The sequence below is a fragment of the Acomys minous genome (genome assembly GCF_964271855.1).
Source record: "Acomys minous genome assembly, chromosome: 6".
NCBI classification, from domain to species: domain Eukaryota; kingdom Metazoa; phylum Chordata; class Mammalia; order Rodentia; family Muridae; genus Acomys; species Acomys minous.
Window position 1 is genome coordinate 127,614,178 of NC_140487.1, and position 279,716 is coordinate 127,893,893.

The 279,716-nt window shown below is 55.9% G+C and overlaps 6 protein-coding genes and 1 long non-coding RNA gene across 26 annotated transcripts in view; 3 read left to right on the forward strand and 4 right to left on the reverse strand.

Moving 5' to 3' along the window:
* Positions 1 to 3,397: 3,397 nt before the first annotated feature.
* TP73 (tumor protein p73) lies at positions 3,398 to 62,968 on the reverse strand. 4 transcript variants are annotated; one of them, XM_084787233.1, is made up of 14 exons: positions 62,930 to 62,968; positions 51,698 to 51,781; positions 51,147 to 51,267; positions 27,804 to 28,046; positions 14,293 to 14,479; positions 13,683 to 13,798; positions 10,958 to 11,067; positions 10,604 to 10,746; positions 10,228 to 10,316; positions 9,334 to 9,461; positions 8,783 to 8,931; positions 7,732 to 7,876; positions 7,267 to 7,360; positions 3,398 to 6,285 (listed from the first exon to the last, which is right to left on the reverse strand). In XM_084787233.1, the coding sequence occupies exons 2-14, from the start codon at positions 51,757 to 51,759 to the stop codon at positions 5,950 to 5,952; spliced, it is 1,923 nt and encodes a 640-aa protein (XP_084643359.1). In that variant the 5' UTR covers positions 51,760 to 51,781; positions 62,930 to 62,968; the 3' UTR covers positions 3,398 to 5,949. The 4 variants fall into 4 exon arrangements, with proteins under 4 accessions (XP_084643359.1, XP_084643362.1, XP_084643361.1 ...); XM_084787236.1 differs by lacking the exons at positions 51,147 to 51,267; positions 51,698 to 51,781; positions 62,930 to 62,968 and adding an exon at positions 48,349 to 48,367 and having other exon boundaries at positions 14,293 to 14,500; XM_084787235.1 differs by lacking the exons at positions 51,147 to 51,267; positions 51,698 to 51,781; positions 62,930 to 62,968 and adding an exon at positions 28,353 to 28,876 and having other exon boundaries at positions 14,293 to 14,500.
* Positions 62,969 to 90,355: 27,387 nt separating this feature from the next.
* Positions 90,356 to 105,488, forward strand: WRAP73 (WD repeat containing, antisense to TP73). The gene is given in 13 exon segments (XM_084784681.1): positions 90,356 to 90,543; positions 94,274 to 94,426; positions 95,315 to 95,431; positions 98,406 to 98,478; positions 100,826 to 100,929; positions 101,494 to 101,580; positions 101,719 to 101,853; positions 101,949 to 102,026; positions 103,347 to 103,452; positions 104,276 to 104,401; positions 104,706 to 104,897; positions 105,203 to 105,336; positions 105,338 to 105,488. Coding segments are annotated over 13 exon segments (1,389 nt in total). The 5' UTR covers positions 90,356 to 90,474; the 3' UTR covers positions 105,353 to 105,488.
* A 459-nt stretch (positions 105,489 to 105,947) lies between these two features.
* Positions 105,948 to 109,228, reverse strand: TPRG1L (tumor protein p63 regulated 1 like). Its single transcript, XM_084784682.1, has 4 exons — positions 108,878 to 109,228; positions 108,613 to 108,789; positions 107,877 to 108,030; positions 105,948 to 107,027 (listed from the first exon to the last, which is right to left on the reverse strand). The coding sequence occupies exons 1-4, from the start codon at positions 109,150 to 109,152 to the stop codon at positions 106,833 to 106,835; spliced, it is 801 nt and encodes a 266-aa protein (XP_084640808.1). The 5' UTR covers positions 109,153 to 109,228; the 3' UTR covers positions 105,948 to 106,832.
* Positions 109,229 to 109,241: 13 nt separating this feature from the next.
* On the forward strand, positions 109,242 to 116,458 carry LOC311598997. 2 transcript variants are annotated; one of them, XR_014779748.1, is made up of 4 exons: positions 109,242 to 109,553; positions 110,222 to 110,449; positions 112,759 to 113,232; positions 113,333 to 116,458. It is a non-coding gene; the product is annotated as an uncharacterized lncRNA (long non-coding RNA). The 2 variants fall into 2 exon arrangements; XR_014779749.1 differs by lacking the exon at positions 113,333 to 116,458 and having other exon boundaries at positions 112,759 to 113,324.
* Positions 116,459 to 118,599: 2,141 nt separating this feature from the next.
* On the forward strand, positions 118,600 to 213,860 carry MEGF6 (multiple EGF like domains 6). Of its 4 annotated transcripts, none has more exons than XM_084787237.1 (37): positions 118,600 to 118,978; positions 124,154 to 124,288; positions 129,283 to 129,392; positions 163,141 to 163,263; positions 182,627 to 182,749; positions 191,187 to 191,312; positions 192,421 to 192,543; positions 193,497 to 193,619; positions 193,774 to 193,911; positions 194,752 to 194,871; positions 195,473 to 195,595; positions 195,900 to 196,073; positions 196,342 to 196,473; positions 197,266 to 197,394; positions 198,990 to 199,118; positions 199,868 to 200,002; positions 200,089 to 200,223; positions 202,792 to 202,917; positions 203,485 to 203,616; positions 203,700 to 203,831; positions 203,931 to 204,062; positions 204,548 to 204,676; positions 204,766 to 204,894; positions 205,144 to 205,272; positions 205,548 to 205,676; positions 205,856 to 205,984; positions 206,587 to 206,715; positions 206,834 to 206,962; positions 207,058 to 207,189; positions 207,365 to 207,493; positions 208,134 to 208,262; positions 209,375 to 209,503; positions 209,675 to 209,803; positions 210,195 to 210,323; positions 210,418 to 210,546; positions 211,230 to 211,358; positions 213,219 to 213,860. In XM_084787237.1, the coding sequence occupies exons 1-37, from the start codon at positions 118,860 to 118,862 to the stop codon at positions 213,278 to 213,280; spliced, it is 4,719 nt and encodes a 1,572-aa protein (XP_084643363.1). In that variant the 5' UTR covers positions 118,600 to 118,859; the 3' UTR covers positions 213,281 to 213,860. The 4 variants fall into 4 exon arrangements, with proteins under 4 accessions (XP_084643363.1, XP_084643364.1, XP_084643365.1 ...); XM_084787238.1 differs by having other exon boundaries at positions 118,601 to 118,978; positions 203,703 to 203,831; XM_084787239.1 differs by lacking the exons at positions 118,600 to 118,978; positions 124,154 to 124,288; positions 129,283 to 129,392; positions 163,141 to 163,263 and adding an exon at positions 177,749 to 178,121.
* Positions 213,861 to 216,894: 3,034 nt separating this feature from the next.
* Positions 216,895 to 236,803, reverse strand: ARHGEF16 (Rho guanine nucleotide exchange factor 16). 4 transcript variants are annotated; one of them, XM_084785304.1, is made up of 16 exons: positions 236,437 to 236,803; positions 230,087 to 230,195; positions 228,178 to 228,794; positions 226,340 to 226,385; positions 225,297 to 225,466; positions 223,757 to 223,813; positions 223,222 to 223,382; positions 221,218 to 221,370; positions 220,974 to 221,103; positions 220,378 to 220,452; positions 220,108 to 220,200; positions 219,542 to 219,693; positions 219,080 to 219,268; positions 218,554 to 218,627; positions 218,126 to 218,227; positions 216,895 to 217,476 (listed from the first exon to the last, which is right to left on the reverse strand). In XM_084785304.1, the coding sequence occupies exons 3-16, from the start codon at positions 228,772 to 228,774 to the stop codon at positions 217,337 to 217,339; spliced, it is 2,139 nt and encodes a 712-aa protein (XP_084641430.1). In that variant the 5' UTR covers positions 228,775 to 228,794; positions 230,087 to 230,195; positions 236,437 to 236,803; the 3' UTR covers positions 216,895 to 217,336. The 4 variants fall into 4 exon arrangements, with proteins under 4 accessions (XP_084641430.1, XP_084641431.1, XP_084641432.1 ...); XM_084785305.1 differs by lacking the exon at positions 236,437 to 236,803 and adding an exon at positions 234,911 to 235,074; XM_084785306.1 differs by lacking the exon at positions 236,437 to 236,803 and adding an exon at positions 231,631 to 231,753.
* Positions 236,804 to 250,209: 13,406 nt separating this feature from the next.
* PRDM16 (PR/SET domain 16) overlaps positions 250,210 to 279,716 on the reverse strand; it is a 327,469-nt gene continuing 297,962 nt past the window's right edge. For 5 of the 10 annotated variants that reach the window (XM_084784692.1, XM_084784688.1, XM_084784686.1 and 2 more), the window contains 11 exons: positions 279,591 to 279,716; positions 278,866 to 279,019; positions 274,957 to 276,379; positions 272,436 to 272,523; positions 269,472 to 269,641; positions 268,857 to 268,934; positions 263,004 to 263,173; positions 262,069 to 262,243; positions 257,304 to 257,540; positions 256,350 to 256,539; positions 250,210 to 255,005 (listed from right to left, as the gene is read on the reverse strand). The exon at positions 279,591 to 279,716 is cut by the window's right edge and continues 22 nt beyond it. In XM_084784692.1, coding sequence (XP_084640818.1) covers positions 254,871 to 255,005; positions 256,350 to 256,539; positions 257,304 to 257,540; positions 262,069 to 262,243; positions 263,004 to 263,173; positions 268,857 to 268,934; positions 269,472 to 269,641; positions 272,436 to 272,523; positions 274,957 to 276,379; positions 278,866 to 279,019; positions 279,591 to 279,716 — 2,946 coding nt within the window. In that variant the 3' untranslated portion in view covers positions 250,210 to 254,870. The remainder of the gene's footprint in view (positions 255,006 to 256,349; positions 256,540 to 257,303; positions 257,541 to 262,068; positions 262,244 to 263,003; positions 263,174 to 268,856; positions 268,935 to 269,471; positions 269,642 to 272,435; positions 272,524 to 274,956; positions 276,380 to 278,865; positions 279,020 to 279,590) is intronic. The other 5 variants (XM_084784691.1, XM_084784690.1, XM_084784689.1 and 2 more) reach the window with 2 other exon arrangements.

Genomic DNA, 279,716 nt, shown 5'->3' on the forward strand with positions numbered 1-279,716 from the left:
GTCGCCGGATTTGAGCCTTGTGAGCTGGGGTAAGGAGGGGACGGCTGGGGGGCCACACAGACCTAACCATGCTTCATACCACTGCCTGACCAGGAGGCCACTTGATACCAGGACCCTTGGTGACCAAGTGAAGTTTTGCCAGCACCTAGGCTGGGACCCCCCCCCATCCCCCACCCCCACCCACCGATGCCCCAAGGGCCCCATCATGATCTCAGTGGAAGAAAAGCTTTGCAACTAGCCCAGAGCTCCAGATTTCTTCCCTCATTATTAGGCACAGCTTTCAAAGTCTTTAATGATTGGGGAAGAGATCTGGAGAGTCAGGCCAAACTAGGGAAGAAAAGAGACACGTTGCACGCTCAGCCCGCAGCTGCGGCTAGGGCCTCATCCCCGCCCATCTCAGGAAATCCTACTGCCCCATCTAGTGGCCACCTGCTCCAGCCTCAAAGAACGGACGCAGCTCTGGATGAATCTTCTTCAGCCACCACTGCCATTGCTTGATCCACACCTAGTAGGGACAAACTGGAAGCAGAAAAAGCCCCTCCTCTCTCCTGAGGGACAGCCAGTGTGGCTAAAAGTTCTTCCCAGGGGGGAACAGACAATATCTACCGACCACCACCACCAAGGTCCCAACCACAAATTGAGGTATGCGTCCAGCAAAGCTCGATGGGGGAACCAGAAAGTTCACTGTGCTTGCTTTCAGGGAGGGCAATGGATGAAGGGCTGTGGGCCCGGGCAAGGTGACCTTAAAGCAACCTCACCGGAACATCCGCACCCAGAGGGGACGATGGCTTCCCCGTGGCTATGCAGACGGAGGCCCACTGTGTGCTGCAGTCCTTCTCAGAGACCCCAAGGCCACATGCCGTTTTGGTTAGAATTGCAAACAACTGATTGAGAGGCGTGGTCCCATACTGAGGTAAGGGCTTCACAATTCTCCCCACTGGCTCCTTCCAAGGAGCATGGCCAACAGTCAGTCAGCAAACCCCAGCTGTGGTGATCTTTGGTAAGCCAACTCAGCTGGGCTCATGAAGATGGTGGCAGTTTGCCTCAGAGGATAGTGCTGTGCAACAGCCAGCTTCAGCCATGGTCACCAGGCTCAAGCCAACACTGAAAATGCAGACAACCTTGATTTTGTTCCCAGAATGTGAGCATCACAGTGAGGAAGGAGGCCTCCCCTTCTTTGTGAGGACGGAGGGAACCTCAAAGCTGCACACACCCCAGTATCTATTATCTCTGTTTATGAACCTCGATTAACCCTAGCTGTGGTGGAGACTGAAATTACAATTCTTATTGACATGGAGTGACTTTTCTACCCTGACCATCTCTGGCTTGATCTTTCTGCCCCCAGCCCTCCTCACTGATAACTGCCGCCAAGCCCGACTTACACCTTCTTAACCGGTAGGGCAGATCAACATCTTTTCACTCATTCCTTTCTGGTCCAACCTAACTTCCCCAATCTCCTCCTATGGGTGGTGGGGTGGGGGGAGGGGGGAGTGCCATATCTAAAATGTCAAATCCAGTTAAGGCTTTTTGGGAGTCTGAGGCTATCATGACATGCCTGAGTCCCCTGTTCTGTAATGGCCCGGGGCCATCTAGCACTCAAGGACTCTCCCTGCTGACCTCTCCTTCTCCAGACAAGTTCCCTCGGACATCTGGGATGCCGCCTGGATTCCTGGATGCTCACCAAGAGCTGCGGCTGCTCTTAATGACAAATTCCCTGGAAGTCCCCAATACCCTTTAAACTGGAAGTGCAGAAAGGCTGGTAGCCTCTCTCATTGGATTCCTGGTTGGTGGGCTCCTGTGCCCTTGTAACGCTCCAGGAAATACCCCTGCCTTAGCAGAAAGGAAGCCACTTGGACTCTACAGGAAGGTCCAGGACCTGAGGACCATATGTGACGCTTAGCTTCCCGTTTGCCCTGTGTGTCCCAATCCTTAGACCCTCCTGGGACAGACGCCTGTCAGCATCTCCTGGGCAACGCGTTAGATCTAAAGAGAAGCTTCCTTTCATGTTCCTATCAGCTCGGACTCACACCCTCAATTTCACCTTAGGAGGAGTCTCAATTCCATATACACATAAATTTGACACCAGCCTCACTCTTCAGAAACAGGCCCTGTATAAAATGGAAGGCTTCTTCTTCTCTTTTTTTTTTTTAAGATTTTTATTTATTTATTATATATACAGTGTTCTGTCTGCATGTACCAGATCTCATTAGAGATGGTTATGAGCCACCATGTGGTTGCTGGGAATTGAACACAGGACCTTTGGATGAGTAGTCAGTGCTCTCAACCTCTGAGCCGTCTCTCCAGCCCAGGCTTCTTCTTCTCAAAGGTTTAGGTCTTGGGTCAACTTTGGCTGTGTAAACGAGTCACACGGTCAGGGCCTCATTTTAACTGTGGGAACCCCAGCCAGAAGACGCTAAGGGTAGATAGACCCTTGTGGGTACAGCAGGACTTTGTTGAATTTATATCCTCCATCCCGGGGTCCCAAAGGCTTTAGATGACAGCTTCACACTCACCCAGAGTGGGTTGGGGCTGCCACAGTGCATCTACTTCCACCCTCCACAGGGGACCCTGGGGACTGGAAGAGGCGCCTGAGGTGGGAAAAAGCTGGTCACTGTATAAAGAGCGTGAGTAAACAAGTGTCAACACATGGTGGTGTAGCCGGGCGGTGGTGGCACACGCCTTTAATCCCAGCACTCGGGAGGCAGAGGCAGGCAGATCGCTGTGAGTTCAAGGCCAGCCTGGTCTACAAAGAGAGTCCAGGACAGCCAAGGCTACACAGAGAAACCCTGTCTCAGAAAACAAAAACAAAATCACACAGTGGTGTTTGGGCACAGCCAGAGCATTGCACCTCGCCTGGCCTCATGTTGCCTCCCCTGTGCCACCATTGCAGCCAGCATGGAGACTCCAGAACAGCAATGTTCCTGCAGGTGGGGGTGGGGGTGGGGGCGGGGCGAGAGGGAACGTGGGGGGCCCCTCTCCATCTTACCTCAGCCCCTCTTACCCGATTCTAAACTTCATCAAACTCTTAGACGGCTAGGGCCTCCCTCAAAGCTGAATAGATTTTTTTTTAGAGCCTTCTCTTTGCTAAGACACGTCCACAGGCTGAAAAACAAGACCATCTGAGAGCCATGAGGAGGCCTGGCTGGCAGCAGAGCATGAGTGGGGCCAACAGGAGACTGTGGGGTCCTCCCTGTGCGTCCTGCTGAGAAGGTAGGTGTGCCAGGTGTCCCGCCCACAGGACACATGCAGGACTGCAGCGGTGATGCAGATGTTTTAGGGGCTGCCGCTGGGCCAGTGGCTGCACATTTCCTGCCCGGCTGTGCTTTGTTTTGAGAATTCCCGTGATGCTCCTCTTGAGCCCGGGGAACAGGTTAGTTACAAGAGCCAGTCATGAGAACATGTGATTTTTATTAAATTACAAAAAAACAAGAATTCCCACCAAAACACAGCTAAAAAAATAACACATTTTTCTAAGATGACATTACCCAAAACAGCGAATAGTGTCATTGGCCCACATCCATCAATACTGCCTGGAGAAGCACTTCAACACATTGAAACACGGACAGTTTGGTTTGGGTTTTCTGTCTCCCGTCTGAAATGCTGTTTGGAGTAGCAACCTTTGACCCTTGCAGGGTTCTTGCAGAGAGATAGGGTGCTGGCGCTGCAAACCCAGTGTGACCACAAAGCGGCCCACGGCAGTCGTGAGAGCCGCTGTTAGTCGGATGCCCGAAGCGTCCTGGGAGTGTGGGGCGGAGGCTGTAGTGGTGTGTTTGTCCAACCTGAGGTACCTGATCCTGCTCAACGGAGGGCTTCCAGGGCACCCCCAAACTCACTTTCAGACCACCACCTCAGTGCTCCTGGAAAACCTGGTGACTGAGAGATCTGCTCCCTCTGGCTTTCTGTGTTTTGCAGAACAAAGTTTGGTTCAGACCCAAAGGCTGGTTCCCGGAGAACTACACGTGCTTTCAGCCACGGCAAGGCTTGATTCTGTGGCATTTATTTTCTGGCAGATTTTCCTTCGCAGTTGCCGTGGGGCATATCAGGATCCCAGAGGTTCATGAGACAGCGTTGGCACTCGAGGCAGGGTCTGGGGAGACACACAGCTCTGGGTCCTCACCAGAGATGGGCTCTTCCTTCTCAGGTGTCTGGTGACAGCCACCTTTAGACCACTCCTCCTAACCCTTCCCGGGAGCGTGCAGTGGGTGCTTAGGGTGGCCCCTCCTGGACAATGCCTGGGGCATCCTCTTGTGAGATCCTAAAACTCAGGCGCATCTCAGTGGGGCTCACAGACCTCGAAGCGACAACGTCCTGCATAGTTCCTGAGGTAGCATGTGCCTTAGGAGTGAGCGCCCACCTCTGCCATGAGCCGATGCCTGAGGAGGGGGGGGGGGGACCCAGTCTGTGTAGTCTCAAGTTTCCTCATCTGTGCGGCAGCAAGAAGTGTGCGGCTCGGCCTCAGGTTTCTCGAGGTGTGTTAACACCTGCCAGGAGGAGATGGTCACACCCTGCATGCAGGAAGCTCTAAGCTGCAAGGATGGCCCATCTGGGTGCAAGCCTGGGACCCGGAAAGGCTAAGCTGCTAACACCTGTCCTGTTGGAAGGCCCTCACGGCCATCCCTGGCCTCTGGTAGGGATGCCTGCACCAAAGTGCACCCAAACCCTGTCCCCTTGGAGTCTCCTCATGAAGTGTGGCGCGGGTGGAAGCCGCCGAGGTTTGCAGAGCCCACAACTATAGGCAGCGTCTATAGAAGCCTTCGTGCTTTTAGGAGGCAGCCCTGACGCCAAGCCAGTCCGGCTAGTGCCTACTATTTTGTCATTTCATGGGCGTCACTGCCTCTGTTGAGCTATGCTAATGAAAGCCAGGCCTCCTCAGAGCCTTGGCAGCAGTACCGGGCTTGGGCTTCATTGCAGCAGGGGTCCCTTTGTGGTCCTCCACTCCTGGCAGGGACTGCAGGAGTTCACAAAGTTTCTGGCAGGCAGAGAGGGCCCTCTCTCAAGCCCACTCACCCCTTGGGGTGCCCCCCTATTCCACCCCATGAGAACAAGAACAGGCTCTGAGCGCCCAGCACCTTCCCTCCCGCGCTGTGCTTTGTCTGAGTATCTTTCCCGTCCAGCCATCCTGGCAGCAAGTGAAGACCCTTCTTGGCTTGGCATTCGCTTTTCCTAGACTTGCTGACAAGTACGTGCGGGAAAAGCCGGCAATGCGCGAGGCTGCTCTTGGGAACGGTGGGAAAATTAGAGGGGGAAAAAAGCAAGCTGACCCACCAAGTAGAAAGAGTAACATTTTATCAAATATTGACAATTCAATTTTCAGCAGTCTTGGCCTCATGCTGCCCCTCTGTCTGCCCACAGGAGTCCCTTAGAGGCAGCTGTGCCCAGCATTGTTTGGGGTGCTGGTTGGAGGCTGAGGCCAGAGGCTTCCTCTGCTCTGCTAGAGTCTCCCCCTAACCCCAGCAAACAAGCGTCTGACGTGTTCTCATCAGGAGACACGGGGAACCACAGAATGGCATACGGGAGGGACAGATCTGTCCCCACATCCTACAGAGGATGTCTTTGGCCCTGACTTCTCCTTCAGGACCCAGCTGCTCCGCTGCTTGCAGGAACCAGAAGACGGTGGAATACTTCACGGCAGAGGGTGAACGAGAGAAAGGTCTTGCTCTGTCCTAGAGGCAGCAGAGTCCTTAAGATAGAAGGGGCGTGGAGAATGCGTGCTGGCACCCCCCCCCCCTCAGCATTTGGCCTATAACCTGCCCATGTGTAAATGTAAGCAGGGCAGTTCCAGAAATTTCTTGGGGTTGGGGGCAGTTAGTCCATGAGCCACATTCCTTCAGAAATCGGCGACAGGCAGAAAGCCCTTGCTGCTTCCTGTGGGCACAGCCGAGGGGGTCCCGCCTTTGAGGGTGGCTTCTCACAGAGGATCAAGGGGGGCGGGAGGAGAAGGCACGCTCCTCAGTGGCTCTCCGTCTCCGTGAACTCCTCTTTGATGGACTGCTTACGAGACTTGCAGTCAGGCAGGTCAAAGCCAAAGTCCGCCCACTCGTCTGGGCCGGTCACGCCGCTGGGGCCTCCGCGGTTGGGGATCGTGATGGTGTGGCGCACTCGGAAATGCACGGCTTCCATGACCCTCTGCCGCTGCAGCTCGCCGGAGCCACCGATGGAGATGGTGGCTGCGTTGCTGCTGGCGCGCAGCAGTGGCTGACCGCAGTCGTGGCTCTGCTTCAGGTCCTGCAGGCCCCTCCAGATGGTCATACGGTACTGGTCAGGGATCTTCAGGGCCCCAAGGTCCTGCAAGAGCCATGGCCACCTCGGGGTTACAAAAGGGAAGCTACTGACTTATTAGAACAAGACATTATGTGTGGCAGCATCAGAGTCACCTGCGCAGCACATAGTGTCTAGCTACATATTTTTGTAGGGCCGCTGAATATGTGTGTGGGTGCTGGAGGAAACGGGGAGGAGGGCCCTCTGTGAGGCCGCACGCAGCCTGGGACCTGGTCACAGTGAGGACAGACGGAGGCCTGGGAGCGCACCCATCTCCCGGCCTCGGGCTGCCCCTTGACACCTGTTAGTTGACGTCTGCTCCACCTCACCCTTTTGGTTCAAGAACTAGTGAAACAAGGGTCGCTGTGTGACTCGAGGTAAGGAGGAGCCAGGCAGTGCTCACCCAGATGCAGGGTGTTGGGCACTGGCCCCACTGCCTCTGACGCACGTCTTTGTGCCTGTCCTGTGTCCCTGGGCAGGGGATAGATATGGACTGGCCTCTCACTCTAACTGGCCTGGGTGAGAGTCTAGGAAATAGTTATAGGAGAGGAAGGGAGGTACTGAGCTGACGCACCCTGGGCCCCCGAGGCTGTGTCTCACGGACCAGCCAAGGCTGACCGTGTTGCTAGGCCGTCGTGGGATCTCAGGGCTTCGGCCTTGGTGTCTGGAAGCTTTCTGTCCCACATTCAACCCAGAATGCTCTGCGCCTTATATGCCTTATGTTCTCTTTAGGCCTGTTCCCCCCTGGCCCCTGCACATATTAACATATTAACAATGGAGTCCTAAAAACAGCCTGGCCTAAGAAACCAAAGGAAGAGGGCTGGGGCACCAGGAGGCTCCAGGTCACCCACGGACACCGGCACATGTGTCCACCCAGCCTCCTTCATGTCACCTGAGCCTGCTGACTTCAGAGCAGAGCTTGTGGGAAAGGCACTGGAATTGCCCCCAGCCACCCGCCCTCTGCCTCGGTCCAGGCTCCACCCCTTTGGGGAAGACCCGCCCATTTACCTCTATGGTGAGGTTCTGCAGGTGGTAGATGCTCTGCAAACCTTGGGAGGTGAAACATTCGATGCAGTTTGGACATCCCAATCCTGTTAAGAAACTGCAGAGAGAATGTGAGAAGGTAAGTATTAACTTACGACGCTGGGCTGCGTGTTCAGGCTGCACAGGGATCGCCTGTTATGGTGAGCAAAGCCTCTGGTTCCTCAGGCAGGTGTGGCCAGGCAACAGTGTCTCAGCCCAGGAGTCCTGGCTCAAACACCCTTCTCTCTGAGGTCTTTTCCCATCACCTGCTGACGGAGCAGGGCTCATCCTATGACACAACCATCTTAGTCTGTCCTCCCACAGGCCAGCCACGCAGTTAAAACACAGAGTAAATTAGAGTGCAAGGCAGCTCCCTTCAGAAGGAACTACACAGTGTGTGTGTGGGGGGGGTGTGCAACCCAAATCCATGTCCCGCCGCAGCCCACGCACCTGACGAGGCTGGGGTCCGCATGGTAGGGGGGTGGCGGGGTGCAATGGGATCCCGAAACCATGGTCTGGGAGCTGTGGCCGCCATTCATTTCGCCGTTGGCCGGCATGCTGTGGCTGTGGCTGTGGCTGTTGAGCATCCCGGAACCTGGGCAAAAGAATTGGTCAAGGAATCTGAGTGCAAGCCCCACACCCAGTGGGAGGTGTCCCAGGCTGTGGTCCAGCCTGGCAGTGAGACATCATCACACTGTAAGAAAGAGGCTGAGCAAGGGCTGAGCCCTTGGGCACAACTCTTTCCCCCAAGACGTAGCGGTGGAAAGTGGCTGTGTGCAGGGCACACAGTTTGAGTGAGCCAGGGATCTGTACATGGCACTTGAGGGCCACCAGGTTCCGGGCCCATATTCGGGACACACCTGGGGGTGTCGCTCAGTGTCACAAGTATCTCCATCAGTGCCCACACAGAGACCTTTCAGAGGAGACCAATCATCCACTCTGCCCAGCTGCCTCCCCTTCCCCCCAATGAGGTCTCTCGTCCTATAATCCTTGAACTGAGGGGACCCTGCTGTTGCCATTTTGCTGATGGGGAAACTGAGGCTGAGTGATGTTAGGGATCTTCTTCAAGGTCCGGTGGCTATCAGGAGAGTGGACATGCATGTGTTCTTTTTTTTTCTTCTTTTTTTTCCAAGACAGGGTTTCTCTGTGTAGCCCTGTCTGTCCTGGACTCACTTTATAGACCAGGCTGGCCTCGAACTCACAGCAATCTGCCTGCCTCTGCCTAACGAGAGCTGGGATTAAAGTCGTGCGCCACCACGCCCGGCTCAGGCATGTGTTCTTAAGCACCTCTGCCATCCCTCAGACACAGAACTCCTGGGATTGGGGTAAACACAGCCATCATCCCCATAGCCATTGCCTTCTTCCAGCCTGGAGCTGCAGGGAAAGGCAGCCATCAAGAGTCGTCCCCCAACAGTCTTGTTCGCCATCTTGGTAAACCCAACCAGGCCCTCGCTTGGGTCTCTGCAGCCCACACGAAGCCTCTACTACTTCAGGGACTTACCCATGGGACCCAGGTTGGGCCCAGCGGCTGAGCTGTGCGGGGGAGGCTGGCCCACCAGCTGGTTGACGGAGGGCAGTTTGTTGACGCCACCGTGTACCTTGTTCATTGGAGAGAGGACAGGCCCGTAGGATGGAGGCTGCAGGTGACTCCTGCATGGAAAGCAACAGTGCGCACTCACAGGAGGCAAAAGCAACTCCCCTCTTCACCTGGAACCTCCATGGACTCCCCGAGAATCAGGCAGATGAAGACCCTGCCTCTCAGAGATCTACCAGGAAGGCTGACACCCACCAGCCTCGGCAACTCCAGCCCTCTCCCCTGCCCCTTCCCCATGCAGATTTCCAATGCCTGTGGGAGGCAGAGGTGGGGACCCCGGATGCTAGGGCAGGCTAAGTCCCAGAAGGCTTCCTGGAAGAGACGGTGCCTGATGAACACCGAGCTGCTGTGGTCCTACTGCCCGGCCCAGTGCGCCACACCTCCTGTGCTCCTGGCCTTCTCCCCGCTGGGTCAGAGTATCCCCAGTTTCTTCCCCCAGTCGGTGGGGGTTCACTCACGGCCTCTGTAGAAGCTGCTGCTGCTGCTGCTGTCTGTAGGAGTCCACCAGAGGCTGTGGCACGAGTTCCATCAGTTCGAGGCTCTCCTTGACCTTCATCAAGATCTCGAAGTTCTCCCGGCCTCGCACCTGAGCACAGAGAGGCGGACCCTCTGTCCAGGTGCCCGGGAGACCCCACTGGCCCCAAACCCCTGGTGGTAGGGGGCCACAGCCAAAGCCTTAGGCAAAGTGTTGCTCTTCTCTGAGCTCCCTAGTACCCCTATGCTCAGGATACCCTGACTTTCCTCTTCCCAGGAGCAGGTCTAGGAAGTGGGTCCCTGGAAGTTCAGAAAGCATGACTAGCCTTCCTGCTAAGAGGCTCACCCTCCCACTCAGCACACATAAGACTTAAAAGCAGGATGCACTCTCAAGGAAACAGGAAACATTCTTTCAGAGCACAGCCATGACCTCCCCACCATCCAGTGTTCGTCAAACCATGTAAACACAGGCTATACCCTATAGGCTCACGGATTCCTACTGAATCTCCACAGTAGGGGAGGGGGCGTCCCCATTATAAAGACCACCCTTGGGTCTCCTTGCTGCAAAGCTAACCTGGGCAGCATGTTCACACTCGCTGAGTTCAGGCCCTGCAAGGTCTGACTCCAAACAGAGCCTCCTTCACCCCAACTTTCCTCAGACCCACAGTCTCGATCCTCGGGTGCCAGGATGCCACCCTTGCCCGTCTCTTGTGGCATCGGGAACGCCCCAGTCTGGGCTCTCAGGTGATGGCAGCCAACAGGCCTTGTCCCCTCAGCCCACTCACATGCATGTAGAACATGTCCTTGCCCACTCACATGCATGTAGAACATGTCCTCGCCCACTCACATGCATGTAGAACATGTCCTCGCCCACTCACATGCATGTAGAACATGTCTTCATCCCCGTGTCGCCTCTTTTTCACATTGGTACCCAGGGCCGGGATGGCGGGGGGGCTCTGCTTGAATACTGGAGGGCAGGTGAGGGAAGACACATGAGCCGGTGGCGGTGGGCAAGGGCTGAGGTGCCCAGGGTTCCCGCATGGCTGTAGCCTCAGAGCACAGAGACAAGTGAGATATCTTGGGTTGCACTCGCCCAGTTCAGCCAGAGAAGCTTCCAGGCCTAGGCCGTTCAGACCCGGATCCATCTCCTGGATGTGGGGGTATACTTGGTGCCCTTCTGGGGTGGCACTCCTGCTCACACTCAGTGTGTCCAATTCCATCCCGAGGGATGCCCTGGCCCAGAGCCCCACTCACCACGCTTACTGGCAGCCCCATTCTTTGTGGCACTCTCACTCAGGGCCTGCTGCTCTCGGTAGTGGTCCTCATCGGCTTTGCGGTCACGGCCAGGACAGGCACAGATGCGGCCCTCGAAAGACCGGCGGCCCAGTACCTGTCCACTGTTGGGTGGGCACAGCAGGACTGTGAGCTCGAGGGACCATTCCTCACCCTGTCTACCTCCTGCAGACCCCGCAGGATTGGCCTCGAAGCCGAATGCCCTCTGAGGGGAGCAAGCCCTCCCTGTATCCATGCCCTACCCCTCCCCCCAACTCCACAGCGCTGGTCCCAAGCCCCTGCCCCACCTCTACCATCCTGTCACCGCAGACTCACTCCCGGGTCTCCAGGGTGATGATGACGAGGATGGGCCTCCGGTTCATGCCCCCCACGCAGCTGCTGTTGCACATGAAGTTGTACAGGATGGTGGTGAATTCTGTCCCCACCTGTCCACAGGGGAGGCAGGGGGAGGGCTCAGCATCAGTACGCGGGGCCCAACTCCTAGATGAAGGACTTCCAGTGGCCACATCTGGCCCTGGTTCTGGGTGGGAATAGGGATGTCGTTCTTTTTCGTCTACCCATCTATCCACCCAACCACCCACCTCTGTTACTCCTGTCTATGCACTCATCCATCCATGTTGCCGCTTACCCACCTGCCATTCATCAAGCCATTTATCCATCCATCCATCCTCCCATCCATCCTCCCATCCATCCATCCATCCTCCCATCCATCCATCCATCCTCCCATCCATCCATCCATCCTCCCATCCATCATCCCATCCATTCATCCATCCTCCCATCCATCCATCCTCCCATCTATCCACCCATCCATCCTGCCTCCTATCTATCCATCCATCCATCCATCACCCCATCCATCTATCCATCCTCCCATCCATCCATCATCCCATCCATCTATCCATCCTCCCATCCATCCATCATCCCATCCATCTATCCATCCTCCCACCCATCCATCCATCCTCCCATCCACCCATCATCTATTTACATGCCTACCCACTCACCCACCTATCCACACACTCACTCACCCATCCATGCATCTATCTACCCGTTCATCTACCCCATTCACTTGCCTGCCAACCTCTCACCCATTTTTCCACTCACCTACCTAGTCACTCATCCACACACGTATTCGCTTGCTACCTATGTGTCCACGTGAACACCCACTTACATTCCTGCCCATCCCACCCCTCCTGCCCACCACCTGCTCACTTGCCGGACCACCCACCCATCTATACATGGCTTGAGATTGCCTACCCACCCACAGATCCATCTGTGCCCTCACAGCGCTCTGCTGGCTCAGGGTTCAGAGACGTCAGTCTTGGTTTCTGCTCTTAGGGGAAACACAGAGTCTATGGTGTGACTGCCTCAAGTCGTCGCCCACAGCAGAGGTCAGACCTCAAGGCTGTGCGTGGGTGGTAGTGTGCAAGTGCCTGTGTGGCACCTGTGTAGCGCACACTGTGGGCTCAACTGAGCAGGATGAAAGGGACCCCACGCCCAGGACTGAGTTTCAAAGGTCTTGCTAGAACTTGCACTGGGCAGCCACTAGAGGGCAAAAGAATCCCTCTGCAAGCCTGTGAGGGAGAGGCCTCCTCTGATGCTGGTATGTGTCTGTCCACCCCTGGGACATAAGGAGCAGCCTCACAGGACCACAGCACTTGTAGAGGATGGGGTGAGACCTGACTGTCTGCGATCCTCCTCAGAGTCTCCGACCTGATACCACCTGCCATCATGTCATCCCTGTGGGGCGAGTCCTCTCCACCTTAGCTCCAACTGGGCCTCATTTCAGATCTAGAATGGTGACCACACACCCTTCTCTTGTCTAGGGTGGACACCTGCGTCTTCCAGCCTCTCTTCACTTGACTACTTTTTGTTTGTTGTTTTGTTTGAGACAGGGTTTCTCTGTATGTAGTCTTGGCTGTCCTGGACTCACTTTGTAGACCAGGCTGGTCTTGAACTCACAGACATCTGCCTTCCTCTGCCTCCCGAGTGCTGGGATTAAAGGTGTTCACCACCACTTTTGGCTCACTTGACTGCTTTTTGCAACCCCCACCTCCTTCCGGTCTGTGCCCTTTGCCTCCAGCCTGAGCCTCCATATCCGCCCTGCGCCTCGTATCTACCCTGTGATGCTCACCTCCGGCTTGCAGCCCACAGGGCCCTCGGAAGACTCGCCCCTCACTGCAGTCTTCCCTACTCTCCCGAGCCTGCGTCCTACGGCTCCAGGGCCCGGCGGTCATCTCTCACGCTCCCCCAGCCTGGTCTAGGAGCTCTTTCATGGTCCCTAGCTCCGAGCACGGGGTTCCATATGCTCTGCCCACCACCCCATGCTTGCTGGCTTGGTTTGGTCCCTGCTGGTGGAGTCTGAGATGCCCGGGAGCTCTTTCTCACTCCCATGTCTAGGAGGTTGTACTGACATCGTGAGAAACAGGCAAGAATATCAGACTTTCCTGGGAGGGTAGGGCTGAAAGCTTGGAGGTCATGTAACCATACCTCGATGTATAGCTGAGAGGACACGGGGACACACACACACACACACACACACACACACACACACACACACAGATACATACACAGATACACACAAACACACACACAGACACATACATACACACACACACACACAGATACATACACAGATACACACAAACACACACACAGACACAGATACATACACACACACACACAGATACATACACAGATACATACACAGATACACACACACACACACAGATACATACACAGATACACACGAACACACACACAGACACACATACAGACAGACACACACACACAAACACACACATACAGAGACACACACAGACACACACAAACACACACATACACACACAAACACACACACACACAAACGCACACACACACACACAGAAGCTGGACGGAGCCCAGGCCTGAGGGTCAGCGCACGTATGCGATCACACATGGACTGCCAGGGAAAGGCCCTGAGAGGCATACTGGGTTCAGAGCAATGTCCCAGGGACCCCCCACCCTGTAAGATTGGCTTTGTACCCCAGTCTGGCCCCCGGCCTACCTGTGGGGGTTCGTAGGGCACAACCACACTCTGCCTGCCGGTGACAGGGTCATCCACATACTGGGAGAGGTTGTTGCCTTCCACACGGATGAGATGGCTAGCCGGGGCAGACTGTCCTGCCAGGAGGGGACACAGCTTTAGAGAGAGGCCCATCCTCCCTCCTGTCACCCCTGTACCAGGTGCATAGCACCTGAGACCACAGGACTTGTCCCTGTGAGAGTCCCAGGCAAGGCTCGGAGCTTCGCAACCCTCATTCAGGTGGCCTTGAGCCTGACACATGCTGTCCCCAGATCTTCTTCTGACCCTGGGGGTGTCACAGCCTTCACCAGGAACACTGCAGAAGCACACTACAAGGCTCCCCATGGTCAGCTGGCCCCTCTGACTTCTCCAGGGCTACATCCCTGTTGGAGCATCAGCCTCTTGGGTGAGGGTTCCTGCTCAGAGTTCCTGGTGAGTGGAGTGCTGAGAGCACCAGCAGCCCACACAGGCCTGCATCGGTGCTCCTGGCTGTGCTGCAGAGGTTGGGGCCCCCAGTGGGGGAAGGGCACTCACTCTATTAAGCTGCAGAGGTTGGGGGGTCCCCCCTCAATGGGGGTGGGAGGGCGCTCACCTTCATTGAAGTCCCTCCCAAGCTCGTGGTTGGGGCAGCGCTTGACAATGTCAGTCACGTGCTCAGCCTTCTTGTAGACAGGCATGGCCCGGATGGCCGTGCCTGGGGGCGGTGGTGTGGACACCTTGATCTGGATGGGGCACGTCTTGGCAATCTGACAATACAACTTCTTCAGGAGTGGGGAGTACTGGAGAGAGAGAGGGAAGTCCTGGGTTGGGGTCACAGCTCAGTTCTGTTCCATTCCGTACGCTTGCCTGGGCTGGGCCCCTTCCACAAGACCCCTTTCCCAAGCATTCTGGTGGGGCCTGCTCCTGGATGCTTCTGGCATCCTTTTTTCAGGATGTAAAAATGGGCAGTTGCCTGCTGCCCTCTCAGCAACTGCCTGGTGATTTACACCTGTGTCTCAAAGGCTGCAAGTGGTGGGCCGCTGGCTAAGGACGGCAAAGGGTGAGAGTGTCGTGGGGAGGGAAGTGGGACCCACTCAATCCTAGTCTCGTCCTCCCAGCCTGGCAGATTTGCAGTCTGGACCTGGACTGACAAGCTCATTACTGCATTCCTCTGCCTTGCACAGAGAAGCGCTCGGCAGATGGACCGTTTGCCCTTCCACTATTACCCTCCCTGGTGGAGAACTCTCTGGACCAGCAAGGGCTTACACGTTGACCAGTCACCAGCACTGTTCTACCACCGGAAGCCGCTGGGTCCAGGCAGCCAAGCTCTGCAGCTGTGCGAGGCCCAGGCTCCCCATCCTGGAACCTGATTGCACCCGAGGTCACGCCAGGGCAGCCCCGGGGACAAGGGGATGCTACCATTCCTCCAACATCCATGCTCCGTGGCCCGGGTCACCCATCGAAGGATTGTACTGACCCTGCTGAAGCCACTGCAGTCACATCCATTTATTTACAGGCTAGCCGACCCTCCACTCTGGCTCCTGAAACCCATAGAGACTCCTCACCCCATCAGAATCATGAGTCAGACCACCCTGTAAAATGTTCACCACGCTCCACTGTGACACTTGAGGAAACTGAAGCCAAAGATGGTGAGCTGTTTAGCAAAGCTGGAAAGGTTGGGCGGTGCTCACACATCAAGTCTTTCCTTCACAGGGGACCATGGAGGATCCCGACCCCCCCAACCCTGTAGGCTTAAGGTTTCCCACAAGGGGCTTTGCAGGAATAGCATGTACCATAGGCAAAAGCCGAGACGCGAAGGCAGGGGAGGCACCGTGAAGCAGCTTCCTTCCATCCTGTTTAGACAGAGTCTGCCTACAGGGACCCCAGAGAAGGTATGAGGGGCTGTTTTGAAAAGCTGGGCGAGCCCTAACAGCATGAGCGGCTGAAGGAGCTAGCCTGTATCCTCACAGGACTGCTCAGGGCCACACCAGGGAGGCCAGTCTGACTCTCTGGGGGATAACCACTGGTGTGTGGGGGTCCCCATCCTTACATTCTGGAGGAGGAGCCACAGCCTGTTCCCAGGATACATGGGACTGTGTGACTTGGGCAGGGTGCACCTGCCCACCCATACCCATCCCCTACCCCCCACTCCCGCCCCACCCCCACCCTCGTCAAGCTGGCACGCTGCAGCCCCGCCTCCATCTGTGCAGGATGTACAGGCCTAGAGTAGCAGAGGTGTCTGTGCTAGCAGCCTGGGCAGATAGAGGATGCAGGATCGGCGGGCAGAAGGCAAGTTACTAAGTTTCTCTGAGCCTTGGGTGTGCCTTAGAGGCCTCCCCCTGGAAGGCAGGCAGATGGGCAACTTCACCTCCCCCACCCCCATCCCCCTCTTCTTCATCAGCAACCAGCAGCTGCTGGGGTTGTACAGCTGGTAATTGGCAGAGGCGTACCAAGTCTATGCTTACTGTGGCCTCCCTAGGAAAGTCACTGGGGTGACATGAAGTTCACAGCTGAGGATCCCCAAGAATTAAGTAAATTCCTACACAGTGCCAGACAAACACTTGGTACTGGTGGGGTGCCCAGGCTTCTTGCCTGTTCACATAGGAAGGCTTCCCAACAGGTCCCAGGCTCAGACAGTTGCATGTGGCCTCCTGTGAGGGAGAGGCAACCTAGCCAGCCCTGAGCTCTGAAGGACTCAACCAAGGCAGCTTCCTGGTGAAACCGAGAGGTGCAAACACCATCAGGCGTCTGCTGAGTGTCCACTGTTTGTGGGGCCTAGCTGCTTAAAGAAAACTGGCTGGGGAGGGGGTGAGAGGTGGACACTCCATGAAACAGGCCTCGCCTTCCACGGGGGTGGGGAGTTTGACACTAGGCTCAAAGTCACCAGGGGCAGCAAAAGATTAGCCTCTGAAGTCTGACCACTAGGCGCCCTTGCTCTGGCTCAGGGATGTAGGATGGATTGTCCCAAACACTGGACCACCTGCCAGGTTTGTCTGCCAGTGACTTATCACCAGACCCTCAGATGCCAGCTGTGTGGCAGAGTGCCAGCAAGGTCAGATGCCTCTTACTCTAGCATGGTTGCTCATTACCAGGTAAGGTAATTTGTGGGTTGGCACAGCTGACGGGGCTCATTGGCCTGGAGTCTCCTACGGTAGCCTTCCGAGAACTGACTACCCAGAGGTTCCTCCCTTCCTCTCCAATGCTTTTAGCCCACGACCCGAGAAGAGGTCACAGACCCACCAGGACCGTGAGCCAATATGGGCTGAGAGCAGGCGGGTGTGATGGTGCCCCAGGCCACATTCCTGGGAAGCCCAAACATGTCTGGAGGGAAGGAGGGTGCGTCAGGCTCACCTCTGTGTTCCTCCATCCAGGATGGAGCCAGGCTCAGGGCACAGAGGCATCAGAGCTCCCCTCACCCACCCATTCCTGAGCAGCAGTGAGGCTGTGCCAGACCCGCAGGTTACCGGCTCCCCATCACTGCCCTCTGAGGGCCTAGGATAACTGGCTACACCCTAAGTCAAGCACTGTCACTGCCAAGGTGTGGCCTGAGGCAGCTGAGGCCTGACCCTCCTCCTCAGAAGGTGGCTTTTGTGACTGCAGATGTCCTAGGACGAGGATGAGGTGGTACTGCCGCCCCACGGCCTGGAGTGGGACCCTAGGTGATCTGGAGAAAGCTAGAGTAGCAGGGCTGGTGAGAGATGAGCCAGGGATGCGCCACCCTAGGGAGGTGAGCAAGTGCCGGGAGCTGTCCCTGGTACCAATGCAGCAACCGCAGCACGTCCACCTCCACTCAGAGAGAAAAGCGTGGGGCGGCGTGAAGTCAAGTCGTCTCTGACAGGGCAAGTCTCCCATGCAGTCAGTGTGGAGGGACAGCCCACGCCCAGGAAGATACAGGAGGCCCCTCACCCTAGGGCAAGGTGAAGGCTTTGCCTTACTTGTGCAGCCAATGATCATGGGGCTTTGGGGCACCCAGGTTAAATCTGTGGTAGTCCGCTTTAGCCAGGGGAAGTGGGGTGTTTCAGGGAGAGATGCCCACAACTCCCTCAGAGGATCAGGTGGTAAAAACAGCAGCCTCGGGGGGCGGGAGGGGAAGGGGGAGGAGACGCCAGGATACCCAGGTTCTGAGACCAGGAGGGTGCCCGAGCTTGCTTCCTGAGTTTGCGGGGTCAATCCTCAGGGTCAGGCTCTGAAGAAAGGGCAGGAGGGCGGCTATCTCCGGAAAGTCACTCGGGGTGCTTCCTCCCTGCTGCCCTGCTCCTGCCTCTCCTTCCCTAGAACCGCTAGATGGATGTGTTTCAACAGATTCCGAGCTGATAAAATCTTATTTATCTTCGGCTGTTGACACAGCCCAGTCCAGACTTGCCTGCGCGGATGCGCGTGTTCCGCGGGGCTTGCAGGAAATACTTTGCCCAAGCAGACGTCCCTCCTGCAGCGGCTCCTCTCCCGACCCCTCCTCCTGCCATCCCTCCCTCCTCCCCTCCCTCCTCCACCCCAGTCCAAAATGGGCCCGGCCTGGCTGGAAGCCCCTAGCCTTGGCAGGGCTTGTGCAGGGTGGTGGGTGAGAGGGCGGGCAGGGGCGGGTGCCGCACAGGGCTGTTAATTTCCTCGCACCCGCTCCCGGCAGCTGGGTGCCCAGCGCAGGCAGGTTTGGGCAGGAGGACAGTGGGAAGGTGATAATAACTTGTCTGTCATTTTCCCCGGGACATGCAGCATCTTGCAAACCGCAAATACCGTTAACCAGTTTGGGTGAATCTGTTAGGACAGATTCTGAGCGAAAGGCTGTGGTGGGGGCTTTTTAAAAATACTTTTTCATAGCCCACTTTTATTGTGTGTGTGTGTGTGTGTGTGTGTGTGTGTGTGTGTGTGTGTGTGTGTGTTTTCTGGGGCTGTAGATCTCTCTGAGATTCAGCCCCAGGGTCTCAGGCTTTTAAACTTCCTAGGACAGATCCCCAGAGCACGGCATGGGTTCTGGTAGGCTGAGACTCATCTCTCATGTCTGCAGGAACCCAGGTCCACGGCCCCCGAGCTGTGGCTCCCCTCACTGCTCCCCTTTCTCCTCAAGAAAGGGCCAGTGCAAAAGATGACCCAGGAGTCCCATCAGCCGGCAACAGGTTCTGGGGCGGCTGCTTTGAGGGCACATCTTAGCCTTGGCTGGCACAGTTTACTACCACTACTGCTCGTTTGGGGAACATCTGAGGGGGCCTCTTACACAGTTAGGGATCCCCTATAGAAGAACAGCCCTAGGGAAGGCAGTCGCTCAGCCTGGCACCTCATGCCAGGATGTAGCTGAGGGCAGGGAGAGTCTGTGCTCTATGAAGCCATCATTGGAGGCCCGGGCTGCGGTGCCTGGCCCTGCCAAGTGTGCGTTATTCCTAAAGAGCTGTGGTCTGAGGGAGAGGAAAGGACGCCCAGGAGGCAGACGTGAAGCCTCACCACTGTCCTGTGAGTGGTGTGCTGTAGTCCCCTGAGGAGAAGCAGGCTGGAAGCCAGCTGAGGCATCCCCCACCCCCAGAGCTGGGCAGCCTGCCCCCATTATACCCTCGAGCAAGATCTCAACAGGCAAGCAAGAACCACATGGGCACCAAGATGGGAAAGTCAGGGGGCCCAGGTCATGGGGTTTGGGCGTGTTTAGTCTCCGATGGGCAGAGAACCTTGTAGCTGTTCCTGCCCCTAGGCTGAGGAGCTGAGCGGCAGATGGAGACCTGTGTCTGAGGGGCTCATAGAGTCATCTGGGAGGAGGAGAGGTCAGTGGCCAGGGGTCTGGAAGGAACACACAGCCGAGGAGTCTACACAGAAACCCGAGGAAGAAACAGGCCCTGCCCATGTCGTTTTCTCTGTAAGGTTCCTACTGTGACCGTCACCCTGACTTCTGAGGAACCAGAACTTTGCTTCCAAGAGCTGCCGGCTGAGGTGGGGTGGAGCAGTAACCACACATTACATAGTATTTTCTGTACATCTCTGGTCCCTAATGAGTAGCTCTTGAGAATTTTCTCTTTCTTTCTTTCTTTTTTTTTTTTCTTTTTCGAGACAGTGTTTCTCTGTGTAACCTTGGCTGTCCTGGACTCACTTTGTAGACCAGGCTGGCCTCGAACACACAATCTGTCTGCCTCTGCCCCCTTCCCCCCCCCCCAAAGTGCTGGGATTAAAGGCGTGCGCCACCACCACACCCGGCTAAATCCAGAGAAATTTCAAAGCAGCATTGCCTTTTCCTCCTAATGACTGGCTGAGGGCAGCTTCCCTGAGAGGTACCTGGAAGGAGCCAGACAGATGTGCAGCACCTCAGGGGAGCCTTTGGGAAGGAGCAGAGAGGATGAAGGAAGGTAGACTCGGTCTCCAACGTCAGGTGATTAATGATAGCCACATAATGAAACCTCTGCACGAATCCCACAGGGCAGGGCTTGGTCAGTCTCTGGACAGCTGGATGTGTGGAGGTGCCTGAGACGGTGCCTGAACCAGCAGAGCCAGAGAGGACCAGGAAGCTCACATCCCTCCTCCACCGTGCCCCACACTCCCCTTCCCTACCCCACCTACCCCACGCACCTTGTTCTTTCTCTACCTGGGCAACTAGACAAGTGGTTTGCAGAGTCCTGTGAGCTGCTGGAGCAAACTGACAGCCACCAAGGAACAGTGGCCAGAGCACTGAGTAAGGCAGTGGTACCTACAGGGCACAGCCTTGAGGGTAGAACCCTTCCCCTGGGGAAGGTATCAGACCAGACCTCCGGGCATCCCAGCATCAGAACTGTCTGGAGCAGTGGTTCTCAACCTGTGGGGCATGACCCCTTTGGGAGGGATCAAACGACCCTTTTACGGGGGTCGCATATCAGATGCCCTGCACATCAGATATTTGCATTATGATTCATAACAATCAAAATTACAGTTATGAAGAAGTAGCAACAAAAATAATGTCATGGTTTGGGGTCACCACAACTTGAGGAGCTGTGTTAAAGGGCCGCAGCGTTAGGAAGGCCGAGAAGCACTGGGCTAGGGTTAGATGCTGCTGCCTTGTGCCTGCAGCTGTGGCGTTGCTGGCTTGCAGTAGGGAGGGGTCCCCACACCTTTGGGGGGAGGCCACAGAAGTCTTAGAAGTGAGTTTGAGTTTGGTTCTGTCCTCTCAAGACCCGGAACCTCCATCTTTGGCTCTTGGTCCTCCATCGGACTTGGCAGGTCAGGGACCTGAGTCAGGGTCCAGAAAGACTGGGTTAGTATAAGAGGACGGTCAAGCGTCCAAGTAGAACACCAAAGCCAGGAAGGGCTGGGGTTGTGTCTCTGAGGGGAGAGGAGGCTGCTAGGTGGTGGTGGGGGCCTTCCCTGCCCTGTCTCCCCTGACATCAAGTCATGGGGTGGATGGAGGCTCCAGGCAGCTAGTTGGATGGGTGCAATTGACCCCCTTTGCATAATGCCATATGGTGCCCCAGCTCCAGAGGGCCACCGTGAGGATTTTCTGAGACTTCCCTAAGAGTTATTGTCACCACCCTCACTCTACCTTAGCTTGGACATCTAATCCTTTTCCAGGACCCATCTGGGGACTTCAGGAACAGAGTGTATTCTGAGAACGTTCTGTGATGGGGTCCAAAGAACCATAGCCTCATCCTCCCCGTGAGCGCAAACAGACCCCCCACCCCCGCCCCCCATCATCCTTCTTCCTGATCCGGCCAGCAGGAGAGCTGTGTCCTGTGTCCTGCCCACTCGTGAGGGCAGCCTGCTACTGCCAGCCCTGTTTAGGCGTCTCTTCTGGCCTCCAGCCACCAGCCCCCAGGGAAAATGGTCTCACAAGGGGCCAGTGATAAGGGCCAGGACACAGGTTACAGGACTGTCCAGGACAGGATCCTACATGGGGGCTGGTGGCAGCCACACCCAGCTGTAGCATCCATAGGCAGCACTGACCTTGTCAGCATGAGGACCGCATGAGTATCATGGGACATTCTGGCACATTCCACTCCACCCTTCTAAACACTGATGTTGGCCAGGTCCTTTTCTTGGGACCTGTGACTTTCCATACAGTCTCAGGGGCCAGTGACTACCAGGAGCCAGAGAGGCGAGGGGATATGTGTGTGTGTGTGTGTGTGTGTGTGTGTGTGTGTGTGTGTGTGTGTGTGTGTGTTTATGCACGTGCAAATGTGCATGTGTGAGGGAGTCACTCTTCAGTGCTGTAGGCAATAGCTCATTAGAATATAAGTTTTCACTGACTGCCGGGCACCTTCATTTATAGGTTTAGGGCCAGAACATTCTGGGGTCCAAATCTCTGATCACTGAGGAGAGCACGGCTCTGCCTCTTTTCACCTTCTCAAGGCTCAGCGGGCCTCCCTAGGATGTCTGGTACATGGGGACACCAGCTGAGCTAGGGTTAGGAGAAGCAGGTCACAGGCCTGGGATTCCCGTCGCTGGGTGGTTTCTGCGTTATCTGTCACACCAGCAACTTTTCCGAAGAGTTTCTGCGCCCTCAAGTGTACCTCACAGCCCGGCTTTGAAGCCTGCCGCCCAGTCCTGGAGCAGCAGGCTTGGTCCACCATGCCTTCTTGCACTGGTCAGTGGTGGTGGCAGAGGCTCCCCCCATTACAGCTTTCAAAGCCTAGAATGCTCCAACCTTACATAAAAGCAACGGTGTCCTGGAAGTGGCTGTGGGATTTTTTTCCCAGGAGGTGGTGGCAGGGTCTGGACCCCTGGAACACAGATAACTTTTCTTTTTTCTTTCCTTCTTTTCTTTCTTTCTTTCTTTCTCTCTCTCTTTCTTTCTCTCTCTCTTTCTTTCTTTCTTTCTTTTTCTTCTTGTTTTTTCGAGACAGGGTTTCTCTGTGTAGCCCTGGCTGCCCTGGACTCACTTTGTAGACCAGGCTGTCCTTGAACTCACAGCGATCCAACAGCCTCTGCCTCCCAAGTGCTGGGATTAAAGGCGTGCGCCACTACCACCCAGCCCCTCCCCTCCCTCCCAGCTGTAGGGTGTTAGTGGAACTGGGGTGCTCCGGGTGCCGGGGATCAATGATGGGAAAAGGAAGGAGGGGTGCAGGGCCTGGCTGGCCTCCTCACCATGGAGGTTGGTCAGAAAGCATTTACAGATCTATCCAGGGTAGATGACGTGTCCGGCCACCAGCAGGAGCAGCGACAGGACCCTCCAGGTACTGAGGAACAAGCCAAGCTCCCCTTCTTTGAGGCAAGCAGCTGGGCCCCTGGGTGTCAGAGCCTTTTTACTGTTGCGTACAGAGCTCCTAAGATCCCAGAACCACCTCTGGGAACGGGAAGCAGAAGGTAGGGCATAAGGAGAGTTCCACAGATTCCCAGGGTACTCTGCGGCAGCCTCGGCCACTGTCCTGTCCTGCCCTTCATTGGCAGATGGGTGACCTGCCCTTGACCTGCACTCTGAGTTCCTGATCTGCAAAGTGGGAAGGGACCCAAACGCAGGTACTGCAGGCTGAGGGATGGCATCTGGGGTCCTGAGAGGCCATGACTGCAGCAGCTGCACGGAGCACAGGAAATGGGGGAGTCTCCCACAACCCCACTCAGGTCAAGTCTCTACTTATTGTCCTGTGAAGTTCCCCTCAGTGTGGCACGAGCCAATGTGAGGCAGCCTGTGGACGTGTCAGCCCTAGGCCCTCCAGGCTCCCTTCAGCTCTCCGGAATGGAGAGAACAGGGCAGCGGACCAGGATCCACACTCCCAGTCCACAGAGCCCACTCTGAACAACAGGTGCTTCTCCACAGCACGCGAATCAGAACTCAATCCTCCACTGGCACAGACCACGGGACAGAGTGCTAGCCCCCAAGCCTGCCCTGCCTCCTGTGCCCTACTAGAGCCCCGGAGGTATGTGGTGTGACCACTCAGCCGGGGAGCCCCCTTAGACGCAGGGACGGGCCTCCAAGTGTCTAGCTGCAGTCGGAGGCAGGGGTTCAGAGTCTCCAGGCTAGATTCTGTGCCTACTGAGGACCAAGTCCTTCAGCCCATCAGTGATGGAGAGAGCAAGGACTCATCCTTGCTGTGGGTACCCAGCACAGACTGGAGCCAGGGCCAGCCTACTGGGGGCCCCACCGTCTCCTGCAGAGCTACACACAATATGAGCAATTGCGGCAATCCCACTGTAAGTGCCCTCGTTTCCCCTAATAATTCGCATTTCATCTCCACAATAAACATTGTTAGAACTCTTCTCTAGGCTGTAAGTATACATAATTGCTCCTGGTGCCAGTAAAAGGTATTAATTCCATTTATGCATTCCATAAACTTTCAGGATAACGCAATTGATACCACAGTCATGTCGGGACAGACACCTCCTCTATTCTTCTGCTCTGCAAACCTCCGAGGGGCTGGAAAGTTTGCTCCGAACCCATTAGTGTTGACTCAGCCCCCGTCCTCCCCAGGAATCCCTCACAGAGGCTTTGTGCTTCCCGCCAGGGAATGCTGGGTGGGTAGGTGGGTGGGTGGGTAGGGGCTCTCTTTCAGGACAGGCAGGCAGACAGTCAGACAGACAAACACAACAGACAGACAGACAGACAGACAGACAGACAGACAGACACAACAGACAGACAGACAGACAGACAGACAGACAGACACACGTGTGCGTGCACACTTATACATGCACACACGCACGCGCATACATCGAGGGCAGCTGAAGGTTACTTGGCGACATGTCCAGGCCATCTATCTGTTCATTCACGATGCTCCAAGGCAGCCGAGCCATCCACAAACACCCTCATTACTGGCTTCCACTGTAGCTGCCTCTGTAGGAGCCTGGCTGTATCATAGCCTGCCCCTCGGTTCCACAGACACCATACAAGGCCAGGGCTACCATCCACACCAACCCTCCTGCCTAATCACACAGCCCTGTTTCTAAATGTCTCCACTTAGAAATCAGCCACCTCTGGCTGGGTGTGGTGGTGCACACCTTTAATCTCAGCACTCAGGAGGGAGAGGCAGGCGGATCGCTGTGAGTTCGAGGCCAGCCTGGTCTACAAAGTGAGTCTAGGACAGCCAAGGCTACACAGAGAGCCCTTGTTTTGAAAAACCAAAAGAAAAAGAAAGAAAGAAAGAAAGAAAAACCAGCCGCCTCTCTCAGGAAGGCAAAGCCAGCATGAAGAAGCTGAGCTGGTGCTGGACAGCAGCTGGACACCCATCTCGTGCTGCAGTCTCGGTATGCAAAGGAACTTGTCCCAGTCCCTCCTCTGCTGAAGGAGTCAAGAGACCATCTGTTCCCAATCTCACACCCAAACACGAAGCCCTCCTCTGGCCAATCCACCTGCCTCTCAGCCTTTTCTGAGGAAAGGGGCTGTCACCAGGCCGCAACCAGGGAGACTAACATGTGTACTCATAAGCTCAGCCACATTTGTTGGCATGTGTATGTGTGTGCATATGTACACACATGCCCGTGTGTTTACCAGTATATGTGGGTGCATCTGTGTATCCATGTACGTAGGTCCCTAAGCCCATTTATGTGTGCTCATAGGCTTATATGTGCAAGCACCACACACACCTGTATGGCGAGGTGTCCAGGCGCATGAGACCTTCTGCATGAGTATATGTGTGTGGACATTCATGCAGGGCCATGGATTAAGAGCCCAGACTCCTTATTGCACAAGCAGATTTTCAGGGTAAGGGAAGCAGGTCAGGCCAAGTGCATCTTCTGGGGCTAGAGAGTCTCAAAGTGGCTTCAGCGATGCTGAGGCCAAAGACCCCATTAACAGCTGTGGTCACTTGGAGGCCAGTGAGGGTGTTGGTTTTTTGCCAATCTGAGAGGAAGGAAGGCAGCAGTCAATATGGAATTGTACTTGAGAAAAATATGAATTATCTATCAGTTACCAGCCAGTGGCGTGGCAGGAGCCTAGGTGTAGAAGCCTAGGTGGCAAGTCTGGGCAGCACCCACACAGTTGGACCCCCAGAGCTGAGAGCAGCCGCTGCCAGCCCCTTCCCTAGGCAGCGAGAAAAGCCCTTGGGTGTCTGCTCTCAGATCTCGGAGGTGCCAAAAATCTCATTATCAATGTTGGTCCCACCTCAACCCCCAGTGTGACAGGGCTGGGAGGGGGCAGGCAACAGCATTCTCTTGCTCGACAGCTCAGCAGCTCGGCTCTGCTGCCCTGGGCACTGGGTGAAGGTTGGGTTGGGAGGCCAAGCCTTCCTCGCTCCCCTAGTATGTCTGACCAGCCAGGACTGTCTGTAGCTGAGCAGACTACCCCACGCGGACAGTCAGAGCATGGCAGCAGGACACAAACCATTATGAGTTTCTTGATACCAAACACCGCAGAGGAGATTGCAGAGCCCCACATGGGAGAAGGAAGCCAGTAAGGTGGGCGGTACCTACTCCTTTTAAAGAACAACCCTGACCATCGGAGGCACCTGAGCCCTCAGACATGGCAAAGACCGACCCCATCAGCCTCCTCAGGCAAAGAGCAAGAATGAAGGATCCCACATGGAGACACTCCCACACGGAGGCACTCCCATGCACTGCACCATCCTCGGGATGCTGGAGACTTCCTCCAGACACCACCAGACCTTTACGATGGACAGGACCCTGCCTCATCCTAAGATGCACTTGAAAGTGTAAGAGCAGGGTAGAGAACCTTTTGTGACTGGGGGTACCCATGTGTCTCTCCTAAGCTTCCTGGCCTGACCCCAGGTCAGTCAGCTTGGGTAAAGGGAGAGTCTACGTCATCCCTCCCCAACACACACACACACACACACACACACACACACACACACACCAGACAGTACAGAAGAAGAGACCTTCTGCAAGGGTAGTTCTACAGAAAGGCTAGCTTCAGGAGGTCATATTGGATGGCTCCATCTGCTGCCCCAGGACAGGAGTAAGAGCTATGTACTATGCCAGTCCCATCTCAACCAGACCCTCACACCCACCCTTTGGTCAGCAATAATTAGTGGTTTGGGAGAACGGAGCACACGGGGTGGGGGTGGGGGGCGAGATGAAGCACCACAGGTGCCTGGCCCCTCTTGGCCCACTGCAGCTCACCAGAGCCCCAGCGGTTGGCCTGAGCCTTCACCTGATGACAGGCCAGCAGCTGTGGGGCCTGCCTCGAACACTAGCCGAAAGAAACTATAGGAGACTAGACCAACGCTGGCTAGACTGATCATCTGTGGCTGCCTCCATGGGCTGGCTCTGTCCAGCTCCTCAGACTCCAGAGGGAACGTGAAAGCCACACTGCGGGGACTTGGCTTTTAAAGAAGAGCCTTGGGAGGAGGGGTACCCTGTTCAGGAGAGGAGTGAGACAGAACTTGCGCTTTCAGCTGTTTCCTGGAAAGGATGGATGACTCAGTATCCCTCGGTGCCCCCTTATTGTCGCAGGTCCCCTGTCGCCAGCCTCAGCTGGGTGCCGAGACCTGGAAGGCCCTGAGACCACCTTCCTACCCAATACCCTGCAAGCACTGTGTCCCTGAAGTCCCCAAAGGCTGCTTGTCCTGTGGCCTTTTCTCCCACAGAGAGCCTGGGTGCTCATGGCCACTGTGTCCCAAGCCCAGCATCTCTGGCCACCTGCAAAATTGAGCAAGCTGCTCTCCTTCTCCCAGCCCTCAGCTTCCCTCGCTGTGCCACAGGGACAGACTCCACCAGTGCTCAGCTGGCTGCCCAACTCTCAGCAAGTGCACAGGTTGAATTTTGTCGGCATCAGCTAATTCCCAGCCGCAGCTAGACTGGAAGCACTAGGGGAAAGGAATGGAACGCTCAGCACCGTGCTTACAGCCCCGGAGATCTGGTCCCAAGCCAAAGCACAGAGGTGTGAGGGCAAAGCTGAAACCCACAACCAGCAAGTGGCCACACTGTCTGGAGGAGGCAGCCTCCGAGGGCCCCTGTGGGCACCTAACACTCCGGCAGATAGATTTCAAGGTACTGAGCACAGGAAAACCCGGCCACTCTCCCTGCCTCACCGACCTCATTGGTTGCAACACTCCCCCGGACCTTTTGGGACCCTGAGGGAGGTTGGCTGACTCTGGCCACAAGTCCGAGGGGTGGGCACACCCACACTGCCCAGCCCCAGGGCCCGCCTCCTGCTTGATGCTCCTCCTGGCTCTGGCCAGGTGGGAACCCCATGTGGACAGTGTGTGTGTGCTCAGACAGACCTCCGTGCCAGGAGGACCGTGGCATCCTACCCTGCCGCCCTCCCTTCCGACGTCCACTGGCAACACGGCTACTCACCGTCCAGGTGGCCGACTTGGCTGTGCTGGACTGCTGGAAGGTGACCTCGAAGTGGTGGGGGCCGGGGTAGTCAGTGTTGGAAGGGATGACGGGCGCTGGAGACATGGTGTCGAAGGTGGAGCTGGGCTGCGCGTAGGGCGAGTGGGTGGGCGCACTGGCAGCGTGCTCTGGGGTGTAGGGGCTGGCTGGGGCCGCGCGGCTGCCCATCTGGTCCATGGCGCTGCTGAGCAAATTGAACTGGGCCTGGCAAGGAAGGGGAGGAGGGAGGGGAGAAATAGGGCTAAGGTAGAAGCCCCAACTCCAGGCTCTTGTCCCGTTGGGGAGGTGTCTTGTTACAGGAGCCTTAAAGGGCCAGCCGGCTCCAAGTCATCCCAAATATTTCCTGGGGCCCCCACCCCACCCCAACAGGCCACTACTTGTGTTGGGATAAACGCATATTCACCTCTCCTGCCTGCCCCTCTCCGTCTGTCCGCCTGCCTCCTGGGTTGCCAGGGCTTCTGGGGATCCACCCAGCTGCCAGCTAGGTAGATTGGGGCTTTGCACACCTACCTGGAGGGGAGCTGTTTGGTTGGGAAGGCTCTCAGCCCAAGACCCCTGTGGCCTCCACTGTTGCCAGGGCAGCACAGGGCAGGAGTGCTCACTCAGTCAAAGTCCTGAGAGCCTGCAGGCTGCCTTCAAGGGTGGGGTGGGTGCACGCCAGGTGTTTGGAGCGCTGGTGCCCTGGAGCCCTGGAAGGCCAGCATGACCTCTAGTTCCAGCCCTCTAAGTGATGAGCCCAGAAGAGGAGGCTGCTATCAATCCCATAGGTCCCAAGGACGACTTCCAAAAGAATTTGTTTAAGCTGTTGGCTTTATCTCCATTACAACGGCTTCCCCATGCCTCGAGCCAAGGATGATCCCTGATGGTTTTCAGGCCAGCCCAGGTAGCCCAGGCCTCCCCTGCCCCAAAACCATGCATTCAATGAGCATCCTTCACCATGCTGGGTATCCCAGGATAGGTCAGCCTGACGCCATGAGTTTTAGGGGGGCTGCATCTCCCTGCCTTGGGTGTCTCAACACATATCAACTGGAGGAGTGCCCAGGCCACGTCCAGAGACATCAAGCAGGGAGGATTTGGGAGGATGGTACCCAATGGCTGACGCTGCCCAGGGAGGATCCCTAACCGCAGCAGATGCTCAGTCGGTCCTCTCCGTGCCCCATTAACGTTCCTGCAAACTCAGCTGGACCTCCTCAGGTCCAGACGAGGACCGGGGAGTGACTTGACCCAGCTGGCCAGCGATCCAGCAGAGACTAGACAGTGAAGAGATGACAGCACAGGTGGCCCCTTTACCCTTCGCCCTTTTCACGGGGGTGCTCTGAACCCGGAAGCTCATCACACATACCTCCTCCCTCCAGCCTGCTCCTCTAAGTCCCAGAACAAGAAGATCTCCCAGACAGCAAGAGTGCTCTGGACCATAGGTCTCCCTTCTCATGGGGACCTTGTGCTTGACGTGCCCCCCCCTCGTCCCCATGCCTCAGTCCTCGGATGGAGGATGGCTGTACATAGCAACCAGTGACGACAAGGCCAGGTGGTCCACTGTGAGTCCTTGGCAGGAGTTTTGGGTCAGAGGCCAGGACAACACTGAATGGAAGCTAATACAGAAGAGGACAGGTCCTACTGAGGACAGCCCAGCAGGAGGAAGGCCAGCTCAGGAGACAGTAGAGGGGACAGAACACATGAGGATTAAGTGATGGTAGTCTGGTCTGGTAGTTTAAGGTTGTTTTTTTGTTTTTTGTTTTATTTTATACGTATGAGCGTTTTCCTGGGTGCGTGTATGTACCACCACAGTGTGCCCTGTACAGACGCAGGCCAGAAAGATGTAAGAAGGCTGACAGAAAGGAGGATACTCTGAAGGGAAGTATGTGACTTGTCAGGGTTTAAAACAATGGACTCCAAAGGAGTGGGAATTCTCCCCCAAAAGAAGCTCCTGCTGGGAGAGGGAAAAGGCCCCAAGAGGGAAGCCTGTTTCTCGGAAAGAGACTTGACACAGTTTCGCCATCTTGTCCCCACTGAGGCTGAGGCTCAGCGAGAGGTCATCACTGACGTGCGGTTTCTTGGCCCTCTGAGTTTTACTCTCACTCTGGACCCGGAAGCCAAATTTAAGTGATTCTCTTTGTCCCACTTCCCAATGTGACCACGCTGAATGGAACTGCCACTCTTCATCTGGCTTACTGAGCGGGGGTGGTCAAACCTGGCTCTGGACACAGGGCGTGACCCTCAAGATCAATAACAGACAGGGCATCAAATCCCCTGGAACTGGGGTTACAGGTGTCGGGAGCTGCCGCGTGGGTGCTGGGGACCGCAACTGTGTCCCTCTGCAAGGACAGTGAGTGCTCGTAGCCACTGAGCCATCTCGCCAGCCTAACGTTCTGGCTTTTGCCACTACTGTGACCTCTGCACCATAAGCCTCTGAGGCCCGGGCAAAGATTCCCTCCGAGGCTCTAGCCTGGGTACGCCGGGGCGGCCGCTGCTGCCCGAGCTGAGCTGGTGTCTAAGATCTGCCTTTTCCCTCGTGCAAAGCCCTACTGGACTTGGGTGGATAGGCCTTGGCAAGGGGACAGGCGTTTCCATGGTGTAAAACTATCCACCCACAGAGAGGCTGGGTCTGCGGGACAGACGCTGACCACTGAGCCCTCCCCACAGTCCTGGGCAGGCACCCACACCTTCCCAACTTCCTGTGCCACAGGACGCCAGCCCCACTTCCTACCCGTCTACACGAGGCAGCGGACAAGCGAGTTAGAAGACCACCGGCTGACGAGCTGTGACAACAGCACAGCAACCATGCGGATAAGACTCAGCACTTTGCTCTTGTCAGACACACAGGGTGACTTCACGTAGGTAAACACTCAGAACAGGCCAAGGTAGAGAGGCGGAAGCCAGAGGGGGGAGGCAAAGGCTGTTGGGCTACATGGCAAGAAACAGACGGTCTCAGGCAGGATTTCCCTCTGGCGGGGTGGAAATGTTCTAGGAAGCAATGGCTGCATACATCTGTTCGGACTAAACACTGCTGGGCAGTACACTTTATTATTTACCTGTTTGTTTTATGCTGTTCAGTTTTTGAGACATGCTCTCATATAGCCCAGGCTATCCCAGAGCTCATTATATTGGAAGCTGGCCTTGAACCCCTGATGCTCCTGGCACGTCTCTTGAGTGCTGGGATTACAGGCAGGCACCAGGGTGGCCACTTTGTACAGTGCTTGGAATTGAACTCATGGCCTCTTGCACTCGAGTCAAGAATTACTCTACCATCCGCCATTTCAAGGGAGCACCAGGTGTGACAGCTAGGCCCCCACCAGAGAGAGGCAAGCCATGAGCCTCCCACTCTGTGGGGCACTGAGGCTGGGGACACCCCACCCCATCTCAGGATCTGCCGACAGACTCCTGGTAGGAAGGTCATGGTCTCATTCCTGCTGGCATAGGCATTTGAGAGGTATAAAGGCAGAACTCTTTTGGCCCAGCACAGCGCCCCCAACTCAAGCACCTCCGCTTTCAGAATCCTTTGACAGACTTCTGGCCTCCGCCCTACCTCCCAGGGGAAGCCTCCACCTTGGTCTTATCACAGCCTCTGCTGAGCTCAGAGGGGCTATCCCAGATGACAGCAGCTGGAGCACCTGCGTGCCCTGACCTTTGCCCTGCTCCAGTGCTTCCCTGGAAGGCGGCACTCCTATGTCCCTACTGAAACGCGAGCCTGTGAGGGCCCACACAGTCCTGCGAGCTGGACCACAAAGGGTTTGAGCGTGTGTTGAAGAGTCTCCCAACTACAAGGACTCTACACACACTGAGATGACCCTAGGTTGGCAGGAATAGATTATTGATTGCACTCGCCAATTTCTTTCATCTGTTTTGTTTTGCAGTACTGGGGGTTGGACCCAGAATTCTCTCTCTCACACACACACACACACACACACACACACACACACACACACACACACACACACACACCACGCAAACATTCCTCTACTGAGGCCACAGCTCTTTTCACTGACGTTCAGAATTCTGTAAATGGCTCACACTCTACACTTGTCCCTCAGTGTTCATGAGAGATCAGGCCCAGGAACCCTCCGAAAAAGCCTTTCTAGACAATGGCGTAGTATTTACACGAGCCTACACACATCCCCTGGCTGGCTCACAAACCCTAACACTGCATATGCTGTGCAGCCATTAGAACACACTGCTTAAGGGGAGAAGGGAGGTCATGTCTCTGCATGCTCAGCATAAATGCAATTTTTTCCAAATATTTTTGGATTCCTGCTCATTAGAATCTGAAGATACAGAACCTACAGACACGGGTCCCCCACAGACACAGAAGCGCACGCAGACAGATGGCTCTGCAGACAGGATCCCACGGACACAGGGTCCCACCTACTGGATTCCCTGAGTGGTGGCGACCTGGACCGCCAGGTTTCAGAGTGGTCGCTTAAAGCATTTTTCTTTCTGAACAAAGGAGCAGAGGGATAGAGTGTGAGGGAATGGATGGAGGGATGAGGGAATGGATGGACGGATGAGCGAATGGACAGATGGGACGCCAACGTCTGGTGGTGGCTCTCTGGTGTGACTGTCTAGGAATGAGGGCAGGTGAGAGCCATGTTCCCACATCCTGTTTCTTCTTTTCCAGGGGACCCCTGAATCTCAGGGGAGACATCTCCCCTGCTGTGTTTCAGACCCAGGATGGAACTGCAGGACGACTGCCTTTCTGCCGCCTTGGGTCCAGTGTCTTCCCAGCAAAGGGCTTTGGGAAGGGAGGTCATGAGGTGGCAGCAGCCCCGCTCTGTCCCTGATGGGCAGGGAGCCCTGCCCCTCTCGCTCAGAAGCAGGGTACAGGCCCATGGCAGTGAGGTTCATATTTTAACTTGTCTGCATTCTTCAATGATTGGAGGTGGGTGCCAAGGACTTAGTCATTGAACCAAGAGGAATATAGTGATAGCATCTGTGGGGCATCTGCAGGAGGGACCGGGCGCCTCCGGAAGGCAGGCCCTCAGCGCTGGGGTGCAGGCGCCGGCTGGCACGGTGAACCTGAGGCCCTCACACAAGCAAACCTCCCTCTGAGGACCTACCTGGGGGCACTGGCCAGGAGATCAACCTGCCCCTTTGTCTAGCAAACGCTGGCCCTCCCCTTGCCTCCTCCTTTTCCTAGGGACGCCTCCCACCCACTCACAGCCTGGTCTGGGTGTCTATCATGCCTCCAGAAGACAGCAGGGAACAGGCAGGAGACCTTCCTCACAGGGCTCCCTCTTTCTGAGACTCAGGGGAAGGAGACCCTTGCTTCCTCATCACCAGCCTGTGGGGGCTCAGTCTGGACCCCACTTCCGCCTCCAGTCAGGCTGCTGAAGTGAGGAGCCTCTCTACACAGAAGCCCAGGGGTCCCCCAGACCCGGAGGCACCCGGAAGAACCTGGACAAATCCGAACGGTTTTCGGTTTGTTTTGGTTTCAGTGAGAACTCCAAGATAGTGGGCTGATTAGGGCACGCCCAGCCTGCGGCGGCACACATGTGCTTACATGTGCATGTGGGGTGCCTGGGCGTGACCTGGAGAGGCCCCGAGGAATGAGGGAGCCATGGAGCCAGCGGGTGGCCTTTCCTCCAGTGTCCAGGCCGTGGTGGACCAGCCTTCTTGGGAACCCCCAGCGTCAGGGTGGGGGACAGTAGCTCTGACGGGGATGGGGGTTTGAGGAGAACCCAGCCCCACCACCAGGCCTCTGTGTCACACACTAGACTTTGTCCAAAGGGGCTGGGATCATCCAGCAAAACCCAGGGCAATTGCGGGTAAGGCCTGTTCTGGGCTCAGGCATTTGGGGGTTCCTGTGAGCCCACACTCTGCAGAGAAGGCCAGGCTTTCTCCAAGAGTCTCCTGTTCCTTCAGTCTCAGGGGCCCCCTCTTGGTCTCTGCATATAGCTCTGCTGGGGGCCTACTGGGCCCCTGCTGGGAGCAGAGCCCTCAGTGCCTGCACCCTCTTTCCTTTGGCTTGGACTTCAGTTCTCACACCTGTTTCCCTTGGTCTCCACATGCCCTGGGGTGGCAGCAGGCAGAGGATCACAGAACACCCCAACTGAGACTCTAGCTCCCCAAGCTCCTGCTGGAAGGCAGCTGAGGTCCTTGTCTGCCCTAAGCAGAGAGAGAGAAGCATCCTCTCTGGGCTAAGCTACGTTGACAGTACGAGTCCAGGGTGAGCACCGTGCCCCGGGGCAGAGGGGGCAGCAGGATCTGGAGACGGATAGGATATGGCTCCACAGGCCTGCGCCTCCATTTTTTCTCTTCTGCTTTGTGGGAATGAAGTCCACCTGAATCTAGGAGCAGACCACCACCAGCCCGCTACCACGAGACCCCATGGGGGAAGGGACAGAGGCTGTCTGCCCTCAAGGAACAAGGCTGGCACCACAGCTGAGCAGGACCACGAGAGTCTGTGGCGGGCAGCGGCTGGCGTCTCGCTCTCAGATGTCTACCGATTGTCCTAACACCCGGCATGGAAACAGATGCTCAGGAACCGTTGGCCGAGTGAAACAGACTCTGAAATAATGCACGCAGATGTAGACACTCAGATAGGCTCTTCTGTGCTGGAGCAAGGACAGGGCCTCCCACTTCCATCTCCGTCTCTCCCCACCATGTCCTGTCCTGACCAGACAAGGAAGCTCTCTCCCGCTGGCCTGCTCTCGGGCTCCTGCCCTCACAAGTAGACATTGGATGCTATGATTTTACCTTGAAGATTGCCATCTCACATCTTTTTTTTTTTTTTTTTTTTTTTTTTTGCCATCTCACATCTTAACTGTTTCAAACCCATAAACAATCTCAGTCTATCTGTTCTTCTATGTAGATGGGACATAAACGTCGAAGGCTGGGAGCAGCTACCTTCCTCACCTACTCCCTTCGGACTTCGTCATCCATGACAACCTTTGTCATAGCCCAGATGGACCACAGAGGGCGACTGGCTGCACCCAGCGCTTAGCAACAAAGGGCATATACTTCCACATTACATCCGATTCCCCAGAACGGTGGTTGTTTTTCTAATAAAAATAGTAACAGAAAACGCTGCCTGTCAAATGTTTTAGCTGTCAAGCTTAAATGCAAAGGCCCAGGCGCAGGCTGACCACACCGTCCACCTCCTCACCCAGGGTGTAGGCTGATCACACAGTCCACCGCCTCATCACAAGGCCCCTCCCTCCTGAAGCCCAGATGCACTCTCTAGCTGCCCCGCTGCTCTTGCCCTCTCCTTCCACCTGGCTGTGTTGTCTTCTGTCTCCCTCGTCTGCTTCACACAGAACTCTAGAACTTCCTGTGGCCTCTCTGCCTCAGTTTACATTGATGGATATGAGGGATGCTATTGAGAGACTCAGAAGTCAATCCACACAGAGAACTGAGAACAGGTCATGATGGCACAAGAGTGCGGTCTCAGAGAGGCACAGGCCCTTGGCTCGGCCGCTGGTGTGCTTCTGAGGACCCCACACTGCACCCTGCATACCTCCTCAGATGAAAAGAACTAAAGTCCAGTCACCAAACTGACCACCAGCCCAGGGCTCATCTGCCTAGCAGGGGCACCCAGCAACCCCATGCCTCTCAGCATGCCCTTTCGGGAAGGAGAACTTTCTGGGGGCCAGCCTCATGCTGAGCCCACCGCTGCTCTGACAGCCCACCTGGTCGGGCCAATTCCTCCCTTCAGCCAGGGACCCACGTGTACCGCAGGGGGCCGCACCAGCAGCAGCCTTGAGGTCAGAGTTCCCACCCTGCCCCCTGAGGTTCTGATGTGCACAGAGCGGAACGTGGCTTCATAGACCACACAGAATGAGTGGCGAGTCTGGAGCACAGCCCAACCCCGTGACTCTGTCTCCCCTCCCCTCCCTACACTCTTCCTCACCCTCTTCCTCCCTTCTTCCATCACCTCCACCCTCCCTCCCTTCTGACAGTCACCCTGGCCTCTGTGTGTCCCCTTCCTGAGGATGGCAGAGCAATGTGGCCCAGCCCCGGCCTTCTCACAGAAGCACCTGGATTAGGGTCTGGAGAAAGGAGCTAGCTGCCAGGGCTCCGCACGCTGTGGCCTCTCGGCCCCACTGGGCAGCCTCCATTACCTCATATTTCAGTGCCAGCCCCTGGGCACTTGCTCTGCTGCCCTGCGGCCTTTTCTGCTCCCTGGGTGGAGCAGTGACTCTGGGCAGGGGCCGAGAGGCATTTGCCCATCTAGCACAGATATAGGCAGCACATGGCCTTGTGACCGCAGCTGTTTCCGTGGGGGTCCCAGTGTTCTGCAGGACCTTGTTCACCCCTACGGCTTCCTCTACCCTGAGGCGAGTGTCACACACATTCTGCTCTGAGTCCAGTGCTGAGACTTCGCCTGCTTCTAGAACACCAGCCAAAGCTGTGTGGATTCCTCTAAGGGGAAGAAAGCCTCTGGAACCCTTTTCTCCTGTAGGCATGTCTGAGCCTGGGCTCAGCTTGCCCTGGGTTAGTGACTGACAGCGGCCTGGCCCTGTATAGACAGCCATCCCTGCCACCCGTGTGCTCGCTGGAGACCTCCGTCCTGATGGTGTTTCCCACAGTCTCCTCGAGCCTGTGATTAAACGGATGGAAATGTCAACAAGACACGACTTGTGCATGGGGGGATGGCTGTCTCCTTGGAGGTATGTGCACAGCACCCTCCTTTTGCCCGCCGAGGCAAGGCCTTGCCCGGTCCCATGCCAGGGCCATGTGGAACTTTCCACGCCTCACACTGGGGAAGCGCGCCCCCAGCAGCTCCGCTAGGCTGCCAGGCACGTGTTTGCGAGACCCACTGTGAAGCCCAGGCCACCCCCTCCACCCAGCGTAGCCTGAACCCAGGGTGTCACAGAGCAGAACCTTCCTGAGGGTCTCTAGGCAGCTCCCCCACTTCTTCGGCACCATCTAAGAGCAACAGCGATTCCCAGAAAACTCTAAATCACCTGAGCGTACCCTAACGATGTAGGTAAGGTGCCTCTCTGAGATGATTGAGGGAGGGGGTGTGCTTCTGCCAGCTCCTCTCTCTGGGCACATGCTTGTACTATGGAACTCAGCATCTGTGCCATGCACCCCTTCAGTCCTTCTGTCTGTCTATCCCAACCAGGGAGCCAGTCAGTGAGGATCTCCCAGGTGAGGATCTCCCAGGTGAGGATCTCCCAGGTGAGGATCTCCCAGGTGAGGATCTCCCAGGTGAGGATCTCCCAGGTGAGGATCTCCCAGGTGAGGATCTCCCAGGCTCTTCCTGGATCTTAGGTCCATGAAGAACAAAGAACGAGCAGCTAAACTCAGACATTAGATCGCGACAAATGTGGCTGCTGTGTGCCCAAGTGTGGCCCCCTCAGCAGCCCAGAGAGATTATGGCATTGCCTTGGGATCCGATAGCGAAGGCAACCCAGTACAAGCTGGAGGGTGGGCCGTGAAAGCTGAGGACAGAAGCTGTCCACGTACTCAAGGTCAACTGGCTCCATTTTGCTCATGTCATCTCTTGACAAAGGCTTCTGAGCGCTCTCCCCCCAAGCCCCCCCCCCCCCGTGTAAGTACAGCAACAAGACGTCCAGTTAATCAGTGTAGGAACTCAGGGGATGCAGACGTAAGGGAGAACACTGCCCATCAAAGAGGCAGAAATGGGTGTCCAGGTAGGGTGGGGCTCTGGGAAAGGCAATGGCTTCTGTGGCAAGTCCGTGTGCCTTGTAGGACCTGGAGTGGCTCTAGGCAGGGCAGCCGGGAAAGGATCCTGGCCAGAGGAGGGGACACGAGCAAGTGCTTGGGTGGCAGAAGCAGCAGAAAAAGGTGGTGGCACATAGCCGCTGTGTTCAGCAGATAGGGTTGTAGACTAGGTCTCCAAGGACCCCTTGCCTGGTAGTGGAGGACAGCGGACAGGAGGAAGGCTTGTCCAAGCACTGGGCAGGCAGCAACAAGGACGCAGGTGGCGGCAGCGTAGATGAAGTCTAGGGTTTGGGTTTGGGTCAGCGGAGGAGAGGACTTCCCGCTGGCTGAGATAACATTGCCCAGGGGAACTGGAGGGAGCACTACGGGGAGCACGGAAACCAGATGCGCCCCAAGACAGCGAGGGGATTGAGATGACCTTCCTGGTGGCTGTGCACGCTCCAGTGGGTGTGCCTCTCCCTCAGGTCTAATCCTACCTGAGTTTTACCCCCCATGGGGTCACCAGCCCCCTCCCTGAGGCTGACTCAGGCCCCTTTCCTAACCTCATAGTGCCCCCCCCCCTTATCCCAGGCCACCACGATGCTCACCTATCTCCCACACGCTGAACCCTCAGCCTTTCTGACCATCACTGCAGGGCTCCTAAGGCAACCGTGGCCTTGCCGGCTAGCCACGCCATGATCCTTTGAAGGCCCCTCCAAATCCTATCTCACACATGGCCATCTCCACAGATGCTCTGTCCCAGCTTCCGGAGCCCCACACACTGTCTCCAGCTCCTATCTGCCAGCCACTGGGCTCCATCTGTGCAGCTGCTGGAGGACCCCGTACACTCCCCCACTCCCACTCCCGAGACCCTATGGTAATTCCCCATCACAGCCGGCAGCCCCTGAGCTCACTCTCACACACCCCAGTCCGTCCTGTCCCGTGCAGAATGTCCAGCTCTCGGTTCTCCACCCCACCTTCCCTAGGACCTGGACCACAGCCCTTCTCCCAGTCTCGGCCCTGCCCCCCTGTGGTCAGTCCCCAGCACTGCACCAGGCCTGAGCTCCACGCCTGTGCTCCAGGGCTCTTTCTGGCTGCACTAGCTGTCTTTTTCCACCTGGGGCCATCCCTTGGGCTCCTCTGGTCCAGATACCATGCTTTCTGCAGGAGCTCAGAGAAGCCTGCCCCAGGTACAGTGGACTCCAGACCCGGGCTGCACATGTATTGCTATCCCGCCTCTCACAAGAGTCTGCAGCATCTGCGCACCACCGTGTGCTGTGCCAGGAGGGAAGACACCAGTCTTCACCAGTTATGCAACCATGATGCTGGTTCTGCAGAGACGGCTGAGCCCCACTCCGCAAGAAGGCATTCTCCCTCCCTCTCTCCCTCTCTCTCTCTCTCTCCCCACCCCCCCCCTCTCTCAGAGCTCACTCTTACACACCTCTGGGGGGGGGGGAGAGAAAAAGTCAGGACACAGAGCCAGCTACCACATGTCCCCGTTCCTTTCATCCCATGTAGCAGCCCCAGGGGTCCTCAACTCCTTCCTGCCCTGTAAATGGGCTTCACTGTGTGCAGGAGGGCCGAGCCCAGGCGCTGCACTCATGGCTGGACTCAAGCTACGGGGCATCACTTGGCCACAGAGTGTTTAGCCCTCAGACAGACAGAGAGGAAGGTGGGCAGACAGAGTCAAGAGCATACAAAGCCATAGGAGGAAGCCTCGTCTGACATGTTAAAGGGCTGGCCCAGTCATGGCCAGAGGCTCCATTGTGGCCTCGCAGCTCTTCTCTGTGGAGACCTCTGAGTGCTGCTGCCCCACTTAGGAGCAGGAACTGTCTCAGCATGTGGCCTCACCCCCTAAGAGCCATAGCTGGTGGGCATCAGAGAGAAAACCTGAACCTACACACTGAACCCCAAACCAGCACCACATATACAACACACACAGCACTCACACACATACACCACACACATACACACACACACACATACACACAGCACTCACACACACACACCACACACACACACAGCACATACACACACAGCACATACACACACAGCACACACACACACAGCACTCACACATACACACACACACAGCACATACACACACAGCACTCACACACACACACCACACACACAGCACTCACACACACACACACACACCACACACACACACAGCACTCACACACACACACACACACCACACACACACACAGCACTCACACATACACACACACACAGCACATACACACACAGCACTCACACATACACACACACACAGCACATACACACACAGCACTCACACACACACACCACACACACAGCACTCACACACACACACACACACCACACACACACACACAGCACTCACACACACAGCACTCACACACACACACACCACACACACACACACACCACACACACCACACACACACACACACAGCACTCACACACACACACACACACAGCACATACACACACAGCACTCACACACACACACCACACACACAGCACTCACACACACACACACACCACACACACACACACACCACACACACACACAGCACTCACACATACACACACACACAGCACATACACACACAGCACTCACACATACACACACACAGCACATACACACACAGCACTCACACACACACACCACACACACAGCACTCACACACACACACACACACAGCACTCACACACACACACCACACACACACACAGCACATACACACACAGCACATACACACACAGCACACACACACACACAGCACTCACACATACACACACACACAGCACATACACACACAGCACTCACACACACACACCACACACACAGCACTCACACACACACACACACACCACACACACACACACACACCACACACACACACACCACACACACCACACACACACACACAGCACTCACACACACACACACACAGCACATACACACACAGCACTCACACACACACCACACACACACACACAGCACTCACACACACACACACACACAGCACTCACACACACACACACACAGCACTCACACACACACACAGCACTCACACACACACACACACACACACACCACACACCACTACACTATGCTTATCAGAAAACCCATCCAGGGATAAAATGGCATCCTAAAAATTAGTCACTTCTCCAAGAACAGCTCTTGCCTGTGGGTTCCCAAGTGGCTGCTACAACCAGCAGCCACAGCAAAGGCAGATGGGTGGAGAAGACACACCAGTGGGTTCTTGGCTCACACTGAATTTACTACACTCTGAGCTAAAGGCTCCTCTCTCCCACAAGATCCTCTCAGAGAGATGAGAAAACCAAGTCACCTCAGCCCAAACCTGGAGGAAGAAGCTTACTGCTACGTTGGAAGCATATGTAGCTGTGCTGATGGGCTGAACGTAAGAAAGTCACAGCGTCCTTGGTCTAAAAAGAAGCAACATGGAGCCGGGGAGAGGGCCCAGTCAGTATGTGCATGCCACAAGAGAACCAGAGCCTGAGATTGGTCCCCAGCGCCCACATAAAGGGCCAGATGTGGCATCTGCTTGTAATTCAGACGGACAGCCAATCTCGCCTGCACAGCTCACCCAGGTGCAAGCGAGAGAGTTTCAAAATACAAGGATGGCTCCTGCGGAGTGATACCCAAGGTGCTCCTCTAGTCTATACTTACACACACATATAAACACACACACTACCACCACCTGCACACCACACACACACACACACACACACACATGCATGGCACTCACACACACCACACACACACACATCACTGCCACCGCCAAACACACCACACACACACATACACAGTGCTCACACACCACACACACACACACACACACACACACATACACAGTGCTCACACACACCACACACACACATACACAGCGCTCACACACACCACACACACACCAGATACACGGCACTCACATACACCACACACATACACAGTGCTCACACACACCACACACACACATACACAGTGCTCACACACACCACACACACACATACACAGTGCTCACACACACCACACACACATATACACAGTGCTCACACACACCACACACACACCAGATCCACGGCACTCACATACACCACACACATGGCACTCACACACACACACAGCACTCACACATGCCGCCAAATGTAACACAGACACACACAGCACTCACACACGCCGCCAAACATACCACACACACAGCACTCACACACACACACGCGTATCCCACCACCACATACACCACACACACCATACACAAACACACCACCAGCACCACATACACAACACACACAGCACTCACACATACACACACCCACACCACTCCACACCCCACACACACACCACCACCGCCACCACAATAACAACAACAACAACACACAGAGAGACATAAATCATGACACGGTGCCACTGCTGGTTCTGGGATCCAGGACAGGACCAGCACGGTGGGAGTCAGTGGCCGTCTTGGGGCCCCTGTGCAGCCCTGGACAATGAATTTCTGCCTCCTACTGGCCTTGAGAACGGCACCCATGCAGAACCATGACGCAACGTGCACTCGGTGTCTCCCATGGGTGCTGCCTGCTCCTTCAGAGGAACAGGGTACTGGAGTCCTTCTGCCTACAGGCTTCCAGACTAACCAGTTAGGAGTTCCCTTAGACTCCAGACATGGCAGCCAGAGGCCCCCGAGGTCAGTAAACTGTACAGCCCAGAGCCAGGAACGTGAGTTGAAGGCTCCCGCCCAGGGGAGCCCAGGCCGATGGCCAATAATGACATGTCGGTAGACAGGTGAATCAATGAGTACCTGGGTAGAGAGAGACAGGGGAGGGAAGGACACCCCTGCCTTGGATTTCAGGGGTGAGGGTTGGGGTAGAGGTGAAATTGCTGGCCCTGCCATGTGCATGCATGGACACACACACACACACACACACACACACACACACACACACACACACACACCTTCCATTGCAGGGCCCCTGTACAGTACATGTGCCAATGGCCCCTACCCGCCCTGCTGCCCTAAAAGAAAAATAGGCTTGTGTGTGGCAGCTGCGTCCAGGCCTCGGTTAGCAGCAAAGCGTCTGCCTGACCCCAGGGACCTGGCAAGGCTGGAAATGATCCCAAGTCCCTTGGGCTCAGGAGAAGCACAGACAGGCTGTGGCCCCTTCTGTCCTTCCACCCTCTGCCAGGCTAGCTGTACCTGCGTGAGAGGAGCGACAGGACGCCCCCCCCCACCCCCCACCCCGGGTCCAGCCCGCCACCTGCCTGTGCCTTGGAGTTCACACCCATATGGAGGAGAGCTCGTGGCTGGGAGAAACAGTCCATCCGCGCTGTCAAGTGAACAAGTCCCCAGGTGAGGATGCTCGAGGCAGGGTGGGGCAGCTTCACGACAAAGCCCAAAGCAAAGATGACCTCTGTGCAGAGCTCCTCAGTAGTTGGGTAGTCAGAACAGGGTAGATCAGGGACCCTGAGCACAGCCAAAGGCGCCGGCCTCAACACTTGTTTCAGGAGTGCCCCAACCCACAGGCAGGGGCAGCAGCTCACCTGCCCTGGTCAGATGCCAGCCAAGCCTCCCCACCTGGCTTCCCACTCCCCGCCCGGCCAGTAGCTTCTGGTCCTTAAGAGATACCCCAAGATGAACAGAACCAGACCTGCCCACCCTGCAGGCTTCCCAATGCCTCTGGTCCACCAGAAGGCACCTGGCCAGGGACACAGGCGAGAGAACGTCTCTCTGAACCCTCACCGTGGCAGACACTGCCAAGCCCAACATGAATGGCACAAGGCCTCTAAGCAGACCCTATAATAGCAGGCACAGCACACCTACCGTGGCAAGGTGTCTCATGGGGTCACCGACGTAAAGCATGGTAGGCTGGTGGGGGTCTGCACACACTGAGGAGCTGGTGTGCCGCGGGACGAGGCATGGGTCTGGGTGGTTATGTGGGGTAGGGGCAGACTGGTGGCTTCCGGGTGGGATGGACTTAAGGGTTGAGGCTCCGTGGCCAGAAAGGCAGGAGCCGAGGATGCTGAGGAGCGCGTGAGCCGAGGGTTGGCATCATCGCCCTGCCTACCTCCCTTATTTCTGTCAACTGGCTGCATCCAACAACAAACCCGGGCCCACCCCTTTATTCCTCATGACTATTCATCAACACAGGGCAGGCCTCAGCTTGCCCGGAGATGTGTTGGACCGCACCAAGGAGCCTACACAGGGGGAGCCTATGGGGAGGCAGGGTCAGCGGCTGGCGTAGAGATCATACACTCCCACCCTGCTCCTTCTAAGCTGCCACCCAGCGAAGGCTCTGGGGACTGCGGACTTCACCTACAAACAACCTCCGCTGTAAAGCTTGAGCCGTCAGCCCTGGTCCTGGAGACCTTTGTGGCCAGGGCTGGGCCACCCTGAGGGAAGAGATGGTGCTGCCAGCCTTGGTGACCCAGGTGAGAGAACCTGCCTCCTCCCAGGGAATTGTGGACCCATAGGGGCCAACCCAAGGTGTAAGTAGAGGAAAGACCCAGCATGCTTTGCCAGGGGATGTGTGGAGCATCAAGAACAGGGTCAAGTACCATCAACGGGCCCAGAGTGGTGGGTCATGCCAAAGAGCCCACATTGTCGTCTTATAGATAGCATTTTGTCCTGGCTCTGGCTAAGCCCAGGAAGCAGGGACACGGCCACTCCACCATATAGAACTCCTGAGGGACCCCTTGAGAACGCGTCCCTGCTACAGTGGGTCTCACGCAGCCAGGGCTCTATGTCAGCACCTGCCTGGTGGGGACCATATGGTAGTCACCACGGCACCTCGTCTCGGGGGCTTGGTCATGGCTGGGGCTGCGCGAGGTCTGCGCTGCTCATTAGTCCAGCTATGAGCAACAAGGCCAGCTTGTTAGTCAAATTGGGGCAGGGGGATGGGGAAGGCAACCTTTGGGGAGATGCCACTCAGGGGTTTGCAGTAAGAAGTCCTGTGGCAGGGACAGCTGCAGCCTCCATGTGGGCTAAGGGACAGGCTTACACACTCCCACGCTGGTAGGTGTAGCCAGGCTGCTCCAGAGAGTCCTGAGGCTTCAGCTTCCAGAACGGGGGTTTGGGGAAGTGTGCTCTTCAGCAGTTCCGTCATGTTGGGTTTTTGTGTTTTTTGTTTTGTCAAGACATGGTTTCTCTGTGTAGCCTTGGCTGTCCTGTTCTCGCTTTGTAGACCAGGCTGGCCTCGAACTCACACCGATCCGCCTGCCTCTGCCTCCCAAGTGCTGGGATTAAAGGCGTGCGCCACCACCGCCCGGTTTAATGTTGGTTTTTACAAATACTCAAAGGAGAAAATGAAGGGGGGAGGATTGGGGCTGGAGGAGGACAGGACTGACTTCAACAAGAACTCATGCCTACCACCAGAGGAGGCACCTGGCCGGAGCCTGTCAGCCCCATGAGGGAAGGTCTGGCCAGGGAAGGTCCCGCACTGAGCTGTCCTCTGCCACCTCTGCCCCAGCCTGGCTCCTGCTTCCTCCTAGATGGTCTGTCTGTCTGCCTGCCTGCCTGTCTGCTTCAGGTCCTCCCGGGTAGGGGTTCTCTGTGTGTGCCTCACTGGAGGCCCCGCCTTGCTGGCTGCTCCTGTATAACCCTCACAGGCGAGGCAGAGGTGAGGTCCTGCAGCCCCTGTTGCTCTCTCTACACTGCGTGCTCTGCAGAGACTGCCTGACAGGAAAGACAGATGTCCGAGCATGGTGTATTGATTCAGGAGCCGACACACCATGTACTACTGTCCCTGAGGGTGGCTTTGTCCCTCTTCCCCTGGACTTTGGAGTGAGGGAAAAGAGTAGGGACTCAGGGGGGCTCTGGAGCTGGGGGTCGGCTGCGTTCCGTAGGTACTGTGCGCCTAAGACCCTCTTGTCACCAAAGGTAAGGATGGCCAGAAACCAGTAGGAGTGATGGGCAGACTGGGTTTTCCCAAGAGGACCACACCGCACCCAGCCCTGTGCCCACTCGCCCCACCCTTGTCCTACTGTGAATTCTCCCCGTGAAGCTACGTCCTCCCTGACCTAGCTGCCCCAAGGACACATACCCAAGGCCCAAACGTGCCCTTAGGTTGTGCCCTTCTCAAAGTCAGGAAGGCTTCCCTGGGCACCCCTTGGGGTCTCAAAGTATTTACTGCCCTGGCTCAGCCCCCTGCAGGCCACAGGGAGATCGGCACAGTGCCTTCTGCCTTAGCCAGTTGCAGCACCACCCCAGCCCTCTGCGGGCCATCTGCTCATAACAGCTGTTGCCAGAGAAAGGCGGCAGAAATAGCGGGAAAAGGCACCTAGAAAGGAGATGCAGGCCTGGAGGAGGGGATGGAGAGAGAAGAGAGGGCAGTGAGCCTGCAGCCGCGCCGGGAGCCCTGCCTCTCTCCCCTTTCCTCTGCTGGGCCACGGCATTCTCTGTCCCGTTTCTGCATTCTACGCGCTGGAGGGGCCTCTGGCTCTCAGTGTCCACGGAGAAGCTGGGAATCAGAGGGAAGGGACTGATCCAATGCCGGGTACAGGGGTGAAAGGTAGCATTTCCATCTCCAAGGTCAAGCCCCTACTGCCCCTTGGCACACAGCTGGTGCTTATGATGGGGAGTTTGCCATCCCCTCGATCTTCAAGGACTGATGTGGGACCCTCCACACGCACGCACGCGCGTGCGCACACACACACACACACACACACACACACACACACACACACTTACACGTGACAGCTTCCAGAGCCTCTCAACTTTGTTGGGCCTCTGTTGTAGGCTGGAGCTGTCACTCCTGTCCGCAGCCTTTGGCATGGCGCGGCCTCAGCTCACCCTAAGCAGCACCTGGGAGAGGTGTCTCTGAGTTCTTTTCTTACTGGTCAGGGGAGGAGGAGGGGAGATTTCATTTTTGAGAGGGTGTTTCCCTGTGTAGATCAGGCTGGCTTCAAACTTTGGATCCCCCTCCATCCGCCGCCAGGGGCTGGGAGTTTAGGCATGTGCCACCACACCTTAGTACCAGGCTGTGGTTTAAAGAAGGGTCTGTAAGCCACTTGGAATCAAGGGCTGTCAGAACCGGAAGGCCACTGCCAGGGCCAAGGAGCTCAATACACAGAAGCCGAAGTGGACAAGGAGCGAGATCAGCTCTGGGACCCAGTGCCCTGTGTGGCAAACCGTCCGGGGCCGCCAACAGCGTGGGAAACATAGAGCCTCATCTCGCCCTCGCCGTCACCCCCTGTGGGAGAAGCAGCACCCGTTGTCCTCAAACCCGAGAGACATTTAACCTGTCCATCTCCCCCATCTTACAGACGGGGACACTCAGATCCAGAAGACCAAAGGGTCCTGGGGGTTTTCCAGCTTAGAAGGCCACAGTGGGCTATGAACCCAGGACATCTAGGCCCAGGGACCCCCAGTCTCCCTCTTCACAGCCTTCTAGACTCTGATGCATCATCTATATGGCCACAGGATATAAGGCCACAAGGGCCCACGGCTTCCCTCACCAAGCCTGGGGCTTTCCCAGAGCCACTAGGGGCCCAGCTGCTCCTGCCCCCTCTTTTTTTTTTTTTTTTTTTGGCTGTCCTAGACTTACTCTGTAGACCAGGCTGGCCTTGAATTCAGAGATCTGCCTGCTTGAGATTAAAGTCATGCACCATCACCGCCTGGCTCACCCAGCTTGCTTTAACCTGACTATGTACTCTCCTCAAATGAGACATGGATGCGGTCAGATGTCAAGGCCTGGCCGGCCCCTCCACACAAGGCCAGGCAGGCGAGCAGGTACTCAGCAGAAGCCGGTACTCTGGAAGCTGCACATGTCCCAGTGTCCTCTCCGTGCTAGCCTCTTCCGTCTCCTCAACTCCACAAGCAAGGGCACGGAGACGCAGAGACATGTGGGAACTTGAACTCACTGGCTGCACAGTTTCTGCCAGCCATTGAGGTGGGGGGTGAAGGGCGCCATGGAGTTCTGAGGGTCCACTACAGCTGGTGGGCCTGCTCAAGGCCTCCAACGTGACAGGAAGCAATCTCCCATTTGAGGTCCCTAAGACACAGAAGAGACCATGCAAGAAAAGAGATGTCCCACCTGTTCAAGGACTGTGCTAAGCCATGGACCCTTGCTGGGCTATCCTGGTATTTGGTTGGGGCTGTCCAGCACAAGAGGACAGTTGAGTACCAGTCAGCACTGGGTGAGCTTCTGTGGGGTTCCTGAGAACACACTAGGTGGGGTTACTGGGAGCCCTGGGCACTTCAGATGCCAGAACTGCCCGTTGACCTGAGGATAAACCTGGGTAGTGTTCCTTGTCCTGGGCCCAGCCACGTACTGGGCTAGAGTTCTCAGGGGAAAGGGTGGTGCTGGAAGCTTCCATGCACTCATGGGCTGAGTGGGCCAGGGACCCAGTCCTCTTAGCACTGTTTCCTCTCCGGACCTCCCAAGCCCCTGGACTCTAAAACGATACACATTCCGTCTCTCTCTCTCTCTCTCTCTCTCTCTCTCTCTCTCTCTCTCTCTCTCTCTCTCTCTCTCCCCCCTCCCTCTCCCCCCCTCTCTCTCCCTCCCTCTCCCCCCCTCTCTCCCTCCCTCTCCCCCTCTCTCCCTCCCTCTCTCTCTCTCTCCCTCCCTCTCCCCCTCTCTCTCTCTCCCCCTCCCTCCCTCCCCCTCTCTCCCTCCCTCTCCCCCCCTCTCTCTCTCCCGCCCTCTCCCCCCTCTCTCTCTCTCCCTCTCCCCCTCCCCCTTCTCTCTTTTAGTTTTTCGAGACAGGGTTTCTCTGCGTAGCCTTGGCTGTCCTGGACTCACTCTGTAGACCAGGCTGGCCTTGAACTCACAGTGATCCGCCTGCCTCTGCCTCCAGAGTGCTGGGATTAAAGGCGTGTGCGCCCACGCCTGGCTTCAGTCCTTCTCTTAAAGCCAAGCCACACTTCAGAAGCTGCTGCAGACCGACCTCTGGGCGTGAGGCTGGGGGCTCCACTTTCTGCTGGCATTCCACTCCACAGTAACAACACAGGCGAATCCACGGTGTGCACACCCGCCTCCCTGTGTGAGCGCAGGCCAACTCCTCCCTCTGATGTCCGTCAGACTTCCGGGCCCCTGAGTGTGAGTCACTGGCCTCAGCTCCTGGCCTCAGGCACTGGACGTATCAGAGCAGCCGCTGAGCAGACACTTGAGACCGTGGACCTATGCAGGCTACGCACTGCCTGCACCTTTCCCCGACTAGCATGTACTCGGCAGTCTGTGCCTGGACCATTGCTTCCTCAGAGCCCCACCCTGCAGCAACAAGGGACCCTATGGGTCCCCAGGCTACTCCCACACATTTGCACCCCAAACTGTCATTTCCATAGCCGCCTCTATGCCACGGGCTCAGAGATCACTAGGAGCCCCATCACCCCAGTCACCTTGCCTTGCTCTGGAGCATGCTCCCTGCAGTGCCTGGGTGCCTCTCTCCACCCTAAGCATTGTGACCCGGATAAGCCGTACTCAACCACGTAACTTATGGGATCAAGCTTCAACTACCTCATTTCACTGTATGCAACGTGTAGTGCCTCCTGCGCCAGCCCCCACCCCCGCGCAGCCCTCTGCAGCCCGCTGTAGCCCTCTGCCAGCGATGGCTCGCATCCTCCTGCCAAAGAGCTCTGGAGCATTGCAGCCAGATGGCCCAAGTCATCGCTTGATCTTTGCTATCAGGACCACTGTGAGTTCTGAGCATACAGGAAGCTGCTGGGCCAGTTGCTGCCTCTGGGGAGGACTGGGTATAAGGGTCAAACGAGGCCTGCAGAAGGGAGACCAGGGAGCCCTGGTTCCAGGGAATTCCCACTTGAGGAGCTGAGCTGTGCACCCAGGAATTTTATCCATGGCTTTACTGCAAGGCATGTTGCTACCTGATGAAGCGGGCCCCTTGTTTGCGGAGGCGTCACGCCCCACCCGTGTTACCCCCGCTGGGAGCAGCATGCCCCAACAGGTGAGGGCTCATGAGCACCCCGCCAACATGTGTACATTGGGCATCTTTGGGGCCAGGGGTGGGTACCACATCCCTAGCCTCGGGGTTCTGGGACTGATCCCTGCTTCTTCCGTCAGTCCAATTCCCCCACAAAAACAGGTCGGTGGGGGTCTTTGAACACTCTGCCCTCTCAGGTGCATGCTGGGCACCTTAGTCTGGGGCAAGCTTCCAGAACCCCCGAGGCAGGAGGCAACTTTAGAGTCTTTGTGTAAGGCCCTCCCCACGGGAACCTGGGAGCCGCCATCTCTGTTCCTCTGCACTGGAAGACACAGATATGCCAGATGACGGTCAGAATCTTGTCTCCGAGGAGGAGCAGCAGGCAGGACGGGGGACTATCTTCTCACCATGTTACAGGGCCATTCTCTTCCTCACTCCCCACCCCCGGGCTATTCTTCCCACAGCATCTGCCTCAGTTTCCCTGCCTGTAAAGTGGACACTCACTGGTGCAGGATGAAGGTGAGCCGCTACTTTGAGGCAGGCTCCTGAGGAGGCAGAGAGCAGGCATGGACAGGCAGAGCTCAGAGAGGTGGACAGCACCGAGATGACCTCTGTGCCCTAGGGCTGCCACTATAGGAGCCTTCTCCACAGTGATCACGGGGCCCTGTACAGCCTTTCCACCCTCTACAGAGGGAGGGGACCAAGGATGAAGTGCCTTCCGCACCCTCAGCCTTGCTGCCCACTCATCGCTGTAGTTGGAGCCCCACTGATGCGCAAGGTGACCGACCAGGCCTCCCCCTCCGAGTAGGGGCTATTGTCACAGTTTCCTACCCTCCAGCACGTGAGCCCCTCAGGTGCTACTGGGAGAAAAGGCTGTGCTGGGGCCACGCTCGGCTCTCTGGTGCCTCCGCAGCTGACGTGTGCCAACCTGGTCTGAGCTTTGCTCTTTCTTCATGTGCTTGCAGGGTTCCTCCAACAAGTCCCCGCCTGACACTTCCTGGCCCTCTTGTCTTCAGGGATCCCACCCAGCACCCTGGTGGTCCAGTGGGGGAGGATGCTGAGGACAGAAGGCCTCACGGGGCTTCCTCGGGACTAGAGGTCCCCACATGTCCCTTCATGCCAGCGGTAGCCAGAGAGTGAGCGGGGACAGAGCCCCTCCAGCTACTGTGGCTGGCTTGCCTTCTTGCCAAGGGGAGCTCCCAATAGGAGCCCACATTCCAGAGGCTGGCTGCTGCATGGCACCCCTCTTCGCCCCAGGAAAGGGAGCCCAAAAGACGGGGGAATGGAGGCACCGCCCCCACCGGCCACATAAGGAGCTCTCGTCACCACCCTCCATGCTGATCCGGTCCAGAGGTAGACAGAGGGACACGAGCCAATCAGAGAGCTAGGGAGAGCTCACAGGCAGACAGCAGCAAGCATGCTAAGACCAACGCGAAGCAGGGTTTTTCTGGGCAAAGGAAAAAGAGGGGTGCCCTCTCCACAGTGCCTCAAGATGTTGGAGAATCCCAGCTCCCTTCTCTCTTCGGGGCAAGGCTGCCTAAGAACGAAGGCGCCCCAGGAAAAACTAAAGAAGAAGCAGGTGAAAGAGGAGGCTGGGAAACACCTGGGTCCTGTGGCGCCTGGACCCATTCACACGCCAATCCACTCTTACAGAGGAGTTGGCAGTCACGTGACCTGGTTATCTATCTCCTTCCTTACAATTTGAAGTGTCCCGACTTACCCAGAGTGGCTACCCAAAGTCCCGCTAAGAAAAGCCAACCCACACTTATTACAATGTCCGGTCTTCAGCAAGGGCTGCCCCCACTCACCATCTCTGAGGAGGTCATGCCCGGCAGGTGGAAGACATCCATGCTGGTCTCCTGGCTGCCCACTGCCTCGCTGCTCCCTCGGCTGGCCTGGGGAAGGTCAAAGTAGGTGCTGTCTGGCTCCCTGTGTTGTGGGAGAAGGAGGCTGGCTGTTACATCTGCTCTGGCATCCCCTGAGATCCCCCTGGCTCAGGATGCCAGGCTACCTACCCCATGGCTCCGGGCAGCATCTGTGTGTCCCAAGAGATCGATCACATGCCCTTGGCCTTCTGGGCCTTTCCCACCCCAACCCCCAACCCCCCACCCCCGCAATCCCCACCAGCCTGTGGCTTGCCCCTCAGGACTGGTAGCACTGGGAAGAAAATGCTTCAGCTACATGGCCTCTGTGCCCACGGCCCTCTAGAGAACTGGCCAGAAGACAGATAGTGGCTGGGGTCACATGCACCCAGGCCACGGCTCAAGGCAGCTGCTACCCTGGCAGACCCCCTCTCTCAACTTGTTCCAAGCCAGCCAAAGCCAACCAAGGCCAGTGAGGCTGAGTTCTCTATACTTACAGAGAACTCCACAGGTGCTCGAAGGTGGTTCCTTCGCCAGCGGAGGACGGGGACTGGGCCATCTCCCCCACGCCACTGCTCACTCTGGAAGAAGGAGAAGGACAGGAGGTCAACATGAGCATCCGGGGAGTCCCGTCCTCAGGGGAGTCAAGTGGACAGGGCTGGCTATGGTGTGCAAGGAGACCCCAGAACAGCTGCCGAGCCCTCCCACCCATGCTGGGCCCCTCCCCCTGCCCCCGATGTGGCACCCTCCCTGCCTACCACCCCCTCCTCAGGCAGCCCATCCTCTGGACCAAGAAATGAGGCTGACAAGTTTGGCTTTAGATATCTCATTCCTGGATCCTGCTGGAAATAGCTCCCAGAAAAGCAGCAATGAGGGCAACTGTGTAGTGGATGCTGTGGAGTAAGTGAATTTAGCGTACACAGTCTTGAGCCAGTTTGTGCAGGAATGAGCCGGGGCTGCCACGCTCTGAGCCTACAGATACTGCCAGGGTTAGGACAAGCCAGGTCTTGATATGTCCCTTGTCCCCAAAATTTGGAGACAGCTCATCAGGTCCTTAGTAAGAGCATGTGTAGGGCGCCCCCTGCTGGAGACAAGCTGGGAGGCATAGCAGTGCAGGCTGCTGTGGGACTCAAGAGGTTTCTCATCCTGCAGGGTTTAAGGCCAAGGTCCTGAGACTGCACTGGAGTTGTCACCTCTGCAGGGTCTCCTCAGATAAAGGGGAGTGGGGGGCACCCTGACCCCACCGGCTCTTTCCCAACTCTTTCCTCAGCACAGCCTCCCACACCGAGGTCCCACCCACTCACAGCCACCCAGGAGAAGGGAGCACACGGTAAATAGAGTCACTGTGGGAAGGCGGGGCAGGGAAACCCCAGCCCACCTGCCCGCTGCCCATATCCCAGCTGAGGAGCAGCTCGCTGTGGCAGCCTTCTGAGCTCAGCGAACCAGCTTGGCCCAGCCCTACTCTGCCAAGCTGACAGGTCCAGACTTGCCCAGAGCTGGCAGGGCAGATAGATCTGTGGCTTTTGTCTGACCCCAAGCAGGCGACTGCTTATAGAGGTTTGTGGCACAGAACTAGAGATGGCACGCGCCAGGCCATCGGGTCTCCCCAGAAGTGGCAAAGGTGTGAGGGCCAGTCCAGAATCCCAGCCGACACAGGCAAAGAGAAACCTTAGGGTGGGGGATCAGTCAGCAGGGGAGGATGGCCCAGGGCGAGGATCCGGTACATGTCACAGCCCCGCCCCATTCAGAAGACAGGTGCACACATACACAATTCCAGGCACCAAGAGGCCGAAGCAAGAGCAACAGTTCAAGGTCAGCCTCAACTATATGAGGCCTTATCTCCAAAAGCAACAATGATAACACTTTTGTTTGTTTGTTTTGTTTTTAGAGGCAGGGTTTCTCTGTGTAACAGCCCTGGCTGTCCTGGACTCACTTTGTAGACCAGGCTGGCCTTGAACTCAGAGATCTGCCTACCTCTGCCTCCCGAGTGCTGGGATTAAAGGCATGAGCCATCACGCCAGGCAATAACACTTTTACAATAAAATGCTGGATTATATGTTAGGAGAATTTCAGGACAGTCCTTAAATTTTTATTTAATGACTTGACTTATATAGGTGTGGTGTGGTGCATGTGTATACATGTGTGCCACGGTGTGAGTATAGAGGTCAGAGGACAAGTTTCAGGAGCGGCTTCTCTACTTTCACCACATGGGGTTCAGGGATTGAACTCAGGTCGTCGGGCTTGGCAGCAATCGCCCTTACCCACTGAGCCATTTCACTGGCCTGCCTCTGGAATGGATGTGGGCCATGCTGTGGTCACACTGCCCTAGATGGTCTCTCAAGATAGGAGGGAGCACTCTGAGACTCCCTGTCAGGCTGAGGGCCCCAAACACATGCTCCTCCAGGGTCCCATCATGGATGTAGCCTGGGAAGACGGCAGCAAGATCCCAGGAGTGCCCTGCTGGTACCTCCACCTGCCACACCTCACCCCACCTGTTGCCACTCATGATGGCTGGCCTCCACAATTGCAGAAAGGGCACAGCTGAAGACCGCCAGCCTTCTGAGAAAGCAAGGGGGAATACGGGTCCCCCGTCACCTCTAGTTGTGTCCATGTGGCCAGGATAATCAGAGGGAGATGTCGGGGGGGGGGGGCGGGGGGCACACTGAGTATTGGCAGGTGCACAGTGTCTGGAAACAAAGCAAGGGTGGGGGAGGGGCTATCTACTGGCACAAGACTCCCCACAGTTCTGCAGACTTTGCAGCCCTGCCCCCCCAGTACAGACCCAAGACTCCTTGCTGAGTCCCACACTTCCTGCCTTTCAAGTCCTCCTGCACCCACAGGGGGAGGAGCGGCCACCCAGAGCCCTCTGTCAGCGGCCTCTCCTGACCTGCTTGCCATGGACACAGGCCCCTGCCCACCCTCCTCTGCTGCCCTTCACTGGTTCCTCCAGTCCTCATGGGACCCACACACATGGGGCATCTGCTAGTGTTTGGCTCTGCACTTCTGCCCCTTTGGCCTGGGCATGCCTTCTTACCTCGAAGGTTCCTTCCCAGCATCAGCTCTGAACTCAGAGAACACCCCAGCCTCAGGGAGGCCACCTACATCGTCCAGCCTTGTCGCCCGTCCCTTACTGCCTGCAAAATCCCCGCAGCTGGCAACCAAACCTTACTTCATCATTATCATCTCTTTAGAGAGACACAGAGAGCCAGGCATGGTGGCGCACGCCTTTAATCCCAGCACGTGGGAGGCAGAGGCAGGTGGATCCCTGTGAGTTTGAGACCAGCATGGTCTACAAAGTGAGTTCAGGACAGCCACGGCTACACAGAGAGGCCCTGACTCAAAAAACAAAAACAAAAAACCTTTATACAGAGAGACACAGAGGGAGAGAGATGGAGGGAGAGACAAAGATGGGGGTGGGGTGCGGGGTGGGGGGTGGGGAGGGGCAGGGAGGGAGGGAGAGAGAGGTGAAGAGTCAGAGCCAGAATCAAGGGCAGGAAAGATAGAGAGTGAGGGAGGAGAGAGAGAGAGAGAGAGAGAGAGAGAGAGAGAGAGAGAGAGAGAGAGAGAGAGAGAGAGAGAGAGCGCACTCTGGGATGTGTGCACCTTCAGGGCCAGGGTTTGGTGAGGACATCAAGGGCTCCTGCACTGAGCTCTCTGGAGCTGGTCAGGACACCCCGTTGCTGACTGCCTGGTGGAGGGCACCAGCTGCAGCTAACACCAATTTAGCTCCCGTTAGCACTTCCTCCCCACTGAACCTCAAATCCTGCAAAGCCCCCTTCCTGCACTGGCTAGCTCCCATGCTCCCACCTGCTCAGGTGGAGCTCCCTGCTCAGCGAGGATGCCAAGTTTGCTTTCCTTTCTCCTCATCCCAGCCCAGACTGCCTCACCAGGAGTGTGTGGTGGTGCAAAGGGGCCTGCTGGGGCTCTGGCTTCAGGTACTTGTGACCTCAGGGTGAGAGGGCAGGTCACTCCGGTAGATCAACCCTAAAACTCCCAATTAATCTACACCACCCCCCCCCAGTAACCTGTCTTTCTTGTGTGCACACATGCATGGGAAGACCAGCAGTCAGCACTGGGTGGGAGGTGGTCTCCCTCTGTCTTCCCACACTACTTTTTCCTTCGGTTTATTTTGTGTGTGTGTAGGGGGGTGGTATTCTGCCTGTATGTATGTCTGTGTACCACATGTGTGCTCTGTGGCCTCCTGCAGAGGCCAGGATAGGGCAGATCTCCTAAGACTAGAGTTACAGATGGTTATGAGCCACCATGTGGGTGCTGGGAATCGAGCCTCCTACCTTGCATTTTGAGGCAGGGTTGCTCTCTGAAGCTGGAGCTCACAGATTCAACTACACTGGATGGCCAGCAAGCTCTTGTCTCTGCCTCAGCAGGACTGGGATCGCAGATGACTTCTGCCATGCCTGGGGTTTCACACTCGTGCTGGAGAGCTGAGCTCCAGTCTTCACGTTTGCACGGCAAGAACTTTACCCAGCGAGCCATCGCCACAGGGCACATGTTCCTTTAACTCAGAGATGTGCTCACCAGAGGAACAGATTATGTAAGTGTGGAAAGCTATTAAAATATCAGGTGTCATGCTGGAAAACAGGCCTGCTCTGAGAAACTGTCAGACTTTATAACAAGGCTGGAAAGTGCAGAACCACAGTTGGAAGTATAGATGTAAAAAAAAAAAATTATACTGTGTGCATGTGCATGTGTGCGCATGCAGATATATGCCTCAGAGGTCAGAGGACAGCTTTCAGGAGTCAGTTTTCTCTCTCCCCCAGGGCCCCCCACTCTGTAGGTCCCAGGGAGAGAACTCGAGTTGTCAGAAATGGCGGCACACACCTTTACCCACTGAGCCATCTTACTGGCCCTAAGATTGTAGAATTTTGACAAAGACTTGAGTTTTTCTAGAGGGAGAGACCATGTATCCTGTGATGTGACGTCTAGAGGCACAGAAGGTCCCGGATCAGCAGAGAGAGACTTTTAGGCTGAATAACGCATGACCACAGTATCTGCTGATGGCAGAAGCACCAACAGTCCCCAGAGGAACCCCAGCCCTGCCTGGCCGTCATCTCAGAGGCTCCGGCAGCAGCCAGGCCACAGGCTGTGGGCATGGCTGAGATATGGGGTGTCTCTGGCCCTGCCCTAGCCCTGGCTCCACCTCCACCAAAATCTCAGATGAGCTCCTTTCTTTGCTGAGCTGAACTGCAGCACCTGTTGTACCCCAAGGAGCCAACAAGCCTGTGAATCAGGGGTACGTCTGCTAGGCCTGTAGTCCCAGGATACTGTGAAAGGAAAGCAATGCACCCAGACAGCAAACCCTCCCTGAACCAAGGACATCACAGCTTCTCACAGAGGTTTGGCAATTCTGAGATGGAGTCATGCCCCATGGGGTGTTTGCATCTGCTGGGAATAATTCCACTGTCACAACTGGGTGGCAGAGGGTCCCCCCAACCTCCATGAGCCATTCCGTTAAAGAAGCTCATTATGCATGTGGGCTTTCTAGGAAGTGATCTGGTATATTTTAAGGTCTATACCGTGATGCACCCCCAGAATTGCTTCCAGCTTCTGACACGATGTCAAGAGCCATTGATTTGGGGAAGATCAGGAGGCATGTGAACTCTCTGGAAGGGACCTGGTGTTTTGCAAGGTCTGTGCCATGATGCACCCCAGAATTGTTTCCAACCTCTGACAACCCCTGTCAATTCCGCACAGCTGCATCTCTCTAAAACCTGGCATTGATGTGGACAGTCACTTTCCGGGTATTGACCAGCTCTGATTGAACAAACTTCCTATGGGATCTTACTGAAGATGCACTGCTGTTCGGATGAACTAATTCCTGATTATGGAATTCCTGATTTGATTCAAACTATTTTAAAAGTTAAATCGTCTTAGGCCTTCTAAAAACAATTTTAGAAAGTTTGTGGCTGCCATAAAATACCTTTGTGGGCCTCCACATGCCTCATTAGGGCACAGCCTTGAGGCAGGTTTCTTGCCTCAGATGATCCTTCACCCCTGCTGGCACCACAAATCCTGGTATGCACCATAAATATAGGCAAGTTGGTTTAAACTTCCCATGAACCCAAGATATAATGGTGCTACCTAAAAATGTCTAAATTAAGCACAAACATTAAGTCTACATTTACAAACTGTTCTGTTCTAATTACTTATACCTTGTCACTTTATGGCACCATATGCTATCGTTTTAACTTCACTTTGTTTCTTAGAATGAAAGACGCATAAAACTATTGCCCTGGACTCACTATAAACTAAGAGATAGCTGGAAAGCGCGTAGCCAGGCCAGTCCTAACTGAACAGACAACAGTGTAAGTTTCCCTCCTCACCTGCCACCTGCCGCACAACCAGTCACTAGAGAAGGAAGCCTGGGCTTCCTCCCCTCTTTCGTTTTCTTTTTCTTTTTTAAATATTTATTTATTATGTATACATTGTTTTGCCTGCATGTACCCCTGCCTGCCAGAAGAGGGCACCAGATCTCATTATAGATGGTTGTGAGCCATCATGTGGTTGCTGGGTATTGAACTCAGGACCTCGGGAAGAGCAGGTGGCGCCCTTAACCTCTGAGCCATGTCTCCAGCCCCCTCCCCTCTTTCTTCCTTCAGTTGATTATCAGCTTCCTGAGCCGTCAGCTCTGTGACCAAAGAGATCCCGCATCCAGTTCCCGATCCTACCCTGGACCTTGCCAGAGCAAAGAGAGACCCTGGCACAAGGCGAGAGCCTAGGGATGCTGACTGAACACTCTTGGAAGAGCCGCGAGGCCCGCGCAGTGGCCCAGCCAGGCTCCCCGACGCAGTCCAGAGATGAATAAACCAATGTCCCAAGCCAACAATGTTTGAGAGCCACGGGACTTACCCAAGTAACTAAACATCCTGGCTTTGTCTGAGCTGAGGCAGGTTTGCCAGTGACTTCCTCTATCCTCTGGCCCCCAAGAAAGTCTCTGACTATTCCATTTCCTCACCCTGCCCATTATACCTGGTCTCAACTTCCCAGCAAAAGCTACCACCCTTTGAACCTTCTGTCTGGTCCCCATATGTTCCCTTATCGCCCCCCTCGTCCTTCTCCCAAGCACCTCCTCATGCCCCCCCCCCATCACCATGGCCCGAAATACATGCTACGCCTATGTTTGGCTTTCCTAGGCCTCCTTTCCCATCACTGTCTTTAGCTAGCTCCTCAGGAAAGCTTTTGTCGGGCTGGAGAGATGGCTCAGAGGTTAAGAGCACTGGCCGTTCTTCCAGGGGTCCTGAGTTCAATTCCCAGCAACCACATGGTGGCTCACAACCATCTATAATATGATCCGGTGCCCTCTTCTGGCCTACATACAGGTACACATGCAGGTAGAATATTGCATAAATAATAATTAATTTTTTAAAAAGGAAATAAAGCTTTTGTCTTGGTCAACTCTGAGTATCAGCCTTCCTCCCCCACCCCAATCCCTAGCCCCTGACTAGAGGTGGGAACACAGATGCCACTTGGTCACACAAAACACCTCAATCAAACGGGATGGGGGCACCCTTCCTTTGCTACCTCCACTTTTCCATCCCCCATAGCCCTGCTCAGCCCCAGATTCATAACCACCAGATGGCCATAATGATCCTGAGTCTGCTCTGGAAGGGATGCCCCATCCTCAGGGATGCACTGCCCCCCCCCACTTCCTGCCTTCTAGGACCCTGACACCCAACCTCCACTACGGAAATCGTCTACTTGTCCAGACACAGGAGGGGTGGGGCTTTCAGCAACATGACACTTTGCCTCCTGGGTAAAGCAGGGGTCTTCTCTGTTCAGGTCAGCGGGGAAATCCCCAGAGAAATCCATCCTGCCTGGGACACTCCCATCAAGCTATCTCTACATGATGTCATCGTTAATGTGGCTTGTCAGCCACTCCCTCCCCATCTAGTGGTTTGTTCCAGCAAGCAAAAGAAGAACGAAAGAACGGGCAGCGGAATTGAAATCCGAAATGCCTAGTACACTGGTGGCGACCACAGGAGCGGCCCATTTCAGTCACTGTGTGGCCTTTTCTCCAGGGGACATGAAAGTTTCGAGCACCCATGAGATCCTCGTGTGGGCACAGGGCAGGTGTTCAGCTCAGGGACACGACCAGGGACTGTCTCTCCTTAAATGGCACTGTTTCTGGGCAGTGGCACAGCCAAAAGACTCAGGAAGTCAAGAACCTGGCCACATCGTGGCCTCGGTGCCAGGAGCCTGTTCCCCTCATGCCGGCTCTAGAAGGGAAGGCAGCTCAGAGGCTGGGGTCCCACCTGATACAGGCGGACGTACTTCCCTCCCCAGGGCCAAGGGGGCAACCATCTTGGTGCTGCCCCAGCTGGAAGCTGGCTGAAGGCCTGCCCTTGCTCACCTCTCAATGGGAATTCTCCTGACCTTCAGCTCTGCTCCCTATCCAGGTGAGGCCCTTGCCGTCCAGGGGGCAGCTGCTGCCCTCTCCTCAGGCTGGGGGGAGGCAAGCAGTGGTGGTGGAAGACAAATTTAGCTGCTCCATGCGGGGTGGGGTGTGCTATGTGAAATATGAAGCAGCTGCCCTCTCTTGCCTGGGCTGAGGCCGTCAGCCAAGGGGATGGGAACGGGGCTGGTGACGCCTAGTCCTTAGCCCTCAGGCCACCCAAGGCTCCCTGCACCTTCTTGAAGGAGCCAATGGTCCGCCAAACTCCCCATCTATGCTACGTCACCTGGCACCATATGGGAACTCGGACAAGACCAAATGAAATGAACATTGCTGAATGCTGGCCCCACCCCCACCCCCCACCCCCACGCAAGACAGCATAGACTCCTCAATGTGCAGAGAATAAACACATCCCGCATCTTATTTGACTACCCAGCAAACAGCCACAAAGGTGCTAGGTCACTCACTCAGGGCACACAGTTAGCGAGCACCTAGCTCTTGGCCCCTGAACTCTACTGTCACCTCCCTGAAGGTGACAATATTTCTGGTGCTCACTCCCACCTTCCCAGGGGAAGCCCCCCCCCACCCCCATCCTGTTTTCAAGGCCCTGCCCACATGCAGGCATCCAAGGAGTCCCTTATCCTCTGCTGACCTGCTCAGCCCCTATCTCCCCACCCGCATGTTGGGGTCATGTGGGACATATGGCATCCAGCCCCATCACTTCCTACAACGACATCCAACCTTGCTAGGCACATAAGCAGGGGCCCTTCCCGCTCTATCCACTTAGCCTACTTCTGCCACTCTCCAGCTGTGTGAACCTGAGCAGGTGACACGCCCACCCCAGGCCTCTGCGCCCTCACCTGGGAAGGGATAGCTGTGGATTGCCATGCCCACCCCCACGGAAGGAAGGAAGGAAGAGGATGACCACGTGGCCGCAGCATCGGGCAGGGTGAGGATCCTGCTGCGAGCAGAGTCCCAGCTCCTGCAGTGTTCGGGTCCTATCATCAGGGAAAGGCAGGGTGGGAAACGACACCCATGGACAGAGGCCGTCGGGATGCTGCCCTGCTCTCTGCCTCATCACAGCAACGGAGGGCGGCCTCACCCCTAAAGTGGTCTCAAGCCTGCCCTGCGGGACACTGCCTCACTTGTGGGACATCTCAAAAAGCAAGTTGGCTTCTACTATATGGAAGAGGTGAGGTGAGTCGGGAAATAACCCGATCGCCTGGAGGCAGAATGGGTGACGCCTGTGATGTCAATGTCAAACATGAGGTGCTAGGGAAAAGGACCAGGAAGACCGTGGAGTCTCCCAAGCCTGTGCCTCCAAGTCATTGCGGCAGGGGATAAAGGGGACAGATGAACGTGGAGGCTGGGGGCCGGCGGTATGACAGGCCTGACGAGTTCCTTAAGGAGCTGAGGGGATAAGTGAGGCAGTTTGAGGGAGCTTGCTGGTGTAACCCACAATGCACCAGCAGTGCAGCCAAGCAGACCTCTCCTGTCAGTGTGCAGCAGCAATGGAGCTTCCAAGGGACAGGGAGGGGCGGGGAGAAGTCAGTGGCAAGACTGCTTCAGGCCAACAAGGATGGAGTGGACAGAGGACTCGTGGGGCTTGTGCTGAGGGTTAGGGGAGCCGAGAGCCTGTGGTCAGGGCAGGTGTCTGCCTAGCGCCGAGTATACGGGTGGCCAGAGCAGGCCTCAGCAGGGTGGGTGCCCTCCTCATGGGACTTGCCACAGCTTTTCCCTATTTGCCTCAGCTGTTCCACATACAACCCTATTCCAGGCCAGAACGGCTGAATGCAGAGGCCTGAGGTCACAGAGAGAGGCCTGGGCTGGGGGCAGGTAGGACAGTGAGGACAGAGATGGGACACAGCAGAAAGGGAGCCTAAAGTGTGCGTCCTGACCCTCAGACCATGGACTGACCACCACCGAGACCTTCAACAAGCCACCAGGTCAGGGGCCCCCATCTCTTCCTGTGTGTGGAGCTTAGATCCTCTACTAACCCAAGTAGGCTGTCACACTCTCCTTGCATGGATGGTCTGTGCAAAGCTTTAGGAAGATTCCTGGGGGAGGTTGTTAGCAAGGGCCCAGGGTGAATGACAGTCCTATGTCTGCAATTCAACCACCTGTTCAACCACCTGTGGGTCCTCAGGGCCTGGCTGCCACTTGGTTTTGGATTTGGAAAGTGGCTGCTTGAAGACACCCTCTGTCCCACTCACCTCTCCAAGGGTGTAGATAGATAGATAGGTAGATAGATAGATAGATAGATAGATGATAGATAAATAGATAATAGATAGATGATAGATAGGTTGCTCTTTCAGGCAATATTCCAGACATCTGGGCTCCAGGGCCAACGGTGGGTCCTGCTGGGAGGATGCTGATAAAAGATGAAGGGCGTGGCCCCCACACCCACAGATACTGCCCACTCTCTCTCTCACACATGTGCACACTGGCTCACACTGCACCCCACAACTGAGGTGTTCACATGTATGCACGTGCGCACGCACGCACACACACACACACACACACACACACACACACACACACATACACACACGCCCTCTGGCCTCATTGCAACAATTTCTACACAGGATTTTCTCCATCTCATCCCGGTAGGACCCTGTATAATTTGCCTTGGACATCAAGCCCTATTCACAGGGCAGCAGCCCAAGTGGAGACAACAGCAGGAACAAGGCCTGCTGAGGCCCCGTCACCACACTTAGGCCAGCACGTACATCGCCCTGTGTGGATCAGGAAGCCCAAGACTGGCTCAGGCTGAAGGGGGCCTGGAGGCTAGGGAGTGCTGAGAGGGGGCTAGGGAGAGCCAGTCAGTTCTGGGCAGGGACAGCATCCTGTAGGGACTAACCATGGCCCCAGAGGGTCCAAGTAGCTGTTTGGTGTCTCTTGGTCAGGGAATAAACAGGAAATTCAGGTGGAGCTAAGGAATGAAGGCTGCGGAGATGCCAGAACCAACCACTTCTAGAAGACCTCAGACTCCCTTCTATCTCCACTGTGGCCTGCCGTAGAACAGAGCCACAGGGAGACCATGCAGACCACTCAGGACAGATGGCTTTCCAAAGTGCCATCCTGGGTTGCCTTGTCCCATCAGAACCACAGACAGTGAGTGCCTCTTCAGACTGGCTTGGCCACCAGCTTGACCGTGAGGTGCACCCACTCACTTAGCGCCTTACTTCTGGGCTACCAGGTTAGGGGGGAGGGGCTTTCGTATCCTGTTGGCACCTTGAGGCAGTTGCCCTGTTGGGGGAGGGGGACAGCAAGGGAGCCCTGGTTTTGGAGCTGAGAGTCAAGCAGAGACCCTGCCTACCTTGGCTGAGTCTGGGCCCAGGATGGGTCCTTAGATTTGGGTTGAGGTGCTGGAGGCCCCGTGGTTTGCAGGCGGGCTGTGGCAGCAGCGTCCCAGTTGCCTAGGTGATGACATTGGAGTTAAGGAAGCTGGGAGGCCTGTGTGGCCAGCTCCAGGCCAGGGGGTGGAGCCTGGCTGGGAGCCCTGGGTCTGGGGACCAGCTACTAGGCTTACAGGCACTGTGCTGGCTTGTGTTCTTGACCCCTACTCCTGGTGACTAAGCTGGGGACAGGCACCCGGGGACACAGACTGAACTGGAAGGTAGAATGAACCCCTTTACACCTTGGGCTTTTTCACCTACTCGCTGTCCTCCCCTGAACAATCCGAAGTCCTGTGTACCCTGTCGTCTCAACAACATAGACCTTAATATGTTGGCCGCAGCTAACAACCCATATTGCAAGTGTTAGGAACCGTGCCTTTGTCCTGTCTGCACCCACAGGATGATGAGCGGGCCAGCAGGCCAAACTCAGAATTTCTATGCCATGTTCTTAACTGCTAGTGAGGGGCCTTTGAGGGCACTCCTGCTACACTCCTTATATGAAATATGATACACATTTTACTGGGAAATCATCGTGCGCCATCTAGGCTTCGCAGAAGTAGGCTCTGGGAGTGAGGACGCCTCCTTGTCTCCCCAAAACCTTGGTGCAGGTTGAGCTCCTAACTCTGTAACAAGAAAGCAGGACACAGCATAAACTGCATAAAGCACAGAGTGAGTCCCAAGCTATTCAGGGTTGCATAGTGAGACCCTGTCTCTAGAAGGCAAACCATTTCCAACAAACATTGCTGTTGGTCATCTTATGGGGTGAAAGTGAGACACCATCAAATCAGAAGTTCTCAGAATCCAGTAGAGCCATCTGGAACAGCCTGACAGAGCAAGGGCAACAGCATCAAATCTGGGGCTTACAAACATCCGGCAGAAATTGGCTGTGGAAGCTGAGGCAGCTGGGGCAGCTAGGGCAGCTGGAGGAGCTGGGGGAGCTGGGGCAGCTGGGGCAGCTGGAGGAGCTGGGGGAGCTGGGGCAGCTGGGGCAGCTGGGGCAGCTGAGGCAGCTGGGGGAGCTGGAGCAGCTGGGGCAGCTGGGGGAGCTGGGGCAGCTGGGGGAGCTGGGGCAGCTGAGGCAGCTGGGGGAGCTGCGGCAGCTGGGGCAGCTGAGGCAGCTGGTCCCAGTTCCCGAGACTTTTTGTGTGTGTGTGAACGTCTCCAGGCCTGAGCTTCCCAGGTTCCCATCCCATTGTAAGCATTTTTAACATTAAAAGAAGAAAACCAGCCGGGCAGTAGTGGCACACTCCTTTTATCCTAGCACTCGGGAGACAGAGGCAGGCGGATCTCTGTAAATTCGAGGCCAGCCTGGTCTACAAAGTGAGTCCAGGACAGCCAAGGCTACACAAAGAAACCTTGTCTCAAAAAAAAAAAAAACAAAATAATAATAATAATAATAATAATAATAATAATAAGAAGAAGAAGAAGAAGAAGAAGAAGAAGAAGAAGAAGAAGAAGAAGAAGAAGAAGAAGAAGAAGAAGTAGTAGCAGTAGCAGCAGCAGTAGTGGCATTTGTGCATCAGTATGTGCTTGTGGGTATAGGTCCCCTTGGCGGCCTCAGCAGTGTCAGGTCCTCTGGAACTGCAGTTTCAAGTGGTTTTGAGTTGCTCAATGTGGGAATAGGAAACAAATTCAGGTCTCTTTAAAGACCAGCATGCGATCTTACAGGCTCAGCCATCTCTCCCGTGCCCACTGCAGGGATTTACCCTTGATTCTCAGGAGGGAACCTGCCCTGGTCACACCCAGACATCTCAGGGAGAGTGACCTCACACATTGACCTTTAGAGTCAGGGAGACGGTAGAGTCTAGGTATAAAGACAGTAAGTAAAGAGGGGGGACAGTGTGGGTGGAAAGGTTCAGGTAAAGAGGGGGGAAGGGGATGGGGAAATGAGACTGCAGGATGGGGAGGGGGATTAGCTGGATAAAGGGAACATTAAAAAAATATTTAGGAAGTAAGATATGCCCAACTGTGCAGTAGTGGCTTGACTAGTGAGGGTGATAACGAACTTCACTCTGAACTGATTCAAGACCCAGTCCACAGGGGCTCGTTAACAAGCCGGGTCTGAGGAGGTGGTATACCTATGTGAGGTCTTCCTTTCTTCCTTCCTTCCTTCCCCCTCTCTCTTTCTCTCTTTCTTCTTTCTTCTTTTTTTTTTTTTTAGACACGATCTAACTATATATCCCTGGGTGTCCTAGAACTTGGTATCCAGACCAGGCTGGCCTCAGACTCAGAGATTCACCTGCTCCTTCCTCCTGCGTGCTGGGATTAAAGGTCTCTGCAACTGCTGGGCGCAGTGGTACAGGTCTTTCTTTAATCCCAGCACTCGGGAGGCGGAGGCAGGCAGATTGCTGTGAGTTCGAGGCCAGCCTGGTCTACAAAGTGAGTACAGGACAGCCAAGGCTCCACAGAGGTCTCGAAACCCTCTCTCCCCCGCAAAAAAAAAAAAAGATATGTGCAACTATACCTGGAGACAGCAACTTTTCTCTCTCCCTCCCTCCTCTCTCTCTCTCCCCCCATCTCTCTCTCTCTCTCTCTCTCTATTCTTTGTTTCACACCATGCACCTCAATCTCACTTATCTCCCTATTCCTTTGTATCCTCCCCTCTGTCCTTACAACCTCATCTCCCCCCAAAAATAAAAATAAAAATAAAAACTTAAACAAAACATAAACAGATCTCGTTGTAGAAGCTGTAGTGTGCCACAGTGTGTCCCAATGTATACCCTTTTGTCCACACATTTTTACTTGCAAATGTTCATTGCAATGAGTCATTGGTCCGGTTTGAGGCCTCTGGCTTCTGCCACACGATCAGTACCGGATCCTCTCGGATATCCTATCCTGTTGTTGCCCTGTGTCGTGGAGATCCCACAGCTCTGCATCTGCAGGACCTGCCCTTTCGTACACTGGAACAGTTCATAGATGGGGTAGATGTTGGTGCGGGCTAACTCAAAGCCCTGGATCTGGGCCTCAGTGGTAGCTGAGTTGGTCAGCCCTCCAGCTCTCCTGCACCCACGCCACCAGGGCCAGCTCTCTAGGATTGCCCCTACCAGCTCACCCAGTACCGCAGCTGGCAAGGAGCAGGGCCAGGTCTCCCACTCTCACACCCTCTGGCCTTACTCACCCACTCACACCCACGCTACCAGAGCCAGCTCTACTGTGCTGTACAGTGGAGGCTTGGCGCCCACTCTCCTGAGTGTTGCTGCCAGTGAGGGACGGGGCCAGCTCTCCTGATTTCACAACCTGGGGACCAGCTCTCCTGACTGTTGCAGGTGGCGAGGGGCAAGGTGAGGAAGGTATCGCTCCTACGCCCATGCCTCCTCACAGGAGGCAAGTGGTGGGGCCAGCTCCTCTGCACTCACAACCCTTGGGGCTGACTCACCTGCGCCCCTGACACCAGGGCCAACTCTACTGTGCTGCCCAGGCGAGGCGCATGGTCCACTGTCCTGAATGCTGCAGCTGGCTCTCCTGCTGTCACGACCCAGGGGCCAGCTCTCCTGGCTGCCACAGGTGGCAAAGGGGGAGGGGGAGAGGGCATCTTCCTGTGCCAACACCACATCAGAGCAAAGCAAGAACATAATTCTTATAGCTAACTGAACTGACACAGCAGACCGCCTCCTAAATTTCTATGCTTATCCCCGCAGACAAAAGTACCTCCCAGCCGCCTCCAGTAGAGATGCTTCTCCTTACAATGAGCAGTTATGAGTGCACAGACTCACCTGGCCAAGGCTCAGAATAACTAAGGCTGTGGACCCAACCCTAAACAAGTTACCTACATCATCCCGTCTGAGGGGCAGGGAACAGTGTTTAAGGGAGAGGGAAGGATGTGAGAGCCGAATGGACTCAGTCAGAAACTACAATCATTAACTTTGCTGCACAGGTCCACACAAGACTCTTCAGTCAGCCAAGGAAGGCAGAGGGCCTCAAACGGCTCTGCCCTTTACCTCTGAGCTACTGCCTACCCGCGGGTTCTGGAAGATGGAACCACTGTGCTGTGCGCCCTGCGCTGCGCCCAGCGACCTCCAACAAACAGCTCTAGACTCACGGCCAAACAGTCAGCTCTGGGTTTTTTGTTTGTTTTTCAAGACAAGGTTTCTCGGTGTAGCCTTGGCTGTCCTGGACTCACTTTGTAGACCAGGGTGGCCTCGAACTCGCAGCGAGCCGCCCGCCTCTGCAGGCGCTGGGCAGGGAATCCAACAAACGGGCCGGGCCGCGGTTAAAGGCCTCTTCTCACCATACTTCAGGCCCAAGGAAGGCGTCCAAGTGTGGACTTCAAGGACGCCCTCTGTTTATTTCCACGGGAGGTGGAGAGAGCTTATGAGCAAACGCACACGGAAAGTGCTGGTGAACACAACACTGCGGTGAGCCTAGTGGCGTCAAGCCACCCTTGTGTGTCTTCTCACATGGGGGGACAGAGCCAAGTTAGCTAAAACCAGGGTGCGACAGACAGCACAAGTCCCCTCCATCCCACAGGAGGCTGCTGTGGAGATGGGCTTCTGTACCTCTCAACTACTCCGGGCACCCAGCTCTTCCATCTCTGAAATATCTGTCTAATGGCTGCTTGTGGTGGCGCAGGGTTGGCTGGCTAATCACCCGGGATGGATGGCCATGGTCTTCACCATCCTGAAGCAGGTGAGAGAGCTCATGGAGATTAGAAAGTGGATGCCTTGGGGAACTGCTTCCCCAGTTAGCCCAGAGGCATTCTTTAAGGCCAGTGCTCAGTCACCCTGCCTGTCCCTGGGCCTCTCAGAGCTTCCAATAGAGATGCCTGCATCACGCTCAAGTGGCAGCGGCCAGGGCCCCCAAAGCCCTAGTGTCAATATTTACTCATCTCTGAGACTGAAGGGCCTTGTCCTGCTCACTAAGACAGAGGACACACCTTTCAGAAGTCAGAGGCTGCCCTAGGTGACAGCCAGGGCCAGGGAGGGTGGCAGGTGGAGGAGGACCAGTTATGACAACATGCTGTCCTAGCCTGTTTGATAGTGTCAGAGCATGATTCCCTGGTCTCATCTGACTCTTCAGTCCTGGCTGTCAGCTCTCTCAACTCAGTGAGTCCTGAGAGTCCTGAGAGTCCTGAGAGCAAAGGGCGTGATGGGCGCCTGGTGCCCTTGCTCATGCTGCTCATGTGGCATGAACTTCGGCATTTACACATATTAATAACGTACCTGTGACACCCATGCCAAGACAAGAGTTACCGCCTCTGCTCCCTGATGAGGAAACCAAGGGATTGATTGATGTGACGTGTTGTTCATTACTGGACCAACATCCACCTCACCTGCCTGACAGAACATCCACTCCACCTCCCTGCAGCACCTATTTCCGCTCCTGGCGGCAAGCCAATCCACAGAACAGCTAGCTGGCCAGGCTCTCCCTAAGCTCAGCCTTGGCACAAGCCCCGTGCCTTTGGTTGTGTCCCCTCCTGTGTCTTCAAGGAGTTAAAGAGGGCGGTGGCCTGAGAGAACAAGTGCCCAGGGCATCTCTAGAAGTTCCCCCTGCCTGCTTGCTGAAGCTCCTGATGGTCCCTCGAAGGGCAGGGCACATCCAAGACTGTCTCTCTCGTCCCACTACAAGACCTGTTCCTGCCGACAGCTGAGCTGTGCTCTGAGTGGACTGTCTTAGGCTGTGGTAGGCCCTGGTGAGGCCCAAGAGACCTGCACTCTGCAGGACTAAAACCTCAGCTTCAAACGGGTATCTACTATCTATGGAATGGTGAAGGCGGAGCTTATAAAGTCTGGGCTTTCTAGCCCCAGAGCAGGGTCTCGTATACAGCAGGTACTCAGTAGTAGTTTTGTGGGTAGGTGGTGGATAGATGGGTAGACAGATGAACAGATGGATGGGTGGGTGGGTGGATGGACAAACAAATGGATGGACAGGCGGGGTGAGATGGACCGAATGAACCGATGGTGGATGGATAGGTAAGTGACTAGACAGAGGATAGACTGATGGGAGGATGTGATGGGTCGGTAGATGGGTGGGACAGATAAACAGGCAGGATGGGTGGGCAGATACATCCTAAGTGAAATACATTTTCTCTCTTTTTTAAGATTTATTATTTATACAGTATTCTGCCCACACGTGTGCCTGCCCACCACACGAAGGCACCAGATCTCATTACAGATGGTTGTGAGCCACCATGTGGTTGCTGGGAATTGAACTCAGGACCTTCAGAAGAGCAGCCGATGCTCTTAACCTCTGAGCCATCTCTCTAACCCAAGTGAAATGTTTTTTTCTAACCCTAACCAGGCTCCCAGAGTCCCTTTTCTGAATTTAGAAATTCAGGAAGCTCCTAGACCGAAGGCTTTGTCCCCACGCTGCAAAGCGGGCTGGGGTATGTTCGCCAGCCCCTTGGTGGCATTATAATACGCGTCTCGAGCCTCACCAGTGTTAGGTTGAGCTGGACTTGAACAGGCAGAGCCAGAACTTACTGTTCAGTGTGAGTTTTGATCCGTGTAAGGACCGTGATAAGCAAGACGGTGCAAAGAGATGACTGTGTGATAAGGTTCATGCCAAGAATAAATACTTAACTTTTAAAACATACATGGCTTGAGGGGAGGACATCCTATTGGGACTCTAGATGAGAGAAGCATGGGAGAATAGCAAAGTAGAAGGATCCAGAGGGTCCTAGAAACCTACAAGAAGAACATTATGATAGGCAGATTTGGGCCCAGGGGTCCCGCTCAAACTAAGGCACCAGCCAAGGACAATACAGGCGGTAAACTTTAAACCCCTACCCAGATCTAGCCAATGGACAGAACACTCTCCACAGAAGAGTGGAGAGTGAGGTATGACTTTCACACGTACTCTGGTACCTCATATTTGACCATGTCCCCTGGAGGGGGAGACCTGGTGGCACTCATAGGAAGGATAGGAGGTTACCAAGAAGAGACTTGATACCCTATGAGCATATACAGGTGGAGGAAGTTCCCCTCAGGAACAGTCATAGGGGAGGGGAATAAGGGGAAAATGGGAGGGAGGGAAGAATGGGAGGATACAAGGGATGGGATAACTATTTAGATGTAACAAGAATAAATTAATAAAAAATTTTTTAAAAAAGAAAAAAGAATAAAAAACATACATGGCTCAACTACTATGCCACTCGTCTTAGTGAGTATTTTACGGAACCGGTTAACTCTTGCACAGCCTAGGTGCCAGCCAGGGTTTAGAAGCCACGCCAGGAGCCCAGAGTCAGTCCGGACCATAAAGCATCACTGTGGCCAGGGGAAGAGGACAGGACACATCTGGTCAGCGCAGCCATGCAGACGCCCTACAAGCCCTACAGAAACCTGACATCACTGAGACACCAGACGAGGAAGCCATGGATAGCACGCACCTGGTACCTTGTCCCCGTGGTGAGAGCTTTGGTGAGATTTCACTACTAGCTTGGAGCACTCAGCCCACCCCTGTTCATAACATTTATCACCTTCTGACATAATGGGATTTTAAAAATGAAATTACAGCAGGGCTGTGGTGGTGCACACCTTTAATCCCAGCACTTGGGAGGCAGAAGCAAGTGGATACCAGTAAGTTCAAGGCCAGCCTGGTCTACAATGTGAGTTCAGGAAAGCCAAGGCTACACAGAGAGACCTTGTCTCAGGGGAAAAAATGCAATTACAGTAGGTGGACCACATACAAGTTTGGCTCAAGATTCAAATAATATGAAAGCACTGGATAGGGCCAAGAGGAAACAGAATGAGAGGCTGCAGAGATGGCTCAGAGGCCAAGAGCAGGTTTTGCACTTGGGAGGTTGGTTTCCAGCACCCATACTCAGGCAGCTCACAACTGCCTGTGAGTGCAGCTCCAGGAAGACCCAAGGCTTCTGGCCTTCCAGGCACCTACATCCGCACACACATACCCATACAGACACGCATACACAGTAAAAAAAAAAAAAAGAGAGAGAGAGAGAGAGGAGCCAGGTGGTGGTGGCGCACGCCTTTAGTCCCAGCATTTGGGAGGCAGAGGCAGGAGGACCTCTGTGAGTTCAAGGCCAGCCTGGTCTACAGAGTGAGTTCAAGGACACCTGGAGCTGTTACACAGAGAAACCCTGCCTCGGAAAAACAGAAAGAAAAAGAAAAAAGAAACAGAGGAAAGAAAGGCAGTTGGCACAGGAAAGTTCTAGGAAGTCCAGAAATGACTTAGGGTCAGATAGCTACAAAACCCCCAGAAACAGCCACGCGTCCCCGGTGGTTTGCATGCATGAACGTCTCGGATGTGTTTTGCATACACGGTGGCACGTTTTTACCATCAAGAGCCAATCTTGCCCGTAGTCTTCCTCGCACTCCGAAACTCACGTCTACCACACAAAGCCTGGGCAGCACTCTTGGAATTACTCTGACCTCAATCTTCCTGTCGTCTACGTGACTATTTTCATCCCAGTCCATCGTTTTCACATTAATCCAATTAGCGCCCTGTTTACCGATGCCTCATTTTTTAATTTGCAGCTTCATTCTCTAAGCTCGGGGACACTCTCACCACTCCATCTCTCCTCCCTCATTACTGCCAAATAATTAGGCAGGGAGGCGTTCCTGATCAAAAATTAAGGGCCCAGGAGCAAGCTGGAGCATGCCTTATTCCAAAAGAAAGAAGTGACAGAAGGCTTTTGTAATTACAAAGGCTTGTTGATGGTAGTTGACCGCCACAGGGAGACCAAGTGGGTGGGGGTGGGGGGGCTCGAGGCCAGGAAGGAGGGGGGCCCACATTGGGAAGTGCTATCTCTAACTTACATGACAGTCACTAGCAGAGCCTCCTTCCCTGGCATGGGACCCCAAAGGCTGGTACCATGGGCTGCTTCTTGCTCAGGGTCTGGACAGCACAGAAAACAGGAAGTACCCACTGCAACTGGGGAACTCACCCTCCCTTTGTAGCCCTACGGCATCTAGTGAAGGCTGCTGGGGTTCCTGCAGAAGCCAGACCCCTCTCTACTGTGAGGGCCCCCTTTGCTGTTGGCTGAGACACACCAACCCTGGCACCTGGGACGCTCTCCTTGATCCCCCAAGAGCCAGAGCTGCCCAAAGGTCAGCTGAGTGGACAGCTGCCGGGGCTGTGGCAGCCTCCACGTGGAAGGTGGACATCACTGGGGGAGCCTGGAGGTCTCAAAACCCAAGTCCCCTGGCTTAGCTAAATCCAGAGGAGGGGACAGCTAGGAAGTCATTTCAGAATGGGAGAGCGGGGCTTCCTCCATCTCTGTGAAGGACCCACTGAAAAGTGTACACCACGCATATTGCCCTTACAAGGACCGGCGTGTGCCTAATTAGCACAGCTTCCCCAGACACCCTCCCAGGATGGCGTAGGCTCTGAGCAGCAGGTGAGCAATTAAGAGTCCCTGCCGTCCCCATGGGAGGGACCCGGCAGCTGCCGCTGGGCAAGATCTTCTTAGATACAGCAACCCTGGGCAGGCTGACAAAGCCTACCCTTGTGGTTCCCCTGCCCAGACTCTGCCTACACCACGCCCTGAGCCTGGTTGGCAAGAAGATGGGGTGATGGGATGGGTGGTGCCTAAGGTACCCGGCTTGCAGAGAGGCTAACTGCCCTGGGTACCTGGTACCCCTGCATCGCTCCCCCAGGGAGCCTCAGGTGTGGCCCACGGTGGCCCAGGAGGGATCACAGGAGAGATGCAGCCTCAGCTTCTGCCGAGAGCCTGGTGTGGAGGCAGGTGGGCGACTCATGACTCCTAGGATGGGGCTGAGGACGTCTTAGCTCAGCACATGACACCCTGGCATTTGAGAAAACAGCAGAAGCAGGAAGACCACGCTCTCCACCCCTCACCTCCTCCCCCCTGCATCCCCAGCCCCCACCCCCAACAGAAGACCACTGATAAACAAGACGTCATGGAATTCAAGACTTTGTATAGAAGAGGGGACAGCAGCCCAGACTGGGAAGAAGTCTTTCCTGGCTATGTACCTGTCGGAGTATTTACTCAAAGGGGGGCTTGAGAGCACTTTGGCCGTCTCGTTAGCCTTGGCTGTTCCGGGGAGCTAGGTTCTACCAGTAGAGCCCATATGGTGGCTTACAACCATTTTTAATCCTTGTCCCAGGACCTAACACTGTCTTCTGGCCTCCATGGGCACCAGGCACACGTGTGCTGCCGACATATATGCGGGCAAAACATCCCTCCTCATAAAATAATAGAATATACAAAGAACTCAAATAACTAAACACAAGGGCTACGGAGATGGTTCAGCGATCCAAAGGGCTTAGCGCTGCTGCAGAGGACGCAGGTTCAAATCCCAGAACCTGCTGTATCAGGTGACTTACAACTGCTGTATCTCCAGCTCCAGGGAAGATACAGGACACCTTCTAGTCTGTTTGGGTTCCTGTATACACGTATTGCACATATGTATACTCAGGCACACATGCATATACATGCACACAACTAAAGCAAATATTAAATAAAAAAAACTAAACACACACACACACACACACACACACACACAAACACACACAAAATCAAGCTGCTTAAGTTTTAAAAGCGGACTAACAAAATGAGCAGACAGTCCTCAAAAGCGGAAGTACAAATAGCTAATAGACTGTGCTTTAAGATGTGTAGCCGGAGAAGTGCACGCCAAAACTATACTGAGATTCCATGTTACCAGTGAGGCTGTGGACAGCAGGGAACCCTCACAGACCACGGGGGGGGGTGGTGGTGGAGGGGGGCAGGGGGGGAAGACCAGCGCAGCCACTACAGAAGTCAGTGGGAGGGACTTCAGAAACAGTCCTAGCCTATGGCAGTGTCACTCCTGGACGTCCACCTCAAGGACTCTGAGTCAGCACACCGAGGAGATACCGACGCTCACTGCGGCACTGCTCGTGAGATCCCAGGGACAGGCAAAGAGAACGTGACAAACACACACAATGGAATTTTCTTCAGCCGTAAAGCAGGACAAAGTTATGCCACTGCCGTGAAAACGGAGGCAACTGGAGATGACCATATTGAGTTGAGCCAGTCTCGGCAAGACAAACATCGCACGTTTTCTTTCATATGTGGCTCCTAGGTTTTACGTATGCAGTAAAATCACATACGCATGTAGAAGTTAAGTTGTCTAGGGGACTAACAAGAGAGGAGGCGGGAGGGAAAGAAGCAGGCGCACACACTGTGCGATGTAGGCCTGCGGGGAAATGTCGTTATGAGAGACGGGACCACATGCAACGAATACACACAATGAAGCCTTTAAGAGAGACTTTCCGCCTGGCCCTGACTACAGGAGACCTTCCGAGCCCTGCTCTGAGGGACAGGAGCCACAGGGACAGGGACGCAGCACCCTCGTTATGGGCTTGGCTTATTCCTGTCCTAAGCCCTGTCTTCCAGTCACAGCGCCGTTGGGCAGGCTCTCTCTAGCACGCCTACACGCGCGCACAACCACACTTGGGAGAAAGACACTCAGGTCTCCGTCTTCTTTGTGTTTTCATCTCTGAAGTTCCTAGTGTCGAATAAAACTAATGCTGAGGGGCTGGAGACATCGCTCCAGTTAAGACAGCTGCTTCTCTAAGCAGAAGACCTGGGTCCAGTTCCCAGCACCCACATGGTGGTTTCCAACTCTTTGTGAATTCCATGTCAGGAGATCCAACACCATGGGCATTGACACACTTGCACACATGCATGCATACACACACACACACACACACTACACATACATACATACATGTAAGCATGCACTCAGACACATAAAATTTTAAAAATCTTTCTTAGAAATTAGTGTCGAATCAATTGTGAATATTCCTGTTGAGAGTCTGCTCTGTCTTGTTATTTTTACTGCCAGGCAAGTGCTGTGCCTCTTTTTTTTACTTTCAGTTTTGAAACAGGGTCTCAGTAAGTCAACCAGGATGGACTTACACTCACTTTGTAACCCAGGATGACTTTAAGCTTTCAGTCTTCCTGCCTCAGCCTCCATGGTAGTTGAGATCATAATCCAGGCCTAAATTTACCTGTCTTTTGTTTGTTTGTTTATTTGTTTTTCGAGACAGGGTTTCTCTGTGTAGCCTTGGCTGTCCTGGACTCAATCTGTAGACCAGGCTGGCCTCGAACTCACACAGATCTGCCTGCCTCTGCCTCCCGAGTGCTGAGATTACAGGCATGTGCCACCACGCCCAGCTCACCATGCTTTGTGCTGACCTCTTACCTCCTCCTCTTTGTTGCTGTAGTGGCATCCGGGCCCTCTGCCTTCCTGTCTGTAAACAAAGGGAACAAAGCGTACTGCCACCAAGCGAACAGGGCACGGCCTTTGTGAGCAGCCATGGTGGAGAAAGCATCATGCAAACGCTCTACTTATGGCTGTTGTCCATCCTTGTACCCAAAGCATGCTGGGAAAGCACGGGTACTTCCTTTGCAGAAGAGGGGGTTTTGCTGAGAACCCACAGAAGGGCCTAAAACACCAGGTGTCACCACCCCAGGGCCCCTCCCACCCTTCAGCCTGTTCAAGCATGCCCTGGGCCAGTGCCGGCAGTGGCACTCCATCTTGCAGTGGTTCTTTGGGTAAACTGAGTCCAGTACCACATCCCCTTTTCCTCAGCCACAGTTCTAAGATGTATATTGGGAGTCGGGACATATAACTGGGACATGTGACTCCAGTATGGCCCCTGAGGAACAACACCCAGAGCTGACCTCTGGGCTCCAACCCCCACGTGTTCATGCCTGCACACACACACACACACACACACACACACACACACACACACACACACGCACGCACACACACACACGTGCACGCACACACATACACACACACTGTATCTGCATAGTCCCACAGCCGCCTCTCCTCTCTGGGGCTCAAGAAGAGGGACCTTTACCTGTGAGTCACCTGTGCACATGGAAAGGTACAAGTAAAACTGTTTCCCCTATACCTTAGTGACAAGGAACTCAGTGGCCGGGGCCATCTTAGCAGCTGAGGGATTTGGAACCCTAACAGGAAGCCAGCCAGAGGTGAGAAGTCCAGCTGAGGGACACTCCCAGTCCCACGTCAGGTGGGAGTAACAACAGAAAAGTTCTTTGCTTTTCCAGATTCCTCTCAGCAGAAGGAAGACAGTGGCAAGAAGTTCTCACACGGAGTCCTTGCCGGCCTTCTCAGGGAGCAAGAGATGGAGCCCAGGACCTCCAGGCACACCAGACAGGTACCTGCCGCTGAGCCCAGGGCCTCCAGGCACACCAGACAGGTACCTACCAGTAAGGCCTGGGCAGCCAGACAGGTACCTACGCTGAGCCCTGGGCTGTACTGGTATTAGAAAGCTCATTTCTGCGCCACCTCCCGGCCCCCCCATCTTCATGTCGGTTGTAGGAAGAGCAGCATCTTAGGCAGGACACAGACCTCAGCCTGGAAGGCTGCCATCCACTGTCTTCCCAGGTTAGTTGCTCTGGCTCCTGGCCAGGCTGGTGTCTGCATAGACCAGTTTTGTTATGCATCAAACTAGATGAGACCCTCCCTATAGTCTGTCCTGAGTCCTGAGCACTCTGCTCTGTGAATGGCAGCTACTCTGCTCCCCCTCTTAGCTTGGGGCACAGTGCTGGCCTGAGTCAGGCCAGGGACCCAGCTCTGAAAGGATTCTATATAAACAAGGGGGCCCAGGTCCATGAGGGGCCTCTCTGTCCTCCTCATCCTCCACGCCTGGTCAGTGCCGATGGGGTACCTCCCCACAGGAACTGCCCTATGTCCATCACAGAATAGCATGTGGAGACTGAAAAGTTCGTATGTAGGGTCTTCACCCACCTGTCTAAAAGCGAAGCTGTGGGCTTCATACCCCTGTTTGAACTTGACTCTTTTATGCTGTCATAAAGTCTTACAGGGGGCTGGAGAGATGGCTCAGAGGTTAAGAACGCTGCCTGCTCTTAGAGGTCCTGAGTTCAATTCCCAGCAACCACATGGTGGCTCATAACGATCTACAGTGAAATCTTGTGCCCCCTTCTGACCTGTGGGTGTACATGAAGGCAGAGTACTGTATTCATAAATAAATCTTAGAAAAAAAAAGTTTTACAGGTTTGGGTGTTTAGTTACCAACACCGGAGTGGGAGGGGGAGTTGAGAGGGGGGGGGGGGGAGACTGACTCAGTACTTCCAGGAACACTATTTGGCTGTCTGAAATCTGATAATAAAATATTTGAAAAGACTTTTTTTTTTCTTTCCAGAACTGTTATCAGTAGTTGGCCTCACAGAAGCCTGGGGCTCAGAATCTGGCAGAGCTGTCTCTTGTGAGATGAAGCAAGCATCTGGGGCTGTGTGGAAAAGCTTCTTAAAATTCCAAATCAAGGCATGGCTCGCTCCAGAGGCCAAGGCAGGCGAATCATGACCATGGCCTGCCTGGGCCGCCAGGTTAAGTTTGCTGGTTTAACTTAAATACACACATCTTCGCAGGCACCCATACCAAACACAAGGCAGACATACAACAGCTACGCTCCCTGGGCTTGCTGGCCATGTCTCTTCAAAGCCTGGCACAGCTAGCTCTGCAGGAGCTCAGGAGCTAACAGGCACTCGGCAGTGTCTGCAGAGCAGCTGCCTCAGCAGAAAATGAGCTTTGCCTTGCTGACTCTTTCTGATGAGCACATGTGGAAACCTATTTAACGAGAGGCAACTTTGGGTGACCAGTCAGCTTTGTTTAAAAACCAGGAAACTCTGCTGGGTGGTGGTGGCGCATGCCTTTAATCCCAGCAGTCGGGAGGCAGAGGCAGGCGGACTGCTGCAAGTTCGAGACCAGCCTGGTCTACAAAGCGAGTCCAGGATAGTCAAGGCTACACAGAGAAACCATGTCTTGAAAAACAAAACAACAACAACAACAAAAACAAAAAAACAAAAAAAAAAAAAAGGAAGAAAAAAGAAAAAAAAACCAGGAGCCTCTGAGGATGGAGAAATGACTCTGGTTAAGAGACCAGTTGCTCTTCTGGAGGACTCAAGTTCAGTTCCCTGGCACCCTCATCAGGTGATGCAGAACCATCTGTAGCTCCAGCACCTGAGGATCTGTGACACCCTCTCTGCCTTGTATGCACCTGCACTCACATGCACATACCCACATGCAGACACACACATACCCATCAATTAAAAAAAAAAACCTAAAAACTAAACTTTTAAAATACAATACTCATTTTAAAAGCAGGACGCTCCCATAAAAATCTCTCCTGGTGTTTTCATAATTCAAGCACAGTTATTAGAAACTATACAATTAAATGGATCTCAGAAAACTATAAGTAAAGTCATCTACACTAATCAGGAATCATAACACGCCTGCTTTACAAAGAGCTGCCCAAGCCTTTAAAATGTTTTTAGATTTACTTTTTTATTATTTCATGTGTATGACTGTTTTTGCCTGCATGTATGTATGGGCACCATGTGTGTGTTCCTGGTACCCAAGGAGGTCAGAAGAGGATGTCACATGCCCTGGGACAGAAGTGACCGATAGTGGTGAGCCACCATGTGCATGCCAAGAACTAAACCCTGGTCCTCTGCAAGAGCAGCTAGTAAAAAACGTCTTGTGCCGCTGGGGAAAACGCACAGTGAGGAGCCTCGAGGAAGCGGCTGCACGGGCATTCCCACACTGGCCGTCCACGGCGGCGGCGGCGGCGGCGAGGAGGCTGGTGTGAAGCCTCAGGGTTGTGTCCCTCTGCCGTCTCCTTCTGGGAGTTAAAATGCTTTCGTCTGTGTGTTTACCAGTGGAAGCTGTACCCGAACCCGCCGTGCACCAGAAGAGGCACAGGCCTTTCGTAGGAAGGAATGTCAGAGGCAAGGAAAGGTAAGGAAAGCTGAGGTTCAAGGGGAAGGACTTGTTAAGTTTGAAGGTTAATTCAAAGGCAGCTACAGAACAAAAAAAAAAAAAAAAAAGGAGAGAATAGATGGAGAGGGATGGAGGAAGGGGAAAGGAAAGGGGGGGGAGGGGGGGCTACGACAGGGCCTTGGAGAAAGGACAAGAAGGCAGGCTGCGGTGGAGGGAAGGAGGAAGGGCAGGAAGGCAGGCTGCGGTGGAGGGGGAAGGGCAGGAAGGCAGGCTGGGGTGGAGGGGGAAGGAAAAAAATAAACCCTAATTTGATGTGGAAAGTTGGAAAGAGAACAGGCAAAGACTGGTCAAGGTGGTCAGGTTAACTATCACCGTAGGTGGGCAGGTTTCCACTGTTGTGCTAAAACACCATGAACAAAAGCAGCTTGGGAGGAAAGGGTTTATTTTATCTTACAGCTTCTAGTCCATCGTCTGGAGAAGTCAGGACAGGGACTCAGGGCAGGAACCTGGGGGCAGGAACTGAAGCAGAGGCCGCGGAGGAAGCTCCCCTTGGCCCACTCAGTCCACTTTCTTACACCATCCAGGACCAGCTGCCCAGGAGTGGCCCGGCCTTTCACATGAAGCACTAAGCAATACAACATCCACAGCTGGTGGAGTCGGTTTTTAAATTAAGGTTCTCTCTTCCCAAATGACTCTAGCCTGTGTGTCAAGTTAACACAAAAACTGGACAACACTTTTATTTATTTATTTTTCTCTTTGACTGTGTGTGGCAGGCTGGCCTCAAGCCCCCAGTGTTTTTCTTCCTGTCTCTGCCTTCCTCTTGCTGGAAATACAGGAATGCCCTCCTGTTGGTTCAAGTTGTCTAAAACTGGATTCATGTAGGGATTTTTTTTCTTTTTGAGACAGAGTCTCACTATGCAACTCCGACTGACCTGGAACTTCCTATTTTTATACCAGGTCAGCCTTAAACTCACAAGAGAGCTACTTGCCTCTGCTTTCTGAGTGCTGGGATACCTAACTGATAAATTTCTTTTATTTAAAAAAAAAAGTTTTAAAGCTTAGTGTTATTTATTATTTTTAGGTATGTGTATTTGCACATTGTGTGCAGTACTGGCAGAGGCCAGAAGGGGGAGTCAGATCTTCTGGATCTGGAGTTACAGGCAGCTGTGAGCCACCAATACCCGGTGCTGGGAAGGGCATGCCAGCCCTCTGGCAGCGCAGCAAGTGTTCTTCACCACTGAGCTCCATGTCAAGAATTTTCCAAGACTAAATTCTGTATGGCCTTTCTTTCTTTTTTTCTTTCTTTCTTTCTTCTTCTTTTTTTTTTTTTTTTTTTTTCAAGACAAGGTTTCTCTGTGTAGCCTTGGCTGTCCTGGACTCACTTTGTAGTCCAGGCTGGCCTCGAACTCACAGCGATCCGCCTGCCTCTGCCTTCCGAGTGCTGGGATTAAAGGCGTGCGCCACCACCGCCCGGCTGTATGGCCTTCCTTAACTTCTGATTTCTGTTGAACTTTTTTGCAGATAAGCCCCATCAAACTCCCTGTGAGTTCTTACCCAAGAGGCTGAGAAGCAATCCCCCCCCAACACACACCGCAAGCTCTCAAAAGAACACGTTCTTTCCCTCTCATTAATGAAAAACAGACGGATTCTGTCCCATTTGCAGAGAACTCAGCTGCGAATGAAGGACGTTGGCCTTTACTGGCATGCATTTGCATGAGCATTTAATTATACAACACCCCAAGAAATCTGACCTCTTTTCTATCGGTTGTAATTCTACTTGTTCCTTTTTTTAAAAAAATATTTATTCGTTTTATTTTATGTGTATAAATGCTTTGTCTGCACGTGGTACGTGTGCCACATGCCCATGCATGTCACAGGCGGTTGTGAGCTTCCATGTAGGTGCAGGGAATTGACCTCGGGTCCTCTGAGGAGCAATCAGTGCTCTTAACCACTGAGCCTTCTCCCCAACACCTTTAAATTTTCTTTTCTTTCTTTTTTTTTTTTTTAAATATTTTTATTTAGGGCTGGAGAGATGGCTCAGAGGTTAAGAGTACCGCCTGCTCTTCCAAGGGTCCTGAGTTCTGGAAGAAGCCCACTACCCAACCCTCCATCGCTGCCCTTTACAGCTCACAGTTAGCCTGCCCCGACGGTCACTCTCCGGTTTCCCCCTTGCTCTGTAGATGTCCCTCTTTGGTGGACTGTGATAGGACAATACTGAGAACCTTCTTTGCAAAGCATCAGATGGGACAGCTGGTGAGATTCAAGGTGTCGCCTCAGAACCAGGCTGGAGGAAACCAGCGCATGCCACTCTGATGAACCAGTTACTGAAAACCAACGACAACAGACAGCTAGGCAGCATGCGTAAGGTCTCCCCACTACCCCAACTGCTTAAAACGAAGTGTGAAACCTCTGCTTGTGAAGGAAATCAGTAACACAGAGAAAATGTCCCCAGGAGAGGGAGTCAGTACCCAGGACAGCTACTCCGAGAGCGACTGTGTCTGTTCCCTGACAACGGATGTCTGCATAACAAGGACATCGGGTTTTTTGTTTGTTTGTTTGTTTTGGGTTTTGTTTTTGTTTTGTTTCTCTTCACGCTTCCTGGTGCTTCCAGACCTGCCTCTCCCCCACAGAAGCCCCACACCTCCATCCCTCTTGCGACTCCAAGCAATGCACGCCTTTGATCCCAGCACACAGGGGGCAGAGAATTGTGCATCTCTGAGAGTTCGAGGCCAGCCTGGTCTATATAAAGAGTTCCAAGCTAGCCAGAGCTACATAGTGAAATTTTGCATATTAAAAAAAAATTAATTGTACCCCCTGGCAGTGGGTAAAGAGACACCTGGTGGTGGGGGTGGTGCTGTTCAGGGGCAGGGTAGATGGCAGTCCTTTGTTCACCCTAGCCTCATGCCTCACTTGGTAGCCAAAGCTATTTAATACATAGGACGTATAAAAATCAAATCAAAGGCTGGAGAGATGGCTCAGCGGTTAAGAGCACTGTCTGCTCTTCCAGAGGTCCTGAGTTCAATTCCCAGCAACCACATGGTGGCTCACAACCATCTATAATGAGATCTGGTGCCCTCTTCCAGCAGGCAGGCACACATGCAGGCAGAACATTGTGTACTAAATAAATTAGCTAATTAAAAAAAATCAAATCAAATCCAGGCACCACAGTGCAGGAGGAAGAAGACAGACAGAGACCTTCATTCTGCCATAAACATGGCCCTCAGCTCTGTGGCTACAAAGTAGCAGGGTCACTGTCAATGTCCATGGCTCATATCACCACTAGAGACCATGGGGATGTCCCTAGTGGTCTGGGCAGCTATTGGGGACCACATGGATGTCCAGGGCTGTGCAGAACTGGCCACTCTCCTCACAAACTCACTCACCCCTCCTGTCAGCAGCAGCAGCACCCAGGCAGCATGGTGGAGCTGGCCTGGTGTCAGGGGGTGTGACTGAGCCGCCCAGAGGGTATGTGTGTGGGAGAGCTGATCCCCCACTTGTCTGCCCTCTGCCACTGTGGCAGTGGAGAGAGCTGGCCTCTGGGTCATGGGGATAGGGGATCTGGTCCTGCCACCTTGCCTGAATGGCACTTCAGAGCTGACCCTGGTGACGGAGGCACAGGTGAGCAGGCCCTAAAGGGGAGAACACAGGAGAGCTCCCACCACCAGCACCAGCACCACCAGCAGCAGCAGCACCACCACCACCACTACCACCAGCAGCAGCAGCAGCACCACCACCATCACCACCAGCAGCACTGCTACCACCACCACCACCTCCAGCACCACCAGCAGTAGCAGCAGCACCAGCAGCAGCAGCAGCACCACCGGCAGCAGCAGCAGCAGCACCAGCAGCAGCAGCAGCATCACCACCACCACCACCTCCAGCACCAGCAGCAGCAGCAGCACCACCACCACCAAGCCTTGGCTGAGAGCCAGCGGAGCCAAATTTGGCCCTGGAGGCGTGGGTGCAGGTGAGCAGGAGAACTGCCCCTGCCTCTTGCCGGTGGCAACACTGGGTGGAGTGGCTGAAACAGTTCTAACAAGTTTGCCCTGGTAGTGGGAGAGATGAGAGAGCGCCTGCACACTGACCAGCTCAGCTCTGGGTTGGCCCAACCCAAAACCTATATCATCTACAAGCGGCTGGGACCTGGTGAAAGGGCCGGTCCTGCCGATCCAAAGCTGCAGGGTCTCCATGACACAGGGCAACAAAGACATCTCCAACCAGGCCAGTGACCCATCGCAATGAACATTTGCAAGTGAAGATGTGTCTGCAGCTTCCATGATGAGATGTTTTCTGTGCTTTGGGTTTGGGTTTTTTGTTTCGGGGGGTGTGTGTGTGTGTGTGTGTGTGTGTGTGTGTGTGTGTTATTTTGGAGGAGAGGTTGCAAGGGCGAAGGGTGGACCTGAGGGAACAGGGAGACGAGTGGGATTGGGTGTAAAATGTGAAACCCAAATAGAATCAATGAAAAGTTTTTAAAATTTGTGTTAATATAGAGTCTCCCTCCATGCTCTAGCGGATGGCCACACCCGGGAGTATATGAGCTGTGTGAGATAGACTCACGAGGTTGTTAAAAAGAGAAAAGAAAAAAAAATACAAAGTTGGGAGGGAGGCGAGGGGCTGAAACAAATCTGATGTGTTAGCAGCCGGAGTGTGCAGCAGGGGTGAAAACGATCAAAATACGTTGTGTGAGTGTATTAAACTAAATCAAAGAATTAATAAAAATACTTAGTTTTTGGTGTCTCCCAGTGGTTAAGAACACTTTCTGTGCGTCCAGAGGACCCAAGATCCGTTCCCAGCATCGACATCAACTGTTGCACGACAGCCTGTAATTCCAGCTCCAAAGATCCACCACTCTCAACTGGATTCCTTAAACAATGTTCTCATGAGCATGAGCGCGCGCGCGCGCACACACACACATACGAGAGAGAGAGAGAGAGAGAGAGAGAGAGAGAGAGAGAGAGAGAGAGAGAGAGAGAGAGAGAATATCTCAGACTGTCCTAGGTTCCTGAGACTTCTGTCTCAGCCTCTCTAGTGCTGAGATTGTAGGTGTTCGCCCCCTACCCATTGTTCTAAAATTGCTTTTCTCCCATTAATCTGGGTAATGCCAGTTAAGTTATGCATCAAACAAAAATTTTTTGATCCACCTGGGCAGGTGGAAGTAGTTTTCTACCCTCCTAGGTCACCCTTGGGGGAACCTGACTCCATGTGCGAGGCCTGCGGCGTCCCAGCCTCACTGGAGATGTCCTGGGGCAGCACTTTCCCTTCCCTTTCTGCTTCTTCAGGATGCCTCTCCTACCCCTCCAGCCCAGAGCATGCCTGGTTCTGCTGCTGCCGAACCCTGTACAGGTCTAGAAGTGCTGTAGATACATAAAATTAAAGACAAGGTATTCTTCCCAGAATCTCAGAAAGTGTCTTTCCTAGAATTGGGGTCTCTACAGATGTGATGAAGGTAAAGGCATCGGGATGAGAGCGCCCTCCCTCGGTTGCCCAGGTGAGCCACACATCTGATTGCGGGCTGGCACACTAAAAGGGGATTGAAGAGCTGACTCAGGGAAGGCTCTGCCAGCAGCCATGCAGACCTGCAGGGCAGGGAGCTGCCAGCCTTGCCAGATCTGGGAGGAGCAAAGTGGGGACTCCCCTCAGAGGGGAGCTAGCCTTGCCCACACCCTGACAGGTGACTTCTGGCCACTGGAATATACAGTGGCAAATTCTCGTTGTTTTAGACGTCTGGTTTGTATTCATGACCTGCAGCCTGGCAAGAGCAGGAATGAAGCGGCCCCAATGGTTAAGTGACATCTGCGAAGTGGGGGGTCGGGGAGGGTATCTTGGATGCACCTTTTGGATAGGACAAGGTCAAGTCAACCAGCAGGTGTCATAACTCGGAATTTTATTTTTTAAGATTTATTTATTATCATGTATACAGTGCTCTGCCTGCATGTACACCTGTAGGCTGGAAGAGGGCATCAGATCACGTTACAGATGGTTGTGAACCACCATGTGGTTGCTGGGAATTGAACTCAGGACCTTTGGAAGAGCAGGCAGCACACTCTTAACCACTGAGCCATCTCTCCAGCCCGTAACTCAGAATTTCAAGTTGGCAACAAGAACAAAATTTAGAGTTTCCTGCCAAGCTGTGACATTCAGTGAAAACATCAGTAATTGCAATGCGTGAGGAAAATCCCATGGACTGTAAACCCTGTGGTCTCTTTATACATTCATAAAATTACCTCGGTGTTAATACAGATAAAAGTGTTTCTTTTTTCCTTCTGTGAGTTCACATAGCATCTCAAGGAGTCCTCTCAACAGAGCGCTGCACGCAGGGCACTAGGGTCCCTCTGTTTACCAGGATATATTTACACACCCAGCACTGGAGAGAACCACGCATTCTAGACTGACCGTCTGATCTGGGATCTGACTCCTGCGCTATGAAAAAAAAAAAAAAAACCCTAACTCCAGGCCCCTCGAATCACACGCTAAAGCCTCCTTTACCTCATCTGTAAATGGTCAAAATTACAATACCTACATCAAGGGGATGTTGGAGAATTACAGGCAAAAGTAAAATCCTAAATTATTTAGCCTAATACCAGAACACAGCCATTGTGCCAGTGCTAAGTGCTGGGTCCCTGCAGACACCCCAGCAGCAAAGGCTTTGCTAAGCAATTCTTTCTTCTTTGATCCTCCCCTGTGGAGCAACAAGTTCAGGAAAAGCAAACTCCTTTAAAGAGACAGTGTCTACAAAGGCAGCCGACTGCGGGGTGGGGGGCTTGGAGAGGACGTTGCCTGGGTGCAAGCTGCCTTTAGCTGGCCTAAGTGACAAAAACGTATCCGTTACACTCCCTGCTGCACAGTCACACAGAAACAAGATTGAGTGAGTGATCTGAGTTTTAGGAGTTTCTGTCACAGAATTACTCACCACAGTTTCTTTTCTACTGTTGAAGTACAATTTGGTGTTAGAAGCCACCACCCCGCCTCCTCCTAACCCCCACACCTATCCACCAAGTGCACCTTCATTTGTGTTTGCTTCCCAGAGGTAAATCGCCCTTGAATTTGGCGACAGAAACACTCTCCTGTTAAGATTTGTACGTGCAACTTTTTTGACGGGATGACAGAAATGGTTTTACTTTGGCGTTCTTGGCACCTTGAGTTCCCGGGCCTCCCCGAAGCTCCCTCAACCCTCGTCTCCCCTCAGCCCTCAGTCTCCCCTCAGCCCTCAGTCTCCCCTCAGCCCTCAGTCTCCCCTCAGCCCTCAGTCTCCCCTCAGCCCTCAGTCTCCCCTCAGCCCTCAGTCTCCCCTCAGCCCTCAGTCTCCCCTCAGTCCTCAGTCTCCCCTCAGCCCTCAGTCTCCCCTCAGCCCTCAGTCTCCCCTCAGCCCTCAGTCTCCCCTCAGCCCTCAGTCTCCCCTCAGCCCTCAGTCTCCCCACATCTTCATCTCTACTTGAGTTATGCTAGTCGCATGCGTCAACACTGGACGTCCATTCCAGGACCTGGGTTGGGCATGCTCTATAAATAAACAGAAGCATCTTTGCCACAGGACACACTCCTGACAGATGCCACCAGCCTCCGCCCAGGTCACAGGCAGATTCCTTCCTTGTTGCCACTGGCCCTCTCCCCTGGGTTCGTGGCCAAAATCTGAGACAGGAAGCCACTGACATTTGGGGGGGAGGGCACTTGTCCAAACACTTTGGATATAGCACCCTGGTTACTTTTCTCCCAAAGACACTGTTATGGATTGTTTTGCAGATGGGTAAACTGAGGTTCCAAGGGTTAAAAGTAACTTGCTCAACGTTCAAGGTCATGAAAAGTATTTGAACTCAGCATCTGACTTCTCATCCAAATGGGGTGGCCACCAGAATGAGCAGAACAAGCTCTGTTCCACAGAAGCCTTCACTAGAAGAAACACAACTGCTCAGCACGCCAGGGTTGCCTGTGCTGGACAGGCAATCCCCCACTTAGGCCCACTCTAGGCTGCCAGACCAGTTAGTGGGTATGTAACACCTTTGGAGCCGCTTAGCTTACTTTAAAAATTGCATACACAATCCATACAGTCACGGATGATAAAAATTCCAAATACTTGTCTTTTGTTCACACAGCAATGTTTTAATTTTTCATTGAATAAATCAAAGGACGAGGGTTTGGCGTTTGCAACACGCCAAGGATTTGTGGTGCATTTTTTGTCCCTGTTTTCTCCACAACAGCAGCCAAAAACCAAACCGAGGCAGTGAGGATCAGCAGTTAGGGGTGCTTGCTACCTAGCCTGGCCTCTTCTTGAATTAAATCCCCAAGACTGATGTCATGGAAAAAGAGAGGTTGTCCTCAGACCAAGACAGACCCACACAGACAACTTAATTTTTTAAATGATGAAAAGCAACAACAACAACCTTCCCTCAAATATTTTTGCAACCCAGGTCCCACGTGCCCACTTAATTAACAAACAGACCACGGAACATACAGGGAACCAAATGTCCTGGGGCTCAGAAGGCAGCACGGTTTTCCTGACCCCACAACACCTCTGTGCGGATGTGGACAGGCATCTGGGATGTGCTCATCTCTATAGAGTGAGAAGCTCCCAATGGCTGTACAGCCCAAAAGGACCTGAGATCTGGAATAGGAGAGAGAGCTCGGGCAACCCGGGCTCTCCACCTGGAAGGCTAGGGAGGCCGGTGGGGCACCACAGTAAATTCTACACAAGAGCTGCGGGCACTCACACCTTGGGGCCAGCATAGAGGTAGCGGCTCCAGCTGGCTTTGCCCTCACTCTCTTAGACCGCTTCCAAGGCGGGACCTGACAGGCCTTCAGCCTTACGGAGTCGGGATTTTCCTTGCCTCTCCCAACTTCCACTCCGCACCAGACCGGAGCCATAGCATCTCCCGAGATGGTGATCATACCCTTGCCGCCTGTGGTGGACAGTGTGGGCAGGAGGCAGGCCGGTGTTGAATCCGAGGCTCCAACTGCATCTACTCCTAAACCCCACTCCGGCCCCTCCTGCCACTGACGCGGGATCCCTGGGGCCTTTCGCGCGGCTAGCACCCCGGCGGCCGCGGCTACCCTAACCCCAGCTTTGGAGCCTCGTGCGAGATTGCTGGTCCCTGAGTGGGTACCAGCGCTGCCTACCTGCTCCTGGCCGGCGCTTCGGCGTCGCAGAGGGGCTGAGTCTGAACCGCTGCCTCCTGGCTAGGCTGCGGGACGGCGGGTTATAAGAGCGCCGGGCAGGGAGGCGGCGGCAAGGGGGCCGGCGCGGGCTTAGCGCCTTTCTCAGCGGACCGGCGGGAAGGCGGCGCGGGCACTCAGCCGTGGCGGGAGGAGGGCCGGCCACTGGGGCCCCGGGCTCCCACGCGCGCTCCGCCTCCCCAGCTGGCTCTGCCGGAGTCCGGGTCCGGGGCACCGCTCTTCCCGCCTCCTTCCCGCCGTCGCTTGGCGCGCGTCGCCCAGCGGAGCCCCAGCGGGGTCTCCTCTGCGGGGCCACACGCTGGCGGCAGCCCCCGCGCCCTCGGCGAAGCGGGACGGGACTGCGACCTTTGGCGGGGCTCGGGGCGCCGGGGAGGGTGCGCAGGCGCCGAGGGGGTAGACACAGGTGCAGACTCGGGCGGCCCGATGCCCTGCACTCCCTCCGACTCCCTCCTCCGCCTTCGTCCCAGACGCCCATCTACCCAGATCCCCTACGCTTTCCCTACCGCCCTGAGGCTGGCACCCTGGGGGTCAGGAGTGCCCTCGGCGGCGTAGCTGCGCCTCCTCCAGGGTTCGCCCTGGCCTGAGAAAACCTGGAGGAGGGACCGAAACTGAAGACGAAAGGCCCTGGAGAACCGTTGTCGCCCCGCCAGTACCTGCGGGTCTCCTCCTCTGAGAACAGCTCTAGAAGCCCTCTCGGTTTGCCTGGCGGAGACCACAGCTCGCCAGGAAAGAATATCGAGTGCAGACCCTCCGGGTTAGACGCCTCAAACTCAAGCCAGATGTTGCGCCCCCTTCGACCCATACACCCCGGGGGGCCACGGCCCCCACCCAGCTCCCTCCCGAGTCGGTCCGAGTTTCCTTGCCCTGGGTATGAGAGTCTTTTCTTTGATTGCTAAAGTGCACGTTGCTGTTGCTGTGGTAGGCGATGCCCAACGGATGCCCACAAACGGCTCACACAGAGAGGCTTGGGGTTGACTCATCTCTGCCTATTGCACTACCGGCCGGCCCTCTTCCCGCTGGACAAGTGAGCGCCCCCCCCCCCCGCTCCCACTCTGTGCCCTCTTCTCATCACGCAGGCCCTCGGTCTGGCACACGGAACGAGTTCGGAATCGGCTTCAGGCACCAGATGTGCCTTGCCTTGCGCTCCCCGTGGCACCCCTGAGTGGCTCTGCATGGTGGCCCTTGCCCAAGATGTTCCCACAAGCCCTCGAAGTTACCTTAGTGCAGCTAGTGGCGTTGCGAGAGAGAAGGGCTGTGGCAGACGCGATTTACCCTCGCACTCCGTGACCTGGGACCCAGGCCGATTGCTACAAGGAGAAATAATTGGCTAGGTTCAGGATGGGGACAAAGATGAACACCAAGCCAGAGTTTGGGACTGGTTGGAACAGATAAGGTCAGCACCCCGCGCGCCCGCCCGGGCAGGTTCTCTCCGGACAGTGCAAGCACCCTCAATCATTCATTCTCGGGAGAAGAAGCTCGAAGCTAAGAGCTGGGCCGAACAACCCCAGGTCCCTTCTCCGCTTTCAGAATTCGGGACTCAGCGCAGACGGCCGCCGCGGCTGTGCGACAAAGATCGTCAGAAACGCTAGGTGCAGACAACCAGCCGGGAACGGGCAGCCCTGTGGGGCAGAGGCCTTGGCATGCTGCGGGAGTGAGGGAGCAGAGCACTTTGCGGGGCGAGACAGGTCTAAAGCCCGGCTGACACGTCGGTCCTGCAGAAGCCTAGCGGGGCTGCCGTCCCGGGTGCTGCAAGTCTGAATCGAGGGCATCTAAGTTCACACTCTAACTCAGTACCTCCAGGAGGGTGAGCGGACGCATAGACCTACGAATTCGTTCCTCCACAGACCTGAAAGGCACCTGCACCGCGAGGCCACGCTGCAGGCGGTCGCTCTCGGTAAAACCTCAAAGTAAACCTATTGTTTGTACTTATACATCACATAGGACATGCATTATAATAGATACTATGCTTTGCTTTGTTTGAGAAAGGGGTTCACGTAGCCCAGGATGACCTCAAACTCTATAGGTAGGGGAGGATGACCTTGAACACCTGCGCCTCTGGCTTCCGGTCTGGGATTTTAAAAGTGTGCACCGCCATCATCGTGCGGGATTTGTGCGTTGCTAGGATCCAAAACTGGGGTTTCATGTATGCTAAGAAAACATTCTGCCAGCTAAGCCGCGCCCCCAACCCCTGTTACAGAAACTTTGTTAGCTGCGAATAACCGTCCGGTCCCTGTATACTATGTACTTACACATAGATATGTAGTATTTACGTGAAAATAAATGTTTACAAGTACAGACGTCTAGTTAAAATTTGAATTCCAGATAACGGAGTCTTTTAGTTTAAGTGTGTCCCATGTAACATTCGGGAACATATTTATATTGTGACTTATCTGAAGTCAGAACTTTTCCCTCCGTTTCTCGGCTTGCACAGAGCTCCTCTAAGGCTCAAAGGCGCTTGGCCCCTTTAAGGCGCTAGCTCGGACTCCCCGCCCCACAATGCCGCGCGACCGCTCGAGGCTCCCATTGGCTGCAGCGCGCTTCCGCCTCTGTACTTCCGGCCGCGGCCCGCGGCGGTTGCGGGCCGTACCTCAGAGCGGGCCTGGCCCGGGCTGGCCGTGGCCATGAACTTCTCCGAGTCCTTCAAGCTCTCGGGCCTGCTCTGTAGGTTCTCCCCGGACGGCAAGTACCTGGTGAGCCGCGGCGCGCGGGGAGGAACCCAAGTGTGGGCGCGTGACCTGGGCAGGGGCCCCGGGGCGGGAAGAAGGGGGGCCCCCCCCCCGAGGCGGGCGGCCGGGAAGGGGGACGTGGGGGTGGGGCGGACGGAGGGGTTTCGGGCCGGACGAGGGAGAATGTGCTAGATGATCAGGGAAGGGAAACCCGAAGCGGAAGAGGGACCCAGGCCGGGTTAGGGGGACCCTGGCAGGTGACCGGGGTGGGGAAGGGGGTCGTGGTGGCCCGGGCGGGGGGCGGGGTGGGGTGCCGGCCTCCCAGTTTCCCGTCATCACAGCTGGGTAAGCTGACGCTGCTTTCGCACATGTGAGGGCACAGGGGACGCCAACTCATTGTCGCTACGTGTTTTCCCTCCTTCATGATCTCCGCCGCCTCTCCTCTTCCGTCACAAGCCATGATTTAAATAACTGGCTTACAGCCCCAAGGTTGGATACCAGCTGTCCATTCTATGGCGGACAGGATTGTGTTCAAGTTACTGTTACTTAGGTTTCAAGATAACACCAGTATGACCGTTGTGCGTTCTCAGAAGGCAGACGCTTGACATAAGGAAACCATCAGGGAAAACTGACTGTCGTTCCATGTCAGTCGGGTAGCAGAAGGACTTGCACTAAGTCTGGTGACCTGAGTTTCATCAGCAGGACCCACGGGACAGAAGGAGAGAACTGACTTCCTGCATGTCCTCTGGCCTCCCCGTAAACCACAGCTAGTGCACAGCCCTTCATATACACAAATGTACCCACCCAGGACATCTTAACAAGCTTCCTGTTGCTTACCATCCTCTTTTAAATGGCAGATACCTTTTTATTACTATTATTTTCAAGACATTATTTCTCTGTGTAGCCCTGCCTACCCAGGAACTCCTCTGTAGACCAGGCTGGCCTTGAACTCAGAGATCTGCCCCCTTCTGTCTCCTGAGTGCTGGGATTAAAGGGGAGTGCCACTACCACCTGTACAGGAATGTTAATTCAGAACATGGCTGTTGCAGCAAGAGATCACATCCAAAGATCTAGGTCTGTGTGATCGGCTGGAATACAAACATGCCTTTAATCCAGGAGACAGAGGCAAACAGATCTGAGTTCAAGGCCAGCCTGGTATAGAGCACGTATCAGGTAAAGAAAAGCTTAGGTCCTGGCATAGTGGTACACGCCTTTAATGCCAAATGAAAGTAAAGATAGTTTGTACAAGGAAGCACCCATGTTTGAAAGTGATGTCTAACCGGGTGTGGTGGCGCACACCTTTAATCCCAGCATTCGGGAGGCAGAGGCAGGTGGATCGTTGTGAGTTCAAGACCAACCTGGTCTACAAAGCGAGTCCAGGATAGCCAAGGCTAACATGGAGAGACTCTGTCTTGGGGGAAAAACAAACAAACAAAAAACCGAAAGTGATGTCTAATTGAGTGGCAGAAAAGGTGACGAATCAGAAGGATTGACAGAATAGCACACACCCAACTCTCAGGAGAGAGGAAAGGGAAGCTACTTAAGAGGCAGTTTTTACAGAGAGAGGAGGCAGTTTTTAACAGGACAGTAATAGAGAGATGGGTTGCAGAGAGAGAACTCAGGTGAAGACAGAACAGGCCTGAAAATAAGAAGCCAGAAGATGAGAGGAGACTGCTAAGTTAGTTTGAGGCCAAGAAGAGCAGTTCTGGGCCAAGAGAGAAGCCTGATTAAATCAGTCAGCAGGGAGAGGCGTTTGAGTCAGATCAGCTGAGTTGAACCCGCCAGCCCAGAGCTCAGAACAAGCAAGGGTGAGCTTACTAAGCAGGGAGTCTCAGGCCGAAAACATTCTGGGCCTAGGTGAGCAGAAGGAGGCAGTGAGCCTCCCAGGTACCAACTGAGCCAGGAGAACCAAAGGCCCCACTGCACCATGGTCATGATTCCTCATTCACACCGCCACTGCCGCCGCTACCGCCACCATGTTCCTCCCCCCTTATGTATTGCTCTAAGTCAGGTCAGGGTGGGTAGCTCAGCAGGTAAAGACGCTGCTATGCAGATTTGACAGCTCTGCTCCAGCTCTAGAATCATGTAAAAGTAGGAGGAGACCCCACACAACACACGACACACCCCAACATGTTCTGCCTTTGTCCACACGCTTCCACAGATTAGGGTTGGGTTTTTCTTTTGTTTTTTGACACAGAGATTCTCTGTGTAGCCCTGGCTGTCCTGGATTCTCTGTAGACCAGGCTAGCCTTGAACTCAGAGATTCACTTGCCTCTGCCTCCTGAGTGCAAAGTTAAAGATGTGCAGCACCACCACCATCCAGCTGATTGGGGTTGCTTTACTGTTCTGAAAGTTTTAGTGAACAGAGAGATTGCACTGGTTACTGATATTTGTGTTGCCACTCATCAGAACATTGTAGAACTTTTGATAATTGTTTCTTGCGAGTTTGCCCTAAATACTGGGCAGAGCATGCCCATGTTTCCAGGTTCAGTGTCTTCAGTGGTTCATAAGGGATCCAGTGTAACTGGTCACAGTTCACAAAACTCTAATGTGGAAAACAAGTCTTATGATAGGCCTGTGTTAGGCCTGTGATAGACCTGTGATAAGTCTGTGTTAGGCCTGTGATAGACCTGTGATAAGTCTGTGGTAGGCCTGTGATAGACCTGTGATAAGTCTGTGGTAGGCCTGTGATAGGTCTGTGGTAATTCTGTGATAGGTCTGTGATAATTCTGTGGTAGGCTTGTGATAGGCCTGTGGTAGGCCTGTGGTAGGCCTGTGGTAGGTCTGTGGTAGGCCTGTGGTAGGTCTATGATAGGCCTGTGGTAGGTCTGTGGTAGGCCTGTGATAGGCCTGTGGTAGGTCTGTGAAAGGCCTGTGGTAGGTCTGTGAAAGGCCTGTGATAGGCTTATGATAGGCATGTGGTAGGTCCTTGTTCTAAACTGCACTTAGTCCTCATGCTCTCTTTTTCATAGATGACAAATGTGGCTTCCTTTTCTTTAAAAAAAAAAAAAGTCTGTGCATGCACCACATGCATGTGTGGTTGTGTTATGCGTGACTGTGCCACAGCACATGTGGAGGGCAGAGGACAGCCGCATGCATTATCCCTCACTTTGAGGCAGGGCTCTGGCTCTCCACTGTACACAACACACTAGTCAGCCCACACGCTCCGGTCTCTGTCTCCCTGACCACAGGAACTGGGATTATAAACAAGTTCACCCAGGGTTATATAGCTTCTGGGAATCCAAACCTGCTTTTGAGACAAGTGCAAGTTCTTGGCTTTTAGACTCTAGTATAATATACAAAGCCTGGCACAGACTCAGAGAGTCAATTGACACGTCCCTAGTGTGGTGATTATAGGTCTGCCCCTCACATCCAAACAGGAAAAAAGAAAAAAGGAAAAAAAAAAAGGAAAAAAATATATATCTTACTGAGGCAGAGTTCCTCTGTGTAGCCCTGGCTCCCCTACTTACTCTGTAGAGCAGGATAGCCTTGAACTCAGAGATCCACCTACCTCTGCCTTCTATGTGGTGGGACTAAAGGTGTGCTCTACTACCGCTTGGCTGGTAATTTCCAACTTTCTCTTTTTCTAGTCATTTTGGAATGAACTCTAGTTATTGGTCCACATGAAGGTAAATAGATGTGAAAAGTGAGATAGGAGGGAAGAAGATGGCCACTGAGGCAAGGCATCACTGTTGTTCTCAGAGTTCCCTCCTGGACAGGAGATACCCTTAAGCGCTCTCTGCCTCTTTTCTAGGCTTCCTGTGTGCAGTACCGCTTAGTGGTCCGGGATGTGAAGACCCTTCAGATCCTTCAGTTGTACACATGCCTGGACCAGATCCAGCACATAGAGTGGTCAGCCGACTCCCTCTTCATCCTGTGTGCCATGTACAGACGGGGCATTGTGCAGGTGTGTGCTACTTACAGATGTGTGCCATGTACAGACGGGGCATTGTGCAGTTGTGTGCCACTTACAGATGTGTGCCATGTACAGACGGGGCATTGTGCAGGTGTGTGCCACTTACAGATGTGGTGTGTGTAGGCAGACAGGCCACTTGTAAGTAGGACTCCTGTAGGTATGCCCCATGTGTGGATGGGTGTCTGCACTCGTGAGGCATGTGTGCTGCTCTGCAGCTGTGACCGTAGTGGAGTTAGGGTTAGAAAACCTTCCAGGGATGTAGCTGGGAAGGAGGGGGCCAGTTTGTATCCTTTTTTCAGGTTTGGGGGTGGAAAATGTGATGAAACTCAATGTTGCTGCTGCTTTTTTTTTTTTTTAATGTGCATTGGTTGTCTGCGCGCGCGCGCGCGTGTGTGTGTGTGTGTGTGTGTGTGTGTGTGTGTGTGTGTGTGTGTGTATGTGTGTCAGATCTTGGAGTTACAGTTGTGAGCTGCCATCTGGGCGTGTAGAATTGAATCTGGTCCTCTGGAAGAGCAGTCAGCTCCCAAAGTTGCTTTCTTTAAAAAATGTAATGTTCTCTAATAGTTTAATCCAAATACTTTGATGTATGTGGGGCACCAAATGTTTTCAGTCTTTGAGCATGTTTTTCAGAGAGGGAGGTATTTGCCAATGGCAACAGAGCCACTTGGACACGGTGTTTTAGGGAGGGCTAGAAGGCAGGGTTGCAGGGTTCACACAGCCTAACAAAATGAGGCCAGGATGGGGTATAATAAAGTCGCCAAGAAGTGAGGCCTGCTGTCCCTGGATGACCTGAGGTAACACGGTCCTGTCCTCTCCCCCACAGAGGCTTCCTGGGTGGTGCAACTGGTTTGCAATCCTGTGTTTCTTTTGTGAATCAAGGTCTGGTCACTGGAGCAGCCGGAATGGCACTGCAAAATCGACGAGGGCTCAGCAGGGCTGGTTGCTTCCTGTTGGAGTCCGGATGGCCGCCACATTCTGAATACAACCGAATTCCACGTAAGCTGCCCAGACGTGGCCCGTCCTGTCCTCTGTGCCTCGAACAGCCTGGGAAAGGGAATGCCCGGGCTCTGAAGAAGTATGAGAGTCAGAGCTTGCCGGGCAGGGTGGCGCACGCCTGTAATCCCAGCACTTGGGAGGCAGCGGCAGACGGATCACTGTGAGTTCAAGACCAGCCTGGTCTACAAAGTGAGTCCAGGGCAGCCAAGGCTACACAGAGAGACCCTGTCTCAAAACAAAACAAAACAAAACAAAAAGCAAAAAAGGGGGTTGGCAAAGGCTGGAGAGACGGCTCAGAGGTTAAGAGGACTGGCTGTTGTTCCAAGAGGTCCTGAGTTCAATTCCCAGCAACCACACTGTGGCTCACAACCATCTAGAATGAGCTCTGGTGCCCTCTTCTGGTGTGCAGGCACACATGCACATAGAACACTGTATACATAATAAATATTTGTTTTAAAGGAGGGAGGGTGTGGCAAGATGGCTCAGTGGCTGGAAGCTCTTGTCACCAAGCCTGACTGCCTGAGTTGGACCCTGTGAGTGCTCATGGTAGAGGGAGAGGAGCAGCTGTGACAGTTGTCCTCTTGACTGCACACCTCCCCACCCCAGACCTGCGTAAGCAACGAAAGTCACGTCATCTTGTGAGGAGGCAGGGCCAGCATCTCTGCCTTGGTTAGACTAACATCTTATCTTAGACAGACACGTGGCTTGGGCTTTTTAGAGGCTCATTTGAGTGTTTTCTAGATAGCTCTGGCCAAAAGTCTTGATGCTTAGAGCTCTGCCAGCCATAGACCAGAGGCCAGAGACTAGAGGCCAGAGGCCAGAGACTAGAGACCAGAGGCCAGAGACTAGAAGCCAGAGGCCAGAGACTAGAGGCCAGAGACTAGAGACCAGAGGCCAGAGACTAGAAGCCAGAGGCCAGAGACTAGAGGCCAGAGACTAGAGACCAGAGGCCAGAGACTAGAGGCCAGAGGCCAGAGACTAGAGGCCAGAGGCCAGAGACTAGAAGCCAGAGGCCAGAGGCCAGAGACTAGAGGCCAGAGGCCAGAGACTAGAAGCCAGAGGCCAGAGACTAGAGGCCAGAGAACAGCCTCCAGATCTCACGGACTTGGGCTCAGACCTTCAGTTAATGGCCCAAAGGAAAAGTTACCGTCTTCAGTGTTTATGATCTGTCTTTAGTGTAGCTGTCCTCAGCACCTGTTCCACACACTGACATGGGAAAGAACATGAGTGTGAGTAAACTACAGAGCGCCTCTGACTGACGCCGCTAACCTAACTACTTCATAGCATAGCCAGGGGCACCCTGAGGAAGCCACTGAAAAGTGTCCCACTTTTTTGTTGTATTGAGACAGGGTCTCACTTTGTATTCCTGGCTGGCCAGGAACTCACCATGGAGACCAGGCTGGCCTCAGACTCTCGCGAGATCTGCCTGCCTCAGCTTCTTGACAGCTGAGAGTAAAACTTTATTCTACCATGCCCTATCTTACCTTTTAAGTTGTAGCTTTTTAAAAGTCCCACAGACTTCAGTCACCACCAGCCATGATTGGTGACCAGGAGGTGACCCTGTAGGCATGACAGACTTGTAGAGTGGACACATAACTGAGAGTCATACTTATTTCTGCTCAGGACAGTTAGATCACTGGTTACCCTGCTGGAGTCAGGATGTCCGTATGCGGGTCCTGCAGGATGAAGGGAGGCCTGCCCCATAGACAATAAGGAGAGGGTTGAATCGTATTGCTGGTGCCTGGGCCGTGTAAGACCCTCACTACACACTTCACAGAGCATCGCCAGGCCTTGATAGCCTGCTGGTCTCTAGAGGGCACCTTTGGCTCATTGCACAGTGGCCATCCTCTGTAGTCCCTATGACCCTGGTGGTTGGCAGCAGCTCCCAGGTTACCTAAATCTACCTGCACATTGCCCCTCCTGGCCGGCATGGCTGCTCCTCACAGTCCTGGTAAGGAAAGGCTCTGGAGCATACTCAGCTTCCATTCTGCCATGGGGTGTCTGGGTCCTGGAGAGCCCTCCTGTGGCTATGGGGGCCCCTCCTGTGGCTGTGGGGGCCCCTCCTGTGGCTGTGGGGGCCCTCCTGTGGCTATGGGGGACCCTCCTGTGGCTGGTGGAGGCCCTCCTGTGGCTGTGGGGGCCCTCCTATGGCTGGTGGGGGCCCTCCTGTGGCTGTGAGGGCCCTCCTGTGGCTGTGAGGGCCCCTCCTGTGGCTGTGGGGGCCCCTCCTGTGGCTGTGGGGGCCCTCCTGTAGCTGTGGGGACCCTCCTGTGGCTGTGGGGGCCCCTCCTGTGGCTGTGGCCTTTCTCAGTTTCTCTCCTTGGCCAGTGCAGATGAATGTCTTCAGCTTCCCAAGGGTTTGCAAGGGCTGCCAATCCAGGAATACTGAAGTGACGACAGTACATTGTGCATTTTGGAAATGTTGGATGTGTGCTCCCATATGTGAGCTTACATGCTGTTGGTGTTGACTGTCCTCCTCAATTCATCTCCACCTTTTTTCCCCCCTTGAGACAGTGTTTCTCTGTGTAGCCATGGCTGTCCTGGACTCCCTTTGTAGACCAGGCTCTGCCTCCTGAGTGTGGGATTAAAGGCATGTGCCACCACACCTGGCTCCAGTTCTGCTAGTTTAGCTATCCACCCATCTTGCCCGACTCTATCTCGCACATGCTGGGATTATAAACGGGCCACATACGCACCTAGCATCTGCAGGGGTGCTAGGGTCCCAAACTCCACTCCTCCCTTGAACAGTAAGGCTTTTCCCCTGAGCATCTCCCCAGCCCTACACTGTGGTGTCAGCTCTCGCCTCTCTGCTGATGTGAGCGGCTCGTGCTCTCATGGCTGCTGTGCAGGTTTACTAAGTTAGACTTCATGTAAATGTACAGTGCGGGTCCGTCGTCATCTTTCTCGGCTTTAAGAATCTTTCTGAAGATGGGAGGCATCCTAATTCCTTTCTCTCTTCTGTTCTCCCTGGCAGCTGCGGATAACCGTCTGGTCCCTATGCACAAAATCTGTATCTTACATCAAGTATCCCAAAGCCTGTCAGCAGGGTGAGTCTGCCCCTCACACAACTGTCTGGGAGTGTGACCCTACTGTAATGGACAGCAGAGAGAAGCAGCGGTGGCAGCACAGCCCTCCCAGCCCCCTCCCAGCTCCTGGCTCTCAGCGCCCCTCCCAGGGCCCTCCCAGCACCCCTCCCAGCTCCTGGCTCTCAGCGCCCCTCCCAGCGCCCCTCCCAGTCCCCTCCCAGCCCCCCTCCCAGGGCTGTCCCAGTTCCTGCCTCCATGCTGCTTCCTAGACAGCAGGATGCATCCGACGCTCCCTCCATTCACACAGGACACTCAGCTCCCCCACTAGAGTTTAGCAGGACTTGGTCTGGCGCCTAGCTATCAGCCTCACTTCACTATTTTTTAAAGATTTATTTGTGCGTGCGTGCATGTGGGTGGTATAGGGAATATGAATGCACATTGCGGTCACTTCTTGGGTGACTGACGCGTGAGCTGCTTGTCTTGGGTGCCGAGGACCAGCCTTCTGAAAAGCAGGGCAAGTGTTTAACCACTGAACCATCTCCAGTTCAGTTTGATAGCTCTTGTGTTAGAAGCCCCTCCGCTGGGTAGAGAGCATGGGATGGTGGGCAGGCATGGGGCCCTGCCCTTGAACCCAGAGACTGCGTACAGAAGAGGGAGTGGGGCAGCTTGGCCGTGTGACTGTTTGCTGTGTCGCCATCAGCAGCTGTGGAGCACACTGGCCTGGAATGCACTGTAGGCTTGCTTTGACTCCGTGTCTTAAGTGCTGCTGTATCTGAGAAGAGCCTGGCTCTGGTGGAGGTGGGCCTCAGTCCTGATGGTTGGGATGTGCTGTCATTCATGAAGCAGCAACCTTGGAAGCCACAGGCTTTTTACATTGATGCAGGACTGGAACACGTGCTTGATGTTTTTCAGTAACATAGTTCTGAATATTTAGCTTAGCTTTAATTATTTGAAACAACAAGCTCAAAGGATGGCTCAGCAGCTAAGAGCACTGGCTGCTCTTCCAAAGGTTCTGAGTTCAATTCCGAGAAACCACATGGTGGCTCACAACCATCTGTAATGAGATCTGGTGTTTTTTTCTTGTGTGCAGGTGTACACGCAGGCGGAACATTATCTATATAACAAATAATCTTTTTTTTAATGGACAAGTTCAGGGCTGGGGAGATGGCTCAAAGGTTAAGACTGTCTGCTCTTCCAGAGGGAGGTCCTGAGTTCAATTCCCAGCAACCGCACGATGGCTCATATCCATCTAGAGTGAGGTCTGGTGCCTTCTAGCGTGCAGGGGAACAGGCAGGTTAAAAAACACTGTATACATAATAAACAAATAATCTTTTTTTAAAAAATGGACAAGCTCAAAAGATGGCTCAGCAGCTAAGAGCACATACTGCTCTTCCAGAGGACACTAATTCAGTTTGCACCCATGTCAGGTGGCTCACAGCTGCTTAGAACTTGAGCTCTGGGGGAAGGGGACTCCTGCGCACACCTATACACAGACACACACAGGCATACACTAGTTAAAAAATAACAATAATAAGCCAGGCATGGTGGTGCACAGCTACAATCCCAGCACTCGGGAGACGGAGGCAGGAAGAGCTCTGTGAGATTGAGGCCAGCCTGGTTTACAGAGGGAGTCCAGGAGGCTACATAGAAACCCTGTCTTGAAAAAAACAAAACATAAATAAATAAATATGTAAAACCAAAAAGAAATGTAGTAACAGAGCACAGAGCTGGCTCAGTGTATACAGTGCTTGCTGTGTAAGCACGAGGACATGAGTTCAAGTCCCCAGACCCACAGAGGGCGGGCGGGCCACAAGTCTGTGATCCCAGCACTCCTACATCAAGGTGGGGGGTGGAGACTGAGAATTCCAGAAGCTTGTAGGCCAGCTAGCCTGGCATGTGCAGTTACAAACAAAAGATCTGTCTCCAACGCGGTGTCTAGGGAGTGCAGACACCCAAGGCTGTCCTCTAACCTCATACATACGTGTGCCTGGATCCACACACATGTACCACCACACACACAAATACGCAACAGCAAGCTGGCTTGTAACCAAGTGTCTCCTGCAGTTTCCTAGTTTCCTGCTAGGCCCTACCTTCATTAAGTGACATCTGTGACTCAAGAATGTGGTACCTGGGTTTCAGTCAGGGCCCCTGCAGAGCAGTCTGTGTACAGTCACCCACCTGCAGGACGGATGAGGCCTCTGCTTGTCAGGTGCCCATGTGGCAGTTCTCGCTCACCAGAAGGACCACAGTGCTCCACATTTGGGGCTCCCCCTTCTCTGGTTGGCTCTTCCCCTCACCCTTTTTAAAGTCGCTGCCGTGCTTTGGTGGTTTCTACACTCTGGTTCCAGTTTACCCTCTCTTTCCACAGGAGTAACCTTCACCAGGGACGGCCGCTACCTGGCCTTGGCAGAGCGGCGAGACTGCAGGGACTACGTGAGCATCTTCGTGTGTAGTGACTGGCAGCTCCTCCGGGTAGGGCCATCCTCTCCTGCTGGCTGGGGAAGGGGGTGGAACCAATGTTCCTCATGATCCCAGGGGCCTTTGCAGCACACACACACACACACCCCATGTCGATAGAATGATGGGGTTTCCATGGCCAGAGGGCAGGGGTACTGTGTGTGTCTTCAAGCAGTGTACACTCAGTGTGATTCAGACCTCATGGGTTGGCAGGGACTTTGAACCCTCTTATCTGCATAAGGGAGTAGCTCACTGGGAAGAATGAGTTGGCCCTGGGCAAATGCCTCAGGAGCTGACACTCGTCATCCATGCCACGAGCACATTTCAGTGTCAGTGCTGGAGAAACATTTGAGGGTGTTGTGAGATGCAAGAGGGGCAGGGGCATCTGGGCCTCAGCATCGGGATGGCGGGGTGTGGGCCTTGCCCAGTGTGGTTGGCACGGACACGGTGTGCACAGGGACAGTGCAGTGCTGTCTGTTGCTGCATGTAAAGTGACACGTGAGCCAAGAACATGTTATGAGATAAATGCACCTGTCTAAGCAATGCTTTCAAATGTCATGCCTTTTTCTCACCGGGAAGCACTTTGACACAGACACGCAGGACCTCACAGGGATCGAGTGGGCCCCGAACGGCTGTGTGTTGGCAGCGTGGGACACCTGCTTGGAGGTATAGCACATGGCCAGCAGCACATTGTTTTCAAGAGCGTTCACCTGCAGGTACCTTGTGTGCTCCTAGTGCAGTGAGCTGCTGGGTGCTGAAGCCCTGCACTCAGGCCTGTGACATGTCTGCATGTCTCCTCTGCAGTACAAGGTCCTGCTGTACTCCTTGGACGGCCGCCTGCTGTCAGCATACTGTGCCTATGAGTGGTCCCTGGGCGTCAAGTCTGTGGCTTGGAGTCCCAGCAGTCAGTTCCTGGCCGTTGGAAGCTACGATGGAAAGGTGGGAAGTGGCTGAGGGCGCAGGCCAGCCCCATGAGCTCAGGACGCTGCTGCTCCATGAGCAGCCTGATGTCATTCCCATGGTTCCTTCCCCAGGTGCGCCTCCTTAACCACGTGACCTGGAAGATGATCACTGAATTTGGGCATCCTGCAGCCATTAATAGTCCCAAGACAGTAAGTCTTACACATCTTCACTGAAGATGACCTTCAGTTGCTGTGATGTCCTCCCTGTTCCTGCATCTTCTCTCACACACACACACACACACACACACACACACACACACACACACACACACACACTCCTTTGTCAGGGCCTGTGTGGTCCAGGCTCCTCTGAGGACTGTGCCGCTGCCCTCTGCATATCCCTGCTGTTTGCCAAGGCAACTGGGGAGTCCTGAGCATCTGCCATCCTGCCAGGCCCTGTGCTCTGGGCTTCACCGGAGCAGAGTAGACAGGCAAGTGGGAAAGGCCAGGAGAGCTGGTCTGTAAGGACCTCGGGTAGAGTAGTCCAGGTCCAGGGGCCAGAAAGTGCTGGAGTTGAAGGAATATCCTGTAGCTCTGTCATCTGTCAGTGGCCAGGACTGAGGACAGGTTTCTGCTTCCCGTGGGCAAGGAAGGGCCAGGGCTCGGCTCGCTGCCTCAGAGCCCGTGTCAGCAGAGCCCTATAGGAAGAAGGGGCGGGGTGCAGACTGCGCTGTGGTTGGGGTGCTCTTCCATAGCAGCGGTTGAGGTTGGCCGGAGCACAGGTGAGAGATGGCAGAGTGCAAGGCTGGCCGCTCAGGCTGCCAAGATCTGCCTGTGGTTCGTGCATCTAAATGTCTTCACCGTGCGTACTATGGTGGTTTCCCCACCTGGGAGTGTGGTGTACCCCTCTAACCTAGGCCATGGATGGGTCAGTTTCAAGGAGGAGGGGTCTACTTTGGCTCCTAATCTCTGAGGTTTCAGTCCTAGGCCCCTCACCTTTTACTCTGTGTTGTGCAGAGGCAGCACATCGTGGTAGGGAGCTCATGGCAGAGCAGAGCTGATCTTACAGGGGTCAGGGAGCAGAGAGGAAGGACAGGTAAAGTCCCAATATGGCTCTCAAAAACACCTCCAGTGAACTGCCTTCCCCCACAAACTGTTTAAAGTTACCACCAGTCTCCAAGAGTGCCACAAGCAGGCTGCCAAGTCGGCCGGGCCAGGCTGTTGCTACTCCCACAGCCTTGCTTGCCACCCATTAGTCTTCACTATTTGAAAGTGCACGCACAGTCCACTTCTGTATAGCTGTGACGTGGGCCACCATGTAAACACAGCCATGTAGTCAGTGTCCATCTCCAAAGGACAGCCTGGCCAGCAGGACTGAGGTGGCAGCTGAGCTGCTTCACTGCAAAGGGCCATATTGGCTGCTTCTCTTCCTGGGACTCCATTCCTGGCACTTACGTCCAGCCAACTTTCCTTGGGCTCCCTGGCTCTTGTCACAAACTGGTTAGCAACCAGCCACATCATGTTTTTCAGGTTGTATATAAGGAAGCTGAGAAGATCCCACAGCTGGGGTTGGGCCACCTGTCCTTCCCACCACCTCGAGCAATGGCTGGTGCCCTCTCTACATCAGAGAGCAAATGTAAGCAGCAGAGGGCTGTGCCTTCCGTGGGAGAAAGCTTGTTCTGTCCTCTACCCAGGGGAATCTCGGGTGCTGTGTGTTTGATGGGGAGACTCTGAGATGGTGTCTCAATCCTCCTGCAGCACAGCGACCACGGTGTTCACCTGTGAAACCTACCTCTCCTGCACTCACTGCCCTGCAGCCCTGTGCCCTCATCCCATCTGTCACAGCAGCCTGAGTGAGCAGTTCGGGCGCTCCAAGGCATCCTTGTAGACACATGCAGAGAATGGACCTCACAGGGGTTGGGAGGTGGAGAGAACAGGAGCAGACACAGCGGTGGGTTAGCCTGTTCTGGAATAGGACCTTGAGCTCTGACTTCCTGCCCTGCAGGGAAGTGGACAGGGACCTCAGACTGAAAGTGTGAGGGGACATCAGCTGTGCAATACGAGTTCGGAGGGTTGTGGGCAGCCAGGCTTGAGGTGCCGCTCATTGGTTTGCATTCACATAACCGTCTTCTGCTGGTTGACAGCTGATTCCCATTTGGAAAGGGGTGGCCAGCCATCTGTGCCCCAGGATGCTAGAATTGGATACAGCTGCCAGGTGTTCCAGTAGCTGGGACTAGCTCAGAAAGCAGGACCTCAGCAAGCTTATGCCCTTCCCCTGGGGCTCCAGACTGCACTGTCTTATCCCCACTTGGGAGCCTGCAGGCAGTGGAAATGTCACCTGGGGATAGCCATCAGCTCTTTAAGCCCTCCAACCAAAAAACCTTCCCACACTTCCCTCTTGTCTGCTCTCCCCCCTCTTTAACCAGTGCCCTCATATGTCCTCTCTGTTGATGTTCCAGATGAGATTGCCTCTGGGCCAGTCTCCTTACAGACTCTGAAGCCGGTAGCTGACAGAGCGAACCCTAGGATGGGCATAGGGATGCTAGCTTTCAGCTCTGACAGCTACTTCCTGGCAACAAGAAACGGTCAGTGTCACACTTAGGGTCAGCTGCTCCCTCACCCATTGATGCCAATGCGTCGTGAATGGAGAGAGTAAGGTGGGCAGCTGTGTGCGGCTCTCCCTTGGCGGTCTGCACCACACTCCTTGCTAGTCAGCCCTGCCCTGGCCGCCTGCCTGCTCCCTCCTGCAGGCCTTCTCCCTGAAGAACAGGCGGCCAGCATTGCCCTCTATGGGCCGGGTTTGGGAGGCCTTCTGGTCCCTGAGAAGAGCCAGGGTTTGCTTGTAGAGGGCCACCCTGACACCTGTCCCCTCTCTCTGCTTCCTTGCAGACAATGTCCCCAACGCTGTCTGGGTCTGGGACATTGAGAAGCTGAAGCTGTTCGTGGTACTAGAGCACATGTGTGCGGTGCGCTCATTTCAGTGGGACCCTCAGCAGCCAAGGCTGGCCATCTGCACTGGAGGAAGCAAGGTGTACCTGTGGTCCCCCGCAGGCTGTGTGTCGGTGCAGGTACCAGGGGAAGGTGAGCATATCCCAGGGGACATGGTGGCTCAGTGTAGGCTGGCCTCAGACAGATTCATCTGCCTAAATCTACTGCCACGTGTCAGTGACACGCCCCCTCCACATCTTTAGGGAGCTTGCAGGACCTTGTCTGGTATGTGTGCCTGACTGGGAGCCTGCTGCCCTAAGTAAGCTTCATGGCTTCAGTGTTGGGCTCACCAGGCTTCTCACTTGCCCACAGGCTGCCCTCCCCACAGGCTCCTCACTCCCCCACTGGCTGCCCTCCCCACACATCCTGGATCCTAACCTGGCAACCTGTCCCTCTAGGTGACTTTCCAGTGCTTGGACTGTGCTGGCATTTAAGTGGGGATTCCCTGGCCCTCCTTAGTAAGGATCACTTCTGCCTCTGCTTCCTGGACACCAAGGAGGGTGTTGGCACAGCCTGTGGACAACGAGACGGCCATGCCCAGGACCTGAGTGGGAACAGAAGCATCAGGCCCTGCTGATGCCAACACAAGCACAGCTGCAGTCTCTCCAGATGGAGGGGTGGGATGTCCTGCCCAGTTTTCTGTAAATATGTATAAAATTGTAATGTAAAATAGGTATGCAGTAATCCATGGACAGTGGTGGTCCTTTTCTTCAAGGCCTGTCTTGGGAGGATGAAGAATCCTAAGGTAAAGACACAGCCTCCCTTATGCCTCTCCTGAGCCCTGCAGGATGAACTCAAGTGCTGTGAGGCCCAGAGCTTGCACCAGTCCCCATGTGGGCTGTAAATCCCACGACAGTTGGGCAGCCCTCTGGCCTTACAGGTCAGCTCTACAGCTTGGGTCTCTGTCTGGTAGAGTAGAAGTGCTCAGCCCACTCTGCATACATACCCTCATGTCTCTAGCAAGTGCCTGAAAACAGCCAGACCAGCATGCCAGGCTGGACTGCACTTGCCCATCTGAGTTTCTGTGAAGAGGATTACAGGCAGAGTCCACAGCCAGCAGAAGGTTCAGTCCCTCAGGCCTGGAGACAGTCTGTGGTTGGCATACCTGTCTTATGACAGTAACTTCAAAAAGGAGCAACTCCATTTGGTTTTAAATGTCTTTACTACAAGACCTCAAGGACAGGCTGAAGACCAGGCGCCTCTGAGGCCACCTCTGCTCTTGGGCAGGCCACGGCATTCTTCGTGCTCACATCCGTGCTGGTTCACTGAAAGCTGCAGTGTAAAGTGAAGGCGGCATCTACGGTGTACTGGGGCTGCAGCCACAGGGGCAAGCTGTGAGTGACTGCCGTGTCAAAGCTCAGCAGTGCTTGGTGGATCTCCAGGAGGCTCGGCTGTTTGTTTATACACATGCACTTTTTAAACCAAATCTATTCAGTCCCTTTTAAACAGAGACCGGATGATATGAACCCACCACCACAACTTCCTGAAGGAGCTAGGTTGTGTCATGAGACTGGCCTTTTCCGGGCCTAGGAGAATTATGTGTTAACACACCCTGGGTTAACTTACCAAGTGTGCTTTAGGTCAGGCTTACTCGAAGGGAGTGCCTGGCAGGCTGTCTTGGTGACTAGTCTGCTGCTGCTAGTGTATTTAGCTTTTTAGAAAATGGGCTGAACTTCAAAATACGTAACTTGACAGGGTGTTAACGCCCTGTAGTCAACAGTCTACACGGTTGAAGTGGGCGGGTACATTCTGCTCGGCATGCTGGAAGGGCAGGGCAGGAAGAACAAGCCCCGTGGACTCTGGAGACAACAATGTGACGCACAGGAGGAACACAGTTGCACGGCATGGCCAGGCTCTCCTTCATAGATCAGACCGCCGTGGTGGCCAATATCCTACTAAATATATATAATTCACTTCACTATTCTAATCAGATACAAAGGGACGATGCCTGTGTTCCCTCCAGCCACAGTGGGTGGCATGGGGGGCACCTGGAGTCCCCACCACCTTGGCTTCCTGGGACACGGCTGTCTAGAAGCCTATCTTGCCCCTGGTCATGGAGTAGCCCAGCTTGGCCTCGTTGTTGATGAAGGACATCAGCCCCACGTAGGTCTCGATGAGGAGTGGGCGCTCCAGGACCAGCACGTTGCTTGCCTGTCCCGGCAGTGGGCTCTCCTTCTGCGCTTTCTTGACAGCTTGGATTAGGAGAGCCTTGAAGCTTTCCAACTTTAAAGAGAAAATAAACGTGGAGTTTTAACCTCAAGGTAAGGCAACAGGACACCACTGCTCAACAAGTTCAAATCCTTCCAAACAGCACACACAGCCTGACATGCCTGATGACAGGCCGAGTTGTAAGTGCTGTGTCACCAAGTGATTCATCCTGCACAAACGTCAGGGTCAGATTTGTGCCAAGTCCAGTCTAGACAGCATCAGCCTCTCACTAACGATGCAACACCTGAAGACACATGCTCTGATGTGACACAAGGTACACTGAGCATGTGACCCTCTAAGCAGCACCATTACCACACACTGTACACAGTGGTGTGCTGTGGGCTAAGTAGCATCACAGAAAGGGACTTATGACGACTATGATGTCACCAGTGATTCTCAGCCCTACCAAAACCTGTCTGGAGTATGGTGCGTAAGCAATGTGCTCTGTGCTACTCAGGGCTCCCCGGCACCTCTCCAGGTCCTCACCTGCACCACCATCAGAGCCTCCCATGCTAACCCACCCAGTCCAGACTGAGCATCCTGCTGTGGCATGGGGTCTCCCTCTGCCCCCCCCTCTTTTTTTTTAAGATTGGTTTATTTATTATTATGTATACAATGCTCTGCCTGCATGTACACCTGCAGGCCAGAAGAGGGCACCAGATCTCATTATAGATGGTTGTGAGCCACCATGTGGTTGCTGGGAATTGAACTCATGACCTCTGAGCCATCTCTCCAGCCCCAGGCCCCCTCTTAAAGTTTCCCCATTGCTAGATAGTCACTGTGCTGCACTTTAAGTGCCTGTACGTGACAACAGCCTGGGATACGGCAGCCACTGCTGGGGCCAAGCACCTCGGGTCTGCTTACGTGGCACAGAGACGCTGTCTTCTCATCCATGCCAGCCATTGGGTGTTCTATGAAGGTGGCATAGGGCATGTTTGTAGACCACGGGTTCCATCTGTTGATGAAAGAAGGGCGGCTCTGCTTGTCCCACTGAATGCGAACCCCAAAGCCTTCTCGCCTGATGGAGGAGGGAGAAAGCCTTGCTTACCACAGGAGTACAACACACAGCCAGCACCAGGGAAGGCTGGGAAAGGTGGGATTTGGCCTAAGTGGGCTCCACTAGCCGCTCACTTACTTTCAAATGTCTTGGTGTTGCTAAGCCTCATTTTACAGCCTGTGAAACAAAGGTATACTGTTCAACCTGGCCAAATTGTGGGCGTTTGTCCTCGTTATTGAATGATGCTTAAGTTTGTACCCATTAGCTTCCTGGATTCCCTATTCAAATGATTCTTTTATAGCAAGACGACCAGCTCTTGAAAACTGGCTGTTGAACCACGACCAGAAGACTGAACACATACCCCGTGTGTCCCTCCTGCTCAGGTGTGGGAGTACTCCGCACTCAGCACAGCTCTTGACAGCATAGCTCTGCCTCCGCATAACCTAACAGGTTCTGCCAGCATCCCTTCCAAGGAGGTACTGGGCCGCCCTGAAGTCACCAGCTTCTATTGTAAGGTGCTCTCCACAGGTCCTTCAAGATGAGACCTTTAGCTCCCAAAAGACTGAAGGAAAACCCTGCTGTGTGGTGGGCCGGTGCACCTACTTGTTGAGCGACTTGGGAGGAAACTCGAATTCTCCACAGGAGATGGTGTCTACCGCGCTGAGCGCCACCCTGACCACCTGCTGGCACTGAAGGCTGATGAAGTCATATTTGCAGATGAGCAGGGACTGGTCAGTGACCAGCACCAGCCTCTCCTTCTCGTTGTTCCAGTGGTCTACCCTGGAGGGAAGAGGGACGCCTGTCATCAAGGCCCCCGCCCGCCCCGGCTCGGTGTCCCCATAGCCCCCACGCACTCGCGCCGGCTTACTCGGTCAGCAGCCACACCCCCTGGATCTCGCCGTCCTCCACGGGCCGAACCACGGCGCGGATCTCCTCCACCGCCTGCTCGATGGTGCCGGGCCGGAACACGAAGTACTCCTTGACACGGGCGCGGCGTGTAGGGTCGTGGACGCTCAGCGGCCACAGTGTCTGGCGCAGCGGCGTGCCCGCCCCCGGCCGGCCCGCGCCCGCGTCCTCGCTGGTCGCCAGCAGCGCCGTGGGGCTCGTGCCGGCCGAGTCCACCGTATCTCGCAGCTGCAGCATTGCGCCGCCACCCGCCGGCTCCACGGACACGGCCGCCGCCCCGGCGTCACCCCGGCCGCGCCCCGCCCTTCCCGGCCTCGCGATTGGCTGCATCACGCAGGCCCCGCCTCCGGCTCCGCATGTCACACCTTGCGATTGGCTCTAGCCTGCTCATAGTCACGGCTGCCACTCCCAGGACCGGAAGCAGCCGCCACGCGCGCAGCCACTTCCTGTTTACTCCACAGGAAAGGCTAGGGAAAAAGTGCAAGTTGCAGGTTCCTGTTTGCGGACAGGAAAAGGGACGGTACGTGACTCGCGTGGAAGGCGGGGCCCCGTGAGGGGCGGCGCCTGTGTCCTCGCATTGGCTCTGTGCCCTTCATCGCCCCGGTTACGGTGCGCTTCGGAGGTGGCGCTAGACGGAGGTGTGCGGCGCACTGGGGAGGTGTGGGCATCTGAGGGTTGTGGGTGCTTCCGTGTAAGAGAGAAATAATCATGGCCCGTTTTGTATGTACGAGGCATTTAGAGCTCTGTACCTGTCCCAAGCAGAGGGGGCAAGCAGCTTGGATGCGCTTGTCTAGGCATCCTCAGTACGAGTTAAGGTTGGAAAGTCGGTCTCCTAGACAAAGCCCATGTCGTGGATGGGGAGTTTGGGGTGGAGTTCAGTTCGTACCGGAAAAGTGGGAGAGCCAGCAACGCTCTGCACCAGCCTGTGGGGATAAGGGCTGGGGACTGCCGAAACCATGGCTTCTCGGCATGACAGATCTGCACACTGGCCATTTTTGTCTTTTGTCCACTCAGAAACCTGGCTTCTGGAGAAGTTAAAAAAAATCTGTCTCACTTTCACTACCTGGAGTCTCCAGTATTCCCACTGAATAAAGACCATTATATCTCCTGTGGGGCCGCGAGGGCAGAGCACAAACTGGCTTGCCGGAAGCAACAGAAGCAAATGCAGTGAGGCTGCTGAGACCAGGTGGCCAGAGCCTGTGTGTGTGTGTGTGTGTGTGTGTGTGTGTGTGTGTGTGTGTGTGTGTGTGTGTGTGTGTCCGTCCTTCTAACACCTGAGAGCACACGTCTTCCTTTGCCTCCCCAGCTCCTGGTGTTGCCAGCCGTTCTTGGTATCCCTTAACCCGTGGCTGCCTCTCCCTGTCGGCTGACTGCACAAAGTCATCTTCCCCTTCTGGTTTGTAAGGGTTCCTGACATATTGGCACAGGCCCACCACCCTAACAGCCTCTTTTTGACCTGATCACTCTCAAAGACTGTTTTCCTTCGCTGATAACCATCTGCGATACTGGTTGGGGCTTGAGTGTATCTCTAGGGGTAATTCAGCTGGTAACCGTGGGCTCACGCAGGTGCGAGCGGCGAAGCATGGCATTTAAATGATCTCTACCACACGTCAGGGTTGGGGGCAAGGAGCAGGGGGTGACACTCTTACTGGGGGATATGGTATTGCCGTTTCCAAGGACTTTCAGGAGGCTGTTCCCAAAGTGGGCAGCAGATGGCGCAACGACACACACTCGGCTCCCGGGGAGGTCACAGCTTCACAGCTTGGCAGGCAAGGGGTGTTAAAGCCTTAGGTGGAGCCATTATCTTCCTGCAGAAGACTCAGAACCTCGGCTATAAAGAATAGATTCTCAGCCGGGCGGTGGTGGTGAACACCTTCAATCCCAGCACTCGGGAGGCAGAGGCAGGTGGATTGCTTTGAGTTCAAAGCCAGCCTGGTCTACAAAGCTAGCCCAGGACATCCAAGGCTACACAGAGAAACCCTATCTCGAAAAACAAAAACAAACAGACAAACAAAAAAGAAGTAGATTATCATCTTCCTAATGCTGTAACTTAGCATTTTGCAAAATCAATATGTTCTCCCATTATCCCCCACCCCCTTACACCCCACGATAAGGCGAGTGGATCCAGGCCTCACACGTGCTCAAGGCCAGCGCTCTGCCACTTGCCATGCCTCACTCTAAGACTGAACCCCACCTCTGACACCTCTGAGGCTCCTTGGGTGGGTTCTCTGAGCATCTTGGGGGTCCCCCAGGAGCCGGCACCAGCTCCCCCATACATTGAGGGTTATGGTGTGTGGTCCTTCCAGAGCCAGCTGCCCTGTGCTGGGCTGTGCACGGGGTTCGTCTCAGATCTCCCCTCTGCCACAAGCTCTGCCCCTAGTCATCCACTTAGAGTATGCATGACAGAGGCAGAGGTGACTTTGACAACTCAGTTCCCAGGCTAGAGAGAGGGCTCAGCCTTGCTGCCAGACCTGATGACCTCAGTTCAATTCCTGGGTCCCATGTGGTGCAACGGGAGAAGTAACTCATATGAATAAACTGTCTCTGACCTCCGTACAGTCTTTGTGGCATGCACACACATACACATGTTTTAAAACATGAGTTAAGAGCCAAGTATGGTGCTGCAGGCCTGTAATCCTAGCACTCTGGGTGGATCTCTGTGAGTTTGAGGCCAGCCTGGCCTACAGTGTGAGTCCAGGACAGCTAAGGCTACACAGAGAAACCCTGTCTCAAAAAAAAAAGTTAAATACACACACACACACACTCACACACACACACACACACACACACGAGAGTGCACACATGCATATGAGAGAGAGAGAGAGAGAGAGAGAGGGGGGGGGGGGGGGGAGGGAGAAACCAGCTCCTAACAACTTATGTTGTGGCGCAGGGCCATGACATAAAGATGCCAGCTCCAGACTGTGTGGCCTGATGGGAAATCAGCCTGGCTACAAGCCTGGGTGGCCCTTGCAAACTGTTTTTATAGTAATTTTTCAACAGTTGCCGTGCCACAGGAGGGTGACTTTGCTCCATGTCCCACTAAGTCCAGGCGGGTCTCTCTGGAACCCACCAGAGCTCCAATAGCCACCTGGGCAAGTGAGGAGGCCTGACCTTCTTACGCAAGGTGTGGCCACTAGTAGGCCTCTCGGCTCCCGTGTGGCCTCAGAAGGAATCTCTCCGGAAAGTGGGAGTGGGAAGAATCTGGGCCGGAAGGTGTTTGTTTATATTTATCCAGGTCTTATGTGGGGCTGGGGACTGAACTCGGGTCTTTGTGTGTGATAGGCAAGTACTCTAACGACTGAGCTACAGCCTCAGCTCCCCACTGAGACCCTGAAGGATCTGAGGCACCTTCTCTGCTTCTGACAGGCGGGCGAGGCAGACAAGGGCTGAGAGTCCTAAGGCATGCCCAGGCTGTACATGCGAGGTGCGTCTACTAGTAGACCTCTGTGTCCCCCGTGTGGCCTCAGAAGGAAGCTCTACTGTCCCAGAGCTGGCCTTGTAGAGGATGGGGGGAGGGGGGGCTTTCTGCCCTAGGGCAGGCAGCTAGGGGCCTCTCTGTGGGCACCTGTCTCTTTCAAGTGAGACATCCGCTGTCTGCCCAGTGGACAGTTTGTGCAGGCTTTCTGCTTCTCTTGTACAAGTGACCCCAGGCTGTTGGCTAAACCCACAGACGTGCACTGCATAGGACCCTACACCCCAGAAACCTGGAGTGGAGACACGCAGACCTCTTTCCAGCTTTGGTGACTCCAAAGTCCCTACCAACCTAGCCAGATCTGCCCAGTCACCTCCCTGATGTGTCCTCTCTGCCCACCCCACCCCCCCGTCACCTCTGTTCTCCTATAGGAACCTGTTCAGATCTTCTGGGGTGATCTAATCTGACACCCCGCCCTCAGTACCTTCATCAAGGACCCTGTTTCCAAGGCAGGCGCCACCGAGGCACGTGGGGATGAGGACATGGACTTTCCTGGGGAAGCTACTCAACCCAGACAGGCCATCTCCGCAGCGCCTCAGCCGGGTGTGTAACTGGATGTCATTCCTGCTTGCAGTGATGGCTTGCTGCCCATCCGACACCCTCACCATCCTGCACCTTCCTGCAGCCTGCCAGCTGCCGCCTCCTTGGGGAAGGGTAAAGATGAGGTGATGAGTGAGGGCCTGCAATGGGCCAGGCCAGGCCCTTGTCCAGCAGCTGTGTCGTTCCTGGACTGTGGATGTTTTGTCTCTTGTTTCTATCAGGCATCTGGGAAAAGGAAACCTCGGTAGAGAAAACGGCCCCCACAAGAGGCCGGAGGGCAAACTTGTGCAATATTTTCTTGATCGGTGCGTGATGTGGGAGGGTCCTTCCTGGCCGTGGGTGGTGCCACCCTCGGGCAGGTGGAGCAACCCTGCTAACGGCATTTCTCTGTGGCCTCTGTTTCAGCCGCTGCCTTCAGCCTGCCTTGCCTTCCTGCCCTGACCTCCCTCAGTGATGGAGTGGGACCCAAGGGTTACAGGAGGAAAGAAACCCTTTTCCTCTCCAAGTTGCTTTGGACCATGATGCTCTATCACAGCAGTAGGAGCTGTTGTGAAGACAGTGCCCGTGTGCTCGAGGACGCTGGCCGGGCTGGATGCTCAGTGGCCCAGCGGGAGCCAGCTTCCAGGGAGCTTGTCTCCTCTCCATAACACGCTCAGGGCCGCACAGGCGCAGAGAAAAGAGTGACTAGTGCAGGCCAGGCAGCTGGCTAGCCACAGGGTCCAGCCTGGGCCCTTGCTGCTAACCCCATGCAGGGCCACAGCCCATGTGAGTCGCAAAAGAGGCATTTTCATTTTGGTCTCTCTCTCTCTCACAACAGTTTTAGAAATGGGTGTTGCAAGAGGTGAGCCACTGGCTCCTAAATGGGTTGTTGGGCATTTGGGCGGGGCCTCGGGTGTGTGTTTTCTGACTGTTGCTGAATTTTGGTTGTCACTAACGATGATGTTATTTGTGGAAATAGGTGACTATGGTCAGCAGGCTGCATCTGGGTACCTGAAGGTACCCTAGGTGTTTGCTTGTTTTTGCTGTTGCCCAGACCAGCCTCAACTTCCCGAGCCTTCTCCCCAGCCCCCTCCACGGGTCTCAGGCAGGCTCCACCGTGTGTGGGTGTGGGCACAACCTTTGGTGTCAGTTAGGTTGACCTCCCACCTGTTAGAAGAGTTAGCCATGAAAATGTAAAGAAAACAATAGCTTGCTTTCTTGACCTTTAGCTCAGAGCTTCTGTCTCTGTGGCTGCTGGGGATGCTCTGGGTCTGTGTCTGGCGGGAGCTCTCTTTCTCTCTCTCCCAGCTCCGGCCTGATACATCAGCCCTCCTCCCCCGCACCCCCCCCCCCCGCCCTGCATGGTTCTGGGGAGGGAGGGAGCAGTTTGCTTTGGAAATTAGCACTGTGGTCTGAGTCTTCTTCCTCCCCACATTATTTTTCCTTGAGCCAAAGACTATTTTAATGATTTCCAGCAGAGACCAAGACAACAACAATGAAAAACATTGTCTCCTCAGCGCACAGCGGCGTGGAGGCCTTTAATCTGAGCAGCTGGCAGGAACAGACAGAGCTCTGTGAGTTTAGGGCTAGCCTGGTCTACACAGGGAGTTCCAGGACAGCCAAGGCTAGTGAGAGGAAAAAAACAAAAACAAACAGTACTTTTTAGAAAAATGAGAGCAGTTGTTCTCCAGGAGTCAAAACTGGACCTGAAGCCATAGAGTTCTGACTCTGACGTGTAGCACAGTAGGCTGAGAACCTAAGATCCTAGGAGGTTTGTGCTGTGGGTTCTGGCCTGGGAGGGAGTGCCACACACTCCTTGAAAGCTCAAGGATTAAATAAATAAGTAAGTATATGTAGGTCAGGTATAGTGGTGCATACCTTTGATCCTAGCATTCAGGAGGCATAAGCTAAGCAAGTGGATTAATAAATTCAAGACCAGTCTGGTGGAATGTGACATGGGACTTAGTACTGTGTTCAGCAAGACGCTCAGTGCCCACAAGGGGGCGCTGTGCCGCCAGTCCAGCTACTTGCAGATAGCCTGAAGTCCTTAAGTGAACAACATGTTTAAGGCAGCTAAATTCCAATACAACTTGACAGGAACTGGATAGACTAATCTCCATATTAATTTGGAAGAATGACCAAGAATTACCATTGTAGGGCCAACAAGATGGCTCAGCAGGTAAAGGCGACTGTGGCCAAGCCTGGTGGCCTGGGTTTAATCCCTGTGACACACATTGTCCTCTGACCCACACACGTGTACCGTGGCACATGCAGTACATCCAATAACTTAATAAATCCAAAAAAAATAAGAAAAATAATTAACAATATAGCCAGGCGTGATGGCGCACGCCTGTGATCCCAGCACTCGGGAGGCAGAGGCAGGTGGATCGCTCTGAGTTCGAGGCTAGCCTGGTCTACAAAGTGAGTCCAGGACAGCCAGGACTACACAGCGAACCTCTGTCTTGAAAAACCCAAACAAACCAAACCAACCAAACAAACAAACAAAAGAATTAACATTACTATTTGCAGGGAAACCCAAGCAGCGAACTCCACAGACCCAGCTGTACAGCCGTGTAAAGCCATGACCCAGCTACCATGAGTCTCAGTGGCCAGGTCTTGCTCTGCCTCAATCCAGCAAGCAAGGGAAAATGGTGCCGCAATCCTGCGTGCAGTCACCGGAAGTCCTCAGAAGCATGTCCTGCTTGTGTTGAGCTAGGAAAGAATATGGCATTAGGGGCGGCCAGGTGGGCGGCCAGGTGGGCGGCCAGGTGGGCAGCCAGGTGGGCGGCCAGGTGGGCAGCCAGGTGGGCGGCCAGGTGACCAGCTAGCCAGTCATTCTCACTCTTAACAGCAGACACTGTGACGGACTCTACACACGAGAAATACACACAGCAGATCCAACAACAGAACAAACAGCGTCTTTTCTGAGCGAGGTGCTTACTTATTTTTCACACACACGTTTATGTAAGGGCAGTATCAGCCCGGAGCTGATGCGCCTCTTCCCCTCGCATGTGCCTTACTTCTGAGCGATGGAGAGACACGCTGAGCACATAACTCACGGAGCAAGGCTGCTTCGTTAACCATGTTGTAACTGTCACTCCAGCCCATGACACAGTGTGAAATGGTTACGTCCTACAAGCTCTGTCACTTTACCATGAAAAGGCAGCAAGGTAGCTAACTTTTGAAGAATACGTGTTGTGTTTAATTTAGTAGCCACAAAAGAAAACTTTCTTGTTGTTAGTTATAAAAGTGCATTAAACACACCTGTGCAGTTTGATTTCTAGTTTTGTGGGGTTTGTGTGTGTGTGTGTATGTGTCTCTGTGTGTATGTGTGTGTGTGTCTGTGTGACTCTGTGTGTATGTGTCTGTGTATGTGTGTGTGTCTCTGTGTGTATGTGTGTGTGTCTGTGTGACTCTGTGTATGTGTCTCTGTGTGTATGTGTGTGTGTGTCTGTGTGTATGTCTCTGTGTGTATGTGTGTGTGTGTCTCTGTGTGTATATGTGTGTGTGTCTGTGTCTCTGTATGTGTCTCTGTGTGTATGTGTGTGTGTCTGTGTGACTGTGTATGTGTCTCTGTGTGTATATGTGTGTGTGTCTATGTCTCTGTGTGTATGTGTGTGTGTCTGTGTGACTGTGTATGTGCCTCTGTGTGTGTGTGTATGTGTGTCTCTGTGTGCATGTGTCTCTGTGTGTATGTGTGTGTGTGTCTGTGAGACTCTGTGTATGTGTCTCTGTGTGTATGTGTGTGTGTGTCTCTGTGTCTCTGTGTGTATATGTGTGTCTGACTGTGTGTATGTGTCTCTGTGTGTATGTGTGTGTGTATGTGTGTTTGGGATAAGGTCGCGAGCAGCCCAGGATGGCATTGAACTTGCTATGTAACTGAGGATGGCCTTGAACTTCTGCTCTTCCTGTCTCTACCTCCCCAGGGCACATCTGTGTGGGGCTGGAAATTGGCCCCAGGACACCATGCGAGCTAGGCACGCACTCTACCCAATGACAGACTCTAAGTGTCCTCTTTGCTCCACGTTGTGTTGGGAATTAGACACCCATTAGGCAACCTGATGCTCACAGGAGCCAGACTGGACTGGGAAGGGGCCTCTGGGGCTGGGGAAAGGCTCCAGCCAAGAGCAGTCTATGGTATTAAAAAAAATTTTTTTTATGGTTTTTCAAGACAGGGTTTCTCTGTGTAGCCTTGGTTGTCCTGGACTAGCTTTGTAGACCAGGCTGGCCTCGAACTCACAGCGATCCGCCTGCCTCTGCCTCCCTGAGCACTGGGATAAAAGGTGTGTGCCACCACACTCGGCTCAACATCGGTCTATGTGTTGAGCTTTGCTTGGAGACGTGGGCTCCAGGATTCACCTGCCTACACCTGACCGGGAACAGGGACCCTGTCTGGGGATAGTGGACAGACCCCCCCAACTCCCTCCCCACCCCCGCCCATGCTGCCCATGCTTACATCTGGGAGAGGACACATCTGCCCTGCCTTAGCCTAACCACCAGGATTCCTGTCTGCTTGACCACCTGACACCTGCCAGGACTCTCCGAGTAGCAGAGAAAGTCAGTGTCTGGTCAGGCTGTTGGCCAGAGAGAAAAGCCTGAAGTCAATAAAATTTTGGTCCAGGAAAATCTTTAAGTTGAAGAGGCCTGGAAATTCATGCAGGAGGTCACGTACCTTTGTAAAATTAGCAAAATCTCGTTTCCTTGGGAACACCCACCTCGGTCCTCAGGGACTGGGGTCGGGGAGGAGGCCTTCAAAAGAGGGCAGGCTGCTGGCTACCCCTCACGTGAAGGCAGGCACACCTCTTCAGCAGGACAAGCAAGGACCTGATCCTCTTACAACTATGGGCAACTAGTGAGGTTTCCTACTGTGCGCTTGTGGGACTCTCCCAGGTCCGCTTCACAAACAGCTCTTCTGAGTGGTTAAGTCCCGGCCTCAGAGACACCATGACAGTCTGGTCCTAACCTTGAAGAAAGTCACAGCAGACCAAAACCAGGCTTAAAAGACAAATGCCCCTGGAGCGGGGGCGGGGTGGGGGGTGTTGGCCTCCCCTTCAACACCACTATGCGGTGCCTGGTGGGACCTACTGCTCACTCCACCCATGCTGTCATCCCAAAGCCCCCAGCACCAAACGAGGAATACGAACGCCCAGAGGGTGGCGTGTTTGTTACCTATCCTGTCAGTACCCAGAGGAGGTACCCTTCTGGCTCCCCAATACCTCCCTGCTTCTGGGGCAGGGTTGGCTGGGCGCGAATGCGGGGCCAAGGGAAGGTGAATCCATGGGGAGGAGACTTCGAGGCTGCGTTCGCAGGGGTCCCGGGTCAGGATAGGGCTGTGTTTGCGAGGTGTGTGACGCTCAGACCCGACAGGATTGGTCACTTGGATGGGATCAGATCTGGGATTCTCGGCTGGAGGTGCGCAGGGAACGCCAAGAGGCTGCGCAAGTGACGCTGGAAGTGGGGTACGTGGAAGCGAGCTTAGTCCTCCTGGCAGGACTCGGAGCTAAGGAGGAGGGGCTGGAAGCGGGCTCTCCTTATTGGGACGGTCTGGGCGGGGCCGAAGGCGGAACGGGCGTGGCCTGGGCTGGGGGTGGGGCCGAAAAGGGGCGGGAGTCAGGGGCGGGATGGGGCTGGGGTCCGGGTTGGGGGCGGGGGGCGTACGGCGGGCGGGCCTGACGTCTGGGGCGTCCCGCTTCGAGTTCGCTCTCCATCACTCCCCGCAAGTGTCTGGCCACACGAAGGAGCGGTGCGAAACGCCAAGGTCTCGGAACTCCGGGCAGCTGCACTACCCGCACCTGCAGGGACCTCGGCCCCCTACACCTGGCGCAGCTCGGTTGCGGTGCTCCGCTGTCCTCCCGAGCATGGCGCGGGTGAAGACGGGGTCTCCTGGCTGCAAGGGCCGCCTGTGAGTCGGAGAGCGCAGAGAGGACTGAGTGGGAGCGCGACCGCGCGCACGATGCTTGTCGGGGTGGAGGTGCGGACCGCTTGGCGCACGGTGGCCCTGGCGCTGCTGCTGCTCCCCGCCGTGCGTGCAGCCTCCCTGCTGCGCCCCGCGCGCCCGCTGCAGCCCAGCATGTGAGTAGCGCGAGGCCCGGGGCGGCGACGCTGACCCGGACGGAGCTCGGGGCTTTGTCCCTGGGGTCTCAGAACAATGGGGCTCTTTGCCATAAACTGAGGGAGGGGGGCGAATGATGGTCTAGGACCCGGGGTCCTGGGTTGAATTTGGGGTCTTCGAGTCAGCCGCAGGGCCCCTGGCCTCCCGGCTCCGCCTCTGCAGTGAGGGTCCTGCAGGCTTAGGCAGATGCCAAACTTTGGAGAGGTGAGGAATCCGAGCCCCTGCGGCGCAGGGTCCAGCCGCGGAGCCGGCTCGGAGGCGGCCGAGAGGAAACAGCCTAGTCCCACTTCCTCCCCAAGCTGGTCTCCTGGGGTCTGGGGGGCCTGCGCAGGGGCGGGGGTGCCCAGAGGGGCCTGCCAGAACTGGTTTGTGTGTTAAACACGTGTGCTCCTGGGCCGCGGGAGGAGGAATTCAGTACTAGACTGGGCAGGAAGAGAAGGGTCAGAGAGCCGGCGGCGACGGATTTAATTTTGAAAGATGATTCCCCAACAGGCCGGGTAGCGGTCTCTCTTAAACTGCAAAACGATCCCTCTGTTGGCCTCAAAGGAAAACTGGTGTGAAGTGAGACCCGAGTGGACGAGGTGCACGGATAAGAGGCCTCCCCACCACCCCCCCCGCGCCCCGCCCGGCGGCGCTTCCCTGCAGGATGCAAGGTGGGGCCTTGCCAACTTGGCAAGGCTGCAGGGGCGGCGTGGGGAGTGGACGCAGGACCCTTCGGGCGAGAGTTGGGGTTTCTCTGTCAAATCGGCCGCAGAAGGGACTCGCTGCTCCTGTTCATGGCTGGCACTGATGGATCCACCATGGACCTGGCCTTAAGGACAGAGCCGTGACTCCTTGGGGAAATGAGAGGCCAAGCTTCCTACTGGGACAGGTGCCCTCAGGACCTCTACCCTGGGTCTTGCTTTTTCGGTCTTTGTGGCCATTACAAAGGAGAGCTGGGTCTGAGTCTTGGGGAGTGGGGGGCGGCTCTCACCCGAGAGTGGAAGCAACCTGTGTCTCTGTCTTCTGCTGCCTCTTAAACGGTGACGTCTGCCCAAGGGCAGCTCCAGCATGATTGTGGCAGCTAGCATGGTGGACTGGAGGGGCTGCAGACACCGCTTCCTGAAGTTCAGGTGGACGGGTACAAGCGGCACACGTGGAAACTGTTGGTGGCCCTTAAGCGTTGCCACCTGTGCAGGGCTCCTGTTGGTCTCCCTGAGATGGAGTACCAGCATCACCCCCCCCACCCCGCCCCCACCCCTGGGTCCAGGAAGCTTTTGAAAGGCGTTGGAACTAGCTGGGAATGGATCACAGGAGAGCCTGCCCTCTTCCTACTGGATGCATTTTCTGGGGCCCACCTCCCCTTCTTCCTGCAGTGGGGGCTGCACCTCTGGGGCCTGTGGGCCAACTTCCTGTCCCTTCTCTGTATCCCAGTTCTCAGATTGTCCATCTGGTGGGTGGCCCTGAGTTTCTAGGTTGGCCAAAAGTCCTGCCTGGCTTCCCATAACCTGCATCTCTTGGAGGGGGTGGAGGGTTGGGGGGGCGGGGTGGAATCTGTGCGTGGGTCCCAGCTAACTGGGCCAGACCAGTGGAGCTAAATCTCTGGGCCCTATAGAAGGAGCTGCTTAATTGGATGAACAGGCAAGCAAGTGGAAGCCATGAGGACCAGCTTCCTCCACAGGTGACCTCGCAGGCTTGCTCTTAGCTCCCAGAAACTCAGAGGAGCACGGGAGGGTTGCTGGGAAGGCAGCCAGATGCCTAGAAAGTACTCCTTCCTGGCTGACCCTCTCTGTCTGCTGCCTTTTCCTCCCCAGGCGTTTTCTGGTGAGCTGGCAGGGCCTGGCACAGCTGCCACGCCTCTTTGGCCAGTTTCCCTGACCGATAGCTGCTGAATTTTCATAGTGGTGTGCAGGCCATGGCCTCTGTGGGTCCCAGGGGTAAGGCAGCTCTGCCTCCCAGCCCAGGGGCTCTGTAGACATTCACGAATCTGCGGGGCAGTGCGGGAGGTTCCGTGGCTACTGTAGACTGAGGGAGCTCAGATTTGGGGGATCGACTCTGGCTACCTACTTGTCTTTGCCCCTAAGTGACTTTTCAGCTTCGCCTGCTCACCAGGGTGGGATGGCTGCTGGGCAGGTAGGGTTGGCATGGCTGCTCGGACTTCTGCAGCCCCACTGAGGAGGGAGGGGTGGCCCACGTGCTGAGGCTCCAACCAGCTCTGGCTGAGGCTGTGCCACGGAGTTCATGCACACCTGTGGTGGTGGCAGAGCAGGGGAAGGACTGCACGCGTGAGGGACTGCACGTGTGGGACTGCGTGCATGATGGCCTTGTGCTGGGCTGAAGTCCCCTCCCTCTGACGACACCGGGTCCACCTTGTGGTTTGGGCTTTGCCTTTCCTGCCCTGGTGGGAAGCTGGATCCACCTGCAAGGGACAGAAAGAGGCCTTTGACCTGGTGGGGCACTTGAGTGTTTGCCGGGTCCCTCAGCTTCCCTTCCCGTCCTCCACCATGCACCCTCGGGTACGCTCCCTAGGAGAGGCACTGGGTGCAGCGTGTGCCTCCTCAACCCCTCCTCATGTCAGTTAACCACCCTGCCGGCCCTTGTAAGAGCTTTAGGCCTCTGCGTTGGTCTCCTGTTCATGTAGCTTCCTGCGGATCATCCTCACATGGTTGGGGCCAGTGACATTCTCTGCCTGTCACTGTGGTCCTAATACCAGGCCTCAGAGGGGTGCAGAGCAGGGACAGGGGACCAGAGAGGGTGAGGGGCTGCTGCGTGACCACAGTGGAAGGAGGGGCTCTAAGTGAGTGAGGAGACAGAAGCCCAGTGTCCCTTCTCCTAGGCCCCACCTTCTGTTGGCCCTCCAGTCAGCTACAGGGGCCACTAGCCAGAGGGCAGAGGTGTGTGTGTGTGTGTGTGTGTGTGTGTGTGTGTGTGTGTGTGTGTGTGTATGTGTGTGTGTGTGTGTGCGTGCATACTCAAAGGAATTTGTGTATGTTCAAGGGTCCCATGGAGAGTAGTCTCCTATGGGTACACAGCGGAGTGGAGGCCACAAGGCCAGGGAAGGCTGAGGCTGAGGAAGGCTTTCCCTGTGTGGGGACTTCTGCTCCTGTGCAGACCCCTGCCCTGGCCTTGTCCCTGCATTCTCAGCCTGGGATCCTCGGCCCACAATAGGAAGTCTGGGCCCAGCATGCCTAGCTAGCCATCCGAGGGGCACAGACTCTCAGCAGAAGAGGCGAGGAGTCTCTGGTTCAGGCCCCATGTCCAGTTAGCATGTGATCTTAAGACAACCCAGGGGCTCAGTGTCACCTTCTTTCAGGTGGTGAAAGGGGCACCCCATGGGGTGATGTCTAGAAGGTGCCTGGTATCTGCATGGGGGAGGGGTGGAGGAGAAGTAGGAAGTGGTGGTCTCTCCCTGGGGGATTGCCTCTGTGAGGTGGCAAAAACCTTCCCATCTGGTCCTGGAGCTTAGTTGCTGCTCAGCCCTGTCTGGGGTTCCATCTGGCCATGGAGAATGAGTCCACAGTTGCAGCGCTCATGTGGGGTTCACAGCATACTGCAGTTCCCGCTGCTGCTCTGTCCTGGGACCTGCGAGTCCTTGCCCTACGCTCACCTCAGACTTGTTATGGCTGGAGTCTGTCCTGGGTAGGAAATTTGGGAGACCGGGGAAGGTGCAGTGGGACTGCCCTGCAGCAGGTCTTACTAAGGCAGTGGTGAGCCTACAACTGCTGTGGTGCCAACTCTGTCTTGGCTACACTGTGACTAATAGAAAGCTAGGGTTTAGGCCGGGCGCACACACCTTTAATCCCTGCACTTGGGAGGCAGAGGCAGGTGGATCGCTGTGAGTTCGAGGCCAGCCTGGTCTACAAAGCCAAGGCTAATACATAGAGACCCTGTCTCAAACCCCGCCCCCCCCAAAAAAGCTAGGGTTTAGATGACATGGTTTCTTGCTGGGCAGGTGCAGACCCTGCTACAGGCTGGGAGCCCCTTTCATCTTGTCTGCAGGTGGTCCGTGCGCTTCCCTGAGGAGGAGGTGGCTTCCTTCCACCCAGCAGAGCCAGGGAACAAGGCAACAAAAATAAAGGCCTCTGGGTCAGAACATCCGTCTGGGGGTGGCTGGCTGGTCTGCGGCCAGAGCTGCTGCTGCTGCTTGGGGTGGTCTGGGTCTCTTAAGTGCTGAGCTTTGGACAGTACCCAGCAGTCAGGGGGGCTGTAGGGAGGAGTGCCTCCTGGCTATGGGGTGGAGGGAGAGGTCAGGGGCAAAGCCAGGGATGCATCTGTGTCCCCTGGTGTTCCCTGGTGGAGCCGGGGACCTCAGCTAGCATGGGAGGGATGGGTGGCCCCTGCTTACTCTGTGCCCAGAGGAGAGAGGGGGAGTCTCGTACCCACCAGATTGGAAAGCCATTGTGGTGTGTGTGTGAGTGTTCTGGTTGCCCTCTGCTAGGGGGTGAGCTCAGAGCCTGGCCGTGCAGGCTGAATGTTCCCTGTGGGTGACTCACCTGCTTCCCAAGGCTTGGGGTCTCGTCTTCTGTCCCACAACTAGCCTTTGTATCCCCTGGTCCCTCAGGGGCACAGGCCTGAGCTTCCTGTCCGTTACCTGCTGAACATCCGCAGGCTGCTCCTCTTTCACAGTCCAGAGCCTTTTCTCCTCTTGGTGGGCCCCGAGGCTGGCTGTCCTAGGCTGCCCACCGTTGACGCTCTGTGCTCCCCTAGAGCGGCTTCCGGGCTGAATGGGGGGGGGGGGCAGAGACACAACAGGAATCAGCTGGATAGTGGTCAGATTCTTGGGTTTTCTACTTACTAATTCCTACTTGTCCCCACTCTACTGGGTCATGTCCCCATACCCCTATAGAGTCTGCGGATGCCAGGATGTGCTGAGGTAGCAGGTGTGAGGGATGGTGTGGAAAGAACATTGTTCTGAGGCCTGGGACTTGAGGACCAGGTTGAGCCTCAACAAGGCCTGCAGATCCCCTCTGCTCGGAGCTCCTTGGAGATTCTTAGGGGCAGTGCCTCGGGCAGCACAGATCCCGGTGGAAGATGCCCCGGGGGTCCAGAGTGGATGGTGGGTGGGCAGTGTGCCGTGGCCTAGCCGTGGGGTCGTGTAGGTGTAGAGGGATGACTGGGGCCAGCCAGCTCCTGCATGCCACTGTCCTCTTTTCCAGGCCCCACGTGTGCGCAGAGCAGAAGCTGACTCTGGTGGGCCACCGCCAGCCCTGTGTGCAAGCCTTCAGCCGTGTGGTGCCCGTGTGGAGGTCAGGCTGTGGGCAGCAGGCGTGGTGCGTTGGCCAAGAGCGCAGGTACGTGGCAGAGATCCTTACCTAACGGGGACCGGTTCTCAGCGAAAAGCGGCAGGAGTGACCTTTAGGGTCCGGCAGCTAGGACTGAGGCACCACCTTGGTTCCATCTGAGGCCCCTCACTGAGGACATGGTCTCTTACCCTCACACTCCAGCAGGCCTGCTGCGGATCACTTATGGGGGTGGGGGGGCGCCCTGGCAGTGGTGGGACCCTGTGGGGTAGGAGTAGGGGTGCCCTAGCAGTGGTGGGACCTTGTTGGGGTGGGGAAGCCCTGGCAGTGGTGGGACCTTGTTGGGGTGGGGGAGCCCTAGTGGTGGTGGGACCTTGTTGGGGTGGGGGAGCCCTGGCGGTGGTGGGACCCTGTGGGATGGGGGTGGGGAGCCCTGGCAGTGGTGGGACCTTGTTGGGGTGGGGGAGCCCAGGCGTTGGTGGAACCTTGTTGAGGTGGGGGAGCCCTGGCAGTGGTGGGACCCTGCGGGGGGTGGGGTGGGGTGGGGTGGGGTGGGGAGGAGTGCTGATTGGCCAGAAAGTGGACTTCCTCCTCAGCCAGCTGAGGTCCCAGCTGGAGGTTGTTGCCACCTGACCCCCCCCCCCACCCACCCAGGGCTTAGTGCCCAAGCCTGTGAATAACTTATTGCTCAATGTTTTATTTAAAAATCAAACTTAAGGAGTGCGTTTGCGTAGCTCTCCTCTGCAGGGCCTACCTGAGTGGGAGCTGGGCAGCGGGGGCAGTAGTGGAGACGCTGTGGGGGTTGGGGGGAGAAGGAAGTGGTAGAGTTGGCTGCAGCCCTAGCTATGTGGAGGTGTGTGTCTGAGGAGGCAAAGGGTTACCTGGGCCTGCTGTGTCTCACCTACCTAGCTCCGGGGGCTGTCTCAGCATTTAGTGTTTGCTGTCTGTTAGGGCTTGTGTAGGATAGAGTTGGAAAGAGTACAGTGAGGACCAGTGGCTCTCAGGGACTGTTGTTGCCTCACCCTGGACAACAGAGGTCATGTCTGGAGGTGGTAGGTGCTGAGGGGTGAGGGGGCTACAGCAGCTGACCTGGATGGGGCGTGCTGCTCAGGCCTGCAGAGCACAGCACAGCCCCTCCCCTTAGAGTGAGGGGGCTGCAGGTCAGGAGACCGAGGGGCCCGGAGGGGAAGGAGAAATCTCCCATTCTCAGAGGTCAGCATTTTGTACCTTTCCTTCCAGCCTTACCTTCACACGGTCGTGGGTGCAGATGGAAGCAGGGTTTGGTCCTCTAAGCTGTGTTTCCCTGTCCATGGCTGGTTCTGGAAGCCACTGGGGCCCTGAGGCTGGAGATTCTGTGGCACTCGAGGTTGTCACCTGTCGATGTGGCAGGGTTTCCCAAGGGACCGATGACCTCCTGCCTCCTGGCATGCTGTCCCACTCTCTGGGAGGGCCACGCGTCCCTGGCTGGGGGGTGGGGGAGGGGCAGAGCATTGGTGATTGGCTATAGAGGATGGCGTGCTTGGCACAGTGCTGAGTCGGGGCTCTCTGGGTATCTCAAGACACCCTTGTGCCCAGGTTCTGGGATCCCCCCATCATGCTTCCTAGCAGAAGAAATCGGGTACCCCTCACCCACCCTCTGGCCTGAGACACAGAAGTTCAGCCCCAGTTGGAGGTGGGGTTCCCATGTGGCATTTTGGGTTCTAGGTTCTAGGAGGGCGGGGAACCAAAGCTCCGTGGATGAGCAGCTGCCCCCTGTGGTTGAGGCCGTCCTTTTTGCTGGACACCGGCCTGTTTTCCTCCTTCACCCATCCTACTCTGAGTGAACCTGAGCCATCCTCCTCGGTGCCTGTGAAGGATGGGTGGCCCCACGCACACCAGCCAGGCTCATCTCAGCTGCCGGTGTACAGCAGACACAGGCGCGCTTGCTTAAGGCCTTGAAGTCTTTCTTGCCGTCTTCCCCAAGCACTAGAAAGTTCTCCCGGCAACTGCCCAGCTGTGGTGGCCCAACTCGTCCCGCTGAAGTGACCACGCTCCCTCCTCGGGAGCACCTGACCCAGGGTGACACTGCTTCTTTCCCACTGTGTTCCAGTCTCCACCCAGAGCCCTCGGGCCTTGTCTGCCTTCCACACTGGGACAATGTCTGAGCCTGGCCTGTGCGGTACAGGTGTTTAATATGGAAGTGAGGGCAGAAAACGTCTCACGGTTAATCTAACTGCAAGAGGTGGGGCACAGTGACCTCTGAGACAGGGCTCGCTCGTGGGTGCCACTGTCAGCCTTGCTGGCTCTACAGCAGGCTGAGCCTGTAGCTCAGGCAAGTGTGGTGGGAGTCACCTGTGGGGTCAGCAGTGGGCTCAGGTGGTGCCCAAGCCCTGAGGGACGTCTCTTCACAGTGTGATGTTAGGCCCTGACCATGATACGACCAGAGGGTCCCTCTTTCTGTCTTTTATTCATTCTTTGGATTCTCTTACCGAGCTGGAACTCACTGTCTGGCCAGGCCGGCTGACCAGTGAGCTCCTTGGCTCAACCCCCTCCCCCAGTGCTGGGCTTCCACATGTGTGTAGCCATGCCCAGCTTCTTACACGGATGTTGTGGGTTCAAACTTATGTTCCGTAGCTTCCACAGTGTTAAGTGTTCTCTCACCCACTACGCCATTTCCTTGCCCCTAGGTTTTTGCTTTGTTTTTTTTTTGGGGGGGGGACCCTCTTCTCCAGCTCTGGTGTGGCCAGCCAGGCAGACTTCCCAGGATGCCCTTAGGATCCCAGCTCTCAGTCTGAGAGTGCTTGGCTAGGTCGAGAACTTGTTCTGGTCTCAGCCTCCCCATCTGTGTTGACCTGGGTGGAGTCTCCTGCCACCATATTTTGTCTCTGGGTAATGTGCTCTTTCTTTATTCTTACATTTTTATTTGATGTGCATTGGTGTTTTGTCTGCATGCGTATCTGTACGAGGGTGTCAGATCTGGAACTGTAGTTGCAGACAGTTGTGAGCTGCCCTGTGGGTGCTGGAAATTGAACTCGGGTGCTCTGGAAGAGTAGCCAATGCTCTTAACCAGTGAACCATCTCTCCAGCCCCGGTAATGAGCTCTTGGTGTTGGTGTGCAGCCTCATCAGCAACAGGTGAGGTTGTGCTAACTCCTGTGAGGCCAGAGGGAGTCCAAGGGTCTCATTGTGAGAGTCTTTCCTGACGGGTCAGCCAGCCAGCCGAGTCATCAGGCTGAGAACTCTTTAGGCTTTGTAAAGCAGTCCTTTGAGGGACAAGGGAGGGGTCACTCAGAGAAAAGGAGGAGGTAAGAAGGGATGGAAGATGGTTGACATTCAAATCATGGGGCCTGTGCCCCTCTTGGAAAGCCCAGACTCATGAGTGCTACAGCCTCCACTCTGACGTGGCCATAGCAACCTCAGTTCTGATGTGGCCCCAGCATCCTCCAGCCCTACAGCTCAGAGCCCATGTGAGCTGCTACTATCTGAAGTCAAGCTAGGCCCGGTTCTTATGGCTTCCCCGGCCTCTCCAAGAATCTTTTCCTTCAGGGGCCTTGTGGAGGAGTGTCCAGGGGGAGCCGCACGTAGCCCAGCCCTGTCTACAGCCCAGGGAAGGGGATAAATATTTACGATGTCCAGGCTCTAGCGCTCTGTCGCTGCCAAATATTGTTCACGCTGTGGCTGGTTTCATGTCCTGCCAAGGTGGTGTTTGTGAGGCTCTCCTAGAGTTTGTGTGTGCAGTCTGTGCAGGAACACATGCTTCCGGGAAGTGGCCGCAGCCTTGTTTACTGGGCAGAGCCCAGGGCCACATGGCTTCCCAGGAAAGCATAGCTTGGTTTATCACCTGGAGACACAGCCTGGGCCACCTGAGCGTTCATTCCCAGGGCCTTGAGGGCCCTTGACCTTGTGGCTGTCGGCTGAGCTTCGGTGGCTGTTTACCCTGCCATCTGCAGTCACCACCTTCCCTTTACCTGTTCTTCCTGCTTCCTGTCTTTCCCTCCAGCCCCTTAGCCCGTGCCTCCTTTGCAGGCTGTCTCTACAAACATAGAGACGTCAGAGTCATAGGGCCCAGAGGCGTGCACCGAGCGGTGAGTTTGTGTTCATTTCCCAGAGGTGTTGTGACAAATGGGTGACAAACCAGGAGACCTAAAAACAGCTCTGTAGGGGTCTGGGGAGACAGCTCAGTTGATAAAGTGTTTGTCATACAACCATAAAAGCTTGAGTTCACATCCCCAGAACCCACATAAAAAAATGCTAGGCTAGATATAACATGGCACACCTGTAACCCAGTGCTGAGGAGGAAAAGGCAGGTGGATATCTGGCCAGCCAGGCTGGCCAACTGGTGAGACACAGGGTCGGTGAGAGACTGCTTCAAAAAAATAGGACTGAGGAAGGCACCTTGCCTCCATGTATACGTGACACATATATGTGCACCCCATGCACAAAATACAAAGGAATGACAAACCAGCGTCTTAAATTGGAAAGAGTCTGTGCAGAAACAGTATAGGGGTGAGGTTCTGAGGGAGCGCCTGTCCCAGCGCCAGCTGTGGTGTTACTGGCTGTCCTGTCATGTCTAGTCTTGAGGTGTCACCAGCAGCCCCATCTCCTTGTTGTATTCTCAGGAGGATCCCATTTGCTGTACCTCAGTGTATCCTCATCTGGACCGATTACAGGTTAAACAGATTTTAGTCCCGTTACAGGCAGGCATGGATGTGGGGGAGACGGTGCTTAGACTTAGTATGAGAAGTGACAGACAAAAGCGGACTGGGCGGAGCCAGGGGCCAGCATGAGCTACCGTCCGACCCACCGGTCATCGCTAGAGCCAGGGAGGGATTCTACGGCAGGCTAGGGCGGGAAGGATGCAGCCTCCGGGAGTCCTGTGGGCTAGAAGAGCCACCCTGTGAAGAAGCCGGGTACTTTGGGAGACAGAAGGAGCCAGGCGCTGGTATATGGGGTACTGGCTCCCCAGGCTTGTTCACCTCGCATTGGCAAGCATTTATCTCTGGGGTGCTCTGAGAGTCCAAGTGCTGGCCCCATCATGATCAGCACACCCTGTCTCTTCTGTTCCAGGACCGTGTACTATATGAGCTACCGGCAGGTATATGCCACAGAGGCCCACACTGTGTTCAGGTGCTGTCCCGGCTGGAGCCAGATGCCTGGCCAGGAAGGCTGCCTCTCAGGTGAGTGTCCCCGGCTGACTCTGAACAGAGGCATGTGTGATGGGGAGCGTCTGCCTGGCCCATGCCCTCTGTACTCCTCCTAGCCCCGGCCCTCGGCCACACAAGTGATGCCCAGGGCTCTCCAGCACCACAGTTGGCTCTGCCCAAGACTGTTGGAGTAGCATTCAGGCTGAAGGGGCAATGGATTCCCAGTTTAGTCTGGTAGAACTGTGGGAGGCAAAGCTAGCTTGGTGCTGGCACTGGAGGAAGGAAGGCGACCCTGAGCATCCGGCCATTAGAGACAAAGGGACTGGCTCCTGGGTATGGAACATGGCTGTGGCAGTGGTAGGAGAAGATGTGGCCTGCAGGTATAGGATGGGCAGCTGGCAGTGGACGTGGGAACAGGTGGCTGGCAATGGACGTGGGGGACAGGTGGCTGGCAATGAATGTGGGAACAGGTGGCTGGCAGGTGGATGTGGGAACAGGTGGCTGGCAGGTGGACGTGGGAACAGGTGGCTGGCAGGTGGATGTGGGAACAGGTGGCTGGCAGGTGGATGTGGGAACAGGTGGCTGGCAGGTTGATGTGGGAACAGGTGACTGGCAGGTAGACGTGGGGAACAGGTGGCTGGCAGGTGGACGTGGGAACAGGTGGCTGGCAGGTGGATGTGGGAACAGGTGGCTGGCAGGTGGACGTGGGAACAGGTGGCTGGCAGGTGGACGTGGGAACAGGTGGCTGGCAGGTGGATGTGGGAACAGGATGTGGGAAGCAGGCAAGAGTGGTGTTCCTCTGGAGAGGTCATCCTTAAAGTCACTGGGGTGGCTGGAAGTCACACTCCCCACTGAAGGTTAAGCATGGTGGGCTCCGGCTCCTGTGTGTCTCTACCGTTAGACTTAGTTGCTTGTCCTGAGGTGAACTCTAGTGAGAAATAGGGAAGAGAGAAGGGGTGCTGCTCATTTTTTTTTTCCAGGAGGGAAATGAGTCAGTCTCCGGAAGGGAGCAGAGGGAAGAGGACAGGAGGCCAGCACTCCTGGAGGTGACAAGATTGGGCCGCTGGCCAGCACTACCTCAGGTTGGGGTGTTCTGTCCTGACACCAGTGTCTCCCTTCTCTCTGTGGCTGTCTGCTGGGTCCCCTGCTTCCTGTGGCTTATAATGGGGCACAGGCATCAAAGTCAAGGGCCCTGGCTTTCTGCTCTGAGGTTGGGGTTCCCTGGGCCTGCCAGAGGAGGTGCTAATAATGGGCTGAGAAGCATAGAGCCCAGCTGGGTAGCAGGCAAGTGGGGCTCTGGGGCTGCTGCTACTGGGGGCACAGGGTTAATGTATAGCTTCTTGCCAGGATGCTCTGGGCAGGATGGTGGGGTGGGGATGGAGAACAGGGCAGCCTATAGCTACCATGGCTCCTCTGAGTCATGTGCTGGGGTCTGGTGAACACCCCGGGGTGAGGGTGGGCAGAGGCAAGCCAAGACAGGCTTGACCCAGCATTAAGGTCTGGCTATCTTCTTGCTGTGTAGTGGAGTCAGGGCCTAAGTGCTGGCTTTTGTGGGCAGCGAGGTCTTCATGACAGGGTGGGTCTGCAGCAGTGCCGTGAGTATGGCCGTGACCACTTTTCTGTCCCCAGGCTTGCTGATGGGAACACGCGGCCTGCTCTGTGAGCTCCGCTTGTCTGTATGAGTGAGATGGCGGGCTGTCACCCGCATGTGGAACCTTAGAATGCTCAGGTGGCTTTTAACTCCCGGCCTGTGGCAGAAGCGGGTAAGGGAGCAGGGTCACTCAGCACACTGGAGAGGCTGTGGTCCCTGTGGGAGCCTCCCTGGCCAGCTAGCGGACGCAGTGGGGTTTCTGGCTGTCACACGGCCTGTGAGCCACCCTCACGATCTCCACCCAGAGCCTGGGATTCCTTAGTTGTTTCTTCCCCTGTCTGACCTTGTTTGTTTAACGGTCCCAGCAGAGCCTGCACCCCAGCATCTCTGTCTCTGGATGCTCGGCCTTCCTTGTTTATCACAGTCTGGTTCCCATCCTTGAGGGGCTGGCCTAGGTGTGAACCTGGGCCTGTGTCCCTGTCCTTCCCCGCCCCCCAGGGGCTGGAGACCCAGCATACTTCCTGGTGGCCACAGACTCCTTTCTTAGTTTCTCCAAGCTACTCAGTGTTGGTGCTTGGGGTGGGGGTGTGGGGGGAGACCTGAGAGGGGCAGCGCCAGCTTTGGGGAGCCCATGGCCTGGCGAGGAGGCCGAGAGGAAGCAGATGCAAATGTTGGGCAGAGTTGGGGCCGGATAACGGAGTTGGAGCATCCCCGGGGTGGCTGGTTGGCAGGGCAGGGTTTTTTTTTTTTAATTCATGGTGTCTGCCCCACATCAAGCTTGTGTTACCCCGTCAAAGCTGTCATTCCTGAGCTGGCATTATGAGGTGATGCACAGCCTCGTGATCACCGTGCCAGCTCCTCCAAGACCCTATTTGTCTAGGTATTGTGCCAGGCAGGTCCTGGGGCTTCTCTTGGTTTTATGGGAGTGGTACTGTGACCCCGGCCTGACCCAGGCAGGAATGTGGGACAAATGGCTACTAATGAGTTGGATACCTACCTTGTGTGAGCCAGGCAGCGGCTGCGGCTAGAAGCCCTGGCTTAGTGCCCTCCCCATCCATGACCTGTGGTGTGTCGTCCCCCAAGGCCTTGGCTTGCGCTAGTGATACGAGTGTGACAACGCCCATCTCGGAAGGAACCGTGGGTGTGACTTCTCATAGAGGCTGCTGGATGATGACACAGGAGGCGCTCAAGCGGGGTGTCTGCTTGGCCTACCTGCTAGCACTGGGGGCGACAGCACACACTTTCCTGAGGGTTCATGTGCGTCTGTGCCAAGCTGCGACCTCTAGGGATGGAGTCTGGGGAGTAGCCGCTTAGCAGCTGAGGGCAGCTCCTCCCTTCTCTGTGTGGGTTGTGGAGCTGAGGTGCTTGCAGAGGCCCCCATCACAGCCAGCCACCTGGCTCTGCATTCCTCTGTCCTATGGGCTAGGCACCCTGGAAAGGTTTGCTGTGTGCTTCCCACGGTTGCAAGTGAGAGACCGGGGCAGGTGCAGGCGGAGGCGGCTTCTGCCTCAGAGTGGAAGTCTCAGGCCCCTCTTAGAGCCTGCGCTGTTAGCTGATCTCCCTTCCTGTGGTCACGTGTGACCGTGAGCAACTGGCAACGGTTCCCGCCCAGTCAGCATGCCAGTTAGGAACACAGAGAACAGGGTGGGATCAGAGACCCTCTTGCAGAGGAGAGAGAGAGAGACAGACAGACAGACAGGCAGACAGACAGAGAGAGAGAGAGATGGATGCTCATTTCTCTCAAGGGCTGCGGTATATGCCTCCCCATACCTTCATCGCCTCTAGCTCCCTCCACAGGGAAGGGCAGCGCCCTGGCTCTAGCTCCAGCCCCTCCCCAGCCATTGTGAAGTTTCCTTGCTCCGTGTGACCTGGAAACTGTTGAGGATCGTGTCAGCCTGAGGGGGCTCGCTGAGCCTCAGGGTGTTTGTGTAGGGGTGATGGAGTGATGGAGGCCAAAGAATGGCAGGAAGCCGCTAATCGGGCTGTGACTTCTCCTAGTTTATGGGATTGTGGCTGGGAGGGAACCAGAAAGAAAAAGTGCTGGGGGGGGGGGCCTGTCAGGGCCAATTACCAGGCCCTGTGACCTCTTTCTGCTGTTCCACCTTCTGCTTCCTGTTTCTCTGAATTCCACTCTTATCCCAGTTAGGTGACAGACTGCTCAGGGCTGTGTGGGGCCTCTCCCTCTCCCACTGAAGGAGGGGAGTGTGTACACAGCCAGCGAGGTGCTCGGCCTTAGCAACAGCCGCCCTGCTGCATCCAGGCCCTAAGAGACCTGCGGGGACGAACTCCAGCTTGTGGAGGATCCCACTGCCACTGTGGGTGATGGCTGGGCTCAGCTTGGGGAGTGTCCACACTGTATAAGGTCTCTTACATGTGACCTCTGTAAGAAAGCCAGTCAGCTTCCTCCCTTCCTTCCTTCCTCCCTCCCTCCCTCTCTGTCTCTGTCTGAGACATCATCTCAATCTGTACCCTTGGATGGCCTGGAATTCACCATGTAGACCAGGTGAGCCTTGAACTCACAGCGATCCTCCTGTCTCTGCCTCATGAGTGCTGGGATTAAAGGCGTGTGCCAACTCTCCCTCTCCCCTCCCCCCTCTCATTTGAAGACAGTCTGGTATGTCCAAGCATGGCCTGAGTCTCACTGTGCAGCTGAGGATGGCCTTGAACTTCTGATCCTCCCCCGGACCCCCCCACCCCCACCCCCCGCTAAACTATAGAGATCACAGACGTGCACCACCATGCCTGGTTTATGTGGTATTAAGGGTCAAACCTTGCGTGCCAGGCAAGCACAGCACTGACTGAGCGATACCTCCAGGCCCTGAGCTCTTTGTAGGATCCCAAGGTAGACTATTACAGTGTATCCCAGACTGCAGACAAGGGCCATGTCAAGACAGCGCAGTGCCCCAGTGCGTGTTTATATGTAGCAGTGTGGGCACTCCACTCCACAGTTGCCATGAAACAGGAAGTATGGGGTGGGGCACATGGCCTACTGGGAGGGTGGGAGGCAGACCAGGAGGGAGGCAGATAGAGGTGGAGCTGGAGGTTGGAGAAAGCCCTGCCCAGGTCCATGGCACCTGTGTGAGAAGGTGACCTGTGACCTGTGTGTGTGGGGGGGAAGGTGACCTGTGTGTGTGTGAGAAGGTGACCTCTGTGTGTGTGGGAAGGTGACCTGTGTGTGTGTGTGAGAAGGTGACCTGTGTGTGTGTGTGAGAAGGTGACCTGTGTGTGTGTGAGAAGGTGACCTCTGTGTGTGTGGGAAGGTGACCTGTGTGTGTGTGTGAGAAGGTGACCTGTGTGTGTGTGAGAAGGTGACCTGTGTGTGTGTGAGAAGGTGACCTGTGTGTGTGTGAGAAGGTGACCTCTGTGTGTGTGAGAAGGTGACCTGTGTGTGTGTGTGAGAAGGTGACCTGTGTGTGTGTGAGAAGGTGACCTGTGTGTGTGTGTGGGAAGGTGACCTGTGTGTGTGTGTGTGTGTGTGTGTGTGTGTGTGAAGGTGGCCTATGTATGTGTGTGTCTCTGTGTGTGTGTGAGATATATATATATATATATGGAGGGGGGGGGGAGATGACCCGTGTGTGCGTGGGAACAGAATGAGTGTGAGGGATGAGGCCAGGGTGGGGGGCAGGAAACACCTACGGCTGTGGCAGCAACGGCACCGGGCATCGTACAGTGACTTAACCTTCTAGAGTTGATGTCTTAGCTCCATTTTCATTGATAAAATCCAAAATTAACTCAGGCGATAAAGGGTTTGTGCTGGGCTTGTTTGTTTGTTTGTTCATTTTGTTCAACTTGACACAAGCCAGAGTCACCTAGGTAGGCGGGAGCAGAGGCCTCCGTCACACCGACTTGTAAGCAAGTCTGTGGGGCGTTTTCTTGATTCGTGACTGGTGTGGAGGTGCCCAGCCCACTGTGGGTGGAGCCATCCCGGGCAGGTGGTCCTGGGCTTGTGTAGGAAAACAGACTGAGTAAGCCGTGGTGTGGATGGCTGCCTAGCCTGTGGGAGCCACGCTGTAAGCTCAAAGCGTCCCCTTTCTCCTCAGATGTTTTTAGCTGTGGTGTCTTGTCACGGCAGTGGGGACCTGGGTAAGACTAGGTCTGCTCAGCTCGCAGTTCCAGGCACACTGATCATCACTGCAGGCAGGTCACATCCACAGTGAAGAGCAGGGGGGGGAGGGGGGGAGGGGAGAAGGGGGAGGGGGATGGGGGAGGGGGGAGGGGGAGGGGGATAGGAGGAGGGGGAGGGGTGGGGGGTATGCATGCATGTATGACAGCACTCAGCTGTCTCTCGTTTTCATGCAATGAAATGGTGCTGCCTATGTTCTGGGTGGATCGTTTCACCTCAACCCAATCAAGAGAAGCCCTCCTAGGCACGCATGCCCACAGCCGACACAGTCCAGACAGTTCCTCACTGATGTTCTCTTCCCAGGTGAGTGTGAACTGTGCTGAGTTCACACCACAGCTGGTAGCCATAATCTGGGGTCCAGGGGCCGTGTCAACCGCGCACACCTCTCCCAGCTGCTTGTAGCCTGGCTGCCTTTGGTCCCCATGGCATGTAGGCACATTGCTCTGTCTCTGCCTCTGTGTGTCCCTGACCTCCTGGTCTCCGCTCCATGGAAGGACTCGGCAGTGAGTTTAGGAGCCACCTGAGGCTGTGTCTTCATCTCCCGTTTTCAAGCAAGGCCACCCTGTAAGGTTCCGCCTAGGTGACAGTCTTAGGAAGGCCCCCTTTAACCAACCGCATGGGGCAGGTCCTCAGCCGCAGGGCAGAACGGAGCTAGCACAGGTTGGAGGTGGGAGCCCAGACTGCCATGGAGGCTGAGGTGGGCTCTAGGCAGGAACCCTTCCTTCTAGCATTGAGAGGTGCTGGGGTGTGGTCGGAGTAGCCAAGGGGGAGAGAAGCAGCTGGGCAGATAGAAAGGGAACCTACACCCCACTCTACCTCCAGGAGGGGGGACCTCACACCCTGGTCCCTGCCTGTGCTGTGTGTGTGTGTCTCTGGGGGAAGAGACCTCAGCCTCTTGACTCTGCTTAGGCAACTGCAGTATGGAGGACATTTGGTGGGACCACTCAGACTTCCTTTGGGCCTGGCCTTCCCCGGCCACTTCTGCCCCGTTGGTGCTAGGGAGAGTGACATGCCAGGTTGTCCAGAAAGAGGTCGAGCATTTTTTTTTTTTTAAGAGAAATCCCTGGTCAGGTGGAGGCACTTGGCACTATGGGGACCTGGGAGGCACTGTGTCTCTGATCCCATTCGCCGCCTGAGTGTCCCAGCAGCCCTGCTTACAGTTGGATGCCAGGGCATGAGGTCTGGGCTTGGGTATCCAGCTGCTGGTGTGTCAGGCAGGTGGCTCCTGCAGGTCATCTTCTCCTGGCTCCCTCTGGCTGGCCTCTCAGGCCTGTGCTAGAGTTGCTGCAGGAAGGCTGCTTGGCCCCCAGTTCCCCTGCACTTCCTGCCTCAGCTTTTCCTTTTCTGTTTCCGTTACGGCTGCCTGTCAGACCTGCACCCCAGTGTGGGAACTGGGCATGCCAGCTCCCAGGGCCTGGGCTTCCGTTCCTCCACGTGGACACAGGGGCTGCCCACAGGCTCTGCTGTGCCACTGTGGCTTTCCTCTTGTTACTAAGTAGCTTAGGTCACCTAACCATAGAGTCCCTCCCGGGATCCCATGGCACAATTCCCACACGTGTGTACCCAGTCCAGGTGAGCCAGCTATATCCTGCTTTGCACAGATTTGTGCACACTGGAGCTGCCCCAGCCACTTACGCCTGTGTAACTGTGTGCCCACTCTCTTAGTGTTCTGGTGCTGTGAAGAGACCCCAGGACCATGCTATTCATTTTATTTTCTAAGAAAAATTTTAGGGGCTGGAGAGATGACTCAGAGGTTAAAGAGCACTGTCTGCTCTTTCAGAGGTCCCGAGTTCAATTCCCAGCAACCACATGGTGGCTCACAACCATCTATCATGTGATCTGGCGCCCTCTTCTGGCATGCAGGGGTATAAGCAGGTATACATAATAAATAAATCTTTTTTTTTTTTAAGAAAGAAAAATTTAAAACATTTATTTATTTGATTGAGAAATGTACCTACTTATTTTAGGTCTTGCAGTTTGGTTAAATATAGATTTTTTTAAAAAATAGTCTTCTCGTATATCCCATCTGTATTTCCCTTCCCTCCCATCCCCCCAGTGTCTCTCTCCTACCTCTTCTCTCCCCTAGACTCATCCCCCCAACCTCCCCTCAGAAAAGAGCAGGCCCCTCAGGGACATCAACGAAACATGGCATAACAAGCTACAATAAGCCCAGGAACATAGCATCACGTCAAGGCTGGATGAGGCAGCCCAGTAGGAGGAAGATGGTCCCACAAGCAGGCAGAAGAGTCAGTCAGCCCCCACTCCCACTGTTAGGACTCACGTAAGAACAGCATACTACCCAGCCACAACATATATGCAGAGGTCTAGATCGGACCCCATAGGGCCCCTGAACTCCGTGAGCTCCCATGAGTCCCCGTCAGTTGATTCCGTGGGCCCTGTTCTCCTGGGGTGTCCCTCACCCCTCTGGTTCCACCAGCCCTTCCTCACCCACGCTCACTCAGTATGGGTGAGTCGGGGGCTCCTTGCCCACAGGCATCGTAGGTCCTGATATCTGTCAGGCCTCAGAGTCACTGGGCTGTAGCCTTGGTATTTACAACAGCAGTTTCACTGCTCGTCATCATGGGGCCTGCCTCTGGGATGGAAGTGGACCCAGGAGATGTAGTGCCTTCCTGGCTGTGAGCTCGGCGACCCAGTCTGTGTCACCTCTGAGTCCTCAGGGCACCTGCGCAAGGAGGTCTGGTCCTTTGGCCACTTCCGTGGTCAGCTTCGTAGCCTCGTGGCCACGTGAGTAGGAGCTGCCTTGGTTGGGGGGAAGATGAGTTGTGGTGGATTCGCTCTCCTGGGAGAAGTAGACGTTGATTGGTCAGGTCTAGAGTGTACTAGGCACGGGGGGTGGGGGTGGGGGTGGGAGACTGTGGCAATGTGGGTGTGCAGGATTGGCGTGCAGAGCTGGGTGTGCAAGGCTGAGCGTGAGGCTGTGGTGGTTGTGAGAACTTCCTGTCTGCGGGGGAGATGTAGGTTAAGTGCCTATCCCCTCCTTGTAGCTCCCCTAATGACAAACCACAGTATGGTTCTCAAAGCCAAAATGCAACTTGGGCAACTGATGAGTTTATTGGGCATGGAGGAGAGGTTCCTGGCAGTGCCAGAGCAGCCATGTTACCAAAGGCTTTGACCCCAGCGTGGAGGGAGTTTCCCTAGCGCTGCATAGGCAGAGCGCCTCCCACTCAGCCTTCCAAACTGTGCGCCCCAGCACCTCCTGAGGCCAGGAGTCTCCATGAAGTGACGTCAGGTCAGCGCGCAGATGGCTGGGAGGCACAGGAGGGGGTGGCTTAGACCCTCAGATGAGAATCCAGTGACCTTTCCTGCCCCTTGCCATGGGGGGGGGGACGTCAGCAGGTGACGGGCCTGGTCTCAAGGGGGTCTCGTGTAGTCGGCCCTGTCTGCCGGAGGTGGTGGCTGGTAAGTGTATAGGACTGGGTGTGTGAAATGGGGCCGTGCAGAAGGGGACCTGTAGGGCCAGGTGTGTGAGTTCCGCACTGCTTTGGGGGCAGCCTCACACTCCCCCCCCCCACCAGTTGCTGCCTGCTCCCTTCTAAAAACTGGATTTGGGCACCACAGACCTGGACTCAAACATAGCTCGGGATATTTAACCAACCTCTCAATTATAATTGGTTCCAGTTTCGAAAACAAAAGCCTTATTTTTTCTGGTTCCCCCCAAAATTTTTCAGTTGAATGAGTGGATGAAGGAAGAAGGATCTTGTGGTGCCTGTGGGGATGTAAGGAGAGGGGCCCCCAGGAGCTGTGCCCTCTGCCATCCTCCCCACCCCCATCACAAGTCAGCCTTAGTCGCATCGTCCCCTACACTCTGCTGCCAGGAGCCTGTCTGCAGAAGCCCCGGAGGCCCCTGGAGCACAAAGCAGGCCTGTGGAGCAGAGCCTGCAGCAGAGAGCCATCCCCAGCAGGAGCTGAGGCGCAGCCCAGACCCTCTGCCTGATCAGAGCTGGCACCAGTGGCCCGGTGGCCCAGGCTGCCCTCAGCACCCGTGTGACCACTGTGACCTTCTCAATCTTTGGCTGTCACTGCTCTCCTGCAGGGGTGAGGACCAGCCTGGTGGGAGGTCAGAAGCAAGGGCCTCTGTGGGGACAACCTCAGTGATTCTAACACGTATGAGGCTGAAGGGACAGGTGACTGGGGTGACCACACATAGTTCCCGCTACCTCTCCCTCAGGCCAGGACTTTGGTCTTCTGTGGCATTTTGGTCAGCACTGCCAGGGAATTAGGGAAGGGACCCAGATGATGTCATGCCCCTTGTAGGTCCTCAGGGTCAGTTATAGCCTCCAGTCTCCAGACCACCCATGTGCATCCTTACCCACCGGGAAGCCACCTCATCCTGTCTCCCCACCCAGAGTCCGTATTGTGTGTGGTCTGCCCTTTGTGGGAAAGTTGGCAACACCCCATCAGCCCCAGTGTCTGCCGGCGACTTGCACTTTGCTTGGTTGGCATTGAATAGGGAAAAGATCAGCAAAAGCATGTGCTGGGCCTGTGAGTTGGTGGCACAGTGACAACTGTCCTTCTCTTGTGCTCATCATGGCTGGCCTTGTAGAACCACGGCATTTAAGATTTTTTATTGATTTTATGTGTATGAATGCTCTGTCTGCATGTACACCTGCAGGCCAGAAGAGGGCAATAGAGGGTATAGATGTTTGTGATCCACCATGTGGGTGCTGGGAATTGAACTCAGGACCTCTGGAAGAGCAGCCAGTGCTCTTAACTGCTGAGCCATTTCCCCAGCCCTCTGGGGGCTCCTCTTGGCCTCAGTTTCCTTACCTGTGAGAGATGGGCTGATGCAGTGTGTCTCCAGGGCTGTTGCATCGGAGGGGCCAGTGGTCAGGGTGGCCATGCTGTCCACCTTGGATGGTTGGTGTTCAGGGCTTCTGGGTAGAGGTGTGCCTGAGGCCTGGGAAGGTTTGGGTTTGGGCAGGGGTCAAGATGGAGGTCCAGAGTGGGAGAGTTAGGGGCAATGGAGTCGGGCGAAGAAGGAAGAAGAAGCCCCAAGAGAGACTGGGGCTTGAGTCTTAGGAGACATGAGATGGGAGGCCACTGCGTGTGTGTGCGTGCCTCTGTGTGTGAACATGTGTGCGTGTGAGAGAGAGAGAGGGAGGGAGGGAGGGAGGGAGAGAGAGAGAGAGAGAGAGAGAGAGAGAGAGAGAGAGAGAGAGAGAGAGAATGTGTGTGTGTGTGTGTGTGAGAGAGAGAGAGAGACTGGTGAGTGTCTGTGGTCTGCCTGGGTTCTGTCTCTCTGCCAAGATGGAGAATGAGAGGCCCCTGAAGCTGCCCTGGGGTAAGGAGATTTGGTGCTCAGCTGGGAAGGTCTCGGGCAGCCATTGAGCCCTGGGCCGTGGGCTGTGGCTCAAGGGCGCCTGGTTCTAAACCAGGATAATTGATGAATAGAGGGAAAGCCACCCGGCCAGATGTCTCAATGCCGCTACTGTCTCAGGGTGGGAGACTGACCCCGTCCGTACCTCAGGTCCAGATGCCACCCAGGCCTGCTTTTGGCCACCGGCCTCCTCTGTCAGGCCTGGATGTGGCTGCCCTGGGACGGTGGCCTGCAGGGAGGGTGGGAAGGGAGCGCTGCCACAGGGTGGCTGTACTGAGGCCTGCAGCTGTGGTGGCCCAGCCCTGGCTGATTCCCTGTGTCGATCCTGGGCTCTCACTGTCCCATGCTCTCACAGTTGTCACTCCTGTTTGGGGCTAGAGCTAGCTCGGGAAGGAGGACACCTAGTGGAGGTTACTTGTGTTGTCTCTGGACCCTAGGGTTCTCGAGTGCCCGGGAGGACCTGGCTCTCCAGCTTGCAGAGCATATGGCCCTTTGTGTTCTGTGCCTGGTCTCTCAGAGCAGAGGTGCCCAGAGGCATTTTACCTCTGGCCAAGTGAGCCTTGTACTAGCTGCGCGAGAGCGGCTGACACCTTCACTCTCTGAGGTCTGTGCTGTACTGCCATGGGGCTGTTCAGGAACCCCTGACAGGTGGCTCATGTCATTGTAGAAGCCACTAGATGGATGTGCTTGTTTTCACACGAGGGTACATGGCTTCTGATCCCAGGTCTTGGAGTGTCTGGGCCCTAATGCCTCTTGGCTTTACCTTTTACTGGTCCAGTCTCAGGTCCAGGCCATCGATGGCCGTGGGTAAGACAAACCATTCCATCCCCACAGCCTGCTCTGGTCTCCTCTCCCCCATGGGATGGCCCTTCAGACCCCCTCTCTCTTCTCAGCTTCCAGCTGCCCTTCCTGAGTGGACAGAATGTTCTTGCCTCTGTCTTTACGTGCCTCTTGGTACTCCATGCGCCTCCCACAGAATGACTCCCTGAAATCGCCAAAGCCCCACTTACTGCAGAAGCTGTTCCTAGTGGCCGTTAACGGCCCCGCTGACTAGGTAGATCAGGGCCATCTCTGCCCCAGGTGGAGTAAAGGGAGAAGTGGGTCCTCTCTGGCCTCGTTTGTGGGAACAGTGGATTCGACAGGTATGGCAGTTCCCGGTCCCTGTGTTGTGTTCCCAGTGTCCACAGGGGCCAGAGCGTTCGCGTTCTCCCGCTGAGTCAGTAATGGCCAGCTTGCCCCCCCCTTCCCCGTTGCTAACCAAAGCACTTCTTTGTCTGGAGTGGCTGTCTCCCGGGTTTGGCTTCAGAGGTGGGTGGTCTTCTAATGACGTAATTACAGCAGGACGAGCTGAGAGGTCAGCTCCCAGGCACACTGTTCCCGAGCCGCCTGGTCTGGGATCGGCAGACCCGTGGTTGGCATCTCACGTGATTGACAGTGTCCAGGCGCAGCAATAGAAGGCTCCATCATTAGGGGTGTCTGAGGCCTTTGGTTCTCAGTACTGTCCCAGGCTCAAGTCCATCCCCCTGCCCCCTCAAATCCCTGCTGTTTGGGATTGTCTGTCTGGACACTGCTACCCAAGCTGGACATGTGAAAAGCCACAGTACGCTGTCCGAAGCACGATGGAGCCTGTCCAGGTACAGAGTAAGGTAGTCCTGGTGTGTGCCTTGGTGCTGATCATGCTTACAAGCCTGTGGTGGGTGAATACCCTCTCACACCGGGGTGCCTCCATTCCTCGGTTCCACCCTCAAGGCTGGGACCGTGGGAACCTGGATTGTGAGGAGAGGACCTGGTGCCCAGAAGCCCTCTATGGTGTGGGTCCCTGGGGCCAGTTGAGGCTAAGGGACAGTGCCCAGGCCACTGCTAAGTGCTGTCCTGGCAGCTGTTGCCCTGTGAAGCCTAGCTTCTAGCCACTTGTCAAGCCACGGGGCCCAACTTAGTACCTCCCACTGGTCAGGCCGAGGGGTGGAGGGGTGTGGGAGTGAGGCACATCCAACCTCCATGGGTGGCCTGGTCTCTTTCCTGAGCCTCGTGTCCTCGTGGCCCTGCCATTCTTCTGCTGGCAGAGGGATGCTGAGCTGCAAGCATCCAGGACACAAGTGTCTGCCTCTGAGGTGGACATGGCCTGTGTGGGACGCTCCCCCATCAGGAGGGACTGAAGGCCACTGACAGACACCTGGGTCAGGTTAAGGCACAGTGGAGGCATCTGAAGGAGCCAGCCTAGGGCTATAAGGTAGCTTTCTCTCACTTCCAGGGTACTAAGCCGCCCTGGCCTGGGGACAACATCTTAGGATACAGTTGTAGGCTCAATTTTCCTAACAAATATATTTTATGATGAACTTATTAACTGAGCGTATGCCACTTATAACCTGACTAACCTAAACAATAGGAGAAGAGGATTAAAGGATACAATAACAAAACCATAAGGGTATCAGTTCTGAGGAACAATTCTGGCATAGTCAGCAGGATTTCTTCTGCTGGAACCCGGAGCAACCAGAACCCGGAACCTCAGCCAGAGCCCCGAAGTGTTCCTCGAGTGGTTCTCTCTAGGAGCGGCTCGAAGTGCAGCGATGAACAGACAAAACCATCCCCAGTCTCCAAAGGCCCCGCCTCCAGTTCTGGGCTCATTTACATATCTCCTCCCAGAGACTGTTCACGGGATCTTTTCAGCTGGCGACAATCAAGCTCCCACACGAGGTGGTTTGTCTTCTAGTGGATTAGCCTCACCTGTTCTCTCACGAGACTGTTCCCCATCCCACACTTGGGATCATAACGAAAACAGGTTTATCTCTCCTTCATACAGTGATGGTTTCCTCCTTTCACCTGCCTTCTCTGTGCTCCTACCTGGTGGGCTGTGCTGCTGTTCCCAGGGCCTCACCATCCTCCAGCCAAAGAGACATCGCTGGAAGATCCCCGTTAGAAGTAAAGCTCGCTGTTACCGGAGTGTGTGGTGCCCGACCGAGCAATTGAGCGGCCTGCTATCCATCCAGGCTGCTCAGCCTGCTGCTCGGAGGACCTATATACCCTCTTGTCACTCAGGGAGTCCTTAGGAGCCCAGTACAGCAAGGCCTACCCATCTTGACAAGGCCGCAGTCTGTGTTGTCCGCACTCACCTAAAAGGGTAAGCACAACGCACCCTGTGGCTGATGCAGGAGGAAGCTGCCGTTTGAGTCTCGGGGCTCCGCTGAGGCTACCCAGTAGCAAGTCTGGGGCCGACTGTGTCTACATCTGTGCCCCCGGCTGGCAGTGCACAGCAGCATCCATGAGCTGGGAGCTCCAGGTTAGTGTGCTGGAGTGAATCCGTTGAGAGCAGAGAGGGGCTTTGCGCCCTGCACGCTCATTCATGAGCCTAAGTGCTAAGGAGAAAGCCTGTCTGTTTTCCTCCGTGCCACCGGCCATGGGGCAGTCAGCTTAGAGGTTCTATAGTGTTCCAGGCTTTAGCCTGCCGTGAGGTCCACATGGGCGCCGGTCCTAGGTGTGTGTGCAGAGGCTCCTCATCCATGGTGCTGAAGTGTGGGCTGAGCAGTGCTCAGTAAACATGGAGACTGTTTAGATCCCGCTGTGGGGGCAGTGCCAGGTAGGGTCTCTGAGGAGAAAAACCTCTTGATGCCATGGTCGGGAGTGGGTGGGCTTGAAAGGCAGCACTTTTGTTGTTCATGGAGCCCCTGTATCGGTGGCCAGTATGTGGCAGGCTGGTCCATGCTGCCCGGTGTGCCATGTGGAGGAAACTGGCTTCAGCGCCTCTGTCCCAGGCAGGGGACTCATATATTTGCAGTTGCCGGAAACCTACCAAGTACACAGGACACAGGGAGCGCCAGGTGTCCTGTTGGTGTAGAGCCCCCAATGGGTTCATGTGCTAAACCTCACCTAGCGTCTGGAAAAGTGGATCAGCCACCCTGTGCCTCGATTTCCACCCTACCCTGGGAAAGAAGAGGTGGCTGTGAGTCAGATGGGCAGTAGGTGACAAACTTAGTGTCTGACCACAGAGTGAGGGCGGCTCTTCAGAGGTCAACAGTCCGGGCTGCCTGCTGAGCTCCATGGTCCATCCTGCAATCCTGCAGCCCTAGGTCCCTGTCTTGTGTCTGTGAGATACACACGCTGACCTGTGGCTCTGGGGCCATCAACCCCTAAGCCAGCCCAGGCCATCTCTTGTCCCCAAGATCAGTGGATCCTGTAGGTTAGGGAGCTCACAGTTGTGGGGTGCCTTGGGTGGGAAGTGATCCCAGAGTCCTTGTAGGGAGCCAAGGGCCCTGGCCATGGGGTCTGTTTATAGAGGCAGGAGACTCTGTCTTCTTCCAGCCGGAAGACACAGGTCTCCCAGAGTGGACTCTGAGCTGGTTTCGTTCTTCTCAAACAAGAGAGGCAGGCTGCATCTTGTACAAACTACCTGAGTGGTGGCCGCTCACAGCCAGCATCGTCTGGAAGGGCAGACTTTGGGAAATCTGCTGATGGCTCATCTTCGGGGTTCCTGGGGCGTGTCTCTATTCCCAGTCCAGCAGGGTAATTAACAAGGAATCTGCATGTGGGGGAGCCAGAGCTGCTTCCCAGATCTGCTCTTGGGTCTCAGCCCCAGGCATTCCAGAGCAAGGCCCTGCCCTCTGTGCCCAGTGGTGCCAGGCCTGTATACCATCCTGAGGATTCAGGCCAGCTTATCATAGGTCAGGTCCAGTGGGGAGGGGCAGCCGCCGAGGTGCTGACGGCTGCATAAATGGTTAGCATCCAGCCAGGGCTACCCATGAGAGAGCTGCTGCCCAGGTCGTGCTCAGGCTAATATCTCTCTGCAGAGCCACGAGCAGTGGGGGAGGCTGGCCCTCCACGGTAGGCTCAGGGCCCTGAGTCTGGGAGCGGAGGCCTGTAGTGGCCGCTCCTGATCGCGTGTCTCAGGATGGAAGTGAGTGAGCACAGAGGGTCCCAGGTACATTGTTGTTCCTGGAGTGGACATGGTCACCAGGCCAGGGATCCTCCATGCTCCTGAGGAACCGCAGGAGCCTGCTACATGGGAGCCCTGAGGTCCTAGCGCAATGAGGCCTGCAAGTCCACAGTCATTCGGTTTTCTGGGCGTTTTGGAAGACTTATAGACAGCGGGTACCACTGTGCTGAACCTCACTGTGGAGACAGGCTGATATCCATGTGACAGCCCTGGGCCCAGCGCCGTCCGTCCCTCAGCCCAGGCCTTCCGTTCTGCTGTCATTCCCTCGGCCCCAGCGTACGCCTCCTAGGCCTGCCTTTTCCTCCGGGCTCCCCTGGGAAGGCCGGCCTCACCCAGCAAGTCTGTGTCTGACCCTCAAGGACTCCTCCAAAATGTTGCCAAGGAAAAGGGAAGGGTGTGGTCTGGCTTCTGGCCTGTGAATCATCTCCTTTCTACCCCGATGTGTTTGGAGACGCGCCCCAGCACGGTTGCCGCCTCACGTGGAGAGGAAGTGGCTTCATGTCCCGGGACACCTCCCTTTGTGTCTGGTCTGCGCCTTGGTCCATGCACCGGGAAGGCAGAGTCCTTGATGGTGACTGGGTCCTCTGGGCCTGACTCACAGCAGTGGTCCCTGGGGGCTTCTCTGCCTTCCCAGTGAACCTTTACCTACCACAGGGTTTGTAGCTATGTTCACTTGGAATTTGAGGTGTGTGCCGCCCGCCAAGCTCCATCCAGGCTGCAGCCGTGTGCGCCTCTTTTCTCTTCCCTGAAAAGCCCCTGAGGAGTATTTTTGTTTCCCACATGTGTCCTCATCCTTCATGGGTGCGCCCTAGCTGGCGTGTCCTCTCCAGGCCTCTGTGGCTGCTTTGCTCCTGGGCGGTACCAGGGTTCCCTGTGGTGACCAGACCCTGTGGCAGGCTGGGTACAGTGAAGGCACACTGCCCCTCAGTGAAGGATTGGTGCTCGGAGTCCGTGGCATTAGAAGTGGTTGTCCCTATGTGACCCTCAGAACCCATGTGGCCCGCGTGGCCCACAGGAAAGCCTCTGCAGCACCTGTGGAGGAGAAGAACCCCTCACGGGGCTCAGACCCCCCTGCCTCTGTTGAGCTCTGTTTATGACCTCTCCTACGAGTGTTGAGTGGCCCCCGTAAAACAGGGCTAGTGTCCGAGGCATTCTGTGGTGCCCAGGGCATATTAGGGTTCTGTTTGGGGTTTTTGTTTGTTTGTTTTTGTTTTTTGAGACAGGGTTTCTCTGTGTAGCCTTGGCTGTCCTAGACTAACTTTGTAGACCAGGCTGGCCTCGAACTCACAGCGATCCACCTGCCTCTGCCTCCCGAGTGCTGGGATTAAAGGCGTGCACCCCCACCGCCCGGCCATAATAGGGTTTTGTAAGATTCTCCCACACCGCTCTGTAGATGGGGAAGATGACACAGGGCAATGTCCAGGCACTGGGCTCTTCAGAGGACTTCACTGTGGCTGTCACTTGTATCTGGGAAAGTGTGCAGGGTGGAGCTGGTGGCCTGCTTTTCCCTTGGCAGGGCTGGTGTGGACAGTGCTCGGGGGTGAGCAACAGGCTCCGCTCTGTCCGTGGCTCCCAGATTTCTCCTGCACCCTGGTACTGCACTCTTGTCTGAGTCATTTGGATTCTGTGTGTGGGGAAAGTGTTTGGCTCGAGGCTCCACTGCAGCCTGTGGAAGGAGCATCCCCCACCCCACCCCCCGCCCCCCACTTGGTACTGCTGACTCACCATCTCCCTGCTGGACCTTCAGAGCAGGGTCTGTCAGGTGTTGAGGAGCTGTGAGCCACAGCTGGAGCAGTACAGGATGCAGAGAGAGAGGTCAGGGAAGACGCCTTAACCCTGTCCCTTGTGGATCCATGACTAGACAGTGGCCATGGTGACAGTGGCCGTGGTCACGGCTGCATTGGGCTCTCTGTGTTGACACTGCAGGGCTGGGGACGGCTATGCTATGGGGACCAGGAATACCTGTCTGGGTACTTGTGACCACACAGGGAGGCACCATGGGATTCTTCCTGCCACTGTGTCTCGAAGGACCTTGGTTAGTGTGGTCCCCATGGCCTGGATGCTCAGACGACCTCGCCGAGCCTGTGCTGGACAGGACTTGGTGTCTGCCTCTCCTGCTTGTCCTGGTCGATGCCATCTCTGCGTCTGGAGGAAGGGCGTAGAACTTACAGTCCCAAGTATGCCTGCTTTCCTTGGGGCTGCTGGAGCTGCCAGGCTGCCGCCAGGGCGCCCACTTCTCATCTCTTCCAGACCTTTCCCCGGGTGGCAGAAAATCTCTGGATCCCAGACCCTTCTGGAGGAGCTCAAGGTCCCTACTTGCCTGGGTGACTTGTATTTAGGGTGGTGCGCTGGTGCCCCCTGGTGGCTGTGAGAGGCCCGTTCAAGCTCATGGCTGCCTAGGATTTAGGGTCATTAGAGCAGTTCTGGCAGGGACACAGTGAGCTGAGAGCCTGTGTGTACCCTGTTAGGGTTCATGCCTGCATTTCTCACCTACTCACGACAGTGTCCAGATGCACTCCCTGCCCTGGATTTGGGAGCAGTAGGAGAGATGACAAGGTCCAGCTACCCCACCCCACCCCCATACCTCCCAGGCATGCCCCCCACTACTGCCCCCCCCCACTGTCTGGGCTCTGGTGTGAGTGTGGGGGAGGGGCTGTCAGGGCTGTGGTGTGAGTGTGGGGGAGGGGCTGTCAGGCTGTGGTGTGAGTATGGGGAGGGGCTGTCAGGCTGTGGTGTGAGTGTGGGGGAGGGGCTGTCAGGGCTGTGGTGTGAGTGTGGGGGAGGGGCTGTCAGGGCTGTGGTGTGAGTGTGGGGAGGGGCTGTCAGGGCTGTGGTGTGAGTGTGGGGAGGGGCTGTCAGGGCTGTGGTGTGAGTGTGGGGGAGGGGCTGTCAGGGCTGTGGTGTGAGTGTGGGGGAGGGGCTGTCAGGCTGTGGTGTGAGTATGGGGAGGGGCTGTCAGGCTGTGGTGTGAGTGTGGGGGAGGGGCTGTCAGGGCTGTGGTGTGAGTGTGGGGGAGGGGCTGTCAGGGCTGTGGTGTGAGTGTGGGGGAGGGGCTGTCAGGGCTGTGGTGTGAGTGTGGGGGAGGGGCTGTCAGGGCTGTGGTGTGAGTGTGGGGGAGGGGCTGTCAGGGCTGTGGTGTGAGTGTGGGGGAGGGGAAGGAACAAGCTAGTTGGAGGCAGGAAAGTAGGTGTGGCAGGGAGGTGACTTGGAGGGAGAGGACTCAAGCCTTCAGGGTACTGGGCACAGGGTGGGCAGGGCCACAGCCTTCTCAGAGGCAGTGCAGCCGGAGCCCCTGTGCTCAGACCCTGTCTCCAGGCTGCCTTATGAAGAAGGGCCAGCCCTCACTCCCAACCTGCCTACCTTTATGTCCCTTCTCCTGTTGTGCGTGCGTGCGTGCGTGCGTGCGTGCGTGCGTGTGTGTGTGTGTGTGTGTCTGTCTGGGGGATTGTGGGCTGTGCTCCTGCAGGTTCAAAGTCTTCCCCTGTCACTGTCCCCCATACTCACGAAGGCAGAGTCTCTCACTTGAAACCAGAGCTCACCCCTGCAGCCTCTAGGAAGTCCTCCGACTCTGACTTCAGAGAGCTGAAGTACAGATGGGCTGACACGAGTGCGGGGGATTTGAGGGCTGGCCCTTGCGTGTTACTCACTGGTCTGCCTTTTAATTCTAACACTCCAGGCCCTGACTTTATTGCTCCTCTGCTGGATGACCTGTGGTGTGATTTTTTTTTTTTAAGAACGTAAGCCAAAACAGACCCCGTGTGGACTAAAATATAGGTCCAGTCTTCCTGCCCTCAACACGTGCTTGCTGGCTTGTATGTGCTCAGGCGCATCCGAGAGGCGGCTATACTACAGCTTTGGGATGTGGCTGGTTCACGGGACCTGCATCCAGCTGGAAGGCAGATGGGACAGGTCACTCACAGAGACACTTTGCCAGCCTGGGACCAATACTGACTGTGTGGTCAGGGCTAGTCAGAAGGCAGGGAGACTAAGAAAGATGTGGTGGCAGCAGAGGAGGGTGGGCAGAGGTCCCCAGGAAGGGTATGCATGCGTGGCCTCTCTGGAAAGTCTTCAGCCAAGTCCTGCGTTCCTGGGCATAGCCAGTGTCCTCTCCGGAGCAAGTGTATGGGGTTGCTGCTGATCTGGCCATGCGTGCTGGATGGAGTGAGGCAGACGCTTGGCTGGCCCAAGGCTCGCACGTATGCAGCCCTCCCTCGTAAACCAGGGGCGCGTGAGTGGCCAGCTGGCCAGCTCTGGCTACGACTGACACCCAGGGTGGGTTCCTAGCCAGGCCCAGCTCCATCCCTGGCAGGATGCTAAGCTCTGCTGGAGAGATCCATAGCAAAGTGAGGAATGACCAGGATCCTCCAGTTCTTGGCCCAGAAACTGAGCAAGAGGCAAAAGCCGGTCTTAGCCGGTCACCAGGCTATGGGGAAAACATGGGTTGAGGCCTTCCAAGACCTGGGAGAACCAGAAGTCAGTGTTCCTGAAAGATTGACTAGGGGCGATTGGGACAGACAGTGAGATAGAGGCAGAGGCACACACAGGAAAGGGGCTCCCAGCTTGCCCAGCCAGCCGGCCCCCAAACAATGAGATACATACAGGCAAGGGTTTCCCAGCATGCCTGGCTGGCCCCCAGGGGCGCTGCTTGCTTGGTGCTGGTCTCCCAGTTATAATCCACCCTCCTGGCAGAGAAATGAAGTGTTCGGAGTCACGGCCACGGCAGGGAGTGAAGACCTGGACATTTGGGGGAGCTGAGGAATGTTCTTGGCTTCTTCTGAGCCTTTTACGTCTTGTCTTGTTTTCTGGGAAACAAATGGAAAAAGAAAAGAAAAAAGAAATCCAAAGCCCATTCCTACGCTCTTGGATGCTGGTGTACATAAACAGAGAGAACCTGACAGTTCTTGGAGAGCGAGTTGGGGGGTGGGGGTGGGGGGAGGCTGGGAGGCCAGCTCACTGCCCCGCTTTTGGTCATGGTCTGGAAGAGAGGCGTTTTCCCTGGACACTCAGGGAGATTTTCTATCCTGTGCACCTAACGTCGGAGCTAGGTGAACCGCACAGCCAGCCTCACCTCTGAGTGGGCATTGTGTCAGTCCCCTGCATGCTGACGAGCCTCTTGTCCATACTAGGCTTTTGGCTGTGGCGGCGTGATTCCTGCTGCCCGTGTCAAGTGCTAGGATTGCTGAGGCCTGGGCTGAAGGGAGGAGGACGTAGGAGTCTTCCTCAGGGGTTGTGTGGAGCCTTTGGGTCCTGTTTCACCTTGTCACCATGTGTCTGATTTCTCATGATGTCTTCTCCCCCTCAGCTCCTGGCTGACTGGAAGCCCTGAACTGCTCCTCAGCTTTCGGGCTCCATGGGAGTGCAGTGTGGTCCTCTCTTCACTGTCCTCCATGCAGAGCTGGAGGTAGAAGCTCCTTCTTTGTCCCGTGGTCAGAGCTGGTGGTGTTCTCCACTGTACACAGCCTTACTGTCACTGTGAAGTCTGCCTCTCCTGCCTGCCTTCTGGCAGCCTCTGAGGAGGCAGCACCCAGGGCCACCTCTATGCCTGGCCCCTGGGGATTTCCCCTACCTTCCAGGGACTGCGGACAGGTGTGGGCCCGGGGGACACTGGGGCCCAGAAAGAGAGGCCATCTGTGGAGGAACCTCCCTGTCTCAACCACAGTTGTTGGCTAGCTGTTCTACAGCCACCACAGGCAAGAGAGGGGGCCCTTTGTGGCTATTTCTTGGTCACTGTGTCTTGTCTCCAAGTTGCTCTGGAGTCCATGGGGTGTGTGTGTGTGTGTGTTTTGTATGTGGTGTATATGTATAGTGTGTGATGTATGTTATGAATGTGTGTAGTGTGGTGTGTGTGTTATATGTGTGTGTGTGTGTGTGTGTGTGTGTGTGTGTGTGTGTGTGTTTAGATTTCCATCTCCAGCTCCAGTTAGGAAATATCTTTAAAAGCCCAGCTCATCAGCTGTGTGTGGTTCACTGAGGTCAACTGACCTGGGCTGGCCACACGCTTGTGCTGATGCGTTCTGACATTCTGAAGGGGGGAGAAGTTAAAACAGCCAGTGTGTGTGCAGATGATGACCCGAGTTCCATCCCCAGGGATGTACGTGGCGGCTGTGCTCTGACTTCAACGAGAGCACTGTGGCGTGAGTGCTCACACACGGACCTCCGCAGGAAACAGGAAACAAAATGTAATAGGAAGAGTTGAGGATATCTAGCGACTGGGGGGCGGGGATGGGAGGCAGGAATGCGGAGGGCCGATGTCACTACCTGTTCAAAGCCCTGGGCGACACCACTGTGAGTTCCGGTATGGACCGTGAGTTTGGGGTAGCAGCGGCATGTTGCCTTTCCACACAAATGTACCCCAAAGTGGTGTAGCAAGCGAGGAATCCAGCTTGCTCGAGAGAGGGCTCAGCAGCTAACAGCACTTGCCGCTTTTCCAGAGGAGCCAGGTTCAGTTCTCAGTATCCGCGTGGCAGCCCCAACTCCAGAGTATTCGGCGGCCTCTTCTGACGTCTGTAGGCACCGGGTGCACATGTGTTGCGCAAACAGACATGCAAACCAATACTCATACGCATACAATAACAATTTTAAAAATGAGAGAGGGGGGGGTAAGGAGGGAAGGAGGGAGGGAGGGCAGGCAGGAGGACAGGACTATGTAGACGGCTCATTGGGAAAGACTTGTCTCCACACCCAATGACCTGAGTTCTTTCCCAGACCCACGTAACAGAAGAAAAGACCAGGTTGTCCTCTGACTTCCAGATGCATGCGTTTGCTCTCACTCCTGTATGTGTGTATGCAAACACACGCTCACACACACATGTAGTCATTGGCTCTCCCTGAAGAATGGCCATGAGTTAGTTACTCACTGTAGATGCGGGGACTTGAACTTGGGTCCTCTGAGAGCCCCCCACCCTTACCCCCCACCGTCACCCCCACCCCCAAACACGTGTAAAGGGCCTTTTGTGCTCCCTGTTTGTTGCTTAGGGCTTTGCCCACTGCTTGTGTTCTCTGCGGCTGGACTGGACTGACTCGGTCCCCGCCTGTTTCTGCGTTTCCACGAACTGTTTGGCCATCAAGGATGCCTGTGTGCGTTTAGAAGGAAGCGCCCCATGCTGAGGTCCCAGGCGGTGTCACTGTAGCTGAGCAGATGGTGGTGCTTGTGTGAGGCTGATCACCCGCTGCAGAGCCAGCTGGTGTGAGCGCGTTCTTAAGTGGCTCCTCTTGTGCACATGCCGTCAAAGCCTCTCCATTGCACAGGGAGATGAGTTCTCACCTCCAGGTGCAGGAGCAATGTGGGGGTGGGGGGTCAGGGAGGGGGGGCATCCTCTGAGGAATTGGGAAAGGAGTGTCTCCTGCACAGGCTCAGGTGAAAGGCGGGAAGCTGGGCAGGCTGGCACTACCACAGGCAGTGACGTGATGCTGGAGAGCGGGTTGCTATCCAGGAAGGTCACACACTTGTTGTTCCCACAGTGCCTCAGGGAGGAACCCAGATACACGGTAGAAATACTCTCCCCATGCAAACGGCATCTTTTTGTTGTTGTTTGGTTGGTTGGTTTTTTGAGACAGGGTTTCTCTGTGTAGCTCTGACTGTCCTGGACTCACTTTGTAGACCAGGCTGGCCTCAAACTCACAGCGATCCGCCTGCCTCTGCCTCCAGAGTGCTGGGATTAAAGGCGTGAACCACCACGCTTGGCCTCAAAAAGGATCTTTATGATGCCTTAAGACATCACAGTTACCCATTTCTGAGAGCGGGGGAAGCACGCGCCTGCCTGTGGCGGTCACTAGCACACAGATGCGGCCACTGGGTCTCCCGGGAGCTAGTGCCCTGTGATGGGGATGCCTGCCTGAGCTGGCTCCTCCTGCTTCTGCCCCAGAGACGCTTCATTCGCTTCATTCGGAAAACCTTCCGGATGCACTCCAAGTCTAGGCTCTTCCCTTTGGCTGTGCTATCCAGTTCCCTTCCCATGGTTCCCTGCTTCTCCTACCTTGCTGGCATGGCGCCCGGGCATCCTAGGGCTGGCTCTGGACGGGTGAGTGACACCCACAGCCTCTCCTCCCACTCACACTAGTTTGTCTTAAACTGGGGCAGGGCCTGGGGGGGGGGTTAGGGTCTGGGGGGCAGGATCTCGGGGAGCAGGGTCTGGGGGCGGGGTCTGGAATGTTGTCCCTCGCTGGCAGGCCTCCTGAACAGAGATAACCACCCAGGGAGGTGTGCAGGTGGTGGGAGCCAGGCTTGCTACAGCAGTGGCTCTGCTGGGCACAGTCCCCTCCCCTCCCCTGGCCTGAGGGCCGAGGGCAAGCTCCAGCCTGGAGCAGTGGACATTAGCGTCTTCATTTGCTGGCTTGCTTTTCCATTTTTTTGTTTGTTTGTTTGCTTGTTTTGAGACAGAGTTTCTCTGTGTAGCCTTGGCTATCCTGGACTAGCTTTGTGGACCAGGCTGGCCTCGAACTCACAGGATCTGCCTGCCTCTGCCTCCCAAGGGCTGGGATTAAAGGTGTGCGCCACTACGCCCGGCCTGCTTTTCTATTTAATTTAATTAATTAATTAATTAATTTTTTGGTTTTTCAGGACAGGGTTTCTCTGTGTAGCCTTGGCTGTCCTGGACTAGCTTTGTGGACCAGGATGGCCTCAAACTCACAGCGATCCGCCTGCCTCTGCCTCCCAGTTAAAGGTGTGCACCACCACGCCCGGCCTGCTTTTCCATTTTAAAGGCAGCCCACCCACGCATAGTGACAGTGTTAGCTTTTCCGTTACCATTCAGAGTGGCACAAGGGGGAGACATGAAGATTTTTCTTTTTTCTTTTTTTTTTTTAACCTCGTGATTCTATGGCGCAGGTTCCCTCACCGAATCTGAGAGTCAGCCTTCTTCTGGAGGCTTGGGGAAACCACACCCCGGCCTCCGTGCAGCTTCCCAGCGTCTCGTGTACATCGGTGTGTGGCCCTATTGTCCACTCTCAGACTCAGGCTATGATACCTGGCGCTAACCTCATCGCCCGCCTCCTGCCCCACTTACAGGACCCCCCATGGTCGCCGTGGACACCCTCAGGTGACTTGGAGTTGGGGGGGTGGGTAGCCTGTTCAGCCGCTTCCCTTGTCCTAGCAGCCCAGCCCCACCGTGCTGATGCAGCATCGCGTTTATAGGCCTTAGGGCTGGGAGGCAAGCATCTCAGGGCCAGCAACGCAGCAACTAAACACAGGGAGCCAGAACAAGGAAGTGATTGTAGCCTCACCCCCACCCCCACCCCCCAGTTCCTCCTACCCCTACCTCCCCAACCCCACCCCCAGACCCAGAACATTTACATTTTGGGAGCCCTGCACTTAGCTATCTGCCTGTCTGCAGTGGGCCTCCTGCCCACCAGAACCGTTGTTAGTGTGCGGCGCCCCACCCAAGCGGTGCAGTGCAGGATGGAGGCCGGCTTGGTCAGAGCTGTCCTTGGACCCTTGCTGGACCTAGAGGCTGTTCGGGGGGCCATGGCTTGCCCTTCCTGGGCTTCACTGTTGGAGCAGCAGACGGGAGGAGGCCGGGGAGGGACGGCATGGGGTTGGTGGCGGGGTAAAAGCAGGCTGCTTTGCAGGACCTTCCCCCTACCTCTGTGTGTGCTGCACCTCTGGGAGTTCTGTCCTGTGAAGTCTTGGACGGAGCAGTTAACTGTGTGTGCTTCATAAAACCAGAGCGGCACTTCCTGCCTCCAGGGAGCTCAGGGGCCTCCCCTGGGGTCAAGGTTATGGGCCTTATATAAGGCTGGGCACTGTAACTTCAGACCTGGAGTGGATGATGGCGGGCGGTGACGGGGGACACTTTGAGTCCAGTTTCTTGTGAGCAGCACGTGTACACACTTGCTGACAACTGTCTCCTTGACAGAGGAGCGGGGAGGTCGGCCCTTCCCCCATCACCCCACCTAGCAGCTACTTCTCTAGGAGTCACGCAGCATAGCATAGGCTTGGCTGCAGGCGACCCCGGTGCGAGCCGTGTTACAAGCCAGAGTCAGGCAGCATAGCATAGGCTTGGCTGCGTGCAACCCCAGGGCGAGCTGTGCTACAAGCCAGCTCAGTGTCTGGCCTGAGAACCACAGTGCTGCGAAGGCTCCAGCCGGCCCTTGGAAGGCGGGGGGGGGGGGGGGGGGGTAGGGTGTGTGTGGGGGGCAACTTTTCCTAAGAGACTCAGCTCCTGGAGCCTGCCATAGTTCCCAGGTCCCCTTGCAAATAGGTATGGTGAGGAGTCTTGCTTCTTTCTGTCTGGGGCCAGGTTGGGTAGCACCCTGGGGCTGTGAGGGATCCTGGCTTTGCTCTGCGTAGATTTAACTTTAGTTGACCATCGAAGTCTTCTTGTCTCCTGTTCCTGTATCTGAAATGAGGTGGTGAAGGACCGCGGAGGTCTGAGTGTCACCATAGTCCCCCGGAGGTCAAGCCTTTTGCCCATGGGACTCATCCCCAGCTTCTAAGTACCTGACGTGCCCAGGGTTCAAGAGGGCCCTTGGGCCTGGCGTGTGTGGGTGTGTGGGTGTCCAGGACGCTGAGCCTTGTCCAGCTCTGATCCTCTTGTGGATACAAGCAGTTGCCCTTGGCCTCAGGGCACTACAGCGGCTGTTCGCAAAGGTCCTGGAGCAGCTTGGGAACATTCTGGCTGGCCAGTTGGGTGGGTGCTCTCTCCTTTGAGTGCCCCTGGGTGGGTGAATGTCCCATTGCTGTGCCTTGGCTAAAGTTCTGAGGAGTGGCTCTTGGCTCGTCCCGCTTTTGAGGGTGTAGGCAGGAAAGGTGCAGCAGAGCTCGGGGCTCTGCCAACCCTATGTGCTGGAGGAAGCAAGAACAAGCCAGGGAGTACGGGCCAGCGGCCCCTGAGCCGGCGAACTGGTACCTGGTACCCCTCGCTGACGCCCAAACCCTGGCTTTAGGACAAAGGTTTGGAAGATACAACCCATTTCACAGTCTTGAGAGGGAGACACTGGCCAGCCTTCCCCCAAGGGACCTGTGCAAGGACAAGGGTCTTCATCGAGGGTTGGGGATTAGGCGTGGCGGAGAAGTGATGTGCCCTGGAATGATTTGGGGGAGAACCTGCCTGAGACCCTAGAGGAAGCATGCCCCCCCCCTTGCCCACTCCCTATTTAACTCACTGATGGGGTTAGGAGGCTCTTTAGCTGTTAAGAGCTGAGAGAACAGAATCCTTGTTTATGCTACCCGGTTAGGGATACTTTGAGAAACATTTAAGTTTTATTTATATGAGTGTTTTGCCTGCATGGATGTACGTGCACCATAGGTATGCTTGGTGCCCATGGAGGGTGGAAGAGGGTGCTGCTTTCCGTGGAACTGAACCTGCCTCCCCTGCGGGAGTAGCCAGTGCTCCTAACCACAGAGCCACCTCCTGGCAATAGCAACAGGGACCACCTCTCTGATTCCAGGGTTCCTTGAAGCCCCCAGCTGACCCCAGGAGGGTGATTCCCAACCCCTTGTCCAGTCTGGGCTCTAGGCTGTCTCGGCTCTGCCTGCTGATGTTTTCCAGGCACCTGTCAGCTCGCACGTCCCTTCCAATCTGGCTGGACTAACTCCCCAGACTGCACTTTCTGATGTCTCTCGTGCCACAGACGGCCACCACCGTCAGCAGCCTTCTCTTGTCACCTGCTGAGCAACCCCGCTTATCACCCAGTCACTGTCATCGTCATTTTCTGTATCCCCAAAGCTGGCACAGATTACCCCCCTGTCTTCCTGAAAAGATCCGTTTCCCTGTCCCCGAGGCTAGACACCTGCCATAGTGTTTGGCAGGGTACACAGGAAGAGAGGCATGGCAGCTTCCTGGGCATGGGAGTGTGTGTGTGTGCGTGCGGGGGTGGGTGGGGGGCACACATGGGTGCTCAGCCTCACCCAAGCAACACCCTGAGCTTGTTCAGCCTCGAGTGCTGAGCGGGCATGTCGGCCCTGCACAGCAAGCTCACACAGAGGCTCCCAATTGTCCCGCTGCCCTGAGGGAAAGGGGGGCCCATCCAGGTTCAGAGGTGGAACATTCCTAGGGAGGTGCATTCCTGGGGAGGTGGGAAAGAGGCCAGCCAGGGCATCTTGCTCACCAGAGTCTCCCTGAGTGTTGCTGGTGGTGGTGGGGCCGTGTCCCTAGGATTGTCTCTCAGTCTGGCCTGACGAGTGAGGCTGCCCACCCCCTCCAAAGGAGGTGCCTTCCACGGCCACCCCAGGCCCAGGGTTCTTTCTGCAGCCCCTGTACCTGCTGCCCCTCGTTCCTCCCGAGCTCTGGGCAGCTGACTCCACTCCAGCTTGTTTGCATCAGCTCTTGGCTGAGACTGAGGGAGCAGCCCCAGCCTGTCTGGGTGACACCTGGCTGTAGGAAGGGGGAGTTGATAGGCTCGCGGACAGGCAGGGCCTCATAAATCTTGGCTCCTGACAGGCAGCCTGAGGCTTCAGGCGAGCAGACAGGATCAAGTGTAGCTGTCCCCACAGGCCCACGAGTGGAGGTCCTGGATGTCTTCCTCCTATCCAATGGGTGTGGGCAGGCCTGGTCTGGGGAGCTCTCCCTCAGTGTGTGTGTGTGTGTGTGTGTGTGTGTGTGTGTGTGTGTGTGTGTGTGTGTGTGTGTGTTGGGGTGGGGAGGCATCCTCTGGCTGAGCCCTCCCTGTTTCTGTTCTTCCCAGAGAGTTCTAGAAAGGCTGTATGTCTATGCCAAGAGCCCAGTTGTGAGGCCATCAGGTCATCTACAGCCAAGAGTAGCCATGGGTAGGCCTAGGCCTCGGCAGGAAGCCCCTACAGGCCACTACACATCCTTTGCTCAAGGTGTGGGGGGGGGCTAGTGACGCCAGTCTCAAGTCCCTAGGGATCTAGCAGCGGGCACGTGGGCCCTCCCTTCTGTACCTTTGGAAGGGGCCTGTGTCCTCTAGCCCAGCATGCCAGCTCGGTGGGCCTTGCTGCTAGTCCTTAAGGGCTGGTGGGCCAAGCCTGAGCTGTGGGGAGGACCGCTGCCTGGACCTTAGTGGGAGCAGCTCCACTGGTGAGGGACTGGTGAGTGCGGCCTGGCTTGGGGTGCACAGTTGCTGTGGGGGATCTAGGGAGCAGGGCTGGATGGCTGAGGCAGATCGCATGTCATCAAGCTGTTCTCCCAGACGTCCTCAGGAGTCCCCGGGGTTGTCTGTTCATGTTCCCTTGTGTGTTCTGGGCGCTATTCAGGACCCTGGTCACTTCGTCAGCCCAGCGCCAGGTACTTATATGCTGCTGTGTTCCCATAACCCTCTGTGTCCTGCTCACTAGTCATCTCCTCAGACCCTGGAGAGGACAGCCGCCTGGGGTGGGAGGAGGGACGGATGGAGCCCCAATCATAGGGGCCATTGTGGCCAGGCTTGGATGCGAGTCTCACCCTGCCTGTGGCTAGGGGCGGGGTGCTAAGGAGGCTGTGTCCCCATTGGTAAAGTAGGGTGCTACCAGTGCAGGGAAAGGTCCCTGGGTTGTAACCTGGTGGTGATGTCCAGATTGGGGGCATGTTGCCTGCCCCAGCACTTGGCTTTTGGGGTCCACATTTAGTGTAGAATGGAAAGGAGGATAAATCTTATGAGCCAGGGTTCCCAGACAGGGACTACAGACAGGGACTGTCTCCACACAGCTGCCTCTCCTGCGTGGGGGAACTACAGCCTCCTCTTCTCCCCGGTTTCTGGCCCCGGCCCCCACCCAACTCCCCTGGTCTCCCTTGGTCTCCTGTGCAGGACGTTGTGTGGAAGTCACCTTTACCCTGTAGGGCCGAGGAGTGTGTAAGGAAGGGGAGGCAGCAGTCTCCTGTCCTCGGTGGGCTGTTTGCTAAAGGTCCTATGGGCTAGAATGACAAGTTGAAGCCAGCCTTGGCAGGAGGGAAGAAAGGCTGGGCGTCGGGGCCACTCATCGCTGGGGGAGGATTCCAAGCTGACTCCAGAGGTCCATCAGTCATACAGCTGCTGTTGGGGCCTGGGGGATGTGTAGATATGACCAACCCAGGGTCTGGGCTTGTACTCTTCCTAGGGTGTGTTTTGTTGTTGTTGTTGTTTTGTTTTGTTTTTCGAGACAGGGTTTCTCTGTGTAGCCTTGGCTGTCCTGGACTCGCCTTGTAAACCAGGCTCGAACTCACAGCGATCCACCTGCCTCTGCCTCCCGAGTGCTGGGATTAAAGGTGTGCGCCACCATGCCCGGCTTTCTTCCTAGTGGTTTGCTAGAACTGGTTCTCTAGTGGGAAGGCAGTCCCCCTCACACCACACCTCCTGCTGGCCCCCTTATGGCCCTGTCACCCCCAGCCTCTGTCCTATGATCAATGACGGCCAAGAGGGCTGAGCATGCAGTCTGTCCCCCGAGGGTCTGCTCTGGCTGTTTGCCTGCACTCTGTACTTCCTAGAAACATGCTTTGTCCTCCGAAGTGGGCCCCTATAGAAGCCCCATCACCGTATTAGGGGTCTGGTGTCCGGGTCTGGCAGGACTGAGTCTGCCGGGCACCTGCCACAGCCTTGGCTCTGCTTGGTGGAGCTGCCGGGGGTAACAGTGCTGCATCCTTTCATGTCTGTGCCACATCTGAGGCCCTGGGTGGACAATCAGGTCCTGGCAGCCAACCTGAGAACCCCAGGGACGTACCCGTTAGCATCTTACAGTGATGGATGGGCAGGTAAGGATGAGCCAGCCTTTTCAGGTTGAGCACTGAGATGCCACGGTGTCTTCGTTGCTTGGTACTCATTCATGGCCTGAGCTCCAGAAGGCCACAGGCCCCACAGTTCCCTTTGCATCAGAAGCTGTGGGACACACCCAGTACGAGGATCGTTTCCTTTTCTGTTTAAGCTGAGGTGAATGTCACATTATGAAAACTGGGCTCCAGTGGCATCTGCCATATTCCTGGTGCTCTGAGACTGTCACTTCCAGCCCTATAGTGTTTGGTCACTACCAGCACCACACCAGCCTGTCAACTGTTTCTGTACTGTGGTTGTTTCATGCTAATAGACTGGGCCTGGCTCACTCCTCACAACCTAGGAGCTCTTAGGAAGCTGTTCCAAGGACTGACGTTGACATGGGGACAGCAGATCATGGCAAAGACGGATGTGGAGGTGTTCCCTGGGCTGTCCTAGTGAACTGCTAGTGCATCCTCGTGAACAGTGAGGGCATCCTAGTAAGCCATGGGGTGGCCTAGTGAACTGTAGATGTGTCTTAGTGAGCTATTGGTTGGGGCAGGGAGGGGGGTCATCCTCATGGTGAGCCTTGAGGGGACTCAAGGGTGCCAAGGCCCAGGGGATTTTTTTTAAAAGGCACCAAGGGTTGCATATATTATCCCAAAATGACAGTCCTTCACCCCCGAGATCAGCATCGGGGTGATGCCAGCCAAGATTGCAAGGGCAGCTACATGGTAGCCCTCTGTGCTAGGCTCTAGGTCTGGCTGCAGTGGATTCAGCCGTGTGGGGTCTCGCCTCAGGCCACGGTGTGTGTGTGTGTGTGTGTGTGTGTGTGTGTGTGTGTGTGTGTGTGTGAGAGAGAGAGAGAGAGAGAGACAGAGAGAGAGAGACAGAGAGAGAGACAGAGAGAGACAGAGAGAGACAGAGACAGAGAGAGACAGAGAGGCTTTCCATGCCTCCTGGCAGCTGTGTTGATTTGAGAGGGTTTCCTGGAAGCTCCTAGCCAAAGCATGGAAATGCTGCCTCTGCAGGCCAGCACTCCCAGGAGCAGGTGGTGAGTGGGTCATGCTCACAGGTCTACGGAGGGTAAGAAAGACCGTGGAGGGCACGCAGGGACCAGGCAGTTTACACATGAGTGACAAGGTATCTCTACTGAGCATTTTACTGTAAACTTGAAACATAGCATGGGGACCTTCCTTGGCCATCCCCACATCTGAAACGTCTCCATCACTCCCCAGAGGGCCAACTGGCCTTGGGCACGTGCATAGAAGGATGCTCAGCCAGGGCGCACCTGCCCACTCTGCTCAGCTACCCAGTTTCTGGTTGTGGCAAAGCCGGGGGGGGGGGTGGGGATGGGGTGAATGCTCTGGCTTCCATCCCGGAGCGCTTGCCGTTTTCCATAGCCCCCATGGGCGTGGGCCTGGAGACAGGAACCTGAGGCAAGTGGGAGTGAGACCTCCTCTGAGGTCTACATATCCAGCTGTGGATAATCCCCCAATGCAAATAAGCAGAGTTCAGGCTATCCAGGAGGGAGTTGAAGGGAGCTAGCTACTCATGGGCACCCAGGATGGGGGGACCCTTAGCAGCTCCTATGGTGACAGGGCAGCCAGTGTCTATCCTGAGTCCCAGGCACTGTGACCAAGCTCAGGGGCTTTTCCTGTGGATGTGGGGGAGATGCTGAGGCTCCGAGCTGCATTCTCACTCTGGTGACCACTTGCCCAAGGGTATGGTCTTATGAGGTTTCCTAACCTGGACCCAGGGCCCATACAATACTGTGAGAGAGCCTTGTGGGTCTATCACCCTGACTGACATGCAAGTTCCCCACGACTTACCCTCCAGCTGCCCACACAGCGGTCTGAGTGACAGGACAGGGCTAAGCTGTGTTGTGCCTCACACCGCCAGCCTGCCGTTTGTGCTGCCTCCTCAGGCCAGCAGACAGGGGACCCTAGGCACCGCAGCCATGGCCTCTGGCTGAGACTCTAACTCCCCCAGGAATTCCTAGGAAATTCCCACTGTTGGCTTCACAGGGCTTGGCTGGTGACTGCATTCCAAAATCCAGAGGCAGCTGGCCAGTGTCCTTTGGCCACCACCGTTCTCCTACGACTGCGAGTATCTCTGAGGCCCTTAGCTTAGCTGCGGGAGGTTCTTCTAGGGGCCTTCCTGAGGAGATGTGGTGAGATGCTGAGGCCACTGGGCGAGCTTTAGACCAGCTCAGGCCTGAGAGTGCCCGAACCTGGTTCTGTCTACTTCCTGTGTGTAGCTGGGAAGGGTTTGGCTTCCCTCCGGGCAGTAGTGCACAGCAGGCAGAATAAAGGTTGATCCATATGTGCCCGTGACATACATGGCAGGAGATCCCTTGCCATGAGCCTGCCTCAAGGTTACAGGGGAGAGCCTCAGCCTTAGGCTGTTAGTGTCTGGGGGCCCTGGAGGTTCAGCCTCCCTGGACTCAGCTGAGGCGGTTTGACCAGGCGGGTGGATAGAGGCACTAAGACATGATGGTGTGCACATTGGTGAGGTCCCTCCAGTCCCAGGCTGGCCAGGTTGGACGGCAGTTGAAGTGTCGTTTCTCCTGTGTAAGACCGAGCCCAGCTAGGAGCCCTCCATATGAGCCGGCCAGATGCCTATTCAGGGTGATCAGCTATGCTCCGTACCCTTTAACAGCTGATGGGAGGAGAGACAGCTGTGGGCTCAGGCCCAGGCAGGACGGGTCTGGTAGCTCAGCTCTGTGCTCAGTGTCTCCTAACCTGACACAGCTGCACCTGATCATAAGGGAGACCAGAGCTGTCGTGGGGGGACCAAGGTGCTGAGCCCATTGGAAAGGTCCTGGCAGCTGCAAAGAGGGATCACGTGGGGGCCCTTTAGCTCCAGAGCAAAGGGAGGCTGGTATCTTTGGAAAACACGATGTTGCACAGGTGGTCCACACCGAGCGCCCAGGATGCACTGGGGCTAACGCCGCCAGCTGTAGCTGCTCCTGAAGGTCACATCCCCTTCGGTGAACTGTTCCGATAAAAGTCCAGCCCACAGAGCTGGTGTGCTGGGTGCTAGGAGAGTCGCTCCCCTGGGTGATTGGGTGGGGGTGGGGTGGTACTATGGCTTTGGGTCTGTTCATATCCCACTGTGAGGCCTGTTCTGTTGGCCAACACCGAGTTTCCATGGCAACGTGCTTATCCGCTCTTCCCCCACCCCCACCCCCACCCCTCACAGATGTCGATGAGTGTGCCAATGCCAACGGGGGCTGTGAGGGCCCATGCTGCAACACTGTGGGCGGCTTTTACTGCCGCTGTCCACCCGGCTACCAGCTGCAGGGCGACGGCAAAACCTGCCAAGGTAGGACCTGTCTGTCGCTCTGCCCGGGGAGGGGCAGGTGGGGAGAGTGGGTGGTGGGAGCAGGGGCAAGCCCAAGCTGGAACTAGGAGTTAAGTCCCTGTGTGTGTTGGGGGCGGGGGGGGGGGGGAAGGGCCCACATCCCCGTGGGTGCCAGGTGACACTGATAGGACCTTGCCTGTCAAACAAAGACTGGCAGAGGCTCGGGCTGGAAGCAGCTTGCCAGCTCGGAACCAGCCCCGTGACTCCGCCTCAACACTGCTGGCAGACTGTCAGCAAAAATCAAGACCAGACAGAAGTAGATCCTGAGGAGACGCAGGGAGCCGAGGAGGGGAGGAAGCAGGGGGATGGAGGAGGCCCCGCTATCCCCAGCCCTGCCATGTCCGCCATCTCCCCCCACCCGCACTTTCTGCATTCCCTGGCTGCCCTCACATCTGAGCCCAGGGCCGGTTTGAACAGCTGAGCCTCTTGGAGTGTTTGGGGCCGTGAGTGGCCAGGGTCCTGGGCCTGAGTCAACGGCCTGTCTCTTCTCTCTGTATCAGACAGTCACTGTCGTGTGTCTCAGAATGTCCTCAGTTAAGTGTTACACTGTCTGCAGCTATTCAACTGTCCATCTGTGAACCATCTGCCTGCGAGCTGGGCCTTAGCCTGCTGGACTTGGGGTCTGGAGAGACACTGAGGTGGGGGTGGCTGCTCTGCGTGTCACATTCTAGAAGACCCATGCTCTCCTTTCTGACCTGCTCTTAGAGCCAGCAGGATACTGGAGGTGGGGAATGTGGCTGTGGCCCTAGGGGTCACATGCCCTAGCTTCCCTAGGCCTGCACCTCCCTCCGTGTGTCTAGCCTAAAGGGAAGTAGCCCAGGTCAGGGCTTGAAGGTTGTGTCTGTGTTTCCATGCCCGCACAGCGAATCCCTGACGGTGCCCTGTGCTTGCCCGTCTTCCTGCCAGCAGAGAGATGGGCCTTGGGTGGACACTAAGCTTTAGTCATGGCTCGTGATTTGAACTGGCTTAGTAAGTCAACTCCAGAGAGCAGCTTGCCCCCTCCCCCCTCTTCCCTGTTCTCGTATCTCTCTGACATGGCTGTACATAGCACCCAAGACCTTTGTGGGCCACAGTCCCCCAGTGTGACCTTTAGATGTGTCCTAGGGAGATTGACTGGTCCCAGATAGCCTCCCTCATCACAACAAGCCTGAGGCGTTTCCATCTGAGAGGAGGGAGTGATGCTAAACTGGTTTAAGGAGCAGACAGACAGACTTGGTACAGGTCTGGCCCTGGACACCTTTCTTTGAGCCAGTTCATCTTAACAAGTACTGGTTACTCCCTGCCCTGAGTGCCACCTGTCCTGTAGTTTCCTTCCCATGGCTGCTGCTTCCTCACCCAAGATGGAATCAGGCTCCCCAGCCCCTTGGCGTCCTCGATGGGGCTGGCCTGAAGTGGCCGTCCAGTGCTCCCACAGCCTCACCTTACCTGAACTTTGGGAGTCTGGAAATCCCCTCTCTTCAGAGGCATCCAGGAAGCCATATCAAGGGCTCTGCTGGGCAGTGCAGATTCCCAGCATTCCTCTGGGCTTGCCTTCTGGAGTGTATGGCAGTCATCCATACGGCTGACCAGTGCCTGGCCTGACCCAGTAATCACTGTGCCCGCCTGGGCATATACCCAGAGTACCCGCTGCCTCTGGGGTCAGGCAGTGAGGCGCCATGCTCGGGGTCTCTCCAGAGCCTGCAGGAAGGCTCACCACAGCCATGGAGACGTCCCAGAAGTCCCTCACATGACATCAGAGTCTGGGACAACACATTCAACGTCAAGATGCAGTGGTGCATGAGGTGGGCAGGTGCTTCTTGGCACCCAGGGTCCTCTCTGTCTATCTAGCACTCCTGCTCCAGACTCTGGTCAGTTGCTTTGGGCTGGTGCAGTGGGTCTGACTCTGCCTCTGCTGGCCCCATATTTCCTGTAGGCCAGGAGAGTGGATTGGGAGCTCTAAGTGGGGCTCCAGACAGGTACGTGTTAAGGCATGGGAAACGGTGACGCCCCTAAAGACCTATGGGGCCCCAGAGAAAGAACTGCTACCTTCCCATCCCATTAATACCCATCTTGTCTGGGAGAGAGATGCTCTTGGTGTGTGTGTTAGGGGTACATCCCATCATCTTCCTCCAGGAAGCTGGAGTCTGTAGCGTGTGCTCTGGAGCCTGGTGTGCTGTGTTGATTCGCATCCATGTGGGATGTGGACACTGGGAGCTGAGCAAACAAACCAATTGGGCCAGCCTCCACTCGTGCCCCCCCCCCCAGGTGTGAGGTAGAAAGAATGCAGAAGAGGGCAGTGACCAAAGCTGGCCACCCAGGGGGGCTGCAGAACTTGGGCATGGCAGCATGCTCTCTACCTCTAAGCTACATCCTCCGCCGTCTTTGGGACAGGGTCTGGCTAAGTTTCCCAGGCTGTCCTTGACTTCACTCTGTGGCCCAGGCAAGCCTTAAACCTGGGATCTTCCTGCCTCAGCCTCCCGAGTAGTCACGGCAATTGCAGGCCTGTGGCTCCAGGCCTGATTCCGAGTTTCTTTGTGAGGCATTGGAGTCTCTGGTTGGGGTCCCTAAGGGTAGGGCAGGTAGGTCTTTGCCATCTGGCAGAGGTGGGCAGAGGCAGGGGCACGGTCAGATCACTGAGTCTTAGGCAGAGGCCAAATGGTGTCTCAGACACGGATTGTCTCAAACCTTGCACTCCGACAGCATCCGCCTTCTCCCCTTCCTGCCTTTTCCCTGCCCCCCCCACCGCCCCCCACCGGGGTTCATGCCCCAGCTCTTCGAGTTTGGGATGGTTGCAGTTCTAAGTCACTCCATGGCCAAGGGGCCTCTGCTGAGAGCCAGGAGCCTGCTGTGCTTTCTGTGTCCCTTGCCAGCCCAGCCTCCTCTGGCAAACATGAGGCAGCACAGCTTGTGGGGTGCAGGCTGTCTGCGCGTGTGAGCACAGGCTGTAGGAAGTGCAGATGTCCCAGGAGGGAAGACGGCCTCTCTCGCTCGCTCATCCAGGGAGGTGTGCGCGGAGTTGATGCCTGGGTGAGCCCGGAAACCACTGCGAGTGATGGATTGCCTCTGTAAAACGAGTGCTGGCGTGGGAGCCTGGCCGGAGGTGTCTTGGCCCTGGCCCTGAGACCTGCTCCAGCCTGGTGTATGTATGTCATGTTCTGGGAGGCTCTGCTGGAGCCAGGGCCGAGTCCACTCAGCTGGACTGGCTGGCCAGAGTGACACTCACTAGCCACTGCTTCTGCCTTGCTGGCTGTGTCCCGGTCTCTGCCCTGAACTAGTCTTGAATAGGTAAGGTAGGGCCAGGCCTGTGTGTGGGAGACCTAGAGATACCCATTTCATTGTTAGTGTGTGTCTATATGTGTATGTGTATGTGTGTGGCAGGGGCGGGGGGGGGAGGGGGGAGGAACAACCTGTGATATTGTTCCTTAGATGCTATCCACCGCCCCCCTCCAACCCCCTGAGACGGGGTTTCTCTGTGTAGCCCTGGCCGTCCTGGAACTCACTCTGTAGACCAGGCTGTCCTCAAACCCACAGAGATCCACCTGTCTCTGCTTCCCAAACACTGGGATTAAAGGTGCGTGCTACCGCCACCCAGCTGCTATCCACTTTTTTTGGAGACAGGGTTTCTCATTGGTCTAGAACTCACCAAGTTAGGCCAGCAGCTATAAACCCCAGGAGTCTCCCTGACTCCCCTTCCCAGATCTGGGATTACACATGTGCACATACCACACCTGGCCTGCATGCTGATGAGGCAAACACTGACCGGACAGACCCAACAGAGCTCCTTTCTGTGTGTCCCAGCCATGGTGAGGGTTGAGCTTTGTCAGGCTGTCACTGAGGGATGTGTCTGAACCTGGGCCTCTGTCCGTAAAGCAAGACAGACAGGACTCTCGGCTCTTAAGTCATTGGAGGCTTCAGAGGAAGTCTTGAGAGGCCGAGGCTAGCATCTTTCTAGCCAACTGCCAGGCCCCAGGCCAGGGTTAGAGGCAGATCACGGGTGCAGAGGGTCTTTCCCAGCACTGCCTGTGGATGGCCAGCCTTTGTCCTGGGCCAACCCCCCCACCCCCACCCCCACCCCCCGCTGCCTTCTCCTCTAATGGGGGCAGGTCCTACATCAGGCCTGGGGCCCCTGGCGGGTTCAGGCAAGCTCCAAGGCCACAGGTGACCTTATCTTGCTTCCTGCTTCTGCTGCCCGTCCTGTGAGATGGGCCCAGTCCTTCCTGAGAGAATGGCCAGAGGGCTCTTGTGATCCTGGAATGGGGAGGATTATCCTGTCTCAGTCTGAGAAGTTAGTGCTGTCAGGGTGGGTAGGGACAGCGTGAGGCCTGGGAGCCCTTCCTGGTTCAGGTCTGCAGGCCTGTCCTCCCATGCAGGGTGGGACTCTGCAAGAGATGCCCCAACCGAACCCACTTTTGCCAGGAGACAAAGGAGGAGACTGGGACAAGGGGGTGACCCTTGGTGCCCTGGACAGGGATGGCCAGGACTTTCCCTGGGCAAATGGACAACTCTTCCAGGGGCAGGCTCGGCCTGCTGACCTGGGCCCCTGTCTTGCCCTCAGCTTCAGGGGTTTAACAGTAGAGCTGGGAGCACCCCGGGAAGCTCATGGGCTCCAGCTCCTCCTGAGCACTATGCTACTGTCCCCGAGGAGGCTCCCCCAAACCAGGGTTCCCAAGAAGTCCGTGTCACTGGCTCTCAGCTGTCACAGTGGCTCCAGTCCCATTTCGGTCACACCCACTAGTGCAGTCTTGTTGCCTGGGGACTCCGCCAGGACTCTGTCTCTGTCCCTAGGGAGAGGAAGGAACGTGGGAAGGGAATAGCAGTTCTGATTAGGGAAGGCTTGACAGCAGCTGACCCAGGCCAGCTGTACTGGTCCACGGGGTGCGGGGGAGGGGATGGGGGAGGACCAGTGGTGCTGTTGCTTCAAACCCTCATTCTTGTGCCTGACGCCTCGGGTGGCTGTGTCTCTGTACCCATTTGGAACTAGAGCCTTCTCTGACCCCCCCTTTCTGTGCAGAGTTCCTAGGAAGTCTTCCCAATGTCTTTAGCGCCTGTGGATTTTGTACTTCTTAGGGTAGCCTGGCCTCAGCGGACGGAAAGAGCCGCACCTGAAGCGGCCCAACTATGTACTTGGCACTCACGGCTGCCATGTGGGTCAGCGCCCGGTCACCGACACTATGTCATCATCCTTGAGGAGGCTCCTTTCCAAGGAGGCAGGAAAGCCCTCCCAGCTGAGCTTGAGGACAGAGATGAGCAGGAGCCGTGAGCTGGTTGGCGACCTCGGGCCCCTGTGCTTGGCTGCTGGCACGGCTCCTGCTCCCTCAGGAGCCGTCCCACTCTCCTAAAGCTTCTGTTTCTCTGGTCGGCAGTACCTGGCACGCGGCTGGCATTCGGCTCTACCGTGTCCTCTGTGAACTCGGATGTTGAATTTAATCTGCGGTGTAGTAGCATGAAGGGGAGTGGTTGTAAGGAACCTAAAAGGGACCTTGTGGCCCCATCTACCCTCTAAGGAGGATGCGGGTGCCGCCTATGAGGAGCGGGCCTCACCAGGCGCCAGTTCTGCCGGCCTCTGTCCTGGCTTAACGGCTAATGCTCTGATCAGTCGGTTCCTACTGTTGATGGCACACCAGATGAGGTGTTTAGTCATAGCGGCAAGAGTGGCCTGCTCCGCAGACAGAGCTTGAGGCTGGGGGTTGTGGCCACACACCTGTGGGACCTAGAGTCAGGCACGAGCCTGGCCTCCTGGCCACAGCGTCATAACCTTCTTTATGCCAGGCCCAGGATCAGGCCTTTCCCAGCCTACTTGTCTTCTGCATATGGCAAGGAAGCCAAGTACAAATGCAACCCTTCCAGGTCAGTGGCAGATTTTCCAGAGCCGCCCGTGGCCAGGCCCTTCCTTCATCGGAGGTGCTGGGAGTTGAAAGCTTTCGTTTCCTATTGCTGGCCCACGCTTACTCCTCCAGTGAGCAAACTGGCAGGTGAACTCGCGGTTGAGGCCAAGGCAAGGAAGTAATTGCCTTTAAGATCAGTACATTGCCAGTCCGGTGACAACAGTGCAAGGGGCCTGTCCCACTTTTCCCAAGTCAAGGGCACTGGCGCATCTCTGGAAGATGCCAGAACAGGCCGCCTGTGGCCTCTGGTACACACCAACACCCTTCTTGGCAGAAATCCCTGTGGGGTCAGGCAGATATAGGCACCATGAGGGCCGAGGTTTGAGCCCCGGAGTGCTGACGTAGGACAGGGTGACTCAGGATCCCCAGCCCTGGGGCTTGAGCGTTTGCCTGACATGTACAAAGCCTCAGGTTCAATCCTTGGGCCTGCACAAATGGCATGGTTGTTTCTACCTACAGTCTCAAGACGTGGGAGGGAGTACAGGAGTGTCCGAAGTTCAAGGTCACCCTCCTCTACTTTTGAGGCCAGCTTAGGGATATAGAGACTGGCTCTAAGAACAGTTACCCCCACCCTTACCCACCCAAAAAAACATCCTTAAAAGAAGCTGCATTCTGAAACTACATATAAGGAAAGGAAGTGGACAGTAGGATGGTGGGCCTCAGTGTGTTCTAGGAATCCTAGCCAGTATCCCATGGGGGAAGCCCCTGGGTTGAGGAAAAGACCATCAGATGATGTAGGCAAGATCTTGCCCTGGTTCTGGAAGTCTCTGCACTGGACTAGGGGTCTTGATGGCTGGAAAAAGGGAAGCTGCAGGCAGCCGTTGACGCCAGCTAGAGACTGTAGACCTGAGGAGGGGCAGTGAGGCAGGACCGGCCAGGAGCAGAAGCGACCTGAGGCAGCTGTGAGCAGGAAAGCAGACTCTTGCAGCCTCAGGGAGACAGATCATTTAACGGGGTGGGGGAGCGACGGCTACTTAAATTTTGGGAGGTGGGTAAGGGCTTTTGGGTGAGTGTACCCCTTTGGTAGGGGCCAAGGTGCTGGAGATGGCTCATTTGCATAAAGAGGGATCCCAGGTGCTGCTGGACATGACCTTATAAGGGGAGAGGAAGTTTAACAGGGTTACTGGGTCTCCTCCAGGAGGCAAATGTGAGGGCACAGGGCTATGTGCACCCAGACATGCAAACCCTGGGGTGGTGGTTGGTGGAGGATGATCCTACTCCTGTGGATTTGGGGCGAGATTTTCGGGCTTTGGACACACCTCAACCCCACTCTTGCTCTGACCGGCTTCCTCCAACACCACACCCCTTCTCTTACCTCTTGCTGGTGGTACCTCAGCGGCTTTACCCCCTAGTGGTCTCCTCCTGGGTGGACCAGCACTTAGTGGGTAGCAGAGATGCTGAGCTGCCTTAAAAGGTGCGCACGCCTGGTGTGACAGAGAACAACTCATTTTCCCTTATGTTTCTGGATGTGGAGCTGAGAGGCCCTCCTGGCCAGCAGACGGCAGGGTACGCAGGGTACGTAGGCCAGGTTGCAGCGCCTGCACCTCATGGCCAGTTCCAGGGCAGGGCGGGGCGGGGCGGGGCAGGGGCAGGGCAGGGGCAGGGGCGCCCTCTACCTAGCCTCACTGGTACCTCTCCTCCACTTTTGTCCCCTGCCTCGATTCCCCCACCCGGCCACTCTCTGCCTGTCCCAAGGCAGCCATGTCTCCCAGCTGCTGTTTTTCTCAGTGCACTGGTTTGAATGAAGGCTGCGTCTGTCTGCCATGCTTTCCCTGCTCTCCCTGCCTCTTCCTGAAGGCGTCCCTAGAAGTGAGTCATAAGCCCAGGCTCCCTCCCCCCAGTTCTCTCAGACCCTGCTGGGTAGCTGGACTCCTGATGCCATCGAACCTTCAGAATCCCGTCCTAGAACCCTTTACAGTTAGGGACAGTCAGTTTCGGGGACAGACAGCAAGAATATGGGGGGAAATTCTGTGGTCAGCTGCTATGAAGGGACCCATGCACCTCCTAGGGCCAGTGTAGAGGTTTTTGGGGGTACAGGATGTATGTGCTCAAGAGTAGGGGAAACCCTGCTGTGAACTTTATGTGGGTGCAGAGTCCGGGCAGCATGTTATGCCTTGGGCATAACAAGAGTTAATGGCCAAGTACATTTCTCTGGGTGCTGTGAGGCAGCAGCCTCTGGGGTCTCCAGCAGGAGCAGGCTGCCAACCTTTGCCCTTCGCCCTTTGCCCTAGCACCCAGCAGGTGGTGAGGAGAGTGACCAGAGGGGCTGCAGGGCCATGGAGGTTTCAGGAAGGCATCCAGTTGCCAGTCCCACAGCCGGCTGATGCCTTCTACCCTGTTATGGGCCAGGTCCTGGGATGCAGGCTCTCTGCTGAGGACTCCCCCCTTCACTGCCTCGTGGCCAGGCCTCCTGCTCTTCCTCGCCTAACAACTGTCACTCCCCTGTTCTTTGACAAGCTAGCCTTGTATTCCTGAAGATGTCACTTCCAAAGGCCACCCTCGCCCAGGAAGCTTCTGTAGTCACTAATGCCAGTTTCCCCTTCTCCGCTGAGTGCAGGGTGAGACTCAGGTGTCCATGGGCTTGTCTTGTGGTTACTGCTCCCCCTGGGGCCCAGGGAGATGACAGAGACCTTCCGTAGGGTGGGAATGTGTACCCATCAGGCAGTTCTGGGTCTCACACAACTGCAGGGAGAGAGACCCAACAGCAGACAGACAACCGAGAAACTGACCACACACACACACACGCACACACACCACCCCCACACCACACACATGCATGCACACACACCCCCACGGCCCCCCACACCACACACCCACACCACGCTACATACCACACACGTACACACACATGTGAACACACGGTCTGAGGTCCTTGCGTGGCTCTAGGTCTATCCCTTGTGCTGCCCCCTGGTGGTGTTCTTGTTTTGGGCTCTCAGATGCTCTCTCTGTGTGGGTCCAGTGTTCCCTGGGATGTCCGGCCTCTGGGAGAGGCCGCGGGTCAGAAATGCTCTCCCAGGAGGCCCATCCCTCTGGAAGGCTGCGGGCCCTCCCTTCTTTCCACCTGACCCTGCCAGGAATGGCTGCAGGCAGGAAGGGCAGCTGGATTCATTTGTCTTCCTCGGCTTGGGTGAGGAGTGGAGACTGGTAATGGGTTTGCCAGAAGGCTAACTCAGAACGATTCCAGGAGGCACAGCCAGGCCCTGTGTGCTCTGAGGCCAGGCGGGGGCCTTGGCACACTCTGCTCCTGAAATAACCTCCACACAGCACAGTAGGAGAGAGCTTGGGAGGAATGCTGCAGACTCTGGGCTCCACAGGGAAGTGGGCCGAGCTATCTTTGGCTGCGGACTGCAGACTGACCTCCTCTGGTGGTGAGGGGTCAGAAAGAGCCGGCAGGTGCATGTGGTGTCTGAGAGGAGGTTCAGGGGTGAGAGGGAGGCTCCTTGGCTTAGGGGCTCAGTTCCCCTTTCCCATACAATTTCCAGACCTGTTCTGGTTTCATTTCTGTGGCTCTGATAAAATACCCCGAGAAGAAGCAGATTCGGGGAGAGAGGGTTTACTTTAGCCACGGCTGGGTTGCAGCCTATCACTGAGCAGGAGCTTGAGGTAGCCGCTTGTAACACACCCACAGTCAAGCGTCGAGGGAGTGACGCATGCATGCTTGTGTCCCGCTCAGCTTCTCCACTCTCGCAGCCCAGGCCTCGCTGTGTAGCAAACGGTGCCTCCCACACCAGGACCAGGTCTTTCCTACTTGAATTAACTCAATTAGGGCAGTCCTCCACGGTCAACTCTGGCAATCCTCCACTGGGACTCTTGACAGATAATTCAGGTTGCGTCATGTTGACAATTAAAGATGGCGGGCCCGAACCTCTTCCGTGCCCTTGGCCCTGGAGCTGAAGATGCAGATGCCGTTGGCGTGGGGCTGTCCTTGTTCTGATGGCTGGCGGCAGCTCACCCTGTTCTGTCTATGTGGGCTGTCTACCCCCTCGCTGGGCCTGACGACTGTCCCTTCAGTGCCCTTGAGGTCTGCTTGGGAGCGTGCCTAGACTGGCACGTACCTAGACAGTGGGCACGTGAAGATACTTACAGGCATCATTGCTTGCTCAACCATGCCTCACCCCACCATGGGGTAGCTCAGGACCTTAGATTTAGATGTCTTTGGGACCCTCTCTAAAGTTCTCTACTTCCTCTTAGCCTTTCTACCCTCCCCCGCCTGCTGTGGACTACTTGGCCCTCTCTCGGGGTTACTGCTTGGTCCTGTACCAGATCCACAGAGGCGGTTCCACCAGGGCTGGTCCTATGGGTTATTGCCAGGTGGGAACATGGATGTGGGGCAGGGGTGGCGCAGGGTAATCTGGTCACTTGGAGTGTCTCTGAAGTCCTAGGAACTTGGAGGAGGTGTTAAACAGGCCCTCCCATCCTCAGAGGCCACGCCCCTGTGCAGCTGTACCTCCCCAATGCCGCTCTGTACTCAGCCTGGAGGGGGGGATTTGGAACATGCACTTAGGTATCTGCAATCCGGGCTGGACCAGGCTAATGCCTCAGGGAAAGGTCTGTGGAGAGGGAGTCCAAGGACGATGCTGGGAGACAGGCCCACAGAGCAGGGCCTACTCTCCTAGGTATTGGTGGCTCTGGCTCTGGGAGAGGCTGGTTCTGCCCCACTGCCCAGAGTCGGGGGGGGGGGGGCTCCTAGCTCTGACAGATGTAGTGGGGGAGTCATGGTGGGGTTTGGGGTGGGGGGTATGGGGACAAAGGAGACTGGTGGCTGCTGGCTCCGGGAGGGAGCTGGGCTGGCTGGAGGTGGGAGTGGCCCCTGCTGCTGACACAGACATTCCACAGGCAGAGCCACAGCGGGTTTGCATTGGGAAGGCATTTCCCAAACAGCATCCAGACCCCAAAGTCCTGTGTCTGGATATGTTTAATGACACTGAGGAGAGATGGTGGGGACAGTAGGGTGGCTTTGCAAGTTCCTGGGCTGCTATTTGGGCCAGAGTGGGAACTGGAGTCAGTAGATGAGGGAGCATGGACCCAGAATGTGGGGGCTGAGGGCAGAGATGGCCGCTGATGGACAGGGCCAGTGCTGGAGGTCAGTCTGGCTGACTCCAGCGACATCTTCAGGATGGATGGGAGGAAGACAGGTCCTTCAGAGACCAGCTCTAGACACAGTCACTGACTTAATGTTTAGCCTTAGGGCGTCGGCATCATTAAATAGCCCAAGCCTGTCCGGGATGGTGGCTCATGCCTTTAATCCCAGCAATCGGGAGGCAGAGGCAGGCGGGTCACTGTAAGTTCGAGGCCAGCCTGGTCTACAAAGCGAGTCCAGGACAGCGAAGGCTAACATGGAGAAACCCTGTCTTGAAAAAATTAGCCCAAGCCTGACTTTTCTACTCATATCCACACTCTCTCCACAGGAGGGAGGTACTGCCACTCTTGTCACCCTTTATTAAAGAGGAAGAAACCGAGGCATCAGCCGGAGTCATGGCTGGGGACTGGGCACAGGAAAGACATGTAGGCACAATGCTGTAGTAGTGGCTGTGAGCTTACCAGTAGATCTACAGCAGGAAGCCAAGAAAGCTAACTTGAAGTGACAAAGTTTTAACACCCTCCCCATCCCACCCATAGTGACACACTGTTTCCAGCAAGGCCACTCCCCTGGTCCTCCCCACATAGCTACCAACTGGGGACCAGGTGTTCAAATGCCTGAGACCTGGAGGTGACTTCGGACAGCCACAAACACCACGACCAAAGCGTGTTGGGGAGGAAAGGGTTAATTTAAGATTACAACTCTCGGGGCACACTTGACAACTGAAGGAAGTCTGGACAGGAGCTCAAGGCAGAAACCTGGAGGCAGGAGCAGAAGCATGGGCTGTGGGGGGGGGGGCGCTACTGCTGTGTGACAGACCTCTGGGGAGACGCCGCACGTGTGCGCGCGCGCGTGCGCGTGCACACGCGCGCACACACACACACACACACACACACACACACAGTCTACTCACCTCAGATGGGGAACCCACAACAGACTAAGGATCTGGTTGTCCAATTTGGTAAACCAATGGGTGAGGGGTTAGTTACAGGAGCAGGAAGTGACTTAAAAGACAGCTACATCACCAAAGCCCACCCCAGCATGGGTTACGACAGCTCATAAAAGCTGGGAGCTCGGAGCACACTTCATAGCCTGTGGGCAGCTTAACTAGTTGGAGACTGGGCTTTGTAAGTACCTTTCCAGTTGGCCTAAGCCCCCTCCAGACAGCTCAGCTTGGCTCGTTTCTGCTTTCAAGGGGCCTCACTGGTCTGGTCTGGTCTGAAAGTGACTTTCAGTAGTTTTGTTTACTTTTAGCAGGGAGAGGCCTAAGGAGTCTGGTCAGTTTCAGGGACTTCCTGAGCTATTTTGAATTGGTACTTTGTATCTTAAGGAGCTTCCCTGCAAGATAGAATATTTCAATCTTGAGGAAACTGCCCCTCGCTGGCTTGCTGTGATTGCTTTTTTTTTTTTTTTTTTTTTTAATAAAACCCAGGACCACCTGCCCAGGGGTAGCACCACCCATGCTGAGGTGAGCCCTCCCATATAAATCATTAATCAAGAAAAATGCCTAATCAAAGGCTTGCCTACAGGCCAATCTGATGGGGACATTTTCTTAATTGAGGTTCCTTTTCTCAGATAACTGTAGCTTGTTTCAAATTTATGCACACGCATGCCAAAAATACAAACAAAAAGCCAAGTGGGTGGTCTTCTATTTCCAGGGCCTTGAGTTTGGAAGGTGTCGGAGTGTGTTTTGCCTAAGCAGGACTAAGCGCCACCTTGCCTGTCACTTGACTGAGCCTGTGGCCCAAAGGCTGCCTGCAGAGGAAGCCCTGACTCATCACCCATTGGTAAAGTGTCTTGAGTTGGAGAGTTTTCCTGTCTCTCTAGGTGAGCTGGTCCCATGCTGGTCTGATTCACCCAGCCCCCTACCTTCCAGTAGCCAGAGACTATAGAAGTTGGCGCCTTTGAATCTCCACTCAACAGTAGCAAGCCATACTATGAGAGTTGCTTGCCAGCCAAGCCCCACCTACAGCATGCCTGTTGAGGTTTCTGGAAGCACCCCACCCAGGGCAAGGGCTTGGAGTCTGAGGTGTGCTATTCAGGGAAGGCAGGAGAGGGGGGCTCTCCTGGCAGACCAGCAGAACCCAGACAGGCGTGTCTGCATTGTCATGCCCTAGCAGGTAAGGTGATAGGGCAGGCTGGGTCCCAGATTCCAGGCAGGACAGGGCAGGTGGGATATTGTGGGCTCGCAAGGTTGTCTCTCCCAGAGGCTCGAGATTGCTGGGCGAGGCCACTGGCCAACAGGCGGTTCTCTCTGCCGTATGGTACGTAGCCAGTGGGTCAGACTGTGGGTCATGGACCTCTCCAGTCATAGTCTGCTGGCCCAGGGAGCAGGAACCATCTGTCTTCCTGGCAGCTGCAGCTAACAACAGAGCCCTGTGCTCACTGTCTGTAGTGTTCAGAGAAAGAGACCCTGGCCACTTCGAGGACACCAGATTATGCTCCGAGGATGCTACTGCTGCCTCCCTGGTGGGCTGCTGTCAGGAGCTTCCTGGGAGGGCCTCCAAGCAAGCATGGACAGGTGACCTGTCCTTTCACCCCGTTCAGGGACTCAGCCTGGAGTTGGAGTACCTTCCCAACAGGGATTCCACAGTCACCAAACACCACACCTTGTCCAAGTGTCCCAGCTTGCTGGGCACAGCTCTTTCCCCATCTTTATGTGGGGCCTGGGAATAGCGAGGGAGTCGGTGATTGAGAAGATGCATCAGAAAAGGTACAGGCTCCAGCCGGAATCCTGGACCTGGCTCTCCACGAATGCATGCACGCACGCACTGGTGAGCTGGATCCAGGGCAACTGGTTAAGGACCTGAATGTGCAGCTTCTTGGAGTTAGAACGAGCATCTCCTGCAGACCCTCGGCCTTGCGCGCTGGGCTGTCCTTCCTAGCTTTTCTATCCTGCTCTCCAGGTCTCTCCTCATGCTGAGGGGTGTGGGGAGTCTTTCCAGGCTTCTCTCATGGAGCCCAGTAGAGGGTGGAATAGACCGGCCTTTGGGGGCGGGGGGGGGGGGGGGGATGGTAGTAGCATCTCCTTGCCTAGGGTTCTGGCTTTGTCTCGTGGCCTCACTTTGCCCCGCCTCCCCTCACTCCCCACCAAGCCTCCTCTGCAGGGGCCTCCCAGCCTTGCCAGGATGGCTTCAGCCTCTACTCTTCTGTTTTCTCTTCTGTGTCGGCTGGGACGCCGTGACTGTGCACCCTGGCGTGAGCATCTCCGTCTGAAGCTGTGCGTCTGTGTGGGTCTTATGTGCGCTTTTTGTGCAGTGGGCCTGTCTGAGCACATGTGTCTTGTGGCTGTGGATGTATGTGCCTGCGGTTTTGTGGGATCTGTGTCTCTGGATCTTGGTTTGATTGTGAGTGCGCCAGCAGGAATGCACGGGGCGGGTTGGCGGGGCGGGCTGGTAGGCGGGGCTATCGTGGCCCCCTGGGGGTGGGGCGGGGCAGTGAGTGGGGGCGGCTCCCTCTGGAGTCTGAGGATTTGGCCTTTACCTGCAAGGGGTGGAGGGAAAGCTGAGACTATAAAGGCAAAGGGGGCGGGTCTTGCCAGACCTAACGCAGCTCCCTGCCGGCGCACAGCCCCGGTGCCTCAGAGTTGGAGCCTGTCCACGGTCTGTGTCTGGGTTGGGTGTGCACTGGAGCCTGGAGCCGGAGGAGTCCTCATCTGTGAGCCCCAAACAAGATCCCCGAGCCCAGGACGCCCACGGCTCCTGGCATGGAGGCGTCCCGAGGCTGGGGCAGGCTGGTGGTGCTTTGGTGCCTTGGGCTCCTGGGCAGCCTGGTGGGTGTCACCAGCACTCACTACCGCTACCTGTGGAGGAACTGCTACCCATGCCACTTGAGCCAGGCAGGCTACGCTGTGAGCACCGGTGATCAGAGGCCAGGTGGGCACCTCAGGAGCAAGGCTGGGTGGGACCAGATACCCGCTTCTATCACGCTCTCCCTTTGTTTCTCCCTCTTTTGGGTTTATTTATTTTTGTTTGATGTGTTTGTATATCTTGCCAGCTTGCCAGCATGTATGCGTGTGTACAGTCTGCATGCAGTGACCTCAGAGTCCAGAAGAGGGTGTTGGGTCCCCTGAAACTGGAGTTGTGAACCCCACGTGGGTGCCGGGAATCAGAGTCAGGCCCTCTGGGTAAGCTGTAAGGGCCATCACAGCTTTTTTTTTTTTCCAAAGTTTGTGTCAGGTGCTGAGCACAGAGGTTGGAGAAAGTAGGACCCAGAAGGGCTTAGCAGGTGGTCACTGCTGCTGAGACAGGGCCCAGAGGTGTCCTGAAGAAACAGGAGGGAGGAGGCCCCCTGAGTGGAGGAGGTGAACATTCTTGCTTTTCTAAGCTCCCGAGGCCCCCTCCTCTGTATCAGCCACTCCGGAGTCAGGTGAGAAGGCCAGACTGGGGAGATGTGCGTGGGGAGGATGTCCCTAGCGGCTTTGGGGGTTGCCTGTGTTAGTATTGGGCCCCAAGCCAGCAGGGCCACTGAGAGGCTCTGGGCTTGAGACTCCAGCAGCCGTGGGGACTCTAGTTGCCCTGGGAGCTGGGGTTTGATGCCTCTGAGCCAGCCTCCCTCCACGTGGCTGTACAGAGCGTGGAGCTGGCACCCTCAGGAATGTGGCTAGGGTTGTGGTGTCTCCCAAGTGACTGGTTGCTCACATCTAACAGACAAGGGCTGACAAGAGTGACAAGAGTCCTCCCTCTTAAGCCCTCCCAGACTTGGGAGATGTCACTGGGGTGAGTCCCGCTCTCCCGTGCCTGAAGGAGTAATCAGATGCTGTCTGCCTCCTCTGTGTCACTCAGTCCGAGGGTCCCAAAGCCTCCGGTGCCAAGCAGAGGCCAGGGCTGGTATGTCACTGCCTTGTGAGTGCCCCTTGGGACGGAGCCTGGGTAGCCTCAGAAGGTCCCAGTCCCTGCTCGGAGGCTTTCACAGAGGAGGAGAAAGGCAGGTGGAGTATGATTTACAAGCATGAGAACCTGGCGTCTCGTGTGTGGCAACAGGAGACTGTCACTCGGTGCCTGGCAGGGTGGGCTTTGCTGCTGAGGCGCCAGAGGACTCTGTTTCCTGGAAGCCGTGGAGACGCTTGAGAGAGTTCTGAGCTTGTTTCCACAGAGGCAGCATCGAGTGGCTGGCTAGCCCTGACTGTTGCATGTTGCTGGGTCAGGAGCTGGCAGGATGGGAGAGGGCCGGCACCCCTCTCTTTCCTGTGGCCTTCTTAGTGCCTGCCTGCAGTGCCCACAGCTTAGCAGGTACTTATAGGCTTACCCAGCTCCCAGGCGAACTGGCCCAGGCTGGCACAGCGGTGCTGCCACCATGTGTGGCCATCCTGTCATGAGACCGCCAAGTCGCCAGTCACTGGTCATAGCAGATGGGGGTGAAACTACTTAAAGTGACCTTTCCAGTTTTCCTCAGCCTTTCTCTGGCGCTCCTGGGGACTCTATGCACAGTGGGTTTGCAGCTACCAGACATAGCAGGTCAAACAAGCAGCTTTCATTCTGGCTCTCAGGCCCTGCTAGCGTGCTCTGTGCAGGCTTGTTCTCACTGGCCAGCAAGAGGTTATCTGTGCTACCGTTGCAGCCTAGTTGTCCCTGCTCTTTCAGAGGGCTCCGCTATTTGGGGCATCTCAGGCTCAGTGTGACCCCAGCTGCACTGTCTGTGTGGGGGAGATAGTACAGTTCTGGGGCATGGGCCTGTGGGATACGAAATCCCAGGGAGCTTGGCCTCTGGGCATGCCAGGGGGCAGATAGCTCCTGTGAGCCTGGCTGTGAGGAAGACCTCCAGCAGGTACCACCAGACAAGGCAGCCAGGCTGGGAACTCATGTGACCTGAGTCAAACAGCAGAGCTGTCTGTAACTGGGTAGTTCTTTCTCATGACTGCTCTCACAGTTCAGTCTCCACACAGTGGCTTAAAACAACGCAGACGTAGGCTGGGGATGTAGCTCAGTGGGTCGGACGCTTGCCTGACATGCAGAAACCTCTGGGTTCCGTCCCCAAGACTACATTAAAGCACAGATGTAGCAGCATATGTCTGTAATCCAGCACTCAGGAGGTAGAGGCAGGGGATTAGAAGTTCAGGGCTATCCCTGGCTACACAGGGAGCTTGAGGCTGGCTTAGCTAATGAGACCCTATTTTAAACAACAAATATATATATTTATATATATAAATACACATATTTATATATTTAACTACTAAATATATAATATTTATATTATATTAAATATATAAACATATATTTACATATATTTGTTATATATGTCAGTTATGTATATATCAGGTATAGAGAGATGTGTGTGTGTGTGTGTGTGTGTAAGTAAGTAAGTAAGTAAGTAAGTGTGTGTAATCTGATGGCTTTGGAGATGGGAGTCCAAAAAGGCTTGAATTGAGGTGTGGGAGAACCTGTGTCTTTTTTCCCTTCTAGTGAGCAAAGGCCAAGCATGTCTAGGACGCACAGCCCAGCCTCCACCCTCAGTGCCAGCCACACTGTGTCTTCTAGTCTTTGGCCCCTCCTGCTCTGATCCTCCTTGTCACTTGTTGGCCTTGATTTTTGAGACGTGTCTTATTGTGTAGCACAGGCTGGCCCAGAACTCAACAATTTTTTTGTCACCACTCCTGGCTTGCTTTCTCCAACCCTCGTGGGTTCATGGTGGCCTCGTGTCCAGCACACTCCCAAGTCATGGCCCTTTACTGGGTCCTGTCTTCAGTGTTTAGTTTGCTGCTTAGTGTTCTGGGAAGGAACGTCTTTAGGAACGTTATCTAGCCTCCCATGCTAGACCGCTAGGCCTATGGCTCCTCCGGTCACGCAAGGCCAGAGCTCTAGCTGTCAGCTCAGAGCCTCTGAGCTCCTCCGAGCCCTTTGGGTACAGCTCTGTGGTGCCACCATGTGGCCTGCTTTGTGCTGAACTGAGGCTCTCAGGATGTCACTTATTTCTGTAAAAAGAGTTTGTCTGGATTCAGAAGAGGCCTGGCTGTCGGGGCTTGAGGGGTGTGTTGGCAGGGTAGGGGGAGGCTGCTGTGTCCAGATGCTGGCTCTGGGGAGATGGCAGTGCTGGGGCGGTGCCACGAGCCACGGTGGTGCTACAGAGCTCCAGACTGTGCTGTCATAAGCCGTCACTCCCAGGACAGTAGGCCCTCCGTTTCCAGGGAGCACCTTGAATGTCAGAAGGGATTGAAGCTGGAGTCAGTGTGCCAGCCCCTCTTAGGAGGCACTTGGGACGTTGATAAAGGCCACGCCTAGCGGATGTATCTGGGACCCTTGTAGGGAGTTGGTTGCACACAGGAGGCTGAGGCGACTGTCCCTGTCTCAGAGGACCATGGAGAGCTAGCAGGAAGACCCTAGCTGCCTGGGTGCATAGGGCTAGCCGAGGGATCCTCTTGAGCAACTCCCGCCTTGTGTTCAGGGGGCCTTCACCTTTGGCTCGAGAGAGTCTGAGCTGGGCAGGGCTCCTGAGCATGCAACTGCATGCAGACTGGCCGCTTTCCTTGGACTGGTCTGGGAGGATTTAGAAGCCCTTGGCAGGTCACCTTATCCTCAGCACTGGGCAGTGGGGGAGGGGCAGGAGTGGTACCCAGGAATGCCCAGACTGTCCAGTGGGCTGACAAAGTCCCTGGTGTGAACCTCGGCCGAGCTGTGCGTACTTCTGGGGTTGGAGCTCAGGAACCAGTCTTCTCTGGACCCCTCCAGTGTGGAGCCCGGAACCCTCACCATGCCCCTGCCCGGGCGCCTTCTGTTTCCCAAAGTATTTTGTGTCCAGTCAGTGCTACCGGGCCTGAGGACTCATGTGACAGTGGCTTTGTGGAACAGGACCAGGGGCTTTGTGCCCTTGTTTCCTGCCTCTTGTGACAAGTATACAGAACAGGGCACCCTCGTGTGGCTCCAGGCGAGTCCCTCGCTAGCCAGCCAGTAGGCACGTCAGCACATCCCTTGCTATGGCCCAGAGATACATGGTGGCCCTCACCATAGAAATTCCAGAAAAAAACCTCATGGATGGGGCACCACAGAGTGAGGGGCACATTCCCGCCATACAGGAAGCATCGAGAAGCAGAAAGGAGACTGCTGCTTAGACAAAGAGAAAAGTGCTGCCCATGCCTGGAGTCCCTTCTTGGCCCTGAAGCTCCCCCTTCCCCAGAGCCCTCACTGTCTGCTGCTGGGCCCCAGGCTGGCCCCACCCTGGGGGTCGTGTGCACTGGGTATGAAGAAGACAGTGGCCCGGTGGCCCGTGCTCAATTTTCCTTTGGTAGCTCTTCCCACGAGGGCACGCCAGCTGTGGAAGATGGCCACCGCCTCTGTCTGGGGCCATGAGGGAAGAGATGCGGTCTAACAGGGTCTTGAGTCTACGCTCGGTGCGGTAGGCTTGGCCCAGCGTGTGCCTGGCTGGTAACTCCTCTCTCTCTACCTAGATGTGGACGAGTGTCGTGCGCACAACGGCGGCTGCCAACACAGGTGTGTGAATACCCCCGGCTCTTACCTCTGTGAGTGCAAACCTGGCTTCCGGCTCCACACAGACGGCAGGACCTGCCTAGGTAAGTGTCACCTGCCTGGGGCTCTGAGCCTTCGATGGGCCTCACTCTCCAGAATGCACTGAGGTCTGAGGGAGGGGCCCAGTGAGGCCTGAGTGGGCTGGCGTTGGGGCTGTACACGCAGCAGCTCCCTTCCTGTGGAGCATGGCTGCCTGGGACCCCTGACTGCACCCTGCAGGGTGGTGCAGCACTCCCCACTCAGGTAAGGAGGCTGAGGTTTGGATGGGTAAAAAACCTCTCTGGGCTGGAGAGATGGCTCAGAGGTTAAGAGCACTGGCTGTTCTTCCAAAGGTCCTGAGTTCAATTCCCAGCAACCACATGATGGCTCACAACCATCTGTAATAAAATCTGGTGCCCTCTTCTGCTTTTCAGGCACACATTTGGGCAGAATACTGTATGATAAATAAATCTTAAAAAAACAAAAACAAAAACACCCATACAACTAAAAATAAATTTGTAAAAAAAGAGGAACATATTTAAAAAAACAAAAACAAAATCGAGCACCCTAAGACTTTGCTCACTCGGGTCTCTGTGTCCCCAGCCTGTGTATGCCCTGCAGCTATGCTGAGTCCTGTTCAGAGCCTGGGACCATCTGCAGGGACATGGGCTGCCGCCAAGACATGGGATGTGGGGGGGAGGGTGGACTCCGAGGGTAGCTCTTGGGTGGCAGGAGGCAGGCTGAGCCTTGGCCCTGTCAGCAGAAAGCATTTGTCGGTCTTGCAGAACAGGCCTTCTCTGGGAGCCTGAGAATGTGAGCTGCACCGGCCAGAAAGCCCTGACTGACTGGAGGGCCTCTGCCGTGAGCAAAGGGCTTAGTGGCCTCTTGAGAACACAGCGACTCTGACAGCTTAGGGCTAAGGTGCCCGCCAGAGTCAGGCAGCCCTGAGCTTCACAGTGCAGCCTGGGTCAGAGACACATTGATCCCTTCCTCTGTTTCTACGTCGTTCTGTGGGAAGGCACCCCTGCTCCCCACTTTGGAGACCCAGACAGCTTGGACCAATTCTGAACAGCCTGGTCTTGGCTGCTATATGGCTGGCCACGTGCCAGCCCTGGGGGGTCGCACCCCATACACACATGTCCCAGCCTCTGTCTGCTCCGCTGCAGGAGCCAGGCAGCTGCCCGAGTGAGACTGAGAAACAGATGCAGGAATGTTGCCGTGTGTCCCAGGGTAGCTGTGATAACGGAGTCCTGCTGGCCCTTCTGGGAGCCTGTGTTTATAACTGATGGCCTGTGTGGCCCCTGTGGCTGTGGTGACCTCTTTCCGTGCTACCTCCTGACTCCTCCTACCTGAGAGCTTATCTGATTTGCTGGGTGTTGGTTGGATGTGGAGCAGTGGCCTCAGGTGTGTTCTCTCTCTCTCTCTCTCTCTCTCTCTCTCTCTCTCTCTCTCTCTCTCTCTCTCTCTCTCTCTTTTGCTCCCTCTCTCCCTCTCTCGTGAGCTCATGGCCTCCTGGCATGCTTTGCCTGGGGACAGTAGCTAATGACTTGTGTCTCTTAAGAGATGTTCCTTCAAACTCTCCACACAGGCTCCTCCAGGCGTGGTGGCTTCCTTTCTCTCAGGAGCTAGCTCTGTCTTAGGGACACCTTGCTCTCCCTATGAGGGTAAGAATCTGGTGGTCTCCTTTGTGGACCCCTGAGCATTACTTTATCCCTGTTCCCACGCTGTGCCTGTGACACGTTCCTCGGTATTCCCTGAGGATATGGTTCCTGCTCATCCTCCATCTTCGGGTCATCTCTCTGTGTTCCTCCCGTCTGGCTGTGGTGATGGGTTGTGTGCATGTGTGTGCATGTGTGACTAGCATGCCTGGGTTTGTCAGCCTGGGTCCACCAGATACTGCCTTCCCTGTGGGGGCCTGAGAAGGCTCCAGAGCAGTTACAGGATCTCTCCGGAGCTTTCCTCAGGAGCTTCTGGGTATCCCTCAACCCCATGCCCCTTCCGGTGGCTGAAGAAACCGCCTTGGCTGTGATGGCCTGGGATGGAGGTGGCCGAGGAGGTTGCCTGAGGGAGCCAGGGACCTGGTATTTGTCCTGGGCCCTCTGGAGAACCCAACACAGCCCGTGCCAAACTGCCTGGACTCTTTGAGGTCTCTGAAGAGGCAGAGGCTTGTTTTCTCACCCCCGGCTCCATCACCCTCTTTGGAACCCCTGGAGCCTATGGTGTGGACTGAGGCCCCTGGTCGCTGTACCTGGTTCATAACAGCACCTACACCGTGGTGGGTCCTTGCCTGACATAGGTAGGAAGAATTTGTCACGGCTACGCCCTTCTTGGGAGGTCAGCTGGTGCACAGCTGGTGCCACTTTCCCTTTCCTGCTGGGCTCCTGGCAGAACCCTGCAAGCACATACCCCAGGCTTGGGCCCTGCAGCCTCTGGAATGGAGGGCTGAGATGGAGAAGAAACTAGGAGAGGCACACTTGATCTTCAGTGCTGTAGGGCGTGAGCTCGTGAGTTGGTCACATTAAAGGCCCCAGAGATTTGCAGGGACCTCAGAAGAGGCAGAATTCAAGTTCAAATGCTTCCTGCGTAATTACAGGATCTCCTGAGAGCTTCCTTCAGGGGTGCCTGGGTGCCCCTCAACCCCCGTCCTGTGCACCTTCCAGGTGCTGAGGTAACTGCCTTCTCTGTGATTGCCCTGAGATGCTGGGCTGGGCTGGAGGTGGCTGAGGAGGTTGCCCGAGGGAGCCAGGGAACTGGTATTTGTCCCGGGCCCTCTGGAGGACGCCATGCAGGCCTGGCCTTGTACTCACTCCAAGGCCAGGCAGGGTAGGGAACGAAAAGGTTCTGGCACTGACTCACTCTTTCTTTCTTTCTTTCTTTCTTTCTTTCTTTCTTTCTTTCTTTCTTTCTTTTTCTTCCTGTACCTCTTCTCTCTCCTTCTCCTCCCTTCCCTCCCTTCCTCTCTCTGTCCCTCCCTCTTTCCTTTTCCTTCCTTCTTGTCTTATTTCCTCCTAAGGTGTCACGAGGCTAAAGCAGGGCTGAACTTACTGTGTAGCCAGATCTGACATTGAACGTGTAGTCCTCCAGCCCCCTCCTTCCCCTCCTTCCCTCCCTCCTCCCCTCCCTTCTTCCCTCCCTCCCTCCCCACCACACCCTGCTCCAAATGTTCTAAGCATAGAAATAAAACACAGGAAGATTTCCACTCCCATTCTCTTTTTAAGATTTATTTATTTATTATTTATACAGTGCTCGGCCCACATGTATGCTGCAGGCCAGAAGAGGGCACTAGATCTCCTTATAGGTGGTTGTGAGCTACCCTGTGGTTGCTGGGATTTGAACTCAGGACCTTTGGAAGAACAGCCAGTGCTCTTAACCTCTGAGCCATCTCTCCAGCCCCCTCCATTCTCTTTTTAAATTTTATTTATTTTTGTTTTCCAAGATAGGGTTTCTCTGTTTAGCCTTGGCTGTCCTGGACTCTCTTTGTTAGACCCAGCTACCGTGCCCGGCTAAATTTTTTTTATTTTTATGTTATGTGTGTCAGAGTGTTTGTTTGCCTCTATGTATGTGTGGGCCTGGTGCCCATCAAGGCCAGAAGAGGGCACTGGATCCTCTAGGCCTGGAGTTAACAGACAATTGTGAGCTGCCATGTGGATGCTGGGAGCCAAATCCGGGTCCTCTGCGAGCGCAGCCAGCGCGTTTAGCTGCTGAGCCTCCTCTGCTCTTAAAGATGAGAGTCTTAAGGACTTCGCTGTCAACATTGTCCCTGCCGTGGATACCACTCCAGTGGGAACAGAAGGGCTCCACCCATGATTTGGGATGTGTCCTCCTGGAGTGCTCTGTCCTTCCTTTCATTTCTGGGGTGGGGATGGGGGGGGGGCAGCCAGGCCGGAGGGTGCTCTAGCCTTCTGTGCTTGGGCCAGAGCCAGTCGCTTCTTTCCTGGCCATGGGAAGTCGGGGCCTGCCCAGGCTGGTGGTCTGGCTGGTGCCCCAGGACTGTCAGTCCTGCGTTCCCATGACATTTTGTAGTGCTCCAGAGTGCCACAGCCTCAGGGTATCATAATACCACTGGGAGCCCTCCTTCTCCAGGTGACTGACGTGCTGAGGTGACACGTGCCTGTCTAGGGGCTTTCAGTGTGACCTGGGCACCGGCCTTGTATATGGCCGTTTCCTTGTGTCCTCTGGGTTGAAGGACAAACGGGGCCAGTCTTAAGTGACTGTGGCTGTCACTGGCTTAGCCCCATGGAAGAGGTGGCCTCTCTTTTCTTTATGATGTCACACCTGTTGGCTCAGGATGGACACCGTTGGGGAGGGCTCTGCTGACGACACATACCCATGGTGGTCCCACCGCCAGAGTCATATGTGTGCTACCATGTGCACAACTGGAGGAAGGCTGCCCAGCCCTGCCCTTGGCCTGTTCGTACCTGTGTGGACTTGACAGCATTCACTCCCCAGGCATCAAGACAGCAAAGGGGTTCACAGGCTGCAGTCTGTCCCCAAGGCTCTTTCCTGGAGGAAAAGCCTCAAGGAACGCTGTATGGGCCCTGAAGGCTGCTGCTGCCAGTGTCCTGGGTCTGGGGCCAAAGCCACAGGCAGCTCAAATGCGCAGACTGCCAGGCTCTTCTGCAAAACTCATCCTGGTGGAGCCCAGATGCAGTTCTGCCTGTGTCCTAGCCCTTCCCAAGCCGGGCAGGGTTACGGTTGCACAAGGGGTCAGCTTCCCAGCCCCGGGAAGCCTGAGTGGAGGGGGTGGGGGTGGGGGCAGAGAGAGAGAGAGGGAGAGACAGAGACAGAGAAAGACAGAGGGGGGGAGACAGACAGACAGGGAGAGACAGGGAGGAAGGAGAGGGAGAGACAGAGACAGAGACAGAGAGAGAGAGGAAGAAAGAGAGAGGGAGAGAGACAGAGAGAGAGAGGAGAGAGAGGGAGAGAGACAGAGAGAGAAAGACAGAGAGAGAGGGAAAGGGAGGGAGAGAGAGAGAGAAGGGAGGAGGGAGAGAGAGACAGAGAGAGAGAGAGAGAGCTAGCGTGAACGAGCGAGCACACATGTACGCAGCTGCTGAGGTCAGCCCCTCCCTCCGTCTCTTCACAGGGCAGGGACTGCTTCCATTGGCCTAGAGCAGGCTGAGATGGAACAAGGGTCCCTAGGTTCAGCGGCTCATACTGGGTGTCTCTTCCCAGCTCACAGCTGCCAGGGCAGAGGGTACAACCCCCACCTCAAACCCCACTCCCCCCTGAGCTGGGCGCAGAACCCAGCAGGGGAGTTAGGCAGCCCCGTTGGGCATATGGGGGAGATGGCATCCCGCAGGGGACAGACAGAGCTGGTGAGTGAAGGCAGTGCTGGCTTGAAGTGGTTGGAAGAATGATGGGCCATTGGGTCAGCTGCAGCATCCTCAGGGCCCAACGCTTCTTTTTTGCAATGGAGAAGGTTCTTCTCCACAAAACGGTTCCTTCCTCAGAGCTCTGCACCTCACCACCCCACCCTGAGTGGTGCGACTCCTGCTGGCCATGGGTGGAGTCGCAACCTAGCTTTGTTGGAATTCAGAACAGACATTTGCCAATCGGAAGGTGAAGGTGCAGGCCGCCCTGACACGGAACCACATGTGCTTAAGCAGCAAGGCTTTTTTTTTCCCATAGTTCCAAGTCCAGGAGCAAGGTGTAGGCCTTTGGTCCCTGGTGAGACCAGAGCCCTTTCTGGGTGACCATTCCCAACCTTAACTAAGGCATAGGACCTGGCCTCCGAACACTGTCACATCAGATGGCTTCAGTGTGTGAGTTGGTGGTGGGGCAGGTGCAGGAGCACACAAGTGTTACGGCTCTGATGTAAGCCGGGCGTAGTGGCACACGCCTTTAATCCCAGCACTCAGGAGGCAGAGGCAGGTGGATCACTGTGAGTTCCAGGACAACCAAGGCTACACAGAGAAACCCTGTCTCGAAAAACAAAACAAAACAAACCAACCAAACAAACAGAAAAAAGATGGCTTGGAGGTTAAGGGCACTGACTGCCCCTCCAGAGGTCCAGAGTTCAGTTCCTAGCAACCACATGGTGGCTCACAACCATCTATAATGTGATCTGATGCCCTCTTCTGGCCTGCAGGTGTGCATGCATGCAGAGCACTGTATACATAATAATATATATATATGTATGTATATATATATGTATGTATGTATGTATGTATATATATATGTATGTATATGTATGTATGTATGTATGTATGTATATATATAAAGAGAGACTCTACTATAGAGTGTCACCCAACTGTAGTCACTTGTGACTGACCTGGGCAGAGGCCTAAGTGAGGCCTTGGAGTTGGGGGGGTGAGACTTTGCAACAGGACTGTTGGGTCCTTGCAGGATTGCACACAGATCACCGGTTCCTGCTGAGCATGGGGTAAAAGCAGAGATGGGGCATACTGTGGAACCAGACCTGTCCAGCAAGTGTATCACCACTCTTAGCTGAGGCAGTCCCCAGCTGTGGCATTTTTTTAAATGAGTGTGTACTGTCTGCGGGGAGGCTGGTCCCTGACCTCTGCTCCAAAGGTCACTCACTCCACTTTGCTCATGTCTGACCTTGAGTCTGGTTTCTAGGACTATAACCAGATGTGAGTGTCTGGCCTTGGCCCTGGCTGAGACTACAGAGTGTGTGTCCTGCGTCTGGGCCTCAGTAACTTGAGGGGCCTGGAGATGCGTACATCAGGCCTGGGACCCAGGCACACAGACGCTGGCCGTTCCCCGAGCTGCGCAGCCCAACACAGAAAGGAAAAAAATCTGCCTGGCTCAGCTTGCCTGGAATTCACAAAGGATGTGCTGGGTGATGCTGGCCTGGCTCCCTGGTGTGCACAGCTTGGGAGCATCTGCGGGATGGTTCTAAGTGTGTGAAGCTGGTCGGGAAGGCCAGTTCTTTAGCGCCAGCCATGGTGGGCTCGTGCGTGCGTGGGCCCATCTCAGCTGCTTTGGAGATGAGGTACCTTTCCCTCCTGGGTGATGGTACTTCCAGCTGAATTGCTGAGACACTGTGCCCCTCTGTGCCTGCCTGGCCTTGCCAGAACGGGCTTCTGGTTCCGATTACGTGTCCTGAGTAAGGATGCAGTTGGTGTGGTGAGCACAAGTAAACAGAGCCCCCAGGAATGCGGGGCTAGCCGAGGCCATGTGCATGGGCGCCCAGATGCCTCGGGGGTGGGGGTGGGGGGCAGCTGGTGGCTGAACAGTTGACTCAGGTAAGGCCAGCCAGGCCTGGGGTCAGCATGGCTCCCGTTCAACTTAGGGGTCAGAGCAGAGTTGGGGAACGAACGGCTCAGGTTGGCAGGCTTACCTCAGTGCTGTCGGAAACTGCTGCAGCCCCTCCCCCTTGATGCATATGTTGGGGGGGGCTGGTGAAGAGGTCAGTCAGTGCCTCCCTCTGGCTTTGCCCCAGAGAAGGGGGTCTTCACGTGCTTCTCCAGTTGGGCTTCATGTGAGGAGAGAGTTGTTTGTGAGCAATGTGGCCTTTAAACACACTTGCTCTGAAGGAAATCCAGCCTTCTCAGAGCCCCGAGGCAGCTCACGAGGCCCATGCAGCTGCCAGCACCTGGGCCTTGCAGTGCTGTACTTGGTGGTGCCAAGCCCCCACTCCTTAGGCAGCGATTAACCATCTTTCCAAACGAGGCCAGGGACAGTACTGCTTAAAGTTGACAGCGGCCCCGCATCCGAGGCAGCATCTTAGGGTCGAGTGTTGACCCCCGAAGGGCTTCAGAAGGACTCTCAGGTTTGCTGACACAGCTCTGGGCACAGGTCCTCAGGCAGACAACCCTGTCTCCCAGGCCAGGGGCAGCATTCCTGCGGCTTCCTTCCAGACTCAGGGCTAACTTCTTTTAACCACAAGGCCAATGCCAGAGACTCGATTATAACCAAACCCATGCCGGGAGCTGGCTGCCGCCGCTCGATGTCCATCCCGCATGCCTTGTGAGGCCATAGCATCTCCCCCATCCCCTCAGTCCAGCTAAGGGTATTTCATCCATAGAGTATGCAGGCACCCACCAGGCCAGCCCACCCTGCCCTCCATGCAAGGAGTGGGTGCTGCCCTCTGGGACATGGTCTCTCCGAGGACCTATGAATACTGGGAAAATGACACCCTGGTGTGAGGTGGGCCTGGCCTGTGAGTGGAGGTGGCCATTCATAAAGGTTCCACACCTGCCCCTCTGTCATGGCCCAAGGACAGTTAAACCTTGCCACACCTCCTAGACCGCTGCTTAGACCTCGACCATGTTTTGTGGGATGCTGGGCTTCTGTCAGGGCGGGCTGATCTACCTTGTATCCAGTCTCTGGGTGGGCTGAGTTTGGAGGACCCACAGAGATGTACACTGTACTGTGGATCTTGTAGGTGGCTGAGAAAGTAAGGTCAGGCCTGCCAGGAGCTGAGAACCAGGGAGAGCGAGGTGAGGGTTCCTGCCGGGAGCCACCAGTTAGTCCCACTGACGCGGGGAGTGGAGTCTGCCCTCTTGGCCTGATCCAGGCTCTTCTTGTCCTCAGCCGTCAGCTCTTGCACTCTGGGAAACGGTGGCTGCCAGCACCAGTGTGTCCAGCTCACCGTGACACAGCACCGCTGCCAGTGCCGGCCCCAGTACCAGCTGCAGGAGGATGGCAGGCGCTGTGTCCGTAAGTAATGTGGAGCTGGGAGAATTGGGGGGGGGGGTCCCGGGGTTCCCGGGCAAGAACCTGAAGCGGTGATATGAGGTGGTGGGACGGAGGGTGGGCTGCTGCTGTGGGCCTGAGGTGCAGGGCCGGCGAGCACTGCTGGGCTGCATGCGCTCAGGACGGAGACAGTACCCCGACTCCCTAGATGCCCCTCAGGGGTTTGGGCAGAGGGGAGACAGCCAGGCCCGTGTTCTAGGAATTTGGGCTGCTTGCACAAGAGGAAAACACTTCACTAAAGGAGTGTGTTTGTGGCAGGATCAAGCCCCCTCTGCCCAGATGAGGAAGAAGTGGGACCCAGCAGGTGCTGCAGCTGCTCAGCACAGTAGGACATGAGTGTGGCAGCGAGGGGGTGGGGTCGAGGTCAGCCACGTGGGTGGAAAGGTGGGGGCGCCGACTCTCAGGGCCGGGGACGCACAGGGCTGAATAGGTTACAGAGCAGGAGTGTTATGGAGCTCAGGGGGTCATGGGGTGAAGAGGGGGGCGTCATCGGACTACAAAGGTTATGAGGTGGTGGGAATCACAGAGATGGAGCCCTGGGCTGGGGACATGATGGTGAGATTGTCACAAGACTGAGGGAGTCACAGGGTTGAGGGATCAGGCACAAGGCCTTGGAAGATTATAGCTTTGGGGAATCGCACGGGGTCCTTGGGTCAGCACAGGGTTTGTGGCTCCTAGCCTAGCCCCAGCAACAGTTTCAACACTTTACCTCAAACCAAGAACTCCAGGGGGAGCAGGCCATGCTCACAGCCAGAGCTGACCTGAGCTGGCCACCGGCTTTAAGGCCCTCTTCCTGCTAGACCTTGCTTTCTGCCATCACACATTCTTTGGGAACCACGGCACTGTCAAGTCGTGGGTATTGGTGGGGTGTGTGTTCTGGTAGAGCCTTAGGACCCTGGTCTTGGCTGTGGAGTCTTCTTGGGAGAACTCAGAGTTGCCTGCAGCCGGGGGGGGGGGGGGGGGACTGTGGCACAGACTGGAGCAGCTACGGATTCTGCCGGGGAGGGAGTCTGAATCTGCTCCCTTCCGCATCTCTCCCCGTGGCCCCCTTCCCTCTGGCTCTCGTATGCAGGGAGAAGCCCGTGCGCAGATGGCAATGGTGGCTGTATGCAGATATGCCAGGTACTCCGGGGCCTGGCCTACTGTGGCTGCCAGGCGGGTTACCAGCTTGCTGCAGACCGCAAGGCCTGTGAAGGTAGGGTGAGCACCCTGCTGGATGGGTGACCTCCGGTGCTGTCTAGCGTCCTCTCCTGACAGTGGGTGGGAGGGAGGCACCCAAGGAGCTGTCTACAACCTAGTCACGTTTGTGCAGGAATGGGAGGGAACATCAGGTTTCTGATTTAAACATATTTCCTGGGCTGGAGAGATGGCTCAGGGGTTAAGAGCACTGTCTGCTTTTCTGGAGGTCCTGAGTTCAATTCCCAGCAACCACATGGTGGCTCACAACCATCTATAATGTGGTCTGGCGCCCTCTTCTGGCGGTCAGGTGTATGTGCAGACAGAGCATTCTTATACACTAAATACATAAATAAATCTTTAAAAAAAAATACTTCCTATAGGGCCTGACTAGCACCTGCTCCTTAGGACCCAGGAGAGGGTAAGCAAGGGGCCACTGGTACACCCCAGAAAGTGTCCTAGTGAAACAGTGCTTGGCTTTTTTCGGGACACGTTCTGTTAAATGTGTCATTAGCTGTAGCTGGACACTAGTTTCCAGAATTCCTCCCTTCATCTTGCTGGTTGCTGTTGCACAGCCAGCCCTGCGGGAGCCCACCCTTTGCCCTGTGACTTCTGGGTGAGTGTGGCGTTCCTAGGGCTGTCAGAGAGGTGGTGGTTAGCTTCCCAAGTGTCATGTCAGATGCCCAGGTGCCCAGAGGGTATGGAAAGTGGATGGCTGGCGATACACCTGTCTGCACCAGGAAGTCATTACTGGTGCAACAGAAAACACCTGCTCTGGGCTCAACATAGGACACAGCCTGGGTCACCTCCACCCTGGGGAGTACGTGAGGCTGTGCCTGGCAAGTATTGGGATAGCCTGGTCTACACTATGCTGTCAAAGTCAGGAAGCTGTTAGTGTGCCCTGGGTTATCAGCCACCACCACTCCCACTGTTGAGAGCCTGTAACAACCCTGTCACAACCTTTCCTTTCAGATGTGGACGAATGTGCCGTGGGGCTGGCCCAGTGTGCCCACGGCTGCCTTAACACCCAGGGGTCCTTTAAGTGTGTGTGCCACGCAGGCTACGAGCTGGGTGCCGACGGCCGGCAGTGCTACCGTGAGTAGACAGCAAACGGCGGGCTGGTGGGGGGTGCATAGGATGTTAGTGTGGCACCCCAAGACCCTAAAGTCAGTTTCAGCCGGGCAGCCCTGGGTGTGGGTCCCCCAGGGGCTGGTGAGGGAGTGCTGAACCGAGTCTGATGTCACCACAGGGATCGAGATGGAGATTGTGAACAGCTGTGAGTCTGGCAATGGCGGATGCTCACATGGCTGCAGGCACACTAGCGCAGGACCCCTGTGCACCTGCCCTCGTGGTTACGAGCTGGATGAAGACCAGAAGACCTGCATCGGTGCGAGCCAGTTCCTCTAGGCCGCCCTGCCCCTGCAGCCCCAGGACTCACTGCCACACCCAGTCGTGGGCTTGGAAATTTCTTCTCTCTCTCTGCTGCTCTGCCTGCCTGGGCTCCGCAGGAGCTGCCGGGGAGCTGGTGATGAGAGTTAGCAACCCAGCTCAGAAGGATGCAGTGTCTGCATCTCATTTGCCTGTGTCTTATGGCCTCTGGCTGTACCTGTGGTGTGTGCTTGTGGTGTGTACCTGTGGCATGCGCCTGTGTGTGTGCGCCTGTGGCATGCGCCTGTGTGTGTGCGCCTGTGGCGTGTACCTGTGGCGTGTGCTTGTGGCGTGTACCTGTGGTGTGTGCTTGTGGTGTGTACCTGTGGCATGCATCTGTGTGTGTGCGCCTGTGGCGTGTGCCTGTGTGTGTGTGCCTGTGGCGTGTGCCTGTGGCATGCGCTTGTGTGTGTGTGCGTCTGTGGCGTGTGCCTGTGGCATGCGCCTGTGTGTGTGCGCCTGTGGCGTGTACCTGTGGCGTGTGCTTGTGGCGTGTACCTGTGGTGTGTGCTTGTGGTGTGTACCTGTGGCATGCATCTGTGTGTGTGCGCCTGTGGCGTGTGCCTGTGTGTGTGCGCCTGTGGCGTGTACCTGTGGCGTGTACCTGTGTATGTATGCTCGAGAGATGTGTTTCTATATGTGTGATTGTTCGTAGCATGCAAGCAATTGTGTACAGGCTCACACGCAGCTGGGCAGGATTGTGTATAGGCACACACACAGGTTGTGCATGGACTGTGGCTATGGGACTGTGGGGAGGGCACATCTATGGTGCCAGCAGGCTTCTGTGTGTGCCCCACAGACATCGACGACTGTGCCAACTCCCCATGCTGCCAGCAAGTGTGTGCCAACACCCCCGGCGGGTACGAATGCAGCTGCTTCGCTGGCTACCGGCTCAGCACTGACGGCTGTGGCTGCGAGGGTGAGCGTATGCTGTGCAACAGCCGCCGGGTGATGAAATCGGGGACAGCCTCGGCCCTCCTGAGGTGGACACGGGGGTCAGCCTGCTTCCCGCTCTGCTTGTGGACGGTGGTTAAGTGCCCACTGTATGCTCACGCACACGCGTACAGTTCATCCTGACCACGTGTAAACTTACATATGTTCTCTCGGTTGTCACACACGTGAGTTGTGCACATAGAGAGCCAGTCTCGTGTACAGCCAGGAGTGTGTGCCTGAATATGATCATGTACTCAACACGCGCATGTGCACACGCATGCACACACACACGCGCGCGCATGCGCGCACTGCCCTTCCCTCCTGTAGCCACTGGTGCCCCTCACAAGCTTGAGGACACCTTCCTGCATGTCCCTTACTTGGCTCTTTTGGCAGATACCCACTGTCCCTTCACTCTTAAGTGGAAAGGCTCCCAGAGCAGTCGCTGTGGCTGGGGTGGGTGGTGGTGTTACCAGCTGCTTCGAGACATGGGCTCTTGACCTTGTCAAGTGTGGCACAGCCAGGACAGGAACGGGTCCTCCAGGCTTTTGCCGCAGGTGCACAAGCCCAGAAGCCCTGTTTGTCCACAGATGTTGACGAATGTGCGTCCGGTCACAGCGGCTGCGAGCATCACTGTTCTAACCTGGCTGGCTCCTTCCGGTGCTTCTGTGAGGCTGGTTACCGCTTGGATGAGGACCGCAGGGGCTGCACCCGTGAGCCTCCCCCCTTGGCCCCCACTATTTTGAATGTCTGTTCCCGGTAGCCCGCACGTCTGGTGTGCTGGCTTGCTTACCATCACCTTTGTGGGTCCCCTGTGGTCCTGTCTCCTGCCGAAGGAGTGGGGCCAGCAGGCTGGTCCGGTAAGCTAGTGGCTAGGGCACGGTGTTGCTGAGGGCCTTGAGCTTCCAGTTTCTTGGGAAAGAACCAGGCGAGAGAGGAGCTGAGACCTAAGGCAGCGTGGTTGCTGAGTAGAGTAAGTGGACGGCCAAGGCTGAGAGGCTGTGTGTCCTTCCCCAGCACTGGAAGAGTCCGTGGTGGACCTGGATGGCCAGCTGCCCTTTGGGCGGCCCCTGCCTCACATCGCCGTGCTGACGGATGAACTACCACAGCTCCTCCAGGATGACTACGGGGCTGAGGAGGAGGAGGCGGCGGCGGAGCTGCGCGGAGAACACACGCTCGCTGAAAAGTTTGGTGAGGCGTGAGACTGCCTTTGGCTTCTCCCCTGGGGAGGGATGGAGGTGGGCAGCTCCTGGGCCAGCCCGCCCTACGGTGTTGGGAGGTCAGTACGTTTCATCCACTTCATCCGGGGCTCACCGGCCTCCAGCTCCTGGGGTTGAGCTCCCCGTACCTCACTTTGGAACTTTGATGCTAGTGAGGTCCCTGGTTCTCCAGCCTGTGGCCCGAGGGACCACGGCTAGGGGGATCTCGCTCTGACATCCGTCTCCCCGTCTCCCCTCAGTCTGCTTGGACCACTCCTTCGGCCATGACTGCAGCCTGACCTGTGATGACTGTAGGAACGGAGGGACCTGCTTCCCGGGCCTGGATGGCTGTGACTGCCCCGAGGGCTGGACTGGGGTCATCTGCAATGAAAGTGAGGCTGCTGGTGGGGTCTAGGCAGAGTCTGAGCCCCAAGAGCTGTGAGCATCCACTCTGTATGGTTCCTCCTACCTAACTCTTGGGAGAAGAGTCCGAGTATGTCCACTAACCCATCTGTCCATCCGTCTACCAAATAACCCATTTATACACCCACTCACCTGTCTGTCTAACCCACCTACCTATCCATCTATTTATACACCCATCCATCTGTCTGTCCGTCCGTCCATCCATCCATCTGTCTGTCCATCCACCTCCCCACCATCTTATCAGTCCTTCCCTCCCTTTGGTAAGTGTCTCCTGACTGTCCCCGCTTGTATTAGACATGGTGCTAGGATGTGGGGCACTCTGGGGACCTGCAGGCCAGAGTATGTGAATCCAGTGACGTCAGTGCATAGCTAAGACTGTCCGGGGTGACTATGAAGAGAGCTAGTGGGCGGGGACTATGAAACCAGCTGACGAGAGCAGAGCCTTGCCCGGGACTGCACGACAACACAACAGTAGCTGAAGCACTTTGGAAGCGATTCTGCCCAGGACGGCATTAGGCTCTTCAGGCCTCGAGGCTCACCTGCAAGGGGCCGTCCCATTAAAAAGGGTTGCTGTGTGCGTTAGATGTCAAGCTGTAGTCATTGGCTAGCGACGTCAGCTGTGGGTGTATTCGGAGCCATGAGGCGCAGGTAGCGCCATTCGTGGCTCCTGGCCGGTGTTTGAAATGGGCACCTGCGATGGCAGGAGGACCCAAGTTCTGCTGGCTGGTGACCCTGGCGTTTCCCTGCCGCCCCTGTCACAGCTTGTCCTCCGGACACTTATGGGAAGAACTGTAGCTCACCCTGCATCTGTCAGAATGGTGGGACCTGTGACCCGGTGTCAGGAGCCTGCCGCTGTCCCCCGGGTGTCGGCGGGGCCCACTGTGAGGACGGTATGTGTAACTCCTCTGGGAGCGCTGGAGAAAGGGATGGAGCAGTGAGGAGCTTGCCGCAGACTCTGGCCTTGTGCCTTCAGGGCTTTAGGCAGAGCCTGGGAGGGAATGAAGACCTTCAGCGAGACTGGCATTGGTTTTTGCCTTGTTGCTAATTTCCTGGGACTTAGAAGGTTGAGTGAGACTCAATTCGAGGGGTGGAGTGGATTCCCTGGGAAGGTGGTGAGCCCCTTGGACCAGGGAGCATTGGAGCGGAGCCGGGGGATGGCCAGCTGAGATCTGCAGGAGGAATTCTGTCTGTGCTGGTGGCTCAGGATGCTTGACTTCCTGTCTAGCTGAAGTTGCAACACTGTGGGAGAATCAGTTCATGGGAATAAACATGCATGTGGTGTGTGTGTGTGTGTGTGTGTGTGTGTGTGTGTGTGTGTGTGTGTGTGTGTTGTGTCTTTACCTTCAGGAGTCCAGTGCTTTAGTTCTTTGACTGCTCCTGTTAGAGCAGCGGGTCTCAGCCTTCCAGACGCTGCTTTAATACAGTTCCTCATGCTGTAGTGACCCCAAGTTCCTCATGCTGCGGTGACCCCAGCCACGACATCATCTTTGTTGTGCTTTGCTTCTGTTCTGAACCCTAATGGAAATACCTGATAATGCAGTTTGAGAACCTGATAATGCAGGTAGAGTGAGAAGGCACAGTTGACAGAGCCCAGCTCCGGGGTCCAAGGGGGGCAGCCTGAGGACAGTGGGGTGCCCAGGCAGCCACACAATGTTCCCTGCTACCCCCTCCACCCACCCAGCTTACTGTCCCTGTTGTCCCTCTCTCTCAATCTCCTGCAAGCCTGTGGAGACTTAGGCGTGAACGGCTCCAGGTGGCCGTAGGGGCATTCGGCAGGTGTAGGATCTGAGTTGACATCACTCCCCAAGAGACTTTTCTCCTGCAGTCTTGAGGGAGGGCCACCAGACTCCCCAGCAAGTGAAATGTCCCAGTGTAGGTGAGCTGGAGGAGGCCCCTGGGGACAGCAGGCAGACTTTCAGGGTGGAGACCTCATGGGGCCCTTGCGCTAGTTTCCCAGGCCCTGGGCGTCCCTTACTTTGGGGCTCCATCCTTCTCGTCTCTGCCTGTGACCCTATATGCTCACACCTCTTCGCTGCCTTCCTCTCTCTGTCTCAAAGGCTGCCTGCTCGGAAGCTAAAAACATTATTTGTTATAGGATTTGGGGGTCCACTTGGGCAAAGCGTGGGGTGGTCTTATCTCAAGGTCCTGGAGACTGGGACATGGCTGCTTTTCGGGTTTCACTTCCAACTGTCTGTGTCCCTTTCGGTAGGAGGGACATGGGACAAGGGCAGAGCCAGAGGGAGAATGACCACCTTTGCCCTGAGGGCGCCCAGGCTGGGGTGTGGCCCTGACCAGGGAAGGCCTTGTAGCCTTCCCTCACAGCCCAACCAACATGCCTCATCAGGAGGCTCAGCTTCTGTCTGTCAGGCACGGATGCTCCTGTCCCCTGTCCTGGGTACCAGGCCCCTGAGTGTGCCTTCTCTGAGGACTGTGTGTGGGTGGACCAACGTCTCTCTTCAGTTCTCACTAAGCTGTCCCCCCACAGGCTGCCCCAAGGGCTTCTACGGCAAACACTGTCGTAAGAAATGCCACTGTGCCAACCGGGGCCGGTGCCACCGCCTCTACGGGGCCTGCCTCTGTGACCCGGGGCTTTATGGCCGCTTCTGCCACCTTGGTGAGTTCTGCTGCGTCCTTCTATATGAATGCAAGCCGGGGGGTGGTGGTGGCGGCGGCGCACGCCTTTAATCCCAGCATTCGGGAGGCAGAGGCAGACGGTCGCTGTGAGTTCGAGGCCAGCCTGGTCTACAAATCGAGTCCAGGACAGTCAAGGCTACACAGAGAAACCCTGTCTCGAAAAACCAAACCTTTTATATGAATGGGACCATCTGAGTCTCACCCTGCTAGAAACACCATGGCAGCTGATGTGGATGGGTTGGCTTGAGGTTGCCTCCTGGATCCTGTTTGTGCTAGCCTCAGCTGGTAGTGGAGCAAGGTGAACCAGACTTCCTAGGAAGCTTCTGGGGACACTGATATTGGCTCGTGAAACAAAGCCAACCCCCCCCCCCAGCCCCTGCCAGAGGCCCCCATCTCTGGGTGCACAAAGTCTCAGGGAAGGAAGGGCACCATGATCAGCAGAGAAGGGGGGCGGGGCGAAGGTAATTTTGATATTTGTAAAAGCTACACAAGTGGAAGAAGCAGCTGGGGTTGTCCGAGCTGGACAGTGGTGCTGCCCGGGGACAGCCCCTCAGCTGTGCGACCCTGTTCTCAGCCCTAGGTCTCCAGGCATGAGCCGCTGTGCTAGGAGTCCTAGAATGTTCTGGAAGGGGCTCAGCTACAGCAGCCCACCAGTGTCACCTTTACTGATTCAGGCTGACCGGGGAGGGTGCTGTAGTGGGCAGGCCCCTTATGGCTCTGTGTTCGCAGCCTGCCCTCCCGGGGCCTTTGGGCCCGGCTGTTCGGAGGACTGCCAGTGCGAGCAGTCACACACATGGTCTTGTAACCCGAAAGATGGCAGCTGCTCCTGTAAGGCTGGCTTCCGGGGCGAGCGCTGCCAGTCAGGTGAGCCTCTGGAGGAGAGGGAGGTCCCCGGGCTACTGAGAACCTCACCCCCGTCTCACATCTCTACCTTGCCTTTCCCACTGCAGAGTGTGAGCCAGGCTTCTTCGGGCCGGGCTGCAGACAGCGTTGCACCTGCCCACCAGGGGTGGCCTGCGACCCTGTAAGTGGAGAGTGTCGGAAGCAGTGTCCTCCTGGCTACCGGGGAGACGACTGTGGCCAAGGTGAGTGGCTGACCCTTGGGGTTCCAGCAGCTGGGGTTACTTGTACTGGGGAGCAGCAAAGATGCACAGCTGGAAACTGCTGATCCAGTGCCTGGGTATAAGTGGCCCCTTTTTTTACCTACTGTCATCACAGTGGCATGTGGTTCCTGGACTGTCTTAGAGGTGCTCATAAGAGGGACTGGCCTGTCTGCTGGCTCAGGCCAGGGAAAGGGTCAGCACCTCTGTGGTGTGACTGTCCATGCCTCACCTCAGTGAAGCTCCACGCTGGGGTCTGGGGCAAGATGGATGAGAAAGAGCAAGCAGGAGCCGGTGTAAGATGGAGCGAGTGCCGGCTGGGGGTGCTTTGAAGAGTTTTAGCCTGGGGTGTACGCGTGAGCACAGAGCCTCGACAGTGGTAATCATTTGGCAGGAAGAAGAGTGGACCTCAGGACTGCCAAGGGGCAGACTGGTGACATGGGTCCTTAGCTGTCACTGGGAGGCCTGAGGCAGGGCTGCGGGGCAGGTGGCTTGGCAAATCACACCCTGGTTTGTTGGCAGCCCAGTCTGTATGGACTGAGAGGCTGACCTAGAGCACCAGGACGTGCTGTCGTCTGCACCGTCGACACTGGCAGGGGACATGTGATAGGTATTCTGGGCTGTGATCTTTGAAGTGAGGATCTAAGCCTGTGTGACGTGTGGAATGGCTGGGTGGACCCTCGGACATTCAGCCTGACCAGGAGAGGATACGTCCATGTAGCCTCAGGACCCTGAGGGAGGGGGCAAAGGCCCCTTGGTGTTTGTATTGGGGTCAGGACAGCTGCCGCCAACAGGGTGCGGAGGTTTGAGTGTCTCGGCGTAGAGCTTGCTATCTATACCCATTGGTCAGATTAGACGGGGAGTTCAGAGCCTGAGTGTGACCGGCTTCGCGTGGGCAAGGCTGGAGAGGAATTCAGGGGCCGCCAGCCGTCCTCTCCTTTCCCCTCTCTGTAAGGAAGAAAAACAGAGAAGTCCCCAGCACCACCCAGCCAGGGACACAGAGGTCAGCTTGAGGGACACAGGTAGGGTGAGGCCTGGCGAGGGTTCTCAGGTCTCGTTGGCACGGGAGATAATATGCCAGGCTCCAACCCAGTCTACAATCCTCAGACCTGATCCCTCTCAGGATTCTGTGGTCACCGGCTCTGTTCATCCGCTCCGGGCGTCCCAATTTCCATTCGTACAAGTATGTGGGGAGCGGATAGGACCAGGCCTCCTAACAGAGCAACCTGGAACATGCACACGCGTGTAGATTCACGTGCCTGTGTAGTGTGCTGTCCCCGCCAAGCCTGTGTCCTCCTCCTCCAGATTCTGTGCGGCATGCCAAGCCGAGTGAGGCAGCTGCGTAGGGGAGCCCTCTTCCCACCAGTCTTGGGGCCTGCCCCCATCCTAAAAGGAAAAAGGGCCACCCACTTTTCCCTTCTTTACTTTATTAAAGCCTCCAGTGCCGCCCCCAAGGACAGACCACAGGAAATGACACACATGCTTTTTACAGAAATGGCTCCCCTTGTTATTAGGCCCGGAAACTGTTACTGCTCCAAGCACAGATCCATGCTCAGTTAGTGGAGAGAGCTCCTGAGGCCTTGAGGAATACCTCACGAGCCATGTTGGGCTCTCTCTCCCTGGTCTGTGCTGTGTGGTTGCCCCTGTGTGTGCATGCGTGTGTGTGTGTGCGCGCACGCACGCACGCACGTGTGTATTCTCAGGCCCCTAAAGCCTGCCCATGTGTTGTGCCCATCTGCATCAGGCCTGCTGATTCATTCCAGCAAAGGGCAGAGTGGGCAGGCACCAGGCAGGCAGGAAGCTGTCTGTGCATCCTAACTTCCTGCCCCAGCCTCACACTCTGTTCTCCCCAGGCCCTGTGAGCAGGGCAGGTGTAAGGAGCACCGAGGTGCTTTACCAAGTGAGGCCACTCAGGGCTGCTGCAGGCACCAAGGAGAGGCCATCTGCATTGAGGCCCTGCCTTTGCCCACTCCTCTCCATGGCACCCTGATGGTCATACTGCCGTATTCCTCAGTGTAGCTTGAGTTTCAGAGTATGGGGCGGGGCAGACCTCTGGGGCCCTTCCTTACTCTTTGTATGGATCAGCTGCCACACCTCATCCTTCCAGCGCGTGGCTGTAGCTGAGGGGCCCAGAAGCCAGGCATAAGGGGGGAGGGGGAGGGACTGGCACACCTTGCTTGTCTTGATTGGAGGAGGTCCCCTGGGAGGAGCATCCCAGGGCAGGAATGGGAGCACCATCCTGGGGCAGGAATGGGAGCACCATCCTGGGGCAGGAATGGGAACACCATCCTGGGGCAGGAATGGGCCTCTGCTCCTGGGAGCTCTCCAGGGTCCTGGATGACCATAGCTTTCTGCTGTATAGGCTGCCTAGTCCTCAGGCTGCCCTGCCCCTGCCTCTTCCTACCTCTGGCCCAGACTGACCTCTCCCAACCCCTACCCCCAACTAAGTTCCTATCCCCATATCCTGTCCAGGTTGCCCTGGGGCTGCAGGGAAAGCTCCCAGTCTTGACCACTGCACACAGAGTGGCTGAGGCCACCTGCTCTCCCCCACAGAGTGCCCAGTGGGAACATTTGGTGTGAACTGCTCGGGTTCCTGCTCCTGTGTGGGGGCCCCCTGCCATCGAGTCACGGGGCAGTGTCTGTGCCCACCAGGGAAGACTGGGGAGGACTGTGGAGCAGGTGAGTGATGGCTGCGTGCCTCCAGACAGTCCCAGCCCTCTGCAGTGTTGAGAATACCATCCTGGACCACACTTAGCAACCCTTGATCCCAGGCCTAGGCTCTATTTGAGGGACCCCTGATCCCAGACCTGGGATGCTTGGGGACCCAACCATAGACCATTTTGGGACCTTAGCCCTGACCCTGAAGTGATAGGCACCTTCAAAGTAGCTTCAGGGATGCATGCTAGAGCAAGCTGGGGTCTGGGAGGTGTCCGGAGCTGCCCAGCAAGCCTTGGCCCTGCACTGTGGTCCTCCTGGGCGGTCAGCTCCCTGCATGGAAGGCTTGCCTCTCAGCCAGGCTCCTTAGTTTGCTGTCCAGCTTTTCCAGGAGTTGGGTTTGCTTATCTGTGGGTGGGTGTCCTGCAGCCTTGGAATTCTGAAGCCTGCTCTTTTTTCCTGGGCAGTCTTTTATGGGCACAGCGGTTCCCTTCCTGAGTTGGGGCAGGAGGGGCTTTCAGTGCTGTGTCAGGCACACAGCGATGTGCCGGCCAGAGTGCTAGGGAAAGAGTAACTAAAAGTGGGCTTCAGATTGTCCCGAGGGCCGCTGGGGGCTCGGCTGTCAAGAGATCTGCCCTGCGTGTGAGCACGGTGCCAGCTGCCACCCCGAGACCGGAACCTGCCTTTGCCTCCCTGGCTTTGTGGGCAGCCGCTGCCAGGATGGTGAGTGTGGCTTGCGTCTGGCCTCAGCCTGTGGCCCTGGGTGGGCACACCAGGCTGCCACACTCACCTTCTTCACCGCCCAGCAGCTTGCCCGGCAGGCTGGTTTGGGACTGGCTGCCAGATGAGGTGTGCTTGTGCCAACGACGGGCACTGCCACCCGGCCACTGGACGCTGTAGCTGTGCCCCTGGGTGGACTGGCCTCAGTTGCCAGCGAGGTACGTGGGCCCTTTGCCTTTCCCTTTGTCCACTGGTTCCCTCCCTTGCTCTGACCTGGCTGTGGAGCTCACACACGATGACCCTGAGCTTTGTTGCAGCCTGTGACAGTGGACACTGGGGGCCCGATTGCATCCACCCTTGCAACTGCAGTGCAGGCCATGGGAGCTGTGATGCCGTCAGTGGTCTGTGCCTGTGTGAAGCTGGCTACGAAGGTGCACAGTGTGAGCAGTGTGAGTTCTGGCCTGGCACTTGTACCCCTTTCTCACTGTGCACACAGGGATGCATACACACACACACACACACACACACACACACACACACACACACTACACTTGCCTATGCACATACATGCATACACATGTACCTGAGTTTTCTGGTGCACAGATAACATACATGTGCATTCATCGTCTCCTACCTGTCACTGGCAGACTTAAAGCTCACCTGGAGTAGCAGGTGGGGATCCAGGGCTGTCCCAGCCTAGGAGGAGAGGAACACTTCCAAGACTTGTGCATGGGCTGTGAGTGGGTCAGGGTAGCTGGTCTTAGAGGCAGCCCCTTGGGTCCTGAAGACGAGGTCTCACTTCCCATCTAGGGCCCAGGTGCGCGGAGTGTGTGGTAAGGCCGCCACGTGTCCACACCGTTGGGAGGGGGAGGGGCTTCTTTGTCTGGCCAGACCTGGTGTCCTTGCAAATGGTGGGCCGGCCTTTGTGTCTCAGGGTGCCGCCAGGGGTACTTTGGACCCAACTGTGAGCGGAAGTGCAAGTGTGAGCACGGGGCGACCTGTGACCATGTCAGCGGGGCCTGCACCTGCCCGGCCGGCTGGAGGGGAAGCTTCTGTGAGCGCGGTAAGCCGGGTGCCGGCCGGGGTGGCCCTGGGTGCAGGGCGGCGGTCTCTGGCCTCTGGGCCTCCTGACAGTGCCACCTCTGTCTGTAGCCTGCCCGGCTGGCTTCTTTGGGTTAGACTGCAGCAGTGCCTGCAACTGTTCTGCTGGGGCCACCTGTGATGCTGTCACCGGCTCCTGCGTCTGCCCAGCTGGCCGCCGGGGCCCGCGCTGTGCCCAGAGTATGTAAGGGGTCTCAGCCTGGGTACTGTGTAGAGCATGGGTCCTTCCTTGGGGGATCAGCCCTGGGGCCCCTTCCCTGCTTTGCCTGTGAGGCTCGTGAGGCCCTGAGTGTCCACTCCTTTGTGGCTGCTCTGCTCGGGTGACCCCGAGACTATGGTAGATCTGCTCAGCCCCCTGGGCACCTCCTGCTGTAGCCCCTCCCCCACCCCACCCCCTGTATGTTTCTGATGGTTCCTTTCCCCTCACAGCTTGCCCACCCCTCACCTATGGGCTTAACTGCAGCCAGACTTGTACCTGTTTCAACGGTGCCTCCTGTGACCCTGTCCTTGGGCAATGCCACTGTGCCCCTGGCTGGATGGGACCCACGTGCTTGCAGGGTAAGCCCTGTGTAGGAAGGAGTTCAGGGTCACGTCCTGGGTAGTGGCCCATGGGAGGACACCGGAAGGGAACTTGACCTTGGCCTTTAGTGTCATGCCCCTAAGGCCAGGTTGGTGGGTCCAGGACAGGCCTGGGCTCTGATGTCATAGAACCAGCCCGGTAAGATTCCAGCTTGACAATCAGATTGGGCTTCGGGGTTATGTGGAAACGTGTGGAACTCCAAAGGTCTCTGCTGGCGGGACGCTGGGGCTCACTCCTGCTTTCTGGGCCCCAGCCTGCCCCGCTGGCCTGTATGGCAAGAACTGTCAGCATTCCTGCCTTTGCCGCAACGGAGGGAGCTGTGACCCCGTCTTGGGCCAGTGCACGTGCCCAGAGGGCTGGACTGGCTTGGCCTGTGAGAATGGTGAGCTGTCTGGCCTGGGTGGAAGACATGTCCTAGGAGGAGGACTCCCTGTTGGGGGGGGGGCAGCAGCCTGGGGGTGGGGTCGCTGTCTGTCCACGGCCACAGGTGCAGGAAGGGTGTCTCCTGGACAGAGCTCTCGCCCGGAAAGTTAGACCCTTATCCTACTCCTGCTTTTACAGAGTGCCTTCCTGGACACTATGGAGCTGGCTGTCAGCTCAGCTGCAGCTGCCTTAACGGGGGCACATGTGACCGGCTTACAGGCCACTGCCACTGCCCAGCTGGCTGGACTGGGGACAAGTGTCAGAGCTGTGAGTGGGTTCTGGGGAGCTGGGCATGGGGGGGGGCGGGAGGGAGGGTTCTGCCAGGGGTGGCTCAGTTTCACTACGTGCTGAAGATACGGGCCAGGTCTGGTTCTTAGCAGAGCGGCCCACCGTAAGATGGGTGCAGGGCTTTCTGGCTGCACCTGCGAGCCTGGTTGTCTGGTGTGCTTCTGTTTCGGGGAGAGGGGTGTGTGCCTCATCTCAAGGCTTCGGGGAGAAAGCCTTGGTCTATGGACTGGAAGCCTGTACTGTCCAGGGCTCCACGATTGCAGGGTGCTGCCCGGGCTGCTGTGCCCATGGCCCCTGTTCCCCCCCACCCCCAGGCCTCAACCCCCCCTCAGAGTCTGGACAAGTGGCTCATCCTCAGTCTACCTTCACCGAGTCTTCCGCTCACTGGTTCCCCTTCTTCGTAGGCAGCACCATTTGCAGCCCAGCTTAGAGTCCCAAGCCTGGGGCCTCCTGGAGGCCTCAGGGGGACCCAGTGACTCGCCATAGCTTCTGGTGCCAGCCTCCCCTTCTCCCTAGATTTCCATGGACAGAGGGTCTGGGGCTGTAATTCCCAGCCCTTCTGTCTGTCTCTCACACCACAGCCTGTGCCAATGGCATGTTTGGGGTCCGCTGTGAGGAGCGCTGTGCCTGCCGGAGAGGTGCCACCTGCCACCATGTCACGGGGTCCTGCCTCTGCCCCCCAGGATGGAGGGGTTCACACTGTCAGGACGGTGAGCATAGACAAAAGTGCATGGACCCGATTCTGGGAGGCAGCTGGCTCTGTGCGGCCACCTCAGGGCTCCCCACACTGTCCCTTTCCCGGGAGCTCTAAGTCTTCCCTCCCCACAGCCTGTCCACGTGGCTGGTTTGGAGAGGCGTGTGCCCAGCGTTGCCGCTGCCCACCTGGCTCCTCCTGCCACCATGTTACTGGGGAGTGTCACTGTCCACCCGGCTTCACTGGGCCTGGCTGTGAGCAGGGTAGGTGCTCACCCTGACATCTGCTTTATGGAGAGGGACAACTGGGGGATTCCTGAAGGCCAGGCCAGGCCTGACCCTGCCTGACCTATACCCAGCCTGCCAGCCTGGCACCTTTGGAAAAGACTGCAGTTACCGATGCCAGTGTCCTGGTGAGACCTGGACCTGTGACCCTGCTTTGGGGACCTGTACATGTGCCGCCGGTTACCACGGCACCAACTGTCAGCATCGTGAGTGTGTTGCCCGCTGTCTCAGGGCATCTGGGGTTCTGTCTGCCATCCTGGTGTGCAGGGTGGAGGGGGGCAGCTCGCAGGGTTTCCATCCCACGGGTGCAGGGGTGCTGCAGGTGTGACTCTAGCCCCACCCCCAGCTTGTGTAGCAAACCCCGCCCCTCTCTCTCTGCAGGATGCCCACCAGGGCACTATGGGCCAGGTTGCAAACAAGCTTGTAAGTGTCTCAATGGTGGCTCCTGCGACACAGCCACGGGAGCCTGCTACTGCCCTGCTGGGTTCCTTGGGGCCGACTGCAGCCTCGGTGAGAGGCCAGGTTGCAGGGCTGGGTTATTGAGTTTCTGGGAGAGGGGACAGGGCCCTGACAGACAGCCTGTGGGAGGGGGGCGTGGACAGGGCCCTGACAGACAGCCTGTGGGAGGGCGTGGACAGGGCCCTGACAGACAGCCTGTGGGAGGGCGTGGACAGGGCCCTGACAGACAGCCTGTGGGAGGGGGGCGTGGACAGGGCCCTGACAGACAGCCTGTGGGAGGGGGGCGTGGACAGGCCCCGGCCCACCAGCTTCCCTGATTCCTGAGTACCCTGTTGCAGAACTAAGCTAGAGTGGCAGTGAGGAGGGGGTGCTACCCTGGGGCATCAGTGCAACCCCAAAGGGCCCGGGGTTCTGGCCAGCTCTAGCCCAGATAACCGAATAGAACCCAGTGGCCAAGCATCCTGTCCAGGGAAGGAAGGGCCTTTTGAGTCACTTGGAGTCTAGGCGGAGCTGGGGCTGTGGTGGCAGTGTCTCTGTAGACATGTCCTGGGGCCCAGCTCCCAGCAGAGCCTTTTCATGGAGGAAGAAGAGGGCTGGCTCTGGCTCGCTTGTCCTGTCCTGTCCCTGCAGTTGGTGTAGCCTTAGGCAGAGCTCAAGTGGGAACAGCTACTCACCTGGCCCCCCTCCACAGCCTGCCCACAGGGTCGCTTTGGTCCCAGTTGTGCCCATGTGTGTGCATGTGGGCCAGGGGCGGCCTGTGACCCTGTGTCAGGGACTTGCATCTGTTCTCCTGGGAAGACTGGCGTCCGCTGTGAACATGGTGAGCAACTGCGGGGGACTGGGCACATGCGCAGTTCACTGGTGTGTCACTGAGCTACGGAAGGGGTGTGCCTGTTCCCTCGGGACACGTTCACACACTCAAAGCCTCTGTGGATTCCCTAGAAACCTTGAGGCTGAGAAGCAGGCCCCACCGTCATGTGAACAGCCTGCCTTGCTGGCAAGCCGGCCACTCCATGCCAACTCGGAGGCCGCCCACTCAGGGCTCTTGAGACTTGGTTCCCTCGAGGCCTGTCCCTGTCCCTGTGGCCAGGGAACTCCCCCTGAGCCTGGTGGCACTTGTGTCCTGATGTCTTCCTGATCTTTTTCATCGGGCCCAGGCTCGGGGTCCACAGCAGAGACAAGCTGGCGTGCTGATCAATGGATAGACAGGGGACAAGAGTCATGGCTCACACTCAGGTCAAGTGTGCCAGGTCCCAAGGCCACAGGCGCAGCTCCTCCCTGGGTCTTCACAAGGCTGTTCCCTGAAGCCTCGTTCCCAGCCTGGTGCTCCCAGGACTAAGAAGCTGAAGGCTAGGCTGTAGCCAGGCTGCGTCCTGCAAAGGCAGCAGTGTGGGCACGCCGTGTGCAAGGTGGCCAGCAGGCCGCTTCCGAGTACACATGGCCGGCCGTTCCTGCTCCTGCATCTCCACGGTGCACATTCTGAGCCCTGAGCATGTGTGATGGGAAAGGCTGCCTGACTCCTCGCTGGCTGTGCAGGTGCTTACACTCCCCTAAAGAGTGTGGTCCCAGCCAGGCATGGTGGCGCACACCTTTAATCCCAGCACTCGGGAGGCAGAGGCAGGCCGGATCGCCGTGAGTTCGAGGCCAACCTGGTCTACAAAAGAGTCCAGGACAGCCAAGGCTAACAGAGAAACCGTGTCTCAAAAAACAAAACAAAACAACAACAAAAAGAGAGTGTGGTCCCCTTTATCCTAGACTAGACCTGATGCTGGCTGCCCACGATTCTGAGTGAAGAGTGGATGCTGTGAAGGGCAAGGCCAGTCTAGGCAGCGTAGGGAGCGTTTGTTGAGTGAATGCCAGCCTGGGTGGGGACATGTCCTGTACATACAACCCTTGCCAGAGTCCTCAGCTAGGCCTGCCTTCTGCCCCTAGGCTGTCCTGGGGACCGGTTTGGCAAGGGCTGTGAGTTCACCTGTGCCTGCAGGAACGGTGGCCTGTGTCATGCTACCAACGGCAGCTGCTCCTGTCCCCTGGGCTGGATGGGGCCACACTGTGAGCAGGGTGAGTGAGCGTACGAGGGCAGCTGGCTGAATTGTCCACTTGGCTGATGGGGAGCAGGGGAGGGCCCTGCTCTGGACCCTGAGAAGGATGTGGAGTTTTGGGGTCTGGGTGTCTGTGTAGGGACACTGAGTCAGGCAGCACCTGAGGAATCGTTTGTCCGTCCCCGCACAGCTTGCCCTGCTGGGCGCTACGGTGCTGCCTGCCTCCTGGAGTGTTCCTGTCGGAACAGTGGCACCTGCGAGCCCACCACGGGCGCTTGCCTCTGTGGCCCTGGCTTCTATGGTCCAGCTTGTGAACACCGTGAGTGGGGGTGCCCCCCTTACCTTGCGTACCCCGTCTAGGCTGGTCCTGGTTCATGAGAGCAATGGCCACCTTCTCATTCACTGCCCATGGGGAGAGATGGGATGGCCCTGACCCCAGGCTGTGTGAGGCTGGAGGTGCCTGCTCAGGGTCACACAGAACACGCGGAGACGGGCTTCCATGTCACCTCCGTCATAGGCCTCTACCTTGCCGTGTGAGCCCTGGCTGGCCTGCTGCGGTGTGTTGTGTGAGCCGGGGAAGAGGGAGACTGGGACACACAGGAAGGGGCCTCTGTTGGCTCTCGGATTTGGTGCTTTGGCTACTCTGGGAAAAACTAGTGGCCTCTGCCGCCTCCTGCCTTTGACTCACCCTAACCCGATTCCTTCTTCAGGCTGCCCGCCTGGCTTCCATGGGTCTGGCTGCCAGGAAGTCTGCGAGTGTCAACAGGGAGCTCCCTGTGACCCTGTCAGTGGCCAGTGCCTCTGCCCTCCTGGCTTCCATGGCAAGTTCTGTGAGGGAGGTGAGTGACCCAGCCCCTCCCCCACTAAGCCCTTTTAGTGTTTCCTGTCGTGTTTAATCTGGGGAAGGGGACACTGAGCCTACTGTCCCCACAGGGTGCAAGCCAGGCTTTTTTGGAGACGGCTGCCAGCAACGTTGTAACTGTGACAAGGGTGCACCCTGTGACTCTGTCAGCGGCCTCTGCCTTTGCCCACCAGGGCGCACGGGAGCCACGTGTGACCTGGGTGAGTGGAAGGCCCTTCCTTCCCAGCATGGGACCCGAGGATCGGTCCGCACTAATCACAAACATCGATCGATCATGTGGCTTCGGTGCCTGCGTGCCAGGCCTTAGAGTGGCAACTGTGCCCTCCTAGGACCTCTGCCCTAGCCTGCCACCTCAGAGCACTGGGGCAGCAGCCGGTCATGCTGCACCAAGCATAGACGTCCCCCGGAGCTGCCCAGGCTAGGCCCTGCTCTGTGGGACCAAGAGTCTGGGGACTCTATCCGGCTATCATGAGCATGGATGGCTCCATGAGGTGGAAACACACCCCTGACTTAGCCGTGGCCATGACCCCTTGAGACCAGCCTGCCTGCCTGAGGTTGGGGGCTGTCCTGCTCGGGGTACAGAACTGACCTTGGCAGTTTTGAATTCATCCAGCCTTGGGGACAGCAGCTGTGGCTACTGCCACATCAGCCCAGGCACCAGGCAGGAGTGTGTGCCCAGGGCTGGTGGGATGCTTTTCTATTTAGGAACTCGTGGCTACAGAACACAGATTTCTATAAAGTGGATAGGAACTGTTCTCCTTTTCAGGGGAAACTGAGGCCCATGGCCTCCCCAGAGGACCCCACTCTACCTGGGCTTCCCACCCACGGTCCAGGCAGATGTGGTGGTGTTTATGCTTCTCTCTCCTATCTCCTGCCCCTCCAGATTGCAGAAGGGGCCACTTTGGGCCTGGCTGTGCCCTGCGCTGTGATTGTGGGGGTGGTGCCGACTGTGACCCCATCAGTGGGCAATGTCACTGTGTGGACAGCTACACGGGGCCCACTTGCCGGGAAGGTGAGTCAGCTTCCGGGGGTTGGGGGGAGACTGACGATTCCCCTGCCCCTGGCCCATCCCACCCTGGCACCCAGAGAGCATGCAGCTCCAGCCACTTCCCATGGGCATTGGCAGCCTTGAGCATCAGCCCTCCCCTAGAGGGGCCTGCAGACTGCAGTGGTAGCTCACGCAGCGACAGGCAGGCAGGGCGAGGTGATCAGTATGGAGGCCGTGGGTGGGGGGGTGCTGTATGCCCATGTGCCTGTGAGCAGCAGTGTATGCATGTTTGCCAGCATACACATGCACATCAGTGTGCTGTGAGCTAGTGCATGTGCACGTGTGTTAGCACATCGGAGCAGTGGCAAAAGTATGTGAGGCAACTATGCGTGCGCCAGTGTTTGTGCACGCACTGTGTGTACATATGTGTCCTCCTGATGCGTGTGCACTCCAGGTACATACCCTACTGGTGTACGTGTGCTGTAGGTATGCTGCTTCCTGGTGTGTGTGCTCAAGGCACATGGTCTGTGGGTGTGGGTGTGGGCTTTAGGTGTGCATTTGCTGGGTGAGGATGTGTTCCGTGAATGCATTCTTCATGCTCTAGGTGTGCGTGCTCCACGTTTACACACACGTGTGCCTACATCTTTGTGCACTGTGTGCATATGCATGTCCCAGTAATGTCTATGCACCAGGCATGTGAACTGTGCTGAATTCAAATGCGTGTGTTACAGTGCGTATGCACCAGTACATGTGTGTGCACCAGACACACGCGTGTACACGTTGCATGCTTGAGCCTCATGCAGAGCTGAGTCAGTCCTCGTCCCTGAGGCTCTGTGGGACTGTACCTTCCACCTGCAAGGCAGAGCTGGGAGTACTGCACCCCTATGACAGGCCGCACCCTTCCGGGGGGGTCTCTTGTCGGCTCCCCAGGCTCAGCCTGCTGAGGTGTTGGGAAGGATCTGCAGAGGGAGGTGGGAGGCTGGCCATGGTACACTACAGGGTGAGGTATGATAGAGGTGAGCCCTCAGCTCGGAGCCCCCAGTGTAGACTGGATACTGTGTGATACTGTGTATAAGTGAGTCATGTTCACCCTGTTCAAGGTGGTTATGGTCTCAAATCGTTAAGAGCCATGCAATTAGGTCAGGTGCAATTTACTGACTGGTGCCTCCGTACATAATGCTATCCACAGTGACACCCAGTGGTCCAATATGGCACTACACCCTAGGCCATCCCGTGTCCAGAGCCTTGATGTTTAGCAGGTCTCTGAAGATAGGGCTGTGGGGAGGACATTGTTGGCCATTGGGAGTCCTGGGCCAGCCCTGTTCCTGAGGATGGGATTGGCTTAGCCTTAGGCGAAGGCTTTTGCAAGCAGCCTCAAATCCCTGCTCCCAAAATGGGAGCTGAGTGGACCTCTCACTGTGAACGTGGGAGTGGGCTGGAGAGGGTTGTGCTGGTGGACATGTGGGGTCCCTGTGGGTGTGGGGGGACATGTGGGGTCCCTGTGGCCATGAGTTGATATGTGGGATCCCTGTGGGCATGGTGGACATGTGGGGACCCTCTGGGTGTGGGTGGACAATCGATGCCTTTATGTCTCATTACTGGTGTCTGCCCAAGCTGACAATATGAGATGTCTGTTGCCCAGCTCACTGGGAGACCACAGTTCAGGTGACAGGTTGAAAGCAGCTTGCCCAGAGGCAAAGGGGGTGTCTCACGCACTTCTCTGTACCCCTAGAACCTGGACCTTGGAGATGTGTCTGGACCATGCTGGGACAGGGCTGGGCTTGGCTCATGAGGGAAGAAGGCAGTGGCAGCCTACAGTGTGGCTGTTCGGAGGGGCCCCACCCCCACCTTGTTGCTGACTCTCTTTTCTTCCCCTGTCCCCAGTGCCCACACAGCTATCTTCGAGCAGACCAGCACCCCAGGACCCCAGCACCATGAAGCACTAACTCAGAGGGACTTCCACAGAGTTCCACTACTGTGCTCCAGCCCAATGGCCCTAGGCCTCCTCTGGTTCCTGAGAGGGCGTCCGCGGGGCTCCTGGACCCACACCTCTTCTGGAAAGCTATGCGCCTCTGTGGAGGGCTGCAGCTAGTCACACAGCTACCTACCACAGCCCTGTGGTCATGGGGAAGAGGGCTGGCTGTGGACACAAGGAATCCAGGGAAGTGGACCAGGCCTCAGGCCACCATTTACATGGGGACCCTGCAGGGCGCACTGAGGAATACTGGCTCTCTTCTAGGACCTGGGTTGGGACCAAAATGTGAGTAGGCAAGGCCCCACCTGTCTACCGGGTCCTTCTGGTGCTCAGCCACGGACTGCTGCAGCCAACTGACTGTTTACATACAAACGCAGTCCGGCCCGTATTTATGTAAAGGTATTTATGGGCACTTCCACTTCTGTGATGGCCCTGGGTCAGCTGGAAGCTGCCGGATCCCAGAAGCTCAGACTCAGGTCTCTAGTGATTGGGGTCAAGGGTTTTTGTAAAGACCAGTGAGTTAAAGACACAGTGGTGTCCTCATGCCTGGGTTTCTGTGCTTTTCATGGACTCTGGGTGTTTTACAAGAGTGGTTGGCATAAAAGTTCTCGGGTGGGATCCTCCCCCTAAATCAGGGAGGCCTGCATGGGTTCTGTCCCCTTCTATAGTGCCAGGGTTGCTACAGCAGTCACACTGGGATTCTTCCCGGCTTCTGGCTCCAGGGGCATTGTTCTAGAGAGCACACTGGTGCCTGAGACATCCCCAGAGACCTCAAAGGTGGCTTGTCCAGAGAAGGATGTCCTCAAGGAGGCAGAGCAGGGCTGGTGTGGACAGCTTAGCCTAAACAGCCTACCCCTGCCTCAGCGGGGTGAGGGACAGGCAGCATCACAGAAGCCAGGGCTCCCTGTGGACCAAGGCTGATGCCACAGGGAGAGGAGTGTAGCCCAGAGCAGAGCTGTGGGCAGGGGGAGGGCTGGACTTAGACCTGAGTTGTTTTTTTTTTTAATCTGGGTAATGGCTGCCTCCTTCCTCTCCTACAGCAGCCAAGGCAGCTGAACCCTCCAGGGATGCTAATCCAGGGGTGAGGGCATCAGTGGAAAGCAAGTCACAGGCCACCTATGGTCCTGGCGCTAGTTTAGCTGGATATAAAATTCAGCTAATTGTTCAATACCAATATCAGAACATCACCACCTCCTCGTGTCAGCCTTTCCCTTGTGGAGTTTCTGGCCAGTCTGATTCTTGGTCCTTTTTCTCTGGGCACTTTAGAATTCCCCCTTTACTCCTGCACTGCTTCACACCCACACAAAATCCTCCCCACTCACCATCTGGCCCCTTCTTCCTTTACTTAACATCTCTCTATACAGTGGCCTGCTGACTTGACTTCCACATATATATCCCCCAATAATGTAATTGAAAAAAAATTTTTTTTTTCTACAAAAAGGGTCTAGCCTGTAAGGCTCAGCTGGAGAGTAAGAGATACAACCCTAGCAAGAAAACCTGGGGAAGGTGGTTTCTGTTTTTGTTTTGAGACAGGGTTTCCCTGTGTAGCCTTGGCTGTCTTGAACTCACTTTGTAGACCAGGCTGTCCTTAAAGGCAACAGAGACACGCCTGATGCTGGGATTAAAGGCATTTGTCACTATGCCCAGCTGGGAGGAGGTTTTTTTAAAACACTTTTTAAAAGATTAATTTGTGTGTATGTGCGTGCACGCTCACGCTGTGAGCGAGGCTGCCTGTGGAGGCCAGAGGGAGTTACGAGGTATGAGCTGCTCGGTGTGGGCACTAAGAATTGAACACAGGGACCTCTGGAAGAGCAACACTGCTCTTAACCGCTGGGCCATCTCTTCAGCCCCTGGGGGAAGGAGTTTTGCTGTTGTGAAGGTGTAAAGCACCGTGGCTGTCTATTCACACACACGCGCACACACATCACAGGGAGAGACAAACGTACTGTGGTGTAACATAACACACTCTAGAGACCTATAGGTTAGGCAGATTGAAAAGCAGTGATCAAATCTGCATAATCTTTAGCATGTTATATACGTGCTCATGATAACTTACATCTTATATATATTTATATTTATAGGAATTCTTTTTTTTTTTTTTTTGGTTTTTCAAGACAGGCTTTCTCTGTGTAGCCTTGGCCGTCCTGGACTCACTTTGTAGACCAGGCTGGCCTCGAACTCAGTGATTCGCCTGCCTCTGCCTCCTGAGTGCTGGGATTTAAGGTGTGGGCCACCACGCCCGGCTTTCTAGGGATTCTTTATACTCATCACACAGGGTCCAACTCAGGCCCGTAACGCACTAGGTAGTGCTCTTACCACCTTAGCCACACGTAAGAGCCAGAACTCTCTCCTTTGAAGACTAATAAGACATCATCGGCTGTTTGGCTGGCTGATACAGGCCTTCCTGTGTAGCTCTGGCTGGCCTGGAGTTTGCTAAACCAGGCTGACTCGGACTTAGATGTCCTCTCTCTCTCTGCTTCCCAAGTGCTGGGATTACAGGCGTGCACCACCATGCCTGGCTAGGCTGATAATGTTTAAAAATATGAAGTGAGAATAATTGAGAAGCAGCTGCAGACACAGCAGAGACCAACAGAGTGTGATAGGCTGCCACATGCACACACCTTCACGGCAGGAATGTGGACGCAGCACTGTGGGGCAAGAAAAAAAGCTAGGGCTGGCATAAGCGGAGGCTGAAGGAACTTGGGCTGTCAAGATGGCTCAGTGGGCAGAGGTGCCTTGCCCGCCCTCCCCCAGGTGCCGCACCGGCCTTGCCCGCCCTCCCCTGCCCAGGTGCCGCACTGACCCTAACCGCCCTCCCCCAGGTTCTGTACTAGCCTGTTCCTTGGCCTCATCATTTGCAGACAAGGTATGTGGTCACCTGCCCCAGGTGTCTATAGTGACAGTGGCTCCAGAGTCAGAGCCTCCCGGCCCTCCAGTGTCCCTCGCTATAGTCACTTGATAGCCAGCCTGTCCTCAGGGGAACAAACCAGAAGCCACAGGGCAGTGGGTTTACACCATGCGGTTCTTCCTGCCACAGTTACACTTCAGTGTGCACACACGCACACTCCTCTGCCACCAGCATGCTGTCCGTTTCTCACACACACACAGCAGCTCCGAGAAAGCAGGCCACTGGGGTGAGGAAGATGGAGACACTCATCTCTTTCAGGCTGAAGCAGGCTCTGGGCCACGCCCACTCCCTGAACTCTGGCCTGGCCCTCCTTTTAAAGCACATGTTGTGAGTGCTGAGCCTGGACTTGGCTCTCCTGGCTGCCTCAGGCCATGGGAAGGGGCTGGCCCTAACCTGTCCAGAGGCATAGCCGTTCCCCGGGCCTGAAGGGCTCCACCAGCTGTGCCTTGCACCTGGGGAGATTCAACTGCATCTGTTGCTCAGAGGCTGCTGTCCTGGCCTGTAGGTCCCTGAGAGGGAGGTCTGCAGGGACTGGGGTCACCATGCCAGACTGCCCCCATTGTGCCCAAGCTAAACCCTGCAAGGTCCAGCTGTTACCATCCCTGGCCACACAAGTAGAGCCTTGCTGTGACACATGGGGGCCAGTCTCCACCCACCTGTTACACCTTGGGACTTCGTTTTAGAGAAACACTTTAATGTTATTTAAATCCGTAATCGCACTATCCCTGCTGGCACCTCGTCACATCCCACCAGCACCGTCCTCTCAGAACACAGGAAGGAGGGGTGCATCTGGAAGGTGGCCCTGTGCCGTCTTCAATGAAGGCAGTGGCCCTATTTCACTGTTAGCCTGGGTGTAGCTCAGGTGGCCAGTGAGAGGCCAGGCTGGGCTCCTCCCCGAACAAGGACACCTGGAGCCTGCCTCAAAGACTTGTAGGAGAAAGCAAGTGGCGTCTATAGATGTTTAGTGTTCCGCACTCGACCACAAGGCCGTGGGAAGGCCCGAGGAACGGAGCTGCATCCCATGGCAAAACCTCCCGCTCGCTGCAGGCGGGCAGGACCGCTTGCTGGTTGGAGGGCTGAAGCTGTGTCCGCCATAGCGTGGCTCCTGCGCTGCCCTGGCTACACGTCTGTCTCCACTCGTAGCCGCTCCATCCTGCGCACGTTGCCTTCCACGGCCACGCGGCTGGTGATGCAGTGAGCAAAGCTCTCGGGGAACCAGCCCGTCTCTCCGTCCCGAAGCCTCTCGCCGTGTAGCCAGCCTGAGTTGAGGGCAGACGCGTGGGTGAGAGGGAGGCTCCTCTCATCTCCACCTTGAGGGTTCTAGGGCATGGGTGACCGCCCCTCCTGACGACAGAGCAAGCCAAGGAAGCCCTGCTCAAGGCCACGTGGGCTCCTGGCCTCCCAGGAGCTCTGTCACTGAGCGGGTGCATGACCTGGGCCTATGCTGGGACCAGTGCGCGGGGGCCGCCAGGAGAGCAGACACCCACTTGCTTCCCTTAGAGCCCAGAGTGATGAACACGCTTTGACCCCGTGGTTCTAGCACCTGTACTCCTCCCTTTGAAGAGTGTCTATGCATATGTGTGCACGGAAGCCCACAGGCACCTCGGTCCCTCAGCTGCTGTCCACTCTGTCTTTTGACCATGGAGCTTGCTGGCTAGGCTCGGCTCGCAGCCCAGTGACCTTGAGATTTACATCTCTGCTCGGCTGGCAATGGCGTGACTCAAGCGTGAACCGCCATGCCTGGCTTTCTTTACGTGGGCTCTCAGGTCCTTATGCCAACTGAGCCATCTCCGCCGCTCCAATCTTTGAGGAAGCTCTCAGGGGGGCGAGGCAGGATGAGCATGGGCTGTTCGCTGTACCCCAGTACCCTCTGCATACTACACTCAGGTGTTCTCTCCCCCCACTCACCGTCCTCTTCCTGCAGGACCAGGACGACGTCAGCCTGCTGCAGTGTGATCTCATCAGCCTGCTTGGCAAAGTACGCTTTGGTGACCTCCACCTGGGGCAGTTCTGGGTGGGGGAAACGGAGAGAGCTAGGCCCGGAGTGCTCTGTTGCCTTGGAAGGGCAGCACTCCTCTCCCACAGACGCACGGCACCAGCTGTGCCACTGTCCCAGCACAAGATTCTCCCTGGCTTTCCAGCGAGTGCAGGACAGACATCTGCAGATGGACTTCTCTCCCCTGAGAGAAGGTCCAGCCTGTTCTGTTCCTTGGTCCTCAGGCGTCAAAGCTTATGTCACATGTACATAGTCACAAATACAGGCCAAGGTCCAGCAGCCAAGTGGGGTGCGTCCCCTGGGGAGGCTGCGACCTGGTAAACCCCACCTCCACACTCACCTCCTTTGCAGGTGAGGCCCTGCCACTGTCTCTCCTTGTAGGTGAGTGCTGTGATCCACCGGGCCCGGTCACTCCTGTAGGCCACAGATTGTACTGCTGAGGCCCTCCTCCTTTGTTGGGGTCCATGAGCCCCTGTTCTCTGTTGACTGACGATGCTGACCTGCCCTACATCCCTGAGCTTTGCTGTGCTTCAGCCTATGAGTTTGACCTTGTTGCCTGAGGGAAGCTCTGACTGACCCTCTTCCCTCCCTCCCTCCCTCGGGGTCTTGCTGTAAACACCACCTGGCCAATGACGACACCCCATCCCCGTTTGTCCCTAAGCTCCTTCCCTGGTTACTGGGTGGTACAGCCATTGATCTGTTGGTGTGTCCCTCCTGAGAGCATAGGTACCCAGAGATGGGCTGTGTTTTGTTATGGCTCTGCCCGGCACTGACTAATAGGCCCTCAGAACAGCTCAGTGTATCCCATCCTCACGGGGGATCTTGCTCACACACGCGCTCCCCTCCGGTTGAGTCTCCCATCTTACGCTGAGTCGGAGGACAGCAGTATCTGCTCCTGGCGGCCCTCACTGTTCCGTAGCAGGTTCACTTGAAAGGGGTGGGGCACGGAGGAGCTGCGGCTGCTGGTCCCTGGCAGTGTGGGCTCCGAGGGCTCCAGCTTTCTGACCTGTACGTGGTCTAGCTGTGCGTAGTCTTGGACCAGGTAGCTTTCCTCACTGTGGGGGGGACACAGGAGCGTCACCAGGGCCTCACCTGCCAGGGACTTGTCTCCTGGGCCTGGAGACAGAGCTTCCGGAAGCTTCAGTGGCCAAGGAGGGGAGACACCCTGCACAGAGCGGAGAGCTGGTTCTATATAGAGGCGCTGGGCACCCCAGATCAGTGACGCATAGCCCTGGATGCTAAGGTCAGAGGGGTCCAGGGCCAGTCCGCACCCCTCCTAACTAACTCCCAGCCACTCTCCAGCTGGACACCTGCAGCTTAGTGCCCACCTTTTCTTCTTGGTGACGACCAGGACATCATTGAACAGGAACAGGTAGCATGTGGGTCGGCTGGCAATTTTCCTAAAGATACTGGATTCCTCCAAGAGGAAGAGCTCCCCACGCTTCAGCAGCCAGCGAGAGGCGGAGATGAGCGGGAGGGACTGCGGATAGAGTGAGCAGGTGAAGGAGGTGGCGGTAAGAACCGTCCCTGCCTCTGTCCCCATTAGGACTGAACGGGGAACCGATGAGACACTCCTGGGCCTTAAGGAGTGGCCTTTCAGTAGGCCCACAGGCACCCACAGCAGGCCTTGTTGTCCGTACCACCTACAGGAGAGCCTTGGCCAGCCCTGATTTTCTGGACACTTGTGGAATGTTCTACCTAAGGTGGGGGTGGGGGTCAGGGATGGTATTGGAGAGGCTTTCGACATCTCCTTTGCCACATGGGAAACCAAGGCCCAGGAAGACCACCCTCTTCCCCAGGTAGATGTCCCCAGAAGCATCTTTTGCTCTAGCCTGTGACTGTAGAGTAAGGGCCGTGGCGGGGGGTGGGGGGAGGCGGGGGTCACGGCACCTACCTTGACCTTACCAAAGTCCAGCTGCGTGTGCAGTGTGTACATCTGCTCTGTGCGCTCCATTTTGTGGGCTCCCTCATTACACTGTTTGACCAGCTGTGGGGGTGTGTTTACACGTGTGCATATCTCAGGCGTGGCTGGGGATGGCCCACAGAGTGCTTGGCCTCCCAGTGTCACTGGCTGAACTAGTCCCTGTTTCCATCAGCACCACGAGCTGGCAGCCCACCCCCCGGGTCTCTCCTGTCAGATAAGCTGGGGCAGGTGCTGCCTCACCTTGCTGATGGCCTTGAGGGCGCGGCTGGCAGCTTTATACCTTTCAGGATGGCCCTGTGTCTTCAGGCAGAGTGTCTGGGAAGAGATAGAGCAGCTGGGAAGCACCCAAGTCCCTCCCAGGGGCTGGGGGTGGGGGAGGTGGCCCTGCATGGGGCAGACTCTGGAAGTCTGGGAGGCAGCTCCCTGTTGGGGCCCAGTGTGTCTATAGTCCACAAATGGCCTCTGAACCTCAGTGGCTAAAAGTGTCAGGTGAGAACTGGTACATCACACACTGCCCCCCCCCCCCCCCCGGCCATCCTGGGGAACTGGCACCACACACACTGTCCCGTCCCATCCCCCCTCCCCCTGCCCGCCATCCTGGGGAACAGCAGCGTGGGCCCCAGAAGCGCCACCTCTGCAGGCAGAGGGCAAACGTGTGTCCACAGGCTACAGCATTATGTTAACTGGCCGCAAAGCGATCAGAATTAACTACACTGTCTTGTGCGCATGGCAATTATCCAATTACAGGGGGTGTGAGTGTGAGGAAAGAGGTCAGAGGGGACGCTGTAGTCAGGGCCTCCGGGTAGGTTTCCACCCAGGCCTCCCTGGACACTCACGTCCGTCAGGAGTGGCAGCCTGGTCACCCTCTGCATGGGGAGAATGAGGAAGGAGATCATGGGCAGGCCCCCACACGCAGGCCGCTTCTCGATCTCCCTCAGCACTTCTCGGAAGGCCGCGTTGCCGTTCCTGCAACGAGGGGACGCCCTTTTTCACTCTTGACTTTGAAAAGAGAGGTTGGGCAGGCAGGACCTGCACGGGACGGGCTTGGGGGGGGGGGCGCCCCCCTCCCCCCACACTCACGACAGCTTCTGCAGGGTTCGCTGCTGGTACACCTCATTGGAGCAGTAGGCGATGTAAGGGTGGAAGTGCTTCTCGGCGTGGTCCTCCAAGATGTCGCTGATGTCTTCCACGCACACCTGCGCCTTGTGCCGCTGCTCCAGGGCCTCAAAGAACCTGCAGCATCGATGACGATGGGGGAGAGTGGTTGGGGAGGTGAAGGCTCGGTCCTCGGGGTTGTGCGAACACACCTCCATGGACGCATGAGGCAGACAAAAACGTTGGAGGTGGTACAGAGCAGGGACCCAGTGCGTTAGGCAGAACCTTGTGTAGGGGCTTGCTCTAGGGATCGGTCTGGAAACTAATGTGATTCCGCCAGCTAAGCTCCCTGCAAGGCTTCACAAACTGTGTTTGGAGTTCGTATGGAACAAGTGGGGGAGGCCTGGCCCCTCGGCTGAAGTCCTGCAGAGACTACAGCCTCTCACCTCCAGTGAGCCAGAAAGGATGATGACAGACTGAGCAAAGAGCATCAGAGGTTGCCCCCACAGATCTCTAGGTCTTGGCCACCTGGTGTGTGGGTCCAGCGGCTCTTCTGAGCTATGTCCACCTCTCTAGGGCCGACCTTCCCAGCTGGGATGTAGACAGGTGTACTCTGAGAGCCACTGGCCCGTGGGAAGGCAGCTAGCAGGTAGAGAGGTCCAGGGCCTGGCCCCAGGGATGAACGGAAGCTGAGGCTGCCTGGACACAAGCCCACCATGCACAAGCAGGCAGGCCGGGCTGCTCAGCCGAAATGCGTAATTCCTAGGGTTTCCTGGAAACATCTACAAAGGCCAGCCTCCCACTACTGTCCTGAAATAGCACCAATTCTCAGAGGAGGCCACTGTGAATGGCTAGGGAGGGAGGCTAGAGAGCCCCCACCATGACAGGACAGCAGTGGCCGTGCTGAGCCGTTGGAGGCTGCATAGCATCAAAGGACCACACTGGGGGCAGGAGGCTGCATGAGGGTCATCCACTTCCCGGGACCTCTCCCCTCCAGCGAGTCAGGAGTGGGTAGTTCCCACAGCCGGCCACTGAATCTCTCTTACAGGAAGCTCCTGTCTCCAGGGACATATATGACAGTCCTTTGTTCCCTGTCTAAATTGCTCTGAAACTTCCTTGTGGGGGGGGGGGGGCCAGGATGATCACAGCTGCAGACTGGGGTGGGCCAGGATGATCACAGCTGCAGACTGAGTGGGCTCAGCAAGGGCCTGGCTGATCCTGTTTGGAGATCCCAGCCTGTGAGCTGCCACCTACTCTTCTTTGACCGCACTGAGCTCCAGGCGAGGCCCTCAGGCAACCGGCCTCACCAGGTCAACAATGAAGCCGAGACTAAAGGGACTGTGAGGCCTGGGGTCTCCTGGATTGCAGCCACAGCAAGGGCTGAACCCACACACAGCATGACTGGGCTAAGGATGTGCATACATACAAGCATGAGGAAACATAGGATGACACTATGCCTAGGGATGGGGTGAGGTACCCGTTGGTAGTATTCAGAGATACATACAGGCATGCACGAAGCACACAGGCACTTGTACATGCATCCATACAAGATACACATGCCTTCATCAGCCCGCAGCAGCATACCTGGCCCCTCCTCTGCAACTAGAGCCCAGCTAGGCCACCAGACACTGCCGGATAGAACATGACCCAGGGCTGCAACTCGAGGCTGCCAGCTGGCTGGGTGAGTACACTGTGGGCACCGCTGATGCCCAGGGCTGAGGAGAGACACCCATTGGTAGTACAGGGTTGTACACAAGAGAAGTGCTCTCTCTCCCCTCAGTGGAGGATGCCCACTACCACAGTATCCTCATAACGAGCCCTCAAGGGCTTTGACGGACTGTCACGCTCTCTATCTCATGCCAGTGGCGGCTCCAGGGCCCACCCTGAGCTTGCTGAGTTCACTAGAGTGATGACTGCCCAAGGAGGCAAGATGAAGTGGCCTCCTTGGGGCCCCGGGGATAGAGGCGTGGAAGGACCAGGGAAGCTTACTTCTGGCTGGCGGCCAGCACGTCCAGGATGTTGGAGAAGAGGTGGTGGTGCTCTGTCTGCGTCATAGTGGCCTTCAGCTCCCGGCTCTGCAGGAACTCGGCCACCAAGATGCTCAGGCTGTGCAGGTAGGAGAACTCAGACGTGAGGATCTCGAAGATGGCCTGCACGAGAAGACGACGCTCAGAAGGACCGGATGAGCTGCGGCTCAACGGCTCGATCCGCACGGAGGTGACCAGGACCCACAGGGCCTGACCCTGCTGGGCGAACACTCCACCGCTGAGCCGTGTTCCTCTTCCCAGGCCAGGAGTCTGGTCCCTGCCTGAGGAGGCAAGGTGGGCCGCCCCTCGTGTTCCTTAATGACTGACAAGGCAGTGAAGGGGGCTTGTTGTGTCTGGTCCATGACGCGGCCAGTAGGGGTAGGTTGAGGGGAGGGTGTCACTGTGGCTTTTGTTTGTAACTCCCAGGGTCCCGTTTGCCCCACGCCATGTCCAGGGATGGCCCAACTCAGCACTTCCCACCCAGTGAGTGGCCTTACCTCCTGCCTCTTCCGCTCCTCCATTGACAGTGTGTCCAGGACACCTGACTCCAGCACCTGAGGAGAGCACAGGCCAAGGAGCTATGGGTCACAGGCCCTACAGATGGAGCCAGGTCCCCACTTCCGTCCTCCTCTGGGCCAGGAGGACACAGCAACCTGGAGGGGGCAATCAAAAACCTTCAGCTGCCTCTCTCTCTTCTCTCTCTCTCTCTCTCTCTCTCTCTCTCTCTCTCTCTCTCTCTCCCTCTCTCCCCTCTCTCCCCTCTCTCCCCTCTCTCCCCTCTCTCCCCTCAGCTTATCTTCCTCCCAGGACGGTGCTGCTCCATCTCCAGAGCCCTGGACCAGGCCAGGAAGATGGACAGGGAGTCCAGAGGGGCCCACGTAGTGTGTGTCCTGCCAGGGAAGGCACAGGCTGTTACCACCTGCACTCTTCACCCACCCCCTTGTGGCCGGCCAGTGGCCCCCAGGCGCCTTAGTATGGCTCCCCAACACCTACTGCTATAGAGCATGTCAGGGCAGGTTGGGCCACCACAATGCTCGGCCTCTGCCAGATAGAAAACCACCTCCGTTTGCGCTCTCCTACCCACAGGCTGGGCAGAGGCACTGTCAACTGTGTGTGGGCCCACTGCAGCTTTCCGAGCTTGGGGTAGGCCAGGCTCTAAATACTGGGGCAGTAGGGCCTGGCATAGTGGTGCACACCTTTAATCCCAGCACTCGGGAGGCAGAGGCAGGTGGATTGCTGTGAGTTCAAGGCCAGCTTGGCCTACAAAGTGAGTCCAGGACAGCCAAGGCTACACAGAAAAACCATGTCTCAAAAAACAACAAAAAAAAGAACAATCCCCCCAAATCACTAGGCAGTGTTATGGGGTTCAGTGTGATGGGGCCCCATCCCAGATTGGGGGATCACCTCCCCCCCCCAGCTTCCAGCAGGATAATAAATGTGTACTTCTGGACATCCCGACCTATGAAACACAGAGTCTGCCTTGCCTGGCCCCTCCCTGGCTGGGGTCCCCCAACCCCCACAGCAGGCAAACAAGAAGGGCCAATGAACTGAAATAAAGGAAAGGCTGGGTATACCAGCCCCACAGCCTGTGTAGGATGGGGGGTCATGTCCCTTATGCTGTATTCCCCACATACGGGGTCCACCATTCTGTCCTGCTTTTGACTGAGCCCTCACACCTGGACAGGACCCTGTCTCCAGTGTGGGGGGCCAGTGGGGAGCCCACATTCTGTTTCTGCTCCTTCGGGGGCCTTTCCCTGCCCCAGTGAGATGAGGGTCCTAGGAAAGGGGCTCCCTGTGCTCACCTCACAGTGCCCCCTTTAGGTCAGACTGCGCAGGACCTTCCGCCACACACAGAAGACAGGCTTACAGCTCGCTCCAGGGACTGCCCCCCAAGGACCCAGCCAGCCCCACAGGCCAACTGAGCATGCCAGTGGATCGGGAGCTGCTTGAACTCCCTGGACAGTCCGGGCCACCACCACGGCTGGGGAACACCGTGGGTCCCCTCTGGTGTTGAGGATGGGTGTGGGACGCCCCTACCTCTGGGAGCTGGCTCCAGGTGAGCTGGGCAGGCCGGTAGCTCTTGACCACAATGGTGGTGTCCGCTCTCTGAGATCCCCCGGGGCTGGAGGGTTCATCAAGCACGTCATCATCAGACTCGTGGCTGGTGTTCAGACCTCGCTCTCGGATCTCCTGGTATAACTGGGGATCTGGGGAGAGCAGAGCCGCCTGTCTGTAGGAGGGTCTGGGGGTGGCCTGACCCACCCAAAGGCCCCACAAAGCTCTCAAAAACATGGGGGCCCTGCCATGGGCCCACTGCGTCCTGCAGTGGTGTGAGGACTGCCTGGGAGGTGGTAACATTCCAGTGTAGAATGTGGCACCCAGGTCAGGCCCAAGTGGACCAACCAGGGCTGTGTGTGGCCAGCTGTGCATGGTCTGGGAGAGGAAGGCTGGGGGGCCTGAGTGGGGGGGCCTGAGTACGCTGGTTGCCGCCCAAAGCCAACAATACCACCAGCCCAGCCCAGCATGGGCCAACCCGGTTGAGGGCATCTCTGGGCCTGTGTAGCTGCTACCATCCGCCTGCACCTGAGGCTGGGGGTGGTGCTGTTGCTTCACACAGGGAGTTTTCCAGAGATTTCCCCAGCCCCCCAGGAGCTTAGATCCTTGTGTTCTGGCCTATGGCCACCTACTAAGCTGACATGGGACACTCTTACTGGAGTCACCTTGGCTTGGTAATTCTAAGCCTCAGTGGGACCAGGAAGACACGACGACATTGGTCATTACTTTCTCGTGAGCTGTGGTACCCAGCAGGCTCTCTTCACACCAGGAAGATTCCATGCAGAGAACAGAGGTGAATGTCTGCCTCACAAGGCCTGCTGCCCTACCATCCAGCCTGGGATACTCACGAGAGTGTGGGGCTGGGCTGTCCTCTTGGGCCACACAGTCACACCAACTGGGATCTGTGTTCGATGTCCTGCCCGGCCTGACCTCACTTCCTCAGATCCATGCAGCCCCCAGATTGGCCTTGCTGAGACCCCCTTCCCGACCATGCTCAGCCCTCAGTGTTCCCGGGGGCCCCTTACCATCTTTGAAAGAGCCCTTGTGTGCACGTTTCCGCCCCAGAGTTTTCTGCAGACAAGAAACAGAAACCCCAGGAGTCAGTGGAGAGAGGGAGGCGTGGGCTGTTGCTAACGGCAGCCCAGAGATTGTAGACAGATTGCCTGATGGGAGGGGCCTTTGCCGGCTCCAGAGGATGCTCATAAATGCTAGCCTCACAAAGTAGAGACCAGGAAAGGCAAAAGCTGGAGCTCAGGCCCAGGAAGGCTGCCTAGGGGAGGGGCCAAACCAGCTAAGAGGTGTTACCTGGACAGGGGGCGTGGTGGGGGTGAAGGGGGGGCGGGTCTTCAGAAAAGCCAAAGTGGGCCAAGCTGGTTGGGGAGGGAATGGCAGAGGCAACCAAGGGCAGAGCCCTGGGGAACCCCGACTCTGCAGCTCCAGCCAGCGCCCCCTCCTTGGCTGGCGTTTTCACAGGCACAATGGTTCCAGGGAAGGGCGGGGCAGTCTGGGAATTCCCCTCACAGGTCCGAAGAGCGCTAGATGCTCCCAGCGCGTGGTTCCTCCTCACCCGCCCTCCAGCCCCCTCGCCTCTGCCATTCCAAATCCTTCTACTTTAATCCATTAGCCTTGAGACCATGGGGAGCCCAGAGCCTCCCGCACTGTCACCTGGCAGCCCTGGACACCCTCAGGGTGCCCTCTCTGCACCAGGGCGCCACGGCTTGGTTAACCCAGCACAGGGCAGGCAACAGGAACTCAGCAAAGCATGCTGACCATGGCTATCTCTACTGAGCTGAGGACTGAGTGAGGCCTGGGCTGCCTGGACACACAGACCACGCCTCAGCCAACCTGGAGCCACGGGAGCTTGTAGTGACATTGCTGTGTGCTGGTGGCTATCACTCCACTGGTGTCTGCATCTCTCAGAGCCAGGCTGTGGTTCAGGGTATAGGGATGACGCTTAAGCGTGTTCTTCCCATGTGCTGTGTACAGCTCTAAGCATGTTCTCACATGTGCTGTGTACAGCTCTAAGCATGCTCTCACATGTGCTGTGTATGGCTTTAGGCAACAGTGTATGCTCTCATCTTTGGAATATGCTACAGCCATCTTCACTCATATATGGGGAAACTGAGGCTCAGAAGTGCCAGGAATCTGTTAGGGGGTCACAAAGCTACAAAGGCCCATCCCAGGCCCTTCATGGAAGCTGACTGAGCCCTTAAGGAATCTGAGAGAAGCACCTGGCAGAGAAGCCCTACCCCACCTCCCCTGCCCCGCCCTCCCAGTGCCCCCCCACCCCCCAGCGCCGTATCCTGGGAAGCTGCCAGTGGACCCTGACAAGCTGGGTGAAGGGTGAAGGAGAGGCCACTCCCTGTCATGGCCTCCCTGCCCGGTGGCCGTCTACAATGGACGCCTGGAGCCTCATAACGCTAGGACCCCAAACTGTTCTTCTCAACCGCTGGGCTGCACCATGGCTCAGCGAAGGGCTCTGTCCCACCCAGGTGGTGTCCCACCAGCAGCCCAAGCCTGGTTTTGCTAAAGGGTCATCTAAGAGGGAGGCTGGCTCTCTGGTTCCACGTTTGTTTGGGGGGGGGGGGCAAGAGTGGCTAGTTCCCTCTGCTCTCCACTCTGGGTATGGAGAGGTGGGGGTGTGGAAGAGTCCCACAAGCCCCGGACGGATCCAACCAAAGTAGGACAGCCAGGAGCCTGTACCCAGCCAGGGTCAGTCACGGCTGCCGCCATGCCCGGTGCAGATGCGGGAGACACAGCACCAGGCCGGCTCCCTGCCTGGAACTCCCGGGGCGGGGGCGGGGGCGGGGGCGGGGGCGGGGGCGGGGATAGCGCCCACCCTGCTGTCACGGCAGGCCCCTACCTTGTTTTTGGCCGGGCACCGGGCAGGAGGCAGAGCGGCCTCCTCCGCGAGGGCCTGGAGCTTGGGGCCGAGCTGGACCGAGTCCGCCTTGCTGCTGGGTGGCCCCAGGCCCCTCATGGCTGCCCTGTAGGACTGATTCCTCAGATTTCTCTTCAGGTTTGCACCAGCACCCGTGTCCATGTCCATGTCATCCAAAGAGAAGCTGGGGGCCGCCACGAGCCGGGGATCCCGCCGCCGCGCGGCCTCCTTGCTGAGCACAGCTGCCCCAAAGCTCTGGTGACGCGCTGGGGACTTGGTCTTGGCCTTGCTAGCCACGGCCAGACTCTTAGGGATGAGCTGCTGGGTGCCCATCTTGAGGGCCGCGGGGCTCTGCGTGCTGAGGATGATGGTGGGTTGTGGCTCTTCATCTCCCTGGGGCGGCTGGAGGGGGTCTGAGGCTTCGGGCTCAAAGGCAGCGTTGGTTCTGGCTCTCAGAGAGCTCCGGACCATGGGGAGCCCCGGCACCGGGTTCCCGTTGGCGTCCAGTCTCAGCTCTGCGTGGAAACGGTATTCCAGCAACTTCTCATCCAAAGAGCTGTCAGAATGTCTCTGGGACATGCTGGGTGGCAGAGGAGGCCCTGAGAGAGGGAGACATGAGATGCTCAGGGGGGGCTCCTGTGTGTAGTAGCTCCCTGGTGTCCAACCCTAACCTAACAGCTCTCAGGCAAGGACAGGAGAGCAGGGCTGGCTGTGGCTGGTCACCAGGCTCCTTACCTGGCTGGGGTCTGGCCTTATCTGAAGATGGCGGGGCGTGGGGTGGGTGGGTGGATGGGGGGGTATATGCCTCAGGAACCACCACCTTGACTCCTGTGACACAGCTAAGTCCTGGGCAGGGTGCAAATAAGGACAGGTCTGTGGCTGGGCCCAGAGGCCACAAAGGCCAGGACCAGAATCCTGGCTAGGCCCCTCTGCTGGTACCTGGGCACTTTGTATGTGGTTTCCATGGGGACAGTTACGGCTTCTCGAGGCTGTAGCCGATGTTATGGGTATAACTGCAGCCCCGCCTGCCTCCGCACTCCTGCTAAGGGGATGGGCTATCCAGAGGCCCAGGGGCCTGCTGGGGACACGCGTCAGATGTCTGACCCTGACAACAACGTAAGGAGCAAGCAGGACAGAGGGTGGAAGGACACAACCTCAGCACGGCCTTCCTCTTCAGTGGCCGTCCATCACGGATGCAGCAGAGCCCAGCTCCAAGTGAAAGCCTGGCTGCTTGCTCTTCTCCTGGCCAAGCACACTTTCCCGCAGTGCCAAGGCTGGCTACGAAAGCCCTCCCCGTAGCACTCTCTCTAACACACACCTGTACCTCCCATGTTCCTGAAGCTGGGGCGTCCACAGTGCCAGCCTTGGGAGTGCCAAGGTGAACCCTGCATCACGGGCAGGTGAGATGGCAGCAGGAGCTGGGTCAGCCGTGGGGGCTCACTGTCCCGTGACAGCCACCACCAGCATGCCGCTACTCGGCGGCTCCATCTGTCCACCCCAGCAGCTCCGGCGCCCCAAGCCTGTCTCTGACTCCTTTCTCCTCAGCATCGGCCTGCCTGCCCCTGCCCTGCCGCCCTGGCCTATCTCCCACTCAGGCAATAGAAGGCAGCCCTGAGCACTGGCTTCCAGGTTCCCTATTTCTCTCCTCAGCACCGGCATTTTCTGTTCCCCCTGGGTGCAGCACGGTGCTAAGTTTGGCTTTGGCTAACAGGAGGGATGTGACTGTGAGGAACAAGTGTCCCTTCCAGGCAGGGAATCTCACGGGCCTGTGGCCCAGAGGCTGAGGTGAGCAGAGCTGGATACAGCAGGAGCCGCCAGCCACAGTAAACGCCTGCCTGGGAGCATCATGGTGGAACTAGTCCTCAGCACTGACCACGGCGCTACCACTTACCTCCGTGACTTGGGGTCCTCCACACTTGTCAGGAGATGCCCTGCTGCGGGTCTGGAAACCCGGGGTCCTCAATGATTGAAAATGCCACCTCTTGGTTTCAGTTTCAAATCTGCAAAGTAGGGTCAGTCAGAACAATGCCATGGCCTGAGACTATCCTAACAGGCTCCTAAGTGACCTGCAAAGCCCGTTAAAACATCCCTGGCATGTCATGCTGCACTGATATTGAAGCCAGAACTCGGGGAGTCTTTAATGCAAAGTGGGGAAACTTTGCTCTGTAACTACTTTCCATTTATTATTTTTTCTAAAAACAAAGGAACCAACACAGAGGAAGCCTTTTATGTGCCCAGAGCTCTATAGGTGGCAACGGCATGCACCCAAGAGTGCCTAAGAGGGCCATGGAGACACCGGACAGGCTGGGACAGGAGGCTTTTGATTCAGGCCCAGCCTGGGTCACATACACAGTGAGACTCTTATCTCGCCAAAACCAAAACCAGCCCCGAGCGGGTCCCAGGTGATAAGAAAGAGCCTTGCAAGGGGGAAGTTTGATTTTTCAGACAGTTAAATGAGGCCCCATGTCTCTGGCCCACATCATGGGGGTGGGGGGTGTGGGGAGCAAGGCTCTGGGCTCAGCATTGGGCCACAATGCTCCCTTGCCATTTGCCCCGGGCTCCGTCCAGGATCACACCCTACCGTGTGGTACCTACCTGTTCTGCCCAACGGCCTGAGCCTGAGCGGGACTGGAAAGGACACTGCCCTTAGAGTTAACACCAGAGTGGGGGTGGGGACCAGGGCTGTTTGGATGGGTTCAGGGCCTCAGGAACTGATGACTCTCTTGGCCTCCACGCAAGGGTGCCAAGACTGTACCCAGCAGTCCCTCTCTGAAGAGGACAGGGCAGGACTGGCCACACTGCTAGAGCACCCAGGAAGCTACCCCCAGTTCACCCCCAGAAGCCCCAGGCTCTTCTGGCTGTAGAGGCTCTTAACGAAACTACCCCAAGAAGCTGAGTGCAGCTGAGCCTCACTGGCCCCAGGGAGGGGTGGGCTGAGGCCTGCTGCCCTGCGAGCAGGGGAGGGTGCATTCCTAAGGACATTCCAAGTTGGCTGAGAATGATAGCAGTCACACCAGGCCTCCCCCAGGGAGCTGGCATCTGTCACACATGTGTGCTATAAGGCAGGACTACACCGACCAAGGCCCCACGCCCAAGTCAACTTGTCAGGTTTACTGAGGCCTGGAGAGTTTGGCTTAGCTGTCTTCTGGTGTCCCAGGACCAGCTTCTTGTGCAATTCCTTTACATGGTGACAATTTTACTCAGAACAGACCACACAGAGAGGCCCAGCGTCATTAGCCCTACCAGCAAACGTGCATCGCTCCTGAGCTCAGGCTTGTAGGACGGCACAGGCAGCGGCCGCACCCAGCAGAGGGCAAAGTCCATTCCAGGTCCAGAAGGTGCCCAAAGGGAATCTGCTGGGAGCGGCTTTTGTTCCCAGCCTGGCACCACACCCACAGGCCTGGCAAACAGCCTGCTAGGACCCCAGATACCTGCCTTGTCACTGAAAGGCCTGCTGGACACATCCTGAAGCTGCTCCATCCCCACACAGATTTTCTGATGCCAGCCACTCTCCGTTCGGGGAGCTGGGCTGCACGGCCATACATAGCATAGCCACAGGGCTGCACGCTCAGCGGCCTGCCTTCGGTTAATCATTTCTACCCTGTGCACAGTCAGCTCTCCTGGTAACCTCCCACTGATGGGCCAGTTTGGCTTCTCCGTGCTCCTTGAGAGTCTGGGCCCTGTGTGCAGGGTCCACTTCCAGGTCTTCCCAGGGACCCTCCTAGCTCAGGGTGGGGGGGGGGTTGGGCGGGCAGGGGGTGTTCCTTAGGCTTGGCTCTGGCTGACCTCAGGCCTCTAGGGCTAAGCAAACCCCAGGCATCCTCTCAGGAAGGGCTTAGAGGCAGGTTTTTAACGTCTTTAAATTTTTTAAAATATTTATTTACTTTAGGTGTGTATTTGTGTATGTATGTATGCATCATGCATGCACATATGTGCATCATGGGCATACCCTGGTGCCTGCAGAGATCACAAGAGGGGATCAGATCCTCTGCAACTAAAGTTAAAGATGGCTATGAGTCACCATGTCGATGCCAGGAACCAAACCCAAGGACAAGTGCTCCTAACTGCCGAGTCATCTCTCTGGACCCAGATCTTTATTTTGTTTTTCACTTTTGAGGAAGGCCTCACTGTGTAGCCCTGGCTGGCCTCAAACTCAGAGATCTTCCTGCCTCTCTTCCCTGCATGCTGGGAATTAAAGGCGTGTGCCATCGCCAAGCCTGGCAGCCGGTAAGATTGTGACTGTCAGAACATTTCTCACTCCTCAGGTTTACCCTTCCCACTGGGGATAATTTCCCTCTGGAATCTGGAAGAATCCTTTTCACTTTTTGCGGCTTCTTGGTACCCTTCAGACCTTCCTCAGAGAGTGGCTTGTACTCCTCCCTACCCTGGCCCAGCCCTGTAGAGAGAGAGGGTTTGCAGCCCATGTTCACTTACTGAGCGAGGTGCCAAGTGGACTTTCCAACCAGTTTGTTCCTATTTTTTTTTTTTTTTTAATGCCTGTGTCTGCATGCTGTTTGATATTATGTCCTGGATAAATTCTTCCCTCTCCTCACCCCCACTGGGAGACCACCTTGGGACCTCATCCATGCCGGGAAACTGCTAAACCGCTGAGCTATGTCCCCAGCCCCTCACCGAGGCGTGCGTGCGTGCGTGCGTGCGTCTGTCTGTCTGTCTGTCTTCGTAGATTGCTCAGCTTGGCCTTGAACTCCGAAGCCCAGGCAGCCTTTGAATCTGTGTTCCTCCTGCTTGAATTGAACCTCCTGCCTGGCGCACTGGGCGTCTGGCTGGTTTTTAGATAATTTCTTGCACTGTTTTTCCTTTCTGGAACACGTACTTATCAAGACCGGAGCCTCCGACAGTCCCCTAGTTTTTTACGTTCCCTTCTTTACTTTTCTCATTTCTTTGTCCTCCTTTTGGGGACGAGCCCACTCAACTTTCTCCCGCTTGTCATTTCTAGGCCCCACAAGGGGCTCTCGGGGTCCCCCCACTACTCTTCATTCCTAGCACCCTGTTCTTGTTTCACGAATGCAACATCTTCTATAAACTTAGAGGCAAGAATCGTATCTTCTCCCCGCAGGCAGCTGCTGGCCACGCACTCTCTCCCTCTTGTCTCCCCTTGGCCTTGGGCTCCCAGACATGAAACTTCCAAAAAAGCTGCTTTAGCTCCTGGTGCTGCTGTCAGGCCCACGAGACCCAAGGGTACCAGCTCGTCCTGGGGGCTGTAGACAGACTCCCTGCTCCATCCAGCCCGTATCCCCACGGGGCAGCCTTTCCTCCAGACTGGCTGGCTTCTGACTCTTGGTTTGCCAAGACGCTGGCAGCACAGGGACCTCCAGGGCAACCCCAGCCATGGCATCCACCAACAGTATTTCTGAGAGTGAGGTGTGAGGCCTCACAGACTCCGTCCGTATGGGCTGGGGTGTGTCTTCTCCCTGTCTAGGGCACCCCAGGCTCACCGGGGAAGGGGCACAGGAGCACCCCCAAAGACACCTTCGGCAGGAGCTCTAACTGGGTGCCTGGCCACTGTCTCCCCAAGTCTGAGCCTTTGGGATGCACGAAGGCTCTTGTGCCCACAAACACCGGGGCTCAATTCTCACACTGATGCCGGCACTTTCTCTGTCCTGGACCCACCTGTCTCAAGGAAGCAGCAGCTCTGGTGCTCTGTGAGGACCAACAACTTGCCCAGGGTCTCTGGTTAAAACGAGCAGAACCTGGGCCAGAGCCACTCAGCAGACCCCTATGAAACAGTGAGGGTAACTCCTGGCTGCTTCTGCTCAGGGTGATCTGGAGATGCCCCCCCACCCTCCTAAACAACTGTCAGTGCAAACAAATCCTGGGGCTCACAAGTAGCAGAACCATGGGGGCAGGACGCCAGGTAGAGCCAGTGAGGTGGTGACAGACATCTCAGGGGGACCACTGTGGTGTGGTCCTGGGTGGGTGGGCCTCTCTGCACCTGATCCTTGGCTCCCTCATCCTTTCAGGCAGATCAGCATCCCACACATCTTGCACCTGTGCTGCTCTAGTCCCCCCCCACCTCCCCCTCTGCACCCCCAGGCCCCAAGCCTCGTTTCTTCCTAGTGTGAGCCTGTTGCAGCTGGTCACAGCTGGTCATAGGAACCCAACTGACCCTGAATCTGAGATGCTGTGCCCCACTGGGGGCCCTCTGTCACCAGCTCTAGCCTTGTGCTTGGGCAATCCCGACTGGCCGAACTGAACGTGGAGGCACATACAATTTGCTTGGAACACACACCAGCTCTTTCCAATTGTCGGTAGGCTGAGCTCAGAGGGTCTCAGATGAAGGCAGTTGTGCCCACCTGGAGGCAATTTGTAACATCTGAAGACATTGCCAGCCTGGTCTACAGAGTGAGTCCAGGAACAGCCAAGGCTACACAGAGAAACCTTGTCTCAAAAACAAAACAAAACAAAAAAAACATCTGAAGACATCGCTGGTCACAGCCACTGGCATCCTGTGGTCCGAAGCCAGGATGCCAGGGTCTGCCGAGCTTAGTAAAGCAGCCTGTTAACAGCCAACTGGGCAAAGGCTCCCAGCGCCGAGGTGGGGGAACAGGACCATAGCTAGTCACTCTCCCCCCCAGGCGAATCCAGTCTTACCCACCTATCACGCCCTACTCCCCTTTCACATCCCACAAGCCCTAGCGGCTGGTACCCACAGGCATCCCTAAGGGAGTGTGGGCTGGGGAAATACAGTCCTGACCTGATGGGAACCTGAGGCCTCCACAGCCAACTTCACCAGCAGAAAAACAGGCCCACAGAAGGTACCCTCTTGCCGGCTGTGTCTTCCTTCGGGCCCCTCCCCAAACTTCTGGCCCCTGAGGGAGAGTATCTTCCTCAGCTGCAGGGACAGAGGGAACGTGAGCGCCTGGGTCAAGCCCCAGCCAGAGAGAGCACAAGAGGAGGAGCCAAGCTCTGAGGCCCCATTCTGACCTAGGCGGTTGTTCTCAAACCAGGAACTGGATACGGACGGCAGGATTCTGGACTCATGGCGCCACAGAGGGACCGTCACCTGAGCCCTATGTCAGAGTGACAGGCAATGCCAAGACAGGTCTGGAAACCAAAACCAAAACCTCCAGGCCAAGTGGCCAAAGAGAAACGGCAACCACCACCTTCCGTGCAGCAGCAGCAGCAGCAGCAGCAGCCCTGTGTCTGCGTCCACAGACAAGCCATGGGAATGCCAAGGGGCTGCTTCCCCTCTGGACTTAACTTGTGGGTGGGGAGTGACTGCCCTGTGGGAGGTGTGACACTAAGGACAGGGCTGAGGAGATGATGGCTGAACAGAAAAGAGCACCAGCTGCTCTCCCAGAGGGCCTGGCTTCAAGTCCCAGCACTCACATGGTAGCTCACAACTGTAACTCTAATCCCAAGGGGATCCTCTGCCTTCCGTGAGCACCAGGCACACCTGTGCTGCACATACATACATACATACAGGCCTAAACACATAAAATAAACAAATCTTTTTAAGGGGGGGGTTGGCTTTAGGTGATTGAACAAGGTGATGATGGCAGGGTACCCCTAGCTAGCTCTTTCCACCTTGTTCTCGGGGTGACTGAACCCTTTCTTTTTCAAGGAAGCCCAGGGACCCTGGCCTCCACCAGGCAGTGTCGTAAGCAATGTTGTGGGCGGAGGGTTCTCCCAGGGCCATGGGCATCCTGACAGCACGGTCTGATAGAAGGGGTTGTCCCCACCGGAACACAGCAGCTTCAGACTGAATCAACTGCAAGGCTTGCTTGAATTCACACAGGGCAACTTTCAAGCCGAGCGCCCACATACCTGCGTCGGAAGCCAGGGCTATCAGGGCACACCGGCATACAGTCACCAATGGACCCCACACACTGTACCTGGGATCCTGCAGGTCACTAACGTGACTGAACACACCCAAGCATCCACTTTAGCGGCTATCAGGTGTAAGGTGGCACGAGGCGGGTCACGCCCCTCATTCTTGGAGCCCATCTGAATAGATCATCTTTCTAGCTCCCGGAAGAGTCACTTCCACGCCCCCGGGACTTCCCAGGAGTCTCTGCGTCCTAGTGTCTGACCCTGCCCGGCGCTAAAGTGTCCCTCGGATTGCGGCTCAGGGCAGCCAAGCTCCAGGTCCCCGGCTGGGAGCTAGAGGGCGGGGCGCGACATTGTCGCCTAGGTCCTAGGGGGCTAGAACGGAGACAGGAGGGGTGCAAGGGCGCTCCGGGCGCCTCAGGGGCCCTTCCTCTCCAGTCCGGGACTCACCTGTGCGCGCCGAGGGGCGACCGGGAGGGTGCAGCCTGCAGCGCCGCTGGGTCGGTCCTCGCGTCTTAGTCCAGCCGGCCCGTCCCGCCCTCTCCACTTCCTGCGCGCCGGGCAGGCGGGCGGAGCCCCGGCCAGGTGGGCTCCTCTGCTGGCTGCGCGGCCGGAGGGCGGGGCGCGCCCTGAGCACCTGCTGCACCTGGGCGGTCACACCTGGCCGCGCAGGCTGCGTCGCCGCATTACCTGCGTTCACGTGACCCGTCTGGTGGTTCGGGCCAGAGTCCGCCCGCGGGTACTGTCTATACCCTCCCTCCGGCTTCTACGGCTTCTACGCCCGCTTCCTTCCTGCGCCTCTCTTCTAGATCCGCCGCCTCCTCCAGGAAGCCTTCTGAGAGAGAGCTCGGGCTTGTCGGAACCTGTTTGCTGACGGAAGGCCCCACCCTCTGCATTCTTTGCAGCTAGCTAGCTGCTTCAGGGCAGCCCTGGCCGAGATCTCCCACCATCCCATTTTACGGAGAACTCCTCTGAGGGCTGGAAATTATGCTAGCTGCACAGATCCTGCCTTGGTTCTCCTGAGCTCAGGAAAACAGCTACCGAGTCTATGTAGTGTCCTCAGGGCTGTGGTTGTAACAGCCCACCTTCTGGGGATTTTAGGGGTCAGGCTCCCCATGTGGGAAAGGATAGGGACTACACCTCCAAAGTGCCACCAAACCTGAGCCCCCAAGGGTGAGAGGGGAGACACACAGGCAAGAGTCATAGTGAGTGCAAGGGTCAAGAAGTGGAGGGGACATGGCGCGGGGGCGGGGCAGCCTGAAGTGGGGAGTCAGGGGGGCGAGAGCGAGCTCGCAGAGTGAGGTGAGGGCAGAGGGTGGGAGTGACCAGCCCCCATGCAACATCAGGATCCTCTTAGAGGCAGAATGGTCAGAACTGGCCCGCCTTGGCCGTCCTGCCTCTGCCTGGTATGGTCAGTCCAGACTCGCCTTCCCCAGGCTGCCTCAGGTTCCCAAGAGGGGGAGTTACAAGCATGCTTTATCTGGCATCTTAGTTATTCGTGATGCAACATTGAGTTCAGATGCTTTGACATCTTCAAGACACCTCAAAACACGGCCACAGAGCAGACCCAGAGTCACAGCAGGACAAGACGAGGGAGCTACCACCAGATCTGTTAGCACAGCTGTCTCTTACTGTGTCTCTTTGCCTCACTACGTAGAGCCCAGGGTGTGTGTGTGTGTGACAGGGACACAGTGAAAGTCTGGTGACCTGGGTGTAACCCAAGGTCCTGGGATGCAGTCAGTACTAGTTCCCTTCCGGAGCCACCTTATCTTCTGTTTTCCAGGAAAGACCTGTGTCCTCAAACCATAGTCCCCCCACACAGCTGTCCACGTGGTGGCCCTGGCAGGGTAGCTCAAGAGCTTGCCTCGTTGACCACTGCATTTCTGAGGGAGATGATGCTGTAGACTCTGGGTTGGTGCTTTCTTGGTGACTACAGTGGGAGGAGTGTGCCTGGCTGGCTCTCCTGCGTGTGCCCTGGGCTTCCTACACGGGGCAGCCTCCGACCTCAGCCCTTAAGCTGGTGGTTTGGTTGTGCCATCCTCTGCCGCTTCCTGTATGATGTCATCTGGGCAGGTCACAAGCTGACCACAGGGCCAGGCCCAAATGGGCGTCAGTCACACTGGAGGGGGAAGAGGAGCTCAAAGTGACCTGTGGAACTCCCTGGGTCCCTGCTGGTGAGCGGCTAGGCTGCTCCTGGGAAAGGTGGGTCGTTGCTGCCCTCCTGAGGCAAGTGTGGCGTATTGCACCCAAAAGGCCCAACGTCCCAGAAGCTGCCTAGAGTGTCTTGGAACAAATGAATTCACTGGTGGACAAACTGAGGCCAAGTGGGAGACTGAAGCCCACTGGAAGGCGAAGGTCAGGCAGGGAGGCCTCTCACCCCAGCTTCCCAGAAAGACCTTGCGTGTCAGCACCTCCTGGCACTGTCTCATCACCCCCTCCTTCAGTACCTGACTCTTAGGGAATTAAAAGACAAGGGGGGGGGGGGAGCCCTTTAATCCCAGCACTCCGGAGGCAGAGGCAGACAGATCGCTGTGAGTTCGAGGCCAGCCTGGTCTATAAAGCGAGTCCAGGACAGCCAAGGCTAACACAGAGAAACCCTGTCTTGAAAACAAAACAAAACAACAAACAAACAAACAAAAAGACGGGAGGGGCCAGGGGAAACCACAAGCACTAAACAGTTAACAGCAGGAAAAAAACTCAGATTCTGCTGGCAGTATCAACCGATGAAAAATGTGTGAGAGAGAGAGAGAGAGAGAGAGAGAGAGAGAGAGAGAGAGAGACACACACACACACACACAGAGAGAGAGAGAGAGAGAGAGAGAGAGAGATAGACAGAGACAAAGAGAAAGACAGAGAGACAGGTTCTCACTGTGTAGCCTAGGCTGGCTTGGAATCAGGCCTACTCCTGTCCGTCCGTCTGTCCGTCTGTCTGTCTGGGATCTAACTCCTAGTCCCTCACCTTGTCCCATCATTTAGCTTTACGACCTGTAGCTGGTCAAAGGCAGTGGGCTATATGTACCTACTTTCATGAAGGGTGCTGGGTCAAAGCCTGCACAGAACTCTTGTCTGGAAGGTGAGACTACGTGAGTGTGGCCACCTCTGTGGCCTGTCCCGGGGACATCTTTGCCCCCAAGTTTCCTGGTTGGGGAGAAAAGGTGGATCCCAGCCTTCCAGCCTTCATAGCTTTTGGTTCGTGCCCATCAGTGCTCACCACCCTGGCTGGGCGGTCAACAGAGAGGACTGTGGGCCAGGCCAGGCCCAGTATCTGCGTAGATGGGAAACATCTGCATCTAGCTACCTGCGGTGAGAAGGAAGCTGCTGACTGGCAGAGACTCGGAGCTGCCCTGGGAGCGGGCGGACCTCTACCTCACATGGAGGTGTGAGAGGGCCAGGGGGTAGCCTGCCAGCACAGCACGCATGATTTGTAAAGGCTGGGCAAACGCTGAATCTTAGGAATGTGTGAGGCTACAGCTCCAGTGCCAGGTGCCACAGTGATACAGGAAGGAAGGAAGCTGGGACCCAGGATGGAGGGAAAAACTGGGGACCAGAAGCAGACCCAGACTCAGTTCTAGTGATGGACAGTGGGCAACACTCAAGGCAACTAGCATGAGTAAGTCCAGGTGTGCGTGCATGCATGGGTGTCTGAGCCCAGATGTGTATGCATGCCTGAGTGTCTGAGTCTAGGTGTGTGTGTGTGTGTGTGTGTGTGTGTGTGTGTGTGTGTGTGTGCGCATGCATGAGTGTCTGAGCCTAGGTGTGTGTGTGCATGCATGAGTGTCTGAGCCCAGGTGTGTGTGTGCATGTGTAGGAGTCAGAACCCAGGGCCCTATGCATGGTGAAGGCTGTGCTGCTGAGCTGTACCCAGCTCCGTCCGGGCATCTAAGGGAACCAAAAGCACTATCTAAAGTGTAGCAAAAAGGCCAAGGAGAGACAGTGTTGGACCGTCTAACAGTATGTATAAATGGGGTGAGCAGGAGACAAGATGCTGAAAGGGAAACAGTTCCAGTTTGGCGCCTTGTCCAGTCTTCATCAGAGATGCTTCCTCCAGCAGCAGATGGAGTGGATGCAGAGACCCACAGCCAGACATTATGAAGAGAGACAGGTCTCCATAGGGTCCCTCCCCTCAGAGCTCAGGGAGTACCATGGAAGAGGCAGAGAAAGATTGTAGGAGTCTGAGGGGATGTTAAACAGAGCCCACGGATTCACCCAACCAGGACTCGCACAGGCTCACAGAGACTGAGGCACCAGGCCCTCTGGGTATGTGTCGTGACTCTTGGCAACTGTGGGGGTGGGTGCATCTCTGACTCTTCTGCCTGCTCTTGGGACTCTTTTCTTCCTTTTTTTTTTTTTTAAGATTTTATTTATTATTTATACAGTACTCTGCCCCCATGTGTGACTGCATGCTGGAAGAGGGCACCAGATCTCATTATAGGTGTTTGTGAGCCACCATGTGGTTGCTGGGAATTGAACTCAGGCCCTTTGGAAGAACAGACAGTGCTCTTAACTGCTGAGCCATCTCTCCAGCCCCAGACTATTTTCTTCCTATTGGGCTGCCTCGCCCAGCTTCAGTGTGAGAGCGTTTGCCTTGTCTTACTGCACTGTGTTTTGTCAGGTTTGGGTGTTGTCTCTTGGAGGTCTGCTTTTTCCTGATGGGAAGGGAGGAGTGAATCAGGGGAGCAGGGGAGGTGAGGGGAGAGCTGGGAGGAGTGGAGCAGGGGAGCAGGGAGGTGAGGGGAGAGCTGGGAGGAGTGGATCAGAGGAGAGGGGAGGGGAGGGGAGGGGAGAGCTGGGAGGGGTGGAGGGAGAGAAAACTGTTGTTGTCGGTATGTATTGTATGAAAGAAGAATACATTTTCAACAACAAAAAAAAAAAAAAAAAAAAAAAAAGAGAGAGAGAGAAAAAATTGGGCCTGGAGAGATGGCTTGTAGGTTAAGGATATTGACTGCTTCTGCAGGAAAAAAAAAAAGAGAGAGAGAGAAATTCAAAGTATGGAGCCTGACAAAATGGCTCAGCAGTTAAAATCACTTTCTGTTCTTCCCGAGGACCCGAGTTTGGTTCCCAGCACCCATGCTGGGTGGTCCACAACTGCCCCTGATGTCAGCTCCAAGAGATCTGATTCCATTTTCTGGTTCCTGACGCCTGGGTGCGTCACATACCCACATGCCCACACAAATGAAAAAGTCTTCTAAAAAACTTCAAATTAGGGAGCTGGAGAGATGGCTCAGAGGTTAAGAGCACCTACTACTACTCTTCCAGAGGTCATGAGTTCAATTCCCAGCAACCACATGGTTGCTCACAGCCATCTGTAATGTGATCTGGTGCCCTCTTCTGGCCTGAAGGTGTACATGCAGACAGAGCACTGTATACATAATAATAAATAAATCTTAAAAAACAAACAAACAAACAAACAACCCCCCCACCAAAAAAACCAAAACAAAACAAAAAACAAAAAACAACTTTGAGCCAGGCAGTGGTGGCGCATACCTGTAATCCTAGCACTTGGGAGGCAGAGGCAGGTGGATCTTTGTGAGTTTGAGGCCAGCCTGGTCTACAAAGTGAGTCCAGGACAGCCAAGGCTACACAGAGAAACCCTTTCTTGAAAAACCAAAACCAAACCAAACCAAACCAAAACAACCCCCCCCAAAAAAACCCAAAAACCAAAAACAAACAAAAAACCTAAAACCCAAAACCAAATACAAAAAACCCTCCCCTGCTCCCCTGATCCACTCCTCCCAGCCCCCCCCTCCAAATTTTGAATTACAGATTCATTGGTTACTTTCCTCTGTGCTGGATGAAATGCCCAACAAAAAGACCGGAAGGAATGGGCGGGGCGGGGAATGGGAGGGGGTGCGGGGGAGGGCGGGGAGGGGGCAGAGGGGCGGGGCATATTTTGTCTCACAATTTGACGGTGCAGAAGCCATGGCAGCAGGAGAGTGAGTCAGGGTCACTTTACAGCCACAGTCAGAGAGCAGAGAGCAGCGAATGAGAGCTGGCCTTTAGCTCACTTGATCCAGTAGGATGACGCCTTCCAAACTCAGTCAATGCAGTCTAGAAGCATCAGGGCGCGCACAGAAGGAGGCACTCGGGTGCCTGCCTCCTAGGTGATTCCACACTGATGGCGTTAATCAAATCCAATCAAAGAGCCTCAAAACAGCAGGTCTTCAAGGCAAAGCATGCTGGGTAGATGGATTAAAAACCAGGTGCAGAGAGTCTTTAGGGATGGAGAAAAACTAACCACCAGCTTGAATCTGCACACCCAGGGCAGGATCAGCACCTTTCATGAGTGCAATGGCCAGTACCGTTGAGGCAGGTGTGGTGGCACACGCCTTTAATCCCAGCACTCAGGAGGCAGAGGTGGGCAGCTCTCACGAGTTCAAAGCCAGCCTGATCTACAGAGTGAGTCCAGGACAGCCAGGTTTATTACCCAGAGAAATCCTACATTGAAACGCCAAAAACAAAAACTTTAAAAAATAAAATAAAATAAAAACTGTCAACCAAGATGTCTGTTTCCAATGAAAATATCCCTCAAAAACTGAGAAGGAAATAATGATATTTTAAGACAAAAGCTGAGACAAGTTATTGCAACACACCCATTTTGCAAGAGATGACAGGGGAGTGTTTTTCAGACTAAAAGAAAATAATACCACATATAATTTCTGGTCCACACAAAGAACAGAAGCCCACTAGATGCAAGCATGTGCATAAATATTTAGAGATCTTCTTTTAAATGTGCTTTAAAATTTTTGAAGGATATTTTAAAAAGCAAAAGGGTAAATTTTAACATATTAATAATTATAATTTTAAAATTAACTCCATTATTCATGAAGTACAATAAATAAAACTACAGCAAAAGCGTAAAACACAAGAGAAGACCTGTCCTTACTGAGTCCTGCTGTGACTTCCCAGGACTATACGATGTAAGATGAAATAAACCTTATATTACCCAAGATGCTTTGGTGACACAGTGTGTTATCAGAGCAATAGAAATTCCAACTAACACAGGACCACCAAAGGAAATACTTACTTTCAAATGCTTGTATTTTAAAAATTAGGTCTGTTAAGCTGGGTGTGGTGGTGCACACATTAATCCCAGCACTCAGGAGGCAGAGGCAGGTGGATCGCTGTGAGTTCGAGGCCAGCCTGGTCTACAAAGGGAGTCCAGGATAGCCAAGGCTACACAGAGAGACCCTGTCTCGAAAAACCAAAAACCAAAACAAAACAAAAAAACAAAAACAAAAACAACCACTAGTTTCAAATCCATGACCTATGTTTTTATCTTCAAATATTTAAAATTAGCATAAATTAAAACTAAAACAAATAGAAGAAATAAAACAATAAATCATCAAACAATAGTATAATAGGAAATTGGTCTACAACATGAAAACCAATAGACATCAGAGATTATTTGAAAAGCTCAATAGAATTGATGTCCCTATGCTTCTCAAAAAGGAAAGAGGTATGATTCAGTGACTGCTTATCAGGAGGAGAGAGAGAGAGAGAGAGAGGGGGGGGGGCAGTAGCTGCCTTCAGCAGAATATTGATGAGTCAGAGCTAATCATGCATGTGGTAAATGACCTCATCAAGTTGGGCTTTACCTTTTAAACGCAAGGGTAGCTTGATATTTAAAAAAACAAATACCATTCGACATATTCACAATAAAGGAGGCGGGGAGAAGGCGTTTGGCATGACCCAGCGACTGTTAGCGATGAGGATCTCAGTGATGCAGTGTTAACAGAAGGACACTGTGAATCCCGATAATAATGGTGACAGGCCGCAGCCTTCGGAGGCTCTGGACAAGACCAAGAGGTCCACTGGCCGGTTTTTGCCTAGTTGGGGCGGGGGTGGAGCTGTTACAACATGATAAAGCATATGTAAGAAAGCCACCCCACCCCCAAGGCACTGAAGATGACCCTGAGCCCTTCCTGCAGACACCCCGGTGTCTCCTTTTCGCCCCTCTATACTGAACTTTTCTGTCTCACACATGGCTTTGTTCTTAGGATGCTTGCATGTGTAGCCATGAAGTCTACGCTCCTGCTTGGAGTGATTTGGAAGTCTGTAGATGATACCAGACAGGGAGAAAGTTCTGCACGGAAACCCTGTGCTGTCTGAGTCCTGGCAGAACATAGGCCAAGGGCTAAGGGTGAGAGATTCGGGGGGGCCCCCCCGCTGGGCTGGCTTGTCAAAATCATTGCCTCTGTTGACCCCCCTCCCTTTCCGGCCACCCCTTCATGGTCTCAGGCTTCTACCTTCCTCTTCACACTTTTATCTTCCCTTCTGCCCTTCTGCCACTCCCTCTGCCCTTCCATGTTTTTCTCTGCTTTCCACTTTCCCCTTCCTGTTTCCCTCCCCCTCTCCGCCTCCTCAGCCCTTCTCTCTCACGCTCTGCTTTCCCGCTTTCCACGCCCCCCATCCTCGCCCTTCTATCATCCTCCTGGCTGCCTCCCTCAAGGGGTTGCTGACTTTGTTTCTGAGTGGCTTGAGCTTTGAAGGGTGCAGGGCTCCCCCACAGAGGGCTGGCTGGCTTGCTAGGGGAAGCTGGTGCAACACCAAGAGGGCTCCTGACAGCCTGACATAAAGCCTGTGGTCACACCAGAACCCTTGTGAGTTCTAGTCCTGGTGTGGACTCATTCTCATGGCAGAACTGTGCGCCACACGCTGTTTCGGGGATGGAGGGTTAGTCTGGGCCTGGTTTGTGTGCAATGAATCCTCCATTGAGGGTGTTCAGTTTCTCCCTGACGCATAGTTGTGGAAGCACAGTTCTCACGTAAGACGTGCTAGTCACCTTGGGCGTGCCCTCCCACCCCCTCGCAGTTCATCCCGCCCCCCCCCCACTCACAGTGAATATCCACGCACCGCACTTTCCCGAGGGTCCGCTGAGTGGCACTGATCTCATCACCCCCTTTTCAGCTCAGCCCCTTGTGTAAGTAAGATTCAGCCACAATGTGGTGGCTCGCACTCGCTCCATCCCACCTGAGGAGAGGAAACTGCAAGTCAACAGTGAGATAGCTTTGGACACTGTCAAATGGCTAAAGTCAGAGCACTGACAAATCCAAGTGCTGGCTGGCAAGGCTGTGGAGCTGCAGACTACTGCACCTTAGGTGAAAGCCAAGCTGTGTACTGTGACGCAATGCACACGTCTGTCTGCCATTGCACGGTTGTGGAGCTGTAGAGACTACAGCATTGTAGATGAAAGCCAAGCTGTGCAGCCGTGATGCAATTCGCATGTCCGTCTGCCATTGCACGGTTGTGGAGCTGTAGAGACTATTGCACTGCAGGTGAAAGCCAAGCTGTGCAGCTGTGATGCAATGCACACGTCCGCTGTCTGATCTAGCAGTCATGACTCTCATTATTTACCCAAAGATGCTGGAAACTTCCATCCACATGAAATCCTGCTCTCGGGTGTTTACATTAACCTTTGATGTACTGCAATGGGCAGCTGGATGAACAAAGAGTGGTATATCCCAGTTTGGAACATCACGCAGTGCTCAAGCGATATGAACTGTCAATCTATGAGAAAATACCAAGACATCTTAGGTGCATGCTGCTAAGCGCGAGAGGCCAGGCTGCATGGCTGCATGCTGTGTGAACAGCACATTGTGGCGATCTGGAAAAGTGGAATTATAGAGAAAATGAAAAGACAGGTGGTCACCAGAGGCTATGGAGAGGAATTGCTATAGGGCTCCCAGAAAATACGGCCCTGAAACAGTTGGTCAGAGTTCTGAAGCCCTATGTTAGCAGCAGAGCCCTCAGTAGGTACAGGTGACAATGTGTCAGTGGTTTTTGTTTTTTCATGTTTGTAAAAATCCAGTCACTGATAAGCCATATCTCGATCCTGGAGAAGACTGGGGACAGGCATGGTGTGAGAGAAACCTCTACTGTTTCTGAACAACTTTGTTATAAGCCTAAAACGGCTCTTAAAACATTAAGTCTAAGGGCTGGAGAGATGGCTCAATGTTTAAAATCACTTGCTGTTCTTGCAGAAGACCTGAGTTCAGTTCATAGCACTACAGAGCTTGGGGTCACACACACACAGCACACTGCAGAGCTTGGGGTCATGCACACACAGGACACTGCAGAGCTTGGGGTCACACACACACAGCACACTGCAGAGCTTGGGGTCATGCACACACAGCACACTGCAGAGCTTGGGGTCATGCACTCACAGCACACTGCAGAACTTGGGGTCATACACACACAGGACACTGCACACTGCAGAGCTTGGGGTCACACACACACAGCACACTGCAGAGCTTGGGGTCATGCACACACAGCACACTGCACACTGCAGAGCTTGGGATCATGCACACACAGGACACTGCAGAGCTTGAGGTCATGCACACACAGCACACTGCACACTGCAGAGCTTGGGGTCATGCACACACAGGACACTGCACACTGCAGAGCTTGGGGTCATGCACACACAGGACACTGCACACTGCAGAGCGTGGGGTCATGCACACACAGGACACTGCAGAGCTTGGGGTCATGCACACACAGGACACTGCAGAGCTTGGGGTCATGCACACACAGGACACTGCACACGACAGAGCTTGGGGTCATACACACACAGGACACTGCACACTACAGAGCTTGGGGTCATGCACACACAGGACACTGCACACTGCAGAGCTTGGCATCATGCACACACAGGACACTGCAGAGCTTGAGGTCATGCACACACAGCACACTGCACACTGCAGAGCTTGGGGTCATGCACACACAGGACACTGCACACTGAAGAGCTTGGGGTCATGCACACACAGGACACTGCACACTGCAGAGCGTGGGGTCATGTACACACAGGACACTGCAGAGCTTGGGGTTGTGCGCACACAGCACACTGCACACTGCAGAGCTTTGGCTGATGAATTTGCACTGCACCACCTTGTAAAGTTGATCCCTGATCCCACTCTGCCACTTCTGTCTTTCTCTAATGCCCTGTTTTTCTGGCGTGGTGAGGAATACAGGACCTACAAAACCCACCTAGGGTCCACTCTTCCCATCAGGTCCAAGGTCTCCAGCCTTTCTCGGGGCCTTGGATTTGTGGAATCTGGTCTAGCCCCCACCTCATGTTGCCTTTGAAGTAGGGGGAGTTGTCAACTGTCCTTGTCCAGGCTGGTGGGGAGAGATGTGCTTTTCCCCAGCAGGGCTGCTTTCTAGGCTCATGGCTGGGGACCCCTCATGTCCCAGAGGTCCTTGGGCAGCCTACACAGCAGTCTCTTGCTTTCTCAACTGCAGACACACAGCCCTGGTCCTGGATGTTGTACCCTAAAAGTACGACACAGCTTGTGCTGTGGAAAACTTTTGCTGCATGAGAAATAAGGTTTAGGGTTCCCTAAAATAGCTCCCCTGCAAATGGCCAGCAGTTCCTTGGCCCGGAGGGAAGCTGACAGGGAATGAAAAGCCCCTCTCTTCCCAGAAAACAGATTCGTCTTTGACACATTTTTTTTCTCCTCCAAGGGGCCTTTTCCTCAGTCTTTTATGTGGGGACTGGGCTGCAGGGAGACAAAGTCCACTTGTCAGCAATCTTCTCTCAGGCGCTGCGCCCTTTCCCTCCGGGGTTCTAGCAACAATACAGCCATTATCGGCAGCTCTCCGATTCCACAGCGTTTCCCTCCCTTTCCAGGGCTAATGAGGAGCAAGGCTGCCAGGTTGGACAAAATGGGACAGTTTTCACTCCACTGGAGCCCCCAGTGTGGCAAAGTCCGGGAAGCACCATTGTGAGTCACTGTCATGCCATTTGGGAGGAGCACTTTTGGGAGCGTGGCCTTCAGTCAGACTCACAGAGGACGGAAATGTACTTCCCAAAGAATCAGTCAAGCCACCCTGGGTGTCAGGCTCCCCGGCAAGCCCCGGCAAAGCTGACCATCCAGCCTTCAGATCTTACTGGCACATCATCAATCACAGTTGGAGGGAAGGCAACCTGACACATTTAGTGTTGCCTACCCCCGCTGCACTCCACTTGATGGTGTTAAGAAAATATAAGGGCTCCACACCCCAGATTTGGGCCGGGATCTTATGCCAAAATCAACTTCCATTTTCTTTTTCTCTTCTGGCAGCTTCAAGGAACTTCTGACTAGGGAGCCTCCATCCATCAGAGCATGTCCTGGCTCCTGGGAGAAGCCTTTTGAGGTTCAAGATGTCCCAGAACTCCTGTTCTGTGATGGTTCAAAGAGAAAACCATTCATTCCTTCACTCAGCATCTATTCATTCCTCCACCCACATGTCCATCCATCCATCATCCATTGATCTATCCATCCATCTATCCACCATCTGTCATCCATCCATCCACCCATCCACCCATCATCCATCCATCCATCATCCATCCATCATCCATCCATCCATCCATCCATCCACCCATCATCCATCCACCCATCATCCATCCACCCATCATCCATCCACCCATCATCCATCCATCCACCCATCATCCATCCACCCATCATCCATCCACCCATCATCCATCCACCCATCATCCATCCATCCACCCATCATCCATCCACCCATCATCCATCCATCCATCCATCCATCCACCCATCATCCATCCACCCATCATCCATCCACCCATCATCCATCCACCCATCATCCATCCACCCATCATCCATCCATCCACCCATCATCCATCCACCCATCATCCATCCACCCATCATCCATCCATCCACCCATCATCCATCCACCCATCATCCATCCATTCATCATCCATCCATCCACCCATCATCCATCCACCCATCATCCACCCATCATCCATCCATCATCCATCCATCATCCACCCATCATCCATCCACCCATCATCCATCCATCCATCCATCCATTCATCCACTTCTCCCTCCCCTGTCCATTCCATTCCTGTATCCACCATCTACTCATCCACCTACCATCCACTCACTCCTCCACCCACCTGTTCATTTGTTCATCCAGCCACCACCTACTCACTCCTCCACCCACCCACTCACCCACTGGTGCAGTGGCCTTTCCCTGGCTGCACCCAGTCTACTGTGGGTACCAAGAGCTGCATTGAGGAACCCCCCTTCCAGAGCAGAGGGTGCTGTTGGAGTCAGGAGGACCTGATGACTGCTAAGCTGTTGAACGGAGCCTACATAGCTGTCTTGTGTCCAGCAGTGCATTGGTGAAACACCTTGGAAGGATGGTGACTTGGTGGGTCTAGGCGGGAGGTGGATGGGTGCCCCATCACTGCGGTCCTGATGGAGGAGAAGCCAAAGGCAGGGCCAGTGGCTGAGGTTGAGTCTTGAGGCAGCTGACGATAGGAGGGAGGAAAAAGGAGGCAGGAGGCAGAGAGTCTTGGGAGGTCAAAGGGCAGCTCTAGCAGCAGGTGAGAAAGCCCAGAACTTGAAGGTCATGAGAGCAGGCGTCAGGCATATCCAAGGTCAATTTCATTAGCTCAGGGCCACTCAAAACAGGATCTTTAAAATAAGCAACACGTGTGTGAGTATGTGCAGGTGATGCGTGTGTGTGGAGGTGAGAGGAAAACTTGAGGTAGTCAGGTCTCTCCTGCTACCTTGAGGGTCCTCAAGGAACCTCTGTGTCGAGCACCTTTATCTCTGAGCTCTCTCAACAGCCCCAAACAAGTGAGTTCTCTTCTGGAGTTATACCTGAGCCGGGCGTGGTGGCGCACGCCTTCAATCCCAGCACACGGGAGAGGCAAAGGCAGGAGGATCTCTGTGAGTTCGAGGCCAGCCTGGTCTACAGAGTGAGTCCAGGACAGCCAGGGCTACACAGAGAAACTCTCTCTTGAAAAACCAACAGAGGACAGGCAAGGCTGTTGTTCACTCAAGAACTGAGCTGGCCGCGGTTGTAGAGCGGTACGTGGGGACGGCTGGGCTTAGACAAGTGGCACCCATCTTTTCAGGCTTCTCTATCAGAGCAGAATAAAGTTGGGGTCGACACTAGAGTGTGTGTGTGTGTGGGGGGGCAACCCCGGGTCTCCATAGAAGAGCCCCTGAGGGGGTGAAGCTGAGTCTGCTCCCCAGTAGCCCTAGGGTCTTTTTGCTCAACCCATTCATCTATGGGGTCCGCTCCAGGCCCAGCTGGGTGCAATGCAAAATAAGTGGGCACACTGCCTGGTGTCTGCCCCAGCATGGGGGGGGGGGGGATGGCTTCGCCTAGCACCCTGGAGTGACTCAGTCTTGGCTTGGGGAGGCCACGCCCCTCCTGTCCCACTCCAGGAGGCCAGGGCTTCCCTTAAATGAAGCGTGCAGGTACCGAGACTTAGAAAAACACACAGATTTATTGCATATCAATCTCATGTATAAACTCATTGTAGCATTGGAAAGATTACATTTGGTATCCAGTCAGGTCCTATTCTACAGCATTGACCTCAAAGCCAGCCTCTCCTGGCTTCTTGCCTTACAGAAATCTCTACACAAGTACATTTGTCTCTGCCACAAGCCTCGGTACGAGAGCTGCAAAAGTCACCTCTGACAATCCTCTACGTCTCGTCTTCTTAACTCATGACTCCCACAGCGATTTCCATAGTCATCAGGAACGGAGCTTCGTTCTCGTGGGCGTTTGCAGGACTCCTGGCCTTGACTTAGACCCTAACCGCATACTCAATAAGTGCATCTACGGGATTTTCCTCGTAATAAAAGTTCCACAAACAGACACAATAATGACCATTAAACACGAGCCATGCACAGCTTATCAACACAACAGCAATTTACAAGGAAGGGGGGGGCTAGGACAAACACCAGCCTCCTCCTCAATGGTTTTTAATTTTATTTCTTAACGTTATATGAAAACCAGACATCATTTACATTTGATTTCTTTCTCAACACTATATAGTTCTAAAAGGAAAACAAAAACAAAAACAAAAACACACACAAAAAAAAAAACCCAGAAAACAAAAACAAAACAAAACCAGAAACAGAAACAAATTGAATCGGATCTGAATGTAACAATGGCAACACTCGTACAGGTTGGGGAAATCTCGCAGGTGTCAGGGATATATATATATATTTATTTATATTTATATTTATATATTTATATACTATTGGTTCAAAGTACACGCACACACGACACACATGCACACACCACTTGCACGCACACGTTCGCGCACACGCACCCGAGCACACACAGGCTTTAAGTTATGTACTCTGACACCAGGACCCACTTCCCTGTGCTGACGCCGTGCTGCAGGAGGCACTGATGAAGACCCCAGCCTCCTCCTACTGCGAGGGAAATCACAATATCTAGAAATTCAAGCTGCCTTCCTGGACTCAGCCCTTTCCCCTCCCAGAAGTGGTGACGTGAATCCGTGACAGAAAGGAATTAAGCAAACAAACAAACGATTGGAATGGTGGGAGAAAGAAACTTGTCTGGGAAAACAAAAATGCAAGAATGTCTTGTCACAGTATCGCTCAAGGCTACAGAGACCGTTTTCATGGCTTTTGATACCCGGCTGATCTCCATGGAGAGGAGTGTCCCAGTATCCACTGGCAGGAAGGAGCGCTGTCTAGCCCAGGCCTCCCCGCCCTCCTGGCCCAGCAGCAGCGCAGGGTGCCTCCTCTTCCCTACCTGGGACAGCACATGAACAGCTCAGTAGGTTTCAGTCACTTGGGCAGGGGGGCAGGGGACAGGATAGGGACCGTGATCCAGTGCTTTGAGCTCCGCGTCTAAAACACGTGATATGTATGTAAGCGAGTGCTTCCCAAACACTTACTGGGGAAGCAGTTGGGGCAGGGGAAGCCGAGGGCTCCAAGTCTGGACTCTGGGAGGCAGAGAGTGAGGTCAGACAGGGTCTGGGTAGCTGTCTACCCAACCCCCTCCCTCCCCCACCCTCCACGTTCTTCTGGCCTTGGAGAGTAGGTCTCGCAGGCAGGGCACAGTCGGTCATGCTGCGCTCACCTGTTACTGATACATACACCCTGGGTTAGCACAAGGATATTCTGGGTCTTGCGATGCGGAATCCACCTTACCTGCAGGATGGTGAGGCCCTACGGCTCCTACCTGATCACCCTAGGAATGGCAACAGAACCGTGGCTTCGCGTGCCCGGGGCGGAGGGAATGCAGAAGAGGGGGCCTCCTTGTGAATTTCGATTTGGGGAGGCGAGTACAAACAATCTAAAGTGTATCACCTGGGAAACAGTCCTGCTGGACACCTGGCCTGCCTTTCTCTGCTGTGTACGGCTGAGATCTTTGAACTTGTACCTGGTGCAACTCCCTGACCCTGAGAGAATCTCCTGCTCTTGAGTCTTGCTTGAGCCAGCTGGGCACATCAAGAGTACAGCGATGCCAGGTGGGCAGCATTCACCGCTCAAGGGGCAGCGCAGTGTGGGGGGCAGCATGCTTGGGGTGCACTGCGGAAAATCAAGTGCTGCTGTGTGTGTGGGGGGGGGAGGGAGGCGGGGTGAGGTGGGAGCCCTTCAGATTCCAAGTGCTGGCCCCAAGGGGATGGCCACTGTCCAGCAGAACCCAGGCTTGCTCGCATCACTTTGTGTGTGTGGGGGCGGGGCAAAGCATACGACTTAGCACAGCTGGGACTCTTGCGAAGGGGGCGATAATGGTTTAAGAGAAGGAGATCAGGGGTTTAGTGCCAGAGAGGACAAGAAAAGCACGTGCCCTGCTGCTGTCAAAAAGGTGCACAGGGTGGGGTGGGTCTCCATCCGCACAGACTCCCCACGTTGGAGAGAGAAAGTCACATCGCGGAAAAGAAAGCACACACCTTACTCTTTCTCAGAAGAAAGCGTGTAATTTGTGGTTTACAAAAGTGGGACTGAGGGCTGAACTTACACACAGATCCCACCTAGAGGAACCTAAACCGAGGCCCATCCCTGAGGGGATGTCACGAGCCCGTGAGAGGACTACACATCCTTACCACGCGACCGTGGCAAGTTCCTCTGCAGAGCGTCCTCGCTGCCCCGCTTTGTCCGTTCTGCACATATGAATGTGCTTCTGAGGACAACCCGGGGCTATTCTGTGTTATGGCCCCGGGATTCTCTGGAACCTGCAGGCTAGTAGTGTCTTCAGGGGTACCCAGCATAGCCTGGACCACTCAGCATCAACAGAGGTGATTGTCTCAGCCCCACGACAGCATGTACAAGACAGACCCACTTGGATGTTTAAGTTGCTCCCAGAGAGCATCGCTGACATGCCTGCAGTGTGATGTACCTGCAACATGGCTGTTTACACCGACACACACTCTCTCTCTCTATCTCTCACTTTTTTAAAAGGGCAATCCAGGTAGGTTTCCCCCTCTTTTCTTGTTGGGATAATCATTTTCTCCCCCCTTCCAAACAATAAAATAAATAGAACACTTGTCTTAAAATGTAACTGAAACTCAAATTTAACAAAAAATCATATGATTGTCTGGTAGATGGGCAGTGGTGACCACAGGGCTCCTCGAGAGAGGGACGCAGGGGTATTTGGCACATTAGCAACCGCCCCACTCCCTGGTTACCGACCACACAGCACACAACCTTGTCACGCGGTTTTGGTCCTTCACTATGTACTTATATTAACATCATTTCTTCAGAATAAGTTGTCCAATGCCAAAAAAAAAAAAAATACTGTTAAGGAAGAAATAAAATAAGGAAAGAAATGAATTAGAAAAAAATTACAAGTTATATACAGATTAAGGTAAATTCCATCAGGGGAAGAAATCATGGGATAATTTAAAGCCCATCCAAGCAGGGAAGTAGACATGTCCCGGCCATTCCAGGGGAGTGAGGCATCCGGTCCCGGGGGGAGGGGGGGCTTTGCCGTGGCAGGTCCCCCGGGTCCTCCTTCTGTTCCTGTCCCGCCAGGAACCCACACAGAGACTGGAAGTGGTGGCTACGTGGTTGATCCGGAGTCTCAGGCACAGGCAGTGCTTGGTGTCCTGGAGTGGTGGAGCAGGTGGGTGGACGCCCCCACACTCGGTGGCCATGGGGAGGACATCACACTGCCAGGGTTGGGGAGGGTGGAAGGCTGGCTGCCTAGATGCGGGCCCAGGGCCCTGCCCTCAGGAGAGCAGCAGTCGAGGCCAGCACTGGGGGGCTGCTGAGGGGAGGAAGACCATCAGCTGTCCAACATGGAAGACCTGAGCCACCGGCTCCCGACTTCCCCATACAATTGGGGCATCTTGGGTTGGGGACCCGCGGATTCCTCGGCAGGCCGCACGGGGCAAGGCAACCTCCCTGTCCTGGCCTCCACAGACCTGCAGCCAGGCACCGTGTCCAAGAACCCTGTGTGGTCAGCATCCTACTTAGGTGAGTGGCTCTATGCACCTCGTCCCATGTTGGGCACACACAGAATCACCTTGGCTTGTACAAACAGGGTCAGAGATAGAAAATTCTCCATTATTTACATTATAAAGGGCACACACCTGAGCAGCGGCGCTCGATGTCCTGGCAGGTGTGGGTTTTGCCAATAAGCTGAAATTTCAAAGCAATGCAAAATCACTTTTAAAAAACATTTTGCAAGTTATTCTTGATTTTTTTTTTAAAAAATACTGTCTATTTTTAAAACCCACATGCTTAAATAGACTCTCTAGTCAATAAGATTACCAAAAGGGTTTCTCATGTAATTCTCATTATAAAAATCGTTTGTGAGGTCTCTCTCCACAGCAGGTGCCTGCTTGTTTCCCCTCCTCTATACCATGCAGTTGCCTGCTAGTCATCTGATGGACAGCTCTGTGAGCCGCCCCCGGTGGCCACGCACTGCACCACTGCAGACCACGTCCTTGAGGCCAGTTCTGAGAGGCGGGTAAAGGTCAGCAGCTCCTGGAGGGACCTTCAGGTTCGGAATTTCACTGGAGACGCTGGATCTGAGCCACGCACGGCGGGTGGGGTTGGAAGTGGAGGCGTCAGGAGCTGCTTCTCCCTGGCTCCCTTTCTCCATCTCCTGCAGCTGGTACCCTGGCTTTGGACTCTGGCCCTGGGGCCTCCAGGACCTCAGAGGTGGTTGATGGGGTTAAAGGCTCCAGGCTCTGATGAGGCTCCGGTGATGTTTAACCAAGCATCCAGTGAGCTCTGGGAGGGGCCGTGGAGAGGAGTGTCTTCAGAGAGGGAAAGCATCATTGCGTATGCCTGGATGAGGGAAGCAGAAGCCGCACGGGACAGGTGAGGGGCATCCCAGATGGCTGAGCCTTGCCTCACCAGCTGTCCCCAGCCTCTCTATCTCCCCACCCCTGCCCAGTCTAGAGAGAGAAAAGGGAACAAAAGACACTGGAGAGGCCCAGACTCCGCTGGCTTGGGAGAGGGAGAAAGGAGTGTGTGGGGCAGGGGCCACCTCTCCTGCCCAGAGTGACACCAGGACACCGCAGCCCCTCTGGGAGCCTCTGTGCCCACTGGGACCCCTTGACCTCTTTGGGGCGCTCCCCTGTAATTGCGTTTCCCCCTCCCCCTCCCCTCAGTCTCTCCGCCTAGTGACTGGCCAAAACTAGTGATCAGCATCTGCTATGGGAGCATCCTGGGGATTGACAGGAGTAGTTTTGTTTGTTTGTTTTGTTTTGTTTTCTAATTCCATGATAGTGAGATTATCTTTGCTTAGTGGGCAGCAGGCCTGGGGGACTCTGAATGACCGTGGTGGGCCACTGGAGCAGAGTGAGGAATGTCTCTGAGATGCTGCAGTTGTAAGGTAATTTGCTGCGTTCTCTGGCCTCAATCACGGGGGGGGGGGGGGGGGGGCGGCCTTCTGCCTCGAGCTCAGGGCAAAGAGGTGACAGAGCTGCGGCCTGTGTGGAGCAGTCCGTGTGTTACAGGTGGGCACTAGGGAAGACCGACGTGGATCCCTCTGCCCTTGAGCAAACACTCGACAGAATTAGAGACAAAGACAGACACGCAGACGGATTGGGGTGGAAATCTTGGGGTGGTGCTGGGCAGGCTGCCTAGGGTGAGATGCCCCAACAATGCGGTCCAGAGTCCTGTGGCCACTGTCCCTGTGATGTGAGCACAGAGGGTGCCCAGGACAAGCCTGGACCCTCAGGGATCCTGAGTTAGCTCCGGTTTAGAGGCAGCAACCCTGATGGAGGTTGCCCCCTAAAACGGCAGGATAGCCTCTCCTTTAGACCAGAGGTGGGGAGACCCAGCAAGAGACCCAGACCTGATCACAGATGCTCCCTCCCTGGGGATGGGATAGGGAACTGGGGAAAGTGGCCCTCGCTCACCACCCGAGAGCTAGCTCATGTTTATCTGTCTTCAGTCCCTCCGTCTGCTCTACACCAGGCTGCTGGGGGCGTACAGCTATTAGGCTGTTCCTTTAGACAATGCAGCGGGCATGGGAGGCGGTGTGTCTGGATGTCCTCCAGCCACGGGATAGCTAGAGCTAGCTGGAAGTGCTCGGGCATCCTGTGCTGAGGAGGCATGGCGGCTGCTTGCTGCCTAAGCCGAGTGGAAGTGGGATGGCGCCGAGGGGCTCTGCTGGGTACCTACCTGGTTCTTAGCCTGCCTGTACAGGGTTTGTTTTAAAACCTCAGAATCTAAGGTGGAATTAAGCACATCTTTAACTTCAAATGCTTCCTCAGCTGTTCTGCGGAGATCCAGCCCCTTCCCAAAGGTCGGCGTCGGCTCCAAAGCTAACAGACCGCCTCCTCCTCCTCCTCCTCCTCGCTCCTCAACACACCTGCACCAAGGACCAGGGAGAGGGGGGCCTGGGGTCAGCTCTTTGGCCACCAGCGGCATCTCTTTAGTGCGCTTCACGGCTGGTCCCCGTGCCTGCATGCATGCCACAGGTTTCCACGAGCCACATGCAGAAGGAGACAAGACACACTGACACACGGACACCCTACATGGGAAGCCACACGGACGTCGGAGTGAAGAGGCAGAGAGCAGGAAGGGTGAGTGCGTGCACACATCACAGGCAGCAGGCAAAGGGGTGAGAAGGAGGTTTGAATTTTCTGAGGCTCTGGGCAGCTTTGGCTGCCCTACCCACCCCAGGACCGAGGGTCTGGGGAAGAAATGCTGGCTCCAGGGGGCCGGTCCAGGGTATCTCAAATGCTGGCAAGTGTCACCCATTACCGGAAGTAACTGGTGAGCGGTTAGGGCATGCAGAGGTGGCTCTGGCCTGCCCAACCTCTAATATCGTGGGTGCTGGGCCCGGCTGCCCCAGGTGGATGTGAATAGCTGCACAGCACAGCCAAGGACTCTCGAGTCAGGGTCAGCACAGCATACCTTCCCTTCCTTAGCCCCACGCAAGCTTCTGGAAGCAGACCCAGGGCCCTGGACTCTGGCTAGCGTCACCCTAGCCCTAGCTCTGAATCCTTGAGGTATAGCAGCACTTGCTGGGCAGAGGTGAGGCCAGGTTGGAGGAGACGGCTCCGGAAATGTCACCTCGTATATTCAGGTCCCCGCCACCCAGCCCGTGCCCCGGCACTTGGCCACCCCCACCTTCGTGTATGGTCAAAGCCCATGGTCATGGAGTTGGGTGGTTCCTCATCCTCTTCATCGTCATAGACTCCTTGGGGCTCAGGTGCAGGGGACACTGGGTCCTCCTGTGACTTCCCAGCTAAGCTGTCATCGTCCTCTTCTTCCAGCTCCTCCTCTTCCTCCTCCTCTACATCCTCTGGCTTTGCACTGGCCGAGCCTGGACACGGTGGGTTGCTGTCCAGGTCTTGGATCTCAGGCCTGAAATGACAGGTGAGGACACTGGCTGTGTTCAGGTGGCCTTTCTTCTTACTGCAGTAAGATCTCTAAAGGTAGCTGTCCCCCTTTGCCACGCACCCACCCCTGCCACCTCAGCCCTTCAAAAAGAGCCGGCACCTAGCTGGGCGGTGGTGGTGCACACCTTTAATCCCAGCACTCGGGAGGCAGAGGCAGGTGGATCGCTGTGAGTTCGAGGCCAGCCTGGTCTACAAAGCGAGTCCAGGACAGCCAGGGCTACACAGAGAAACCCTGTCTCAAAAAACAAAACAAAACAAACAAACAAACAAACAAAAAGAGCCAGCACCTGTGGCCACTAAAAGAGGGAGTTACAGAGCCACTTCCTTAGTCCCCGAGGAGTGAGAGTGATGGAGAGAGTAGGACACCCCAGGAGAGATGGAAATACCATGAGGGAGAGGTGGGGTTCAGAGGAGGGCCCCTGAGGAGCAGATGCCAGGCCACTGGGAAACGTGGGTACCAGCACTAGGCAAGAAGCTGCGACCAGGCCTGACGCTGGGGTGGGAGGCGCCCTTGGGACACTGGCGTGGAGAAGTGTTCAGGTCCCGTCCTGCCCAGGACTCTGTGATATCCATCTGTGCACACACCTCCCAGGCAGCCGTGAGAATCTACGGTTGCAAAACCTGAGGAGTGAGGGCTGGGCTCAGGCAGTTGCTGCCAGCAAGACACACTCGCCAGGATGGGCTGGCACCAGGGATGTCGGTCCCGGCTTGCAGCGCAGGCTCTAACTCACAGCTCCTAGGGTCTCTGCGGCCAAGCAGATCTCAGACACTCGTTTGGTCTCTCTTAGTCCGCTGTCCTCTCCATCTGTCTGTCTGTCTGTCTGTCTGTCTCTCACACACATACACATGCGATCATGTATACATAGAGGCCAAAGTTCAACCACCCCGTGCCCTTTTCAGTCACTATTCACTATGAGGGTCTCCCACTGGCCTGGGCTCACCTATTTAGCTAGATTGAGTGGCTAGAAAGCCCAAAGGGTATCTGACCCTGCATCGCCAGCTGGGAATATGGGGTGTTTGTTATACCATGTCCACTCTTTAAAAAAAAAAAAAAAGATTTATTTATTTAATGTATACAGTATTCTGCCTGCATGTACACCTGTAGGCCAGAAGAGGGCATCAGATCACATTACAGATGGCTGTGAGCCACCATGTGGTTGCTGGGAATTGAACTCAGGACCTTTGGAAGAACAGTCAGTGCCCTTGACCTCTGAGCCATCTCTCCAGCCCGCCCACTCTTTTTCTTATTTATTTATTTTTTATTTTACTTTTGGTTTTTTTGAGACAGGGTTTCTCTGTGCAGCCTGGGCTGTCCTGGCCTCACTTTGTAGACCTGGCTGGCCTCGAACTCACAGTGATCCGCCTGCCTCCGCCTCCCGAGTGCTGGGATTAAAGGCACGCGCCACCACCACCCGGCTCTTTTTCTTATTTTTAAAACATGGATTTTGAAGCTTGAACTTGGACCCACATGCTGGGACAGCAAATGCTCTACCGGCTGAGCCATGTCCTCAAATCCTCTGCGCAAGACTTTTAAAACAAAATATCGTTTTGTATGTTTGTGTGTGCATGTGTATACATGCGTGTGCCCAAGGGTACCAAAAGAGGGCACTGGGTCCCCTGGGGCTGGAGTTGCAGGTGATGGCGAGCTGCCTGGTGTGGGTTTGGGGAAGCAAACGCCAGTCTTCTGCAAGATCAGCAAGACCGGGTTAGGGCAGGGGTCCTAACCCGAGGGCTCCATCCAGGCCCAGGGCAAGACGTTTGTGCTCTGCTTCCTCACTAACGAGGGTGAACCAGCCGGATCTATTTCCTTCGAAGACCGCCACCTGTTTGGTAGGGGTTCAAGTCAACGGGCACAGTCTTGAGCTAGCCCTGTTCTTCATACGTATTCAGCTCTCCGGGTCTGACTGGGTGGGGCCCGTGGCCTTGTGGGAGAGGGGCATTAGGCCTCTCTCACTGAAGACAGCATCTGAGTGGGACGGACTTGCAATGTGGTGCCAAGGCTGCAGTTGTATGGGCGGGGCCGAGCCGGGGAGATTCTACTGCAGTGCCGTGTAGTCGTCACCCGTGTGGCATTGCCTCCCGACATGCCCTCCAGGACAGGCAGAATTCTGACAGGCTCTGAGAGAGCTCCCTAAGTCCCTGGCTTCTAAGTCACCTGTGTTGGGGGCCAGCCAAGAATACGTCAAGCTCATCTCCTGAAGGCTCTAGGCCAGGCAGGGTCTGGCTCCTGTCACCTTGCAGTTACAGTGTGAGAGAATCCAGCTCTCACAGTTCTAAGGACAGGAGGAGAAGGTGTGAGCGGACAGCCAGCCTAGCCCCGGGACACATTCACCAGGTAGCTGTGTGGGTAAGCTACGCCTGCTGGCTGGTCTCAGGCCTGGTGAGAGGAGCCCTGCTGGTTGGGAGCAGAGACCATGGTCTCTCTTCTTGCATGCCCAACCTCTAGTAAGTGTGGCCCAGCAGGGACAGCAGGGGCCCTGGCAGGCTGGTGTCAGCTTCAGGTGGTGGTGTCAGCTGATGGCTACATCAGCTGGGCTAGCGTCCTGACTGACATGGCTCAGAGCAGCAGGAACGGACAGTCCAAAAGGCCGAGATCAAGGCGCAGCACAGCTGGTCCCTGGGAGAACCTGAGGAAGAATCTAGTGTCTCCCACATTCCTTGGTCAACAAGTGGCCTCCACCTTTGTCTTCTTCTGCTGTGTGTGGTGTGTGTGCCTGCGCGTCCTTTTGTGGAAGTGTCCTTGCCACACAGTAGGACTTTGCTGTAACCCTGCCTCCTTCAGAGAGACCCTGTCCCTAGTTGCCATCCGAGACATGGGGTTAGGATTGCTTAGGTGTCCTCTGGGGACACAGTTCAGCACGTGGGCATTCCTTTGGGTTGGCCTGGCAGGCACTAGGTTCTCACTGATCACTGAAGGAAGGCCTCAACAGTGAGAGACACCTGGATGATGTGGGTGCCAGCCCAGCTGTGTCTGCTACCCTCCCCACCAGACGGCCAAGTAACAGCACATCACATACGCAGTAGTGGTGACAAGGGGAGCCTTTTTTTTTTTCTGGCTCCAACAATGGGGTTGGGAGGTGGTTGGCCCTGTCAAGGCCCAGCTATGTTGCCAACAGTGTTGAACATGGGGGAGGAATTGCTGGGAGCTCTGTCAGACACCCATGGTGTGGTTAGGGTGGCGGGGATAGGGATGGGGGGGGCAGTTTCTCTTCCTTCCGCAAATGCCTCTTACTCTGCTGGGTCATTTGAGGGGCCCTCTGGCCTGACAATATGGCTCAGAGCATGGCACAGGGGGGTCTTGCAGTCTTAGGGGTGCCCAGGGCCTTGGCAGCCCAGCCATACCTGGTCCTGGTCCACCCCAGCAAGGATGGGTCTTTATTCTCTGGGTGGTTCTGCCTTGGGGCCAGAGGAAGCCATAGTTTGAGTCTGTTTTCAACAACAGGGATATGTTCTCTAGCTCTCTGTGGGGTTGGGGAAGACTTGCTGTGGAGGTCACACCCAGCTTCCTCTGAAGGAGGCATCAAGTAGCTGGACACATGGGTAGCTGTCAGACATGGCATCTGAAAGGGCCAGGATGGGTATGCCAGGGCACTTAGTGGGCTCTGATGCAGTCAGGGACCCGCAGCAAGATCCAAAGACTTTCGAGCAGAAACGGAGCTCAAGGCATCCTCACTGATGGTTTGGACTGGTCCAGACTTCGGTTTCCCCAAAGCACCGGAGACAAGGGAGATGCAGCCCCCTGCCTTGGAGGTGTCTCCCGGGAACCCTCCCTCACTTCCTAAAGTGGACGGGAGCAAGCTGAGCTCAGCTCATGCAACAAAAGCTGGTTCCTCGCTCTAGGTTCTGGGCCAGTTTTGGGCTACACCGAGGCCTCCCCCACTTCCTTGGGCGTCTGGTTCTCCTCTTCGAAACTGGAGAGCCTTACTGAAGGTTCATGGGGTTTACGGAACTTCTGTTTCTCAATGACTTCTCTTATCAGTTTGATTTCCTTGGATACAGACGTGTCCTTGCAGAAGGGAGGGTCCCCAAGGAAAGGACACCTGAAGCTTGGATGTGAGGTGTCCGAGGACACCCTGTAACCTGGCTGGATTCTGCGGTCTCCTCTCTGTCTCTCTCTCTCTCTCCCTCTCCCTCCCTCTCCCTCCCCCTCCCACTCCCTCCCTCTCCCTCTCCATATGTGTGTCCCCGAAGGGGCAACATTCTTGTCTGAAAACGGGTGTCTGGATTAAGCACACACGGGGTTGCCGCTTGGCCCTGCGCTGGCCTCTGAGTGTAAATTCCCATTATCTCACAGGGTGCTTGTGCTCAGCCTCTTAGTGGAAAAGCTGTGGCAGGTGTGCATGCGTGGAGTCTGGAGGAGAGAGGACTCTTCTTGTTCCTAGCAATAGAACCTGGGGGCGTCCTCCACGCGGGGCCAAGTGCCATCCAGGGGTGGGGAAGCGCGCACCTCAGGCAGCTGGGTCTGGACCAGCCCAGGCTGGCTTGCTTCTTACCGTTTGTCCATTTGAGTGGACGCCTGGTTCATCTCACTGTTGGCGATGAAGTTTCTGATCTCGGAGAAGTAGGAATCTTCCTTCTCATCTAAAAGTGCATGGTTGTCCGACTCGGAGGTGGGGGAGGAGGCACTGGTGCCCAGGTGGTTCGTGAGCACCCCGGCATGCTGGCTCACTGCGGATGGTCTGAGTGTCAGGGGCATTCTTGCGTGCATCTGGCCCTCGGTGCCCCAATGTGCACTTGGGGGTGGGCCTCGGGGGAACCATTTCTGAGAGGGCTATTTGAGGGTGCCTGGGACCCACCCACTCCTCTGCCCATCCTCTGCCACACCCCATCCCCTACCCTCACCCCACCATACCCACCTGGTGCCCCACCCAACCCCACCCAACCCAACCCACCTGGCACCCCACCCCACCCACTTGGCGCCCCACCCCCACCCACCCCACCCACCTGGTGCCCCACCCCCACTCCACCCCACCCCACCCACCTGGCACCCCACCCCACCCACCTGGTGCCCCACCCCTACCCCACCCCACCCACCTGGTGCCCCACCCAGACCCACCCCACCCACCTTGTGTCCCACCCCCACTCCACCCCACCCCACCCATCTGGTGCCCCACCCCACCCCACCCCACCCACCTGGTGCCCCACCCAGACCCACCCCACCCACCTTGTGTCCCACCCCCACTCCACCCCACCCCACCCATCTGGTGCCCCACCCCACCCCACCCCACCCCACCCACCTGGCGCCCCACCCACCCCACCCCTACCCACTTGGCACTCCACCCCCACTCCACCTCACCCCACCCACCTGGTGCCCCACCCCCACCCCACCCGGGGCCCCACCCACCCCACCCCTACCCACCTGGTGCCCCACCCCCACTCCACCTCACCCCACCCACCTGGTGCCCCACCCCCACCCCACTCCACCCACCTGGTGCGCCTTCATGCTCGTGTTTCTTCAGGTGCCTGTCCAGGTTGGTCTGCTGCCCGAAGCAACGGTTGCACAGGTGGCACTTGAACGGCTTCTCTTTGTTGTGGATGTTCCTCACGTGCCGCTGGAGGTTGGAGGAGATGCTGAAGGACCGGTCGCAATACTTGCACCTGGAAAACAGGTGCACCTTCCTCAGAGATCAAGTGTGGTGGGAGAGGGCAAGACCCACCTCCACAGGGGCTGTATCCACTGTGGAGTCCCTGGGGCCACCTGGCTGCCTGGTTGGAGAGTTCAGACGTGTCCCTAGAGACATCCAGGCCCTACACTAGAGGACGGAGTAAGATGCCGAGATACACAATGTGAGCTGACATTTCCTAGTTTGCCGCAAGAGGGCAGCCTTGAGCCATGGAAAGAGGGAGAAAGCTAGCCCTGAAGGTTGGTAGGGGGCTTCCTCCTGGCTTGGTGGTTTTGACGCTGAGGCCAGCTAGTAGTCACGTTGAGCCCTGCAAGGTACCGCCAGCTCCTGCGTGTTTGGTCACTGTCATGCCCCCACGAGGTTGATCAAACACTTGGGAAATCAGGAAAAAAAAATGCCAGCGCCCAGCATACATTGGTGCAGTTAGAAAGCTGTGGGCGGTGAGAGATGTCTGCTGTGCGGATGCCCCCCAGGTGTGGCGTAACATCATAGAACAGAGGCCTGCTCTCCCCCAGTTTTATAACAGGGCCAAGCGATGCCCACGATAAAGGAGGGGCCTTCTGAGCTCTGCAGCACAGGTGAAATGCCTGGAAAAGGAGCAAGCTCTGCCTTGTGGGAGTCTGAGCGTGTGGTGGCTGCGGCTGCCCCGAAGGCCTTGCACACACAGGCGGACCCTGCCTTGCACACACAGGTGGACCCTGCCTTGCACACACAGGCAGACCCTGCCGCAGGGGTTCCCGAGTCCGTATTTATTTTTACTGCATATATGTGCGTGCGTGCAGTGTGTGTGCGTGTGTGTGTGTGTGTGTGTGTGTGTGTGTGTGTGTGTGTGTGTGTACAAGTGCATGCGCGTGCTCAGGTAGATGAGCAATACACAAGATGTCTGGCGCAGGTGCCGTGACATAGGCTGCCTTCCCTTCTGGAGCCAGAGGTTGTGATCTCAGCCTCAGTGATGGCAAAGATGGGGGCTTTTCTTCACCCACAGGGGTGTGTGACTGTTCTAAATGTGGCAGCTCTGCATTCCTGTGGGCCCTTACCCCTCTGCGCTTCAGGGCTGGTGGCCTGCTCTGGAGTAGCACACTGGTCACGAGCCTTTGTCATGTGGTCGAGGACGTGACTGAGGACACCAGGCCAGGAGGGGCTGTGTCAAAGCAGCTTTTATGGCACTGTGCTGTCCAGTACAGGAGGCGCCGGGCCCCGAGACTGACCCTGGAGGTCAACATGGGCCCCTGCCCAGGGTGCCTGGTGACCCTGACCATGGTCTTCTACAGTGTGTGTCTGTCCCTGCAGAATCCAGGGCCCTCAGGGGTTACAGTTAGTAACTTGGGCAGGCCCCAGCTCACTTGGGGATGCAGGGCTGGATGCTCAGAGCCTGCAAGTCCTCTGGCCCATGGATACCTGATAAAACCAAGGAAGTTAAGGGCCCTAGAGAGTGGGGAGCTGCTCTGAGAGGCGCCCTCCCTCTGACCCAGGCTCTTCTTCAGGCTTGGCACCACAACTCCCAACCTTGAGCTCGGGTGCTGCCCTTCATGGCTCCCTTCCTCAGTTCCTGCAGCCTCCACCAGCCTTGTCTGAGCCCCTGGCGCCTTTTATCCTTTTAGTTGTCTCACCAGACTTTTTAGGACAGGGCTGGGCCTCTACTCTATCTTAGGTAGTGGCCTCAAGGGCACCCAGGCATCCTTGGTCATTGCCTCCCTTCCCACAGCCTCAGAAGCAGCCCTAGAATCTGCCCCAAGGCATCACTATTGGTTTTCCTAGCTTTAGCGACAGCTGACTTCAACCCGGGTGTGCTCTGCCGCCCCCTACGGATGCAGCACCCCAGAGGTGCTCTCTGCTCCTCTCACCTGCTCCCCACACACCCTGAAACACAAACAGCTGGGCTGAGCCAGGCCCAGGTCTTCTGCTCAGGAAGGGAAAACTTGGTTGGCCGATCTGCAGTGTAAATCCAAGGCTAAGATGTGACTGAGCTCACACAACCAGCGTGAGTGTTCTCTGCAGATGCCAGAGGTCAGCTAGACAGTCCGGGCCTGAAGCTCATTCATACATTTTTTTGTTTTTGTTTTTGTTTTGGCTTCTCTTCAGGAAACGCAGAGACTCTTTAATAGCACCCCTACCCCCCCTACCCCCCACCCCCGCCAACCCCTGCACACTCTGGCCCAGACTCCTAAGCCTGGGAATGCTGGGACGAGGTGAGGTGGGAGGGAATTCGGAAAGGTGGGGGAGAGGTCACAGGGACACAGCTCTTGGGTGCAGAGTTCGGAGGGCCAGGACGGGCTGCAGTATCCCGTCTGCTTGCAGGACGCTGCACTGTAGCCTCTCCGTATTCTAATCTAAATAAATGGTCCAGGCAGAGACGTCCACTTGGAATTTAGGGGAGCAGAGAGCCCAGGGCTGCGAGGGCGCAGAGTTCGCCCAGCAGCTGGGCCCTGCACTGTGAGTAAGCTGACAGGCGGCTGGGGAAATTTACAGCTGTGGCGCATAAAGCAACACACCATTGTGCTGAGAGAAAGAGAGGGCACAGGCGGCTGGCAGAGAGCTCTGGGAGGACCTTGCTGTGACCATGCCTGTGGCAGTCCCAGGAACGTGAGGGAAGCACAAGGCAGGAGAGAGTGAAGTCAGGCGGCTCCCCCCTCCCCCCTCACCCCTGCCCCTCAGCAGCAGCTCCTTCCTGGGGACACAGGAGGGCTACCAACAGCCAGCACTGCTTTACCCTTTTAAAAGTGAGGATGGATAAGGGAAAAGAAAGAGGATTTAAAACGTTTTAAGAATGAAAATAAACAAGGAAGCGGACTTTCAGGAGCCACCTGTAGCCCCCACCAGACACCAAGTCGGCTTTTTAAATGCAGGACACTGAACAGGAGCTGGGGAGAAAATGACAGCAACAGAGCTACACGTCGGGAGGTGTGCCCCCCCCTTCCCCCCCCCCCCCCCCCCCCGCAAGCAGGAGTCACAGACCTGGCCAGGAGTTCCAGGAAGGCCAGCATCCCTGTGTGATTCAGGGTATGCCCAACAGCCCCGAAAACCTCTCCTTCAAAGTTGGAAAGAGGAATACTAGGATCCAGCCCTTTCATTCTCAATTCTTAATTTTTCCATGTAAAAAATGTAACTGAAATTTTATCTCTGTGTGAGTGCCTATGTGTATACATGTTCATGTGCATGTCTAGTGTGTGCATGTAGGTATGTATGCACATATGTGCACATCTGGGTGGTGGTCAGAGGTTGACACTGGGTGTCTTTTTTTTCCCCCCGAGACAAGGTTTCTCCGTGTAGCCTTGGCTCTCCTGGACTCACTTTGTAGACCAGGCTGACCTCGAACTTACAGCGATCCTCCTGCCTTTGCCTCCTGAGTGCTGGGATTAAAGGCGTGCGCCACCACGCCCAGCTGACTCTGGGTGTCTTTTATTATTGCTTTCTTCTACCTTATTTTTGAGGGTCTCTCATTGGGCCCGGAGCACACCTGATTTGGCTAGCCTGACTGGCCGGAAGATTCTAGGGCCCCTCCTGCCTCTGCCCACTTGGCACTGAGAGTACAGCGGCGTACTGCCGTGCTTTTCTGTGGGTGCCTGGGGCCTGGCTGCGGCTTCTCACGCTTGCAAGGCCAGCTTCCCCAGTCACAGCTGATCAGACCTTTCTACCTCTGTAACCTAAGTTCCGTAAAACCTGTACGTTGGAGTTTTAGGACGTAACAGTGTTGTCAGATGTTGTTCTTCAACTCCAGGCAAAGATTTCACAGCCCAGGGGAAGCTGAGTGCCAAGGACTGTACCCTGGCTGGAATGTGTGGGAAAGCTACCCCTGGGAAAAGCAGAGGCCACCCTTGTCAGAACACAGAGACACGTGTGAAACCAGCTTCCTGACCACTCCAGGCAACCCTCTTCATCTTTTTATTTATTTTTTAATTTTTGGAGGGTCCCAGCCTCTGCAGAGTGCACACACCCACATGTGCACACAAATATGCATACACGGTGACCATGTGCATGTGTGCTGACATCATACCTAGCATGAGGGGGGTCAAGCATCCTTGCCAGGCCTATGCCCTTTGCAGTGGACTTCTAGGATGGGCCATGCCCTCTCCAGTTCCTACTTAAACCCTTTCCAGCTATAAAACAAAGACCAAGGTCCTCAGCAGTATCAAGGGGGCACACTGCACGCTTTAAACCCCCCGGCGAAGGCCTGCCTCCAGCCAGATAAAGTCAGGATTTGCAACACAAACTTGCAAAGCAATTATTGTTACCAAAGTCGAAACTCTAAGAGAGCAAAAGAAATCAATGATAATTAAATTCTTCTATAAACACGGCCCCTACCCTCTGGGGGCTCTTAGCACGACACGCTGTCCAGGAGTCGGCTCTCATTACAGAAAAAACACAGGGCTCGTTTTCTGGGCGAGGACCAGACCAAATAAATCTTTCTGTTGCTTGCCTTTGTTAACTTGTAAGCCACTATTTTCAGAAAGTAGACAAGGGGTTGGGGGGGGGGGCGGCGGCTGCGTGTCAGGGAGGGGCTGGAGGCATGGGACACAGAACTAGAGAGAGCTGTCCTTCACTCTGCCAGCACAGAGATGGGCCCATGGCCACCAGGGATGAGCTGTATACACTGGGGAGAGGGGGGGTCACAACACACACATACCCACATGGGACCCCTGCCGCAGGGAAGGGCACACAGATGCGTCCCCAGACGTCCCTCATCATGTGGCCCCTTCCTGGTGACGCAAGCTCCGCACGGGCACAGCATAGGAGTCTAGCGCCATCGCTCTAAAACCAAGCCAGACTTTCTTTCCCAAAGCCTCAGCTAGCCAGACACACCCCAGAATGTGTTGCTAAACTAGTCCTGGCAGAGCAGCGGCCATTTCCCTGTTCGTCTCATGGTGACAATCGGCCCAAGGAGGAGCTCTGTTTAAAAAGGCCTCCCTCCCTGACTGGGAGCATGGGGCAAGGAAAAAAAAAAAAGTCATGCTCAGTCATTCTTGTGCAAAGACAAAGGGTCAAGGGCTAAGAGGACAGGGACTTGGGGCCAGGAGAGTAGGCAAGAGTGGACGTCAGTCCCAACCCTTGGAGGATCTCAGGGTGCGTCTAAGGTGCGGGCTGTTCACTTCTGAGGCAGGGACACCAAGGTCTGCTGGGAGGCCGCTCCGCATCACTCAGTGACACAACCCAAGATGCTGTGTGGGTGAGAGTCTACTTTAGCAACAAATGCCTAGCTTCACACTCGGGGCATCAAGGGTACCCCGCATTCGTTACGAGCTCATACTTGGGGAGGGAGTGGTCACCATGAGGATGGATGGGGGCGGGCTGGCCAAGGTTCCCCCAGAGACCTGTGGAGACTCCATCTTCAAGCCACACCCCTCCCTGGTTTTGATTGCCTGCCCTGGTTGACACTTCAGCTGCAGAAGGAGACATGTCCTCTTCTGGGAACATGGAAGAAGCTGTCATCCTTTCGCTGGGTACTTCCTGCCTGGTCCTTACACTAGAGCCGGAAGGTGGCAGGTCAGGAGATAGAGGCAGAGAGTGTCAGAACCAGACCTCTGCCTCCTGTTCACTGTGGTGGCCACAGCCCCATGGGTGCATCTGACCGTTGGTGCTTGCTCGAGAGAAGGGAAACTCAGGGTACGTGGAAGCAAGCAGGGAAAATCCTTCTGTTACTAACACTATGCGGCTCCTACCTGTACGGCTGTTCCCCGGTGTGTGTCCTCAGATGTCTTGTGAGATTTGCAGATCTGGGGAAGATCTTGCCACAGTACCTGGGGCAGAGGGAAGAGAGGTGGGAGAGACATTAGCGCGGTCCACACTGCCCCTTTCCAGATTTCTCTTCATCCAGAGCCCAGCTCAGAGGCCCAGGGCGTAGGACCTGTCATGCCAGGATCACTCCCTCAGTCTGGGGGCCACAGTGGCTACGATGAGCAAGAAAGCCTGGGGGTACACCCTCACACATGCCAGGCCCTGGGCTCACCGTCCTTCCCCGTGCTCTGGCTAAATGCTGAGCTGTTCTCCTTTGGCAATGCTGGGCTCGGACGGCACAGCACAGAAGATGGTTTTAGAAGCCTGGCCCCACATGACTCATGTGCAGAACATGATGTCAAGGAGACAGGGGTCACTCGCCTCACTGAGCCTCGCCAGCAACTCTGGGCTTTTCTAGAAGCAGGTTCACAGCCGCGTGTGTGCGTGTGCATGTGCGTGTGTGTGTGTGTGTGTGTGCATGTGCGTGTGCATGTGTGTGTGTGCGTGCATGTGTGTGTGGCCCCTCCCCATCCGCACCCAAGGGGCTCGCGGATCCTCACCTGCATGTGTATCTCTCCTTGCCCTTCCGGAGGATGGGATCCGAGAGCGTTGGGGGTGGGGACCGGAAGTTGAATGGATGGTGAGGCAGGGGCTGCAGGGAGCTGCCTGAGTCGGCCTTCATGGCTGCAAAGCTCTCCAGCTTCTCTGTCATGGTTTCTATGGCTGACATCTGTGGGCACGGAGAGGGCAGAGATCAATGACTCGGCACAGCTGCCATGTGTCTGCAGAGAGTGTGCGCACCCGGGGTCCTTGTGTCTAATCATATCTGACTTTCGGGCAGGTGCTGGAGCCAGCGCCGTAGCTTACTCTGCCCCATCCTTCTCAGAACTGGAACTGTAGTCCAGGGCTGTCTGGAGCGGCCCTTTCCAGCTAGAAGGCAGAATCTGATTAAAACTCCAGGCTATGCGGGCTCCATTGAGGCTTTGTCAACAGGGACACTGACCATGAAGCTGCACCTCTCCCACCTGTCCCACGGACACCAAGGGAGGCCGAGGCAAGGGCCAAGAGCGTGGAGGAGAGAAAGGAACTCGTGGGACATTTTCCTGGTCCTGTTATGAGGTGTGAGAAGGTGCCCTGCTGGGCCCCGTCCTCAGGGGGTGCTCTCCATGCCTCTGCTCTGGACGGTAGCTTTGGTCTGGCAGACCGCAGAGATGGCGGTGGGGAGGGTAGGCAAAGGAAGACTTGAGAGAAAAGCTTCAGCCTCTCCAAGTGCTGTGAGTGTTGGGGAGAAACTAGGCCTCGATGAGGCCCCCACCGCCCTCACCAACGGAGCATGGGTGACAAGGTGTGACTCGAGGTTCCTCGCTCATGGCCAGCTGCCTCTGGGGAGTGTTTGTTGCTTAGTGCTGCCCTTCCACCCTCACCCCCACCCTGCACAAGGCACTTGCTCACCGATGTCAGAATCTGGGACCAGCTGCTCATGGGTGAACAAAGGCAGCATGTCACATGACTGACTGACTGACTGACCCTTCTGCATGGCTCCAGCCACTCAGCCAACTGGCACCTTGTTGAAATGCCCTGACCATCTTTATGGATTGTTCGCTGGGCACTGACAACAGGGAACAGAGGGCTTTGTGCTACTGCCCCTTAGAAGCCTCATAACACAGTGGGTAGGGAGGGACATGTGGCATCTGGGGAAACACCAATAGGGACAAAAACCCATAGAAAGTGGCTGATGAGTAGACACTATGCCCAGCCACGATGGCGAGGCCTCCCCTTGGCCGCTGGGCCACTGGGCAGCTCTGCACAGGCTGCAGAGATTCGGGCTTTGCCCTGTTGAGATGGGACCAACACGTGACCCTAATTGGAACACACCATGTCCACTCTTTGCAGCCCATGCTCAGAGGCCACGGGCAGAGGGAAACCGTCTTGGTCACTAGGCTGCCACCCACCCAGGGGGTGATGCCGAGGTCCCTGGCACAGAGATAAGTGCCCACCTCCCTGCAGGTCTTAATGGTTGCCTATGAACATGGAGACTCCCTAAGGCTCCCAGGCTTGGTAAGGGCCTGCTTTTGGGCAGGGCCACTCTGTCTGCACCCTGTAAAGGCTCAGGCCCAGAAGGACTTCGTTTGAATGGGGCTGGGTACCAGAGGGTGCAGGCTATTTAGTGTCCCTTCGTAGCAGCGATGCCTGTTTTACAGAAACTTTCTTCCCATGGTTACCGGGCTCTTTCTGAGTGACAGACAGCCTAGCCTCGGGCCGTCTCATTGGTGACCATAAGTCATGTCCTCTCAGCCTCTTCATCCTGGCTCTGTGCCACAAGGGCAGGCAGAGGAGGTAGGCCCATGGGAGCAGTGGGCAGAAGGGACAATGGGCAGCTGGCCCCCCACAGGCCTCTCTTCCTCAGGCCGGGTGGGTCCTGCCTGCCTGGCCTGCTCTGCCCCATCAGACGTTCCCGTGAGCTCCTAGCACAAACACAAACACCGGATGCGCCTGGCTGGCTTGTCGACTCTTTCCAGCCGGCCCTGGGAAAATTGGGGGAAGCTATTAACCAAACTCCGAGGCCCAGTGGAACAATGGAAGGCTCTAAGTTTAGCTGTGAACTCAGCCAGGGCGCAGGTTTCACAGACCGGGGCTTACCCAAGGCGGGAAGCTCAGGGAAGAACAAAGCCCTACACGGGGGTTTTGGCCTGAAGATTCTCGGTGGTAAAGGCCTAAGGACTATGGCCTGCAGCTCATAGAAGGGGGCCAGACCTCGTGCCACAGGCACAGGGTTACAGGACATTTGGAGGACTTTGCCTTGGGCTGTGCCTTTCCCAGGAAGCACGTGACCTAAGGGCACAGACTGGGACATTAGTGGGCTAGAGGGACCTATACTCCACGTGTAGGCTGCTAAGTTTCCAGGGTTCCCCCCTCTGTGTCCTGAAGAAGGCTCCTTCCTGCTTTGCCTCTCTTCTGCCTCTTTCCACAAAGACCAGTCCTCTCTCTGGTCCTTTCACTGAAGCACGCTGAGGTGTCACCCACCTGGGGACCATTAGCCCCTGTGTCTGTTTCCTTGTGCCCAAGTCTGCTTCTCTAGACACCTGCCCTGTTGTATGGCCTTGCTTAGGGCCTGACCCCGCCTCCCCACCCCAGGCATGGGGATCCCTCGGGCAAGAGGCCCCTAGACAGACTCAGGGGTTTCTTGTTTTTTTTTTTTTTTTTTTTTTTTTTTTTTCTTTTTTTGGTTTTTCGAGACAGGGTTTCTCTGTGTAGCCTTGGCTGTCCTGGACTCCCTTTGTAGACTAGGCTGGCCTTGAACTCACAGCAATCCACCTGCCTCTGCCTCCCAAGTGCTAGGAATAAAGGCGTGCGCCACCACCGCCTGGCCCACAAGGGTTTCTTTATGAGAAGCTCCCCTTCTCTGCGCCCTCCAGCTCCACAGCGCCCCGTGGGGATCTCAGAAAGTCCCCTCTGTGTCCCAGAGCCTGCTCAGGTGGGGGTCTGCACGTACACCCATCTCAGATGCCCACTGCGGTTGTTACCTGGGGGTGGAACAGTAGTGGGGACGGCCGCAGGTATTTCTCTTTCAGGACTCCCACAGGGTCTGTCACCTTCCGCTTTTCTACCCTGCTGGACAGCAACACAGAGGGTTACATACCCCACGGAGTCCCTTGTTCCTCAGCGGCATGCCTGTGCCGGATTCACTGTGAGGCCGCTGAGGAGGTGGGCATCCGGGACAGTGGGGGCAAGGCCTACCTGCCCGCTTGCCCAGAACCCCCAGTTTTCCAACTGGCCCACTACTCACTCAGCAGTTCCTTAGCACACTTACCCCATCTCCCCTCAAACAGTTAGCATCTCCTGTGCATATTGAAACATTTTTGTGCTAGAGTCTAGAATGTTCTCCGAAGGCTCCATGTGCACCAGCCTCCTACCCACTGGCTCGCATATCTGTGTGGTGGGGCCACCCTCAGGGTCTCCAGCATACCCACAAGTTACACTGCATCACTCCAGGGGCTTGCAGCCTATACCCCAAATACCCTTGTCCCTGCTGGTCACAATGTGAGTGATAAACAGACATCTGTCTACCCTGGGGAAGTTACCAGAGACTCACTATAGCTTTGGGTTCCCAGGACCCGAGTCCTGTTCCAGGGACAGTGAGGAAGTCAAAAAGTGGGGTGGCTGTAGGCAGGGCTTTGGGTAGGGCTGGAAATGAATCCCAAGGCACTTGGCTCTTGGCAGGACTTGTCAGCCTGGGTCTTCACTCAGGTCACCAGGCCTGCTTGCTACAGGGAGCAGTCTCTCGTGGCAAGAATTCAGCCTTTCAATCATCTTGGGATGGTGACACTGGCAGAGAACAGGGCCCAAGTAGCCAGAGGAGGGCATTGATGATTTACAGGAGACGCATGGCAAGCAGCTATGGATCTTTTTGGAGCCTACATTGTGGCAGCCCGGGACCCTCCTAAGGTCTGCCCCAGTCCCCTGCGCTCTCACCCGGCAGTGATTCTGAAACACTTATGTGTCCACCTTGGCTGGACCCACTCTGCAGAGCATCCACTCTGAGGTGCTTTGCTGCCGTTTCTTTTGAGTGCATCCATCTCTAGAGGCGTGTGCAGCCAGCCCTCCAGCGGCTTACAGGGAAGGCAGCGGGCAGAAGGCAAGGCCAGGAGGAGGCGGCTTAGGTAGAGTCTGAACGTTAGGCTCTATTTGTCTCTAAGTACCTGCTATGCTCTGTACCAACCCATGGGTGTGGCTTGTGCCTCTTGCTTCCTGTCTCAGCGGAGCACTGGCCAGTATTCCCTCCTGTCTGCCCCCTCTGGGGCCTCAGCCCTTCCTCATGTAAGCTGTAAGGAGGCACATTTTCCAAGAAACACCTGATGGATATCTTTCTTGTTTCCTGGGATTATGAAGCCAGAATCCGCCAGAAAACAGAAGCATGGTCTGGGTGGGGAAGGCGCAGCCCGGGGCCTGAGTGAGTACCTGTGGGTGGAGGTGGCCATGCCCTCTGGGTGGCAGCTGCCTAGTCTGCCTCTCACAATGTTATCTCCTGAGATCCTCCCCGCCTGCTTGCCTCTTTCAGAACTGTGGGCCCATCCCTGTCCAAGGAGACAGCAGGCACACAGGCCTGTTCCCTGAGCATCTCTTGATGCGTGCGGGGTGTGCCTGACAGAGCACACTGACAGAGTAGGGTCAACATCAAATGCACAACCCTCCACTTAGGATTACCCACTTCTAATTCCCTGTGACTTCCTCAGTTGACAAAGTAGAACGGCCCCAAACATGGAGCCTGACCCGGCTTCCCAAGCCCGCTGCCTCTTTGGGAGGCTCAACGCTTTTCTATAAGTCACAGACTAAAGTGAAACTTGTCCTTCAATGGGCCCATTATCAGGGAGGCAAGGATTGCACCCCACTGGGACCAGCAACTCTCCTGATTTTCTCTGGGCTACTGAGGCCGCGCCCCCCGCCCCTGCCCCCCCCCCCCCCCCGCCCGTGTGGCTCTAGGGTTGGGTGGAGTGACAGGGCAGCCTCAGAAGAGCAGAGCTGCAGGGGCTGGAACAAGAAGAGTAGGGTGCACTGACCTTGGTGGGAGGCAGAGATTTGTTCCAGAAAAGACAACTGATGGGGAAGGAGGCTCCAGAGGGGTCTAACAGAGAGGCTCAAAGCAGACTGGAAGATGCCAGAGCTGCCTGGCCTAGGCTTGATTTGTAGACCACGCTGGCCTCAAACTCACAGACACACGCCTGCCTCTGCCTCCCAAAGTGCTGGGATTAAAGGCGCGCGCCACCACACCCGGCTCAATGCCAGAGTTGTAATCAGTGCAAAGGAACCACACAGGTCCTGAAGGTGGGAATCCTGCCCTTCCTAGCAAGGGTCCACTTGAGGGGGGCATGGATCCCCGTGGGCTGAGGCACCTCCCTTCCCTGATGCCAACAAATGTGCATAGAATAACAGCCTTGAGTTAGCAGGTTGAGAGAGAAAGAGAGAACCAGAGCCCTTGCCCAGCTCCACGGGCGCGTGCGCCCCCGGGGTGGGGGGAGTGAGAGTGAGGGCAGGCCATGTTAATACCTGTAGATGGGGTCCATGAAGAACGGCGAGGGCTTGGCGTAGTGCAGGGAGGGCTGCTGGGGCAGCTGTGCCGGGCACACCTTAGGCAGCCCCTCCAAGGCCCCCGGCTTCCGGTCCCCATAGATGTGATTCTTCCTGGGTTCGCGGCTGCCCCCGTTCTGGCTCGCCCGGGCCCTGCTGCCGATGCTCAGGTCCAGCGGCTGTTCCTCGCCGCTGGACGAGGGGGCCAGGGGAAGCTTGGGCGCGAGCAGGGCAGGTTTGGCCTCTTTTGGTTTGGTCGTGAGGTCGAAGGGGCACTCTGCGCTGGGGCCACCCACCTTGAGGGCATCCCTGGGTGACTTTGGCTCGGCCTTGACCAGCAAGTTGTGGGCGAGGGCTCGGTCCGTGAAGGGGTAGAGGGAGTGGGGGAAGTTGGGCAAGAACTGGAAAGGGAACACGGAGTGGTAGGGCAGGGAGCCCAGCTTCTTCTCCTGCATGCTCATGAAGCCGGGGCCGAAGTACTTCTCAGCGATGGACGCGATGGCCTTGATGGAGTCGCCGGCAGCTCCCGAGGCCGTCAGCAGCTGTTCCTCGGGTGGCGGGAAAAACGAGTGCTGTGAGTAGAAGGCTGGCACCTCGGCTGCCACGCTGTTCATGGCTCCAGGGGGCACGGATCCGCCCCCAAACTCAGGTTTGCTCTCTGCTGCCTTGCCTTTGTCCTTACTCTTGTCTCGGTCACTGTCCACATCACTGTCCAGGTCTGAGCCCGAGCCCGTGGTGGTCTCCAGGTCTGTCCCCGTCGTGGTGTTGATATCCTCGAAGTCACTGCCGTCGGACATGTCGGGGCTCCTGGTCTTGACTTTCTCCACGTATGTGTCTTCCAAGCGGCCGTCGAATTTCTCCTCCGGCCCCGCGGCTGACGTGGCGCCCTGGCCGCTGTTGCTGACCGCAGACACGAGGGGCAGGGCTGGGTTTCCCAGCGGGCTGGGGAGCTTGGCGTCCTGCGCGTGGTTCAGGGGGCTCTTAAGCAGTGGCGTGGGAGGTAGCAGAGGTGGCCGTGGGTACAAGGACGGAGGGAAGATGCCGGGGAAGCCTGGCGTGAGTGTGGGGAAGGCCGGAGGGGCGGCTGAGAAGGGCAGGCTCCCAGGGTGAGGTCTGGAGGGGAAGTATTCGTTGAAGCCTAGACCGCCATGGTTGAGGGTAGGGGAGGGTTTCGTCTTGTCCATCACAGGGCTGGCGGTTAAGGGCAGGCCCGGGGTGAAGATGCTGCCTGGCGTGTAATGGTTCTTGCCCTCGCAGAAGCGCCGGTGCTTGTTGAGGGAGGAGGTAGTGCTAAACATTTGCCCGCAGTCCTTGCACTTGATCTGGGTCCGGCAGTCGGCGTGCATCCGCTTGTGCCGGCACAGGTTGGAGAACTGCGTGTATGACTTGTGGCAGACCTCACCTAGAAAAACACCCACAGGAGGCAAGCACAGAGGAAGGCAGAGTGAGGTCACCAGGAACGCCAGGTACAGAGGAAGGCCCGGGGCGGGGTGGTGTGCAGGTGTCCCACACCATGAAGCCAGCCTCCAGGGACCAGCCTGGACTTCCCTGGGGTCCCGGCCGGGGCGGGGCGTGGTGCCTCCGCCTTCTGTGCTGAGAAGTACAGCATCCTTACTGGTTGCTGATTCTTGCCCTGGAGTATGGCTAATGCCTACACTAAGCTCCTTGGAAGCCACTGGGAGGCTGTCTGTGGTCCGGGCGGGGTAAGGGCAGAGCAAGGACACACAACACCAGAGTCTCACTGGTGGCTAGGAGGTGGCTACCTCAGAGTGTCCACAAGACTCGCCTCAAGGTGGTAACCTCGGCGACGGCTATTTCCACAAGGTGAAGAAAGGAGGAGGCATACCTGTGTATGTTGCGCATTCCTCCACACTGGCCTATCTTTCTCTCTCTCTTCCCACTCACACACACACACACACACACACACACACACACACACACACACACACACATACACACGCGCGTGTGCATGGTGACTCTCCTACAGGACAGTTTGCTTTCTGCGGAATGGTGGAAACAGTGACTGTAGCCTGTCTCCTGCTCTCCTGCCCTCAGCAAATCCCAATCTGCCACTCTGTCTGTGGCGTCTTTTCTCTGAGACTAATCACACGCTTTAATCACGATGCCTATTTATATTAGCTGCCCTGCCCTCCTGGCCATCATGGTGGGGCATTTTCTGGCTGAAAGGAGACAAATTTTGCTTCATTTAATTAAATCTTACCTTTTTTGGGGTGCTGTTCTGGGAGACGGCACCATATTTAGGTGGCCTATAAATAACCCTCCCCTACTCCTGGTCACCCCTCCCCCCCCGCCCCGACCGTAAGTCAGACCCTGAGTCGGGTTAGTGAGGGAGACTAGACACCCCTGAGACCCCGGAGGTACCCCAGATATCACCTGCTGGTGTCATCATAAGCAACTATTCCATTTAGAGAGGCTTCTGGGACAGAGGGACCCTTGGTCTCCACCTATGCTCATCCTGGAGAAGGGGGCTCTGTGGTATGAGGGTTACAGAGACACCTGGTCAGGTCCCAGGTCCTAGGTGTTGAGACTGGCTGCCAGCCAGCTCAGAGCCATCCAAAGAAGGTGGCTGCTTCAGGAATGGACAGGAAGTCCTGGCTGCCGTGTTGTTCCGAGTGTGAGGAGCAAAGCACGATGGATTTACCAGAACAGGAAGGGACCTAGGCAGGAGCACACATCACACACACACACACACACACACACACATACACACATACACACACCACACATGCACACATACCACACACCACACACACACACATACACACACCACATGTACACATGCACACACACACACCACACACACATACACATACACACATACCACACATACTACACACACACCACACACATACACACACCACATACACACATCCACACACACACATGCACATACACCACACACACATACACACCACACACACACACACCTACACACATGCACACACACATATACACATACACACATACCACACACATGCACACACCACACACATACCACACATACTACACACACCACACACATCCACACACCACATCCACACACACACATACACCACACACATACACACACACCACACATACACACACACACACCACACCACACACACACGGGGGCAGGGGGAGATGCTGTCTCAGGCTCTGCTCAGGGAGGTGAGCATCTGGGGGTGTCCAGACATTGGTTGTACACCCAGGTATCATTTGGGAGGTAGACACAGGCTTGCTTATATGTATCTATTTTCCACGTCACTGGACTCCCCTTCACTGGATTGTAGTTTCCCTTCTAAGCTGCCTACACCCCTCAGGCACACTCCGTGGCCTGTGAGATGCACACGGCGATACCCCTCGCCTTTCAAACATGTCTCACACAGGTGTGCGACGCCAACTGCCTGGCGCGATCATAGGCACCCCTGTCCACTTCTAGGGCTTTCCTTTTAGTTGGCTACCCTTGGTCAAGGCAAGGTTGCAGAGATGGGCCAGACCATAGACAAAGGGCGAATCACGGATGCCGGGAGATCTTTAGGAGGCCTGATGCTCAGAACATGTCAGCGGGGACGGGCATACTCAGAGGTCCAGCTTGGGGCTCAACTAGGAGGACACAGGGAGGAACAGCAACTGTCCCCATCTGCAGAAATCTCCATCATTAGAACGTCCTCTTACTTACTACCTTCCTACAGATGCTGCCAGGAAACTCAGAGCTGTGGGGTGTGGGAAGGGGAGGGAGGCATGTCTGTAAACTCAGAGGAGGCTAGCCAACCAGGGTCCGGCATGGTGCCACATGCCCTGTGCCCAACTAAGACCAACTATGAACACTCCTGGATGGATGAGGGTCCTCAGCAGGGGCCGGAGGGGCCGAGCTGGGCAACTCACATATGAATGGCTTCACTGTGCTGTGGATGTGCTTGTGTTGTTTGAGGCCGGAGGACGTGGCAAAGGTCTTGCCGCAGTCAGGGCAGGCATGGGCCCGGGCACCGACGTGTTGTGAGCGGATGTGACGCTGGAGGTTGCTGGGGTCCGTGAACACCTGCGGGAGGGAGATAGGATCCATTGGTGCATGTCCTTCTTGAACTCCACCATTGCCTAGCGGTATGAAGGCTCTGCCCCCTGTTGTCCCCCCCCCCCCCCCCCGCCTGCCCTGAGCTGGGTGGGAGAGGTTTTCCTGTAGCAATGATTGCTAGAGGGCCTTAGCAGGATGCTGAACCTCTCCTGGCCTCAGTTTCCCTATTAGTGACCCTGAGGTGTTTTCTAGAGCACTACCCGGTGTGGTCTTGGGTCTGGGGGCTTCACCCCTGTAGTCCTCAGCATCGCACATTGGCAGCGGGCACAGGGCTGCCCTGGAGAAGACTCAGCTCTGGGCTTGACTTCCCTTCAGGGCTGTCTGGTGATCTTTGAGACTTCCTGCCCTTCCCAGTAATGAGGAGGGACGCTAAATGACCCTGGCGCATCTAATCCACCCCGGGGGGGGGGGGCATCTCTCAGGAGCTCCACAGTAGGGTGGGAGAAGAGTGTACGAGCGAGTGAGCACATGCTCTACACGGGGGTGGGGGTGGGGGTGGGTAGGGGGTTGGGGGGCTTGGGGGGCAGGAGCCTGGTACCTTGACACAGTTTTCACATTCGAAGCGCTTGCCACTGTCGTGGGACATCTGGTGACGGATGAGGTTGGACTTCCAGTTGAAGGCCTTGGGACACTGGTCGCACTTGTACTCACGCTCCTCCGTGTG

Bases quoted from the DNA above. Each gene is read 5' to 3' on its own strand.
- ARHGEF16 (XM_084785304.1), bottom strand. From the start codon at position 228,774: ATGTCCCAGAGACATTCTGACAGCTCTTTGGATGAGAAGTTGCTGGAA. The intron at 223,814-225,296 runs GTAGGGGCGTCC...TGCTCTCCTCAG, and splicing joins CCTGGAGCCAGCTCCCAGAG to GTGCTGGAGTCAGGTGTCCT. The intron at 220,453-220,973 runs GTGAGTGTCCAG...ATCTCTTCCCAG, and splicing joins GGCTGCCACTCCTGACGGAC to ACACTCTGCCTGAAGACACA.
- TP73 (XM_084787233.1), bottom strand. From the start codon at position 51,759: ATGGCCCAGTCCCCGTCCTCCGCTGGCGAAGGAACCACCTTCGAGCAC. The intron at 10,317-10,603 runs GTGAGTGGGGCT...CCTGCCCTCCAG, and splicing joins TGGGGCTGCCAGTAAGCGTG to TATTCAAGCAGAGCCCCCCC. The intron at 7,877-8,782 runs GTAAGTCCCTGA...TCTTTTGCCCAG, and splicing joins GCCCAACCTGGGTCCCATGG to GTTCCGGGATGCTCAACAGC.
- MEGF6 (XM_084787237.1), top strand. From the start codon at position 118,860: ATGCTTGTCGGGGTGGAGGTGCGGACCGCTTGGCGCACGGTGGCCCTG. The intron at 193,620-193,773 runs GTGAGTAGACAG...ATGTCACCACAG, and splicing joins CGACGGCCGGCAGTGCTACC to GGATCGAGATGGAGATTGTG. The intron at 193,912-194,751 runs GTGCGAGCCAGT...TGTGCCCCACAG, and splicing joins AGACCAGAAGACCTGCATCG to ACATCGACGACTGTGCCAAC.
- TPRG1L (XM_084784682.1), bottom strand. From the start codon at position 109,152: ATGCTGCAGCTGCGAGATACGGTGGACTCGGCCGGCACGAGCCCCACG. The intron at 108,790-108,877 runs GTAAGCCGGCGC...TCTTCCCTCCAG, and splicing joins GGGGTGTGGCTGCTGACCGA to GGTAGACCACTGGAACAACG. The intron at 108,031-108,612 runs GTAGGTGCACCG...CTCCTCCATCAG, and splicing joins CCTCCCAAGTCGCTCAACAA to GCGAGAAGGCTTTGGGGTTC.